We start from the raw sequence: 288,358 nt of genomic DNA, 5'->3' as shown, positions 1-288,358 counted from the left end.
TATTTCTTCTCTTATAAGGCTTTGTTTATGGAATTGCAGATTCGGTGAATTTGCTCAATGGTAGCATGCTGTTTTCGAAATCCAAACTGCTGGTTGGGTATTAGCTGCTGTTGTACGAGGATTGGCTGTAATCTGTCTAGTAGTAGTTTTTCAAAAACCTATGACATCACTGAAAGTAGACTGATAGGTCTATAGGACTTAACTTCTTCTACAGATTTGCCTGGGTTGGGTATTAAAATGATCTGTGCAACTTTCCACAAAAGGAGATAGTAACCAATTCTTAGGATTACGTTAAAAATCTGTGTTAAATATTGCACTCCTTTCTTGGGAAGTTCTTTTAGAATTCTTGCAGTGATTAAGTCGATCCCTGGGTACTTCTCCTGATTCAGACCTGTTTGGATTTTGTTGAAAACTTGCTTGGCGGTGAATTTCTCCAATGGTGCTTCTAGTTGGTATGGAGATTCTAAATACGATTGTATATATTATCTTCTGCATCGGGGTTGTTGTTTTGAGTATGCGGTTGGAACACTTCCTCCAGATATTTTGCAAAGACTGTGGCTTTTTCTTTGTTACTTTTGGCCCATTGTCCGTTACTGGTCCGGATAGGCGGCTTAGTCTTCGTTTTTCTGCGATTTGTTCTTTTATTTTGTTGGGTAAGTCTTTTTGTACGATTGCTGTTGTTTGTGTAGGTGTTGACTGCCAGCCAGCTTCCTGAATTATCCTATTTAATTGCTCTTAGATCTTTATTGTAAGATAGATTTTAGCAAGAAATTTTATCGGTTTAAAATTAAACAAGGCAAAGAAATCGGCTTGTATCTTGTATTTCTTTATTTTCTTGGTTTGAGGCTACTTTTAAGATCATAAAAACGTATCTTAATCTGCATGAGGCTTCATCGAGAAATGCCAGATTTACTACGGCCTTCTTACGGAATTGTTTTAGGATTTAACTGGCAATTAAGTTAAATACAGATGATATTCAGGCTTTAATTTTTTTTAAAATTTGATTGACTACTTTATTTAAAATAATTAATCTAATTACATTTTTTCCTATGTGAAGTGAAGCGTTTTCTTATCTTTAAAATGATACCCAATTTGGAACTCCCTAACACTTAATTAAACTTGATCCGGCAATAAAAATATATTTTCTTAACCAAAATCGGCGTCATTTTAATATGCTGTCGTCTATATTAAATGAGGGTGACACCATTTTTCAAAATAATAATCGCATTTTTCTTCCATATACAAGAGAATACCCGTTTTCACTTTTCTTTTCTCTGTATTACTTTTGGTACTTCCTGTATCGACACTACTGCTCATATAAATAATAATGTATAGTTTAAAAGGAACCATTTTACTAATTGTCGTGGCGAGAACAATTAGTTAAAATGCATCCAGTTATAATAACTTTACTATTTTTATTTGCTGTTACAGTTGCAAATCCTGTAATATCTGTAGACAATAAAGAGGTAAGCTTTGATCGTTTTATCTAATAAGAGAGATTTTTAGTTTGTGTTTTTTCCATTCCGAAGAAAGGTAATTTGCAGAAACTTGCAATAAATGTAAATATGATTTAATAATAATGATGGAATTAGTTAACGAAATTTGAGGATATCTTCTAAAAAGAGCTAATAATTTTTATATTATTGTTATTTGTCATCTATTACCTATATATTAAATATCTTTGTTCCTTTTTTTTTCGAACTATGGTCGTTTTTCTTCTTTACTTTTGAGGATTAGGCTTCAAGTCGATTCCACCCTCACTCTTATCCCGCGTACTTTATATTTCTCAATCTGCATTACCTTGGTTCATTCTTTTAATATGTTGTCTTTATTTTAACGTATTGCATTGTATTCTATTATTTATAGAGAATATATTTAATTAGATTGTTGTCATTTTTATATTCTTTCAATATGTCTTCTTTTGTTTTCATTAAAATTTTTTTTCGTAGTACTGTATTCTTTGGTTTTTTTTTTAATTTCGTGCCAAGTTCCACGACCATAGGTTAAAATTGGTGCTTTAAATACTTAACAAAATTGAATTTTTGTTTCTTTTCTTGTTTAATTTTGTGTTGTTTGGATTGTGCCATACATCAACTAATATTTATGTATCTTGTTGGTAATGTCTTTTTCTTCTTTATAACTTAAATCACATCCTAAAAAGTTAAAGTGTAATACTTGTTTTAGAGGCTCTTCATTTATTGTTATCTTGGTTCGTATATTTTTCTTTAAAAAGCTATAACTTTCGTCGTTTTCACTGATATTTTTAAGTTATAAATATAGCCTACTTGATTCAAGCTGGTGGATTCAAGCTAGTACAATTTGGTTATCTGGAAAAAAACTGCATTTATATGTTTCTTTGATTGTATGATTTTTATTTTCTCACAAAATCATTAATATATGTGTTAAATAAAGTGGGTGATGAATGCTTTCCTTGTTTAAATCCCCTATTGATTGTTACTGATTCAGTTTTATATTGTACGGCATTTAAAATAATCTCTGTATTGTTGTTCTTCTTCTTCATGTGCCACCTCCTCTAAGAAGGTTGGCAACCATCATGGCAATTCGCACTTTCGATACCGCTGCCCTAAAGAGGTCAGCATAAGTGCAGTTAAACCAAGCTCTCAATTTGTTTAACCAGGAGTTGCGTCTTCTTCCGCGACTCCTTCTACCCTGTATTCTTCATTGCATTATTAATTGCAACAAGTTATAACGCTCGCCCCTCATGACATGTCCCAGATATTGCAGTTTTCTGACTTCAATTGTATTTCAAACCAACCTCTTTATCTTTTCCCATTCTTCTCAATACCTCGACATTCGTGACTCTATCCACTTAACTTATTCTTAATATCCTTCTGTAGGCCCATAACTCGAAGGCCTCTAATCTGTCCGAAACATCTTTCTTTAATGTCCAAGTCTTCAACAAATAAAATAATACGGAGAACACGTAGCATCTCAGAAGTATTATCTTTAAAGAAATTGAAATGTCCCTGCTGCAGAGTACTTTTTAAGTTTGTTGAAAGAATTTCTTGCCTTTCCTATTCTTGCCTTAATCTATTCTGTGTACTCATTATTTTCGTTACTTATTGTACCCAGATATTTATATTTTTTAACTTTTTTAATTTGTTCTCCACGTATTGTTATGTTTTCTTGGTACCACTTTGTCAACCATTTGATATAAATCCTCAAGATATTCCGCTAATATAATAGTGTCTTCGCCAAACCGTATATTATTGATTGGTCGACCATTTACTTTTGTTCCCATAGTTAGTTCTTCTAGTGCTACCTGGATTATTTCCTCCTAATACAAATTAAACAAAGTAGGAGACAGGATACTGCCCTGCCTGACGCCCCTCTCAATCTGTATTTCATTTGAAAAGACGTTGTTCTCTTTTACCATAGCGATTTGATTATAATAGATAGCGCTAATGATCCCGATGTCTCTCATTTTTTTTTAATAAAGAAATAACCTTTGCAGTTGTTTTATTTATCTGATACATTTTTTTTTCTTCAAAAGTTCGTTCAATTAGTGTAAGATTCTAAAATGTAGTATTAAGCCACCATATTTATCAAATCTGAGCCTGTAACTTCACGATTTTTCATTTTTTTAGGCCTCTGGTAGTTCTTTTATTGTTATCAGATCACTTGTATAAGGACCTTCATTGTAATTTGTGTCAGTTGTATATAAACTTTGTTTCTTCTTACTATTCTAACTATTCTTGCACTGTTCATAATTGAAGACACGGGTGCAAAAATCCATTTTATCCAGGTCTTTTTGATCATTTTTTTAGGAGAAGCACAAAACTGTTTTACCACGAATTCCATTACTTTCCTTATTTTATTGATATGTAGGGGTAAAATCTAGTAAATAACTTGTATATAATATATCACAAAATACGATTTTCTGAAAATTTGATTGGATAGTAATATCATAAAAAAAAATGTTCGAGCGGTCCCTTTTTTGCACCGGAAAACCAAAAAAATATTGAAAAACAAATTAAAATGCGATTTATTAAAAAAACATTATTGGGAAATTGCATCCACTATAAATTTGCAGCATGTATTTTTTACCAGCTTGTAGGGAGCTTTGTAACTACCTACCTACATTACGGGAGTTGAAATTTCGATTCCAAGCCTTACTTCAAAGGAGTTTTGATGGATGTATCTCCATAGGTAGGGTTCTTTACAGTGACCGTTGAATAATAAGGATTCTTGTGTTGGGCAAATACAGCTCCAGAGAAATAAAAACATATTAACGGTGATTTAACAGTTTATAATGAAAACTTTAGAGTAGAAAGGCTTAACGCGGCCGTATGTTATTATACAATCTCAAATACACTTTTTGCTTTATAACATATATACGAAAATACCGGTTTGAGAAGTACCCGAATTTTTACATGGTTTCGCTGAGCGAAGCGTAAGACACGCTTTGCACTTGACTGTTTGATACGTGAATTGATAATTTACTACTGTCGTGGTAAATAACTATTCTACACTAAGTAAATGTGAATATAAATTTAGTCTAAAGATTTATACAATACATAACTTTATTTTTATTATTTTATATTTTTAAAACCTAATATGTTTGTTTCCGGAACAATTCTCTCTCATTTCCTTTTCTCCTTTTCAATCAATCCGAAGCTGTGGTTACAAGAAAGGAAACTATGTCCTGGTTCAGGATACCTGTATAATTTAAGCAAATTTATTAGTATTTGTAAGAGTGTAAAAATAACTGAGCCATGGTTTGGGTTTTACTAACGAGCTGAAGTTATCAGAATATAGGTATAATTTTGTCTGTTAATGATTAAAAATTTTCAAGAAAATAATATAAAAAGCTAACGATATAATTAGCTCATCTTTAGGCTATGGTTTTATCGTACATAAAAAAAATACGATTCTCCAGAACTGGCTGCAAAGACACAAAAGTTATATTCTCACAGCTGCCGTTGTGGAAAAAAAACATCTCCACTGGGTACATGGGGGAGAGGCATATTCTATTGATAATATAATGCTAACAGTTCCATCTCATCTTTGTTCTCCGAAATCTCTGCAATAGTCTCTTTCATTTTTGTGTAAAAATAATTTGCCTTCTTTATACAGAGTTATTTCAGTTATTAGATTTCTTTTTACTTCTCCATCTATTTATGCTAATATAAGATTGTGCAGTCTGTAACAAGCCTGGCAAGTGTCCTACTGTGGCTTTCCAAATGAGTAGTTAGAAGTTGAAATAAAGTGCCTACAAAAATAGTCGTAAGTTACTTTAGGCTTTACTTTCTCATCGTTCTGGATAGCAATGTATACAGGGTGGTCCTTAAGTAATTGTACAAACAGAAACCGTAGGTTCTGCACTTTAAAATATTACGATTTAAGCCGACTTGCTTTAATAAAATGTTGATATTAAGAAAGATATTAAGAGTTAAAGTGGAAATTTAAAATTTTATTTTTCGCTATTACTTTTACGTTTGTAAATATTTTTTGACAAAAATTTACAGTTGGATGCTTTTGAGTAGGATAAATTATAATTTTATACTTACTTTAATGTAACTAATAGAGGGCGCCACATATGCCACATGTGTGGCATAAATTTGCACTTAACTTTTTTGCTCTTTAAGTTAGCTTTATTTGTGTTAAAAAATATTAAAGATACATTATTTTTACAAAGAAAAGGTATACTTGTTAGTAACCTGAAAATTCAACCGTTTTCGAGATAAATGTATTTTATAAGTCAGCTGCACAATAATTATTAGTTTGATATTTGTGCGGTAAAGCACTGAATACTTGTAGATAAGCATTATTCATAGTTTATTCCTATTAAAACAACTTAAAGATGATAATGTAACATCACAAAATGCTTTGTTATGGGTGCTAAATGTCTTAATGAAGAAAATATATTTCATCTTCTTTAGGTGCCGTGTCCGTATTCAGATGTTCGCCGTCATTATGTTTACAATTTCCCTTTGCTATCGCTTCTTAAGTTTCTATAATGGCGTTGTATTACTTTTTCTCTATTGTAAAATGCTAAAAACTCAAAATATGTGGTTTATGCAAGATGGTACACCACCACATTCTAGAGAGAAGGCAGTTAGAACATACTTAAATATAACTTTTCTGAACGTTGGATTGGTCGTGGTAGTCATATTCCTTGACAATGTGGTAAGATATTGATATAATTCATAAATAATCCGAAAAGAATACTTATTGTTCATTACGTAAATTGTTTACCCATTTTTATCAGGAAAAATAGAAACTAGAGCACAGGTATTGAATAACACATATGTGTCCTATTTCATAACACTTTTGAACAAATCTATCGTGAAAGACTCGGCATTTTTACAAAAACCTCATAGTTGTCCTAATAACCAATATTGTTTTAAATATAGTAAACACACAGGCAATTTAGTTCTGCATAATATTAGTTCGCTAGTAAATCATAATAATCCATTTGTTCAAGATGTAATTATAGTTACTCGTAAGCTGTAACGTAATCCTATAAATAAGTAATGTCATCGATAGGTTATTCCGTGTGTATATAAGTAACCAATGAACGAGATACATCATATTTAATACATTATTTAACTTTTGCGACAAATAAGATGTAGTTCCATAATATACCATAAGATTTGGATTCGTATCCAAAATAATATATTCATCCATTATACATTATAGCCTCCACGTAGCCCCGAATTTAATCCGCTTGATTTTGGTGTATGGACCGCATTAAAACAACGTGTCTATAAGAATCCCATAAACATTCGCAACCAACTATAGGAAGAAATAAATACTGCAGCAGTTTCTTTAGAACCAATGATGCTATTTAATATGAGACGATCTTTTATGGAATATATTGAAAACTGAATTAAAGAAAATGGTGGACATATCGAACACTTACTTTGACAAAAAGTTATTTTATTTAGTTTAACTATTTATTAATTTAGTTTGTAAACAAAATGTTTTTATTATGACTTTAATTTAACATAAAACGTAAAATGTTTGATGTAAAATCCTATTATTCTGTTATTTTGTCAAATCCTATTATTAATTATCCTGCTGATATATTTATTTTATTTAATATTTCGTTACCTATTAACTTTAGTTAAAGGTATTTTATACCAAAATTCAGAAGTATTAATGTTTTTGTCTATTTTTTCTTCGTTGCCTGGAGTAATTGCCTTACATCAGATTTATGCAGCTGATTTTTAAAATGCGATTATCTCGAAAACTGTTGAGTTTTGAAGTTATTAACGAGTATATCTTTTTTTTGTTAAAATAATGTGTCTTTAATTATTTTTATCCCAAATACAAGTAACTTAAAGAGCAAAAAAGTTAAGTGCAAATTTATACCACATATGTGGCATAAGTAGCGCCCTCTATCAGTTACATCAAAGTGTGCATCAAATTATAATTTCTCATATTTAAAATTACAAAGTTAATAGCAAATTTAAAGTAAATTTTTATACATAAATGTTTACAAACATGAAAGTTATAGCGAAAAATAAAATTTTAATTTTGCACTTTAACACCCTGTATCTTTCTTAATATTAACATTGTATTAAAGCAATTTGGCTTAAATCGTAATATTTTAAATTGTAGAATCTACTGTTTCTTTTTGTACAATTACTTAAGGACCACCCTGTACGGGTGGTGGTACTTTTGAAGATAAAGCCAATGCCTGTTTTGCATATTCGGCTCAGTTGACAAATAAAACTTGTTTTTATTTTTAGTGCTTCTATAGTACGACGATCTTTCAAGCGCTTGGTAATCGGTTTTGCTCTTTTCTTACTTCTTCTTCTTTCAGTAACCTGTCCGTTTATTGAACGTTGGTGATCATATTGGCAATAATAACTTTGTTTACGGCGGCTCTAAATAAATTAGCGGTGGTCTCTTGATACCATTCTCGGAGATTTCGGAGCCAGGATGTTCTTCGTCGGCCTGGACCTCTCCTTCCGGCGATCTTACCCTGTATTATGAGGTGTAGAAGGTTATACCTCTCTGGATGTCTCATTACATGTCCGAAATATTGTAACTTTCGAATTTTTTCTTTTCTTACTAACGCCTTTTAATCAACAAAAAGTATTTTTACAAACCCTGTTTTAAGTTGTGCCGAGTTTTATATTGTCTTCACAGAAACAATTGTAAAAATGTTTAAAAGGTTATTAGAAAACAAAAATCCAATTAAATGGATTAGAATTACCAGAACGAGCGTTTTTGTCGTATCAGACAGTGAACGTCAGTACCATCATCAGTGAACTTAAAAACACTTATCAGAAAACAGTGGAGATGTTTAGTTTGTATATTAAATGTTTAAAATTATAAATTAAAACAACACGTAATAGATGTTAAAAGATTTACTTTCCGGGAATGCAATGGCCCTACTAGAAACTACATTCACATCTGAGTTGTTCAGAAGACGTCAGCCAACTTTGTCCACCAAAGATTTGAAAACTTTAAAGATTACCAACTGAAAAAAAAAGCTAGGAACAGATCAGAATGGAGAAAGATCATAGAACAAACAAGGACCCACAAAAGGTTGTTGGGTTAATAATGATAATGATATTTACATAATATTTATTTGTTTTTTTGTGCGAGATATGGTTCAATTCTCTGGTAACTTACTTTTCGTATTTAAAATTTTTTGTTGGTAGCAGTCTCAGAGGTTCATTTGGTTCAGGCGTTTTCTTTTGCTGATTTTTGATTTTTACTGTTAAAAAACTTTTTAGCGCTTCATATATATGTAGTTACCAAAATATAAACATCAAAATATTAAAATCTATGCATATTTATTTTAAATGTAAGTATGTTTCAGAGTAATAACGAACTATTTCGAAATGATCCAAGTTTAAAGGCAGATGGAAAATTTTTGGAAAACGTAAATTCCATAATACGAAATGCTAAATCTTTAGAAGATCCATTGTATAAAGATGAACCAGAAGAATCAAGAAGTATAAGTTCACAATTTGAAGGTAAATTAATTTTAATCATAAAATTTCTCTTTTTTTTTTCGAATCGGCTAATCTAGGATAAGTACAGTAAGTACTAGATCTATGACAGGTATTTGATTACTTACTGCATTACACAATTAATTTGTTAAATAAATATGTATCTTATCTTCCAAACATGAGGGAGTTTAAGCCTCGATACATATGATTTTAATACCTGGGATTAAAACATTTCAAGAAATTCAATATGGAAATAACTTAATCATATCTTAATATCTTATATTAACATATTTAACATTTTAATGAATCTGTTGTCGTTTATTTATTGACAGTTTGGTCTAGGTAGATATATTTTATAATTTCTTCTTCTTATTTTAGCGGAGAAACGTTAATCTCTGGCACAAGTTTGTCAAATTGTCCGAGAGTTTTTATAGATATTCTTGATTATTTTCTTACTTTAGACTTGCCCCTGAGTGGCTTTTCAATTTGTTGATCATTTCCTATCAGCCACGTCTAAGCCTTGTTTCTTGCAGAATATCTGCTCAGACAACACAATGGTTCTCGGCACGTAAAGGTTTCTTTCAAGCCTTTTTGCCAACAAACCTGCTCGTTTATTCACCTGCTCATATTAAAGACATTTTATTGTCTTTGGCCAGGTTGTTGAAAAGATCTTTTCAGTTTCTCACCAGTTTTGAGTTGGTAAGTGGTTTCTTTACGGCTACAATATCCGCTTGCTAGCTGAATAAATGTTGATCCTCTTTTCTTTGAGGTCCCCGTCCATAATTTCATTAATGCAGTTCACCAAAACAAAACTTTCCGACCACATGTTAGTTTTGGTAAAAATTCACTTTAATTGAATATGAATTAGAACAACAGAAACTGAACATACTCCTGAAACTCCAGAATTAACATTAAATGTATTAACACAAATAACAGAATCTGAGATAAAGGAAGCCATAACAAAAATAGAAAGAAAAAATAATAACAAATAAGTTATGAAAATGCTTAAATAAGTATTCCTGCGCAAACTTTTTACCAGAAGATTATGTATCGATACTTTCATCGTAGTTAGCAGATAGCAGCGAAATCTATTAAATACAATAAACCAGCTTACTTATATTTTATAGACATGAGTACATCCATTATGAAATACCAACCAAAAGACATAAAAAAGATAAACTCAAACTATCTAAAAGACATACATAATAGGTTTTCTTTCATTTTTGGCCTTCAGGGGTGGTAGGGTGAGGGGAAATGACGAGGAAGTAGGGAAACATGTGGCAGAAGCAACCAGAGCAGCGGGATCTCTTAACGATACAATCAGGAGAAACAACACTTAAAAACAGAAACAAAAGTAAATATAGTTTTTAATCTGACCTGGCATGATATACTGGGTGTTTCAAAAAGGTATGTCATAAATTAAATCACGCATTCTGTGGACAAAAATAAATTGATTGACATTTTATAATAAAAATGGACACGTTACTTTCTTGTTCTAAAAGCATTTTTCATAAAAAAAAAAACAACAAAATCTAAGCGCACAGAAAAATTTTAAGGGGGGTGTGTAGCGCTAAATCCCCATAAAATTTTGAGTACGTTCAAATCAAATGAATTTTGTGGCATCATTAGTTTACCACATTATTTTTAAAATTTTTTTGCCTCTTATCACTTTTTTCAAAAAACAGTTTTTATTGAGTTACGGCCCTTTTCATTAACCTTTAAAAACTTACGTGCAACTAAATAAATGGCTGAAATGAATTAACAAGTACAAAAAATGTCTATAACCTCTATAAATATGATAGTACAATAAATGTTCAAAATGACCCCCATTTTCTTCAATACCCATTCAGTATCGTTTTAAGGAAAACCGAATGCGCTGAAAAATCATATTTTTTTGACGAAATTCATTTGCAGCTTTAATTATTCTAACCCTTAATTGTTGTTCGTCCTCTATCAATCTATTAATCAATCCACCGACCAGGATAATGCCTGCAAAGGTATTCCCGGACTTCATTACTGTAATGCCGTGGAGCGCCATCTTGTAGAAACCACATATTTTGCCTTATTGCAATATTTACTTCTTCCAAATACTCTTGTAAATCGTTTGCCAAGAACTGCAAATAATTATCACCATTTAAATTGTCGAGAAGAAATACTGGGCCGATTAGATTGTTATCCACAATTCCTGCCCAAATATTAAATTTAAAAGTCCTTTGGTGATGAGTCGTTTTTTTGGCGTGAGGATTTTCGTCGGCCCAAATGTGCTTGTTATGATGGTATGTTATTCTATTTCTACTGAAGGTAGCCTCAGTTGAGCAGCTATTACCCTTGTACTTGTTCCAGGGACTTCTTTAATGATTTCTAAAATATCTTCATCAGTTGCATCCATTATTGGACAACTATTGCCAGCCACTTGCGGTTAAAATGTACCCGTTTCCCGTAAACGACGATCAATGGTCAGAAATAATCGTCTATCGGGTGTATTTCGATTATGGTATTTTACTGCATAAGGCCTTGCGGCTGCTGCACTATTTCCTTGACATTCACCTACGATGTTCCCGATAGTTTATTGAAATCATAATTTAATCTGATCCAACTTACACAAAGTTAAATGCATATCTGCCATTTCTTGAAATGTGTAGGCCATTGTATTATCAAAATTTTTAATATTAATCTTATTCACACAATAAATAACAGCTTCAAATTATTGACTATTATTGACAGAACTGTTTGTAATTATTGTATCCGTAGAAACTAATTGTAATTTTATGGCCAATTAGGAAAAAACTAGTTTTTCGAAAAAGTGATAGGAGGCAAAAACTTTTTAAAAATAATGTAGTAAACTAATGATGCCACAAAATTCATTTAATTTGAACGTACTCAAAAGTTTGGAGGGATTTAGGGCTGCACTGCACTGCAATTTTTGATGATAGTTCTTGCAAATATAAATTTACATATTATTTTAATCAAATTATGTTTTTCATTATTCTATTTTACTTTAAAAAATGATTATTTTTTTTTCTTTAAGGTCGTAAGAAGAAGATCAAGAAAATCAAGAAGACCATCAAGAAAGCCTTTCTTCCAATTTTAATCTTCATCTTGGTTAAAGCCATTATCTTGATACCTTTAGCTTTAGCGATTTTAGGTTTCAAGGCTTGGAACGCTTTACAATTATCCTTCGTGTCATTCGTAACAGGTCTGGGACTAGCGATTTGGAAATTTTGCACAAAAGTGAGCCACGATGACCACGTACCAGTGGTCCATAGTGGCTGGGAGTTAGACAGAGGCGATAATGCTCATTTGTTAGCATATAGTGGATACGTTCCTCAGTAATTTGTATTGAGATTAGTAATTTATTTATTTATTAAATAGTTAAGATTATCTTATTTTTGTTTTTATTCACGCATTTACTCTCTAACACCTACATAATATACGGTCAAGTAAGTTAAGGGAATACTTAAGTATTAGAAAATCTTTAGCAACCTTAATGACAGGTATAGATTGTTGTAATTTGTCAAGTTCTGGACTGAAATGAGAACTATTAAAGGTACAGGTTCAGATGAATTACCAATAGAAATAATTCAACTTATTAAATATAATAGCTTAACAAAGATTGCGCAACCATTTAATATCATTTAGAAATCTGGTATAATACCAAAAGAATGTCTATTAACAATACTAATAACCATACCGAAAAACCCAAACTGAAAAGCAATGCTTGAAACACCGGACCATCAGTCTCACATGTCGTATATTAACAGTATTTTTTAAAATCATTTATCGGAAGATATACAAAAAATGAGAAGCTGACATTGGACACACACAATTTAGCTTTAGAAACGGACTAGGAACCACAGAAGGATTATTTACTTTAAATGTCTTAACCCTTAAGTACCATGGCGGGGTCAAAATTGACCTCCCGCGTTTTTAATGCCAAGTTTCGCTACCGAAACATAGATTGAGCATTGCGCGCTTTCTGATAATCTTCGACCGGTAGGTGATTTATTGATCTACGAAAATTCCGTTAGTTTATCTGTTACTACTGCAGAGTTAGTCACGCGTAGGGTCAATTTTGACCCGCTTATGGTATAAGTGTTTCTAGTGCAATTAACGAGTAATTTGAAATGGCGGGGTGTAGTCGCAATAAACGTCCTCTGACACAGAAAGAACTTGAAGAGGAGGGACAAAAAATTATGGACAATGGACTAGATAGTGACAGTGAGTTTTTAGACCAGGCTATTGAACAAAGTGATCACGAAACAGACAGTGAAGAGGAATGGGACGATGATGACGAAAAAAATTGGCAAATTAATAATTCCGAAACTGGTAGTGAATATTCGGGTGAAGAAAGTGATATAGCTGACTCAAGGGATGTGTTTTATGGCAAAAATAGGTACAAGTGGTCAAAAACTTCTCCCACCTTTTCTCGTACACGTAAGCATAATTTAATTAGTCATTTACCTGGTGTTATTGGAAAAGCTCGAGCTAGTATGCCAGAGAAACCAGTTGATGCATGGGAATGTATTATTAGCCACGATATATTGCAAGAAATTCTTGAGAAAACCAATGAACGAATAACTAATATGGCTTCTAAATATAATCTACACAATTTATCGTGTCAATATACCAATCATCTTGACATAATTAAATTAAAGGCCTTCTTAGGCTTATTATATTTAGCTGGGGTATTTAAATCCAATAATGAAGATTTAAGGTGTTTATTTGGTACGTATGGTACTGGCCGTGATATATTTCGAGCAACCATGTCACTAAACCGATTTTATTTTTTGCTTGGAAGCCTTTGTTTTGACGACCCAGCTACTAGACAAGAACGTATTGCGCACGGAGATAAACTGGCAGCTATATCCAATATTTTTATTATGTTTATAATTAATTGCCAGTCCAATTATAGCTGTGGTGAATATCTTACAATAGATGAAATGCTTATTGCATTTAGAGGAAGGTGCCAATTCAGAATGTATCTCAAAAATAAGCCAGATAAATACGGTCTGAAAATTCAGTGTTTAGTAGACTCTAAGACACATTATTTGCTAAATGGTTTTATATATACTGGAAAAGATACACGCAGAGCAAACCCAAAAAAGTTATCCATCCCCACTCTAGATGTTTAGACACTTATTCCACCAATTTCTGGTACAAATAGAAACATAGCAGCAGATAATTGGTTTTCGTCCATTGAGCTCATAAAAGAACTGAGAAGCCATACAATTTCATGTTGGAACTCTAAAAAGAAATAAAAGGGGTTCCTGCTGAATTTCAACCCCAAAAAAACAGGCCACCTAATTCTGCCTTATTTGGTTTTACAGGAAGCGAGAGCCTTGTATTTTTTGTTCCTAGGAAAAATCGTGCAGTGTTGTTAGTGTCAACTATGCATCATTCCAATACAATGGTTAATGGGAAGCCAGAGATTATAAATTTTTACAAAGACAAAATATGTGGTGGGTTCATTGGATAAGAAATGTGCATGCTATAAAACTGGCAGAAGAACTCGTAGATGGCCTCAAGTAATATGGTTTCGCATTTTGGACATTGCAGGAATAAATGCTAACGTAATTTTTAATGGAGTTCAGCAAAATCAAATAATGGAAAGAAGATTGTTTCTAACCACTTTAGGTCAAGAACTTATTAAGGCCCATTTAACTCGTAGAGCTCAGCAAACTTGTTTACTGAGAGAAATTCGTAGTGCCATTTTTAAAGTTTCCGGACTTCAGGAACCAATGCCTGCCGCAAATCCAGAGCCACAATGACGAAAAAAGATGGGAAGGTGTAAAATATGTCCATATTCCAAAAACCAAAAGAAAGAAAGCTCATCGTGCGATAAATGTCGAGATTTTATTTGCAAAAATCATTCCCGCATACAGACGTTATGCATAAGCTGTGTTCAAAATTAAGGTAAAATCATGCTTCTCATTTTTGAGATACGAAATCTAAATCGATTTTTTTTATTTTAGGTAGGAGCTATGATACCTAGATTACACCATTGGATATAAAAAACTGCACATTTTTATTATTTTTCTTATAATTCGAGAAAGTGCATAGCTATGTTAATTTGACTGAATACAAAAGTTTTTTTTAAATAAAGTTATATCTAATTAACCATATTCGTTTATTTTTATATAAATGTGAAAGTAGCTGTAAACAAAATAATTTAAAATAAAACAAGTTAAAAAAAGAATATTTTTTGATACAAAAAACAATGGGGGGTCAAATTTGACCCTGCCATGGTACAAATGTTACTATTTTTGGCCATGGTAGTTAAGGGTTAACACAACGATGCTTAGACGTGAAACAAGACATATTTTCTAGACAACAAAGCATTTTTATCATATGGTATCCCACAAGGAACAGTCTTAGGACCAATTCTCTTCAATATCTTCATCAATGATGTATCCAGACTGAATATTACAGATAAGATAATAAGCTTTGCACATGACACACCTATTATCTATGAATAAAAATACTAATATGTTTTTGTACACACTTGACATGATATGACAAATTAAAGAATGAAAAAAAAAGTATTTTTGAATTGTGTAAACATTTATTTCCTAGCTGAACGCTTTCGGCTTACAAAAGTCATCTTCAGATCTACGGTCAAGTTTCTAAAGTATCACTACTAGAAGAGATCTCATTTGGAAAAAATACAGAAATTTTCTTTTTAGGCAATCTCTATTTTAAAATTTTAAATGAAAAAATAAAAAACACAAAAACGACTGAGCACTGGACTCCATAAAAACACATTAAAAAAATTTGGTTATGGTGCGAATGTCAGAATCTAACCATTTGTTGAAGTATTTATATCATCCTTTAATAAAGGCACCTTTACTTTGACATATATGCATGCGCAGTTGTGCGTCCTTTATTACTGTGCTTTAATAAAATAAACGCCTCCTGTATTTAAATTAAATACAGACCAGAGAACTTTTATTTAACGATTAACGGATTTAATGTCAAAACCTTAATTTGACGTAACCTGTCAAATTACGTGTAGAAAAAAAAAAACGCCTATACTCGGTTTGCTAATCCTAGTCCGAACTATCTAGTGAATTTAGTAATTATTTTTTTGCGAAGTTAGTTACTTTTTGACAGACTAGAAGTGGCTGGAAATTATTATACAACCAAGCACACGTGCTCATAGCCAATATTCATAGTAAACAAACGTAAATAAAATCTTTATTAATTACCGACTAACTGAATAAACTTTAAATTCTGAATTAAACTTTATTCGTTTATTAGCTAAATGCTACCAAAAACTTTAAGTTGGTTGCCTACATTTGGCGCAACTCAACGATATAATCTATATTAGCCTAACTTTTTTATAAAATATATTTTTTATATATAATAGAAATTTACTTTCTTCATACATGGCATAAATTTCTAAGCGAATTTAATTTTTGACGCTATCATTTGTCAGTCGTTAATTTCCTTTTGCGACTTTTCTTCTTTAATGTGAGTGTTGTTTAGGCCCATCTTTATATTTACGCACACTTTTTCTTGAGAATTTCAGACATTTGGATGTTAACTGAAATATTTTTGTTATTAAGAACATTTGTAACATTTACATAATTCGATAAATACATTTTAATGATCAACTTATCTCAACAGGGTTTTCATTCGGCAAATAATTTAAAATGACATGCTAGACATTTTTAATAAACATTTGTGCAGTTTCATTACTTTGTAATTTAACAGCAATCTCATTCATCTAAAATATTAACTTTTAAAGAACATTTTATCATATTTATTTAAGAAAAACTAACCAACGCATTAGCTGATGGAACAAATGAAAAACTTGACTATCCATAATGATAAAATTCCAAATAGAACTAACTAATTAACTAAATAGAACTAACAAAGAAGTAAACGAAAATAATAAAACAATAAAACTATATTAAATAAAATAAACAACGCGAATAATACAAATATTTACTACAATGTGTTAAATTGTAATACCTCAAATATATTTTAAATATACAGGGAAAATTTTATGGGTTTAGTATACACTTTCACTATTTAGAATAATTCTTTTTTTTTAAAGGAAGAAGTCAGCAATAGTAGTATATTTGACCTATTAATACTGAGAAGTAGGAACTTTTGTTTCCGACGAAGGTTTCCGACTATAAATCTGCCAAAATATGCCCAAGCTAAGCGAATGGACCTTAACATATTTATTTATAGAGAATAAATATAATCAAATTTCTTTTATTTTATTTAATGAGTATTAAATAAATTATATTCTATATTGTAAGATGAGTATTATGGATTATACCTAGTATTCTTTAAATAACGATTTAATTAAATTCAACGTTTTACTCTTTTTAATGAACTTACTTTAATTTTAATTCTAGGATTAGGTATATAAGTAACAAATACAATGTAACAATACATTTTTATATTATAAATAAATAAAAGATTAAAATAAAAGATTTCTATAACATTTTGGGAATAATTTTGTTTTAGAAATGAAATATTTTGTACTTAGGATCCTGTAATAAAGGCGGATGTTATCTTACAGTGTCAATCATCGAGTTAGAATCTATGGAGAAGCTATGAGCATATTAACGTGTGTATTAAAATCATACCAATATGGCGGTGGGATCAGGGCCTGACTTAATAATATTAAAACTACTATACAAATATGACTAGCTATTTAGAAGATTTAATCATAATCTAAAAAAGTGCAATATATTTTTAATAAACTATGATTTATTTATCCCGCGGTAAACACTAAAAACACGACATATTATACAAAAAGATAAATTAATACAGTCAAATAACAAGTTGTATCTGAAAGAGATAATAATATAAATAATATTTTAAAGGGTAAAATGAATATACGGTATGAAATAAAGAAATACGTTCGTTTTACAACTTTGATATATTTGATAACTACAAATTAACTGGCACTTAAAAATTTAGTTTAATTAACAAAGTTAGAAAAGTTATTATTAAAAAAACAAAATTCAATATCTGCCAAATATCACAATGGAAATACTGTGTAGAAATAAAAATAATTATGCTACAGTAGTTAATAAGAAATTTTAAGATATTTAGGATGAAGATTTTTGAGTATTCTCAAGAATAGCACGATCTACCTTACTTATAAGATTTTTTATGAATACTATTAATTTATTTTCTGAAGTACGGGCCATTACTTTGTTTACATATTTGTATACTAACCTGTGGAACGTTATTCCTAAAGATTTTTTATTAACATTGCTTCTGCTACTGCAACTACGTTGAGAATAAGAAACCATTATTATGCACTATCACAATATAATATTACAGTTTTTATAAAATATTATAAAACTAAAAATATTCGAAAAACAACAAATATAAACAATCATACACGATCTGTCAAAACGATCATAGCAATATGGCCGAAGTGAGGTCGTTTTTAGTCACGTGATGCCCTCTCCATAGATTCTAACTTGATAGTTTCAATAATACCCTAATGTCAGTATTGATATATTGAAATATAATGAATGAATCTCTTCATTTTCCATAAACACTTTCTGACTAATTGTTTGACTAATTTGTGCTCCAATGCCATAATATACAATGTGTCAATTTTAAAACTTACAATGGGCTATATCTCACGAACAAAAGTTGATATCGAAAAATGCTGGAAACCGTTTCTAGGATAGTAAGGAGAACTGAAATGATAAGAAAGAAAACTCACCCCCATCAACCCCCTAGGCCCCACCCACAGCAACCAAAAAAGTTTATTGCAAACCCCTACTTGTAATAAATCATTGAAAAGACTATAAAAAATGCTATCTAATGGTATAAATAATAATTATACAGGGTGAAGCAATAATTTTGAAACTTTGGCTTAAATGAAAAATTGAATGTGGTTTTTGTTAAACTACAAATTGGTTAAAACTGTCAATTAAGTAAATGTTTAAAGCGGATTCCGTTGTTTTGTTAACAATAATACAGCATATTTTCAAATTCTGCACGCACTTTCTTGCAATTCCTTAAGTGATGCAGGTTGAGTTTTATAAACAACTGACTTGAGGTAACCCCGTAGAAAGAATTCAGGTGGCCATAAGTCTGGTGACCTCGCTGGACACTCAATAGAACCTCTCTTTTCAATCCATTTGTTCGGATAATCAGTATACAACAGGTGCCTAACTGGGGCTGCATAGAGATTAGGTGCTCCATCTTGTTAGAAGTGCAGCAAATCTTCGTCTAGAACTAGGTTGCCTTGATCGTCCCCTTGATTCTCTAATTCATGCACAATTAAAGGTTCGATGGTGTTTACCAAACATATCGAGATAAATGTCGCCACTTAAATTGCATGGTATGAACAAGGGGCCAATTATAGAATCGCCTAATATTCTTGCCCAAACATTCAGTTTTTCAGGATATTGAGTGTGACCTTCTCTGAATCGATGCGGGTTCGCATCACTCCAGTACCGACAGTTTTGTGTTACCATTTACATTACCATTCAGCATAAAAGTACATTCATCATTGAAACAAATATTTTTGAACATTCTCGGTTAAACGCGAATTCTTTCATTAATGAGTTCACAAAACTCAATTCGTCGGTCTGGATAATCATCGCCTAGTTCTTGAAGAATTTGTATTTTTTACGGGTGAAACTTATGTAATTCCAACACCTTTCTAACCGACTTATATGAAAGTCCTGTCATTGCAGATACTTGACGTGTTGATTGCTATTGCAAAATTTCCAATGACCTCAATTTGGGATACTTCCTTCAGTAATCTTTTGGCATCCCTTTTTTATTTTGCATTGATCCTGTTTCTCTAAACTTTTCAAGTAAATCGCGGACGTACACGTGACTTACACTTTTGTCCGGATGCCTTTCATGAAATATTTGAGCTGTTCGTAAATAAACTAAGGGATGCAAATATGAAAATGATCTCTACGCGTTCAGGTATACTGTAAACCATGGTGACAACTACAGCTGGATGACAGTACCGATCATACAAATGATGAAAATTAATGATATTTAAAATTCTCAAATAAACCAAAAATTATTGAATCTGACAGAACCCAAAAACCAGATGTTTTCAATTTGTTTTGCAAAAACCACAAATTAGGTTTTTATTTAACAAAAAAAAAATCCGACGGACACTTAGCATTAAAAATAATAGTCCGGGAGATAGCATTACAAATACAAAAGTCATAGTAGGCCGGCTGATATACACCCTGTATAATTATTAAACAATAATATTGTGCCCATATGAACAGGCAGGTTTTAGAAAAGGCTATTCAACTTCCGATCACCTGTTAACCACAAAAATATTAATAGAAAAATGTAACGAATACAAGTTTCCAGTTTTACTAGCATTTGTAGACTACGAAAAAGCTTTCGATACCATAGAACATACGGCCGTAATAAACGCAATGCAAAATTGTAGAATAGACAGCAGATATAAACTTAATAAAAGAAACTATGAACCAAGCTACAGCTACATACTACCTAAATGAAAATGAACACACGAACCCTGTACCATTAAACAGGGGAGTCAAACAGGGAGAACTTTATCACCCAAACTGTTCACCTTAGTTTTGGAGGACGTTTTTAAAAACCTAAATTGGAAATATAAGGGAATAAACATCAATGGCCGCTACCTCAGTAATCTACGATTTGCAGATGACATAATCCTTATAGCTACTGACCTACAAGAAATGCAAACCATGCTTTTAGAACTACATACCGAATCTTCTAAAATAGGACTGAAAATGAATTTAAATAAAACAAAAGTCATGCACTTCGAAGACACCGTGACAATAATAAACGATAAAGTTATAGAAAAAGTTGAAGAATATATATACTTAGGACAAAAAATAATACTAAATAGGGAAATTCAAACTGAAGAAATAAAAAGAAGAAGAAAGTTAGCTTGGGCAGCATTCGGTAAACTGAACTATATACTCAGAAATCAACAAATTCAATTACATCTTAGATCTAAAGTTTTTGGTGCATGCATTATTCCGATATTAGCTTATGCGGCACAAACATGGACAATCACAAAAAATAATATGAATATACTTAGAGTCACTCAACACGCGATGGAAAGAGCAATGCTAGGTATATCACTTAAGGACAAGAAAACAAACACATGGATAAGACAGAAAACCAAAGTCACCGATGTGGTGCAAAAATCATTAAAGTTGAAATGGGAATACGCTGGACATGTAGCTAGGAGCGATCTAAACAAATGGCACAGATCAATTTTAACCTGGAGACCATACCAACACAAAAGACCCAGATAAAGACCTCCTATGAGATGGACAGATGATCTGAAAAGGACTGCCGGGAAAAATTGGCTACAAGTAGCGTACAATAAAAAACAATGGAAAGGAAAACTTGAAGAGGCTTATGTTCAGATGTAAACGTAAATGGCTAGACGAAGAAGAAGAAGAAGAATTATCCAGACTAATCAACAGAATCAACAAAAACCTCATTGGATTTCCCATTTAAGCCAAAGTTTCAGAATTATTACTTCACCCTGCATAATTATTATTTATGCCATTGGAAAGCATTTTTTATACTCATTTCTATGATGTATCATAAGTAGGGGTTTGCAATTTAAATTTTTTGGTTCTGGGGGGTGGGGCCTAGGGAGTTGATGAGGGACGAGTTCTCTTTCATGTCATTTTAGTTTTCCTTTACTGTCCTAACAGTTTCAAGCATTTTTTGATATCAGCTTTTGTTCGTGAGATATAGCCCATTGTAGGTTTTAAAATTGTCACACTGTATGGCTTTTATTTCATCAGAGCAATAGCAATCTCTTGCTAAAAGCGACTAATATTTGCAATTTTTCGACAGGCCAGAGGACAGAAATCTATTATTTATTTAATTGTTTAGTTCTTTGCCACCAGAGCAGGTGGCACTTCTGTGCTCGAATCACTGAAAGTGGGAGGATTTTGGAGACATTAGTTAGACTTTATGGTTGGAATCGAAATCTACACGAACGGCTGACAAAGTAGAGATACTGAAATAACTGTTATATCGTTCTATTGATTTCGATTCACACGTGAAAAGTTTGTCTAATTTATGCTTCAATGCCATAATATATAACTTTTGTTTCATATGTATACAGTATATTTCATGTATATTTTATTTAGAAGTTAGTTCGTTGTTAGTTAGTTATTTCGTTTAAACTACTTGCGAATCGTGTGGCTGGATATCCTTGCGTGATGTAGTAGCCTGTTTGTTCAGCAGCATTGCATTTGCCATGTAGTGGGCTGTTTGAAATGGGAAAGAAAAAAATCGTTGGGTTTGACTGTAAGATTTTCTATTAATTGAGCCTTGTTAGCTTGAATCGTCATGTTTTGGGTGGTGCAATGTTGTTTAAAACCGGAAGCCATTGAGTTGGCGTTTGCTTTGCTTTGCGTTGGCTTTTTATGGTCCCCGTAATATATCTCATGGTTAAATTAATTGTACATCTAGAACGTTAATGCCTTGACTGTTTAGCCAGACTGGAGCACAATATTCGGCTGTTGAAAATACTAATGCAAAAGCGTTTGTCCTGATTGTATCTGCAGTGGTTCCCCAAGAAGTGTTTGCAAGCTTGTAACGAGTTTTACTTTAGCTGCGTAAGTGTTGCTCAAAAGTTACAGTGCGAACTAGTATTACACCAAGATATTTTGGGTTTGGATTAGGTTTTAAAATAATTTCTTCGGTTTCTATCTTTAGTCTGTGGTTGACTTCGCTGCTCTTAAGATTGAAAACCGTTACTTCTGTCTTTGTAGGATTTGGTTAAAGAACCCATTTTTAAAATATGTGTTAATGATATTTATTGCATTCTAGAATAGCTTGAGCGTTCTCGATGTTTTTCTTTCTATACCTAAAGTCATGTCATCTGCATAAATAAATTTGCTTGAGGTTCTAGTTGGAGCGTCTAAGGTGTAAATGTTAAACAAGAGGGGCGATAAATCCGATCTTTGGGGTAAGCCATTCTTTAAACTTTTAAATTTGCTAATTCTAGTACAATTTAAGTAGTAGGCCTCCTTTTTATACCGCGTCGTAAGTGCAAGTCAGATCAATGAGAGCTACTGCCGTTTCGGTTTTCTTTTGGAAGCCATTTTAAATAAATGTTGTTAGAGAAATGACAATCAACTTTACAGAATATGTAGAAAAAAACTAGACCTAAACAGGCACCAATAAGATGATAAATGAAATACTGGTATTACTGTTTTATAGTATGTATTCTCATCTATTTGCATGGCGCAAAATACACTTCTCATGAAGTTTAAGTCTAAAACCAAAAGCAATTTTTTTTTCCAAGAATTTAAAAAAAAAATGCGAAGGTTTGATAATCGCGAAGATTATAAAAAACTAAAGGGGGATGGGTTTACTTTCAGAAAATAAAGACACAAAGCAGATTCTAGCTGATTTACCCATAAAAAACTCACAGAAAAAACTATTTGAATTACTCACATATCGTCGGCTTACTGCCAAAACCCGACAAGTGTCAAATTAGTTATTTTGAGATAATCGCATTTAAAGGTTTTAGGAAACGATATCGACATATAATATAACACTAGGAGTTTTTTCACTATTTTTTATTTTTACAAAATGTAACTAAGAATCACATAATAATACTTAAAAGTACTACATTATTACGGTTTTGATTAAAAAACTTGATTAAACAATTACAGTTCTAGCAAATTGTAGGTTGTTGGGTTTTGCCAGTACCAAAATCGAGAATTGAATAAGTTGTCCAACGAAATAATTAACTATAACTCTGTTAATTGTTGATAAACAAATATTAATCTTCATCATATGAACTGTCTTGTACATCTGGTTCCGGGGTTATTTCTGGTTTGCCAGGTAATGTTAATAATCCCTGAAACCAACCGTGATACTCTTCCGGTATGGTAAAGTTCTTGCATAGTTTGAGAAGATCTTTCTTTTTCGCCAGGCTTATAGGAAGTGGTTGTTGATAAAGTCTTTTTAAAACCTTGGGCAGTGTTGGTGACGCCTTAATATTTGTGTTGTTGGTGGACTTTTTGGTTCTTTTAGGTTTACTTGCAGAGCATGATGTTTTTGGATTACTCTCTTTTATTGCTCCTTCAAAAACATTAATGTAATCAAAATTATCAGAAAGGTCATAATTGTAATAAATACGACCAAAGTGGCCTTTCACAAATTTTAAACATTTGATTTTAAGCCATTTTACTTGTTTTCCGTTTTGGTCAATATTTCTGTTACTAACAAGTTTTTCCGCAAGATCCGTACAGTCATAGAAATCCTTATACTTCATTTCTTTTACAATATATTCCGGTTTTGACACGTTTATGCCTTTTGCGGTTTTGCGGTTTTTTCTTGATCGAGCATGCCGGAAAATGTTAATCCAGTCGTGTAAGGAGTAGACAGGAACATTTTTCTTTGCACATTCTATTGCAGAATGCATAGAATCTACCTCCATGTGGGTGTGTCCTGTTTCCAAGAACTTTTGCTCTGTAATTTGAACGTTACCCAACACTTCCACGGCGTACATCAATAAAGCAGCCACATTTTGATTGCGGTTCTGCCCACCGCAAGTATCCGAGAACAGCGTGATGTGGGATACATTACTGCTAATGTTATTTTTTAAATAGTCGAAGATGCAGCTTCCCACTTGCGAACTTCCTTTCTGTCCATTCATCTCTGTCCAAACGTAACAGTACGCATTATTTGGTAGTTTTGCTTCGTAAAAACATAAATTATACACAGATATTTTGCGACTGTGGTATAACTGGCTAACATCTCCACATGGGATTTGTAATACTGCTTGGAGGTCTAAAGTCAGTGAAAGAAAATTATTTTCATTGTTTGCTCTTTATTTATCCTTTGCTTTTGCATTTTGACATGCCTTCTTTCTCTCTATGTGATCGATATATTTTTGTTTATGTTGTTCTTTATCACCTCCTTTTGCATTTTCATATACCGAGCAGATTGAACACTGGTCTTTTTTTGGCTTAAAAAAAGACAAGTTGTACTCTCTGCAGAATATTCTTCTGTATGTTATTTCAGAAACCGGTATCCACTTTTTTTCCTTGCATAGGGCTAAATATAAGCTATACATTTTTGCGATATTTAGATTTCTATCTAAATACTGACGTTTCGTACTCTTTCTGCTATAATGTGACTCCATTGACGGAAATGACTCGATATGGGATTTAACTTGTTGAATTAATTCCGGCCTGGTTTTATTAATAGGCGTATGTCTTCCGCGTTTGTCATCACCTGAGAAAGTTCCTATACAATCTTTATTAATCACAGCATGCGTAACTACATCCATTGATATACTTAAAGTTTTGCAAAAAAAATTTCTGCATACTCGAATTTTCTCATTTCCATTTTCAAAGAAATAATGTTTTGCATTAGATCTTTCTTTATTTTGTGTTTTCTTGACTAATACGCGTCTTTTTGGAGTAAAAATCTGTATATTTGACAAAATAAAATCTTTTTTTCGTTTAAAATCCATTTTCCAATAATTAGCGCAAATTACCTGTCGTAGTTCCATTGCAAAATTATCCGTACATTTATAGATACATTTCTCACAATTAATTGGTTTAGGACTTTTGCTATCGCGTAAAACATTTTTAGTAATATAGGGCAAACACTCTGAACGACGTGTTTTAGCGACATTTCTTTTCCATTCATTGGGATTACTTGCTTTCCATCTTCTTAAACTGTTTACTTCAGCTGCCACTGGTTTGTCAGAAATCTGTGCATTAGATGAAGTTGGACAACTTACCTCAATATTACTCGGTAATAATACATTTGATAATACTTGAATTTTGTGAGATGCAGAAGAAAATATTTCATTATCCGGTAACATCGTAGGTTCTATCAGACAATTTGACTCCTTTACTGGCTGCATTGCATATTGTTGGACGTCTGGTGTTACATTTTGCAAAACAGTGTAACCACAAGAGATATCACTCATTTCATCTTGAAAGACTACATCATCTAGTACTTTTTGAGCTGGAGGTAACCAAGACGGATCCTCGTCGGAATAATCAGATCCCAAAACTGCGTCAATCTCTTCTAACTGATTTTTTGATTCATTATAAAAGCTTTCCTCTGAAATTGTAAAAGAAAAACGAATAAATGTAACATCCTTATTAACATTGATTGATAAATATATATAAGTATATTTAAATATTTAACAATCAACGCTTATTAAAGAAATAACAATCTAAATAAAGATAACCTTAAAAAAGTACCAACCTGCTATTTTTAATGCAATATTTGCTAATCGCCGCCCTCTCGATTCCATCTCCGTGGGACAAACAATTTTATTTGTCGATGTCGATAATAATCACGGGTTTAAACACAATTGTCCACAATAATTATAGTTTTAAACTAAAAACCACACAATTCACAGTACCTACGTTAACTCAACAATAAGGCGCGAAAGAGACTGATGAGACATTTGTTGGGTTTTCATTGACATCAGTACTAAGGACATGCGACGTAAACTTAAGTGAGTCATCAGGCAAAACCAAACAAAAGCATCTGTTCGGTTTTAGCTGTACGACTAGAGATAAAATTCTTTTCAGAGTAACCTGTTGGGTATTGCCTGTAAAGAATTTGCACAAACTGTAGTTGTTGAAATATTAATTTTATCATAACTTTGCTGACACATTTCAAATCAGTTGTTGGGTTTTGTTAGAAGAAAAAAAAGTACAAATTTGTTATGATTGTACAATTAACTCCATTTCGAATTTTTTGTCAGATGTTGGGTTTTGGCAGTAAGCCGACGATATGTTCAAATGGCAAATCACTTTTACTGCAATAAAAAAGGTAAAAAATACCAACTTGTGACCTATTAAACAAATAACTTGACTATAGGACTATTGGAAACTTCTGAAAAGTCTGTGTAGGATTTTAAATAAAAATTCTGGGTAACTGCTAATAGCAATACCAATAATGAAATTGTATAAAAAACATAAATATAGATGGCGAATAATTATTGTGACTTTTACTTCTTCGTCCGAAAAACAATTGAATATTTTTACTTTTATGATATATAATTTAAATTCATTCAGACCGACATTTTGATTGACCAATATAATAAAATCTAGGTGAAATAATAACACACAACACTTCATAAATAAATCGTTTCACTAATACCACGCTAAATACTTTCATGACAACAATTTTCTATAAGCCACCTACCAAAATCAATATTCGTTTCAGGTGCTTTAGACGCACACCACATTTTTTAAGCAATGTCCAAAGAATCTCTTAAAGAAAGTGCTTTCTTTATAGCACTATATAAACCAAAGGGTACAAAAAATCAGTCATATTTCTCGTAGACCGTGGACACGTGCAAATGGGGCGGATATTTTTGGTTTTTGTTTTAGTGGGGGCTGCTTTTGGAAACCCAGCGCCAAACCGTGGACAGGAAAATGAGTGGGAGCCGCTTCTAAAAGTAATCAACATTTTTTAGTTTTAGTGGTAAAAGTGTAAAAAAATTAATTTAGTGAGTCGTGAGGGTAAAATTGTAAGTAGAAAGTATGCAAATATTTCATCGTTAACGCTTTTTTGTTTTTTTTTTAATTCATAAATAAAAAAGGGAAAAAAGTTTTTCGAGTTAATTGCCAAATAGATTTTATATTCTTAAATTTAATAATCATTTCTCCAGCAAAAATATTATCTTTGTGTCATTTTAAATTAAATATAAAAAAATAAAAACAAACAAATCTAATAAATGGTTAACTATATTTGAAACATTAAATATTTCATTTTTTTTTCGTTAATCATAGCAAAATATTTCCTTAGTTAAAATTATAACAGTTAACAATTATTTACAAATAAATATTAATACCTAATGATCACTTTTTATCTCAATTCTTTTAGTTTTCCTGTAATTATTACATCTGTGGTGTTCTTTTGTAATCGGAGATGGTACTTATTCAAATTAGCAGATGTGACCACATATGAAGTTCCTTTATCTTGTAAAACCTAGTCAAAAGTTTTTGGAAATGAAAACCTTTTAAAATATAAATGGATACCTCAAATATGAAAATGGTTTTTATTTACATGAAAATGGGAACTTGGATATGGAACAAGATATAAATAATATAAAAATACAGAAAGGGTAGAAAAAGGAACAATATTAAAATAAATTTGCAACACATTAGAAATTAATCTGGATGAACTAAACAACGCAATTACCGAACAACTTTAAAATAAGATAAAAAGAGGCCACATCAATAATCAAAATTTAGTGGCAAATCCTTAACTATTATAAAATACAGTAAAAATATATTCTTCGTTTTAAGTGCCATCTTCGTCATGGAAGTTGGCATCCATTATCAAAATCCATCTATACGTCCAGATCTCAAGTCTTCTGACATTTAGCCAATTGTATTTTTGGAATTGATGTCAAATCTCTGCTACAAAAAACCTTAATTTTTATAAATTTGTTACGTGTTTTTGAATTTTAAATTTTAATTTAATTATAATTTATATTTATTTCCAGGTACTCGAACTGCTATTATTTTTGACTTGCTGTATCGTTAGGGCTTCGTTATCAATATTGTTTTGACGAATTTCCATAAACTTGGTTTTCTTAAACCATATTAAAGGTTTTGTTGTAACTTATGAAGCAAATATAAAAATAAATTTTTTTAAATAAGAATCCTGCAAGCAAATAGTGCTTCCCTTTTAAGCACTCCTCCTCTTCTTATTCTTGAACTCTTATCAGGTAGTGATGACACTCTAAATATCGTTACCTTGCTTTCTCCATTGGCTGCGATCCTGTACCATATGGACGAATTTATTTGGTCTACCCATCGTGTTAAAGATCTTAATTTTGGTTTTTGGCATTCTGCCTTTTCTTCTACTACCAATAGCTCCTTAGTCCCTGTTCGTCTGACTATGTGGTCGAAATAATTTAATAAAGCTTTTCCAGAATAGAGACCTTGGCTCTCTGTTCTGTCCAGGACACTCTTAATTTTCGAATTAATAACTCGTCTCGATGGCAAGACAGATTAGCGAGTGTGGAAGGCATTTGGAGTTTGGGCAGGATAATACCACGGTTTGAGTCTGGTTTCCTCGAAGTAGGGAGTAAAGGAAAAACCAGGAGCTCGCGTAGGCAGCGATGCTAAATCCATAAAATAGGGATCATCAAGGGTTTATTCTGTCCAGCACGGTCTAGTTCCTTTTTTTGTTTTAAACGCATTTGAATATATTCCGTGTACTTTAATTTTGGCTGAGTTTTCTCATACAGATTTTTTATTAGGTTAACTAGGTTCTTAGGTACTCCCATATTTTTCATTATACTTCAGAAGGTCCCATTTTGCGTGACTTGAAAGCCCTTATGTAATCTACGAAAGAGAGCAGCATTGACACATTAGGTTTCTATTTAAGTCTATTATATCTCTGGTGTTTAATATCTGCTCACGCTTTCCATTTCTTAATACAAATTCGTATTGTTCTTCGGCTATATCTGAACGTAGAAAGTTTTTTAGATGTTTATTGATTATATTTAGCACCATGTTACTTGCGTGAGGAATAAAGACAATGGTTTTGGAATTACTGCATACAGTTAGTGTATTAGTGCATCCTTTATTATAGATAGGGATAAAGGTTAATTTCCACCACTCATCAGGTCATTCATATGTGATCCATACCACGTTGCACTTATTCAGTATTACATCTATACCAATCTTGCTCATTGCTTTTGAAGTATCTGCCGGTATGCCGTCTATCCCGGGTTTTTTTTTGTTTTTTAGTTGGTTGAGAGCTTTTTCTACTTCTGCGTGTAAAATGATTGATTCTGTTTCTTTGATTGCATGTTTCTTGTATTTTGAGACTTACGCATCTTTTAAAGCGTCTTTGTATATTTCCGAGCAGTAATTTTTTTATTTATGCAATGCTCTCTATGTTGGTTTTTACTTCTTCATGATCATCTTAAATGGTTTAAACTCTCGGGCCAAATATTTAGCTATTTTAAATAGTTTATGACTTTAATGTCGTTTTAGTTTGCATGTTTTACTCACATCGCAACTAAAACCATATGCTTATTCTAAGTATATTAGTCTTTAATATGCATAGCTTTAGCTTTATCTTTATTTTACGGCACGGCTTCTTATATTCCATATTTTGCTGGTTCGCAATGTGGTAATCTCTTTCTTTCTCTCTGGGGGCCATCTGTTTGTTAGATGCCTTGTTAATTATGCAACTGTGAAAGCCTATTTTCATAGATTTAATTTAAGTGAAACAGAACTTTGCGATTGTACTAGTAACACTAACGATATCAATCATGCGATGTTCGGGTGCATATGTAATGACGCCGCTATTAAGTATCTATTGAAAAATCAGATAAAAGAACAAATACATCTTCCTCAGTGTCAATCTTCTATTTTATATATCTCTCGACATAATATTAAGCTTAACCAAAATTTTTTGGATATTTAAAAAGGACTAAAAGAAAAATTTAGGATGGAATGTGTAATGTGAATATAAATCTAGTTTTGTTCACTCTGTCTATCCTTATGTTATATATTTACCTCCCAGCCGTTGCCTGTCTTGTGTTGTAATAAATTCGCTATGAAAGGCACCTTATCGTAAAAGTATCCCTATATTATGTAATCCCTTGTTGGTTCTAAATATTCACTTAAGTTGGTTAGGGCCCTGAATATAACGAATGAAAGTATGGTTTCTTGCGAATCTACTAATTCTTGTAATACTGATGTTTACATTATATTTACCTCTAAACTCTATTCATTTTACAAATTGCCAATCGTCAATAGAACCACGTGTAAGCCAAACATAGTCGTACTGATATACGACCTATGTATCATATGATTTTTAAAAATATTTACTTTTGAAACTGATAGTGTAAGAATTTCTTGAAATTTAATCATTATATCACAATTAAACTAAACTCTAAAAAATAACACGACCAGTAAATAACTTAACAATAACTAATAACATAAATATAACACAATATAATAACTTAAAAATCAACACGATACAATTTGAATTTAAAATGCTCGCAAGTTGGGATCTGTAACATGAGAATCTGGCTGGCTTAAGGTAATAAATTATATTTAATAGCCTCTTGACGAATGAGACGGCGAATATCAACACGTGCTCATATTTACTGATGGGAATTTGTTAAATGAATGTACTTTAGGCGAAGTACTATTTAGTTACCAAATGCAATAGGTCAATACATCATTACCAAATTCAAGTAGTCAAATACATTATCGTTGCTGAATTGATCAAGTTATCCAAAGGCATCATCATCATCTTTGGCTCTACAACCCTGTGTGGGTCTTGGCCTGTTCAAGAATTAGTCTCCATTCCCCCTTATCTTTTGCCCTAGCTTTCCAATTTCTGACCCCTGGATTCCTCAAGTCATCTTCGAATTGAGTTTTAAATCTAGATCTTGACCTGCCTCCCTTCCTGTTTCCTACTGGCTCTTGATATATCTGTCTTTGGGGGTCTCCAGTGTCTATTCTTTCAAGCTATCCTAGCCAGCTTAGTCTATTAATTTTAATAGACCGGATGATGTTGCATTTTTCATAGCATTGATACAACTCAAAATTGTAGCACCTGCGCCATATCCCGTTTTCTTGTACTCCTCCGTATATGTCCCTAAGTATTCTTCTTTCAAAGCGGCCTAACAGTTCTTTTTCGCATTTTACCATAGTCCATGTCTCTGACGTATATGTCAGGACAGGTTTAATAAGAGTTTCATATATTAGTATCTTGGGTTTTCTGCTAATTATGTGTGATGTTAAGAGTCTTAGTCCAAAGTAAGCTCTGTTCGCCAGGAATATTCTTCTCTTAATTTCTACGCTTACTAGGTTGCTGTTATTAGTTGTGTTCCGAGATATATAAACTCCGAGACCCCTTCAAATGTGTGTGCTTCTGTCACCAGATCTTGTGATGCCGCTATTTGTGTGCTGTTCGTGACCTTCATGTATTTTGTTTTGGATACGTTGACCTGCAGTCCCATTGTCTTCGCGGCTTTTTCTAATGTTATCCAAAGGCATCAATTAAATAAAAAAATATCTTATTACGCTAGCTATACTAAAGAAACATTCTGAAAACTTTTCACATGGTTTTTAAAAAATTGCTAATCATTATTTGTGTATTTAAAAATATTTACCTTGTTTCTTTAGTCGTATTTGATCTATTAATGTCCAAATAATTTTTAAAGAGTTTGCATCGAACTATGTTTAATAAGAATAACGCATAAATATTTTGCATATTTTCATTGCTTAATTTTTTTAATAATAATTCTTCGGTTTAACTCTATATATTTTATTATGTTTAATAGTTGTTTTTCATTTGTTTTTAGGTTGGATCGGACGTTGACATAAAAAGCAACGCCATTGAAACTGGAAGAAGTGATGCCAGCAGCATTGAAGACCACATCGAAAGATATATCAAAAACCATGAAGCAACGTTCGATTTGCCGTTTATTGGTTCCAAGGTGACGTTACATGGAAAAAATCTGGACGATGAAGAGATGAGCATTAAGTTGAATTTTGGCACAGACGTTCAAGGTAAAGGTCCTGTTTGATTTATTTACACAATAATTGTTTTATTGTCATTACTGACTAATTAAGAAAAACTGAAATTACAAAATTATTTTGTATTCCAGAATAAAAAAAAAATTGGACAAATGGATTATATTTATGAACTATTTATCCGCGTTGTTGAGGAGTTATCTGACTGCTATATTCCCATATTGAAGTAGACATTGTTAATGATTGCTGGTACACTTGGGAATTATTTGTTCCACTATCTTTATCTTCACTTTTTGGTAAATGCAGTGCTTTTTACGTATCATAAAAGCATAAGCAAAGCAAAGCTACTCCTTAGTATCCCATTTTAAAACCTCTATATTACTTAAATACTATTTTCCACAACCTCAGCGCTGTGCACTGTATGTCAATACTAGTCTTAGTATTTATTTATAAATCAGTATTTTACTATTAATAAATAGTTTAGAATTTTCATTAAACAATCAGTTCGATTATATGGTGAGCTTTATTGATCTACTTTACTAAGATATGCAGTTTTCTTTTTCATGTCCTCTTTAACTGACGGAATTATCTGATCGTCAACGAAAGTGCCTATCATGTCTTCTTAACGCCTGCTTCTGCTTGACTCTAACGAATCTGTTTAAAACGAAAGATTCTAATAAATAAGAGTATAGTTGTGGTTGTATTCTTTTTAGTTTGTATGTAAGACCTTTACGCCATACTCTATTTAAAGCTTAAGAAGCATCCAGATAAACAAACCGCTAAAAAACTTACTTTCCTTCCAGTGCTCTTTCTATGATCTAAGTTATTCTATGTATTTAACCTAAGATCGAATGACTTTTCCTTAATCCAAACTGATAAAGTGGTATGAGGTTTCTTTCATTTTTTATTGTTTTTAATCTTTTTAGCAAGAGTTTGTCAAATAGTTATGATAGTTTATGCAAGAGAAATATGAATAATAATAAATTTATTAAATAGGTCATTTTCAGGATTGCTTTTTTTGTAAGCTGTTTTATTATTAGTCCCGTTATCATATCAAATCCAGGCGCTTTTTTAGGATTCATATCATCTTTTGCACATCTTTAGAAGTAAAAAATTTAATTTTCATTGCGTTTTAGTAATTATCAGCCAGTTCCTCAATGTCATATTTGTTCATTGTTTCCTGCGCAGCTACCATCTATATTTTTCATTGAAGGGTTGTGCTTGATGAATATTTTCAGTTCGCTTAGGTAAACTCCAAGATTTAGTTCTATTTTTTTGATTTTCTCGTCAGAGTTTTTACATTGCATGGTTTAGTTTTGTTTTCTAGGGTGGATATTTGCTTTGTTGCTATGCCCATCTTAGGTTTCTATTTTGCGAAATTATATCTCTTCCTTTTGGGTATTTTTTCTTCTATTTGATTTTTTGTTATTCTATTCTGCATCTTGGATCTATTTTGTGAATACCTTCACTTCGGAGTCAAGTTGTTAGATTCTTTTCATTAACATTCATTTCTCCCAGTTCTTTTTTGAATCTGTCCCAATTAGTCTCTCAGTGTACTCGCTCAGTAGATAGCTCCTTTTGTATCGTTTCTTCACTGATTGTTAGAAATATGGGGAAAATATTGAAAAAATCGTTGAAATTTTACAAATGTAGACTTCATAGTGCCAATGCACAGCTTTTTAGACGTATCGAAAAAAATAAAACAATTTCTTAAATTTTACTATCAAGAAGCGAAAATTGCAGTACCAAGATTATCGTATAAGATATGAACAACACATTCGTTTATTAATTAAATAAAAAACAAAAAGAAATCAAAAGATAATCTATGAAAGAGGCCTGTCGCTTGAGTTATAATTTTAGCCACTTATATTGCTAACCTTCCATGGAAATAAGCGTCATAATATAATTGTTGATAATCTTATTGGCGACCCGACTATTGAAATTCTATCTTGGTTTTTGATTTCTATGTTCTTGAAATTCAACTCTATTCTCTACCAAAAGTCCTTTGAAATACTCTTCCCAGTCTTCCGGTTTTATGCTCTGTATTACTTCTTTATTCTTTCCTTTTCTCAATTTTTTTATCAGTTTCCAACTTTCTGTGCTTCTGGTTTCTCCTAGATAAGTATTTATTCGTTGACAGTTTCTTTCCCAAGACTCGTTCTTCTTCTTAGAGATTTTTTTTCGTACTTCTGCTTGTTTTTCTTTATATTTTATTTTGTCTTCTAATGATTTGGAGCTTAAATATTGTTGGTATAGTTGTCTTTTACATTTTATTTCTTCTCCTCTATTTCGATATCGCACCAGTATGGTTTGTTTACCTTGGCTTTTATGTCGTATCCCATTACTTCAAATGCTGCTTCGTGTAAACATTTTTTTATATGTTGTTGTTATGACATATAACTGGTCGATATTCATAGGGGCGGGAATTTGTAGCTTCTCATCCAATCTATTCTTGAATAAGTCTTGGGTACTTTCTTCATCTAGGCTTTTGATGTTGTATCTTCGTTCCTGTATCTTTTCTGCCTGGTTTATGTCTATATGTGTTTCTCTCTGTTGTCTTTGGATTGGGAAGTGTAGTTTTGAACGTAATAAATAGTAATAGCTACCGCATGTTGCGCTTTTCTGGACTCTTACATCTTGTACTCTCAGTCGAGTTTTTTGTTTTGTTACAATATAATCGATTATTAATTTTATGTTTCGTGTTTCTTGAATCCATGTATAGCTGTGTATCAGTTTATGTGAAAAGTATCCATTAAGATTCTGAGTTGATTCTGGTTGCATAAATCTATGAGTCTTTCACCATTGTTGTTCATGGTGTCTTCTCCGTATTTTCCTACTATTTCATCCGCATCTTTTCTTCCTACTCTACTGTTAATATCCCCCATTATTATTATTTTCCGCGATTGACTTATTTTCGATATCTCCTCGTGCTAGTGCGTCGTTATTTATTGCGTATACACCCATAATTGTTAGTTTATATCCGTGAAGACACATATTTACTTTAATTAATCTTTCATTTATGGCTTCCCAGGTTGTTATAAACTTTCTTAGGCTTCTGTGAATCATTAACGAAATTCCCTGTTGAGCTCTACATCCATTTGGTACTCTACTATAGAAATGGTCATATTTTCCTAGATTTTCAGAGCCGGTTCCCTTCTTTTTGGTATCAGTAATGACTGCTATGTCTATTTTTAGTTCTGTTAATTCGTGTAAGACTTCATTGAGTTTTTTTGATATACCTTGCACGTTCCATGTACCAAAAAATCGTGTCCTTTTTCGAAGCTTATGTCGTCTTTGTTGTGCCGTCCTATTCCGAGGCGTTTGATTGGGTTTTTTAACCTTTTTTGTGTTTTTACAAGTACTGAGGAGTTAAGATGCCTTAATCCTCAACCTGGAGGACCAGAGGTTTGTCCTCTCCTAGACGGATTGCGGGATTATTACTATACCCTATGTAAATTAATTTTAAACAACATCAATGTTAAACGCAAGCTTCTTAATAATACATATAATCTTTATATTTTACCTGCACTAACTAATGTAGTTTCTCTTGTAGCTCGTAAGAAGAAATCAAAGCTGAAGAAACTCTTCGTTCCTATTTTGGTTTTCCTCGTCATTAAGGCAATGACCCTTATACCATTGGCCTTGGGAATTTTGGGAATTAAAGCTTGGAATGCTACTCAGCTGTCCTTCGTGTCGTTCATTTCTTCCTTGGGAATGGCTATTTGGAAACTTTGTACCAAAGTAAATCATGAGCCTCCTCAGATCATCCATCAAACGTACGATCCCCATTTGCATCATTTCCACCATGACAGGTCGGATGGAGCACAACAGATGGCCTACTCAGGATATGCTCCGCAGCAGTAAAGGAGGTGTTATTTATTTTGTATAATTTATTTGTAAATATTTTACTTTAATAAATATTTTTTTAAAAAGTATAGTTTTTTTGACACAAAAAATGTATATATGTTTATGTGCAATAAATAAAAATATTTTTTTTTTTTATAATTGCTTAATAGTTTTATAGGGCAAAGAGGGAATTATTAAGACGGAAGGCCGGTCGGTTGTTCTTCTTAACCTTCCGTTAATCGCGTCTATTTCAGGAACGTGTCAACTCGCAGGGTGTGCGCAGCACCCCATTATTTTATCTTATTTTGTTTAAAGTAATAAAACCCAAACCTTTTTTATACTTAATTTTGGAAATTATGAAGCCATTTAACCAGCTATCAAAGTTGTGCATTCGATGTATGTTTTCTTCGGTGAACAGATTATAGTACCATCAGTATATTGTAAGCAACCAATATTAGGAGACCATAAATTGTGCAGATCGTGTGTATAAAGATTAAAAAGAAGTGGACTTAGAACAGGTCCCTGTGGAATGCCTGTGGATTTAATCATTGGTTCTCTGATATTATGACCTACTCGAATCGATATGTTTCTGTCTTTATATAAATCTGATGGTTAATATGCCATTGTTTGTGAAATGCCAGGAAACACGGTTATCACAGAGTATATTTAAATTAATATAGTCATAAGCACTTTTTATACCGATAAAAAATCCGCCCGCGGCGCCGCCATGAAACTGTAAAAGCCAATTTAAATATCTGCAGTCAGATAACTACTGCATCCTTCGCACCACAGCCTTATTATAGCCAAATTGTGTTGCTGGTAGTACACTTTACCGCCTTAATTAAGTTTCTATTCTCAATTTTAGAATTTGTTTGAATGTTTTAAAAATGCATGGCAACAATCTAATTGGTAGATGAAATACTGGCGTTCCACAGACATTCTTCCTCACGATACATTTATACAAACTTTAAGTTAATCTCGGCACTTAATTTTGGCATATTATATCTTTGAAAAGATCTATTTAAAAAAATAAAACAGGTCGACACTACGAACTTGCCGTTCAAAAACACTAGCTTTGCCGGCCAGACGAGGATGGTACACAAGTCAGGATAGTAAAACCAGTAGAGGGAGAAGCAAGTGGCTTAACAAAATAGAATTCCATGCTATTAAACTATCCTAGCTTAAGACACTGGCTTACTGTCTTTCTTACTAGTTTACTAGCCTACACACGAAGCTAGTTCTGTATACATGAAGTTAATAATACTAGCTTGCTAGTTCAAAAGCGCTAGCTTGCTATCCTAGCTTGAAAAACTAGCCTCGTGTATTCCGGGCATAGTATCATTTTTTGGAGAACCTCACATCGCATATTAAGCATTGAACTCCCCTTCCAGTATCGTCTTTCCTTTAAGTGAGGAAGAGCAACTAAAAAGCAGTTCCCATTCCCGGGTGCTTATATTCTTATCAATTTTATATAACGAAATCTACCATTAAAATTAATTTTCACTCCACATATTTCTAATGTTCCAACATTTACAATATTCAATATTTTATAAATGATGGATGTAAAATCAAATGCGGCAATCTCCACTTTCTCTTGTTTTGAGTTAGGGACATCATCTGTTGCGTTATTTATTATATATTGGATAAAATATGTTGCTGCTTCCCAAAAATGAACCATATACAGAAATTTCATAGCTTATTCTATGAGACCAAAGATACAGCGACTCACGATGCCTTTATCTTGAAATACAGCACTATACATCGTATTGTCTGTCGTCGGCCGAAAAATGAAAAGTATTCTCCAAAGAAACACCAGGTAAAATGTTTTATCCGTAATTTTTTCCAGAGAAAGTTCCATTATGCCAGACAGCCTTTTTCAACATGCTAGGGATAACAAAACACAGGCTTTTATATGTGATAAAACGATTTAATGAAACAGGCTAAGTACCGATCGAGCGCAGAGGTGGTGATCAAAAATCTGCGAAATATCGGATACGGATAAGCTGGAACGAGTGCAAAAGTGTATAAACCAATTAAAATGTACTGAATTCCATTACTGCCGTTCAGTGACGAAAAGAATGTATCTTCCATCTGAACTCAGCGTCTCAAAATTGTATTTTATGTAGACTGTTCGAATATGTATTTTCGGTATATACCTATTTAACAGAAAATATAATTTGAGCTTTAAAACTCCAAAAAAAAGACGTTTGCTCAAAATGTTTAGAGCTAAGTGAACGCATTAAATACGAGAAACATGAGCAATCTGAAATTACACTTATGACTAAAAAACGGCTCCACAAACTTCGAGCGAAATTATTTTTCCAATTTCTTCAAGAAAACAGAGAAGACCTAGTCACTTTCTCGTTTGACTGCCAAAAAGTTTGGCCCTTTTCAAAGTGCCTGATCAAAGTGCTTATTATTCAAGGCAGCTTTATTTTTATAACTTTACTGTTGTTAAAGGTTCCTCACAGTCTCCACTTTTAAAGAAACATATATTTTCATACTGTTGGACTAAGGACATGCTTGGCAAAGGATCAAATGAAATTTCCTATACAGTCTTTGATCGACTTAATAACACTGATTTTTGGCAACATGTCAAACAAGGTACGACTGGTTGCCGATGGATGCAGTGGCCAAAATAAAAACTCGATAATGATTGGTATATGCTGCAAATGGCTAGCCGCGCACCACCAAGTGTTAAATTACTTGAGTTAGTTTTTCCTGTAGTTGGTCACCCATTCTTACCATCCGGTAGAATTTTCGGTCAAACGAGAAGTAGCAAAGACACCTGGCAAATACAAGGAAGTTATTTCCGAATTTTCCACAATCGTTTGATATGAAAAAAAGCTGTGTTTACGATTGGAAATTTGCTGTTCAAGAGATTCTTAAACCAGTAGGAGCATAGTGTTTTCAGATTAAGGAATGTGAAAAGTAGGACCGATTTCGGATTTTGGAAAAACGATTTTGGATCTTTTGTAAATATCACACGACAAGGCAAACAGACTAGCATGATCAATCCAGAAAAACTTATCCCTGATGCTCACGAAGTAAATAATTTAAAACTGCGTGATGTGCGAAATCTTTTGACCAAACATTTTGGTTTAGACTGGACACAACTGGATCAGCTTAACTACTATAAAGAGCTTTTTTAACGTTATGAACAAGAAGCCAACGAAAACTACTTGGAGAATCCTGTTCCAAAGTTAGAGTCTGTCGAAACCTGTAAATATATACCCGAACTTTCAAGTATTTTAGTTTAAGTTATATGTATATAAATTGTGTACATATTTATTATATTATCGTTCAATATCAATAATGTTTTATTAGTTTCAAAACTGTCAATGTCCTTATAGATGATTTTCATATCCGTCAATCTCCGAGCATTGCAAACAAAAACGGCAATTTTAAACTAAAATATTAAAAAAAAGAAAAAGAAATAATTTCTTAAGCTCCTCTTTCTGGACATCCAATCACAAACCAAATTTTATATCATTCTTTATCAGATTTATTGATTTAATTTAATTTTGTTAGTTTCTAAATAATGAAAATGGAAGATTGCCGACTTTGATTTTACACCCCTCAAATATCTATTCCTAGGCTTAAAATTAAAGCAACACCTCCAAACCTGCGACCTAAATGTCTCTTCTACTAATTTCGTATCCCCTATAAATCTCTCACGATTTTCCAGAATTAAAACAACTAAGTTTTCAATTTAAAATTTACTGTTTTAAAACAAACACAAAAATATAAATAAATAAATAATTTTAATATTAGTAACACAGATCATTCAGGCACCTAATTTTATTGAGCATATGCAGAATATGCCAATTTTTGGGCATCGTCTTCATCCAAACTCCTGCCCCACTGAGAAGAGCCCACGCTTTCCCATGGTCCAGCAGTAGATATGTGAGCGTGTGCGTGGTCGGCTGCCAGTTTCTGGCAAAGTTGGAAGATCGCCAATCCTGCTGATATGATGAACGAAATAAATGCTAGTTGAAGACCATTCCAGGCTTTCAGACCTAAGACCCCTATGGCGAATGGAACTAGTGTGATGGCCTTGAGCAGAATAAAGATCAATATTGGGCTAAGGATTTTCTTGATTTTTGATTTTTTGTGCTTACGACCTAAACATAAAAATTAGTATAAATATTAATAGTTATATCATAATTGATTTAAAGTTAAATGAAATATACTGTAATGAATAAATAACAATATCTTAAGGCAAATCAAATTTGTTACACTTCTGTTATATTTGTAATAAAATTTCGTATTCCGTTACAGTTTTTTCGTGGGATATTCCATATTTTTTTTTACTTTTTCTCTTCACTTGATAGCCAAAATTAAGAATAAAGAGCATACACAATAAAATCATTTATTTTATGTCCGTCCAATGCTTATAGTCCAGTCTTTAGAGATTTGACCTCTAAAAAGCATACTAACAAGCTAAATTTGACTGAGAATATCAATTTTGGGACCTCAAAATAGATGCAAAAAAGTTTGCCACTCTTACTCCCGTGCTTCGATCTAAAACTCCCCGTCATAGAGTGAGAAGAAATAGAAAATATCGATTTACCAAGAATTTGTACGCCGGCCGTAGAAAAAAAATATTTCGAACAAGGAATGTAGCGAGATAAAAAAATAATTTTGAACAAAAATGTTTAATGGCAATTTTTGTGTAGAATGAAATGTTCTCTCAGAAACAACGCCTGAAGCGACCGGTGATTTTTAATATCCATTACCCGCGCGAAAGCAATTTAAAAAAAATATCAACTGAGCCGTAAAAATAGATAGATATCTTTTATCCTATCGGCAAAAATCAAAATGAGTTTACAAGGCAAAGAGTACAACTTTAATACGCAGTTTTTTTTTCCACAAATGAATTAAGTTTCTATAAAGCTGTTATGCTATAGATTTTTGCTATTTTTCACGATTTTCGTGAGATCAATAAAATTTATTACTTCCATTGACCGATTGCTGTAAAACTTATAGTATTGGAGCCTAATCTTCAAAAACTAGGCTGTTGTTATGAGGTGTTTGGTGTCTGGCTGTCGAAAGGACTAAGGTTCGGAGTACACGTAAAAAAACAGTAAAGAAGGCGAATCGAAGTCTGGAGCCGTTGGTACGGCTAATGCCGAACATTGGAGGCCCAAGTAGCACCAAAAGAAGAGTGCTAAATGGAGTTTTCCAGTCGCTGGTAACCTACGCTGTTTTCGTGTGGTGCAGCGTGCTGAATACTACGAAATACGCCAAGCTGATGGAGATTTCGTAAAGACAAATGCTTCTCAAGGTATCTATCGCCTATAGGACGGCCTCAAATGAGGCTCTGTATGTCATTGGAGCTAGGCAAGGCAAGGTGGACGATGGAGCTTATTGGTGGTGGAAGTAAGTTTCTGTCCGGACATTGTAGTTTCGAAACCTTTATAAATAGGATAGGCAAATCTGCCTCGACGAACTATACTGTGAGGTACCGGGCGCTCCCGCTAACCTTTTAAACTGCCAAAGGTGAACAAATGAGAAGTAAGACTTTGAGAGATAAATAAGATTCACGCTGAATGAAAGAAAAATGCTAAACATATTGATGAGAGGAGAGAGAGAATGGAGAGAAGTACATTGTCTGACCTCTGGGGTAATAAAGAAAAAGCAGCATTAGGATAGAGGACGAAATTAAACCAGGGATCTGAAATCTTGTTTCTTTTGTGTCGAGGACCAAGAAGTTCTTAAACTTTTTGAAGTTATACTTCTATACGCGCGCTCCGCGTCGAAAATTCGTACACTAGTAAATCGGTGAAATCATTACATATGTAAGATAATGAGTAAGAGAGAGACAAAAGATATATTTTCTCTCTTTTCCTCTCTCGAGAATAAAAATGTTCCTTTTGTATATATATTTAATATTATATATATTTTATATATAATATTATATATATTTATAATATAATATTTATTAATATTATTATTTACGTGATATGTTTTGTATTATTTATTAAATGTTCATAATTATTTTTGTATTTCAAAATAATAATCTCAATAAATCACTCTATGACCGAGAACTGTCAATTTTGAAATACGTATATGTCATGTCTAATTGGCAAATATTTTACGTGTTTGGTTCATACGCTGGTGTATGTGAGTTCGAATCCCAATATGAATTTACTTTTTTTATTTTTGAAATATTTAAAAACCCCACGTTAATTTTATTAAATATATGTAATATACGCAAAAAAGCTAAATTTTAAAATAAAATGAAAATTTACATCATAATCCAAGTTGTTGGTTTTTGAAGTTATGCTTCTAGACGCGCGTTCGACTTTGGAAATTTGCACGGGAGTAACAAGCCTCGTTACGCATATTAAATTATAAATTAAAATTTGTAAATATCTCCAGAAAGTTCAAATGTGTACTTATATACACAACAAACAACAATTAAATATTGTATTTATCAATGTCAGATAAATTGACAGTTGTAAAATTTTTACAAACAGGTGTATATAAAAAATACTCTAACCCGCTCTAAAAAAATTTGTTTTGAAAAAATTGTTGGAAACGAAAAATTCGATAATAGGGTAGGATTAAAAATTATACTTTTGTTTATCTATATAAAAATAACGATTTTACAAATTTTTAATGGAGTTTAGAATAAAAATTTTACAACAGCGATTCATTGCTCAGTTTTTGAAGTTATATGCGTATATTAAACATTTGCGTAAGTAAGTTATGTATATTGTCATTTTTAAATACTTATGACTATTGAATTTTAATTTGTATTGTATTATTATATAGAATGATGTTGCAGTGTATTGTATTGTATTTTTATATTAAAAACAAAATAAACAATGAATTTTACTGCAAGTATGTGTAAAAAAATTTTCATTCAACTCCTTTCATACATATATGAAAATAAAAATATACATTTTCATCAAAATATTATTATATTTTGATGAAATCCTCCTATTACAAGTCAAATGTTGTTTATATACAGCAAACGATGCATCATATACCTATATACCTAATTCTGTTTCTCTTTCTGCTCTCTCTTACCTATAGCATTACATATGTAATGATTGTGCAGGTTGACTCCCATAAAAATTTGTAACGGCGAACGCGTGTATAGAAGTATAACTTCTACCGGCAGTCCCACTGGACTGCCACACCGGTTTTTTTGTGTCTTATGGTGATAGGTATGGTTAGTTTTAAGTTTCTCTTGATATAATATAATTATTCTTCTATTAAGGTGACGGTTAATATATGGCTTTCAGTTTTTTTATGAGTGGTAAAACCACAACTTTAGAACGGTGGTTAAGGTTTTATCCGAAACATGGTTACTGCGGCACTGGGGTATTCTGGTCTAGTGTCATACTCCCGGAAGATGCCAGAGTGTCTTGCTACGTGATATTAGATGCCTAAAACGATTCCCCCTACCGCTGCCTGCCAGAATTCATTGGATACCTTGGAAGGCAATTAAAAAAATAGTTAAACATGTTAGATATTACAGAAGAATAAATAAGAAACTCGATAAGCACAATGCGAAATAGAAGAGTCTTAGAGGAAGACGGAATAGTAAAAGAAATAAAAAAATATGAAGGACAATCCGTAATAAAAAAATTTTGCATTTCCATACAAATATTTTTTGTTAGTGTCCATGAAATTATCACAGTAGATAGCAAAAAAACTTTACTATGTAAAAATATTACTGTTACCACAAAATAAAAAAAAAATTAATTAAAATCTCTAATTAATTTGTGTTACCTTCGTCTAATGCTCGTCCAGATCCAAAGTTCCATTTAACTTCCACTTGTTCGCTGTCTAATGCTGAAGAATCAACTGTGACATCTCCAATCAGAGGTACTCTAAATTTAACATCGTGCTTTTTAATATAATCTTCGACGCTGTCTTCTAAGTTATCATAAGAGCGGGACTCTATTTCATTTGAAGCGTAATTATTGCGTTTCACTTCCACGTTATCACCGACCTAAAATATAAGTTATAAGCTAAATGTAAATATGTAAGTTTTAGAATTATTATAAAGCTGCTTTTACAGACAATAACCTTATACGAAAATGTTTTAATTTAAGACCCACTTAAGGAGTCTAAAATATTGCAGTTTAATGTATTTAATTTACAAAAGTTTGTAAAATACCGTCATTATGATCTTTATCTTGCGCTACAACTAAGGTAAGATTTTAGCTGACTGTAATTATTCCAATTGGCTCTGGCCTCAATCAATCTGTAGTCAAATGCGTTGCTGATTTTTTTGAGATTTTGTTATACGCTATCTGTCCTAACATCTTTTATATCAAAACAACCTTAACTGACCTAACCTAACCTGTAGTGTGCAATTTTAAATATAAGCCATTTCAGTTGTATTAAATTCTCTCTATCATGGTAAATAATAAGCATACAATAGCAGACATTTTTCATAAACCTTTATTTTCTGACATAAGTATATAGGGTTTAAATACCGTGCTTTTTACTCTACCTAAAACCACGCATGCTAATGAAAACAGTTATAAAAATAAAAACAAAATAAAAAAAAGGTACAGTTGGCTGTATCGAGATTAGAATCGAGATAGCCAGGAGTACTTTCTTCAAAATTTAAGCACCAGCTACAATAGAGACTTGAGTCTGACTACCAGTTGACGTGTCATTAAATGCTACGTACGGTCTACACTGTTGTAGGAAGATCCAGGGTTTTTAAAGATTGCATCATTAAACTATTAACTATATATACTATTAACAGTTAATCGAAGAAAAGTAACTTATTTTGGCCACTTATTTGAAAGCGATAAGTATACTTTTCTGTAGTTGATCGTTGAAGAAAAAATCGAAGGAAGATGAGCTATAGAAAGAAAGTTCTCTTGGCTGCGAAACTCACGCCAATGGTTCGACCTCAGGAAGATTATTACACAATTACAATAATAATTACACGATTATTACACGATAGAAAAGAATTTTAGTTGGTGGTTGCCAAACCCCGATAAAGAGAATGCACAGGAGGAAAAAGAAGATGATGATAAATACTTTATTAAAGGAGATGGGTATTTCCCAATGTTCTAATGTCAAAAATTTAGTTTTGAATTTTCTACCAATCAAAACATCATCAAGTCAAATTGTATAAATGATAGTGAATAAAAACAAAATTTGTTATGATATACTTAAAGCAAGATTTTATAAAGTAGGTAATAGATGATGGTATGATCAAGAATGTAAAACAAAACAATGAAGATTGGTTCATCTAAATGTAATCCAAAAAAACAAAATAAAGAAATTGCAAAATAGCAAGAAACAGGCCAGGAAAGTTAAGTATCACAAGATATCATAAAATATCACAAGCTATCACAAGATATCACAAGATATCACAAGATATCACAAGATATCACAAGATATCACAAGATATCACAAAATATCACAAGATATCACAATATTTCACAAGATATTACAAGATATCACAAGATATCACAAGATATCACAAGATATCACAAGATATCACAAGATATCACAAGATATCACAAGATATTACAAGATATCACAAGATATCACAAGATATCACACGAATCACAATAGGCACACCATGGGATACAAAAACTGATGTAACTAGTAACTGGCAGTTAACGAGCTGAAGACAAGCCAAGAAGTATGGATTACAAATCAACGAAAAGAAAATAAAATATATTGTTTCAACAAAAAACAAGATAACAAAGAGAGGTACCTGAAGACCGACAACTTCAATTTTAAAAAAGTTTTCACATCTAACTACCTGGGAGTGACTATGGAAACAATTGAAAAAAAAAGAATTTAAGAACCAAGCCTTCGGAGAAAAAACAGAAAGATAATTCAAGCTCAAGTTGGTTGAGGAATGCATTCAAAGAGATGGTGTAGAAGCAATCGTCTTCGATTTTGTGCAAAACCTTTAACTTCCTGCGATTCCCGTACAAGATCTATTTTATCTGTCAAAGCTTACTTTTAATGTTTTTTATATCACCAATATTAATTTACGAAAATCTGTTCTTTATATTTACCATGAAGCAGAAGCACGAAAAAGCCCGAATTAAGTCTGCAGCCTGTTTTCTGACAACTGCCCAGGTCAAAACAAAAAAACCACTGCGTTACAAGAATGTATTTGGCTTTAACCGATACAAGTAAACAAATTCAACAATTTTTCCCACTTCGATGTCACTCATTTCTTTCCTGTGACCGTGTTTTTGGGGTTATTAAAAGAAACCTCAGAAAATTTGACCGAGTTTGTGACATCCATAAGTACACGGAGATCATTGTTACCGCAAGTGCCCAAAACCTCTTCACGGACTGTAAAATTAAAAGGGAAAGTATTATAAATTTTAAAGACTGGTGGCCTAGGTATTATAAGTCTGCATATGCATCGATCGAGACACCGAAGTTAACAAGGGACCAACGAATTTCGTTCTCAATTTCCAAATTGCATCATTTTGTCCAGAGCGTTGATGCTCCCGGCAGTATTCGAGCTAGTGAATACATTAATGGTGCAATATGGAGTACCTTCAATGTTTCGATTTCAAAAATAGGCATTGTCACAGTTAAAATGTCAACTCAAATATAAAGACCCAATTCCAATACCAAATACCAAAAAAGAAAATTTCACACTGCTTCAATATGTGGAAAAACCGTTCAAACCATTTTAGGAGATATTATTGAAACATCAGCAACTAAGAAAAAATCCAAGGAGGTCACAAAATAAACTGTATAGTATTAAAATTGTTTAGTAATAAATACTTTTGTTTTGAAACCTAACATTTCATTACTGAAACAACCTAAGTCCATTTTAAAAATGTTTATTTAAAGAGTTTAGTAACGATTTCAAATGCTCTTGTTTTTGAGACATTCTTACATTGGATGCAATCTATTAACTTTAAACTTCACGTTTAGTGAAAATGTTCAGATGAACTCTCAAAACGTTTTTTTATCTCCTGCAAACTTTCCGAACGTGACTTAAGTTGTTTCTGAAATATGCGATTCAAATCATTTTTGTTAAAATTAAAATATAAATTGAAAATTGTCATAGGACCACATCTTGCATGTTACTTGTAAAATAATTACACAAGTTAATTATTGTAATATTATTACAGATTGTAAATAAATGGAAAGTTAATAAAGAAATATTATACTCACATGAAAATAGTCTTTTCTGAAAATCCCGTCCAAGAATTTAAACGCATTGTACTGAATACAAGCAATACTATCTTTTTCAGCACATGCCGACCTTATTCTCTCAACGTGCGAATCCAAAATTGTACCTTTCCAAAAGGCTGTCGTCGAAGCATTTTCATTACAGATTACTGTGGCTAAGCTTATAGCAAAAACACTTAGTACTAACTTGATCGACATTGTGTATTGAAAGAAACTAAAAACTAAATGAAGAATTTATTGAAGAGTACGGCTTTTAATACATTTGCAATCGAAAGTCGGTATGCCGTGAATACTAATTAAATAATAATATATTTTTTTAGTTCAGTCTTGCAGAATCATGTATTCAGCCTTATATATTTTAATATAATTACGATGTATTTGTTCTAAACTATATAACATTGTTTTCTTTCCGGAAGTTTCTACATGTCATTTTTAAGATTTACTTCCTCTTTATTTAACCTTTTCAGTACTGCTTTTTTTTTCAGCAAACAAAAAAGTATTTTTTGCTTATAATATACTTCAAAACAGTTAATTTATCTAAGTGTCGAAAATCATACATAAAAAAATAATCTAAGGGTACCATTTTATTATACAAAAAAAATAAATCAGTTTAGGTTATACTTATCTTTTCTCATGGCTTCCAGTATCTCTTTGTTGTTCCTTATCGGGTTAAAATAGGAAAAGAAAATAAATAGAAACAACATAAATAAACAAATACAAATATCGTTTATTATCAAAAGCAATAATATGAAGATTTATCAAATAGATTCCATGGGTTAACTGTCCCAATAAAAATTGTACCACATAAAATAATTTTAATCTATCAAATATTTATCGGTTTGATTTTTATAACATTGATAAAACAACTGTTCGAATAATTCCATTTGAACATGTAAAACTATTTACTATAAATATTTTTTTCTTCAAACGTCAAATAATGATGCCATTACTTATCTAACTTGATCCTGTCAAAGTTTGATATCTCCGCCGGCAACAGTTTTTTTTCCCATTTCTTTACGGCGGAGGGAAAAATGTTGTCATGGCAACAATATGAAACATGTCACAAAGCAACAATACAAATGTTATTAACAACAATTAAACATCATTTTTATTTATAGTAATATTAAAAGTACAATTAGTTAATGAGGCATTTTCAAAATTGAAACCGTGCAAAAATGTTCCCGACTCTTGATACGCATTGGTAATTGTTGATGATACTGATGGTCGAGAACGACTTTCAGCAATCATTCCCGATGTTGGCGAATAATAAGGGTTTAAAATTTTTTGAGCATTATCGTTCTTATCGGACTTGGAGGGCCCCAAACGTGCTACTGCATCATTAGCCGCGGACTCAATTTCGTTTAGGTTTTCCATTTTCGCACTAAATTTGCGCTTGCGGTTACAACAACAATAAGCTGTCTTTAATAATTGCAAACAACTGTCAAACAGCTGTAACCAGGGAGACGCAAATCCCACCGACGACTTAATTATTTTAATTTCTAACATCTAGACGACTTTGATAGTTGTCACAGTTAATTTCGAGTAAAAATAGCGTATGAATTGTACTATTTATGGTTGAAAATTGCTACGTTTGAAGAAAAAATAGTATACTTTATTCGGCAAAGAAGCGACTTTTCTTGACTTGCCCTCTATTACGCGCCGAACGAAGTGAGGCGCGTAATATCGGGCGCGTCAAGAAAAGTCATGCTTCTCCGCCTCATAAAGTAATATACTATTAATCTAGTATTCAACTCCACTTTTGAGGAAAATGCACCCACTCTATAAATGTCATAAATGTCAAACGATTGTCAACAGTTTTCAGAATTATAGTTTTTTGTGCGCTTAAAACTCTTTCAAAAAAGACTTCCCGAAAAATTAGGCACCCCGCTTACCCTCAGAGCGAATTTAGACGTGGATGAAGCAACGTCTCTGTTTGGCAGAAGTCCCTAAAAATCCGTCAAGGATTTAATCCTCAAAAAAGGTATACAGTGCTCTCCAAATCGGTCAACGATTTGTCCCGCTGTTGGTATAACAGCAATCAATTATAATCACAGATATATTATACATATTGATTATAATATACAGTAGTGCCCGTTTTTGTATACACTAGAAGTGTTAGAAGTTTTTTTCGCATGGTTCTCTGGGTGGCCTTTGACACATTGTTACCACATCTCCGCAGCTCTTAATCCAGGATCTTCGTGATAACGACTTGGATAGACAATAGTGCACATACACTTTCGAAAGACTTACTAACTATTTAGTTCTTTATGTATTTGTACTGATTTTATTTATGCTATTTGTTTTTCTTTCTTTTTCTCTTTAATAAATCGTTTTGTACCTTTGAATAGCTTTTTGAACCGTTAGTGTTTAAGACATTCTTGTATTACAGATAAGAGCTCTCATATTTTGTAACCAGCAATCTATGTTATACTCTCTATCTCATTTTAGGACATTCTTCATGTTTGTCCTATTGTGTAGATACTAATTTTAACAACAACATAAACAAGAAATTTGGATATTCGCAAATCAATTACACTTCCCATGAAAATTTTAAAATATTGGAATCTTTGTTCATATGTTTTTGTACTCAAAAAATATAAAATTTTGAATATTATAAAAAGAAACTTTTTTTTTAAATTTATTAAGCAATATTAATAATTATCCTTTGACAAAAAAAAACTTTATAAAATTTATGGTATTTTAAAATAGCGATAATTTTTTATCTTCTGATGGTATAGAGTCTTTTATTTGAAACATATAAAAATTCTGTCACAAAAAATAATTGACTGATCTTTTAATTCACACACGACGATGTTTCCTTTCGACCAAAACAGCTCCCTCTTGTTGATTACGTTGGGCTACCAATCAAAGCCTTCTCCGTTATAAGTATCAAACTCTCAGCATACCAGCAACTCTTTCTCCAAAACACGAGCAGGCCTCTTTTACCAGTACTCATTCAACAAACTCCAAAATTTTCTCCTCTCTTTCATATACTAACAATCTTCTGAGACCCAAGTATTCTTTTTTACTTGGTGTCGCAAATATTTTTTATATTTATAGTTCTTGTGACTTACTCACTTGGACTATATAGAATCAAAGAGGTATTCGACTTCTCAACTTTGACCTATCTCTCGTTCCACCTTTCAGCCACCCACTTCTCACTATTAACAAACTGGTACTTCTTCTACACAAAGCTTCAAATGCTTTTTTCGGATGACCATCACATAATAATTCTTTTCTAATCCAAACTTTCAAACATTCACCCTCTTTCATCCCCATTCCAAATACGCTAACCAATCAGAAAATTACTATATCCCGCCTCTCATTTTACATCAGAAAAACCCAAGCATCGCTTCTTAACAAATTTATAAATGATAACGGTTTTATCTTAAACTTTTTAAATACCAAAACTACCTGGTGGCTTTTGCCTTTGCAGCTAAACAAAACAAAAGGCTTTTAAAATATAATATCTCCAAATACCGGGAAATAATTGTCTATTCACATTTAAATATTTACTAATGTCTTTCAGTCCTTCAGGGTAAAACTCATTATGGATAAACCCACTGCTTAAAACTAACTTATAACAAATATTTACAAATCGACATACAGGACGTTGCAAATTTATGTGCCCGAGTTGCCCCTATAACCAAATAAAATTTTTATTCTATCTTTGATTGATAAAATGAAACATAACAATATATATCATATTATGGGTTTATTTGTACTCAAAAGTACTTAACAAATCTAAAAAACTAGCGCATATGAAACATAAAAAAGCAATCTCTCTCCTTTTGAAGGCACAAATGGACATTGCACTTCTGACATTTCGATCTTGATTTAACCGTACAACCAGGGTTGTTGCATCTTAAAGGTAAAGGTAGCTGTGGGTGCTTTGGAAAATGTCTAATATTATCAAATGGTACCTCAGAGGTCTAATTTCAATGTTTTGGCGATTTGCAGCTACTACTGGACTAGATGTATCGCTAGAAGGTCTTACCCGTTTTCGGTTATTGAACAAGTTGACTTTTTTAAGGACTTCACCAACTTTTATCCTAAAATGTAGAAGGTCCATAATATCTTTTTATGGAATTTTCAAATTATACATGTCTCGTTTATACTCTAACCAAGAGTTTGTTAGAGCCATGTCAACTGCGTGAAAGATTAGTAGTCACTTTCCCACAGTCCACTTTCTGCAACAATTTTTTGTTCTGCAAAACACAATAAGAGCAATTATTTTATCTATGCCACCCATGGACTTATTATACTTTTGTATAACTTTGGGTCGACTTACGTCAATGAAACATTTTGTTTTTTTATTCCAACGTTTACAACATCTTATATACCATTACCACTGGCTTATTATTTAACCATCTGGTTACTGCAATTCCATCAGAAGAGATAATTTGTTCTGTCGATCCTCTCTTGTTTTTTTGAAAAATCCATTGATCCTCGCAGTACCAGCAAGAAGTATTGATTTTTGGTTTTACATAAATATATAAAAGGTTATAGCTCGTAAAATAATTGTTACAGTACAATGCATGCTTATTAGGTACAAGTACTTTTCATAATTGCAATATGATAACCGCCCCTATCCATATTTTAAATAAGAAGCTTCTATTTCTGTGGTACTACCTTGATTGATCTGAAAATTGTAAATCAATCCACTTTTACCACCTAATAAATACAGTTTTACTCTGCATGGCTTGGTTTTGTTTTTGATATATTGCTTTATAGACTTTATAATTTGTTCGTTTATGCAAACATTTGTTTCTATATGCTGTTCTCCACATCTCTTTAGGACTGATTTAAAAACTGGTCGAACTTTTTATACTTTGTCGTTTCTCTGTCTGCGTTCCAGATTGTCAACACAATGTAAGTGGGTACGAAGTTTGATAAAACGATTCGACGTTTGTATCTGGAAAAAAAATCAATTTTTAAAGATTTGTCCCAATACATTCGTAGTCTTGGAAATTTTAGACAGTCTGTTAGAATACTAAGGTCTAAAAACGATTTTATTTTTTGTAGGTTACATGGTATAAATTTCTCAATTCCAGTTTGCAAAGCATACATATTCATGTATTGAACAACTTTTCAAATAAACTTTCGGGGAAATTTCTCAGAAAATATGTAACTGGATATTGATCAGAACAGTTTTCATTAGACATCCGGGTTATTGTATTAGGTAATTGTCATGTTACATATTGGCCATTATGTAACCATTTTACATATTTTTTTAGAGTCATGATCATAGTTACCATCGTTTTGCCCTGTTCATCATCATTTTTCTTTTCTTTCTTATTATCTTCTTCCTCTTCCTCAATCTTCCCTTTGTTTTGATTTTCTGAGACATCATCTATCACATGGCCAATTTTCTCTCTTACTTGTATTTCTTCTTCGCAGTCACTGCCATCACTAACACATAGTTTTTCTAGCTCTTCTAGCAGTAAGCAGTGAGCCTAAGTAGGGAAAGATGGAGGCATATTCGTAGGTATGGTTGTCAACTTCATAATAAGAATTGAAAATGTCTCATAGTACAACTACTTGGGAACTATAATATTAATGAGTGGTGGGACAATATCTAAGAGATTAAATGTCGCATCGGAAAGGCAAAAAGTGCATTTTTGACTATCAGCTCTGTGTTAAAGAGCCATGACCTCACCGTAGAAACAAAAATAATGCTCCTTAAATGTTACGTGTACTCAGTGCTTTTGTACGGAGTAGAAACGTTGGACATTGAAGGCGGATACTCTATCAAAACTTCAGGAGTTTGAGCTATGGTTATACAGAAGGATCCTGAAGATACCATGGATAGAAAAATCAGCAATGAAGAAGTTCTACGAAGGAAAAACACAACCGCTGATTTGGTCAACATCGTAAAGGGCCGTAAGCTGCAGTACTTGGGACATATAATGAGAAATCAAGGCAGATATAAGCTACTTTAATGCATTTTACAAGGAAAAGGGGCCTCAGGACGAAGAAGAATATCCTCGCTTGCTAACTTGTTAACGGACAGGCCTCGTAACAAGAAGAAGTTGTTTGGGTTAGGTAACCGAAGTTGAATTTATCTTCTTAATATGTCCCATCGATGTTTGATTAGATTGAGGTTGAGGCAGTAGGGCATTCATATGGGCAATTCCGACGTCTCATAAGTATTCATTAAAGATGTTAGTATGGTGGAGAGGCGCGGTATCAACCATATAAATAAAATTAGGTCCTATGAATGACGCAAAAGTTACCTCATGCTCATCTAAAATGTTTGTTTTACACCCTGCTTCTGTCATAGAACCTCCATCCACAAGAACTAAGTCGGTACGGGTATCGGAATTTATACTAGCCCAAACAATAACTGAACCTCCTCGAAAGGTTATTCTGTCGGCAATATTATATTCAAATCATTCTCCTTGTAACCTGGTATTTATTTTATTTATCGTATGGCATTTGACACATTTACTTTTAAATTTACACATATTTTGTATAAAACATTACATTGTAACCGTTTCAAAAGATTTAAAAGAAACTCATTATATATTTCGATTATATTTTTTTTTTAATAAAACTAATAGCCCCATCTATCTGTCAAGTACCTACCTGTAGCCGACTCAAGGATTCTTCTGTAATTCCCAAATATATCCGGTAGATAAGCATATTTTTCAACTTGTCACTCACGCCCAATTTCCAGATTCAGGCGCCATGATAGCGCTTCGCTCTTTTCTGTTAAGACCGTCCAACCGTTAAGACGTGTTTCCAAAGTGGGTCTCAATTCAGAGGTGAGATAATAAATCCTTTTCTTGTCCATATTTCAGATAGATATTTATTTTTTTAGACCCTTATCGGAGAGGCTATAATGCTGATATTATATTTCTAATACTCGTCGCAAGATAGTATTGCTATGGAGTTATTCCAGATCATGGCCCAGTAGCAGTATCTTTTTATGGAATCCCTAACCCCTCTTATCTAGGATGGTGGTGATTTGATATAGTACGTAGCTGAATCAATGGTTTATTTGGTGACTGATTAAATAAGAAGAGAAACAGAGCAGATTAAGGTTGTACTAATTTTTATTATACCTACTTTCAAGACAACAGAAATGATTATGAACTCAAAAAAAATGAAAATATAGTGAAGTGTTCTAATTTAATTTAAAGGTTTATTTTCTTCATTGTTCCTAGTTGATAAATAACTATATTATTTTCAATGTAAACAAATTTCGAAATTTGGGGTTAATATATAAATACATTCATTTTCTTTATAACCAATTCTTAATTTAATACGATACAAAGATTTTTTGTTTATGATAATGTTAACATAAAATAATATTTTGCAATCCCTTTGGGATAACGTAACTTTTAATGTTTTCTTTTTGTTCAATACTAAGAAATAATAAAGAATAGTTTTCTTATGAACTTTCAATAAATCTTAATTTTTTTTTTGCTCTTCCCCTTCGAGAATAAACCAGGGGTGGCGTCCAATAATAAATAATAATTTCATATTATCTAATTGTGCTTGAATTTAAAATACGATATAGTTTCTATAACCCCGCCCTATTCTCTTCGACAACGAGCGATTCTGGCCTTGTAATATTATTGTAGCACGGCAAGCGTTACAACATATATGTTTACAAACGAACATCTAACTTATTTATATATTCTATCGACTCTGGAGTCGCCATTAGTAACTCCTCTGACCTGCCTTGATAGGATCTTGTGGGACACTGTTTTGTAATGTGACAGATGGTTTGGGGTTGTCCGCAGTCACAGAGTGGCGCTAGATGTTGCCCGTTTTTATTAGTAGAGACAAAACATAGATCAGGATTGTACTCCTTCTTCCATGCTGCTGACATGAATGTAGGTCGGTCTTTAGCGTCAAACTTTAGTGATAGGTGTTCGTCCTCCGCCCATTTTACTACTACATTACCATTGCTGTTGCATTGTTTATATTTCAACTGCTCATGGTGACTGTTGTAGTCCCCCACGTATATTGACGGATGCGGATGTGTGTCGATGACTTGAGCTGGCCAGGATATAGCCGGTGGTTTGTAGGTGTTAGTAACGGTGATGCTTCCAATTTTTACAACAACATTGTGAATTTCATTATCAGTACACGTGGAAAAGAGGAAGGCGTTTTCTATGTTTTGTTTAACGTATGTTGCTGTGCCGTATGATCGAGGGTACGTAGCACCCAGTAGCTCGAAGCCAGGTATTTTTCCCCTTTTTCGCAGTTGTTCTTCCGTTTCGCAGTGTGTTTCCTGTAGAGCGACCAGGTCGATGTCGTTATCTTTTAGAAATTTTGATAAGTAGTGGCTCTTTGAATAGCATATGCTTTCTATATTTAAGTGATAAATTTGGATCATAGGTCCGAGTTTTCTAGTCGTTGGATTCTGAAAACAGCCATTTGTATTATTGTTAATTAGCTTTCTGATAACGTTTAATGGCATTGTTTGCAATGCGTCTCTGGTCAGGAGATCCTAAGATTATCTCATCGCCAGTATTTGCTAGTTCATTTAGCGTTACCCACGGTGCACGTGTAGTATTCTACTACAGACGCTAACTAGCTCTACACTCCTGTAACCTGGTAAAACCTGTACTTACTCATTCGGAAACAAAATGTAACTCCAATCTGCGAAATTCCAATTTTAGTGTTTCCTTGCAACAATAAGTCGAGTTATGCGGTATTCCACGGATAGCTGGGAATGGGGCTGGTCTTCTGGATAATAAATATACTTCAAGAAGTCGTCGTCGAACTGTCCACCTACTTATATCCTCATGTCGAATTTCATTTGGGTGATTTGCCAGCTTATGTACCGTATGATAGATTTCCTAAAGATGAAGAAACTAAAAATTGATCATCGCGTGAAGAAGTTAATCTCCTACGGCGTGATCCTGATCTTCTAGTATGGTTGCCGTTTTGATTGAACCGCCCAATGGCTGTTTGAACAGCACAAAGACTTACACCTAGCATCTAAGTCATATAATATGTCTATTATTCTCAATATCTTAATTGTTAAACTAATAAATTCATTTTCTGTCCTTTTAATTTTTTTGATAATCCTTTTACGTATGGTATTTTTAGGAATCGTGTCTTGTACATGCTATTAGATCCAGTTGAATATTGTCCTTTTCCAGTTTATTTATTATGTAAAATTCCTTTTTTATTAATGAAAAAAGTTCTGTTTTTACAAAGTAAATGTAAATAATTTTTTCTTGTTTAAAAATTTCTCTAGAACCAGTAATTAGTTTTGGCTACATCATAATATAATAATTTATGATTCCGTTTATACTATTAAGGTCGTGCTGTTTATTTGTTATTTACATATCTGTATTTGTTGATTTTGTACATATTTGAATCTCATATCCAGTGTCCTTTAAAACTAAGATAGCCAAGAAAGGTAATGAGATATTCTCTATAATACCTCATTATCTTTCTTTCTTTCCTGTGTAACGATAAGACTACCAAAGAGAATTGAAATACTATTGTAAAAATAATACCTCAATCAACCATGGGAGCTTATCGTCTATACCTTGCCTAGCTCAGTATCTCAAGGGTGAGTTCGTCTTGTCTTAAACTAGGGATTAAACCTGAGTTCTCAGTTGATAGCAAATAAGACAAATTTTAACCAAACATATTTATTTAAATGAATAAAAAAACAATAATAAACTCTGCCAAAGCTTAACAGTTAGTAAGTGTTACTTATTGCTTCGATGGGCTGCTTGTGTGTTCTAGCTGTTGGGTCCTCCAATTAGAATTTGTGGCTTCTGGAGAGCTGCAGTCACACGTGGCTGTATGTCCTGACCAATTATTGAACTCCAAATAAGGTGGTTGATATAAAGCCAATAAATCCAATAAACCAATGAAATGTCCAATAAAAATAAACTGTCCAGTAAACCAATAAAGTTTTGATACGTCCAATAAACTAAAAGATAAGGAACAACTTGCATTAAAAACACATCAAAAAGAAAGGTTTAACTTCCTTGCCATCCTACAAAATTACACTCAAACAAATAGCGTATGGCAAGGATAAAATGAAATATGAATGTTACTACTTAGTTAAATTCTGTTAAAGAGTCCTAATGCATATATCAGAAAAAAAAATGTGCTTTCGAAAGAAAGTAAGGTTACAAATATTGGAAATGTGGTCAGAATTATAGAATAAATATCACAATGAAAGCTCTTACCCCAAGAGAATTTGTAGACCATAAAAATGAGTCTTATAATAATTTTTGCCTTCTTTTATAAATTTCAAAAAGAGGCAAAAAATAATCCCACTACAGAAAAGTTGTTTTGACAGAAAGTGGGAGACTGAATGAAGTTAGCACAGATGTCATAGAATGTTGCTATAGATATCATGAAACTAGCTTGTCAGTCAACACGGAACAGAATAGTTTGCCGAACAAAAGTGAGAGGGCGAATATTTATTCTATGGGACAGAAAGAGAGAGACAGAGGAAGAAAAGAAAAAACATAGGGCGCCAACTATTTTGTGAAAAATAGTAAAAATTAAACTGAAGATAAAGAAATTAATAAATTAATAAAGAAATTAAAATGAAATAATTATGAAAATATAAATTAATAAAGATGTGACGTTTATAACGTTACACCTGTTAAATTTTTTATTTTCCTGGTAAATTTTATCGACTCTCCTTCATCGTTTGTGTTTAATTGCTTTATCTTTTATTACTTATATTTTCGTAATTACTAAAGTGGCAATGACTTTTTATTATGTAGATATAAAATTGTTGGAATTAGAGCTGACTAATTTACTTTAGAAACTTTTTCTTCTGTACTACAAATCTTTTTTTACTTTTTTATTTTTTAAGATTTTTTTATTACCAGAAAAGTTTTACCAAGTCTTCCAAGTAAAAAATAATAACATTTTCTTTAAATTTATTGACTAGAAAAAATAAATACATAAATAAGTTAAAATAACAGATACTCTTATTTTCTGTAGGCTGCATAAGCCAAATCTTGGGCATCATTTTCTTCGAAATTTCTTGCATGTTTAACAGCATGTTCTTCCCAAGGACCATGAGCTGCAAGTTGCGCTTGAGCATTATTTTCGGCAATTTTCCTGCACAATTGGAAAATGGCTAGTGCAGACGAAATGACAAATGAGATGACAGACAGCTGCAGTGAGTTCCAGGCTTTGTATAGCAGAACTCCAATGATTAGGGGTACTACGGTCATCGCTTTCAGGAGAAAGAAGGTTAAGATTGGGGTGAGGATTTTTTTAACTTTGGATTTTCTAGCTAAAAATCAAATACAATGTTAACACACACACATTTTTTAAATGTATACAATCGTTTAAATTGTTTAAGGTAAAAATATTTTCTTCTCACTCTGCTTTTCTAAAGCAAATAATTAAAATCAAAAGAGAATTTTCTTAATTTAATTATAAATAATACTAACAAAATATGTAAAAGATGTAAAAAACTGTTACTCTGATCAATATGAATAAAACTCTTTGAAATGCATTAAAAAAATTAGTAATGAACAGCTTGAAGTATTACTGTTTCCTGTATAATGTATTAGGCACTCGACACACAACTACTAAAGATGTTTTAATATGTAACAAGAAAAGAAAAAGTAAATATTGGTTCGACAAAGAGTGTAACGTAAAAGTAACGTAGCGAAGTTCGCGATTAATCATTGAAAAGTATGAAAATCTTAACACACGAACAGAAAAGAAAATTTTCACAAAAAAAATATGATACGGAAACTCTTTAAATGATATAGTCAACCAGAATAATAGAAGATAGCATAAAAAATAAACTAACAACTAAATAGTTGTAGAAAATAGTTCAAATCCATAATAATTGCCTGTAGAGGTAACGATGGGATAATTAGTAATAAAAGGCGAATATCAAACAGACAGCACCTTAGCAGGCTGGATTTGTGAGGGGCAGAGGTACTACAGAACATATCCTTAATGTAAGAAAATATCATAGAAAAAGCCAAATAATGACGACAATGGGTGTACCTTAACACTTGACCTACCTTATTAGAAAACTGTATCAAGATAACCTGGCATAGATTCGAATGGACGAATACCTATCTGACACTTGCACTTTAAAGAAGGGAGTACGCCAAGAATGCGTTTTATCTTTCTTGATCATTTAACATCTATTCATAGTTCATAAAATGCAGAGTCTTGGATGATTGAAAGGGAGAAGTAAACCTAGGCGATGTCAACACTACCCTTCTAGCCTCTATTCTAGAAAAAATTATTAACTTAATAACAAAACTCGAAGTAGAAATTGCTAAATTTGGACTAAAAGTTAACTACAATAAAACCAAAATTATCGTTATTGATCGCCAAGAGGCGAGGGTTGATGGGCCAGATTAGCATCCTACCCATTGTAAAAGAAAACAAGGCTCAAAGAATCAATGTAAAGCCTAAAAGCCAGACGGAACCTAAGATGATAACCCACGCAAAGAAAAGGAAAACGAGAAGGAAGGAAGTATAAATAGCCATAAATTCACTTAAAAATAGAAAGTCACTATTACCAAACGGAATAGCCAATGAGCTTCTAACGTACGGAGGAGAAAGTATAACCCTAGAGATGACAAGACTTATACAAAAAATAATATTGCACAGGCATGAAGAAACAGTTCAAATTAAAGAAAAGGTCATTGAGTACAATAAACCAACATATCTATGTTTTATAGACACCACAAAGGCTTTCGATCGCATCCAAGTCGAAGACATCTTACACCTACTGTATAAAAGAAATATACCAATCAATATTATACAAATCATCGAAAAATCTGCTTCCATAATCCAATACAGGCAAAGATAAATAGAAAACTAACACAGTGAATACCAGTACAAAGCGGAGTCAGACAGGATGACTCGTTAAGCCCACTTCTCTTTAATATAATACTTGACGAAATAATACAAGCAATACGTAAAGGTCATGGTTACAGAATGGGGAACAAAGAAATCCAAATAATATGTTATGCAGACGACGCCGCATTAATCTCCGAGACAGAAGACGAGCTTTAAAGATTAACGAACAACTTGGCTGTTGTATCTTCAATACAACAGCCAAGAAATACAATATGATATTATCAGCAGAAAAAACCAAATGTATGACAACATCTAAATACCAACTACGATGTAAAATCGAAATTGATGAGAAAATAATAAAGCAGGAAGCAAGGTTTAGATATCTGGGAATAGATATAACTAGTTACGGAGATGTTGAAGAAGAAGTACGACAACAGAGCTTAATATCTCTTAATGACACAATCTAGATGAACAAACACCTAAGACACAAAAACAAGGATCTATAAAGCAGCAATTAAACCTATATTAACATACACGGCGGAGACAGACAAGACCTGACACATCTAAAACGAGACGACTACTAGAAACAACAGAGATGAAAATACTCCGACGAATATCAGAGAAAAGTCTATTGGTGGGGGTGGAAACAGATGGTGCGATAATTTAAACAATTTAGGAGCCTAATATTGAAGAAGAAACAGGTTTTAAAGCCTACATACAAAAAGGAAGAAAAAGAAGAAGAAGATCGCCAACAGTTTCCTAAAATCCGAAGCATAGCTCCTCCATGATTTATCTTAAGGCTCTAGTTAATAACACAGACAGTTGTGAATCCAAAATTTGAAGACTAATTTAACTTGCAAAAGCAGCAATGACTGAACTAAATGGGGTCTGGCGTGATCTTCACATTACGATGACAAAAAAGAAGACATTCGTTTCAACTCTGGTCTTTTCTATATTTTACTATGCATGCGAGACATGGACCATCAAAGAATCAGATAGACGACGCATAAACGCTTTTGAAATGTTTACATAGAGACAACTGCTTCGAATTCTATGGAGTACGAATATTTTGGAATATTTTTCTAAATAAAATTAAACCCTATCAGAGTCTCTTGTTAGAGAAAATAGACTAGACTAAAATTTTAAAGTTCTTTGGTCATATCCTTTAAAGCGATCACAAAATGGAGCGGTTCTCCACAGCGATGGGCAGACATTACTAAAACTGTTCTCAACAAGCAGTACCTGAGGCAATACACGTAAGAGATGACCGCGACCAGTGGAGAAGTATCATTAATCAGACTACTCGAGCTGCTGAAGCTCAATAATGAACCAAATCTGCCAAAATGTTGATCGCTATAAGGATGATCAAACAAATTTTTCATCTTACTGTTACTTAACAAATAATTCTATGAAATCTGAATATTTAGCTAAATTTATAATGCAATAACTCACCTTCTTCAATTCCAGTTTCACCGTATTTAATATTTAAACTTACTTCATTATTGTCAAGGTTTTTGGTATTAAGCTTAACAGTTCCAACGATAGGAAGTTTAAAAGAAGCATCGTGAGTTTTTATATATCTTTCAATTTTATCTTCGTAGTCTAAGCTTCTTTGTTCAGTTTCATCGATTTCTGCTCCATTCTGGTAAATTTCAACATCATCACCTACCTAAAATTTGAATTATTAACATATTAACATAATATACTTACTTTAATAATATAAATATATTTCATAGTTTGGATTGATCCTATTTGCGTACTTTTAAGTTATCTTGGCCAAGGATATTTTCCAAAAAGTTTGCGATACTCTCCTCTACATAACCAATAGGATCGTCTTCAAAATCCGTGGTCTTTTCCTCAGTAGCTGAAGCTACTGGAGAAGACAAGGCTGAAGAAACTAAAACCAAAAGTAAACAAACTTTAAAACCGACCATCGTGAAATCACTTTCAAAGAATGAACTTGAAAATGTTACCCTTATAGTTTTATATACTGTCATTTCAATAAAAGAAGCTATCAGGACATAAAAGGACAACGGAGTTAACTACGGGAATCCGGAGCTGCGTACAACATGCATATTAATAACGCATTGTCGTGTACACGTATGTATTGGTATTCAGCACTTTTCCTTATATAAAAGTGTCCAAATATTTAGGATGGTTTACTTTTTCTTTGATTTCTTTGGTTATGTTAGTGTGTAAATTAAAAGGACGGAAAATTTTAATTTTGCTGTTTTGTCTGTCGCTAAAAGCTTTTATTTTGAATTTACAGGACCTACATTTTTGGATAAGGAATATGTTTATTTTTGTTTATTAAAATTATATTAGTTATTCTCATTTTTTAATAAAAAACATTCCGGATTATTGATTTCACTTTCTAAAACTACTTAAACGGGTATACTTTTTCCTTATTCTTTATTAGTCATTTAGAATATAAAACAAAAAATCATACTATGCTAGTAATAATATGAGATAATTATAGTTCTAAATAAATCTCCCCAGAAATATTTTACTTAATATTCTTATGATTAAATACAATTTTGTAGTTGATAACTATAATTTATGTCTATCTCTAAAAATAAGTAAATTCATTACCTCCGCCACCCTTTTAGATAAAATGAAGGATAATCCTCGACCATTTAAAATTTCCGATTCTTCGACTGAAGCTGCCGTTAACGTATTAAGGAAACATAGATCGTTATCATGCTTACCCTACCCAAATTTATTTATTAGATCAGACTTCACTCAAAGGCAACATTTAACTGACCTCTGTCAAGAGCTCCAAGAAAAATAAAGAACAAATCACAATAAAGTGGGTATATTAGAGGCATACCTCGTATTATTTCTTTTTCTTCATCTTTATAAGCAATTATGCTTGTTTATTGGCGGATTAATACCTCCATGGAAGGTTGTCAGTCCATCTTTTGGCCAACGGGCACGCGAATAGAAAAAATTTCCAGCACGTGAATCTGGCTAGTCTCCAAAATTATTATAACATTTTATAACACATTAATTAATATCACATTCTGTACTAAAATTGGGGATCTTAGTATTTTTATGTATTACCAAAACTTGGCTCACTCATCCTCTGGAATTTACCTTGGATTATTTTTCATCTCATCATATAATTCAATCAGAGGCTATTAAAGAAAATCCAACTGGAAGAGCAAGTGGCAGACTTTTATTAAATACTTTTATTTATTTATTGGTAACAAATTCAACTCATATTTAATTAAAAAGTCGCCATGGTGAATTTTCTATCTTGTTAGTTTTTTAACACAAAAATTTATAATTTGCGATGTATATTTTAAGTCTTTTTTGGATTTAAGCACTACTCTCAAGAACTTTTAATTAGCTTTAACTGATGTACGGAAAAATATAATGCCATGCCTATAATCATTGGTGGAAATTTAAACTCACGTATTTTAGATCTCGATTTATTGCCTAGTGAACTACTCTCTTTTCTTTTTCTTCTTCTTTTTCTTTTTGTATAGACATATCGCTGTCTGTTTTTCAATGTGCCTCCAGTAAGTTGTCGTTTCATCGTGGTCTTCCTTCTGATCGTCTTCCTTGATGAACCGTCTCTTGCCGTCTTTACTTACTCTATTTGTTGTCATTCGGCTTATATGATCGTTTTATTCTACTCTTCTATTTCTTACCTAGTTCTTGATGTTCTCCACCTTGCATCTACATCGTATATCTGTACTTCTAGCTCTGCCCCAAAGTGTCTTACCATCAATTTTTTTTAAGTGTTTTCATCTCTGCTGCTTCTAACATCCTTTTTGTCCTCTCTGTGTCAGGTCTTGTTTCTGCTGCTTATGTCACTATTGTTTTGATGACTGTAAATTCTGCCTTTCGTTACTTTCCTGATATTTTTATTTCTCCATATTGTTTCATTCTGGCAGCCTGCGGCTCTGTTTGCTCTATTTATTTGATCTTCCACTGCAGTTACGAGCTTTCCGTAGCTAGATAATGTGATGCCTAGATATTTAAACTCCATCACTTATTCTATTATCTGACCTTCCAGCTCCAATTTACATCTTAGTAAATTTGTTGTTGTAACCATTCATTTTGTCTTGTTTTGGAGAGACTAAAAAGGTAAATTTTTTGGTGGTTATATTAAATTGGTGCAGTATATGTTGCAAATAATCTTCACTTTGGGAAGGACTATGAGCCGTATGGCTAAATCTGGATAATAAAAATAATAATCCATTACAACTACTGATAGCCAGTTGCCATCAACAAGTTCTTATAGATACTTCGTCTAAGGACTAGCAACCCCAGTGGATCCCTAGGTTGCCATATGATCAATTTTTTTTTATAACTTAAACATCATAGTTTTTAAATATTATTCATTCAACGTTAATCAAACTACATTTAAAGAGTTTTTACCCACTTCAAACTTCAAACATGTGTACATCCATATAGCACCGATGATGGTATAGGTATTCCGAAAATGTTGTGTGATGTAGCTCGATAGGATTTTTTATTAATATACCTTTTATATTTTAAGATTTTAAGGTTTAATAATATACCCTTTAAATAAAATTTTTAAAATAAAATTTTTTTTAATTAATGGTATATAACCAAATAGAGAAATTTAGTTTCCTTGTGGAAACATTTACAACTATAGGGACGCTAAAACGTTTTGGACTACGATCAAAAGGATACGTGGAAATTTACGTAATATCTAAATATCGGTTGATTTATGAAAACAATTTTTAAGAAATTCCCAACAAATAATTATTAGGGAAAATACATCTTTCTTTAACGCAAATCACGTCTATTTCAACATCTCAATTACTTCCGAAGAAGTATACACAGTTCTCAACAGCTGCAAATGCAACAAATCTCCTGATTTTAATGGGGTTTCTTATGAATTCTTAAAAAATTTCCCTAACAACTGAATCTTATACCTTACTGTATTTTTTTTTAAATGCTTGAGAAAAAGCAAATTCCTTTATCCTGTGGTAATATAATCAAAACATTGATACGTAAAAAAGGACCAAAGAAAGACCCCAATAATTGCAAGGTTATTGCGTTAATAAATTGTTTATGTAAAGTGTTTATTCACATTTTATATAATTTTCTCATGCCATTGTGCGAGCAATTTTCTATTCTTCCAGAATGTCAGTCAGGATTTCGGCCAAATAGAGGCTGCACTGAAAATGCACTGAATATACACACTCTCCTCCGCTTTTTTGCCATATTCGTTGACTTTAATTGCGCATTTGACAAGGTTAACTAGTTTTCACTCTGACATAAATTGTATAGTTGTAAAGTCAGTTTACGTGTTGTTGGTTTATTGCAGAATTTTTACGCGAATACCACTAAACATGTCCGAACTAATGGCTCTTACACATCGTCATTTTTCGCCAAATCAGGAGTTCTCCAGAGAGAAGTATTAAGCCCTCTTTTATTTTCAATGTGTCTGACATAGAATATTACTTTGAAAACAAAAGCTGCCCCGGCATCTATCGACCATCAGTTTATTTTTGATGTCGATAGATTTTGCTGGTCTAGCTGGCAACAAAAATATTTATATCTGTCTATCCCGGCGCATACTTTTGCCTTTTTAATTAGACAATTTAAAAAAAAATCACTTTTTCAAAATAACCGATAGTGATAGAATATTGCCGAGTTCACACGATGAACGGGCGGCCAAGTGTATGTAGAGAAGCGTAATCTCTTGATTCTGAGGCTTAAATTGGCGGTTGCGTCTGGGATTATTAAACTTAGATACAAATTCGTCGATATTGTTAATAATCTGGTCATTTCATCCAAATTCTTCCTTAGTCTAGATACTATAATGGTATCGTCTTAATAAGATAGACATTGAGTTCTTTTTAAAATAATAACGCTGCTCTGTTAACATTTACTTTGCGCATTAAGCTTTGTATCCACGAATGCAACATACCGCAACTTACTGCAACAACAACATAAAAGTTGGCTGTTGTTGGAGGATGTTACACTGTGATGCACCATCTTTATGTTGCAGTTGGAGTATGTTGTGTGTTTCCATTGTCGACGGGATAAATAAAAAAAAAATCGTTTGTGCAATAGCGACAAATGTTAACATCAGTGTGGACGGCTTGGTTAGTCGTAGTCGCTAGATGTTGACAGGTTCGAACTGTTTGATCATTGTCAGAGTAATACCTCTATGGAAGTTTGTCACTCCATCTTTTATGTGGTCGTCCGATACTTCTTCTGCCGATTGGTGACTTATTTCTTGCTATTTTGACGACACGGGTCTCCTCTATTCTGCTTATGTGGTTATTCCATTCTTTTTTTCCCATTTTGTATCCATTCATTTATACACTGTACGTTACATTTTTTTCTAATGTCTTCATTTCTCTTTCAATCTTTCAGCATGTTTCCTGTAATTCTTCTCAGTACTCTCATCTCTGCCGATTCCAGTAGCCTTTGTGTTGTGGCTGTGTCGGGTCTTGTTTCTGAGGCATATGTCATTATTGGTCTTACACTGGCTTTATAAATTCTTGATTTTATCTCAATGTTAATGTGTCTGTTTTGCCATGTAGCATTATTAAGGCATCCTGAGAGTCTATTTGCTTTTTGTACTTGATCTCTCACTTCTTTGTCCAGGTCTCCATAACTAGACAGTTTTCCGAATTTGGCTATTAAAATGGTATTTAAATGGACTACAGAAGCCTGCATTAATTTATTAAATAATTATAAACAACATACATGTCTTTGGAATGCAACTATCTAAAATTATAAATGCAGAGAAGCATGATGTCTGGTCCAAGATTTGTAGGAGGAATTGAGGAGAGTTGTACATCAATATGACATATTAATTTATTGGTAACATATTTATAGATATGTATAATTATAAGCACATTAGATAATATAAATGAGAAGTAATTAATAATTATTTTGCCAAGCAACCATTCCTGGAGAAACAAAAAAATTGTAAATTCATTCCTGACATCTTTTGCTGCGATCTAAAAGATCTTGCGGCTAAAGAAATTTTAAATTACAAAAATATAAAAATTTACGATATTGGAAGAGTTTGTTAAATAAATATATAAAAAGTATATTGTTAAAAGTAAAAATTTAGACAGCATAATTTTGTCTTCAGGATACGACAGATTCATAGAGTAATAGATGATTTTTTGGCTGAATAATTTGAAACCGAAAATACTGACATTGAAGGAACAGGTGCGACCACGGAATAAACGCACAAAGCTCTGCAATTGAGCAAATACATAATTTACCAATTTCCGATGAAATGCAGTTACCAAGTGAACCAGACGGTCGAAAGGGTTAACTGAAAAAAAAAATCGCATTTAAGAGCAAGCACAAAAAGCTTACGTTATGAGAAATTTGAAAAATAAACCCCAGCGTGATAGATTTAGTATCTTTGGTAAACATATTTCCCTGAATTGAAGTTCATCCCATAAAAGATCTTCGTTTTTTAAATCTGTAAGTATGGAATTTCCAACGAGGGAAGCACTTTTTAGTTTGCAAGTTCTAATACAGAGAGCCAGGGATGTCAACTGCGATGTGTATGCACGTTTTATTGATTTTGAGAAGACATTTGATAAAGTCATACATGGAAAACTAATCGATGTCCTAAAAACCTCAGGACTCGATGGTAAGGATATAAGACTGATCTCAAACTTATATCTCCAACAAAAAGCAACAGTGCAATTAGAAAATGAACTGTCCGAGATTTTCACAGTCGAAAAAGGAGTTAAACAGGGTTACATATTGTCACCGGCATTATTTAACATATACTCTAAAAACATATTTAGAGAGGCCCTGGACGAATGAGAAGATGGGATTGCTGTAAATGGCCAACTTATAAAAAATATTAGATATGCAGACGATAGAGTGTTTCTGGCAGATAGTGCGCAGGGGCTCCAAAGAATGATGGATAACGTTGTAGAACCATGTAACAAATACGGCCTAAAACTAAATTGCAAGAAGACAATAATAATGTTCATTGGTAAGAACACCGACATAAACGCCCAAATTACAATAATCGATACACTGGTAGAAAGAGTAGAAAAAATATACTATTTGGGCTGCAATATTAAGGATACTTGGGATCGCAGCTACGAAATAAAAACTCGTACTGCGTACATCATGCGTAATAATAAATACCGACCTCTACAGTTGATTCTACAAAGCAAGATTGAGGGTAAGAGAGGCCTTGGACGTAGACGTATATCCTGGCTGGCCAATCTTAGGAAGTGGACTGGTCTTATGTCAACTGATCTATTTCAAGCTGCTGTGAATAGAATGATGAGAAGATGGGTCATTGTGGTCGCCAACATCTCTAGAAGAAAGGCACATTTAGAAGATAAGATGAAATTTCCTCCACACTCTTTTTTTTGTAGACTAAGACGAACCCAACATTTATGTTTCCGTTTACGTGAATTTGCTGCAATTATCACGCAAGCAGCTACTGCAAACAGAATATCTTCTTTGTCGCATAATAAACAAATGTTGGATTAGTGGATACATGAAGATGCATCTAGTCTCCAACATTGGTACATAAAAGTTGCTTGGGTGAAGACACTTTTTTACAAAAATGTAAAACCTAATTTAATCTGCTTCAACATTGTAAAACACAAAAGTTGAAAGTTGAAGTATGTGGCTTACTGTGTGATGACACACCTTTACCTTTGCCAAACAAATTTCAATACCATAGTTATTAATGAGTTTTCTTTTTTATGTTCTCTCTAAATATTTTAATGTTAATTTAATCATACAGTACGTTAAGTTTTGGATTAGATATTGCACACAACATAAAGCGCTAAAACCGGCTACATTGCCTCGTATGAGGTAAATTCTCCTATCCCCACACCTGATAGACAGAAAACGAAAAAACCATTTCATTTATTTAGTAACACATAACAACGCGTGAGATATACATCTCTTTCCTTACGTATACACGGTTCATTTCTTATAACATAAACTCGATAAAAATACACTGACGTGGTAACGTTTATAAGGCTGTGCATTTGTATCGGTTTTTATTAATGTGAAAAATTGTTTGTGGTTAAATTAAAAATAAAAGGACATTTTTTTAAAGAGATAAAACAAAAAAAATATAATCTTATTGAAAATGAAAAAAAATAATCGAATAAAACAAGTAATAATACTTTATGCCCTACATAAATGATTCAGAAAGTATTGTTTCGAAAATATCGGGAAGAATATGATTCTATAACAAATAGAGGTATACTCTACTATTCAACTTGCCCTCAATAAAAAATGGACCTATTAGGTGGTCTCCTAAAATACCGTTGCAGACGTTAACTTTTTGAGGACGTTGAGTTCGGTAAACAACACTTTTGTGCTAGTTTTCTCGCGCCCAATACCTCGTAATGGAAGGATTGTGTCTCCCTACTAACGAAACAGAAGATTCATTAGTAAATTAAGTGTTTTTAATAAAATTTGCTTCATCATTACCCTTTGTTATTAGAGCTTCACAAAACTCCATTCTTGGAAAGCAGTCTCCTGGATAAAACTGCAACGTTTTCGAATATTTAAAATTCTTGTAACCGTGCTTTTTCCATACTTTTTTTACGGTAACATTGCTAATATCTAACTCTCTAGCAATGCTTCTACTTGAGCGTATTGAATCTACCTCGAATGTTGCATAAATTTCTGTATCCCGGTATTCTTTCTTTAACTTTTTCTGGTGACACTTCTTAAACGTGACATTTTCTGCAATTTTTAAGGCAATAACAACTTTCAAAATTTTTAAAAGAATTGGTCTCTTCTCAAAAAACACAAAAATATACTTAACTCCGCCTGCAGATTTTGCAGAGTTGCGACAAATGATTGTAACAGAACGCCGATTATTGACACCGGAGGTATTTGCAAATACTTCCGGTAAAATTTGTACTAAGAGGTTTTGAATAAATACTGTAGTATTGTATGGAGATCACAGGGGGTCATTTAGAACATTTAATTGGTCAATTTGATGAAATTTTATGTTTTTTGTTATTACTGTGTTTAAGCAGTAAATTAGTTAAATCCAAAATTATCTTCAAAGTTATTACAAAAATTTAAAAAAGTAGTATCGTGTAGAAAAAAATACCTTTCAAATGATGTGCCACAAAAAACGTAGGGTTGATGCGGGGCAGTAAAAGGTTATATTTGAAGGCATAAATTTTGCATAAAAATTCGTCCCCCTCCCAATACAAATTAACCTGTTTTTTTGAATTTTGAAGAAACTCTTAGTTTTTAGTTTCTGAGGGGTCAAATTTTCGTTGGAACACACTGAATGTTTTTGTTACCGTTATTATTACTATTTTGGCATCAAATTAGTTTAAAGACAGATTAAGCTCACGTGCTTGTAAGTTGTGAAAAATGTATTGGTCTCTGAGCGAGAAGAGTGTGCTCAAGGTTTTCGTTTAGGACTTGAAGTTTAATTACTTTGTTTGTTGACAGTTTTCATATAAAAGTTTAATAAACAAAAGAGTCTTCGAAAATAAATGGTAACTTACAACTCCTAATCCATGACGATATCTCAAGTTTAGCAGCAAACCGACTTCCATCCATAAAACCCCTAATAGTAACAGCCTGTAGACTAAAGAAGTTACAGTTGAAGTATCCAACCTTATTGACCCAGTCCAAAAGCTTGATGGCTTTAACCAGGCACGAAACATTTTTATGGAAGAGCCTTTACCGAATTAGAACAGGACATGCACTATGCGCATGTCTACATGACCTACACAAATAAAAAAAAAGCTTTGACTTGAGCGAACGGGCGTCTTTAGTGCTGCAGATCAAACAATCCAACACATAGTGGAGACCTGTGAATTGGGGGCATACCAAGAGGACCCAAAAGACTTCTTCACAACTACACCTTCAATCCTTGAATGGATAGCTCAACTTGATCGAAAGATTTCATCATCAGATTTTATTTGTTTGTATTATCTTATATAATATATTAGTGTTCGTTTTTTATAAGCTTATTTTTGTTTTTTAAATTCTGTTCTTACGTTTTATAACTATCGTTGTATTTTTTATGATTGTGCAATGCTCTTAATAAATATAACAATAGTATTGATGTAATAGAAGTAATTAATTTATTAACGTATATGTCAATGTCAATGCCAAAAGGAAGCGGATTTGGCATATATTGTACACTGCATTATACAAAGTACTTTTTCAAATAAAAATCTAATATTTTAAATGTTTTTATTCGATTGCAATAAATAATAAATAAATAAATACATTTTTACAAATTAATAGTTTGGAAAATTATTGTCGGTGAGCACTGTATGCTAAATCTTGAGCATTAAAACCTCTAGCCAGGTAGACAGGTTGAGCAACTGGCACTGCTGGTGCAGGAAGAACATCAACGTGATGGTAACCGACATGGTGATCTACGTGTTGCGGAACATGTACTACCTCATAAGCTTGTGCCTAAATAAAGAGTCATTGATTAAATATACTAAAATAAACTAAAAAATATAAAATAAGCTAAAGATAATCAACCTAAAATAAAAATATCAAAATTTACAATGATTGAAAATAAAAATAAAACATAATTATGTCGGTTAGATAAAATTTTTTGGATGCATTACTTAAATTAGATAGGTAGAAATGGTGTATTAACTAGAATTATGTTGATATCAGACAATGTGTGCTATTAAACCGTTTATTAATTTTAGGTATGGAGTTACAAGATTCTGTCACGTCTTCTCTTACTTTTCAATCTTCACATCCAACAGTCGTTCTATTAGTTCTAATCTAGGTATCTAAATCTCATTTTGCTTCCTTTGGCTTTTATATGACTTGTTTTTGTCCTAGTTGTGTGCAATTCGTGTTTATACTAAAACAATTGCTTATTTTTTAGATGATCTGTGATTGTTTCTCTAATTTTTATGTTGTAAATTTTCCCTTTAGAAAAAGTATAAAACTTTTTCTTTCTATATTTGCTAGGTCTTATTTTTTGGTCCGTTAATTCTCGAAATACTATAGGGGCATCACATCTCGATCGCTCGGTTCGTGGACTTTCGTCGTCCTTTGTCTTGGACTGCTTCTTCTTCTTTACGTGCCATCTCCGCAGTCATCATGGCCATTCTGATCTAAGATGCTGCCGCTCTGAATAGTTCGATTGATGTGCATCCGTATAATTCCTCTGGTTGGGTTCATTCAGCTTATTAAAGACCTTCCCCGCGGTAGTTTGCCAAGAATCTTACGCTTGATGATGAGTTTTTTTAGGCCTGTTTTATTTTTCTAACAGTCTTGTGTTGAAATTTAGTTGAGGTACAGAATTGGAATTTCGATGAAATGATCTATATATGATATTTGCATTTTCTATTAAAGTTATTATTTTGTTACATATCTAGTACTGTTTGAGCAAGATTTTAATGTTGCTGCAGTGTATATTTATAGCTTTAATTTATACAACAAATATAATTTATTTCTTTAACTCTCTTTTTTATTGAGTTTAAGTTTATTAGCTAGAAAGAGATATCTTAAATAACGCCTGCATTTTTTACAATGCTTTAATTTTTAGTGTAAATTTACCATTATCCAGTAACCTACCTTTGGTCCCATAAGTTTTGAGAATATGGCAATAGCTCCCGATAGTACCAAAGAGAGTAATCCTAAGGTCAGTGCTTTCCAGGTTTTTAATGCAATAAGAGCTAGAGCAAATGGAACCAAAACTGCGGTCTTAAATTTAAGTCCTAGTAGAAATGGGAAGATGATTCTTTTGACCAACTTTGATGAACGCCCTAAAATTAAAGAATAATATAAATATATAAATAGAACAAGAATATTACGATACATTGTTTTTATTAATAAATTTTTACTATTAATATAGTAAATTAAGCATTTAAAAAACATATTTTTGCATATTAAATGTAAATTACTTTAAATCATGAGAATATAGAGCTGAACTGAAGGATTCGTAGATAAAAAAAAATAAAAAAACGTGTTTCACATTTTTTTCTCATGATCAAAGCAAAAAAATCTGGATCAGTGAAGGAAAAATCCTGTGTAAAATTTAATACTAAGAAGAGTACAATAAAAATGTGCAATGCTCCAATATATTGCTCTTCATCTTCCTCTTTCTTCATTTATATTCTGATATACCTATATTTTGTCCGGTCTTTTCTTTCTTCTTTTGAAGCACCTTTTGGCATCCTTCACTTGTTGGCTTAATATTAATAATTACCGCTGTAGGAGTTTTTGTTAGTTATTCTATCAATCGCGTCTTTCTGCAAATGGTGGACGCTCTCTGAGTATTTATATTACCGACACCTAAAGGGCAACGGGAACACCTGTCGTATAGCTAGCTAGTTATATGGTAAAAGCAAATATATTATCCATAAATAGAAGACCATCATCATCCTTAATGCAATACGGACCTAGCACACGGTTTCTTGATACTGCATAACAAATCGTCACACGCACAATGTGTAGCGATTTCTGGACGATAACAGTTAGCTTCTAAAAATCAAGACTTAATAAAATTCTCGACGTGATCTTAGTTGGAGAACGACAAATTGTGCAAGAAATCTGGTTCCTCACATACCATGGCCAAAACTTGTGCACAATATTATATCCTCAGTTGCCAATCTTGCTTTGTTAATCGTTATCCAACCCATATTCCGTGACTGAAAATCTGCCTATGTCTTTAAACAGTAGTTAAAGTAACGTATTCCTGATAGATAATTTCAGGGCTCTTTGTTGAATACTTCGTTTTTGTAGCGCTAACTCTTGATTAAGGATACGTCCATTTTCGTTTATGTACACAATTACTAACCTACCAGACTTTTCCTTTCATTGATAGAATAACATCCATAAGTGAGGATACTTCTTGTCATGGTATTATATATTTTTTTCTTTGTTTTCATGCTGATGTTCTTATCCCATAGTACCGGGTTCAATTTTCGTATGCAGTCTCTTGTTTGTACTAGTCTATTTTTTATATCTTCCTCCGTTGTTCCTTTGTTTGATATTATGAAACCTAAATACTTATACTTGTCTGTTCCTTTGATTTGTTTACCTTCGTCTATTTCCAGCTGTTTTATTTCTGAAAAATTGGAATCTGTGAAAATTGGACAATAAATAAGAAAACCAAAACAAAATAAGAGCAACAGAGATGGAATTCCTAAGGAGAAGCTGCAGAGTAACAAGAAGAGATAGAATAAATAACATGGAGATTAAGAGGAGAATGAGAATGAACTCCAACATAATAGATTACATCGAACAGAAGAGGTTAACCTGGTACGGACATGTCAGAAGAGCAGACCAAAATCGGTGGATAAATAGAATAACAGAGTGGAGCCCCATAGGAAGAAGAAAGAGAGGCAGACCCCGAAGATCTTTCAGAGATGAGGTGGACGAAGCAATGAGTAGAAGAAACCTACAGGAAGGGGACTGGCTAAACAGGAAAAATTGGAGAAAACGGTTGAGTGAAGGAATACAGTGAAAACTATGGAAATCCTTATATATATATATATATATATATATATATATATATATATATATATATATATATATATATATATATATATATATATATGATAGAATAACATAACTGTATTGCTTAGTGCCGGCTTAAGTACTCACGATATTTTTCCCCGAGTAACTTTAACCTCGAGCTGTCTTAATAACAATTTCCGTACGAGCAAAAACAAGAATTGAGAACACTTTTCAAGACTTCGCAAGAGCCATTCCTACTTCCAAACATAGAGCATATTGCTCATTAAACAATTAGCAACACCTCAATGCGTTGCAAACAAAACACTGATGTCCAAAAAAAACCAGTACTGTATATTTAAGCGGATACCTTATAATCTCAAGCTCGGGAGAGGCAGTTAACCCAACATAATTGATTATTTTGATATACGTCAAATGAGACTACTTTGTGACACAAATCCTAATTTTGTGACAGTGGCCTCTAAAATTTTAAATTAGCAAATTACAAATTATGTGTTACAAATGGCGAAATGATTAAAATGTTGTAATTCAATAGTACAATATGCTCTTTATGTGAGGGACAAAGCTCTTAGTGCAACTTCGTTCGTCCAAAAAAATTTTTATCCATAGTGCGACTTAATTTTCTGGTAATATCTTGAGTTCTATAGCAAATTGTAGATTATAGTTTACGCCGAAGATAGAGGGAAGGTTAAACTTTCAGGTTGTATTTTTAAAATTCTAATAAAACAAAAGTACATGAACTATTTCATCAAAAAACCTAAAAGCGTGTCACAAAGTAAACTCATTTTACAAAAATGTCATCAAAGTGTAGAAAAAGTTCTGTTAACTTAATACAATCAATAATTTCGTGTAAAATTTTTGTTTACTCAAACTACGACAAAAAAATTTTTCTCTTTTTTTACTTTACCTGTAGCGGCAAGAGGTACAGTTAAATCTGCTGGCTGAAAGCTTCTTGGGATGTATTGTCCCAACGGACCGTTGGGCTTCAGAATTGCCGGTGCCCGAGCAACGATACTGTGAGATTGCAAAAAGTCCTCAAACTGATCTAAAACATCTTTTTGTAGACCTTTCGTTGTCTGAAAAATAATAAAAACCGTTTTAAACGTTTACAAAAAGAAATTATATAAAAACCTTAGACTAGATAACTTTGTAGAGTAGAAAATGTCAGTCACTATAGTTTATTTTTATGAACGAGAGAGTAATTAGCATAATTTTAACTGGTAGCTCCGACCACTCCATGGGCGTGCTCAAGATTAATTGAAAAATTACTTCGAATAATTGTAAAAAATAAATGAATTATTTCAGTCTTATAAAGTGTTATGTGTATGTAAACAAAAGTGACCTCTTAAAAAGGGTTTTAAAAAATTCACATTTTTTTTAATTTTTAAAAATTACAAAAGAGAAAAAGAGTTTTTAAACCGTCTAAGGTATGTTAAATAGATGAATAAAAATATTAATATAAAACTTACAGCTACTTGTTACAATCCAAATCAGATTCAGAAGATGAACTTTCAGAACCAAGATTTATAATAACTGGCTCGATCATTTTATCAGTAATATTGTCCAGCTTCCACATTTTTTCCTCTTTAATAGTGTGATTTACTGCCTTTTCCCAGTTTTCAGGTTTTACATTATTTACGGCCTCCAAAAACAACTGTTTAACATCATGAATTTTAAAAGTGGTATTTTTTCTTGAAACTTCACTCTTTATCTGTGCCCATACCAGTTCAATCGGGTTTAATTCACAATGATATGGTGGGGATCTAAGTACTGTCATTCCACGATTTTTGGCAATTTCATCAATTTCGTATTTTTTAAATTTTTCTTTATGAAGGGCACACAACGAATAAAGTTCCTTTCTTATAGATCCGGGATGGTACGTAATATTTTTTGAACTCAGCCAATTCTGCAAGTCTTTTTTTAACCACTTGGTTGTGGGCAGTCCTTCTATAAGTCTGGAGTGATAACTTGCATTATCCATTACTATTACACAGTTCTTAGGAAGAAGATCTATCATTTGTTCGAACCATTCTTGAAAGACATCAGCGTTCATGTCTTCATGGTAGTCACCGGTACGAGTTGATTCAAAAGTTAATAAACCACCTTCAACAAAACCGTCTGAACTGCCAATGTGTACTATTATCAGCCTGCGTCCCTTTCCTGATGGTGGGTTTAAACCAGTAGATAAGTTAATTACAAAAGCGTGCCTTTGACTTGTAACAGTTTCATCCTGCCAAAATTTATTTGGTGTATGACCCTCGTTGATCCATGTTTCATCAAGATAAAATATTTTTCTTTTTTGGTTTCTGATTTCCTTTATGGTTCTTAGAAAATGTCTTCTCCATATGACAATATCGCTTCTTTCTAATAAAATAGACTTTCTGGGATTCTTTTTCCAGCGGAAGCCTATTTCTTTTAAAAGTTTCCATAACGTACTTCGACTCATTTCTGGGTAATCCTTATCATCTCGAACTGAGACAAGAACTTTATCCAATCTTGGAAATTCTTGTCTAAAGAAGAATTCATGCACTTTCCGTGGAAGTCCTTCTTTAAAATGATATTCTATTTGAAATTTTGGTTTCCCTGGAGCATTACGTGGCATTTGAAAACTACCACATTTCTCTTCTTTAATAACTCTGTAAATCGTAGATTTCCCAACACCAAGTGTACTGCTAACTAACTCAACGGTCTCATCAACACTTTCACATAAACGTTTGGCTGTAAATGATTTAAAACCATTAAATATTAATGTTTTTTCATTAACTGTTAGAGGACCAATTTTTCGGCGTTTACACGGCACTTCCAAATTTTCCATAACACTAGTATACACAATAAACTGCACCTTGCAACTGAAGTACCTACTTTTAGTGAACTGTTAAGAATTTTGAATACGCCACTTGGACCTTCCTACAAAATGGAAAAACCCACTATCACATTTTCTGTGGAATAAGTTTAGAAGGTAATTATCTAGTCAATTACTGTCGTAGATTCCTGGAATTAAAGAATTAAATGTTTGATTGTTGAAACCCTTACTTCGTGGAATGCACTCATTTCAGATAAAATAAAACGTTTTATTTTATCTAAAGAATTAAACTTTATTTTGCAAATAGGTAGGTACTTATTAAACTTTTATTGGTTATATATAACCAATAAAATAAACATCTTACATTTCTTGCAAATTCATTAGTACCTGTTAACCTCCATCACTCCGACACTGGCAACCTTATTTAGGGATTAGTAATCCTCACAACTATTGTATTCTATTCTGCTCCAACCTTTATACCTGGTGGTCATAATCAATTTAAAATTGTTTTCCTATATACTTCTGTAAACTTGTTGACAAATATCTGTTTTTCATTGAGTCACCCGTATCAACAGTTTAGGGATTTGCATACATAATTTATTGTTTTATTACTCTCTCATACATAAAAATACACTATAGGACCATATGACGTGATTATATTATCTTTTAATGTATTTGTATTATACTATAAGGGTAAGGAACAATACTATCTTAGTATTGAAACTAATTCTGAGTAAAGAAAATTAACTTACATTCTAAAATTACTCATTTTCTTAATCTACAAACAAAATAAAAAAAATGTTAAAATATTTCTCAGAAGCCGTGAGGCTAATAGACCATATATATACCAACCTCTTTTCAGCTGTAATGACGTTGTACGATTAGAGTGGTGTCGAAAATATCAGGAGTGGGATGTAAAAGACTGGGCTACAGTTTTATTTACCGATGATTCCAGATTCCAGTGATGCCAGATTGGCATCACATAAGAATATTGACATTATCGGAAAATGTCAAAGTTAGAAACATGTTTAAAAACATGTCCAGGAAATAATGGTACGAGGCGAAATAAGTATGGGTCATAGAATCAACTTCGTTTTTCAAATCGGTTCTTAACAGTGCGGCAATACCTAGTTTCAACCTCTTGCTTTTTCATTTAAAGGTACTATTGGCGATAATTTTCACCTTAAACAGATATATAGATAGATAGATTTAGAGAGGTGGCCTTTTGGCTATTACATTGCGACCTTTTCAGAACTATTGTGGTCTTATAGTCCTAGATAACATTCTCTAGCCTGACCCTTTTTAAAAAGTCTAATAGCTTCGAGACTGTACCACACATTTGCCAGACTGACACACTGATATAGAATATGCTCTTCTATTTCTTCTTTGAGGTGACATAATCTGCATAGGTCATAATCTGATAATCCCATCCGATTTAAGTGCCTTATTCAGCTAACAGTGCCTGTTAGAAGACCTACTATGGCTTTGACTGTTTTCCTGTCTTTGCTTATCAGGTCTGCCATAAATTCCGTTGGCAAATGTTCTGTAATGAACTGTTTTGCCTGACTTTGTCCTGGTGAATTCCTCCACCATTCCGGAGATTTGTGAGCTACCTACTTCCTTGTAGCCGTTCTTGTTACTGTCTTTGCAGCGCTGCAGAAGGGTTCCGGTCCAATGAATGGCATTGATGAGCCTTGTTTGGCCATATCATCTGCTTTTTCATTGCCCTTAAGACCTTCGTGCCCAGGTATCCAGGCTACCGTAACCTTGCTAGATATCTTAGTTTATTTAGGGCACACACACAATCCCATACTAGCTTAGAATTGACCTCTACAGAATTGAGTGTCTTAAGCGCTGCCTGAATATCTGTGACAACTGAATAGAAAGTTCTTTCCTGCCTTTCTATTTCTTCTACGCAATGATGGATTGCCGTTATTTTCCCCTGGGAAACTGTCACATCCTTAGATATACTTATCGGCAAATGTATCCCTTGATTTATCCCTACTTTCACCTTACTCATGGCAAGATTATCCGCATATTGTCTTAAACTAGATGGCCAACAAGGTCATTGGTGTATTATAATAACTAGCGCAATCTTATTTAATGTGTATGGAAGTGTGTATGGGCTATGCTTTATTGTTTAAGCACTTCACATATGAGCAACAGTAACAATGAATTTTATTTTCGGGAGCTTGTTAAAACAGAATGGGTAAATTTGCTCCAAATGAACATTATCAATACAATTTTGAGTATGAACAATAGATGCAGAGCTATAAAAACTAACGTGAAGGTCATATTACCTCGACGATTAACGTGGAGGTCCTATATTAAGAGAACACAGAAGAATAACTACAAAATATTCAGCGATAAAATTCACCCAATTTACACCAATGATTATAGATGTCGCTATTCAGGATGGGACTAGAAAAATAAGATAAAAAAAACCTATAAATTCACCTGGTTAGTTAAGATATATTTATAGCAAACTAAAAAATCCAAAATCGAAACCTTTGAAAAAATATTGGAATTAAAAAAAGCTTTCCCTTGTAAACTAAAAAACTATCGATATCTGTGTTTTTGATCAGCAATTATTTTCTGTTTCGGAATTCTCAAACATATTATGATCTTACCATTTATTGAGACTTAAAGACTATAGTTGAATATAAAATAAAATATGGTGAAAAAAGAGCAAATTGCAAAGATCCATCATTTTTTGTACCAAAACATTGTAGTAAAATAGCAAAACTGAAAACCTCAACAGTTTCTTGTAAATTATAGAATAGAAATATGCTTTATTGTCACTGAAAATTGTACAATTTTATGGACAAAGCTTACAAAAAGTCGAAAAAATAACAACAACAATTTAAAATTTACTAAAACTGCATAAATTGTTATTATCACAAAATAAAAGATAATAAAATATACCATCCATTGCTAAATTGAAATAAATTACAAATTGCATAATAAAACCTTACGAAGAAGTTTAAGTTGCTGCATGAGATACCCATTTTTCCATTGAGGAAAATCTAAAATTTTTAAGTACTTTAAAGTAGAAAGAATTTAATAGGATTGTTTTTTTTTTCATAAAATTTATTATAAATACAATATTTACGAAGTTTATTGAAGAAGTATTAACTGAAAAAAAAATTGTTTAAATAAATTAGATGGTTTATTTAAGAACCTACTTATTTAAATACTACATACTACATACATACTACAACAAGGCCTCTTAACTGTTATAAACAAAGCTGCTATCAATTTATAAAAAAAGGCACCAACTTCGTCTCAAAGTGTCCTAGGTCAATTATTTTCCTTTTAAATTTGTAAAAAAAATTCAGGCTTTCAAAAGATGAATAAATCAGTTTTTGCAGTTAATAATTAAAAAGTTATTCTAATTTTTTATAAGCAAAAAATTTACATGTTTTTGCCAAATTATTGTGCAATATTTAAAATTATTTTTGGTCATTTTTTTAATATTGTTAATCGAATAAATCTTTTTCTTCTAGAATCTATTCGTATATTTAATATACCTTTTTAATTTTTTGACTTAAATTGTTGCAAAAAAATTTAATTTGAGATAAACAAATTAAGTAACTTTTAAACTCTTTGGCCGATAGACTTGAAACTTTAATCTTATTTTAAGCATCACAAGACCCAACATTGTGTGTAATAAAAAGGTTATAAGTTTATTTTAAAAAAAGTTATTAACATTTATAAAAAATCAAAATTTTTGACTTATTTTGCAAATTTCTAAGCAACAAATAAGGATAGGAACGTTTAGAAAACGCCATTTTGAAGGTTTTTATTGACTTATAAGTTTTTTCCCTTCTCAAATTTGTTTCAAACGCTTTACTTTTTGCTGATAGACGAAAAAAGCGAAAATTTACCGTTTTTGACCTTAATTTGTTAACAATTAATTAAATCCAAAAAATTGACTGCAGAAAACATATAGGTTCTTGTTATCGAGGTCCATACTACTTAAAACAACTGTCGTTTGCCTGGCCTGTTCAGTGTCACAAACAGGGTACTTTTTGCTTATTTTCCTGGTCTATTAAGTTTGAATAAAACTATCTCAAATATACACATCGGCATCGTCCTTTTGTCAGCTTTTCATACCAGGACGACACGATGGTAACAGTTTTAATAAAATAATGGCAACAAAAATATAAATAATCGTTTTTTAAGATATTGCATGAAAATTTTAATTTTTTTATGGATGAAGCTTAAAAGAACGTAAATAAAAATACAAGCGATTTCTATTACAAAAACAAAAATAATTTAACTTGTATGAAATTGTCGTTTACCTCAGTTTCAGCATCATACTTCTTTTGAATCGCCAAATCATCAGTAATCTTAATAAAGCTGTTACCAGAAACACTGTCTAACCATTGAAGAGACTTAGGTTGTACACAGGAAACACTAAAATCCTTAAGGCAAGAACTGTAGATATCCTGGATAACGTCCACAGCTGATCGGTCACAACGTGCGAATATTACTAATGTAGATAAAAATACTATTGAATAATTAATGTTGTTCATTGTGCGGTACTATTGACGAAGTACTAGACAAGAATGAAATTTTAAGCATGATTAAGGTAGGATATATAGATTTTATAACGGATATGATTGGTACGTGTCTATATGCACGCGAAATTTTAGGACTATGTGAGTACCTTTTTTATTATTATTGATCGATATAAATTGGTATGAATGTAGGAATAACGAAAAGGAAAGTGTCAACAAGTAGGTAAGTGTTTGTTTAGAGTATAAGGGCAACACATTTGTAAATTAGGTTTTAGAAACTTATTCTTTAAAATTATTATGGTATTCAAGGTCATAAATTAATAAAATTATGGCAAGAAATGATGTGTTTGAATGAAGTAAAACTTTTTTAATCCTTTTGCTCGAGGCGTAATGGATGTTACATCTTTTCTCTTAATATTTTTAGTTTTACGATGCATAAAGTTCTGCTGTCCACTGTTAACTTATTATTTAAGAGTTATTACAAGGATCTGTATGTTTAATGTTTTCAAATATATCTTTTCATAAGGTATCCAGGATATATGTATTATAGTTGGTGTTTACAAAAATGATACCTTGGATGTGTAATGTACAATCCCATGTTTATTTTATTTTATAACATTCTTGCTGCAAAATAGTTTTTTATTTGGGACATTGTGAACTATACATCGATTTTAATAATTTTTTATTTTTGTACTAAGATTATAAAAACACCATTTTACAATATCAGTTTTACAACCATAGTAGCTGTACATTGATAATGTAGCTGAAGATTGTTGTAAAATAATTATTGGAAATAATCAGATTAAAGTTTTACAGAACAAAAAAGTCACTATTCAAACATCTTCTCTTTTTGGTGCCTATTCGTTTGGAATATTGGCGATCATTCTGGCTTCTTCTTCTTAAAGTTCCATCTCCTATCGGAGGTTGGATATCATAACGGCTATGGTCACTTTGTTGGCTGCTGCTCTGAAAAGTTGTAGTGAACTACAGTTAATCCATTCTCTAAGGTTCTTCAGCCAGGAGATGCGTCTTCTTCCTATGCTTCTTCTTCCTTGGATCCTTCCCCTCATAATAATTCTCAGCAGCTCATATTTTTCTCCTCTGGTTATGTGACCCAAATATTCTAGTTTTCTTCTTTGTACGCTGTTCATAATTTCTAACTCCTTATTTAGACGTCATAGTACCTCAGCATTGGTAATCCTTTGAACCCACTGAATTTTTAATATTCTTCTATAATACCACATTTCGAACGCTTCTATTTTTCTTATGTGTTGTTTCTTCAATGTCCAAGCTTCCATTCTGTATAGTAAGATAGAAAATATGTAACATCTTAGAGACCTCAATCTGAGATGTAACTGAAGGTCTCTATTAGTAAGCATTGTCTTCATTTTCACAAATGCTTGCCTTGCAGTTTCAATTCGGACTTTGATTTCTCTGCTTTGGTCATTTTTGTCATCAACCCAGATTTCCAGATATTTATATGTCTCTACTTTTTCTATTTGGGTTTGCTCTATCATTAATCTTTCATTTCCATGTTGAGTTTTTCAGACAATCATAAATTTAGTTTTTCTCATTCTGGCTATAATTATTTTATTAACTGATGCTTTAAATAGATTACTTGTTGTTGTGGAGAGCCATTTCCTCAGGTTGTTTAAACATGATATTATTCTTCTCCCAATTCCTCGCTTTTCGAATACTTTACCTTAAAGGAATATTTTCAGTTATCTGTACTTAGTGCCGTACTTTTTCCTTTTAATGGCATATATCACCTTTCTTTCTTTCTCCATTCTTCGTAGTACAGTCTCGTTGGTTATCTTGTCCTTCCATGATATCCTTAGGATTTTTCTGTATAGCCACATCTCGAAGGCTTTAAGTTTTTTCTCCATCGCTTCAGTGAGTGTCCATGATTCAACTTCGTAGTATATTATCGAAAAGATATAACATCGTAGGAGCCTTACTTTTAAAGTTGTGGCTTTTTAAGAGTTTGGCCACGTTGTTGAATGCACTACTAGCCTTCTCTAGTCTACATTTGACTTCTTGTGAGTGATCCCATTGTTCGTTAACTATTGTTCCAAGATAGGTAAACTGTTTAACTCAGTCCATTGTCGTATTCTTGATAAGCAGTTGGACGTCTCTAATTTTATTTTTGTTGATGACCATAAATTTGGTGTTTGATATATTTACTTGTATTCCAAATCTTCCACTTACTTCATTAACTTTGTTTATTAGTTGTTGTAAACTGTTTAAACTGTCTGCAAAAATAACGGTGTTATCTGCATAGCGGATGTTGTTTAGGCGTTTTCCATTCAAAAGGATTTCATGTTCCTAATTTTCCAGGGCATCACTAAATATTTCCTCTGAATATAAGTTGAATAATATAGGTGAAAATATACATCCTTGTCTAACGCCTCGCAGAATCTGGATCGCTTCCGTCGGTTTATCTCCAAGATTTGTTCTTATTATGGCTGATTGGATCCAGTATAAATTTTGTATTATACGCCGGTCTTTATCATTTATTTGGGCTTTTGTTAGAACATCCATCATTTTTTGATGTTTTCGGTGTCAAATGCTTTTCGGTAGTCCACAAAGCAGGTGTAGATATCGCAAGTCATATCTCTGCATCTTTGGAATAATACATATAGACTAAACAGCGCATCTTTTGTACCTACGCCTTTCATGAATCCAAACTGTGTGTCTTGTATTCTCTCGTCGCATAGCTTGTATATTCTGCGATGCAAAATTTTAAGAAAAAGGTTTAGTGTAGACTTATTAGCCTATATTCTCCGCAATTTTTTGCTCCTTGTTTCTTCGGTAACGCAATAAATTCTGAAACTAGCCAATCTTTTGGAATATTGCCTGTGTCATAGATATTATTGAAGATTTTACACAGTATTCTTAAAGATTCATCATCAAGAAGTTTAAGAAATTCAGACTGTACTCCGTCTGGTCCTGCAGCTCTCCCTTCTTTTAGTATTATTATGGCTGCTCTTATTTCTGCCACTAGTATAGGCGGTCTCGTTTCCGTAGGTATTGGGGACTGATTCCCACTCTCATCAAAAAATAAATTTTGTATGTAATTTTTCCATGTATTATCAATACTCTCTTTGTCCACTATTACCTCTCCGTTGTCATTAACAAGTTTTTACTCTTTTGTTTTTTCCATGTATTATCAATACTCTCTTTGTCCACGATTACCTCTCCGTTGTCATTAACAAGTTTTTACTCTTTTGTTTTTACATTTGCCTGTAATTTCTCTTACCTTTTTATGCACGTTGAAGTCGTTGTATTTACTTTGTAGAATTTCGATTTCTTGGCATTTTTTCACCAGTTCTTTCTATTTGGCTTCTCTAATCTTTCTTTGTATAACTCGTTGTAATGTTATGTCGAATTATTGTTCTTGTTTTTTCTTCTTTCTTCCATCAGCTGCAGAATCTCTGTCGTCAATCATGTCTTATTCTTACCTTCTTTGTTCTCCATAAAATTGTCATTAGTGTCGTTTATAGTTTTATTAAGGGATTTTATCTTCTCTTCTGTGCTTTTTATTGTATTACCAATTTCTTTGAATTTTGTATTTATTGTTTTGCTAGTTCTTTTACTTCACTACATTTCAGTTTTCATATGTTATGTTTTTTTACAGTTTTTCCGCGTGTTTTCTTTAACTTGGTTGTATACACGCCCACTAAAGGATTGTGGTCAGATTGAATATCAGCGCCTGGGTAGATTTTAACACTGTTGAAACTTTGTCGATATCTTTTGTTACCAAGTATATAGTCTATTTGGTTTCTTATAGTAACTCTTCTCCATTGTCTCTATGTGATTTCCACGTATACAGGCGTCTAGGTTGGAGTTTGTAAAATGTGTTTAGCACGATTAAGTCATTTTCGGCTGCAAAGATACTCATTGTTTCTCCTCGTTGATTTCTCTTTCCTAATTCATTAGGATCAATATGTTGTCCTTTTTCGTTACATATTTTAGCATTGAAATCTCCCATGACTATAAGGAGTTTCCGATGTCTCGGTATATTTCTTATAAGGTTGCTTATTTGTTTATAAAATAGTCGTAGCAGAAATAAATGAGTTAGAAAAAGTATTAAGGTATTAGCTCAAATATTGACAAGCTCGTTAAGGAAAGCTCGGCTTGTTTCCAATTCAGCTCGGATCGGCTTGAAAAAAATTTGGTTCGCTCGAAGCTCGGTTAACAAGATGCAAACTGACTTGAGCTTAAAAGTCGACTCGTCAAACGAGCTGAGTCTTGAGCAAAGCCGAGCTAAGCTTGAGCTTGTGAGCATCCTTATTTGTTTCTTAAGCTTAATTTCTGGTGAATAGTTATCACTACTTGAATTAGACTCAAGTAGTTTTTGCTTTTTCAATATGATTTTCTGATGCTTTGTTGATTATTGATATGAAGGCATCTAGGTCTTTGTCTGTCATTAAGAGTAATTACATTTTTGTTTGTATTTTGTAAAATTGCCCCAGTTTGCATTTTTAATATTTAATTTTGATGGGGGTGTAGCAATATCGCTACTTGAATTAGACTCAAGTAGTTTTTGCTTTTTCAATATGATTTTCTGATGCTTTGTTGATTATTGATATGAAGGCATCTAGGTCTTTGTCTGTCATTAAGAGTAATTACATTTTTGTTTGTATTTTGTAAAATTGCCCCAGTTTGCATTTTTAATATTTAATTTTGATGGGGGTGTAGCAATATTGTTATTTTTTTGTTGTGGAAACGCTTAAAATCGCTTAAAACAATACGAGGGCTGGGAATTTGTTGCAGTAGGTTATTAAAATCTTCTTGGTCTATAGTTTAAACTGGAGGTAAATATATGTTGCATATATGAATTGGTCGTTTCATGTTTACTGTTTCGCTTCTGCTCGCCACTGCTTCAAAGATAAATATGTTGATTTGTAATTGCTGGGCTTCATTTTTAGCAACTCCGTCACTAGCTATTTCAGCGTTTTGTCTGTGTTTGAGAAAGTTTCTGTATTATTGAAACTTGAATGTATGGTTGAAATCTTTAACTTTAATCTCTTGTAAACAAAGTATCAATGTGTTTACATTTAATTGTATAGTTCCATTGTATATGTTTTAACTAGGCTTAAATGATCTTTGTTTATTTTAACATTTTTAATGAAATCAACGATTTGGTCAAAACTAAGTTTAAATTCTCTTTAGATTCTCTTTAGAATATTCTACTAGTTAGTTCAAGTAACGACAATACTTTATTAGATTTTGGTTCTTGTATTTTGGACAAGTATAATTCTTATTCAGTTATAGTTTTAGTTTCCTTCCTTCTCTGGATAGTTGATACTGAAAATGTAACTTCAGTTTGTGAGGATAAAGTTGGTGTTATTAAGTGTGTAATACTGCGTTTGGAACTTGTTTTATGTACATTTTCTAATTCCATTATTTCTGGGATAGGCGAAGAAATGTCTGTGGTTAGTTGTTTATCTATATCATTATTATATTGTGTATTCGGTGCTATAATATGGACTAGAAGTTGGGAAAGGGGAAGATTTGTCATTCATTTGTAGCACTGTCGTGATAGGGATTTTATTTCAACTGGTAGGGATGTTGGCATGTTTGCAGGCTCTTCACTTCTGTAGTTAAGCAATTGTTTGAAAAATGGCCTGTTTGATTATACTTTGCATACAGCTGGCTCTTATGAGAGCAAAAAATATGATATGGTATGTTATCACAAGGTACAAATACAAGGTAATAGTACTAACAAATCTGAGACCGTATTGTTGGGAGGGGAGATATAGATGTAGCGTCTAAAACTAATAATATGTTTGTACTCAGGATTGGTTGCCCCAATTCTAAGACAATTTAAAGGAGATACAATTTTATATCTTGGTTTAAATGTTTGTTTTTTGTTTTTTTTATATTTAAAAATAAAACAAAATTACTAAATAAATAAATTTATTTAATAAATTAATAAAACAGAACTTCTAGTCGAGGTAAGCGTTGTAAGCCATTTCATTTCCAGTCAGTTGCCTTCCGTAACCTGGATGTTCCCATCCAGAGGATGGAGGGTGATCCACATGATGTTCAACGTGCTGGGGTACATGAATCACTTCGTAGTTAACCACCTAAAAATGTTATATATTTAATATTTTTGAAAATAGGTCGTAAATTTCTTTATTTATCTGAAGATTGATTATGTATATTATATACCAAGAATTTGTAATGACACAAATACAAAGATTTGTTTATTTTGGACTACTTTTGTCCATTTGGATTTCATTTAAACCAATTTTTTATATATATTAAGCCACATTTAGCTAATTAATTAGACAAGTTTCTTACAGAAAGGGATTAAGAAAGATTAGGAAAATGCGGAAAAAAATACTCAGAAGAATTATGGGCCTGATAGGAATGGAAAACTGAGAAATGAGAAGAAAAAAGAACCATGAAGTAAGAGATAATGATAATGATAAGATAATATAGTTATATTTATTAAAGCGCAAAGACTGAGATGGCTGGGACAGGTAGAAAAAAGGAAAAAAGGAAAAACGACTCATTGATTAAGAAAGTTATTGAGAAGTTTTCTACAGGAAGCCAAAAGTTGAAAGACCAAGGGGAAGACCGACATAGAAATCCTGAAAGTGAGCCAAAGTGACAAAGTAATTGACCGCAATAAGCGAATCAAAGAACTCTAAGTAAGAGCAACAAACATTCCATCAGGAATAAAAGGCCTTGATAATTATAATAACATTTTCTATTTTTTGTCGGTTTGATAAAAATTTTAGTCCCAAATTTATGATTTGACAGTGATATTCGTATTATTTAAACCTGAGGTTTGCAGGTGCTAATATTTGGTACGATAGATGATGCCAAAAACTTCTAAATTAGCTCTGTCTTTTCTCGTTAAAAGGAGGATTGAAAATCAAATGGTAAGAACAAAATCCGTAGATTAGGTAATGGCTTATCGAGACCTAGGTCATGAGATTCTTCCACTTCTTATCGCGCCGTCTCGTTTCGAAGGTTGGCGATCCAAATGGTAATTGTGGCTTTGGAAAACGCCGCACAAAAGATTTTTGTGGATAAGCGGTCAAACCATCTTCTCTGGTCTTTCAGCCATGAGTTCTGGCGTCTTTCAACTGATCTTTTGCCCTGCACTTTACCTTCCAATATGATTTGGAGTAACTCAACTCTCTTTAATTATGCTGAGTAATTCTTTTTGTTTACGCATGGGCCGAAGTACCTCACCATTGGTAAATTTTGTAACGATGGAATTCTCAGCATGCGTCTGTATATATATATATATATATATATATATATATATATATATATATATATATATATATATATATATATATATATCGAGAAAAGGAGTACGACCGTCAATCCAATATAAATTAAGAATCACTCACAGAAGAGTGGTGGGTTTTTTCGGTGAAAAGGTGGAGAAAAAAGACAAAGTTGATGGCTACTTCATCTATTTATTGAAATATATATCTATTTAATAAATAGATGAAGTAGCCATCAACTTTGTCTTTTTTCTCCACCTTTTGACCGAAGTGTGATCTGAGTGATCCTTAATTTTTATATATATATATATATATATATATATATATATATATATATATATATATATATATATATATATACATTTCAAAGACATCTATTCTTTTTTCTGTTTCAGAGTTTAGGTTTTGCGAAAATCCAGTTTTTGTTTCTTTTCTTTGTATAACGCTTGGTGATTTAAGAAACTCTTTATGTTTGCTCCCAAATATCTCACGAAATTAATATGGGAAAAAAATCCAGAAGGAAACTAAGTTCCTGTATTTGGCTGTATACCATATATTAAAAAATTTTTGAATAAAATCCTCATGGTATGTATTAACTTAACACTGATGATGGAATACTTATTCCGAAAACGTTTTGTCAATTCAACATAGCCCAACTGGGTTTTTTATATACCTTTTTATAAAGGATTTTATTCAAAAAATGGGAAAAAAAGTTAAACCATTGAGCTTTTCTGCCGTATAAGACTGACTTGGGCAGTGTTCAGAAAGGTAAACCATGTTTTCAAAATATCTGGCTTTTCATTACGTATTAACGGAAAAACTTCGAATCCATGTGTGTTACCGATGTTGAATTACGGAGCGGAAACTTAAACCTTGACAAGGCAAACAATGCAGAAGATCCGTATAGCCTAAAAGGTGATAAAGCGTGCTACGTTCATAAGATGTCAAACCTCCAGCTATACAAAGATCAGAAGTGGCTAATGCTATAGAGAGAATAACAACACTGAAATATAACTACGCAGGTCACCTGGCTCGAATGACATATAACATATGGATAAAGCGGATATTGGAGTAAAGACCGAGAGATGATACGAAGTGGGTTATCAACATGATGGACTGAAGATCTAAAACGTTGCCAGAAACACTGCACGAGGTAAAAAATCATACCAGATGGAAAATTATAAGAGAGATCGCTTCTCTTGTCCAGCAGTGGAGAACGGAGAGAATAACAACACTAAAGTGGAACTGGGTAGGTCACGTGGCTCGAATGACAGATAAAAGATTAAAAAGCGGATACTGAAGTAAAGACCGAGAGATGATACGAAGTGGTATACCAACATGATGGACTGAAGATCTAAAACGTTGCTAGAAACACTGCACGAGGTAAAAAATCATAACAGATGGAAAATTATGAGAAAGATCGCTTCTTTTGTCCAACAGTGGAGAATGGAGAGAATAACAACACTAAACTGGAACTATGCAGGTCACGTGGCTCGAATGACAGATAAAAGAAGGAAAAAGCGGATACTGAAGTGAAGACCAAGAGATGATACGAAGTGGTATACCAACATAATGGACTGACGATCTAAAACGTTGCCAGAAACACTGCATGAGGTAAAAAAATCATAACAGATGAAAAATACGAAAGTGATCGCTTCTCTTGTCCGGTCGTGGACAAGGGAAGATTTTATGTTTGATTTTATTAATTTTAATTTTTTTTAATTTGGCCTTTTTAAATAAATTCTTCAGTTTTTGGTATAAAATTAAATAGAAATATTTCTTGGTTCTTGTGTGCAATCTTTCTTATAATACTCGTTATAATTTTTAAAACATGAGATCTTGTTAAAACTTACCTTTGGTTTGGTGAACTTAAAAATAACTAAAGCTCCTGTCAGAACCAGTGAGAGTAGTCCCAAAGTTAGGGCTTTCCATGTTTTTAAAGCAATTAAAGCTAAGGCAAGAGGTACTAAGATAGCCGTTTTGAATTTCAGTCCCAACAAGAATGGTACGATAACTTTCTTTACGATTTTTGATGATCGACCTGCCAAAATAAAAATGCATTAACTTGGGATTAACTTATGTTTAGTTTTACAACAATATATATATATATATATATATATATATATATATATATATATATATATATATATATATATATATATATATAGTTACAATAATTTGAAGCAAATTATTATTTTAAAATAATTAGTTTTGGGCACTCCTACCCTCGGGTTTCCTACTAGAATCCCCTCTTGTAGGAGAAAAACGGAAAGTGTAAGATTAATAATAACCAATGCATCAGAAACAAGACCCCATATAGCCACAACATAAAGTGTACTAGAAACGACAGAGATTAGAGTACTGAGAATAATCACAGGAAATACGCTGAGAGATCGAAATATCAAGGAAGACATTAAAAGAAAATGTAACATATAGTGTATAAACGAATGGACACTTAACAGAGAAAAAGAATGGAATAACCACATATAAGTCAAAATGGCAAGACATAAATCACTAATCGGTAGAAGTATCGGACGACCGCGCAAAAGATAGAGGTATCAATCCGCCAATAAATAACTAGAATTGCTTATAAAGAGGAAGAAGAAAAAGGCATTTAAGAGAAGATATAAAAAATCATATACAAAAATACATAAAGCCCAAATTTGACCAATACTAACAAGGGTAGGAAAGGACAGAATAGACCACTGAATAATAATAATAAACCAACAAATTTATGTTTCTTAGACATAATAAGGGTTTTCAATCGCATTTAAATCGGAGATGCCTTACACCTATTGTATAAAAGAGATATACCAATCAAAACCATACCAACCATCTCAAACATCTACTCCCATAATTAAATGCAGGCTATATAAATAAAAAACACAGAGCTTATACCAATACAAACCCGTAGTCAGTCAAGGTGATTCGTTAAGCTCACTGCGATTTAATATAATAACAGACGAAATAATATAAGCAGTACGTCAAGGTCATGGTTGCAAAATAGAAAGAGAGATATCCAAGTATAATATGCTATCCGAGATCGAAGATTATTTCCAAAGATTAAAGCACGCTTTCAACACAACAAGCAGAAAATACATATGATAATCTCAGCAAAAGAAACGAAATTTATAACATCGAGATACCTACTTTGATGTAAAATCGACATCGACGGGAAAAAGTTAGGAAACGCAGTTTAAAGAGATATTGAAAAAGATCAACAACACGTCTTAGAATCAAATAAAGCAGCTAGACTTCTTAATACTACAGTCTAGAAGAAGAAGCACCTAAAATAAGACACAAAACAAAGAATCTATTAAACAGCAATAAGACCTATGTTAACAAACACGACGGAGACAAATCTCGATAAATCCAAAATAAAACAACTGCTAAAAACGACAGTGATGAGAATTCTCCAAAGAAAATCAGGGAAAATCCTGAAAAGAAGGAGAATAAAAAGCAAGGAAGAATGTAAAAGACAGAAGTACATGGTAATATAATGGAAACAGAAACAAAACGAATAATTTACCTAAATGACAGAAGATACGATAGTAATAATTACATAAGACAAATCACTAAATGGTCAAAGAAGTGTTGGAAAAACCAAGGAAGTGATACCGTGATAACTTAAACAATGAATGAGGCTAATATCGAAGAGGAAACAGGTCTAAGCAGTCTATATATAAGAAGAAAGAAGAAGAAGAAGCGATTGAAAGAAGAGTTATTATATTATTATATTGTTATAAACAGTCAAAATCGGCCATACAAACAGCCAAATTGAAGACATGAAAATTCATAGTAGGAAAAAATGGTGGGATAAATTAAGAAACGAAGATAAAAGTCAACAATACAATATTCAGCATATATTACGGTGGGACGCAGAAATAAAAAGGAACTGGAACCTTCAACGAGAATAAGGGATGGTAGAATAGTAGAGTACTCACATATTTGGAAGTTACATTAAACACGGATGGAACTGAAGCACCAGAAATTCAAAGAAGAAAAGAGAAACAAAGCTTACTTTTCACTTGCCCATGTTTTGCGCTCCCAAAAACACACACTGTAAATCTAAAATCAGGGTCCACAAGACTATTATCAGACTAATAGTACGTTGTGGATGCGAGACATAGGTAATGACAGAAGACACAAAACGAAAGCTGGAAGTCTTCGAACCATCTTCTAAGAAAGATATTTGGACCTATAAACAAACACAGAGTATGGAGATCCAGGTGCAACCATGAACTCTACCAACTGTTCAAAGAGGCACCGATCTCAGAATTGGTTAAACTTCAGAGACTTCGATGGGTTGGTAGTAAGAATGGACACCCAAAGATTGCCAAAAAGAGCCTTAAATAGTAAAATTCAGGGCGCAAGACCAAAAGGAAGGCCACGGAAAAGATAAGAGGATGCAGTTGAAGGGGACGCGTAAATTTGCTAGATGTGAGAACATGGAGAAGATCGGCGCGGGAATGAAAAGGTTGGAGGCATAGTTTATAGAAGGCCACGGCTCGATTTGGGCCGTAGCGCCATTGGAAAGAGAGGGAATAGTAGAAATTATAAGAGATAAAACTCTACCAGGAAAGCTACCAAACTGCAAAACAGTTTTAAACAAAATCTAATAGAGACGGGTAATGGGCTTGACGTAAAAAAGGAGAAGAAGATCTGGTTGTTTGTTCTTTTTATATTTTTATTATTTACTTTGTTGAGAAGATTTAATATATACCAAGGAGATGTCTATATACAGTGTGTCCGTAAAGTATGGAATACATTCGATATTTCCTAAATGAAAAGCCTTTTTAAAAAAATCTAAAACACGTCGATTTTTAAATTTAATGTTCTACATTTTACAATAAAATTTCATTATACAAGGTGATCCACATTACAGTGATGACGTCATCGGTTCGTTTTTTAAATGTGACATCCTATATTTTAGGACATTTTTATACCGATAAAAATGAGCTGATTTCAAAAAAGTATATAAAACTCGGATTTAATGGATATAATTTGAAAGATATGCGCTTAAAAAATAAATTAATTATTCTCAATTGCAAAAAAGTAGCCTACTTCTAGTTTTTGGTAAACTGTAATTATTTTTAGTAACGTTCAATAACAATTAAGTAGTAAAATAATTGTATTAATTCGTGAATGTTCTGTATTATTGCTTAGAATTAATTTTATGTAGAAATGAATTTGAGTGTAAAGCAAAGAATTGAAATACATATGATGATTGGGTATGGAGACAAATCGCGAACTCAATTTCGAGAAATTGGTACGGTTGAAAATGTACGCAAATCAGGTCGTCCCTCTATAAATTATGTTACAATATTAGATGTTCGACTTGCCTTTGAAGAAAATGCACACAGTTCTGTTCGTAAGGTTAGTAGTGATCTCGATGTTTGCAAAACAATGGTACACAAAGTACGTAAAAGTAAGTAAAGTAAGTAAAATGCACAGTTATACAGGAATTAAACGAGGATGATCCAGATAAAAGAATACAATTTTGCGAAATAATGATGGATAACAGGCACCGAAACCCTCTCTTGGTTCAAAATATTATTTTTTCTGATGAGGCTACATTCAAATTAAATGGCGAGGTCAACCATCAGAATTGTAGATACTGAGCAAAAGAAAACTCCCACTGGATGCGGGAACATCATACACAATATCCGCAAAAGGTAAACGTATGGGCTAGCATTGTAAGAAATAAAATCATTGGACCTTACTATGTCGAAGGTAATTTAAACGAGCCAGAATACCTTCAGTTTTTAAGTGGGTATCTGGTACCTACTTTAGTTAATTTATTCCCCAGTACAATTAATTTAGGAGGTTTTGATAAAAGTTTATGGTTTCAACAGGATGGTGCGCCTCCGCATTATGCTTTAGATGTTCGAAGGTACCTAAACGAAATTTTTCCGAACAGGTGGATTGGAAGACGTGGACATATTGAATGGCCAGCGAGGTCGCCAGACCTCAATCCTTTAGATTATTTTATGTGGGGTCATTTAAATAATGTTGTTTATATTAGCAAATATTGGAGACTTAAAAACAAGAATTTGTAAAGAAATAAACAATATTTCTCAAGAAAGCATAAACAAGGTTCTACAAGAATTTGTAGAACGTTTGGGTTACTGTCAAATACAACAAGGGCTACAATTCGAACATTTAAGATTAAGTCATGTATTAATTACTGGATTACTTTCAAGTTGTTTATTGTAATTTATTTATAATTTAATAATATTGTAAATCAATAAAAATTAATTTTCTAAGCGCATATCTTTCAAATTATATTCGTTAGACCCCCAGTATTATTCTTTTTTGGAATCAGCTCATTTTTATCGATCTAAAAATGTCCTAAAATACAGTGTGTTACATTTAAAAAAAGTGTGTCGATGACGTCATCACTGTAATGTGTATCACCTTGTATAATGAAATTTTATTGTAAAATGTAAAACATTAAATTTAAAAATCGAGGTGTTTTATATTTTTTTAAAAAGGCTTTTTATTTAGGAAATATCGAACTTATTCCATACTTTACGGATACACTGTATAAGAAATATACATCTAGAAAAATTATTTTTTTTATAATTTTTGTTTTAGTCATATGAAACCGACTCATTTTAATTTAACAAGTATACTTATATCATTTTATATTTTGTTATAATAATAATTACCTGTTTCTGCTAAAGGAACTCTAATTTCTTTGGTGTCTAAGGATCTAGGAAGGAATTCTGGTGCAGACATTACCAACTCGTGGGATTGAAGGAAATCTTCAAATTGCTCAAATATATCATTTGAAAATCCTCTCTCCTAAAATGGCATTCTAAGTTTAATTAATATATTTTTAATTTTTTAATTATTATATTAAGTTAAAGGCAAACACTTTATATTTATTTTAGGGAAGATATAAAACTTTGTAACTTAAATTTGCTAGCAAACTAAACTCAAGCAGCAAAGAAGACTTTAAGAAGGATCTATTAATTAATAAAGAAAAAACAAAGCAATTGGCATTAGATAACTAAAGAAAAAAAGACAGTTCTATAAAAGCAGAAAATTATAAATTCGGAACAATAATAACTTTCCCTTAGTTTTTTTTCTCTTTTTTTTTTCTTTAGTTGGGAGTGACAATTGCTAACTGATGATATAATTAAAATTAAAATCTTTAAGATCCTAATGCGACACACAATAACATATGTAATGGAAAGAGCCGTAATGAACAATTTAAAAGAAATGAACCCAAAAATACTAGAAAACCATGACAACTATATGCGGAATAAATATTACTAAAGATAAATAAACTAAAGGTTAACTAGGTTAAAGAAAAGTAAAAACCAAATAGAAATAGAACGAAGCACTGGCTGGGGAAAACAATAATATATAGAAAATACAACGATCGAAATATTTAGATGATGTAATGAGACACTTTCTAATATAAATTAAGAAATAATAACAGAATAGCAATATGGAGAAGACGTAGTTATAAAATTAAATAAATATCGGGAAGGTGAGAGGAAATCTTGTTGTTGTAAGTTTTAAAATGGTATTATGCCTATAAAAAGTTCATTCAAATGACTTTTTTAAAATTATTTCCACAGAGATTATTGTTTTACAAATGTACCTTAAAAATTATACTCATTATAATGGTATCTATTTTAAATTATTTATGTACAAACCTGCACATTTTCTGCACCGTCCTTCTTAACAATCATCAAATTGTCTGTAATTCTAATATTTTGATTGCTAGTAACCTCACTCAACCAGTGCAGGGCCTTGGGTTTAACGCACCCAAAAGAAAAATCCTGCAGGCAGTCGTAATACACATCTTGTAGAAGTTCCACAGCCGAGGGATTTGCAGGACTACTGGCATGAGTAGCCGCTAAAATCGTTAATCCTACAAAAAGGTAAACACTAAACATTATGTCTGACTTTCTTAGACTATTAATCAGCTCTTTTTGTTAGTAATATGTTTTATATATGCTTGGCCGGAAGTAGAAACTTCAGCTCCGATCGGGGTTGGACGTGAGTAAAATTCGATTGCGTTTGATAATGAAAACGTATTCGATTTCTATAGGAATGCCAACTGAATATCGGGTCTTTGTTTTAAAGAAATTCCTTTTTAAATCTCTGGGCGTATGTATAACAAAAAAAAGTTATAAAGTTATCGTAAATACGTAAAAAAAAACGATGTTGAAAGATAAAATAACTGTTCTGGAACTGTTTTCTTGTGGAATATCGTAAGTAAAATATTGTGTTTATATGGGAATAAGCTACTGTTATCATAATTACATTATATATATATATATATATATATATATATATATATACATATATATATATATATATATATATATATATATATATATATATATATATATATATATATATATTCAGGGATTCTACAGTAATCACTGCCTTCCCTCGCTCAACCGTTTCCATCTCTCTCTGTTGTCCTATTCTCCATCGTTTAGACCTCTCTTACTCATGGCGTCGTCTACTTCGTTCCTCCAGGATTTTCGGGGTCGTCCTCTTTTCCTCCTTCCTATGGGGCTCCATTCGGTTATCCTCTTTATCCATCTGCTGTCGCCAGTTCTTCTTACATGTCTATACCACTTTAGTCTTTTTTGTTCTATGTATGTTAATATATCTGTTTTTATTGATGTTCTTTGCTTTATTTCGTCATTACTTCTCCTATCTATTCTTGTTACTCTGCAGCCTCTTCGCAGGCATTCCATCTCTGTTGCTACTATCTTACTGCTGTTTTTCTTGTTTATGATCCAATTTTCAGCCTCATATGTCATAATACTTCGCACTAATGTTTTATAAATCTGTTTTTGTCTTCATATTTAGGTGTCTATCCCACCATACTGAGTTAAGTTGTCGGATTGTTGTTCTTGTTTGTTCTAATCTTTGTGTAATTTCTTCCTCTGTTGTTGCCTTTTTCGTGATTATAAACCCCAAGTATTTGAATTTATCCTTTCCTTTGATTATTACGTTGTCATCAATCTGTAGATCTTCTATGTATTCTTCACTTGTAGATAGGTACTCTGTTTTCGCAAGGTTAATATCTAGGCCAGCCTTGGTATATTCTTCTTGTAGTTTCTTCATCATGTAGCTGAGGTCGTCTTGGTCTTGTGCCATAACTACTTGATCGTCTGTATAGATAATTATATTTTTAACTACAAAAATTTAATGTTTCGATTTCTAAAAAGATATGAGGATGGACTTTTGCCATACCTAACTTGTGTATGATTGTGTTGTGAATGTATTGTGGATGTATTGTGTATGATTGAAGACGATGTGTCTTAGAGTTTTTTAATTGTTGGTATATTCTTGTGACTGGTTTCTGCTTTCAGTATGGGCAACCAAACAAAGCCTGCTACATTCTGATGATGGGTTTGCTACACATTTCTCTTCATTGAGTGGAATGAGGGCACTTCTTTGATTTTGTTTATGTCTTTTTCTTTTATAATTATTGGTGCATCTTTCCATTCCCCCAATCATGCAAGCAGTGTAAATTTTATTTTTTTCCAACAATTTAAAACGAAGATAGTGGCAGATTTGATAAAACCTCTTGTTCAATAGTTGTGGTAAGTTTTTTGACTGGTTTTTATATTTTAATATTGACTAGTGATCCAATCAATTGTCATCTACAGTCAGTCATTAAAATTTTTAAAATAATACACTTTTTGCATATAAACCAAGTAATCTAAACCCTGTGTATATGTTTATAATGGTGGTACGCTATATACATTATATGTACTATTCGTCTCACGTCATTTAATTTGATGTGCTATATGCTAGTATTAGGCTTGTTGTTTATTTTGTACTCAGAGGCCTTTTTCAGACCCCTTATATTTACCTTATGCTTTATATATGAAGCAAATATGTCATTATTATCCATAGTGTCATATGATATGTCGTATGTCTCTATACGTTCATTAATAACGAAGATGAGATGTATTGCCCTTTGGGTTACCTCTTTGTTTGTTTTTTCTATCTAAGTATATTGGTTATATCCTCTTCTTTTATTTGCTATGTCGCATGTTAGGATTCGATTAATTGTTTATTTTGTACTTAGTCTGAGGTCTTCTTTAAGTCAATATATCAAAATTTGTACTTATGCAACATGCTCGACTTTAACTGACATCAAAGAAAAACTCAACAGAATTCATTAGAAACGTTTATTTTGTTATACCTATAGTCTTGGCTGCTAGTGAACAAATAAGCAATGTTAACGTTTTGACAAATAAAGGTTTATATTGAAAGTAGCGCGAAGAAATTTTATTAGTTGAAAATTAAATTTACCGATGCACTAAAAAAACTTTGGTTAGTTGACTATTCCTCTAGCTCTGATTATAAAACGATTATGGAGTTCAAAATCAGTACAGGAGACTTGCAAAAATACAGGTAGTCAAAATAGGTGTACAAGAAAATTTACCGCGTCAGAGCGGCATAAGCTCTTTGATTATTATTGGATATTTGCAAATTACCAAAAACAAAAACACTGATTGCTCTTGTGTATAAAGGAAGAAAAATTAATAGTAAACGAAAAGCTTCCGAAACAAAGTATTGAAGAAAAAAAAAATCTACAAATTTGTAAAGAAACTGCTGCTGTTTTTATTATTATCGTAGTCAGGTACTACAAAAAATATTTACCTACCGAACTCAGAAATTTATCTTATCTTTACAGAATGCTCATTAAAGATCAATTTGATAATCATAAAATTAAAACTAAAGTATCACTGAAAGTATTTATAACAGTTTTTAAGACAGACTTACTTAATATATGTTTTCATCTTCCAAACAAAGATAAATGTGCTCTTTGTGAGTATGGAAAGAATAGTACAAAATGCTTTTTGTTTCAGAATAGAAACTTGCCAAAGAAGACGACAGTTTTGTTTTTGCTAATTTTGACCTCTAGAAAATGTTAAATACTTCTTATGGTAATACCGCGCTTTTATATTATTCATAACAATAATCATTGTTCAAAGAAAATATGACAACTGAATCAAAAATGCATACTGCTATCTATGGGGTGAATTAGACGGTAACCGTGGTACGAACGAGATATCCACTATCATTTATAAATGCTTAGAAGAAGTAAACAACAGAAAGAATTTTTCTTAAAAATTTTAAAAACATCCATAAGTTTAAAATAATTTTTCTGCTTCCTGGAAACACATACATGCGTATTTGCGTATAGATGCTGTTCACACTACAATCGAAAGATTTAATAGTAATCACACTGTTTGGCCAACTTGTGAATAGCCCACCATATTAAGGAACTACCAGATTTTATATATCTGAGAGTTACATTAAACACGGATGGAACAAAAGAACCAAAAGTTCAAACAAAAATAGTAAATGGAAACACAGCTTACTTTTTACTCGCCCATTTGTTTCGCTGCAAAAGTACACCATTAAGATAGAAAATCAGGGTCTACAAAACTATTATCAGACCAATAGTATGTTTTGAATGCGAGACATGGGTGATAATAAAAGACACAAAACGAAAGCTAAAAGACTTCAAACGAAAAGCCTAAGGAATATATTTGGACCTATTAACGAAAACGGACAATGGAAATCCAAGTACAACCATGAACTCTACCAATTTTTCAAAGAGGCACCGATCTCAGAATTCGTTAAACTTTAGAGACTTCGATGGGCTGGTAAAAAGTAAAGTTCGTGCAACCTTCTGGCTAAGGTCTAGTGTTAGGGTTTTCAGGTCGCGCAAGCGCCCCTAACATGACTTAACGACTACTTTCGTAGCCGGGACCGACGGCTTTACGTGCCCTCCGATCCACGGTGGCAGCTCAGTTAAATTAGAAATTTTAAATTTTTGTCGGTGCCGGATGGGTCGATGGGATGGTAATATGAAGACCGAAAGATTTCCAAAAAGAGCCTCGGACAGTAAAATATAAGGCGCAAGACCAAAAGAAAAGCCATGGAAAATGTGGGAGGATGAAGTGGCAGCAGACGCGCAAAATTTGTTAGACGTGAGAAGACCGGCAAGGTTGGAAGCATAGTTTGAAAGAGGCCAAGGCTCGATTTGGGCTATAGCGCCATGCAAAAGCGAGCGGTAATTCTAGACGTTTCAAAATTTGAACCATAAAGCATTCTGATTTTAAATCTTGGAAAACTTTTGTAGAAACTTTATTTCCCAAACCAGTATAGAAAAACACTGATGGATACAACTTTCAAATAAATCGACATACAATGGCAGTTTTGAAAAAAGGAAAAAAACTTTATCGAAATCAAATATTCATATAGGTACATAGGTATACAGCAGGTAATGAGTTTATTTTGCCTATCCCATATGGAGATAAACACCTAAACACCAAGTACCTAATTAAACATTAAACATTTAAAAAAGTGGGTATTTCATTGAAAGTGAATTATTATGAAAATAAATATGAAAGAGATTTCAAAATTTAAAATCACACTAAGCAGTCCTTCAAATAATTCAATAATATGGGTGGTACTACAAATGTGTTTATTTGATCCACCCACTATACCGTATTAATATTTTAATTAGTTATCTGAAAAGAAGGAGGTTTTTCTGTTACTAGCACTGCCTATAAATCTTCTTTAATTGGTTACTGTTATCAGTACAGTCGAAAACAAGTTATTTAGCACCAATAATCGAGATATGAGTAATTATTGTAGGCATGATACATTAAGTGAATAGTTTTTCTTTATGACACCGACGACACCAGAATTCTTGGTGTTTTTTATATAAATATGTGGAATTTAGTATCTAATAAATTAAATAGTTTTATTTAAAAATTACTTATTCGTTTTAAAGTTAAAATTACATGCTTTTGTTTTTAATTCCAGTTCAAAAATGGTTCGTGAAAACACTTTATTAAATTAAAAAAATGATACAATTCGTAATATTCGATTTCTGATACCGCAGAAGAAGACCACAATGGCACATATGTTTAATTCCCACTAAAATTTTATTTTTCTTTGTCGATTTTAATTATTAATGATATTTTCTCTAACATACTTACGTTAATCATGACTATTTATTTATATATCTGATAGCCTAAAACTATCGTATGTTTATCTTAAGAGACAAGTTCAACTAAAAGTAATTTTACACAGAAAAAGTATGATCGTTTGTTATAAAATTAAAGAACAGAATGTTAAAAAAATTGTTATTTAAAACATTTTCTTTATAAATAGTTATTTAACCAACAAGTGAATTAATAAGGGCGATTAACAATTGAGATATATTAATGGCGTTAATGTTCGAGATGGTTAATCGCCATTTTAATTCACGAGTTCGTTACAAAACTTTTTAGTTTAAATTTTTATTTACTTAACGATAAATAATGACATACAATGACAGACAGTACTTACAGCGGCTGTCATTTTAAATAATTTTTTAGTGGGAATATAAATAGGTACCTATATGTTTGGTTGCCTACACCACAGGTCACTGCCAATCACAGAGCGTTAAATGTGGTTAAATTATTATACAAGCAATGTATGTTGTGTTGCCTATAATAAAATCGTTCATTAATAGAAAATCATTCATTAATAGGGGTCATTAATCAATGATTTTGAGGGTGTTAAAATTAATCATAAATGGATAGTCGACGGAAAAGGTATATTAATAAAAAACTCTATCGGGCTACATAACTGAACGTTTTGGGAATATCTATTCCATCATCACTGCTATTTGGATGTACATATTTGAAGTCACTAAATATGTGGGTAAAAATCCATTAAATGTAGTTTGATTAACTTTGAATTACATTTGTGATATATAAAAACGATGATGTTTAAGTTATAAAAGGAATTGATCACATGGCAACAAAGGACTCCACTGGGGTTGCTAGTCCTTCGACGAAGTGTCTGTAAGGACTTGTTGATAGCAACTCTATCTACCAACTTTAGTTGCTATAAACAAGTCCTCACAGATACTTCGTCTAAGGACTAACAACCCCAGTGGAGTCCTACGTTGCCATATGATCAATTCCTTAAAGGGTTTTTGACCATTTAATGGCTTTAAACGTGTACATGCAGGCAGCACTGATGATGAAATAGTTATTCCGAAAACGTTTTGTAAAATTTTGTAAATAAAATTTTTGTGATACATGATATACAGCCAACTAAATGAATTTAGTTTCTTTGTGGATTTTGAAAAGAATATTAAATTACAGCTTTTTCCCAAATTTATAATGTTTTTCAGCGAAAAACTTTTTAAACCATTGTTGAAAGTTTTTCAGCAATAAGATATAACGGCGTCCTGATCCCATTTTGCAAAATAGTAGACCTGGATGAATTCACCTCAGAGACTCGCACACAAGATATCTTTAATATCCTAGTGTAGATCTACATCTCGAAGGCTTCGATCTTCTTATTAGTAGCTTGCGTCAGTGTCCAAGTTTTGTCTCCATATAATAGCATCAGAAGAACGTATAGGATCTAATCTCTTTGGTGTGGCCCCATTGTGAATTAGGGATAGTTCAGAGATAGCTGAATATGTCTACGAGATCTAAATTTGCACGGCTGATAACCTGAGTTTGGTTTTACTAATGTTAATTTTCTAATCGAAATTTTCACGCGATTCAAAACTGTCTGTAGATATTTTAGGCTGGTTGCCATTAGCATAGTGTGGTCGGCGTAAGGGAGATTGTTCATGTATTTTCCGTTAATTTAGATTTTTTTTAAGTTCCTGAGGGCTACAGTAAACATTAATTTAAAATATATATTGAAGAAAGTAATAAAGCACACAACCTTACCCTCACATGATTTTCACCTGGTCAATCAACTTTCCTTCGACCCTGACTTGAACATCCTCGTTTCAGTACTAATTCGTGATTATTCGAATGTTCTTCTTGTCCATCTCTACCCTTTGTAGAGTATCGATCATCATTTTCTTGCGATGATAACAGTCTAACGCTTAGCCGTAGTTAATAAAGCAAATATAGACGTCGCAGCTGATGTCACGGCATCTCTGGAATAGGACTTGTAAAGTTGTGCACTTACTATATTGAAGAAAGTAATAGACTACATAACCTTACCCTCTCACTATCTTCACCTAGTCAATCAACTTGCCTTTTACCCTGACTCGAACATCCTAGTTTCAGTACCAATTCGTGATTATTCGAATACTCTTTGTAGAGTGTCGATCATCATTTTGTGGTGATGATAACGGTCTAACGCTTCGCCGTAGTTAATAAAGCAAATATAGACGTCACAACTGATGCCACGGCATCTCTGGAGTAGGACTTATAAAGTTGTGCATTTACTTCTTGTGTACCTGTGGAATCGCGAAATCCGAATTGCATTTTTCAGTAATTTTTTGTAAATCTGGGTATGTATGTTTTTAAGAAAAATATGTTAAAAAGGCTGATAATCTGAGACTCCCCACATGTTTTCGCGGATATATAACTGCTATAAATGTTGACAACAGCCATTTTTCTGGGGTGTTACCTGAATCGTAGATAATGTTGAACAATTCACTTAACTACTTTGTGCTTACTTTGCCCACTCTCATAAGTTTGGCTAATATTTCGTCCGGACTTGTGGCTTTATTATACTTAGACGACGCTACTTTCACGTTACTCTTTAATATTGACGAGCCGGTCATAAAATTTATTTTTGGAGGGTTGCCTTGGTAGTCCCGGAAAAGTTCTTCGGTGTACACCTTCTACGTGATCATCTTCTCCTTAACTGTCGTCGCCACATTCCCGTCTTTGTCTATTAGGAGGGTTGTCACGTTGTCAGTATCCTCTTATATTTACCAGTAGCTTCTCCAATATTTCAATAGATGTTTATATGATCGTCTTTTATTTAAAGCTCCTCGATTAATTTACATTTTTCTTGCTTTCATATGTCCTTAAATCCTCTTAATTCTGTCTTGATTATTCTGTTGATTTCTTGGTATTTCCTCACGTTATTCTTCTTAATCAAACTTATTTGATGCATCATCTGTAGAATATCCTCCATATCTTATTCTTTACTTATATTATTTTTCTCAGATATAATTTTCTTGGATTCAGCACTACGCCTTTGATATAACTTAATTTTTATTGTACACTCTGTTTTTGTTGTGTGGCGGTTTTTAGCTTTTCTCTCATTGCATTCCTAACGTTCTGACGAACTACTGGGTCTTTTAGGGTGTAATAATATAAAATCTCTTTTGATAAGACCTGAGTAGATCTTTGCCGAAGTGAAGCTATTCTTGTAAATTTTTTTTGATGAGAATGAAGTCTATTTGATTTCTAATAATATTGTTGGCAGTATCTACTAATGACTTTCATGAGTAAAGTCATCTGGGAGGAATTACAAACCACGTGCTGGCAATAGTCAAATGTTCCTACCAGCAAAATTGGACTTTTCTCTCATTTCTCCCATCTAGGTCGTGTTTTCGAATAATGACTCCTAGTCTGCTTTTGTTAACTTTGGCATTGAAATCACTTATGTTAATGGTAGACTGATTATTTATGGTATGTTTAAGGGCCTTCTACACAAGTACAAAGAACTCTTCTTACCACTAGTTTCCAAAAAATATTAATTTAATTCAAATGAGAACTTCTAGTTTGTTTGCTATATCCGTTAATTTAATATTCTTTCATCGCCCTGTAAAAGTGTTCACTATTTTCCAGAATTTGTCAATGGATTGCTTTTGTTCCTGTTTTGTTTCTATTTTCAATGCTGTTATATAAATATTAAAGTAGCATTTTTATTTGTAGGTACGTTTATGGCTACCCTCAAGTTTATTTGTGCCTTATGTTTTTCGTAAACAACTGTTTTATTCTATTTTTTAACTTAACTTTAATTTCTGGGCATTAAGACGCATACCTCTTCTTCTTCCTCAGGTTTGTCTTTTCAGAGGTTTCTTGCTCTTCTTCGCCACTCATTTCTGTTCATTGTATCTTTATAACAAAAAATTTCTATTCCCAGTCCTATGCCACACAGCCTATCTTATATCTTCTCGGTTTTCTCTAACTCTTTTTCCCTTTTTAACAGCTCTATCCTTCGTTCCACATAGCTCTTATGTCATATGCATGCACGAAAATAATTAAACAATATTTTATTTTGTATCTTTATTATAATTAGGTATCACATGTATTTACATAAAAACAATTACTGTTATTACGGAAATAAATAGCTAACAAATTATTAAATAAATAAATAAATACTTAAAACTAACCCAAAATAAATATAATGCTGACTACTTTGTGTCATAGTTTATAATAACACTAGGTCCTGATTTTCCCTTATTTGTCCAGAACTCTGTTAGTTAACACTAACTATTCTTTTATGGTAAAGTGTGCCTTTACCATGAGTTAACGTATAGAAAAAATGGCACCTATGCCTTATGAAATTACAGAATTATTTTGCAGATTACATTGAGTTAAGAGTGCAATTGATTTTTTATCTATAAAACAAATTTAGTGTACAACTTTTTGTTTAGATTTTAAATTATATCTTATATGTTACGAACAATAACGTAAATCCGGTCAATAACGTTATTAACCGGTCAATATCGACAATGGCCTGTTGAATTAGTTATTGTCGACAATGGCTGGATATTAAGGTTATTGTACATAAAAACTGGACATTAATAATAATTTTAAATTATTGATAACATTTCTATCATTGTTTAGTCAATGTCAACATTGACTTATCGCCAAGCTTACACTCACCCTTAAAAATATTAAAAGACATCAAATGATCCCTACAATAGGCACAAGAAAACTTAAAGAACCTAAAGTAAAAGAATGCCTCCAACATGAACTGCATGTGAACTGCAGCAAATTGAATACAAACACTAATGATATTGACGAATACTAGGATCGACTAAAACATTGTCTACTGGAACCCTGTAAAGAAATACTAAAGACTTCCACAAGAAGAAAAGAAGAATGGATGAATGACGAGATACTCAATTCGATGGAACAACGGAGACAATTAACAAACAAAGACAACAATAAATACAGAGAGTTAAACCACGAGATCAGGAAGATGATAAAGCAGGCAAAAGAAAAATACTTTGAAAAGAAATGCAAAGAGATCGAAGACCTTCAAAATAAATATGATCTGTTTAACCTAAACAAGAAAGTTAAAGAACTGGCAGGACTAAGAAAACAAAATCGAACTCGTGCAATTCTGGGTAGACACGGGACTATAGTATTCTGGACGAGAAAATACAAAGATGTGCAGAATATATCGACGAATTGTTCGATGATGAAAGAGGAGATCTGGAGCACATAGAACTTACGTCAGAAGAAATAGGTCCATATATTACAAAAGAAGAAATATTACACGCATTAAAAACAATGCAGAGTGGGAAAAGCCCTGAACCTGACATGCTTCCTATAGAAATACTAAAAATTCTAGATGAGAAGCACATTGATGTTTTAGTGACACACTTGAACCAAATTTATAGTTCAGGCGTATTACCCAAAGAGTGGTTAATGTCAATTTTTATTTGTCTACGCAAAAAAAACGCAAGAGAATGCAGCGATTACCGCACCATCAGCTTGATATCTCATGTGCTAATGATACACAATTTGGTTTTCGCAAAGACCTAGGAACGCGTGAAGCTCTTTTTTTACTTAATATACTGATACAAAGATGCCTCGACGTCAATCAAGATATATACTGTTTTATTGACTATAGTAATAAAGCATTCGATAAAGTACGACATAAACAGTTAATGCTGAAATCAAAGAAGATTGACTACATGCCAACTCCCAAGAGATCCTGAAAAACGCTCTTGAGGGTGAAACAGCTGGAATAAAGGTAAATGGAGGTCCCATTAACAACATTAGATACGCGGACGACACTATGATCTTAGCCGAAAATATTGAAGATCTTCAGAGACTGGTGTCCAGAATAGCGGAGTATGGAAAAGAGTATGGTCTAAAAATGAATGAAAAGAAGACGAAATTTATGAGAATATCGAAAACTCAAAGAAATAACGAGAATCTTCTAATAAACGGAACCAGCGTCGAACAAGTGGACAAATATGCGTATATGGGAACAATGATTAACTCCACAAATGATTACACCCAGGAGATCAAAATCAGAATAGAAAAGGCTAGAGCAAATTTCAAAAAAATTGGAAGAGTGCTATGTACAAGGGATTTAAAATTGGAACTAAGGGTTGGCGAGGTGCTATGTTTTTTCGATTTTATTTTATGGAATGGAATTTTGGACCTTGAATGCGACATCAATGAAAAAACTGGAATCATTCGAGCTGTGGGTGTATAGAAGAATTCTGAAAATATCGTGGACAGAACACATCACAAACAAAGAGGTTCTGAGAAGGATGAATAAAGAAATAGAAGTTTTAAATATAATTAAAACAAGAAAATTCGAATATCTCGGACATATCACACGTGGAGAGAAATACACCTTGCTCCAACTGATTGTGCAGGGAAAGATCCCAGGAAAGAGAAGCATAGGAAGGCGTAGAATGTCATGGCTGCGCAACCTGAGAGAGTGGTACGGATGTACATGAAATGAACTTTTCAGAGCAGCCGTCTCAAAAGTCCGAATAGCTATGATGATTGCCGACCTCCGCCGCGGAGATGGCACTTGAAGAAGAAGTTAATTACGAAAACTCGAATTTTAAGGTGTTTTTTTTACAACAGTGGCCAATAGCTAATGTCATTGTCGTTAAATGCCGGACATTGCGTTAATAACCAGGGAAACTGGACAATTCCCGGTCTTTAACGTCAATGTCCAATTTACATTATTATCCGTAACATATACAATATATCTACCATTTAAGAAATGCTAAAAATATTCTGAATGGATATAAGACTGTCTTTATTTACATAATGGGAACCGCTATATTGAAAATAATCTATTCTGCCATAAAATCGTCATAAGGACGTTCTTGTAACTATTTTATTAAATATGAAATATATAATTATTTTGTACTAGAGTAAAAATTTTTTATTGATATATAACAGTACTCATTAAAGCAGTTCCTACTGGTTAGGATCGGTTTATTTTTGCTGATTTGGATTGCTCATTACTACCGATATTACGGGTTTCAAGCAATCAAAGGTTATACTGAACTAAAACAACATAAACGCTAGTTAAGAAATAAGTACCATAACCCAAACCCTTAGATCTATAAAACTAATTCACATCTTATTCGATCACAAGAGCAAAACCAATGAATATTATGAATTATTTGCAGTTTTGGCACTTGTAATCAAAGCGACAAGTTATATAAATCTTTTTAATTTATTTTCATAACATGTATATTTACTTCCTATCTAATATTAAATGACTAATAAAATTACTAGACCAGACTTTCAGTTGTTAATTCAGTAAAAATCAGTAAATAGATTTAGTATGTCAATATGTTTCAACCAATGTAGAATGTAAAATAAAGCTTTTAGCAAAGTTTTTGCAATCGAATTGGTGAGAAGAGAAAGCGCATATGTCCATAAATAGACATTTTTGACATTTTAATACAAATCCATTATAAGTATGAAGACGCGCCGTTTTGTATAGAAACCGGACATATCCTTATACTAATAATGCTTTTATGTGTATTAGAAATTATAGTATTGTGGAAAAACCGGGCAAGTCCTGTACTTTTTCTACAAAAGCTACAACGCATGTCTATTCGTCCCAATATACATTTGTTATTCGTCACTATGGAAGGTGTACAAGATGATAATCTCGAATTAAAAATTAAAAAAAGGCGAAATCCAGAGTAGTGGAAGGCAGTTAGCAATAAAAAATCAAGACAATCTGGACAACAGTATACTGATTATTAAAGTAATACTATTCCAAGCAAAACGATTGGAGAACCATGCAGGTATGTTGTTATAACCTCAAATTTTGTTAAATATTTAATTCTTACTAGATTTATTACATTGTAGATGTAAGAAGAAATGCTTTCTTGCGATTCCTTGTGAATGAAGAGAAGAGATTTTTACAAAATTTTATAAATTAGAAAACAAAAATTCTCGCTCATCTTCAGTTTCTTATTGAAATATTGACAGTTGGTCGACGGCGTCCCAGACAAAACACTGAAGATAACAGGAGAAAACCACATGAATATTTATTTTTGTACAGAGTGCCAACAGTACAGGAGTTTATTCTGTTTGTAAATCTGCACTTATAAGTGTGCATGCTATAACGAAACACAGAGTAGGTCGGTTGAGCTTTTAGAAAAAGGACAAGTACCTGTTGACATGAGAGGTAAACAAAAACCAGCTAATGCAAAACCTGAAGAAATATTAAATAGTATAAAAGCCCATATTGAGTCATTTTCTGTCAAACTAACACACTACACTGGACGCGAAGTGAAATATTTGAACGAAAATCTAAATATAAAAAGAATGCATTCGTTATTTTAGGAAAAATTTCTAGATGTTCCAGTTAAATATGGATTTTATAGAGCTGTCTTCACCGACTTCTATCAGTTACGCTTCGGCAGGCCTCAGATTGACACCTGCAGTAAATGCAATAAACTAGATTTAAAAATAAAAAGTCCTAATATTTGAGTGATAATGCTAAGAGGGTAGCAATAGCTGAAAAGATGGTGCATGTACGTCAACCAAAAAAGTTTTTTGCTAAAATAAATAACTTAGAGGCCCTTACCAAAGTGGATCTATCGGTAGGAGGAATATGCATTGACTATATACAAAATCTACTTCTACCAGTAACACTAATCCAAGATACATTTTCATACATGATCTTAAAACAGGTAAAAGCTACTTCTACGATATCAGGAAGGATTAGGCAAAAAGAGCCCTAACAAGGTTTGTTCCTTCATAATGGATTATATTAAAACATATGTATCTGAGTAAGTGAAACACTTTCATATTTTCTCTGATGGAGCTGGAGGTCAAAAGAAAAACCACACAGTTTTAAGGTTCACCAGAGCCTTAACAAACCCCAGAAGATTTGATACGGTGAACCAGTACTATCCTATTTGTGGTCACTCGTTCATGTCTTGTGACCGTAACTTTGCTGAAGCAAAGATAACAATAAAAAGGCTGATAGGATTTACACATTAAAAGAGTATGTAGAACTCATTATAACTGCTAGTACTAAAAGAAGTTTTACTGTTCATCTAATCCAAAATGATAATAGTATTATCAAAGATTGTAAGTCTTGGTGGACTAGATACTACAAAAAAAAATGTTTAATTACTTGGATCACTAGATAGGCATATATTTCCAAAGAACGAAAAGTTTCTTTTTCTATCAGCAAGTTTATGTATTTTTCGTGTCACTCTTAGGCAAAAGGTCAAATGGTAGCTCATGAATTTATTGATGGAATTGTTCACCATACATTTGATGTTTCTATACGCACCAAAGTAGAGTCACTACCTGTTAACTTGGCCTATCCTTAAGTCAGAGTTCCGATTAAGAAAAAGGAATTAGAACATCTATTGAAATTTGCACCCTACTTGGATGAGAACATTCCTGGATGTAAGATATTTTATAATTCCTTATTTACACACCTTATGGCCAACTGCAGAAGGTGAAGATGAATCCGAAGAACTTTGATTTATTGCGTTTTATCTTGGTATTTTGTGTTGTATTGTTTATATCATAATAAATAATTCTAAAATAATAATTTTGTCTAAAAACCAGATATTTCCAATAAATAAATATTTATTTTCTGTCCTCTGATAGTTGCCTTCATTAAATTTTGTATCAATAGTTATCAGTGATTAATAGCTCTATACAGTGGTAAGTAATTAGAATTGTGTTAAATATTGGATAGTTTTCAATACAGGAAGTTTTTTCGTATTTACTGCTTATTTGATTTTTGTGCCATGCCCGCTTTCTCTTCCCATGTAATAATAATTAACTTACCCCCTCTCAAATAAGTCGGGAACATTAATAAAAAAATTTTAATATTTAAAAAATTCTAGAAATATCAAAAGATATCATAAAAAAAGTGAATTTTATATAAGATACGTCTAATTAAAAATCTTTTAATTGATGGACTTTGCTGAAAAATAGAAATATGTATATACAAGAAAGGGGGAATTAAGTCTTTTCTTATTCAATGTTACAAACACTTAGATTTTTAGTCTGGATAGACTAAACTAGATAGACTAGTTTTTATGAACTTTTTCTGCAGGTGCATGTTTTCCAAAGTTTTCTCGTTCTAGAACGTGCTTAAAATAGCTTAATTCTTCAATAATCTTCCAGTTTAAATCATAATGTTTTTCTAACATTATCTGCTTTTGCTTGTTTTACTTGTAAATTATACTTTGGTGTTATTCCAAGACAAAACTTATCCATATTTCTATTCTTTTATGTGACTATTTATTTCTCTGCTATTGTTGGTATATTCTTGTTATTGACTTCTTCTTTTAGTATTGGCAACCAAAGTCTGCTACTTTCTGCTGATGAGTGTGCTACACGTTTTTCTTCATTAAGTAGGATGAGAGCTGCTTCTTTAACTTATCTCTTTTCCATGTGTTGTCCTTCTTTCTCGTTGTCCTAGACATGTTGGCATATCTGGGTTTTGTCGAAGTCTGTATTCTTGATGTATGTTTCATGTTCGATTATTCTGACACTTATTGGTCTTGCTGTTTCTCCCATGTCGCATATGTTTCTCCCATTCTGCCATATAAAATTTGTTGCACAGGGTATTTTATAAATGCACTTTTTTATTTTGAGTATTGCGGGGTTTGGTTTTGGATAGGATAGATCTTAGTGTGCTGGTTATTTTGAATGTTTTTATGATGTTGTACTTTTTTCCTACCCTTTTTAGTTTTTCAGATAAGCCTTTTATATATTATAGCATTCATAAAAGTGAATTATTGTTTTCTTATTCCAGGGTGAATTTAATTGATTATTCGTTATTGTTGATGCATCCTATTTAACCATAAGCATGCTGTTACCTACAAGATTAAGACCAAATATGTCAACCATCAATTTTGAAAAGATAACCTAAAAACAACTTGGTTATACATCTTAGCAGAATTTTTTAAACAATCTTTTTTAAAAATCTTTTTCGACCATTTTTCCAAAACGAGTGGAAATCGAAACGTCAAACAATAATAGGTTTAAATTTAATTTTGATTTTAGAGAACAGATATTTAAAAAAATTTAAAAGAAGAGAAATTGAGAGTCAAAATTGACAAAACTCTAAAATCTATTTATGATTATTTACTGAAACTAACATGTTTTATGTATTAAAATATAATAATAATAAATATTGCATAAAATTACCTTTCAATCAACCCTTACATACCTTATATTTGTCAGAACCTACCAACTTAAACTTATCAAATATTTGGCAAAATCTGTCTACTATAAGTCGACATTTAAAAGTTGAATTTGTTGTTCAAAATTATGTTTATTCTTTATTTTCAAGACTACATCAATATTTGTTTATTGTTTGAACTTTGTTTTTAATTAAAAGGGAAGTGAAAATGACTCCAACCAATGATAAACTTCTTGTGAGGAACATAGGTATTACTTAGTATATACTCACGGAGATGCCTAATGACAAATGTCCTTTATTAGTCAAAAATTAATTAAGGGATTTAAAAATAAAAACTGAAATCAATATTAACCCTAAACTACTATCGTGGGGTCAAATTTGACCCCAGGAATTGAAATTTGGTGCGCCACTGGTAGACAGTTTAGCAAACGACCTTATTATTCCATGTATTCTCCCAATTAAGTACGTAGTTTAGCATGCCGCTTAGAACAAACTAACGATCAATCGGATAATGCACATATGCTGTTGATTTCCGGTCCGATTTGACACCACCGTAGTAGTTACATTATCATTTTTTGATAATACAATAAAATGGCTTTAAGAATTAGCGGAAGTACGTTGACAAATGATAATGTTTTTGACTTTCTCGAATCCCTGGAGGAGCCAATCGAGAATATTGACACTTCTAGGGACTCTAATAACAGTGATACTGACAGTTAAAGTAAACACTCCGATTACGACACAGACTCAGACTTATAAAGCGACGAATGTAAAACAACATGTGGGCTAAAAATGCTCTAGCACCATCAAAAATTCGCGTACAGAACATAAAGGTGGGTACACATATGCGAGCCGAACTGTTTGCGAACTGCTCGTGAGCTGTTCGCGAAGAGTTCGTTGAAAATATGTTTATGTTCAGGCTATCCAATACCCTAAGTATCTAATAACAAACCGAGAATTAATTTACTTCGTTATTCCAAACATTTCGGTATTTTGTTTACATTATCTGTTATTAATTTCTCTCGTTACTTTTGAATAAGTCGCGCTCGTTCAGCAATTTTGTTTAACCGAATGATCTCATCGCACACTTAGCAGAAACAATTTATAGTCTCGAACACCGTCCAAATTTAACTGCGAGCATTCTTTGTGTTCGTCCCAAAAACCGACAGGCTGTGGTTCCTGACGAGCAACGAAAGATCAGCTCGTAAGCGGTTCGTCCCGTCGTACAAATTAACGAATATAGCGTTCACAAACGGTTCGCGAACAGTTCTGCTCGCATATGTGTACCCGCCTTTATGATACACCTTCCTGGTCTTCGTGGACCTGTCTTAGAAACAAAACCATCCAGTCCACTTGAATCCTGGTCACTTCTTATAACTCTAGAGTACACAAATAAAAAAATTACCGAGCTCAATGTGAATTATGAGGATACTTATACATTTGTTGACCATTTAAACGGAGGTGAACTCAAGGGTTTTTTGGGTCTTTTATACCTTTATGTGTACTAAAGTCTAATCTTGAGAATGTGGATTCATTATTTTTAACAATTGTTTTAGGTAGGCCAATTTTTCGTGTTTCAATGTCCAAATAACGGTTCTTATTTCTTCTCGCAGCAATAAGATTTGACAATTATGAAATAAGAGAGCAAAGCAAATGAAGGTGAATGGAGATCGGCTTGCAACAATGTCCTATTTATTTAACTGCTTCGTATCAAACAGTATAGCAAACTACACCTGTTCCGAATATCTTACAGTGGACGAGATGCTGGTTGGGTTTAAAGGTAGATAACCTTTTGCCCTTTCAGAATGTACACCAAAGCCAAACCAGTCAAGTACGGCATAAAGATCATGTGTTTATGTGACGTAAAAACACATTATTTGGTAAATGCTTTTTTGTATTAATGAAAGTATTTTTTTTAGTTAAAAAAATAAACAATAGACATATAATGGATAACAATCTATACACTTAAAACCACCTATTTTTAGATCCACGATAAAATAATTATTACACAAGAAGTTTATCACTATCCGTATAAATCTTATAGTGTATCTGTTTGTCTTTGTATTACAAAAATGTTTAGATGTAGGTTGTCATTTTATACTTCAGTATTAATAATGCACGAAGGATATAATCGGATACAGTCTCTCTGATCTTGTCCATCTCTGGCCGCTTGTACGTATTTGTAGAATCGAATCACAGCTGCATTCGTCGAAGTAGGTTTCTTTAATTCTTTCGGATCCCTAAAAAACAAAGATTTATAAATACAATGCTTAATATTATACAGGAATTTAGAAAGAGCTACTAGCGAAATAATCACACTATTGATAAAACTATACAACACCGCAAATTAAATTATAATTTTATCGGTAAAATTGTAAAATCGTACAAAAAACACCAGAAAAAGTTTAAATTTATTTTGAAACTTTCATGGTGTGCAAATATTCAGTGTGTTTAAAAAAATCTTTTATCTACCTATTTTTTTAATTCTATACGAATAAGATAAATCAGGATTTATAAGTTTTTTATCAGTTTCTACATTTTATATATTTAATGAATTCGTCCGTTACTTGATGGAAGTTAATTTTATCCATGGTGGATCCATTTTTATCATGGTGGAAATTCGTATTTTCACTAACAGCAAAAAAAACCCAGTACTTTCTGCTCAATTACATATACAGGCAAGACGTCACGAAAATAGCTAAACACATAAAAAAGAAAGGAGTAACGCCAGCTTTCAGAATAAACAAAAACTTAAGCAAATATATTAAGAACAACAAGAACAAAAGAAAAAGGCACTTACACAGTGGTGTATTCAAACTTAAATGTGGCGACTGCAAAAAACTTACATCGGTCAAACTGGTAGAACCTTTAACAACGGATGACAGAACACAAAAGGGCTTTCAATAATAGAAAAACAGATTCTACTTACGATCTTTACCTTCTAGATTATAATCATTCTTTAAATAACCAATTTAAAATTCTTCACATTTAAAATTAAAGCATTGAGCTATCATTATTAGAATCTATGGAAATTAATAAATTAAAAAATACAGATATTATTCTAAGTGACCAACCTAAGATAAACATTTCTCCTCTCCTCAACTTATTTAGTTAAAAATTATAAAGTATTGAACGCAAAACAAAAATTGAGAGAGGCACTCTACCGAATGGCCTTCTTTCATCTTTATCATCGTCTGGTCATGTCTTGCAATTTTTAGAAGGCTCCAGATTAAAGCAGAAATCTGAATTTGTTTCGAAACTATCTTACCGATTTTTCTATCAGATGTCGCTATTGCGTCCATAACGAAGCCATGTTATTGTTGCTTCTAATAAGACAGAGAATTTTATTTTTCACGTTAAGTACGGCTATGAATAACTATTCTGATGAGACTTATTAAGTCAAAATACGTATCAATAGATACATAGACGCTTTGAACGTGAAATCAAATCTTTTTTGTCTTTTTCATTTTATTCGGATCTACTCTGTATGAGTACGAGAAACAAATTCGTTAGGATTTCTGCCTAGATGAATAGACATGTCGTGGAATGCAAATTTTAGATTCCCCATGTCTTCTTTAACATCTTTATCATCGTCTGGTCATGTCTTGCAATTTTTAGAAGGCTCCAGATTAAAGCAGAAATCTGAATTTGTTTCGAAACTATCTTACCGATTTTTCTATCAGATGTCGCTATTGCGTCCATAACGAAGCCATGTTATTGTTGCTTCTAATAAGACGGAGAATTTTATTTTTCACGTTAAGAACGGCTATGAATAACTATTCTGATGAGACTTATTAAGTCGAAATACGTATCAATAGATACATAGACGCTTTGAACGTGAAATCAAATCTTTTCTGTCTTTTTCATTTTATTCGGATCTACTCTGTATGAGTACGAGAAACAAATTCGTTAGGATTTCTGCCTAGATGAATAGACATGTCGTGGAATGCAAATTTTAGATTCCCCATGTCTTCTTTAACATGTTTATCATCGTCTGGTCATATCTTGCAATTTTTAGAAGGCTCCAGATTAAAGCAGAAATCTGAATTTGTTTCGAAACTATCTTACCGATTTTTCTATCAGATGTCGCTATTGCGTCCATAACGAAGCCATGTTATTGTTGCTTCTAATAAGACAGAGAATTTTATTTTTCACGTTAAGAACGGCTATGAATAACTATTCTGATGAGACTTATTAAGTCAAAATACGTATCAATAGATACATAGACGCTTTGAACGTGAAATCAAATCTTTTCTGTCTTTTTCATTTTATTCGGATCTACTCTGTATGCGTACGAGAAACAAATTCATTAGGATTTCTGCCTAGATGAATAGACATGTCGTGGAATGCAAATTTTAGATTCCCCATGTGTTCTTTAACATCTTTATCATCGTCTGGTCATGTCTTGCAATTTTTAGAAGGCTCCAGATTAAAGCAGAAATCTGAATTTGTTTCGAAACTATCTTACCGATTTTTCTATCAGATGTCGCTATTGCGTTCATAACGAAGCCATGTTATTATTGCTTCTAATAAGACAGAGAATTTTATTTTTCACGTTAAGAACGGCTATGAATAACTATTCTGATGAGACTTATTAAGTCAAAATACGTATCAGTAGATACATAGACGCTTTGAACGTGAAATCAAATCTTTTTTGTCTTTTTCATTTTATTCGGATCTACTCTGTATGAGTAAGAGAAACAAATTCGTTAGGATTTCTGCCTAGATGAATAGACATGTCGTGGAATGCAAATTTTAGATTCCCCATGTCTTCTTTAACATCTTTATCATCGTTTGGTCATGTCTGGCAATTTTTAGAAGGCTCCAGATTAAAGCAGAAATCTGAATTTGTTTCGAAACTATCTTACCGATTTTACGAGCTAGACTCTTTTCTAGAACGTACTATACACTGTCGTGGAGACCACGACAAAAGCTATTAATGTTATGAAACTAGTGTCAGACTTTTTTGACAAACATGAACTCTCTTGGCAAAAACTGATTGGTATATGTACGGATGACGTGCCTTCAATGCTTGGTTCTCGCTCAGGCTTTGTGCAACTAGTAAGAGAGAAAAATACTGATGTGACTGGGATACATTGTTTTATACATCGACAAGCCTTGAAAGCAAGAGCGTTCGTAAAGATGAAGTATCTCTTCAGAAGCCGCGATTTACTACTTAGTACCAAAATCTATCATCAGATGCTATGTATTTTCTAGATTATTATACCGAGTAGAGGCATGGACGCTCTCGGAAGCTTCTTTAGGAAAGCTCGAGGCCTTCAAGATGTGGTGTTACAGGCGCATCTTACGAATTTCATGGTAGAATCGTGTGACTAATATTGAGGTCCTACGTAGAATGGGCAAGTAATGCGAGATCACTAACAACACCAAAGAGCGCAAATTAGAATATCTTGGACATGTTATGAGAAATGAACAGAGATGCAATAAATGCAACTCATTCTTCAGGGCAAGGCATTTGAAAAGAGAAAACCAGAGAAGAAGAATATCTTAGCTTCGAAACCTAGGGAAGTGGTTTAATACGTTTAAAACCGGACTATTTCGAATAGTTGCAAGTATATTTGGGATAGCTAAGATGATCGCCAACATCCGGAACGGATAGGCACAAGTTTGAAAATCCAGATATCAAACTATTTGGAGAGCCTAACTTAAGAGTTCCAAAAATACTTCCCAAACTCTTGTGACGATAGTATTTAGAAAATGTCAACTGACTCATTCCATGTCAACATACACTCCCTGTCTGCATCACTTCAACAAGATGCTTTGCAAATAAAACATGACTCCTCTGCCAAAATTTGATATAATGGACAAACCTTTATTTTGGTTAAAGTACTTTAAAGTGTATCTTGTGTATCACGGGAAGCTCTTCGTTAATATTTGCCTTTTTCAAACACCTATTTGTGCGAAAAAGCATTTTCAACAGTTGTGGCAATTAAAACAAAAGTATCGGAATAAACTTGATGTTGCTAATGACTTGCGTTGTGCATTTACTAAAACTCGGCCACGAACAGGCATACTAGTAAAGAAAATGCAAGCCCATTCATCTTACTAAATAATCTAATCTATTTTTTTTTTATTAATAATTTTTGTATTTTATGAAAACTGATATTGTTGTATATTCATCATCATCATCATCATCATTCAATCTTCGCTTATCCACTGCTGGACATAGATCTCCCTCATAATTTTCCATCTATTTCGATCTTGTGCCTCTTGCATCCAATTCCTAGGACAACGTTTTAGATCGTCAGTCCAACGTGTTGGTGGACGACCTCTGCTTCGGTAGGCATCATCTCTTGGTCTCCATTCCAGTATCCGCTTTGTCCATCTATTATCTGTCATTCGAGCCACGTGACCTGCCCAGTTCCATTTTAGTGTTGCTACTCTCTCTACTGCATCAGCCACTCCTGTTCTTTGTCGTAGCTGGCGATTTGGGATCTTGTCTCGTAGTGAAACGCCCAACATAGCGCGCTCCATCGCCCTTTGACACACACGGATCTTTTGAACTGTTCTCCTTGTCATGGTCAACGTTTCCGCACCGTAAGTTAACACTGGCAAAACACACTGATTAAACGTTTTTCTTTTAAGGCATATTGGTATATCAGACGATTTGAAAATATGGTTCAGCTTGCCGAAGGCTGCCCAAGTCAGTCTTATACGACGGAGAAGCTCAACGGTTTGGTTATCTTTTCCTATGCGAATCTCATGACCTAGGTATTTATAGGCCATTACCTGGTCTATGGATCTTGTTCCTACGCATATATCTTCGCTGACTACAAGATTTGTCATCATCTGGGTTTTAGATATATTTATTTTCAATCCCCCTTCTAGCGAGAAAAGGTAGAGCTGATTTAAAAGTTCTTTGGCCTCATCTATCCTATCAGCTATTCGTACAATATCATCTGCAAACCTTAGATGGCTAAGCTTTTCTTCGTTTATGTTTATGCCCTTGTCGGTCAGTTTTGCCCTTTTACATATATATTCCAAAAGCGTAGTGAACAGTTTCGGCGATATGGTGTCCCCATGGCGTACTCCACGTTGTATCGGGAATTTCTGGGTTTGACGATCACCCACTCTAACACTGGCTGTTGCGTTTTGGTATATGTGTTTAATTATATTTATATACCGATAGTCAATTCGGCATTGACATATATTATGGCAGTATAAATAAACGTTTTGTTTTCAATTTAATACTTATTTGTTTTGTTTTGTTCGTAGTTTATTGTTAAGGAGGGGAGCGAGAAGCTTTCATTTCACAAAAGGTGGTTTGGTACAAAAAAGTTTGGGAACCCCTGGTTCAGAGTGTTGGGAGTGATATGGATCTGTAAGATTCAGTATCACTCCATGATTTTAATTGTTGTAGATACTGTTCTGGATACTGTTAGGGTCAGATCAGTGATTTTGTCGAAGCTACACAACTTTTTTATTGTGTTTAATTAATGATAGTGGCAGTGCTTAGGAGAACAATATGTATTGAACGATGGCTGGGATAGTTGAGTATATCTCTAACTTGGTTTACAATTCTTGATTGGATTGCGATTGATTGGGTAAATTTATTGGGTATGTAATCAAAACCTAAATTTCGAAATACGCTACAGAATGGTCAAGTGCTACATATGGTCCATCTTGCTTTATGGCATGGAAACGTGGACTTTGAAAAAAACATCTATCAACAAACTTGAAGCCTTTGAAATGTGGTCATTGAGAAGAATGATGCGCATACCTTGGGTGGATAGAGTTCGAAACGATGACGTCCTTAAGAGAGCCGGCGTGGAAAGAGAACTCTTTGAATTAATTAAAAAACGCAAGATTGGTTACCTTGGGCACATATTGAGAGGAACAAAATATGAAATACCACAGTTAATCCTACAAGGGAAGATCGAAGGTAGGAGAGGAGCCGGCCGCAAACAATTATCCTGGTTAAGGAATATTAAAGAATGGACAGGAATACACAATACAGGCGAGCTGTGTCACGCCGCCAAGAACAGAATTCTAGTAATGAGAGAGTCGCCTACGCACTTTGGTGTATGGCATGTTAAGAAGAAGAAGAAGGGTAAATTTAATTGTATATTAAAATTTCATATTAGAATTTGTTGCCTTCCGTGTACTCGAGAATGGAGGTAAGACGAATCCACAAATTTTATTTAATCGTGTGGACCTTCAGTCTCGTCCTGAAAGATAGGCGGTTACATTCTGTTTTGATAATTGATTGTTGCATTTTTTACATCTTCTGATGAGGTGGCGTTTATAATGAATTAGTGTAAAAATTCTATCACGAGAAAGGCCAGAGAAGAAATATCTGATCTGAAGATAAAAATGGCGGATAATTTAGCCTCTTTGATGAAATTGTCAATTTAAATGATTTCTAAGAAATAATTCTCCTGTTCCGAGGCATAATCCTGTTTCTATGAGCTGTATGCTTTTAAAATCAATCAGTATGGTGCTAACCTGGCTGTAGACCCCCTCGTCCTTTATCAGGTTTTATCCGGGCTTGGGACTGGCAACAGTTCTTTCGAGTTACTCGATTCACCCAACAAAACTGCAGGCGGAGTTCTGCCCTAAATATTATAAAATCTATCAAAAATATCTACCGAAACAACAAAATGAAAGTCAGAATATAGAAAAAGGCATTGCAATAATACAAGGATATTCATTGAGCCCAATGCTCTTCAATTTAATCATGGATGAAATCATTAAAAGCGTTAACAAAGGAAGAGTATACAGAATGGGAAACAAAGAAATAAAAGTACTCTGTTACACAGACGACACAATATTGATAGACCAAGATGAAGATAGTGCAATGACTGGTCCATAGACTTAACATAAGAGCAAAAGAATTTAATATGACAATCTGACAAATGACAGAAAACTAAATAAATAGTACTCAGCAAAGAACCAATCAGATTTAAAATTGAAATTGAATTGAACAAGTAATGGAAATAAAATACCTAGGAATTACACTGTTTAGCTATGGAGACCTGGATAAAAAAAATGAGAAACCAAGTACAAAAAGCAAATAGACTGGCAGGATGCTTTAATATCAGTATATGGCGAAACAGACACATTGACACTGAGATGAAGTCAAGAATTTATAAAGCCAGTGTAAAACCAAAAATGACATATGCCTCAGAAACAAGACCCGACACAGCCACAACGCAAAGGCTACTGGAAACGGTAGAAATGAGAGTACTGAGAAGAATTACAGAAAATACTCTGAGGAGATCGAAAGAGAAGTAAAGATATTAGAAGAAAATGTAACGTACACTATATAAATGAATGGACACAAAATAAAAAAAAACAATAGAATAACCACATAAGCAGAATGGAGGAAATCCAAGTCGTCAAAATAGCAAAAGATAAGTCACCTATCGGCAGAAGAAGTAGTGTGACATCCTTTTTAAGAAGGAGTGATAACCTTCCATACAGGTATTAATCCGCCAATGAACAAGCAGAATTGCTTTCAAAGATCAAGAAGAAGAAGAAGAAATAATTTCTCAATAGAGAAATAGAACTGTCTATGTCTCATAATAATTAAGATAGAAAAAGAACATTAAAAATGCTTCTTTGTCGTAATTATTACGATCTTTTAATAATGAAAACTTTACTTAAAGACGAAGAAAAATAGTAACTGCATAATATTATTCGATTGTAATATTATTACTGTCATATTTTATATTTTCTTTTATCTACGTTAATTCAATTTCCTCGTATTGATAACCTCTCGACTAAAGAGTTATTATAGATTATCCTATTTACCATAAATAGTATTTATTCACTTTTGTTTTTATAAAAGTGAATTTCTAGAAAGTGAGACATTAACTTGTAGTAAAAGGTATTAAAAATATTAAATCCAAGTAGTCAAATTTGTTTCATCCGGTTTTCATTTAAATTAAGTGGTAGCCGGAACCAGATTTCTCAAGTTTAACACGCAAAAAGAATTACATTAAACGCTTAATCCAAAGGAAATTATAACAAGTAAAACCGACAATTAATTTAAAAGAAATCATATTAATGTAATGTTGAGTATTTCCAGAAGTGTTACTTGTTGTTTAAGAATATATTTGTGGTAGTTTCATAGTACATTGTATTAATATATCTTATAGAAGCACAGTGGGACGAATTGCTGAAAGCGTGGCCAAAAGTCTAAATGTATATTGATATGAATGTGTACTACATATAAAGTTTTCAAACTTGCTGATTACGACTTTAGTGTCAAACTAAAAAATGCACAATGTCCGATCCAATATGACGAACAAAATTTCATATATTTCAGTTTATTTGAACATAAATAGGAACTGTAAAGTTTTTGACTTAGCTGATTATGAGTTTGATGCCAAAGTTGAAAAATTCAAAATGGTGAATCTAATATGGTTGACCAAATTTACCGAATTATCATCTAAAAATTTGAATATTCTAAACGACAGATCCTAAATGGCGAATAAAATTTATAAAAATTTAGAACAATAACTTCTCTGAATAAAAATTCGTTATCAAACAAAAGTGAAAATGACAAGTGCTAAATTCAAAATGTTTCAGTTACAATATTAACATAATGTAGGTAATAATTTTTTTTTCAAATGTAATAATTCTTTGTCAGCTTAAGAAATTGCAATCATCGATAAATGTAATGTATAAACATCAATAATTTCCATCAATTCTATAACTCTACAGTCCAATTTGAGCACTGGACTCCCTCAGCAAACCTCGCTATTCGTTATAGTCTGTGGCCAAACGAATAAATTTATGTAAAATACTAGAAATAATACGATCGTATTCAATATTTTTTCTAATCTTTATGTTCTTCAAGTTCGCTGTCACGTGGTGGTTCGTAGGAATCTGTGGCTACACAAACATCCTTTTCTGAATCATTATTAATGTCTGAACCAAACGGAAGGGGGGCTAGAGAGCTCTCGCTTCTGGTTCAGTTTTTGTGGTTTTTTCAGGTTTCTGTGTTTTCATCAATATCACTGCACTCATTACCGGGCTTTGGCATGTCTATGAGGAGTCCCAATTCTTTTTTAAAACCATCCTGGAAAGCTTTTTCACATCTTTGTCTTTGGCTTTGCGCGCTTGCCATTTTTATGTGCCACTTTGGTAAGATCAATGCAACATTTGAATCACCGAATTCACGCATCCACAATCCTAGTTTGTTTAAACCAACAGCGATTACGACTGTTTTTGGGACAAAACTGCTACCACAAAACCCAAATCAATAGAAATATTCAAAAACTCAATTATCAAATCCGTAAAAGACCAAATTTCCAATAAAAACCATGGTGTCTACAAAATACCGTGTTTCAGTTGCCCACGCACATACATAGGACAGACAAACCGACAAATCCATAACCGTATTTAAAAACATTCTATATCTGAAAAACAATCCGATACTACTTCAGCCCTAGCACTACATCATATTCAGATAGGCCGCAAAATAGATTTCAAAAAAGCAAAAACCATCGCTTTCGTCCGCCCCTTACAATCGAGTATTATTAGTGTGTCACCTCGGGGGAACAATTAAGGGTCTAACCACCTTCTGTTGTCTCCGGGTGCTCTGTAGAGGGCTTCGAATATACTGTCGAGAGCTCCCCTACTTAAGTGCATTTTCGGGTTATGGACTTGGAAAATATTTATCTTCGGTGTCTTGCCTTGAAAAAGGCAAGATATTTCTTACATGACAATTTCTTCGTCGAAATAAAACACCAAGTTAAGTTGAAACAATTCTCAGCCACAGAGTATGAAAAATAAATGCAGGAAGCAGAGCCCCGAGAGCACTAAGCTCTCGGAGAGCCCGTGAGGGACTGACCTGGCTGACCCAATATTTATATGCGCCGTTCGAGCGATAAATAGGGATTTCCAGGTCAAGAGCCAATGGGAAAATTCGAGGCGGGGCGATGCGCATCGAAATGCGCACTAGTTTACAGACTATGGCATTCGATGGCGAAGTGAAGCCATCGAAATTGAAAAACAGTCCAATAGCTTAAACACGCGCGATGACGCTGAAAGATTATCGGCAAAATGGTGGCTACTGCTTCAGCGTTAAATGATTCCGCTCAGACCGAGTCCGCGCATACCGTCCTCTAAGGGAACGGTTAATCTGAGGGTATAAAAGCAGCTACATAGGGTAATACCACTCGACACTGAGGAGTAGGCAGATTGAGACTTCAGTGCCGTTTGACGGTTCTTGTATTTCTACAGAACAAGATACTGGTACGTCACAAGTGAGGAGAGTAGGCAGATTGAGATCTCGAACTCGAATTGAACCATATCCGAACTCTTGATAATAGCTTTAAAATGTAGTAATTTTTATAAAAAAACAGAACGTCTTTCCAATGTCAATTGCTAAGTAACAACAACGTGAACATGTGAACGTGTATATATTGTTATACGTGTGATTGTTGTTACTTTGCAATTGAACATTGGAAAGAAGTTCTGTTGCTTTGCAACCATAATTTTTGGCGCCTATTTTTATAGTTTGTGTACTTTTGATGGTAGAGAAAAAACGGCAATAGTAATTTTAAGTATCTAGCGTTTTAACTAACGCCAGATATTTTTAAAATGGCGGATAATATTCAATGGGGTGACACTTATCAAGTTATCAACCTAACCCCACGTTACGTACGTTCCAGAAAATAATTTATAATTTTTGTTACAGATTTAAGACTATCAGTCAAAATGGGAAAAACGTACAAAAGAAAATAAGGCAGTAGAACGTATGGCAATGTTAATAAAGAACACGGTAATCAGGTGCTGCATGATGTATTGGAAAATGGATTCTCGCTAAAAAAAGCTGCAAAAAAAACACAGATTGACCAACGAAGGGAAGATTAAGACAACAGGTGGGCAATCTGTGTTCACAGATGAAGAAGAAATAGCCATTATTAATATGCCAAGCTTCATAGTGCGGAAATCACGCAACAGTTTTTAAATGACGTAAACACTGAAAGAAACATTCCTGTAATGGATTGGCCAGCATTGAGTTCAGACGCAAACTTAATCGAACATGTTTGGGACATGCTTCGGCGAAGAATACGAAGTCGTGTTCCTGCACCTCTCACCTTAAATTAGTTAGAAGAAGTCGTTTTAGAGGAATGGGAATTTATTCCTTAACAGAACACTTCTCATTTGATTTTAGTCATGCTAAGGAGAATGCAGGCAATAGTTCGAGCACGAGGGAGAAACATTTCTTATTAAAATCAGTTTGTCCGGACTCCGGACACATGATTTAAGTCTTCATTAATTAGGCGTCATTTTGTTACAACATTTATTTACGTTTTTTGCCTTAATGTTTAAATTGTTATTTACTGAAACAGTTCTTTGTTCAAAAGTTAAATTTTTATTAGAAATTACTTAAAACCGTTTCTTTCGTTTGTGTTTACGTCATTATTTTTCAATTATTATCTATCCTAAAGGTCCCCTTGAGAAACTGATAAAACTAGAACTCATGAAGGCTCAAGAAAATTCTAGGAGTATCATATTTATATGGATTCCATCCCACATTGGCATTTCTGGCAACGAAAGTGCGGACCAGTGCGCGAGTGAAATTGCTAAATGTGCCGATATAGAAAAAGCCGAGAATCGAAATACCGCGAGTGATATAAAAGCTTTTATAAAAAATCAAGTTTTGTGCAAGTGGAAAAACGAATGGCAATCTTCTCAAACATCACTGAAGCAAATTAAAAATGACGTTACAGCTTGGGAACCCTCAACTAGGAACAGAAGACAACAATTGGTGATAACGAGATTACGAATTGGACACACGAAACTTACTCACTCATATTTACTGTCCAAATGTGATCCACCTATTAGTGAAACATGTAATGTACAAGTAACCGTTAACCATTTATTAATTGAATGCCATAGATTTGCCAATTTTCGTCTTACATTTAACATACCTAACAGTTTAAGTAATTTATTAGGCACTAATTTTTCAGTTAGTAATATTGTAAATTTCTTAAAATCTATAGGAATATTTTATAAACTCTAATTTTGTAATTCTGTAGCCGCCGCTAATAACCATTATGGTGGATGCGGCTGTAATTTCTAAATAAAAAAAAATAATAGAATTTAAAGAAAATTTTAAAATTATAGAAAGCGTTATACAAATTGGTGTATAATGGATTTAACTGAGCTTTAGCATGTGATTGCTATAATTATTATTGTCGGTCCAAAATAGTACATTACTTTTTACATGAATATGTGCGAGAGTTTTAAGTTATTAACAGTAAAATAGAAAGGCAGGAAATTGTAAATCGATTTAAATTATTTTGATGAAATAACAGTAAAAACTATTTATGATTTTTAATATTTTGTTGTCAATTATACGTTCAAAACGAAGTGTAAATATAATAAGTATTTATACGAATATGTACCTATATTTTGAGACTACGTAAAAACAAAGTTTTTGAGAAAAGTATGGAATATAAATATAGCACTTTACAATTTTATCACAATTAAATCAATAGATCTTCTTTACAAATACATTCAACCAACTTACACCTCTAAACGATTAACGGAATTCGCAGAAAACTTTTCGTTGTAGTAAAAGGCACGGCAAACTGCACTGGTGTTCTCCATAATGTAAGGCTTTATAGAAAACGCGGATTTGATTTTTTCTTCTAAATCAAAATCTGCTGATTACCATAAAAACATGAATGCAGATATGTTTGTTAAATGGCTTGAGGAGAAGCTGTTATCTAGTCTGAGTGAACCATCAGTTATAGTTTTAGATAATGCACCTTACCATTCGGAGATTTTGGAGAAACAACCAAAACAGTCGTGGAACGTACCGAGCATAAAAAATTGGTTAGTTAAAAATAATATTAATTTTCCGGAATACGCTTTAAATCAGAGTTACTAAAAATTTCGAAACGTAATGAAAAGTTTATAGTTTATATAGTTGACCAAATTGTATTTATTGTTGAACAAATTGTAAGGATTTCGGACAGGAAGATCATGCACAGTTTTTGTAATAAGACAAATAAAAGAAAAGTCGCTGGAATACAACAAACCAGCATATATGTGTCTGATAGATCTGAAGAAAGCGTTTGATAGAGTGAGAATTCGGGACGCGATACATATATTATATGAAAAGGGAATATCACTGGATTTAGTAAAAACCATTGAGAATATATATAAAGATAACATAGTTATGGTAAGATGTAAAGGAAAACTATCGCAATCTATCAAATATGAAACTGACATTAGACAAGGAGATTCACTGAGCCCATTAATATTTAATCTGATAATGGATGAAATCATAAAGAAAGTTAAAAAAAGAAAAGGATATAGAATGGGAGAAAAGGAAATAAGGATAATATGCTACGCCGACGACGCCATAATAACAGCCGAAAATGAAGATGACCTACAAAGATTAATTAAAGAATTCGAAGATACGGCGCTCATATACAACATGAAGATCTCAACAGAGAAAACTAAAACGATGGTGATATCAGCGGAACCGAAACGATGTAAACTAGTCGTAAATAACAAAATAATACAACAAGTTATGGAAACTGAATACTTGGGAATAAAACTGTCAAGCTACGGAAAAGTGGAAGAAGAAGTACAAAAACAAGTGAACATGACAAACAGAGCAGCAGGATGTCTCAACGACACAATCTGGAGAAACAAATACCTCACAACGGAAACGAAAACCAGGATATATAAATCAACAATAAGACCGATAATGACATACACAGCGGAAACAAGAGCAGATACGGCGAAAACACAAAGACTACTGGAAACAACAGAAATGAAAGTCTTACGATAAATAACAAACCAAACTCTAAAAGACAGAGTAAGAAGTAAGGAAATACGAGCGAGATGTGGTATAGAGGAAATAAACGCGTGTACTAAAAGAAGAAAAGTGGAATGGAATCAACACATCGAAAGAATGACATAAAATAGAATAGTACGAATAGCAAGAGACAAAGCCTATTTATAAAGTAGAAAGAAGAAGAAGAAGACCAAATTGTATCAAGTTATGGACATCAAGTACTACGGTTACCGCCGTATCACTGTCAGTTTAATCCCTTTGAATAAATCTGGGATATATGTAAAATGTATTATGATAAACATGTTGGATGCAGTGGATACAGTGAAGATGCAGTAAGGGAAATGTGGCAAGAAGCTTTTAAAACTCCAGAAGTATGGGCCAAAACTGTAAATAAATGTGAAAAATTAATAGAAGAGTGGTAGATCCGGGAAAATAAAATTAGTGAAATTAATCCTGTGAATATAGATTTATATAATGATAGCGGTAGTGAATTTAGTGACGATGATGATGATTTATAAATTTAAATATCAGTAAGTACACTATTATAATGTTATTTACAAAATAATTGTACAGAAGATTAACCATTATATTTATACATTCATTTTAAGCCAAATAAACAATAATATTTAAAATTCCATTTGAATTTTTGCTCCTAATTTTATACAAATTAACTGATAATGCTGGAAAAAATATTCTAAACAAAGTAAGTAGTTAAAAATATTATGGAGAACTTTAGTGCAGTTTACCGCGCCTTTTACTACAACGAAAGGTTTTCGACGAATTCCATTAATCGTTTAAATGAGTAAGTTGGTTGAATGTACTGGTGTTGGTATTTGGTTAACTGTACTGGAGAATATGAAACTAACTATGATGAGAGATGTAAGATGAGAGAGGACATAAAAATAAAAAACAGTGATTACTTTTTCAAAACTGACACATGACATTGAGTATAATTCACTTTTTTCAACAAATTTTCCGGCTTCTTTTCCGACTAAACACACCGCCGCCTGCTCTCAACAAAATCTCTTTCAAACCTTATTAAACTGCATATAAAACTTTACACTGCCACTATAATACACATTTTCCCATGATAAAAGACGAAAAATAAAAAAATTACGAATTTGAAGAAAAATTCGGACTTCAATAAAACTAAACGCCTTTAACAGCGTTTAACAGCCGGCCTTACCGGCCGCTGCATCTCTACAGAGATGCAGAGATGTAAATCAAAATGTGTACATTTGTGCAATCGATTTTGAAAAGGCTTTTGACAAAGTCCGACATAACAAAATGCTACAAATATTACAAACAGATGGATTGGACGATAAAGATCTACGAATAATTACAAATCTATACTGGCATCAAGTGGCAAGAATAAAGGTTGAACAAGAACTGTCGGATGAAATAAATATAAAAAGAGGAGTGAGACAAAGCTGTATATTGTCGCCTTTACTTATACGTTAGTGCTTGCTAATTGCGGAGAAGACCTTCGAAATCTAATGAACAAAATAAAACAGACTTGTGGATCAGTATGAATTAAAACTCAACGTTAAGAAAACTAAATATATGATAGTTAGCAAACAAAATTATATACAGGATGACGGTATAAAAGTCGGAGATGCCACACTGGACAGAGTAGAGAAACTCGTGTACCTCAACAGTAATATCAATGAGAGCTGGGATCCAACCGCAGAAATTAAAAGCCGAATAGAACAAGCCCGAGCTGCCTTTGTAAAAATGAGAAACGTACTTTGCAGTCACGATCTTAGCATTAACCTTAGAGTTCGAATGACATCTTGCTACATCTTTCCTGTCCTGCTGTATGGAGTGGAAGCATGGACTCTAACTGAGGCTATCCTTAGACGCTTGACAGCCTTTAAGATGTGGGTATACAGACGACTACTGAAAATAAGCTGGGTCGATAGAGTTAGAAATGAGGAGGTCCTTAGACGGCTGAACCAAACAACACAACTGGTCAATATAATAAAGAAACGCAAGCTGAAATACTTCGGTTACATTATGAGACACCCTGAAAAATATGATGTTTTACATCTGATCATTCAGGGAAAGATCCAAGGTAATCGTGGTCCTGGTAGAAGAAGAACATCATGGCTGAAAAATCTAAGGCAATGGTATGGAAAATCAACTACATCGTTATTTAGAGCTACTATCAATAAAGTCACGATAGCGAATATGGTAGCCAACATGATATTCAACGATCGATAACTATCATGGAACTAGAAGAAGAAGAAGGCCTTACCGAGAGTGATCTCATGATATAATCTTTTACTCAACTCGGTATAAAGAAAGTATATAAACGGTTAAATTGCTATTTATTTGACGCGCATAATATCCTAAAGTGGCTCTCAGTCAAAGAATACCGAAGAAATATGCATCTGTGATATATAAACAAATTTTCAAATGTGTTTATTATCAATCTCGGCGACGCAAAAAAGGATTGAAATAAAATCTCGGTGTTTTAACTTATATAAGGTGATTTGAAATGCTACACTATAAGGCTGTCTTTTTCGATCGTGTCAACCGCTTTATGAAAATCTATGAAAGTGGGGATTAGAGGTTTGTTGTATTCTATAGATTTTTCAATGAGTGTCTTTACTGTATGGAGGTGATCATTGGTACCATAATTTAAACGGAATCCTGCCTGCTGTCTCGGTTGGTAGAAATCTTATTTTCTCCAATCTTGATGTCACTAATCTAGTGAAGAGCTTGTATATATTGTTCAATAGGCTAATAGATCTATAATTTTCTAGATCCCTTCTATCTCCTTTTTTATGCAAAAGGATGGTTATAGCATTGTTCCATTCTTTAGGCACCTCTCTTTACTGCAAACATAGATTAAAGAGTTTCCTTAATTTATTTAATAGCACATCTCCTTAATTTACGATAGCTTCTATTACAATTTTATCTACTCCTGGGGCTTTGTTATTTTTCCGAATGCTTGTCGAATCTTATGTACCTTTATCTCTGGCATTAGTTTGGAACCTTGATTCATGATCTTACTTGAAATTGCAGTTTGTATTCCTGTATGATTTTCTCGTCTACTTCCATATAATTCCTCGTAAAACTCTTCGACGACTGTATTAACTCGTCTCTACGTGATATTATTTCATTTTGCTTGTTTCTTAATTTACGAATTTCGCATTTCCCGTTCATTAGCTTTCTACGTAGACTTTTAGGCTGTTATATTCCTCTATATTACGTTTAATATTATCAGTTTTAAATTTCCTTAAATCTCTCCTGATTGCTTTCGAAACAGTTTTATTCATTTCTCTTAGAGTGTGGCTATCTACAAAGACAACTATACAATCTTTTATGGGATTCACAACAAAGTATATATAGACTGAAAGTGTGAAATACATTTTAGATATTTTACATATTATCTTCGTATTTATTGTACTTATTAAAAATTAAATACTAGTTTTTAAGTATATAATATTGTTATTAGTTTTCGCTTCTATCCGTTCCGATATTTTTTCTATATACAAGAATATTAGATAATTCAGCGTGCTCTATCTTAGCAACATTGGAAACTTAGTGTATATTCAAATTATTTTGGTAACTAGCGATAAAAATAATTTAATATTAATTAACATTTACTAATGTAATACATTTAAAGAGCAAAAATATTAAATATTTATTTCAGTAAGTCTAACCGTTAATTGATCCATTTCTGTCTAAATTTGATAATTAGAAATCATTATTTAATATCTCATGTGTAAAAATGGGCGGGAAGCCTCATGTACTAAACCTACTTCTATTATAATTCTATTATAATTAACAGGCAAAAAACTATATGAACTCCTTGGTAAGCATATTATGCTAAATATTCAATTATTAATTCAAAAAGAAATCGCTAGATTCGTAATAAAACCATAAAAATGTAACAGTTTTATCACGTTTAATTTTTAAAAATTCTTTATATAATATTCCTGTTGGATTAGTTGAAATTAAGAAACTTAGGCTCATAAGTTTGTACATTATACCAAAATCTTAAAATTCATTCTACAATAATACTATGCGTAGAATCAGTATATAAGAAGACAGTGTGTTTCTATTTACTGATACTCAGATAGTACAGAAAGAATTTCTAGAAGACATCAACATACCAGAGCAGGCAGGATTCCGAAAAGGTTGCAGTACAGCGGATCATATTCTTACAGTCAGAACTCTAATAGAGAAAGTCAATGAATATAGCTTGAACTTATACATTGGCTTCGTTGATTTTGAAAAGACATTCGACTCCATATAACTTTGGGCAATAGACAGAGCTATGAACATACATAATATTTACAAGAAAGCTACAATGAAAATAAAAATAGTTGCGAAAACCAATGCTATACCAATCAACAGAGGAGTTCGCCAAGGAGATGTTATCTCACCAAAGCTATTCACACTTGGACTGGAAGACGTGTTCAAAGACACTAACTGGGCAAATAAAGGAATAAATGTTAATGGAAGAAAACTGAGTCATTTGAGATACGCTGATGACATTGTAATATTTGCTACAAGTTTCGAAGAACTACAGACCATGATGACGCAACTATTTCAAGCTGCGGAAAAAGAAGGTTTTAAGATGAACTTGGAAAAAAACAAAAATAATGACAAATACATCGAACATCAGAGAAATACGGTTGAACAACATAAATTTAGAAACAGTAAGCGAATACATCTACCTGGGACATAATATAATGAAAGTTAACAAAGAAAATCAAACTGCCGAAATTACCAGAAGAATAAGGTTAGTATGGACAGGATTTGGAAAACTGAGTTGGATTTTAAAAAGCACTTAAATAAAATAATATTTGAAAACCAGAATTTACGATCAGTATATCCTTAATATACTCACGTATGGTTCACAGACGTGGACACTCACCAAGTCTAATATGGATAAAATAGTAAAGGCGCAAAGAGCGATAGAAAGATCAATGCCCGGGGTAAAACTTATAGACAAAAAAACAAACAAATGAATTAGAAGCAAAAAGTAAAAGAAGCAGGAGAACATGCTGCCAAATTAAAATGGAGCATCGCAGGACACAATGCGCGACTGAAGGATAAAAGATGGAACCACGAAATACAACAATAGAGACCATGGTTAGGAAAGAGCAGCAGAGTAAGACCACAAGTGAGATGGGTTGATGATATTAAGAAGATCGGAGGAAACAACTGGTAGCAAGTGGCGCAAAATAGAAAACACTGGATTGATTTGTGGGAGGAATATATCCAAAGCTGGATTACTTAAGGCTGAAGAAAGAAAAAAAGAATCAACAATCTACTTATTTCAGGGGAAGTCCCCAATCTTAATGAAGCGGACGGTAACGAACATGTAACCATAGGAGTTCGTGGGGCCGCCAAACCTTAGTTTGCGGAAGTCCACGTTTATTCGGATAACTGGGGTCAAAATAAGAACCATACATTAAACAGAGTGTTTTCAGCCCTTACCGACGACCGACAGTGGTCAGTTTAATCGAATTGAGCAGTATTACTCCATTAGTGGACATTTCTACCTACCTTGTGACAGGGATTTTTCAATCATCAAGAGAAAACCAAAAAGATATGATAGGGTGTAAACCTTACACGAGATAACCAAAATTATTATTACTTCGAGTAATATGATAGATAAGTTTACAGTCGAAGAAGCTAGCACAGAAGATATACTAGATTTTTAACATTGGTAACCAACTTACTATAAAAAGACGTGCATTTCTAAGTAAACAAGAGAAAAACGTGTTCCTGCTAAGGACAAGGTATCTTTTGGAATAAGTTCCTATATGCACTTTACTTATAGAACAGCTAAAGATGTGGTTGTTTGTAGGTCTTTTATTGATGGGTTTTTGGAATTAACCTACAAATTTTCTCAAGTTTCCTTCATTAATCAATTGAATTTCCCACAATAATTTGTTATCCACTCTAAAGTACCACTTAAAAAAGTGAAGCTCCAAGATATTGGTAAGTTGGTGGTATCAGTATCAACAGTTTTATGACGAATTAATGGTGTGGCCAACAACTGATAATCCCAATGCTGGAGAAGATGAACATGATCCATCCAGTAGGAGGAAACACGGCATTCTGAAGCATTTAAAAAATGACTGAATATTTGGATTTAAAATTTTTACTTAAAATTGTATTTTTGTAGGTTAAATATATTTTTCTTGAACAAAATAAAGGTTTTTTTTTGTGATATCTTAGGAATGTAAACAAAAACGTTCCTAAGTCAATGGCAAAGCATTTTTAAATGATGTTTTGCATAATATTGGAGATTGCAACGCAGAAGATTTACAAACGTTACAATTAGTTTGATTTGTAAAGTAGAAGGTCACTGAACTAAATTATACTAGCACAAGCAACAATTTTAACACACACTGTATATGTTGTAGAATATTAAAAACATATAATGTGAATTATAAAAAGTTTTTAATAACGAACTGACCAATTTTAAGCATCACTCTCTATAAACTAAATATCGAACTCACCTTGACCACTGCGGAAGATTAAAGAAGGAAATAATAAAGAATATCCCGGTCACCTACTCTTGTTCATTTAGAGAGATGCTGTGTGTGTGATGATATGTCGAACACAGTGTTTTTTATTTAATTTGATCTTAAAAAGTTTCATTTTTAAACTATTTTTCTTCTTTTAATGCATACGAATATTAATTTACTCTTTGCAAAATAATCTAACTTCTTTGTTATATACTAAAGTTTCTAACAAGATCGATTACTTAATTTTTATATTACTACTAGCTGAACCGACGAACTTCGCCTTACTTTGTGCCGCCTTAACATTACAATGAATCATTAAAGTTTAATAAGCTCCTCTTTAAGTCTTTTAAGTAACAGAAATCTCTGAGTAATGAAATAAATCTCGTTCGAAGTGTCCATCTCAAATATCTAAAAACTGCTTTGAAAATACAATTGCACTTTGATTTTGTTGGAAAAACACTTATAGGTTATTTGTCAATTTAAACATCTTTACATGACGCAACAAATTGGATGATGTTAGGCATGCGTTTACTTCGTCCACAGCAGTTACTTGTGGAATAATTATTAAATAAGGCACAGTCTGATAATAGAATTATGGCTCGACCAAAAATGTTTTTGATTGTCACGACTATCTTTCAAAGTTCTGTCCAGTCCCTGTAATGACCTTTTATGGGCCAATGTCCATTCATCCCTAACGAATAATTTACATACCTGTAAAATCTTCGCCAATGAGATACATTTGGCGATGTTGTAATCTAGCGTTTTTTTAATTTCTATGTTTAATGAGAATTTCAAAGAAAAATGTGCAATTCTTGTCCGACTTCTAATACAGTTGCAGATATTTCAGATGAAGGCAACGCTAGGGCTACTACAATCTTAAATTTGCCTAAAAGAATAAAATTGATAGGTAGTGTTTTTGGTAGCTGTAAACTAATATTGCCTACTGCTTATTGATTTTTTCTGCGTGGCTCGTATTATTCCACAGCTTTTTTTATCGTGTTAATATTGTTGTTTTGTAACTAATAAATGTTTAAGTGAATGAACAGGAAAAGGGAAATCCAAAAGAAAATATCTCTAGCAAAGAAAAAATGGATATAAATAACGAAAACGAAAAAAGTGGAAAAGTACCAGGAAGTTGTCGAAAAAATTTAAATTAGGCAAGACTCAAATGACTATGTTGATGCAAAATAAAGAAGAGATCAGAAATTTGTTTTAAGAAGGTGTGGTAGCGCTGACCAGCAAAGAAAATTTCCTAAAACTGAGGGACTTGCTGTGGATTAAGCTATATTTAATTGGTTTTGTAAGGCTTAAAACACGAACTAGCCAATATCTGGGTCTATAGTTCAAGCCAAAGTCCTCTAATTTGCGTGATGCCTAGGAATAACTGACTTCGATGTATTAAATGGTTAGTTAGAAAGATTTTGTCGTCGACACGATATCACTTTTTAAGAAACTATGTCAAAAACGTAAAATCTTAAAGAAAAAAATAAGTCATAATGACGGTATTAGATTTTTGTTTTGATACAGGGCAGCGACAACCGCTGATACGTATTTCGACCTCCTTAGGTCTCGTCAGAACGGTATAGCCACTGCTCTGAACCAAAACAAAAATCTCTCCCGTCCTAGACAATAGTTATTAAAATAACTATATACGGACGTAACTACGCCATCTAAAAACAAAAAGATAGCGAAACCGAATTCAAATTTTTACCACTGTGTTTCCTAAAATTTGCGAAACAAACAGCTGGATAAACTACTCGGCAATGGAGTGATTTTTGTTTTGGTTCAGAGCAGTGGCTATACCGTTCTGACGAGACCTAAGGAGGTCGAAATACGTATTAGCGGTTGTCGCTGCCCTGTATCAAAACAAAAATCTAATACCGTCATTATGTTTTATTACTTACTTCGTTTGGAGTACCAGAAACTGAATTCACTACGAATTTTGACCAGGATGAACGGCATGTGGAATGCAATTTTAGATTCCCTTGCCGAGTAATTTATCCAGCTGTTTGTTTCCCAAATTTTAGGAAACACAGTGGTAAAAATTTGAATTCGGTTTCGCTACGTAGAAATCGTTTGATTTCTCTTTTTGTTAAAAAAATAAGTATGCAACCAATTCTTAAATTGATGTCATTGTGTTTTATTATGTTTCTGATAAATTAAAATTACAATTAATTCAAAATATATTTTATATGTAAATAAACAACGAAAAATGCAAATCAGTGGCTTTAATTTTTCTATGTTTTCTCTTAAATGATCACTCCTCTTTAGCGACCTACTTTTGATTCCTCGAGGGTAGTCGCTATCGAAAAGGACTGCCTAAAAACTTACATCGGTCAAACTGGTAGAAATTTTAATAAACGAATAGCAGAACATAAAAAGGCTTTCAATAATAGAAAAACAGATTCTACATAGGTACTTCACCTTTAAGATCATAATCATTCTTTTAATGACGAATTTAAAATTCTTCACATTCAAAATAAAGGCCTTAAACTATCTTTGTTAGAATCTATGGAAATTAACAAATTAAAAAACACAGATATAATTCTGAGTGACCAACTTGTGACAAACAGTTCTCCCCTCCTCAACCTATCATATATCAATATCATATGTATAAAGCCAAAGAACATGTAACAATAATTAGTGCTGTGTTACAAAAAATAAAAGACAAGGAACAGTGTGATATTAGTTTAACAAGTTTGTGAAGAGTGCTGAAATATTTAGGTTTTCGATATAAAAAGAAAAATAATAGACAAGTATTGCGTGAACTCTCTAATGTTGTTTTAAAAAGGTGGCATTTTTTAAGAAAATAGATGAACAATAAAACGTCTGATAATCCGAGGCAAGTTGTATTTTTAGATCAAACTTGGATTTTCGCTAAAGGAAATATGTCAAAACATCCTGGCAAGATGGCCCCATGAAAAGTTATTCTTCTAGTCGTTCCGGTAATGGTAAACGCTACATTATACTTCATGCTGAAAATGATGAGGGTTTTGTTCCTGACGCTAGTTTAATTTTTTCGTCCACAATAAATACAGGTGATTACCATGGAAATATGGATGCAAATATTTTTGAAGAATGGTTTGAAGAATTTTAGAGATTTGTTAAAAAAATTGGAGCGACCATCCATAATAGTGTTGGATAACGCATTCTACCACTCATGAGTAGAAAAGAGATTTCCTTCAAGCAGCTGGATAAAAGAAAAAATAAAGTTGTGGTTGGCAGAAAAGAAAATTTATCACAGTGACATATTTTTAAAAGTCGGTTTACTTCAAAGGTATAAAGAGCACAAAATTCAAAAGAAATTTGTTACTGACCAAATGGCTCTTAAATATGGCAATGAAGTTCTTCGACTTCTGCCCTACCATTGCCATTATAATGCAATTGAGTTAGTTTGGGGTATAGCCAAAAATTTTTATGAGAAACATGCATCCAAAACAACAGATGACGCTAGCGTTCTCAGTTTACGGTCATATGGAAGACATAATCGTTCAGTCTTTTCAAACCGAGCGAGTTATAGATGAGGTCCGGCCTCTAATTATTGGGATAGACAATTCAGATAGTGACGACTCTGATAGTGAAATATCAGACAGTGAATAGGACAAATCATTTGCTAAAAAGAAGTACCAAAAAATTGTTTCCGGAATTCAATTCGGACTTTGTGGTGTGTTTTAGTTAAACGATAAGGTACCTTCGGTCTAATTACTGGACTACATACTCTCAATAGCTTTGATATTATTTACTGGACTAGACGTGTTTAAACGTTTTGTCTTGCTCAAAACTCATAAGTGATTTAGTGCCAATTTGTTTCAAGGTTATATTTAATACAGTGTCTGCAGAAAGTAAATTATTGCATGTAATTTTATTCAAATTTGGGCATACCAGCAACTTTTCAAGTATTCTCCAATTTTACTGCATGCAAAACCATTCGCATAATTTTTACTCTACGCAAAATAGAAACTTATAGAGTCCTTGATGAACATTTGATGTCGACAAATAATTTCGAGTATTCGAAATATTTCGTCCTACTTCTTTTAACACATATATAACACGTATATACATATTATATTCATTTTATTTGTCTTTAATACAGTAAAATCCAATATTATTACTGAACATAAAATACAGGAAATTAAATATTTTTACTTCTCAAGCGATCGGAATTAAATATTAACCCCCCACTGTTTGAGGCCCACTGATCATATCTTAATTTAATATCGGCCGCCATGGGGTAAAAACAGTATAAAAATATTTATTGTAATAATAAAAATTTATTAATTGTTTAAACAAATACAAACATCAATTATTTAGACATATTGATATGGCTGAATAGGTGAGACCTTGTTAACAATGTATTAAATTCGCACATTTCCATTTAAACATTTTAGCAATGACGTCATCAAGATCACATAGATGGCGTCAAAAAGAAAACGGTATACTTTTACAAATAGCCTGTTTGGAAATAAAAATCAAAGGGTTTCAGAAGTTTTGTTTAAAGTCTTTGGTTTACGAAATAACGAATGTATTCCTTTCATTTTCACCATAGCGTATATTACCTACATACCTTCACCATCCTGTAAAGGTCGTGGCATATTATCGTGCACGTTGCGTTTCCAGCACATATCGTTTCCGAAAAATATAATTAATATGGTTTTAAATATGAACAACGCACACTGTCCGGAACATTGCGTTTCAGACACTTGTTCAGTATATTCGAACACAATATTTTACTGATGCCGACGGCTGCGTAACGAGTCGTAACCGGTTTGTAAGTATAATGTTAATTAGATACCCGTCGTTTTCCCCTTGTTGTTTATTTAGGTCTTTGTTTGATTTTGATACAGAGTATTTAAAAAAAATAATTTTCGAGGCTGTTTTTAATAGGAATTTAATAATAATGAATAGGTTTAACAATTATTTTAGAATGAATAGGATTCAGTTTAAATATGTTTTAAATTTAATTTCACCTTCAGTTAAAAACAAAATACTACATTTAACGAAGCCATACATATCAAACCAAAAAGTATTTTTAAAAAGAAGGGGTATCACTTCCATATAAAAGTCCTATTTGTTTATCACTTCCGTGATTAATTGTCACAAAGCAATAAAAACACATGCATAAATGACAAAATAGCCTCGAACATTATTTTTTTAAACACTCTATATCAAAATCAAACAAGTTCCTAAATAAACAACAAGAGTAGAACGACGGACATCTAATGCACATTATCCTTACCAATCGGTTACGACCTATGTCCCGGACAGTGTGCGTTATTCATATTAAAACCATTTAAATTATATTTTTCGGAAACTAAACGCTATGTGCTGGAAACGCAACGTGCACGATACTATGCCACGACCTTTAGTCTAAATTTTGTTTACAAATAAGTACTACTTTTTCCAAGACTAATATAAAGTTATTTTTATAACATATTACGCAATTTACAGTTAAAATAAAGTGGTAAACTATTGTCCCATTTTTTTTTAATTTGAATATTTATATCTACACACATACCAAGTTTTCTCCTTTTTATTGTTTCTGATAACTGAATAATTCAGTGACCGTCCGCGTATGATGCGTCAGCAGATGCCTCTCATTAAACTGGTTTTTTCGTTTCTCTTTGAACCAATATTTGCAAATTAACTAGAAGTACCGTTCTTCGATATAAAATTCTGTATACCTCAAGATTCCGGATGTTGTTGGGTAAATATTAATCTGGAGAAAGTGTGGTGATATTTCCGATTAAAATGGTGAATATCTGTAAAATTAGATGCAATTTTGCGGAAGAAAATTTAGCGATTGTAAAACATCTATCAGTGGGATAAGCGAAACGTATAATAAATTCGTTTATATCTATTACTGTAATACTTTATTTTTTCTTTCTGAAATTAGTTGCTTTATCAATTTGCTTTATAACTGTTGTATTTATACATTGTGTCCGTAAAGTATGGAATGAATTCGATGTTTCCTAAATGAAAAGCCTTTTTAAAAAAATCTAAAACACGTCGATTTTTAAATTTAATGTTTTACATTTTACAATAAAATTTCATTATACAAGGTGATACACATTACAGAGATGACGTCAACTTTTGACGACTTTTTTTGAATGTAACAACCTGTATTTTCGGACATTTTTAAATCAAAAAAATAAACTGATTTCAAAAAAGTATAATACTCGGGTCTAATCGATATAATTTGAAGGATATGCGCTTAGAAAATAAATTAGGTATTTATTATCAATTGCAAAAAAGTAGCTTACTTCTAGTTTTTGATAAACTGTAATTATTTTTTGTAACGTTCAATAACAATTAAGTAGTACAATAATTGTATTAATTCGTGAATGTTCTGTATTATTGCTTAGAATTAATTTTAAGTAGAAATGAATGTGAGTGTAAAGCAAAGAATTTAAATACTAATGATGATTGGGTATGGAGACAAATCGCGAACTCAGATGAAAGTGAGTAATTTATTTAATGATAAATATCCAGAAATACCCATCATGCAGTCAACAGTAAATAAGATTAAAAAGAAATTTCGAAAAACTGGTACGGTTGAAAATGCACGCAAATTAGGTCGTACCTCTGTAAATTATGTTACCATTAGATGTTCTACTTGCTTTTGAAGAAGATGCGCAAACTTCTGTTCGTAAGGTTAGTAGTGATCTCGATGTTTGCAAACAACGGTACACAAAGTACGTAAAAGTAAGTAAAGTAAGTAAAATGCACAGTTGTACAGGAATTAAACGAGGATGATCCAGATAAAAGAATACAATTTTGCGAAATAATGATGGATATCAGCCACCAAAACCCTCTCTTGGTTCAAAATATTATTTTTTCTGATGAGGGTACATTCAAATTAAATGGCTAGGTGAACTGTCAGAATTGTAGATACTGGGCACAAGAAAACTTCAACTGGATGCGGGAACATCATACAAAATACTCACAAAAGGTAAAGGTATGGGCTGGCATTGTAAGAAATAAAATCATTGGACCCTACTATTTCGAAGGTAATTTAAACGGGTCAGCATAACTTCAGTTTTTAAGTGGGTATCTCGTACCTACTTTAGTTAATTTATTCCTCAGTACAATTAATCCTGGAGGTTTTGGAAGTTTATCGTTTCATCAGGATGGTGCGCCTCCGCATTATGCTTTAGATGTTCGAAGGTACCTAAACGAAATTTTTCCGAACAGGTGTATTGGAAGACGTGGACATATTGAATGGCCAGCGAGGTCGCCAGACCTCAATCCTTTGGATTATTTTATGTGGGGTAATTTAAAGAATGTTGTTTATAAAACGAAACCCACAAATATTGGAGACTCAAAAACAAGAATTCGTAAAGAAATAAACAATATTTCTCAAGAAAGCATAAACAAGGTTCTACAAGAATTTGTATAACGTTTGGGTTACTGTCAAATACAACAAGGGCTACAATTCTAACATTTAAGATTAAGTCATGCATTAATTACTGGATTATTTTCAAGTTATTTATTATAATTTATTAATTTTATAAATCAATAAAAATTAACTTTCTAAGCGCATATCTTTCAAATTATATCCGTTGGACCCGAGTATTATACTTTTTTGGAATCAGCTCATTTTTATCGATCTAAAAATGTCCTAAAATACAGGTTGTTACATTAAAAAAAAAAAGAGCCGATGACGTCATCACTGTAATGTGTATTACCTTGTATAATAAAATATTATTGTAAAATGTAGAACATTAAATTTAAAAATAGAAGTGTTTTAGATTTTTTTAAAAAGGCTCTTTTAAAAAGGATTTTTTAAAAAATTTAGGAGATATAGAATTTATTCCATACTTTACGGACACACTGTATAAGGAATACATAACTAATAGGGACATATTTTTAAGAATTATTATTTTCTCTGTTTATATTGGCACATCTTTTAAGTTTACTACTTCGGTGGCCGTATCATTATTACCTGGTCCATTATGTCCATTACCTGACCCATTAAGTCAATATGAGTGCATGAGTGCATCCTGGAGCATGTCCATGCAAACCAATAGATGTTCGGAATTTTGCACTTTACCTCAGTCGTACTTTCCATCTTGAATAGCCTTATCTTTTTTAGTTTTACCTACATCGGATGCTCAAGATCGGATGCAATGGAATTATTAAGACCCTATGTTCAGCAGTAGACTCAAAACGGCTAATAAAGATGACTATGTGGTATAGGGTAATTAATGGCCTGTAAGTGTCTCTTCTTTTGGTGTTGATGTTCTACGCAATTGTTCATAATATCCATCAGGTCCCATTGCGGTTGTTCATCTTCCACTATTACTGTAGGTATATCTGATCTCTATGCGATCTACATCTGAGTTAGAAAGAACAGCGGTCTGGGGATTTGGTCTTGAAGTCAGTCGTAATGGTTCAAGGTCAACAAACATATGTGAAGGATTGTTAACTTTTTGCAATAACTCTAAAGCCAGTCTTCTGTGGATGTCTCTTTAGAAAAACGCATGCTGCAGCAATTTCTCTGCAGTAAGTCTCTTCTTTGGATTCTTAGTTAGTGCTATATGCACTATGTTTAGTGTTATGTTATGTACACCAGCGTGCACAATTGCGTAGAACATCAAAATAAAAAATGTGCACTCGGAAATGCTTTCTTCTTTTGGTGTTTCAGCACCAGTAGCCAACGCTTCTCTCCAAAGCAGTGGTCAAGGCTGTTGAATGGTGGTTTCGATCGGATACGTGGTATTTATGAAACCTTGATAGGTGTGTTCTCTGGCTAAACATGGAATGGTGTAGGTCACTCTTTAGCTTCTTGTTCTTGACCTTATAAATCACTTTTTTTCGAATGTTTAAAGGATAAATTCCGATCAACGGATATAAGTTATAAACATAAGTAGGTTTCAAGCATTTGGATATTATTTGGGCTGTCTAATTTGTAGCGTGATAAACATGAGGAGTGTAACTGGAGCGATTTCCCTTGCTCTCGTCTTCTTTGAGTTTGCTCTTAGCGAATTTTTCCTGTAGGACTCTGCTAGTCCTTACAAAACAGCCGATAATTTGGATTGTATGTCTTCAAAATCTCTCCCCTATGTTACCACAGGCGCATTATCAATATAAATAAAGCGTCTGGTATCAAAGTGATCTAGCAAGTTCTTAATGTAAATATTATAGAAAAGAGGTGCAAACACGATTCCTCGAAAAAGTCCATTTCTCTGATTTCTCCGGTGGCTTTACCAGATTAAAATATAACAGAACCGACGATTCTGAAAGATGCAACTCAGCAAACACATCAGCATCAGTCTGAAGTCCTTGGTCATTTCAACTACTTTAACTAGCAATTTTTCGTGGTTAACGGTAGTATATGCAGCAGTTAAGTCAATGTAAAATCCACCAACTAACCGAAGTCAAAAACTTTCAACAAGTTTCTTCACATTGTCACCTTTGTACTTAATTATAGATTGATACTTGAACGAGCTGTATATTATGAACATTAGATACCTACTATATCCGATAATATGAATTATACAAATGACGTGCCAAGCTACTCTGGAACGAGACTTTTATATATGCTGATAATGCGACTTAGCTATCCATAGAAAATGTTTTGAACAAATATAAAAATATTTGTCGGCTTTGCTAATAAAACTAACAATGTAATATAACAATTTACTTTCTTACAAACTTTTTAAAGCTAATTAACCAGCATGCTAGAGAAAAGTTTAACATAACAGGAGGTGAGCTATTAGATTATTTCAAAAAATCAAAATATATTGAAGTAAGGCTGGTTTCAGCTTCTACATTTAAAAGTCACTGCCAATATACAAAAGCCAAAACTTTCTAAAGAAACAATATAATTCGAAAGTTAACTGGTGCAAAATAAGGTGCTTAATCAATTGTGCTAAGTACCTAAGCCCTGAGGGTCGTTCGCTACAGCAGAGCACTCAGCTTTAATTTGGTCCCGCTCTGAGTACACGCCACGTTAATCACGCTATTAATGAGACTATCCGAGTAATATCTAGTTGTTTAAAATCGTTTCTATCCTTTAAGATACGTTATACACACATCTACATAATCTAGGGGATACCTATATTAATAGTTTTAAATCAATGTCAGGTACAAAAATAAATTTATGTTTTTAATATCTTTTGTTGTCTCGTCGATTATTATACCAACTTTGATGGCAAACAAATCATAATACTCATCGATGTAAGACACCGCTCTAAGTTATTAGATGTAAGGTCTTTTAGAGGAGCAAACATAGACAGTGATCACTATTTAGTTAAAGCTCGATTTAAAGCTTTAGAGAATACCCAATATAAGAAAGGAGATCTGGAAAAAATCGACATTAATAAACTAAAAGACCCCGATATTGCAAATGTATACAGACAGTAAATAGAAGATCAAATAAGGACAGAAAAGTTAAAAGAAGAAGAGAAGACATTAACCAACTATGGACAAATAAACGAGATATTGTATTACAGAAATCGGTTAAAATATTGGGCAAAACCAAGTCAGAAAAAAGAAACTATGGGTTTGATCATGGGTGCGAAATGGCCATAAATAGAAAGAACGCAGCATATCAAATCACCAGACAATCACCAGATTTAAACCCAATTAAGCATGTATGGAACATATTGGGTAAACGCATTTTACAAACATGATGTATGACAGACAACTGTCAATTTTGAAATCCGTTAGTATCATGTCTAATTGGCAAATCTTTTACGTGTTTGGTTCATACGCTGGTGTACGTGAGTCCGAATCCCAATATAAATTTCCTTTTTTATTTTTGAAATATTTAAAAACCTCACGTTAATGTTATTAAATATATGTAATATACGCAAAAATGCTAAATTTTAAAATAAAATGAAAATTTACAACATAATCCGAGTTGTTGGTTTTTATTTTTATCTTCGTAAAGTAAGTTATGTATATTGGCAGTTTTAAATACTTATGAATATTGCATTTTAATTTGTATTGTATTATTATATTGAATTATGTTGCAGTGTATTGTATTGTATTTTTATATTAATAACAAAATAAACAATGAATTTTACTGCAGAGTATGGGTAAAAAATTTTTTTTGCATTTTAATCCTTTTATTAATATATGAAAATAAAAATATATATTTTCATTAAAATATTGATACAATCCTTCATTTACTATACTCTTATTACAGGTCAAATGTTTATATACAGCAAACAATGCACCATATACCTATATACCTAATTATTTTTCTCTTTCTGCTCTCTCTTACCTATAGCATTAAATATGTAATGATTGTGCAGATTGACTTCCATATAAATTTGTAACGGCGAACGCATGTATAGAAGTATAACTTCTACCGGCAGTCCCACTGGACTGCCACACCCGTTTTTTTTTAATTAATTGGTTGCTCCAAAAAACAGCAATATAAGACAACATATTTAATTGTTTATAACTTTTAAAAAATAAACTTACACTTTTGTGATTTCTTTTTAATGAGGATATTAAAACACTCAAAATTTAAAATGAATCCATTCATTAGTTTATTCCAAAATCTATTCAAATTGTTTATCCGAGAAATCATTTTTTTTGTTGTAACACAAGACATAAATAATAAAGATACGGTTATACGCTTTTATACTGGCACCATGTAAAATGTGAAGACTTACTTTACTATGCACTAAAACAATTAAAAAAAAATTATCATGCCGAAATTTCTACAGAAAACGTATATGTGTTGTTACTGCAAGTTTACATTATGTGAAAAACTCAAATATCTGACTATTGCGAAACCCTAAACATGGTTAAATTTTGTTTATTTCTTCGGAGTATGTTGGTTTACATGATTACGTAAGTTAATATTATTCTAACTACTAGCATATAAAACAATAGCATATAATTCATAAATATATAAACTCACCTGGATAACTCCGCCGAAATTAGATTACTGTGAGGACTGAACTTCTCAGGATTTTTGTACATACTGCAAATTAGTCTCTCTTTGCACGGTTCTTCTATAAAACTAAGAGAGTTCAATACAGCGTCAATTTTCTCTAAAATAGGACTGTAGAACGCATCGTAGGTTATAGAAGCTGCTTGATATAATTCTTCTTCTGGAGTCAATTGATCAGATTTTCGGCTGTTAGCTGCCTTCTGAGTATGTGCCACTATTTGCCTTTCTGTAACCGGTTGTGGATTGACTTTTTGCGGTTGCTCATGTGCTTCAAATTGTTCGCTCTGCTGTACTGAGTAAACTGGGAAGATGCCTTTTTGGTTCTGTACTGTTTTTTGGCTTAGGAAACCTAATAAACATACATTTTTAGATGCAGTTAATCTATACATAATGTTTTTGTTTACTTTATAAAATAAGATAAACCTATAAACAAATTCTGAAACGGATATATGGACATACCTATTAAACTCACGGTGCGCAGTAAAACTGTTCATTCATAATTTGGTTCAAAACTGTTCATTCTACAGAAAATGTACCAATAAACATTTTAAAATTATCTTAACTACATTTATTGTTTGAAACATTTTTTTTACTGCGTAAAGATTCTTGCTAAATCGATTTCCCACCTACGAGGGAGGTGGGCTATCGATCGAGGTTAAAACGAAGGTCGGTGGTAGAAGCGGCACATTGTTTTGTATCTGTTTAACCGCTTATCACTTTATCCCGAGTATGCTCGGCCAAACAAATTTTAACAAAAATTATTAACCCGAGATATCTCGCGTTAAATGTTGACTGAACAACTGAATACTAGCAATCCGTTTATAATCGTTTTAAATAGTGGCATAAAATATATTAAAACGTGTTAACTCGTCTATTTTGTTGCCGCAGATTTTGTTGTCGCTGTTGTGTATACACGATGGTGAGGAAACTTGCTGTGCCAACCACCACCCACCACGCTGATCGCAGTGGTACGGATAGCTAACGGTAACGATTTAATACATGTCTGATCATTGAAAAATGTGTATCGCAGTTTATCCAAGCTTGTTTCTTTTATTTACGAATACTGTGCGACATTCATGGAGGGTGATCGTGAAGACGAATATTATCAGTACGAAAGTAGTGGATTAGAATATAGAGTAAAGTGCAATAATATCGGATAGTTGCCTATTATCGGATAATTCTGTTTTAAAGAAACCTGTAATCTGATTAACAAGAAACCTGTCCAGTTTAGCATGGAGCTAAACCCAGGTCGCCGAATAATATTTTAGCGTCTCTAGTAAAACATAGAGGGCACTAGAGTAAGTTATCCGAATAATTGCATTACGAGATTTTACACGTGCTAGTCGTAAAAACGCAATTTTTACACATTCAGGTAAGTTTTTAAATTTGACTATGTAGTTTAAGTTAGTCTATAATATGTCTACTTTAATTAAGTGCATCTGGACAGTTGATTACTAAGGGTTTTTAATCCATAACCATAACCTTCAAAACGTGATAATTTGCCTAATATCAGATGGTTGCACTGTCTTAATATCAGATATTCGATTATATAGAATATCTACTATCATTTCTACGTAGTTAAGGTCGTGTAAACAATTACATTTTAATGTTTTCGTCGACAAAAAGAAAGAATTAAATTTAAATGTTATCGAAATCCGAACAAAAACGAAAGAAATGTGGTAGTAAATCAATGCATGCAGCTGTTACTGCAGTTAAAAACAAAGAAATGGGGTACTTGCGAGCTTCAAAAACTTTTAAAGTACCCAAGAGCACGTTGGAAGACTACGTAAAAAATAAAATAAGGTCACCTGAAGAACTTATTCAAACCAATATGGGACGTCCACCATTGTTTTCCAAAGAAATTTAAGCGGATTTGGTCTATTATTGCGTTGAAATTGCGTTGCGTTTAGAAGATTTTACGGACTGCGATCTTCTGATATTCGAAAATTATCCTTTCAATTAGTCATTAGGAACAATTTAAAACATCCGTTTTTAACTAATTAAAAGTAAAGAGGCTACAAATGGTTAAGTTCATTTTTAAAGAGGCATCCTGAACTAACGTTTGGGAGACCACAGCGTTTATCAACTGCCAGAATTAAAGGATTCACAGAAGAAAACGTAAATAATTTTTTTGAAATTTTGGAACCTGCGATGGAGAAGGTGAAATTTAATCCCTGTCGAATCTATAATGTAGATGAGACAGGTATAACGTCTGTACAATCAAAGCATACCAAAATAATCACCTTAAAAGGTAAAAAGCAGGTCGGGGCCGTTACTTCTGCAGAAAGAGGACCACTAGTGTCTGTGGTTACCTTTATGAATGCGGCTGGTTGTTTTGTGCCCCCTATGGTCATATTTCACCGAAAAAAAATGAAGGCAGAATTGCTCAATGGCTCTCCACCAGGGACAATAGCTGCCTGCCATGTGTCTGGCTGGATTCAGAGTCACATTTTCAACAATTGGTTACAACATTTTATTAGTCACGTTAAACTAAGTGAAGCTAATCCAGTTGTATTATTATTGGATGGTCACCACTCCCACACGCGGAACATTGACTCGATAAATTTGGCGCGCCATAAGCATGTGGTTGAACTAAATATTTTATCGCCACAAACTGTCAATTGCCATTATGTGTTGTGCCATGCTTCAAAGACTATCACACTAAATCAAATATATAAAATATACCTATGCTTTTATTGGCAAACAACGTTTTTAGCACTTAATTTTCCTGTGACGACATAATAATTTTGGTTTTTTTAAAGGGTTAATTTTTTCTTTAATATATATTATTTTTTTGTTAATTAACATTTTGCATTTTTTTTATATAATATTAAAATATGCCAAGAAAAAATTGTCACATTTTTCACAGATTTTTTCAAGTTAGTTCGTAATGCAAGCGGTTAAAGGTTTTAAAGTTAACATTCCGTGTAAAATACAGCTTGTTTATTTTTATTAAATAAATTATTATTTTTATTAGGTAAAGATTTTTATCAAGACAGAGGTCAAATGTCTGACGATGGACTAAAATTTTGTTAATTTATAATTTTTTATATTATATTAAGTATACAACTAACATTACCCGAAAAGTATACTTACTTTGCACTGCCTGCACAGTTTCTCCTGGTAGTCCAGCTCCTAAGATCCCAGGTGTTAGAACTGTCGATTTTATTGGCGGAAGCGGCTCTATAAGATTAGTAGCCGGTGCTACAAAATTAGTAGCAGGAGCTACAAAATTTGTAGGCGGTTCAGCAAACTCCCCTGGTTGTGAGTTTTCTGTAAGATAATGGGAATTGGGACTATCTGGCAAATATGTAGGAGGTTCTGCAAAGGAGTTTTGTGTATATTGGGTAGCTGAGGAAGGCAGTGGCGGAGGTATGAGTGGGGCGAGAAGGTGAAGAGGTTTCTTTTTACCCGGTTTTAGCTTTGCTGTAGCTACTGCTGCATGGAGTTTTAGTTTTTGCTGTATCTTAAGAGCAGTGTTTAGCTGATCTTGCAGTTTTAAGTTTTCTTCGTGAATTCGTTGGCGTTCTTTTTGCAGACGAGATTTTATCTAAAAAAAAAACAAAAATAATAAAATTTTAGTAATTATTAATAAATTGTATATTTTGTTTAAATCTAAAAAATTTTATAATACAATTTTCGTTTGACCTTAGGATGTCGACGACCTGATTCCAGTAACATCCCTGATAAGAATTGAACACCTTATTAATTTTCAATAGCTTTGATACTCACTTCCAATTTACATGTGAATTAGACAGACAGAATAGCATCCCTTTTTTAGATATGAGAACGATTCGCACACAGCACTCGGCACCACGTGGTATAGAAAAGAAATGGCTAGCAACCGTTTCTTAAATTACCACTCTGCACACCCAACCAGATATTAACATAACTTAATACAAGCCATTAGTCTTAGAGTACATACGTTAACACATTCGCTATACAAAGATGAATCTCTGAATCTAATTAAGTAAATTCTCATTGATAACTACTAACCCATCACTACTATTGATAAATATCTATATTATAAAATATACGAGAATTCTATTTTAGATACCCCTAATGGCGAAAAATTAGCACCCATTTCTGATAACATACAGTTGATTATTTCTCGGTCCACCCCAGAATGATCCACAAAATATATTTCTCTCCCATACTTCCCACAAATCACTAACTAGCTTACGAAACTCTACAAAAACTTACCCATCACAATAGGCCTAGAAAACGCCAGAACTGTAGGAAATTTGTTTTCGAATACCAAAACTCCATTGACCCCTTTTTTAAACATACAAATTTTTTCTATCACATATTCTGTGCAGAGTTTAACTCCTGCTACATTTGCCAGACCTGCCGCTCAAAAGAGATCCCTTTTAGAAATGTGCCATATTATTGAATATCCACCAGCCCTTAATAAAAGAACTGACATCAATAATTTAAGCCAGATTTGAACGCCAACCACTGCAGTGGTCAAGTTTGATGTATACATAATGCAGGAACCTGATCGCTAAGTTAAAACAGTTTTGAAACATTCGAGATGTCAATCCTTTACAGAATACGTAAAAGTTTGTGAATGGAATATATTACAAACGGAGCAGTATCGAGAACAGCAGACAAAAGAAAGTTTTTAAACGCAATAAAACAAAAAATGTTTAATTTTTGCAATTCATTGAAATCTTTACAAAATTTCAAGCCAAAGCTTATCTCTTAAATTAAAATAGAGGATAAGTGGATATCTGAAAACAACTTTTGTTGCTGCACAATATCAAAGTGTACTACTAAGAGTAAAAGGGACCAGATAAGTAGAAATTAAGAAAGTGTCATTGTAAATGAGTTTTATAAAATAATTATCGTCGTTTAAAACTTTCTTAAGCATGTATTGAACTAAATGTTTTAAATTAGTATCTTTAATTAGAATATAAACGTGTATATACTTGGTCTATATTTTGACCTACATGTGGATCATTATTTGATAAATATCCAAAACTTTTCCGTTCAACAAACCTGTAATTAGCACTTATTATTTTTCAAAAAGTTTATAACTATATTTAAAATGTTCTGTTATTATTTGAAGCAAAGATCTTTTTAATGATAGTAAATGAACCACTTTTAATTCCGTGGCCGATTTTTATGGTCAATTGCACTTTCGAGATAGCCGTCACATTTTTATTATTTATACTTTCACTGCCAACCAGTTTTAACGGACAACGAAACTGAGACGTATTTTACACCTACTTTTAATTTGACTACGATTTATTAAACTACTAAAATGAAATTTTCTAAATGTAGACAACTTAGAAGAATAACGAGCAAATTGAAAAATATAGATTAAAATTTAGTGGACCGAACACCCATTATAAATTAATACATTTTGAAAATATGTAATAATAGTCTCCGTTTTATACCGCTGTCGCGGCTTTGGGAGTATAGCAGGGTAGTCTGCTATATCTAGGGCCTACGGTATACAAGGAAGGTAACATGGCCAGTGCTACGCTTCAACCGTCTATTATTACCCCTGGTTTTACCCAAGGTACTCATTTTTATTCAGGCTGAGTCGACCTGGGGCCTATAGACATTTTTAAAATGTCTAGATGTTCTTGCCGGCGGTGGGATTCGAACCCCGGACCACCGGCTTGCGAGTCAAGCATCCTACCGCTTGCGCTACGCAGGCCCACTTGAAAATATGTACAGAGTAATAAACTAAATAAATGATTAAATTTTAAATATGATTAAAACAATCTACAGGGTCTAGATGAGCCTGGACTTGCTTCTAGTGGGTACATGTAAACTCATCACTAATTAGCATAAATGCCCTCGAAGATAGTAAATGAATGAAAAATTTTTATTCTGTATATATAATTGTATCTAGTATCTATCTAGTAAATAAAAGATTCCGAAACAGCTTTACATCTGTTAAGACTTATCCTGGAGCAGACTTGGAGACAGACCACGTTCCACTGGTGGGAGTATTTCGAGTCAAACTCAAAACAGTGCAGAAAAGGAAAGCAGAATCATACGACCTACCTATGCTGAAAGACATTGATACGAGGATGAGAGTCCAAGCCACGTTAAACGAGCAAGTGACTGCAATTAGAGACGAATCGAACGAAGCACAAACAATCAAACATATTACAGAAATAGTGTAAAATGTAAAGGATAAACACTTAAAAACAGATAGATTATTGAAGAAAAAATCATGGATGGCAGATGAGATCCTGAAACTAATGGACGAGGAACAAGAAGAAAAAAATGACCCAGATAAATATAAAACCATAAATATATTAATAAGAACGAAAATCAAAGAAGCTAAAGTAAAAGAAGCATAGGAAAGATGCGAAGAAATTAAGACTCTGCAGTCAAAGTACGATAGTCACATTGTACATAGGAAAATTAAAGATCTCACAGGGGGACTAAGACGAAGGCAGAAAGGAAATATAACTGATTCTGACGAAAACATCATCTTGGACAAACAGAGTAAAATAAGAACGTGGAAAGAATATCTAGAAAAACTATTTAAATACCAAAGAGATAACACCTTTGAGCTAGAAGAAGATGTAAATGATGAACCAAGAATATTACAGCAGGAAGTTTATTCCGCAATAACACAGTTAAAGGATGGCAAAGCGGCAGGACCTGATAATATACAAGCAGAACTACTCAAACTAATGGACAACGAATCAATAGCAATAATCGCAAAGACATTCAACAACATATACAACTCTGGAGAAATACCAACAGAATGGCTGAAATCTGAGTTTATAGTAATTGTAAAATTACCGTACTATAAGCTTAATGAGTCATCTCCTAAAATTGTTCCTAAAGATAATTCATAAGAGAATCTACAAGCTGTGTGAAAGTCAAATTTCCCCAACCAGTTCGGTTCACAAATGCTGTTGGTACTAGAGAGGCTTTGTGCTCAGTACAAGTCCTATTCCAGAAATGCAGAGACGTCAACTGCGACGTATACGCATGTCTGGTTGATTAAAAGAAAGCGTTTGATCGAGTACAGCATGCCAAGATGATGCAAATACTAAAAAAAACAGGAATTAACAACCAAGATCTGAAAATAATTAGAAATCTTTACTGAAATCATACAGCAAGTCTAAGAGTTGCAGGTGAACACACTGACTATGTGAAAATCATGCGTGGAGTGGGGCAAGGCTGTATTTTGTCTTCTCTGATCTTCAATCTGTACTCTACAAGAATATTTATCGAAGCTTTGCACGAAACTGAAAAAGGTATTCTATTAAATGGTTACCGGCTAAACAACATCAGATATGCAGATGACACCATGGTATTTGCGGACAACTTAGAAGACCTACAAGTTCTTATGAACAAAATCAAGTATTACAGTCAACAATATGGACCCAATATAAACGTTAAGAAGACAAAGCTTATGACAATTAGCAAGAAAAGGATATCAGAAGGTCAACTCTACGGCAACCAATCCCCTGTAGAAAGAGTAACGAACTGCAACTACCTCGGCACCATAATAAATGAAGACCAACAACCAGCAGATTAGAGCACGCATCAGAAAAGCTAGATCCACCTTCAATCGGATGGGGGCGTTCTTCAAGAGTCACAACCTCTTCCTTGATACAAAAGTAAGAATGCTGCGATGCTACGTCTTCTCTGTCTTTTTTTATGGTGTTGAATTGTGGACCTTGAAAGAAGATATGCGCAGAAAACTGGAAGCATTTGAGATGTGGCTATATCGGAGAATGCTTAAGATCACGTGGACTGACCGAGTCACAAATGAGGAGGTCCTCAGAAGAATGAATAAGAACCGAGAGGTACTGACCACCATCAAATCTCGAAAGTTACAGTTCTTCGGACATATTATGCGAGATGAATCCAGATATGCTCTCCTTCAAGCTATTCTGCAAGGAAAAATATTTGGAAAACGAGGTCCAGGAAGAAGAAGAACATGATGGTTAAAGAAGCTCAGAATCTGGTTCAATACATCATCTGTGCAGCTTTTCCGCGCTGCTGCAGATAAGATAAAGAATGCCATGCTGATCGCCAACATTCGTAACGAATAGGCACATCAAGAAGAAGAATAATTGTATCTTTTTGATCGTTCTGTTACAAACGTTGTCTTATATTAGCTATAAATAAAAAACTAAAGAGAATCTGGCCCGTTTCCATTTCGACATCCACTGGTGCAACACAATCTAGAAGCTTTAGCTTTAAACTTAAATGACTTAATGTTGACACACAACGTAGGTTTGCCAATAGCATCGATTTGCTGTAAACTGCAATTGATTGCCACGTTATATATTTTTTTTTATTTGAATTAACGTGTCTCGACGACGAGGTCATTGACACGATGACAGTATAATATAATATAAGGGTATTACAAAAACAGTTTTACATTTGACAATACAGAATATATAATACAGAATACTTTTTTTTACAAATTTAACCTTTATACATAATTACAATTTCGAGTTTATAAAGCACTTGAATATCTTTTAAATATTTAAACGGACTTGCATATTTCTCAGTTTCATTCAGCATTTCTTGCATATTATCTCCCAACTGGTGTTATTTTCTTTTAGTAGAAAGATGTGGACACTCTTTAAGGAAATGCTTGACAGTTAAGGGACCGTTGCACTGGCCACATGCAGGTGGATCGGTAGATGCCATGAGTAAGCCGAGTGTGTCCAATTCTTAATCTTCTTATAATTATAGCGTAACCTTGTGTCTTCTGGGCATATGTGGTAGCTCTAAGGAAGGTATATTTGGTTGTATTTCGTGTAAGTGACTCGGATTTGTGTTCCAATTAACTTGCTATTTATCACATACACGCTTTTTGAATTTTTTTAAATATAATTATGCAGCTCGATATTTGATATAGGTATATCCAAAGTAGAAGCTTCTTTTGGGGCTACGTCTGCAGCCTCATTTCCTACAACCACGTTATAATTGAATGCTGCTCGAAGGGGATTAAACGATATTTCTACATTGATTATTTTCTATTTCATCGATTTCGTTCAACTTCATTTCGTGCCTTGCATTCTTCGTTAGTTTGACTTGCTCGAATATGTTTTTTGGCTTGCAGCGTTATGAGTTCTACGACTAAGTATATTGGTGTGATTTTAAGAATCAAAATTCAATTAAAAATAAAAAAATTATTTCCTTAGTGTTTCTTTATGACTATATATAGCGTTTGTTAGCCGAAAAATGATCAAGAAAATGGGCATTATATTAAAATTTAAATATAAGGCGTGATTGAAATCAACTAACTGCGACCCTTGTTCACTCGTGTTTATAATTTATTTTCGAAAAAAACCTTCTTAAAACACTTAGTGAAGGAACTAAAAACTAGATAAACCTTACGACTGACTGGACATTGCACTAACAACTCAATAAATCACAAAAACTTCATTTGATGTTCAAAATTTGTTCCACTTCTCTTGATAATAATCCTACGCACTGTAAAAATAAAAATGAAGATAATTCCTATGATTTAAAGAAACTTACCAAGGCTTCCTTTTCTGCTCGGAGAATCATATTTTCAATTTCGGTTGCTGTCATGGGTTTCTTCCCACCATGTTTTGGACGTTTGGAAGAATAGCCTGAACCAAATAGACTGTTATCGCTTTCATCTGGATCCTTGTGGTAGACTCTAAAATAAATAAGAAAATTAAGATAATGAATATGATTTATAATGAATAATTTTAGTAAAAAATAAGATCTACGTCAATATCGCAATATTTTTCATCTAAAAAGCACATTTTAGCGTATATCACATTAAAAAAATCATGCAATGTTATCAAAGATTTTTTTAAAATAGATGTAACTGCTATATTTAAAATTTCTCACATTTTGGATTCTTTTTCAAGATTTAGTTGTGTGAAACCTTCGATTATAATTGACAAAAAACAACAAGAAAATCCCCAATGTGATTTAAGTTTACACGAAAGTAACTGATAACATAGAATAACCGAACACACATTCTATATTCTATATTCTTAATCCCAATATTAAAAATCATTACCTTAATCCATTTTTGAGTAATAATGTAGACAACTAACTTGATTTACTCTTCCTGATATTGGTTCAGAAAGAGAACAGACGGTTTGTTCTTCTCTTTTAGTGACAACCACTAGTTAGGAGAGATATCCCTCTCGGTTGTTGACTTGCGTGGACAACAGACATGCTCTCCACCAATTTTGGTTATAACATAAATTATAATTTGTTACGCCAAAATTTTAAGGAAATCGGAAGATAAGAAAAGAATTGGCGCTTTGGAGATGTGGTGCTGGAAGATATCATAGACAGAGCACAGAACAAATCACTCAATCCCCTAAACCGTATTCATTTTACAAATTCCCAATTGTGAATAGAAGCCTCCGTCCGGCTCGCGGAGATAAGAATACGGCCGGGGTCAGAAAGCCCTGCCTGTCGTAAGAGGCGACTAATGGGTAGGAATAGGGAGGTGGAGAGCCGTCGTTTGAGGTGTCGGGTTGGTAGAAACGCACACGGTCGCTTCGGCGACACGGTCACCGGTCTACATTCCTAGTATCCGAGACGAGACTACTCGTGGGACCACTCTACTCCCATTCCAAAAGAGCCTGGTGAGGTTGAACGAGCTGGGCCCGTAAATACCTCTCCTGACCTCGGTCAGGAGGGGTGTGGATATACCGCTCCTGACGGCGGTCAGGAGTGGTGTAGGTGTCCCGGCACGTACCCACCGGGAGATCCAAGAGTGGTAGAGGAGAGATCCTCGGCGGCGACCTGTCTACGTGTGAGGTGGAAATCCCTCCGCCTGCCGAACCTACCCGCCCGTAGTGTGGGAGTAATGGGTAGGCAAGGTACTCACAACACAGGTACTACGGGGAAGGTGGAGCCCCCGCGGGTTGCGTGTGCTAGACGTGTCGTGGTAACCCTACGGGGTACCCCCACGGGGGGACCCACGGGACGTCTTTGGTACGCGCCCCGTGGCACCTTCACTTTGGTGTCGGACTCGCAGGGGCAGAGGTTTCGTTAACGGGCGTATGCCGAAAGGCCAGGTAGCCCAGGGTCCTGCCAGGTTTTTTACTTGGAGGGCACACATTTATGTCATGTCAATAGAAGCACGTAAAAGCCAAACAGGGTCGTACTGATGTGTATCATATGATTTTTAAAAATATTTACTTTTGAAACTGTTAGTGTAAGAATTTCTTGAAATTTAATCATTACATCACAATTAAACTAATCTCTAAAAAATAACATGACCAGTAAATAACTTAACAATAACTATAACATAAATATAATACAATATATTAACTTAAAAATCAACACGATACAATTTAAATTGCTGGCAAGTTTGGATCTGTAACATGAGAATCTGTCTGGCTTAAGGTAATAAATTATATTTAGCAGCCTCTTGACGAATGAGACGGCGAATATCAACACGTGCTCATATTTACAGATGGGTATTTGCTAAATGAATGTACTTTAAGAGTTCATTCAGACTCGACGCTCCTATATTTATTTCGCAGGCGTCTTAAAGTTTTTGGACATATTTTAAGAAGTAATGATAATTTTTTTTTTGCTGGAATTGTTTTGCTTTTTGCCTAAAGTTCTTGTTGGAAATGTGTACATAAATTGTTATTAATAAAATACTGAACAATATGTTATTTCATGGGTGCTTTTATATATTTATCTAATTAGTGCATCTAACACATCGTAAAACATAAACACAACTAAACATGTAATCGCTACATCTTACGTTTCCTGAGCCATCCTTACAAGGTACAGGATATTATCTATAATAAATCTAAATATTCTTAATCCCATTGTTTGGACGTAATTTCTGCAAGCGCTGTAAAAAACAATTTACTCAATTTGTAAGTAAATAACTAAATGGTATGGTATTAAAATTATTCAAAAAAGTAATAAACATTGTAGAGTGTTCTTTTAAATATTACTTTTGTATAATACGTAATAAAATCAACATACATTGAAACTAGATTGAAAGCTTTAAGAAAAATACTACCGGTATGCCGGTAGTTAAAAAAATGTATGACAATTATTCACCGATCAAGATTATAATCGACAACATGAATTCTCAATAAGAAAAAAAGAACAATTCTCAGAAACAATCGACAACATTTTTATTCAATTTTGTTGCAAAAAAAAACATGATTGTGAGGTCGACGTTCTTTGTAGACCGAATAAAATGGTGGTCAATCTAATTTATTAAGTCTTAATAGATAAAAAGGCCGCTACAAACATCTTGCCTGTAAAAGGCCAAAAAGGAGCATGTTGAGGAGGACTTATTCGTCATCATCAACGTGTACGCCTCCACTGCTAGACATAGGTCTCCCTCAAGTCTTTTCATCTGTTTCTGTCTTGAGCGGCTTCGATCCAGTTACTACGCTTCAGGTCATCAGTCCATCTGGTTGGTGGGCGTCCTTTGGTCCGTAGTGCTTCTTGTCTTGGTCTCTACCCGACAATACGTTTTGCCCATCGACTGTAAGATCAGAACACTTATTGGTATAGATAAAATACGGAAATTCGCTAGACTAGAGAGACCTCGATGAGTTGGTCAATGACCAACTGGCAAATGGTCATGTAGTGACGATGGATGATGGTAAACTGCTGAGAAGAGCCCTAGATGGTAAATTGCGGAACAAAAGACCAAAAGAAAGGCCACTTAGAAGATAGGAAAGCCAAATCGCAAAGGAGGCGCACAATTTTCTGAACACCCTAACTTAAAAGCGAGCCACGTGGCACTGTCTAGATTGGAGGCAGAAAGCACAGGATATCAAAGTTAAATTTGGGCTCAAACATATGGATAACGACTTCTACGGAACACAGAAAGAAATATGGAGAATGATCAAAGGACAAAGAAAAGGAATAAGAGCGAGAAAATAAAAACGACATATATTCAGAAGGAAATATGGACAGACTTTTAAATGTAACGATAATGAACCACCAACACCAGAGGTGACTGCAAATGAAAAAATATTTATTGAGAAGGAAGAGGTAAAGAGAACGAACTTCCAAAGTACAAAGGACCCGATTTGATCAAACAAATAATAAAACTAATCAAAAAAATAATAGAACAAAACAGAATTCCTCAAGTATGGAGATCAAGCATCCCAATACCTATCTTCGAAAAGGCAAACAGATGGGGCCCAAAAAATTACAAAGGAATTAATTTATTAGACAAAACACTAAAATTACCAAATAAAGTTATAAATAAACTGAATGAAATTATAACACTAACAGAAGAACAACAAAGTTTTAAGTCGGGAAAATTATGCACTGACGCTATATTTATAATGAGATGAGTACAAGAGAAGTCATCAGAATACAACAAACTGGTGTATATATGTTTCGTATACGGTAACATTTACCGGGTCAAATTAAAGGACATTAACTACTTATTGTAAGCAAAATAGTCTGCTATGCAGACGACGCAATACTATTCTCTTAAAGTAAAGATGATTTACAACGTATGTTGCACCAATTCAATATAATCACCAGAATATTTAACATGCTAATTTCCCCAAATAACAGACAAAATGCATGGTTATAACATTAAATTTACTAAGATGTAAATTGGAGCTTGAAGGTCAGATAATAAAACAAGTGATGGAGTTTAAATATGTAGGCATCACATTATCTAGATTCGGAAATCTCGAAATAGAAATGAAGGATTAAGTGAATAGAGCAGAGGCAGATTTCCTGAATGAAATAATACGGAGAAATAAAAATATCAGGAAATAAATTAAATTTACTTTGAATTTACAAAACAGTCATCAGACCAATAATGACACCCGCGGTAGAAACACGATCTTTCACAGAGAGAAGAAAAAAGATGTTAGAAACAGCTGAAATGAAAACACTTGGGGTGAAAATTGATAGTAAAATTCTACGGGATAGAGTTAAAAGTACAGATATACGACGTGGATGTAAGGTGGAGAACATCAAGGACTAGTTAAGAAAAAGAAGATTAGAATAAAACGATTATGTAAGCCGAATGACAACAAATAGAGAAGTAAAGACAAGGCAAGGGTCGGTTCCTCGCTAGGAAAACGATCAGTAGGAAGACCGCGAAAACGATGGAACGATACCTTACCGAAAGCATATTGGAAAACAGACAAAGTTATGTCTACATAAAAAGAAGAAGAATTTGATGGAGGAAAGGAATATTTAGAATAAGATGATTGGATGACGTGGACGACAACCTTAAAACTATAAACGTAAGATAATGGAGAATAAGGGCACAAGAGAGGTCTGAATGGAATGACATAGGCAAACAGGTAAAGATGCATACATGGTTATATTGCCAACAGAAGAAGAACAAGAAGAATTAAGAGGAGAGTATTTTTAGTAATAAAATACTCTAATAAATAAAAGAAAATACCTACTAATTTAAAAATATTATAACTCACGAATAATTATCAAGAAAATGCAATTATGCATGCCCAATATTAAAAGAGAGAAATGCATAAAATGATAGTGATTTCTCTCGAACGAAATCATAATTTTTATGATTTGTAATTAGTGTAAGCATTGCAGTGTTTGTAATTATTATCTGAAAGTACCTTTGTTTTAATTAAAAAGTGAATAAATCATTGAGTGTACCAAATTGATATCCTTCAGTGAGTTACGTGTTTATACGGACTATTTATTTTATTCTCAATAGATTAATGAAATTTAATATTTAATCTGTCCATATTTAAAAAATATATGATAATTTCTTAAGTGTCTTTTAAAATTGATTTTAAATTGATTTATAAATAACATATGTCCTAAGAGTTTTGGCACAAAATATTTATCGGATTTTTTGTTAATGAATTTGTTGATAAAAATTTATTTAAACACTAACTAGTTATCATAAAATTATAACTGAATACTTAACTAAACTGTACTCTCGAATAAGATGGAGTTGCGCATTCTGCTGTATCAGACGCAAATTTCTTCGAATGTTTCTCTTAAGCTCCTGGACGGAATTCAGATCAATTTCTCTGTTTTTCGTAAATTCGTCTTTATTTGAAAATTTCGCCTTGTGTTCGTATATAACATTTTTAGGGTATTTTTCTGTGTTGTTCGTATAAAATCCATTGTTTTCCTTCATTTCAGAATTCCTTAAAATCAAATACTTTTCGTCATCTAAAATAATAATTTTTTCATTGGCAAAGGGTACTAGCTTCGGTTAAAGACAGCTTGAGAGTATTTGGGGCACTTACATCGCTTTTGATATTTAAGATTCCTTTTCCTCAAATCCAACGACATCATATTCTTAGAAGATCTATATTGATAAGTCAGTTTTCTCGTTGACATTCTACCTTGATTTTTTGCTCTTCTCAGCAATCTCTCTGACCTCGCTACTGTTCTACAAATGGTTCTGCGTGAAATGTTTTTATTTTGGAATGTTCAACAGATTTCAACTTTGGGTACTCGCCCAATCAACATGTAGATACTCTTTCTTATCTCTAATTTATACGACGTCTTATAGCGAAAACGTTCTTATAACTAAAATAACTAAATCTCAACTAACAGTAAACAAAGTAAACACACTTTTGTTTCTAAAGGCAACTTGATATTATTTTGTTTTTGTTAACCCATTAGTTCCTAGCGTTATTATTATGTAAGATCGCAGTGGTGCCATCTAAATAGATCCTCTATCGCCTACGTCGCAAATTTACAGATGAAAACAGATCAGTTCTTGTCTGAAGGTGCTAGTGTTTAGATCGTTGTAAATGTGCGATTTTATTAGAACTTTGTTTTGAATCTGTGCCTGGATAAAAATAACGAAAGAAATGCAGCTTCAAATAATTTCACATATAACGAGAAACAATTTACTAACTCAGATTATTCACTGTTTGAAAACAAATCTGTTGTTGATATATTCGAAATGTTCATAAATGAAGAAATCATTTTATTCCTGGTACAGGAAACAAACCAATATGCTACTTTCAAGAACCTACCAGACCCAGGAGTCTCGCCAGAGGAAATAAAATGTTTCATTGCTGTATTGATTCTTAGTGGTTATAATAATCATCCCAGCAAGCGTATGTATTTGGAGCAAAGTCTTGACACTAGAAACGACCTTATATATAATGCTATGAGACGCAACAGATTTGAGCAAATTCTGAAGCTTATTCACTCGAATTTTAACGCAAATATTGATAAGGGTAATAAGCTCTGGAAAATACGGCCATTTATAAATAAAGTGAAGGACATATTCAGAAAGTATTTTGTTTCTGAAAAAAATTCTGGCTTTCGACGAAAGTATGGTCAAATACTATCGTAAACATAGCTGCAAGCAATTTTTAAGAGCCAAGCCCATACGATTTGGTTATTAAGTCTGGTGCCTAAATACGGTGATGGGCTATTTGATTGATTTCGAGATATATCAAGGAAAATGTGTAACCCCTGATATTAACATAGAAAGAAACTTTGCAACAGCACCACTGGTGAAAATGTTAGAAGAACTACCTGATAATCAGAAATCTTTTCCATTCTTATTTTACTTTAACAATTTATTTATCACCTTCATTTTATTGCCTTATTTACGTTTGAAAGGATACGGACGCACAGGGACTATAAGGGAAAACCGTTTACCTAGGAGGTGTCCTTTATTAGCTAAAAAAGATATTCAGAAAAAGGAAAGGGGATACTATGAAAGTACTATTAGTAAGACGGATGCTATACTAGTAGCTAAATAGGTCGATAATTCTGTAGTTTGCATTGCTTCAAATAGATATGGCTTTAATCCAATAACAAATGTTAGACTTTATTCGCAAAAGGAAAAAAACACATACAAGTTAGCTGACCAGCAGTACATGCAGAGTATAACAAAATATGTTATACGCCGTTACATAAATGTAACATCATATACTGAGTGATTTATATATCCGAATGCGTAAATTCATTTATTTTTATGTTTTTTAATAAAACAGCTTCCAAAACAATATTAGCATCACGTTAAAAACTGCGAAAAGATAATCTGGGCACTAATGGGTTAATATTAAAGCCAATGAATTTCATGCCAAAACTTTTAGAACGTACATTAATATATAATTAGGGAATTAATATTTCAAGGAAAAAACTGATTTTTTCGGTTAAAATTTTCGTCTACTATAACTAAAATCTTTACTTATAGATATTCAGAAATTCAAGTGAGTTTATGCAGTCATGCTTACCTAGACACTAATTGCAACAATATTTAAGCGCTTTGGAGCTAAAACTGGCTTGTATACCGAAACAGCAAGGGCACAATCTTTTATTTCATCCTGCTATTTCTACACCATGTGAGTGTTAGTATGAGCCTGGTTCCGACATCTGACTGCAACTGTTGCCCGGTAGAACGTAAGTTGCTGTGTCGCCCAAAGGCAGACGACACACTTAAACGAACACGGTACTGCCATTAGTGCCGTTGTGAAGTAGTTGGAAGTATTAACAAACGAAGAAAATGATTATTTTATTAATCTATTGTCTAAATATCCCTGTTTATTTAAGTGTAAAAATGCGAATTATAAAAACTCACATCATTAAGAAAATGTTTGGAAGGAGCAGATGATCAAAAAGTGAATAAAATCTTTTAATCAATGTTTCATAAAAACCTTCTTCTAGTCTAGGTAAATGAAATGGTTGTATATGATTTTTCCTAACAAACTAACACAATAACAAATTGTCGCCATCTTCTTTTTGGAGTAAAACTTGCAGAATTCATCATCATCAGTGGCGTTACAGCTCTTTATGAGCCAAAGCCTTCTTCAGAACAATCCTCCATTCACCCCTGTCTCTGGCAACTCTTCTCCATGCTCTAATTCCGACAGATTTCAAATCATTTTCTAGGTTATCTTGGTACCTAAGTCTCGGTCTTCCTCTTCTTCCTTGTCCGATCGGCCCTCTTCGGTCAAAAACTTTTCTGACTATGGCATCTTCCTCTCGTCTGACTACATGACCTATCTATCTGAGGCGTGCTACCTTAATGAATTTTACAACGTCAGGTTCTCCAAATCTTCTATACAACTCAAAATTGTAACACCTGCGCCACAAACCTTGTTCTTTTATGCCTCCATATATTCGTCTTAGTATTTCTCGCTCAAAACGTTTGAGCAATTCTTGGTCATTCTGTGTTAGTGTCCAAGTTTCTGAACCATATGTTAGCACTGGTCTTATTAGTGTTTTGTATACAGTCAGTTTAATTTTTCTAGGCATTTTTGAGGCCATCTGTCTTCTTAAGCCATAGTAACAGTTATTGGCGAGCACTATTCTTCTTTTGATTTCTTCACTGACGTTGTTATCTTTAGTTAGCAGCGACCCTAAGCATATGAAGGTGTCAACACCTTCCAGTTCTAGGTCATCAATTATTATTCGTGTAGGTGTCGGGTTGCTTGACCTAGTGCAACACATATATTTGGTCTTTTGAACATTTATATTTAGTTCCTTTCTGTGTGCAGATGCTCTTAACGACCGAAATGCTTCAGTCAGAGATTCTGTGGACCTACCTATGATGTCTATGTCATCTGCGTATCCGACAATTTGTACTGATTTGTTAAAGATAGTACCATTCATAGTAATCTGCGACTCTCGAATTATTTTTTCTAGTGCCAGGTTAAATAAGAGACACGATAGTCCATCGCCCTGTCTTAGTCCATTTGCAAACTTGCAGAATTAATCCATATTTTTTTATGTAATACCCAACCTCAACTGTTTTATGCCACGTAACTAAAGTAGCTGCTGCTGACTTCGGAATCAATATGACACCAACTGCTGCCCGACAGCAACTGTAATTGCAATCTACAGTCATTGTCGGAATCGTACCTTTACAATGCTATCTCTATATTTGCTAGAAAAAGTAATTTTCCTTATATTATATTATTATTTTAACACGTTAAGCGCCCGGATTTGAAATCACATAATTTTTTCACATGATTTTTTCTAGCCATTAAGGCCTCCCGGTATACTTTCGATGTACTACATAACATAAGAATATCAAAAATGTATAACAAATTAAAACTTACTCATTATCGTAAGAAGCAGCTGGGTAGGAATCATCTCCATAATTTGAATCGTCCTTGTGAGCAAATTCCGAATAATGATCTACTTCAGGATAACCGTGACCATGTTCATGACCATGACCATAATCATGACTATGATCAATTTCATGACCGTGACCATGGTGATGGGGATGTTCATCATAAACCTCAACATGAGGTTTATGATGATGGTATCCTCCAGCTACTTGATGGATATGGGCAATTTGATGTTTGTGAATGTGATGCTTAGCACCATACGGCGTGTATTCACATAATTTAAATAAGTGATGTAAGGCTGGGAAGAGGAACAGCAGAACTTTGACAATTAGCTTCTTTGCTGTTACTACGCCCAACATTGAGGGTAGGAAGAAGATCACGTTGACTGCTAGAAGCTTGATTACAACTAATATGGCCAAGAGTGCATATAGCAATCGGTCTGTGATGTACTTTTCTGAAAAAAAAAACAGTTACATTACTAAAATGTACACTGATATTTAAATTATATTTGTCATAAATAAAATAATTTTTAGAAAAAAGTTATTGCAGGTTACTTTTCTTTATTTTTATTAGAGCTTCCAATCTTTAAACTGATACTAAATTAAAAAATTATTTTATAATTTATTATCAATAATAAATTAGAGAAAGCCAGCTTAAATATCGCAAAAGAATAAATAAAAAACAACATTATCTGAGGTAATTTCGGGGTGGATTGAGTAGTTTTGCGGTTACCATAGCCGGTCCCAAGCCCACATAAAATGGGGTACACGTAAACTCATCACGTAAACTCATCACCAATTAGCATAAATACCCTCGTACATGGTACAAACTCATTACGCAATAAAAATAGGAATTTTAAAATAGACCCCAAGAGCTTGGTAAACTCATAACTGGCCTACCTGCACCCCGTGGCAGGTATACACCATAAACCCCTTGCAAACCGCTAAGACTTAATAATTTGACAGAATAATCCAAATCCAGATATATTAAATTCAAATGCAATTCATTTGTTTTTATGTAAGAATTCCAAAAAATTCTATTGACAGTTACTTAAAACTATGCGAAAAGAAAAATTTCTCTCCATTTGCTCTTGTTACTTCAACATGGATAGTCAACCGCTCATTGATTACGTAAAATAATTTTAAATTTAAATTGCGAAAGACTCTAAAATTAAATATCCTTTTGTGGACTTGTGCGACGAAAGGGGGTAAACCTTTTTTTTAGTCGTTTCGCACTGGTGTTCGCACACAGATCATTCTGATCAAACAGAAAAAAATCAGTTTAATTAGGTTCTTTGAGTCAACTGTTATTACAAATGTCGAGAAAGAAATAAAAGACAGAATTTAACAGTTATCAGACTGATAAGAGAACTGACTAAGAGAACAAAAAAGATGTTAAAAACAGCAGAGAATAAAACACTGATTAGAAGTACAGAACACGATCGGTAAGAAGACCACTAAAAACAGGAGGCACTTTAATAAACAAGTCATGTATACATAAACAGAATATATATATATATATATATATATATATATATATATATATATATATATATATATATATATATATATATATCCGCGAATCCCACCGCCGGCAAGAACATCTAAACATTTTAAAAATGTCTATAGGCCCAAGGTCGACTCAGCCTGAATAAAAATGAGTACCTTGGGTAAAACCAGGGGTAATAAATATATATATATGTATATATATATATATATATATATATATATATATATATAATACATATATACAGGGTATCCAATTAAGTCAGAAGCAGTGTGAGACCTTTTTATTTTTAGTTTTATGAAAAAACGTTATTGTTTATAAAAAGTTTTGAATGATCTAAAACCTAGAATACAACGATCTGATATTAATGTTTTTCATTTATATATGCGGTTTGTCAAAAAATATGAATTGTGGATATTGTCAACTCTTAATAAAATTCATATTTTTTAACCAACCATTCATATTTTTTATGATTTAACAATCTTAATATTCGATTGTTTTATAAGTTTTAGATAATTCAGAACTTTTTATAGAGAATATCTTTTTTTTATAAAACTAAAAATATAAAAGTTATATCATAAAGAATATGCCACATATTACGTTGACTATTCACCTATGGATATGATACAAAAGATTTTTTGTTGTTTTCTTATTATAACAATTTTACATTAGACACCATTTAATTAACCCATTAAGGGCCGAGACAATAAACAAAGAGAAATTTGACAATTGATTTATTAGATTGGATTAAAAACACATAAATTAAGACTAATTTACAACCAAAAAGAATTTTTTTTTCTCGTGAAAGGAAAAACAGGTGGGTGCGTATACGCACCTTTGGCCGAATACGCATACAATTTTTAAAAAAGGAACATATTGTATCTTAACTGTAAATTAAATTTTAAGATGAAAATTTTCGAAACATTCGGGGTGTAGCTGCACTGTACACTTTTTACATAAATAAATAGTATTACTTTTGCACATCCGACATTTTCTTCTTGCACTATTATCGTCTCTTTTTATAATGTGGCCAATATTGTCGAATCTAGTTTCATCTGGTAAAGCAAATTTAGATGGACGTCCATATACTGAGTTTGACAATGATGTAGCGGTTTCTTCACTATTCTCTGCATGTCCAATATATTTTAGTAAGTTAAGAACCAATCTCGAACGAAACTCCAGTTAGGAAATTTTAGAATCATTCGCAATTTTAAAAATTTTTCAACTATTGACCACCATACTGTCAATCATGTTAGTAATCAACGACCACCACCACTTTTTTCCTCTTATTTTAATACGGTAATTCGCAATGCCATTATCATGCAGATCCACTTCACCCATGTATTGGTTATATTGGTGAATTATATTAGGCTGAGGGATAAGAATTTCTTTGTGTTCTTTACGGTTATAACGTTTAGTTTGCATAAGGGGTAAAATGTCACATGTATTTGTCATTACAGTCACTACTGAATTATCGTTCCATCTTGTCACCAAAACTTCTAAATTGGAATCGAATGCACATGTATATGAACCTCTTTCCTTTTTTTTTTTCATAATTTTGTTTTCTTCTAGAGGACACTTAGCAGTGTGATTTTCCCTTACTGTTCCTGTTGCAAAGAATCCTTTTTCTTTCAATAGTCCAAAAAGAGCTTCGACCAATACATATCAACTTGAGGCAGAGTGTGATAACCAGATAATATACATATGCCAATAAATTTTTTTAAATCTGTATCATTCATTTCAAAATCGTGACGGTTATTCTACGATGCATAAATATTTGTAAAATATCGAATGCTCCCACTTACTTCTTTGTCAAAAAAGAGTGAAAAAACTTCAATAGGTGACTTGCCTCCATGGTTGGCTTTTATATTTTCTAAATATCGATCAGACTGATGTTGAATTACTGCCGAGTACGAAGGAGTATCTGTTTTTACCCAACTTGGGACAAATTTGGATTTATTATTTTTGCCTGGTTCTTTCTTTGGACGTTTTGATCTGTGGTTCAGAGGAATATCATCATCAGAATCCTCAGAATTCCCATTCACTTGTATTTCATATGTACCTGCAATATCTGTTTTTATTCCTTCTTCGCCAATAATATTATCATCAATGTCTTCTACATCGGAAATTTCATCTGTTTCCGGCGGCACATAAACCACATCAAGTGAGTCAGCATTTTCACAGTCTGAGTCTTCTTCTAACAAAGCCATTAACTCTTTAGTAGTTAGTGCCCTCTTCATTTCATATTTCGAGAATTTACTAAAATAAACAAAAAAATGCACTACTACTACTATATACACGCATTCATATAATAATAATTTAGCTTACCTCATTTCAACTTATATAGAATATAAAACAAATAAACACAAGGAAACTTTCAAACTGATTTAAGTGTATTGAAGTGTATTGACTATTGAAGAGATCGTAATTTCAGATTGTTTAGTCTACGAAAAAAATATAATATGGTTTCGGCCAAAGGTGCGTATACGAATCCATCGTATAAACATGCAATTATAGACCTTATTTTTAAAGTATGAATGAATAAGTTTTTAGAATAATAAAAATTTCAACATATTTTTATAATTATAGAATACAAAATATGAATTAAGTTTATAATTAGTATCGGAAAAATTTTTTGTATGAAGATGTGCATAAATCATTAAATTATGCAAAATTATAATAATCTTAAAATATTTAAAAAGTAATATTTTTGTCAAAAGAAAAATGAAAAATTATTTTCGGGCCAGAAAAAAATTAACAATAAAGGTTGCGTTTGCGCACCTTTGGCCGTAAATGGGTTTTAAGTTTTATTATTGGTTAAATTTTCTGTATTTTAATTGCAATAAGAATAAGAAAATTAATATTTACAAAACTGTTAGATACAAACCAAAGTATGTATATAAAATATATATGTTACTTATGCATTATCTATTTGAGGAAAGTACGGTAATAATAACAAGTGCAAATCGGTGTAAATCACGCAACATGCAACATCTTGTATAGCCGAAGATAATTTTTGGTGATACATCGTTTGATTGTAGAAAACTTCGGTATTTTTTTTACTTGACACAATTTCCATGTTTCGAGAACGGTGGTAGAGTGAAACACCCTGCATATTTAGAAGTTTAAATCCAAACACAAATGTAGTCAATATTGTTAGAAACGTCATGTATAGAAACTTCTGGTGAACACAGAAATGACACATTCTGGTGATGAGTTTACCTATCTGCGGTGATGAGTTTACCTATCTCCAAAGGATGCCAGTAATTAGTTTACTATATGTCGGAGGGTCTAATAAATGCATGGGAGCCATAAAGTGATGATTCGTACACTTCCATAAAATTTGGTGGGTGATTGGCAAGGTAAGGCATTTACCAATCGTATAGAATAGAATAGAATATAATAGAATAGGTACGTGGTTTATTGTCACTGAAAATTGTACAATTTGATGGACAAAACTTACAACAAAAAGTCAGGAAAATAACAACAACAATTTAAAATTTACTGAAATTACATAGATTGTCAATATGTCATAATAAAAGACAATAAAATAAGAAAATATTCGTGAAGAAACTCTTCTACTGAATATGGTCTCTCAGATAGATAAGCTTTAGTCATTTTACGGAACTTAAGGAAAGATGTTGCAGATTTAAGTTGTAAAGGGAGATATAATTTTAATGTATAATTTTCTTGTCGAATATAATATAGATTTCTTTACTAACTTTGTGGATGGGATCGGTCAATACACATTAAAGGTTGAGTTTCTGGTGGAGTAGTTAGGATTTTGGTGCTGAAAAAACATGTAGGTATTTACGGATTAGGCATACAGTTTCTAAACTATATGATCTGTATTCTTAAAAACGAATACAGTTTATAGAAACAATGTGAAGCCTCAGAATTTGATCTATTATGTGAGGAGGAGCACGCCAAGAAATACCACATGAAACATTAGAACGCTGAACACAAAAAACCAATAACAACCCAAGTGTTAAAAGAGAAACAAATTGACGTACATGCTTTACAAGAAACAAAAAAGATAGGAAAAGGACAATCAAAATTGTTAAATACACAATATTCTACAATGAAGTAGCCAAAGAAAGCAGAGACAAAGAAGGTGTAGCCATACTAATACACCAAAGATACCAAAATCAGATGATAAAATTTCAATAAATACCAAAAGGATTGTAACGACAAATATAAAACTGGAGAACAAATAATGAACTAGTATTGTTCTGAAGCTATTTTCTTGTGGCATTTTAAATTAATTATTTAATTAATTAACTAAGAGGTAAACTATACGAAGCCATGAATGAACTTAACATTCCCCATAAATTAATAAGGCTCGTAAAAACAACTATGAGTAAAGTGATCAGCAGAGTGCAAATACAAGGCGATATGTCACAAGCGTTTGAAACATATGCAGGGTTGCGGCAGGGAGACGCGCTGGCGTGCCTTCTCTTTAATATAGCGTTAGAAAAGACTATAAGAGATGCTGAGTTACACAATAGGGGAACAATCTTTAATAAATCAACGCAGATTATAGCTTACGCTGACGATCTGGATTTGATCGCACGTACTACACGAGGACTTAAAGAGATGACTTCCACCTTCTTGACAGCCGCACAAAATATGGGCCTTAAAATAAACGAGGAAAAAACCAAAATGTTAGCATCTATTCCAAATAACAGAGATAGAGCTAGAAACGCCGAAGAAAACTTCAGTATAGACCAATATAATTTTGAGGTAGTAAATAAGTTTACATATTTGGGTTCTCTCATAACAAACGATAATGACACATCTGAAGAAGTAAAACGGAGGGTACTGCTAGCAAACAAATGTTATTTTGGACTATGCAAGCAGCTAAAAAACAGAAATTTAAGCCAGAAAACCAAACTAATAATATATAGAACACTCATCCTACCAGTGCTGACATATGGGTCAGAAACATGGACCATCTCCAAAACAGACGCAAATCTTCTGCTCGTCTTCGAAAGGAAGATACTAAGAAGAATAATGGGCGCATTCTGTGAGAATGGTATTTGGAGAAGGCGATATAATTTCGAATTGTACGAGAAGTATAAAAAAATAGTAAATGGTAGAGATGTAATATCCTTCATAAAAATAGGTAGGCTTAGATGGGCTGGACATGTGTCAAGAGTAAATGAAAATTACCCACCCAGACGAACTCTATTATCGGTCCCAGTGGAAATAGGAGTAGAGGCAGACCACGACTGAGATGGAGGGACGGTGTGGACGAGGACGCAAGGAAAATCGGCGCGGCAACTTGGCAACGGTTGGCGATGAACAGAAACGACTGGCGAAATAGACTGGGGAAGGTCAATTAATTAAAACGTATTTTAACCTTTAATTGTGGCTTATTCCCATTTAAATAGTAATAAATGAACAAGTGAAGGGATATGAAACATCATTGGAGTATACGGAGTATATGGAATCCCGAAAATAACAAGCCTGAAACAACAGGAAGAACATTTTATAACCAATTACAACAAGTGGTAGATCAAGATAGAGCGAAGATGATACTACTGGAGAATTTTAACGACCGAATAGAAAACCAAGTAATACCCGAAATTAAGCAAAAACATAACGAGAATGTTTAAAATAAAAATAGAGAACTGATGATAAACTTATTCACTAATAACAAACTTAAAATAAACAACACATTTTCTGACCTTAAAGACCAATACAAATATACATTCAATAACACCCGTCGACAAAGATTCACAATAGAATGTGGTATAAATAATAGAGACATACATCCATTAAAAATTGTTTTTAAAAACAAAAACAAAAATCAGATTCGAAGGACTAAATACGGAATCCACCGAATACTTATAGGTACAGAAAAAAAATATCAGAGAAGAATGCTGAGAATGAAATATTTTAAAACGATAACACTGAGGAGAGCGGGGGATAAGAGATATATATTCCATTAAAAAATATTACTGACGTACTAAATAAAAGTTGTATAATAAAAAAATTTAACAGTAAAGCTGAAATTTTGAGAAACGAAATTTATAAGAACGATTAATAGTGTACATGACAATAAACTGTAAAAAAATTAAATAAAAGAGCAGGAAAGACACAAATTTTAGATTTATAAAACGATAGTCATAGATATAATATTAATATATAGAAGTTTGAGCTCTATCTTTAAAAAATTTGCTCGTTATTAAAAATATAGCCTTATAAAAAATATAGCTTTGTATCTTAAGAGAAAAACTGGTAGAATAATTAAAAATCATAAATTGATTAACTTTTATTTTCTCTTTTTACAAAATATTCAATGTACAAAATAAAATAGTAGGCGATGTAACGACATTGACTATTTATCTTCTTGTTATGTGGCACGAGTTCTACTTTAGGTCAAAACCATAAGCGTAATGCACGTATTATGTTTAAGAGCAATAAAATGCTAATTAAAGCAAGTGGTGCTTAGATTAGAGCTCCTTAAATTCGTCATTAGCGGTAATTTATTACAAGTAGCACATATATTGTAATTGTCTTAATTATTTGCTGTTTTTAATAGAGGTATAGTTTATCCAATAAAATAGTTTTTTTAATAGTTTATAATATAATAGATTTTTATAAAGGTACATGATACTTCAGTCGTCAGAGACGAAAATGCCACTGAACCTCCAAAAACCACACGAACAAGCTGAATTCTGCCGAAAATAATAATTTTGGGACCACCAAAATGCAAAAAAGTTTACCTCATTTTCCCCCTGGCTTTCCATTAAAACCCCCCCCTCAGGGGGGTAAAAACGGAAAAAAAATGTATTTACCAAGAATCTGTACGCGGCAGAAAAAAATGTTTTAAATATTATTTAAACAATTTTTTTAAATAAAACATGATAGCTGAGATAATTTTAAACAAAAGGGTTTATTAGGACTTTTTGTGTACAATGAACCGTTCTTTCACAAACAACGCTTGAAGCGACCATCGATTTTAAATGTCAGTTAGTGTGCGTTCATAACGAAATGGGATGGTATCATAGTATCATGGTCACGTAAAATAAATGCATTACTTTAAAAATTCCAGCGTTCACCGTCAAAGCTTGGACTTGGGCCATAGTATTCCAGTTTAGTATTTTTTCTATTCTCGTCCCTAGTACTCTACGATCGACACTACAAGGTGCCGAACACCGAGCCTTGCTGCGACCAAATAAATGCATTTTATTTTAAATTCGAGCGTTCACTTCACTGTCATAGGCCAGGGAAATAAGCAAAAAAAGTACCCTGCTTTTGATACTAGTCCGGCCAGGCAAACGATAATTGTTTTAAGTAGTATGGTCCTCTGTAACAAAAACCTATATGTTTACTGCAGTCGATTTTTTGCACTTAATTAGTTATTAACAAATTAAGGTCAAAAAACGGAAAATTTTTGCTTTTTTCCCCTATCAGCAAAAAGTGAAGCATTTTAAACAAATTTTAGAAGAAAAGAAACTTATAAGTCATATGAAGTAGGTGCTTTTAAATAACGCTATTTAGATTTCTTAATTGTTATAAACAAAGCTACTATAAATTAAATAAAAAAATAGGCTAACTTTGTCCCAAATTATTTTAGAACATTTTTTTTTTAAATTTGTGAAAAAAATCAGGCTTTTTAAATATAAAAAAATATGTTTCCAACAGGCAGGCAATGATTAAAAAGTTATTCTAATTGTTTATAAGCAAAAAATCGACATGTTTTGCAAAATTATTTTGCAACATTTTAAAATTAATTTTCTTAATTTTTTTTTAATCTAAACAATAGAACAAGTATTTTTCTTTCAGAAACTACCCTTACAATTACTAAAACTATATAATTTTCGGACTTATATTGTTGCAAAAAAAATTTGGGATAATTTGGGATAAACAAATAAAATAACTTTTAAAATATTTGACCGATTACTTTGAAATTTTGACCGTATTTTAAGTAAAATAAGACACATCATTCCATGCAATATAAATGTTATAAGTTTATTTTCTAAAAAGTTATAAACATTTATAAAAAACCAAAATTTTTGACTTATTTTGCAACTTCCTAAGCAACAAATAAGGATATAAACATTTAGAAAACGCCGTTTTGAAAGTTCTGCTATAAACTGCACTCAAAATCGTCTTCGTGTAGGCATTTTCCAGGACGTGCGATCGTTTTTAATGTAAAACATTAAATTCTACGTTTTTGATTCATATTTCAAATGCCTCATATTTGTTGCACAAATAACAAATTAAAATTAAAATTTCATGTCATAGGATTTAAAAATTAATCTCTAAAAATAGAAATTTTATTACGACTGGTTAATGAAAGTGAACACTTTTATTAATCTCACGAGAATCGCAAAAAAAGTGGCAAAAATCGCGCCACGTTTATTTATTTAACACCTTTATAAAAACTGAGTTTATTCGCAGCAAAATAAAAAAAAAACTGCATACAAAAGCTGCACTCTTTAGCTTTAAAATGATCCTTGAATTTTGTCGATAGGATACTTGGATCAAAAGATATCAAATTTTTACCGTCGAGCTGATAAAAATTTTATTGAACATTGATTTCGCGCGTGTAACTGACATTCAAAATCGACGGTCGCTTCAACCGTTGTTTCTAAGAGAACGGTTCATTCTACACAAAAGTGCTTATAAACATTTTTTTAAATTATCTTGGTAAATCGATTTTTTGCTTTTTTATCCCCCCTACGAGAACTGTTTTACAGGGTGGTCCAGGGGTAAAAGTGGTAAACTTTTTTGCATCTTTTTTAGGACACCCAAAATTAATTAATTAATATTTAAATGGGAATAAGTCACCATTAAAGGTTAAAATACGTTTATTGACGTTTCAATTTCCACTTCGGAAATCGTTCTCAAAATACAAACATTAGTAAATTAAACAAATTTTGTTTTTTGTTACTTAGTGAAAAATTCTTCTAATAATTTAATTTTATCTGACTCATCTATATTGACAATTCAGACATACCTTATACATTTTAAAGTAGACGACTTTAAAATGATATTGCCAATATTGTTGAGTTGCGTTCCTGGGACGACTTTACTTATAAGATAGTTCATTCGATTACATGAAATCAACTTTAACTTGAGAATATCCGTCAGAAAAGATCATAACATGTAATTCGTCTTTAAAAAGACAAATACATGCCATGATGACAGTAAAATTCTCCTGTTAGTGATTCCATAGTAAATTATGAGGGAAAAACCAGGAAAAAAACCTCATAATACTATCCCGACATGGTAAGTATTTGATCGTGCATTTAGTTTACCTTCAATAAACACCAAATTCCGATTTTATATGTTTGTTATCTAAAAACCATAAATGATGTATTCTCTATATGTTACTGACTTACCAATACTGATATTTTTCTTTTAATAACTTCCTCTTTCAATATGGGTAACCAGATCCTACTACATTCTGCCGAAGAATTCGCGACACAATTGGTCTCATTTAGCATAATTAGAGCCGCTTCTTTGATTTTTCTCTTTTTACCATCCGTTTCTTTTAGGATTATATTTGAATCATTCCATTGAACCCTATGTTCATTATCCCATGCGTGTTTACAGATTTGAGATCTATCAAATTCTCTATTTTTAATATAGGATTGATGTTCACTTATTCTAACATTTAATGGTCTTGATGTTTCACCTAAATAAAACTGATCGCATTCACAAGGTATTTTATAAATGCAATTCTTTGTCCTTTCTTGTTCATTGTTAGGTTTGGTTTTGGACAAAATAAATCTCAACGTGTTTGTTGTTTTGAATGTTGTTGAAATGTTGAATTTATTTCTTATCTTTTTAAGCTTTTTCGATAATCCTTTTATGTATGGTATTGTTATTTTCCTCGTATTATTCCTTGCATATGCTGTAGGATCTCGTTCTAAGTTGTTTTGTTCTATTCGATCGATTGTTGAAAATTCCTTATTTATAAACGATAAAGGATAATCATTTTTTAGTAAAACAGTTGTTAACAAATGTTTTTCCTCCAAGAACGAATTTTCGTTAGAACAAGTAATTTTGGCTCTATCGTATAAGGATTTAATAATTCCCTTTTTAATATTAATATTGTGATTTGATTTGAAATTTAAATATCTGTTGGTGTGTGTTGGTTTTCTATACACCTGAGTTTCGTATCCAGTATCGTTCTTAGAGATTAAAACATCCAGAAAAGGTAATGTGTTATTATATTCCTTTTCCATGGTAAATGTTATTGTCTCTTCTTTATCGTTTATATCATTTAGGAATGTGTCCAACAACTCTGATCCATGAGGCCATATTGAGAATACATCATCTACATACCTCCACCATACTGAGGGTTTTAAATTTTGTTTAGAAATAATATTTGTTTCAAAATCGTCCATAAATATATCGGCTAATAATGGAGATAAACTAGAGCCCATTGCTAGTCCAAAACTTTGTTTATAGAATTCATTATTTAGTTGAAAGTATGTATTATCAGTACATAATGTTATTAACTCCATTATAGCTGATATATTTAGTCTTGTCCTAGTTGCCAATGTATCATCACTTTCTAATTTTGTCTTGACTATATTTAAAGTCTTATCTAATGGCACATTCGTAATAATAATATATAATTTCTATAAAAACCATAAAAACGGAATATTAAGGTGTTTGGGAAAAAGTATTCAAAAAAAAAAATACAAAAAGTGACTACAGAAAACCAATTCGAAGAACAATAAATTCAGCGTAAAATAAGGGTAGAACAAAATAAAGCAAGAGGTAAGCGTTCCAGCAAAAAAGTAATCGATGAGATACATAATAAAAAAAGAAACAATTAGTTTGAGAGTGAATATGATAGAAAATATACTTTTAATTAAGGACTTGTTTAAAATGGTTAAGATCTGACGAAGGAGAAAATCTATAGAAGAGAAAAAATATTAAAAATACATCTTTACATCAAACGTTTTCATTAAGAATTAACCCGTGACCTATTTTCCTGTTTTCTATCCACCTATTTTAATACATGTACATTTTGTAGAGCTATAATGAGAATGGCCCGTAAAAATCATTAGTTTGACGATGAATGCAAGAATACATCAAAAGAAAAAATGAAACCTACAGAAAGATGCTTACCCGACGAACTAGAACAACTGTAGATAATTACCAGACAAGAAGAAGAGAAAAAAAGAGGATACACAAAAAAAAAACGAAACAACTTAATTAAGAAACTTAAATATATAGAAAACCTCAACATTGAGAAGGAATTCAGAGCATTCAAAAAACACAGAAAAGAATTCAAGGCCACCACAAGATAATGCAGAAAAAAACGACGTCATCGAAGCCGTGAACGACTTTGTATACCTGGGGGCGCTCCTTAACACAGAAAATAATACTATCGCAGAGGTAAACAGCAGAATTTACACGGCCAACAGTTGCTATTTTGGACTCAATCTCCTTGTTAAATCCACAAATATATCGAGAAATACAAAAATAAAACTCTACAAAACAATAATACGCCCGGTTCTAAGATATGGTTCAGAGACCTGGACTATAACAAAAAGTAATGAAAACATGTTAGGATATTTCGAAAAAAAAATGTGTTAAGGCCAATCTATGGAGCAGTGAATGACAATGGAATGTGGAGAAGACGATACAACTTCGAACTTTTAGGTAATAAATCAAAAACCAGATATCGTAAAACATTTTAGAATAGGACGTCTTAGGTATGTAGGGCATGTAATGCGGATGAAACAAAATGACCTAGCTATAAAAACGATCCTTGATAGACCCATTAGACGAAGAAGAAGAGGAAGACCCAGAACAAGGTTCCTTGATACCATCGATGATGACATGAAAAATATGGGAATACGTTCTTGGCGGGGAAAGGCTGATGGAAAGGGACGACTGGAGAGAAATTCTTGAGGAGGCTAGGACCCACGCAGAGTTGTAAAGTCAGAATGATGATGATGCAATGAGAATGTGTATCTTTAAATACTTTCCAGATTTTACTTGTTGGAGCGTAAGTCTAGAAATGTTATTCGTATTTCTTTGTTAGTTGTCTGTTTTTTTTATGATTTATGTGGCACAGAATATATTGCTTTTAACTGTTTTTCGTAAATGAAATTTGCTTTTTTCTTTGTTTCATGACCTTCCTTGCCTGTTTCATTTGACAGTTAATTTTATGTAAATCCCCATTAATTTTTGCAATTGGCGATAGCCAATTGCGACAGGGGGCACTCAAAATCATTTTGTCATTTGATCTCGAAGCTATAAAACGTTTAATATAAATCATTTACACGTGTGTTTTGCCAAAGTAAAAGTTGGAGTACGTTCTTCAAAGTTTATTTGTTTGTGATTCGAGTTTATACATACGGTAATTGACTCCCAAACCTGTACCAAACCTGTACCAAAATGTAAACTGCACACAGTCATGTACTTGGTTATAGGTTTGCCAATTCGCAAAATGCATTGTCAAACTTTTCTCATATTCTCCTCCAGCGGAAACTTATGTATGGAATTTTTTTTTAATTATAATAGGATGAACATTGAGGAACACTGCAATAGTTTTTTTTTGAAGTCAAAGTCATTGTTAATTACAATATAAACCGGTCGCTAATATGTATACAAATTAATGACAATTCATTCAAGTCAAGGTTTTCCAGAACTGGATGCTTTTGAAATCTACCACCAGGCGTCGCCCACTTTGCGGTTCCTCGCGAATAGGTTTGGGCTTATATATTGACATTTTAGAGGTAGTTTCGTATACTTCTCGGACAAAATCACAGAGAAATTAAGCTATTACGTTCAAAGTCGGTTCTCCAATAGGAAGACGATCAGTGGAAGGATCACGTAAACAATGGAACGAACGTTATTGGAGACACATTAAAAAACTGAGGAAGTCATGTATGATAAATAATGAGAGATAAAAAAACAGTATAAAAAACTAAAAAATATTACTTTAAGAACCAACAGACATTGGATTTAAAGAGAAACTCAAAAATCGCTGAGAGAGTAAGATGAACAATATTTTTGAACACCAGGTACAAAATCGTTTGTAAAGAAACGGACAATAGACTTAACTATATTGGCAATAAAAGAACAAGAAGGTAAAAAAATATAATACAGTACCTTTTTAATCTCTATTTATGTATTGTCTATTTTCGATTGATGTCATGAATTTTTGCAAAATACACCTCATCAACATACCAACTTGATAGTTAACATCCTTATTTTAATTGATTTCTGATTTTATTCACGAAAATCCAATGGAAAGTTAGCCCAATATTTAAATAAGTATTGTCCCCATTCCTAAAAACGTTAAAAATTTCATAAAATAATTATTATATTCTTATAAATAGCTTCTAATTGATTAGTCCCCATTCAAGGAACAACTTAAGTTGTCATTGCGGTTTATGGAAATTTTAAATTTTAAAACTTGATAGTTTTTACCAAAATTCAACTTTTATTGCCAGTTCCTTTTTAAAATATACACTAATTTTATTTAGATTTGGATTTCCGCGTACAAGGAATTGTTAATTAGGCACAAATCCATATTAAGCAGTATGAAAGGTTGACACAGGTGTTCGATGATTGAGTGAATGCCTCTTTGTGGCATTCATTGGAATTTTCTTCGGCCGTTATATTGACTTCATAATATTAACGATTCAAACAATGTCTGTATTCTTGACATCAATATTATTATTTTTAGATAGAATCAATTAGACGCAGTATTGTTTTATATCATAAATTACTGCATTCTTTATTCTTACTGTATATTGTTCTAAAGCTATTTTATTGCGCCATTTGATTTTTTTTAACCTATAGTCAGAAGCGTTATATTCAGTATTTCCGATGTAATAGTTGTGGTTAAGTTCCATTACATATTAATTTCCAAAGCTGTTATTATAGTTCAATGAGTTAACAAAACTACCTTAACATTTTTATCACGATTTATATTGGATTGCATATACAGTGTGTTTTATTTCCTAAATAAAAAGCCTTTTTTAAAAACTAAAACACGTCGATTTTTAAATTTAATGTTCTAGATTATACAACAAAATTTCATTACAAAATGTGATACACATTAAGGTGATGACGTCATCGGCTCTTTTTTTAAATGTAACACCTTATTATTTATGACATTTTCAGATCGATCAAAATGAGCTGATTACAAAAAAGTATAGTACTTGGGGCCTAATGGATACAATTTGAAAGATATACTTTTAAACAATTAATTATTTATTATCTTACAAAAAAGTAGCTTACTACTAATTTTTAGTGAAATGTAATTATTTTTAGTAACGTTCAATAACAACTGAGTAGTACACAAATTGTATTAGTTCGTGAATGTTATGTATTATTGCTTAGAATTAATTTGAATTAGAAATGAATTTAAGTGTAAAGCAAATAATTGAATTACTCATGATGATTGACAAATAGCGAACTCAGATGGATGTGTGTAGTTTATTTAATGATCAATACCCAGAAAGACCCATAACGCAGTCAACAGTAAGTAAGATTAAAAAGAAATTTCGAGAAACTGGTACGGTTGAAAATGTACGCAAATTAGGTCCTCCCTCTGTAAATTATGATACAACATTAGATGTTCTACTTGCTTTTGAAGAAGAGCATGATTTATGTCAATTTGCTGGTAATACCAGTGTTACCCTCCAGGTAATACTGGTATCACCGGCAAAAAGAAAAAATTTTCCATCGATTTTTAAGTTAGTGATGAACGGACGCGCTTAAAAGAAGAGGAGTTCCTGCCTTCATATGCGAGTGGACAAAGGCGACCTTAACAAACAGGATCATTGTGTCCTCGTTAGGTGAAGCCACTATTGAAGCGAAGGCAGGAAGCGGCTGCCCACAAGGAGGAGTTTTATCCCCATTACTGTGGGCTACGCTTATGGACGACCTACTTAATACACTGTCCAGGGAGGGTTTTTACTGTCTGAGTTATGCGGACGATTTGGTAATTGTAGTCCGAGGACGCTTTACCAAAATAATTTCGGAGAGACTTCAAGTCGCTCTGAGGATGGTGGACAGCTGGTGTGAGGAAGAAGGCCTGAAGGTTAACCCTAAAAAAAATCTGTTGTTCCCTTCACCAGAAAAAGAGCACTGCAAGGCTTACAGCCAGTAGTGCTCAAGGGAGTAGAAATCCCATTCACAAGTCAGGCCAAGTACTTAGGTGTAATATTCGACCAGAGGCTGACATGGAATGCACACATTCAGAAAGTCACACAGAAGGCCACTATGGCCCTGAACACATGTAGATGAATGGGTGGTAAGAATTGGGGGTTAAATCCTAAAATGAGCCTCTGGTTATACACAAGGGTTATAAGGCCCATGATAACTTATGGTTCAGTGACGTGGTGGAACAAAACGCAACAGTCCGGGGCGATTAGATTGCTCAGTAGCACACAAAGGCTTGCATGCTTGAGTGTTACAGGAGCCATGAGAACAGCCCCAACGGACGCGCTAGAAGTTCTGCTAAACCTACCACCTCTGCATATATACATACAGAGTGAAGCCAGATTAACAGTACATCGGTTGATCCAAGGCCAAGCTCCAATAAGTATGATGCAGGGAGCTGATAACTTAAGGCTATACCAGGACATAAAGGTAGACCCCGTTCTAGGAATGCCTGTAGACCGAATGGTTACGAGGTATAGTTTTAACAAAAATTTTCAAATTACAATACCAAAAAGAGAGGACTGGGAAACTGGTCCGCCGCTAACAGCAATTTCAATATGGTATACGGACGGCTCCAAAACGGATACAGGTACGGGGGCTGGAATATATGGCATAAAACCAAGGACGGAAGTCCGGGTATGTCTAGGAACATACGCGACCGTATTTCAAGCCGAATTAGCTGCTATACACAGGTGCGCTATGGAACTAATCGGCCGAAATGTAGTTAACGACTCCATCGTTATCTATTCGGATAGTCAAGCGGCTCTAAAGGCTCTCAGTTCGGTACAGGTCGATTCATGGCTGGTATGGAACTGTTTGGATGTCCTCTCTCAGGTGGGAAGTCAAAACAGGTTGACACTTGCCTGGGTGCCGGGACATAAGGGTCATCGTGGCAACGAGAAGGCCGATGAATTGGCCCGAGAAGGCGCATCTACGCCACTGGTTGGTCCGGAACCCTTCTTTGGAATCGCAAATACGATAAAAAGGGAAGCCATACACAAATGGGTGCAACAGAAGTCTCTTGAGTGGTGGAACAACTCACCAGGACAGAGGCAGGCCAAACAGTTCATCAAAGGACATTCGGCTAAATTTACAGCAGACTTACTTTCGCACAGACGCAGGACTGTCAGAATGATAGTGGGTCTGCTCACTGGGCACTGTAGACTCAATAGACACTTGAGTCTCATAGGCCTGACAGAAGAGGGCACCTGTCGTTTCTGTCTGGAAGAAGAGGAAACCGCTCTACACGTTCTGTGCCATTGCGAAGGTCTCGCACGAATGCGGTTTCTAGAACTCGGAGAGGAAAAACCGGAAGCACCAGGCTACATGAAAAGGCCACTATCAAGGCTGTTGAGTCTCATTAAGAGGACCAAGCTAGATGAAGTGCTTTAAAATAAGGGGGAAACACAATAGATCTGCAAAGGTCGCAGTGTATCAGGCTCTATTGGCCGCCCCATTTTCTACATTCTACATTCAAGTTAGTGATGTCATTTATAAAGATAAGGAAAAGTAAAGGACCCAGTACTGAACCTTGTGGTACTCCACATACAATGCTTTTGTGACTAAAGTCAGTATCATTTGTTCTAACTAGTTGTCTCCTATTCCTTAAGTAAGATTGGAACTAATTCAAAGAAATACCTCGAATTCCGTAGAAATTTAGTATTTTTATCAAAATGTGATTTACACAATCAAAAGCTTTGGCATAGTCACAGAAAACAGTGGCAGTATAAAGATTATTGTTTAGTGCTTTATAAACCTCATGTGGTACAGAAAACATAGCATCACTTATACATTTATTACATAAAAAGCCGAACTGACTTTGTGATAAAATTTTGTTTTCAACGAGAAAGAACATAAGTCGGGCTTTTATAAGTCTCTGAATATTTTTGGATAGGACCGGTAGTAAGGCAATAGGTCTATTGCTGCAGACATTTGATTTTGCACCTCCCTTATGGAGAGAAATAATAATGTCTCTGGACATCCACTCTGGAAATATACCTTTTTCAAAGGAATCGTCAATTAGTGAGACCAGAACTTCCAACACATTTTTTGGGAGATTTAAGAAAATTTTTATGGATAGTCCATCAGTACTACAAAAAGATTTGCTTTTGATACTACTGACTGTTTGGATCTGTTCAAATTTATTAACTGGTCTTATAAAGAATGAATTCGAAAGATTTTTTAAATTGGGGAGATAGAAAATAGGATCTTGTTGTGGCAAAACAGTTGATGTTATATTTTTACTCACATTAACGAAGTATTCGTTTAGATTTTCAGGGTTTGAAAGAAAAAATTTTTGAGCTATGTTAGTTTGATTTCGAAGATCGTTTATTATGGACCAAGTTTCTCTTATAACATTTTTAGAGCCTTCCAGACGATCAGTACATTATTTTAGATGTTTTGTTAAGTTTTAGATAGGTTTCTCTTTACTTGGAGATATATTCAGTGACAAAGACGTTGGTGGTATATTTCTTGATGTACAGTTTAGTGAATGCATATTCCTGGCTGATATGCGTATACCTTTGTTGGTCCAGGGGTTGTGATGTTTCGACTTAATTTTGATTAAAGGAAATGCTCTATTGAATATACAGACAAGCTTTTTGCTTTTATTGGGCAGATGGTCTAACAAATTTAACAAGTGAACTACTTTTCTGATAATAATAAGAAATATCAAATATTAATTCGTTTTTAAACAAAGAAATAAATGTGTATGCTCAAATGTACATGTCTCATACGTATTAAATGTGTAATTACTAGTTGTTCATACATATTGTGGCGTGTACTATAATATTTCACACAATTAATTAAATTACTTTAATAAAATATATAATTAGAGCCATCTATTACTTTGAACATACAAAAATGTTAAGCGTTTGTTATCTGCAACTTCTGCATATATGTTATGTATGCATATATAATTATCTTAAGATGTATCTTAAGGAAGTAGAAATTGTATGGCATATGAAGCACCTCTTCTCGTCCTCGTTCCATTCAATATTGTTTGTTTAAACAAGATGAATAATTACGTGCGAAAACTAGACAATTTTTAATTTAAGGTAATTTTTGTTGAGCGACGATTTCACAATGTTCCATTCTAGCAATTATTATTTGTACGAGGACAATTTTTAAATTCTATCTTTAAATTTAATTTTGTTCACCGAGCTTTAATTTATATTATTTTATCCTAAATATTTTGTTTATATGCAACTAAACTAAAATGTATTGTAATAAAAATTACGTTGTACATTTAATTCGACGTTTCGATCTCCAATCAGGAAATCGTTTTCAAAAAAGATTAGTACAAAACAATGAGTTATTTTAATCTGTAGTTGTTTATTAATTGACGTTTTGAGCCAATTTGACAGGTGACGTATTTGGTCTCGATCTTCTAGGCAAGTAGACAGGTTTTGGGATTCAATTCTAAGGGTGAAAGTGTATTATCAGATTGATACCAAATACTGATTTTTGTGTGTTTATGTATATATAAATAATACTGTTCATTTAGTAATTATGGCATATTCTTCTTGCTGACTTTTTCTTTAGATATTGGTAAGCAGAGTTTGCTATATTTTGTTAGTAGATCAGCCAGGAATGTCCTAACGTAAAGTTGATCAAGTGTTTTTTTACGTTTTTCCATGTAAGGAATCCTAGGTTCTAAATACCAAAATGGTCACAAAGTATCACCTTTTACCGATTTTTTAAAAGCCATAAAAATCTATTGTTAATCTATGGTCCTTGGATGTTTTTGAAGCTTTTTATTTATTTTTTAAAGGAATAAAAATTTATTGTTTTTAATCGTTTTTTGTTGCTTTACGTGGTTGTTTATTAAATATTAACCCTCCTGCGGCAACGTGCTATCCACAGTTCCAACTCTGAAGTGAATCATCCCTTACTGCGCCGAATTTTAACTCAATACATTACTATGAACGAGATATTGCTAGCGTTTCGTGGAAACTGTCCATTTCGACAGTATACACCCTCCAGGCCTGCTAAATACGGGATTGAGATATTCTCCTTAGCAGATGCTAAAACGTTTTATATCACTAATATGCAGGCATACGTTGGTAAACAACCAAGTGGTTCTACATTTGCACCTAGTAGCTTCGCGATTGATGTGGTTAGTAGACTTTTTCAGGCAATTAGTAGATATAATCGAAATATAGACACTGATAACTGGTTCATCAGTATTGAACTATGCCAAAGACTACTCAATAAGCATAAATTAACATTCTTGGGTACAATATGAAAAAATAAGAAACAGCTACCTATCCAGTTTACTGAAGATCAAGGTAGACTAAGCGCATTAAGTATGTTTGCATTAAGGAAAAATTGTACTTTATTATGACACGTTCCAAAACCGAAGAAAAACGTTCTTCTCGTATCTTCCGTGTGTGACGATGACGAGATCGATGACTATTGACTATAAAAAACGAAGGTAGGAGTTGACATGGTAGATAAGTTATCATCAAAATACAATGTAGCTCGCATTACTAGAAGATGGTAGATGGTAGTCTTTAACGTCCTACTCAATTTGACAGAAATTGATGCATTTGTAATTTACAAATGTAATCAAAAAAAAAATAGAACATATCGCAGATGAAGTTTTTTGACAGAACTATCCAGAGGTCTCGTAAAAAACATGCGATAAGAAGACAGACAGATCAATATATACCACGTACCATTGCAGAAACGCATCAGAGACATCAGGAGTTGCCACAAGTTGGGCGTTGCCAAACTTGAACCTCTAAACAACATAGGAAAATAGAATATAGCTGCAAAATGTGTAGTAAATTCCTCTGTCTCGAACATTTTACCCCTGTTTGTAGTCAATGCTTTGAGGGGAGACCAAACTAGGACTTTTGTAATTTTAATTCATTTTGTTCTGTATATGCAGAAGAAAGGTAAGTTTTATTTTTATTAACGATTAAGCAATTACTTGTTCTAATACTTTTTGATTTTTTTGCTTAAACATTTTTGTAAACTATTACATCCAAGCCCTTTATTAAGTATAATTATTTGAAAAATATGTGTTTATAAGAATATATAAAGCGATATGTCTCTATCGGTCCAATAGACCGTCACCAGTAATTTGAAAATTTCTTACTTCATCGCTGGAGGGTTAAAACATAAATACATATAAAATAAAAATAGAAATAATTTAGGCTGAACATAAACATAACTAAAACTAAGTTCATGTTATTTAGTCGATATAGAATCATGTTACAAGTCAATGGAGCATAAACAGAAAACCCGGAAAGAGTTAAATACCTGCAAACCATTATTACGTAAGATCTAGACCTTTCAACAAACTGAGAGCATGCTTATGTGTTGATAATCTGAACCAGGAAACTAAAAGAATGAATGACGGAGTGCTATGTGTGGTTAGTTTTTTTTATATTTTGTTAAGACGTGGAAATTTTTGTCAAACATGAAGCAAAAACAACTGTCTTTTTAGATTTTAGAAAAATGCATCGCATCTCATGGGTAGAACATGTATATAACATAAATAAAGTTCTACAAAAGACAAAAGGTAAGAGAAAGCTATTGACACAATAATATCTGGGTCACGTACTGGGAAAAGTAAAATATCACAATATTCATGAGAAGTGCTGAACAGCTTTTTCATATGGCACAAAACGAAGCTTGTCAAAATCGAGCTATATAATTGCCTGATCTTGAAGACTTGAACAAGTACTTGAAAGAAGAAGATTTTATATCTCGTCATGTAAGTAAGACCACATGTTCATAGTAATGTTATTTATTAATTTTTATATTTATATTTTGGTCGAACAATGTTTCTTCAGACATTTTGTGCTCTTCTTCTCAAGAAACATAAAAATACAACACAAAAATAGATAATCCTAAGCCTGAATCCTTAACGAGGTGTAACGTATGGTCCTAAAGTTTTGGGAAAATTTTCAAAAGCATATAACTCTGACCGAAATAATCTTATATTTTTATTAAATTATTCAACAATTTAACTTAACTATCCTTATTATAAATCAAAATTCAAATGACAGACAAGGGACCATTATTTTCGATTTGCCTAATAATTCCCCTGACACGTTGCATCATCCTTTGGACGACCTCGGCGTCAATTTCTCTAATTTTTTGTGAGATAAAGCCAGCCTCAGAAATTGCACACCATACTAAAATTTTGTCCTCAAATTTTTTCTTACTTTTGAATTTTATTTCATCAGGTACATTTTCGTAATCGTTCGTGTGAAACCCATCGTTACCCTTCATCTCAGAGTTGGACAAAGTAAAATATTTTTCATCGTCCATCACGATCAACTTGTTGACGAAATGCACTCGCCTTAACGCGCGGCAACATCTCGGAATTCTCTCTAATTGATCCTCTGTGTATTTTGGAGCTTTCCTTTTTTTCCGGTAAATAATATTGTTACTCGATAGGGTCCTGTATACTGTAGTATTTCCAACATGAAATCTTCTGTCCAGTTTTCGCTGTGAGACCCCAATTTTGTTCTTAGCTGCTTCAATCAGTCTTGCCTCTCTTATATGGTTCAAAATCCGCGGTCGGTGACTTTAATGCAAGTTAACACATGGTATTCCTTCTTCACATTATCTGATTGTGCGATAAATTGTCGATTTGCTTATGTTTTGATCTCGATAAATATTAACAATATCTCGTTTCGACATTTGCCCAACCATATTATAAACACCTCGACGAATATCAATTTTATAAGACGTTTTGCAGAGCACAAACCAAAATATTCTGCTTTGTTTATTAAATGTCAATAACTGATAACATTTCAATTCCATGGCCTTCTTTGTTAAATGCATTTTGCTTCTCAATTAGACCAGGTGAAATTTTTCCCAAAACTTTAGGACCATACGTTAGTCGAAGCACTCACAAAAAATAGAACAAAAAACAAACTCGGGGCGTTTATGGAGAACACATTAAAAAAAATCAACCAGAAAATATAAATATAATCAAAAATTAAGACAAGAAATTTAATAGATATGGATACTTCAACACAATAGACAAACGGAGCATGATACGGCTGGCAAGTGTGTCTAAAGGCTATGGTAAAATACGAAAAAGAAGAAAGGAGAACAAATACACAGAGCAAATAAAAGATACAGAGAGAAAAATAAAGAAAACAGATCAATCGATAAAAGATTAGTCAAAAGACCGGAAAAAATGGTAAAGATGGTAAAAGAAAATTTAGAATGGGCACCTTATTCAACAGCTCTGAGTTTTATAAGGAGTTACGAGTAAGAATAAAAAAGAAAATCTTTATTAAAAGGTTAAAATTTAAATAAAAATTGTTTGAGAATAATCTACAGTGAAAATAAAAAAATAGTTCCACTTACCAAAGATAATCACTAATAAATTTACTATGTCTTTTCAAAAACTTTATCATTTGACAAACACAACCAAACCAATGAACCGAGGCAACTTTTAATGCAACTGAAACTACATTCTGCGATACACTAAAACAGAGACGACCTGTGCTAAACTTTCACCAATAGATAATATTAAAAGATAGTGGGAAAATCAAATATTGAATTATAGAAATAGTAATCCACAAATTGGATTAATTAAAGTCGTTAATTAAGTCTGACCCCTTTAAAGGTAATAATTAATAGTAGTAAGAAAAAATAAATTTTCATATTTAAATTTAACCGATTTAACGTAACGTTACATTTGAATCCGAGCAGTAAGCATAACATTAGCATATAATTTATAAAGAATTCATAGTATTTTTAAAGTTTTAAATAACGAATTAGTGATTTATATGTTTCCAAAAATTGATTAATTACATATGACATGTGTTTTGGTATCAATGTTTCTTTTCCTGTTTACAGATTTCTACTTTTGTGTCACTAATATAAAGGTGAATTTATATCATCCGAAATATGAGATTTTTTTTTGCATAATCACTTTCATGAGATACCCCAAAATAAGGATTAAAAGATCGCCCCTCCGAAAAGTTGTTAAAATTTTTTTTGGACAATTTTTTTAAACAAATTGTAACAATCAGTTTTTTGGCACCGACAATTTTTTTTAGGTTTTTTGGATCGCTATGAACAACTCTTATATCAGACAAGAGGATGCTGGAACTAAAGGAAGAGCTGAAAAGGATTAAATGGGACATCATCGGCCTAAGCGAAATAAGACGACGAGGAGAAGCCCAAATTACTCTTAAATCAATTTATGTATTTCATTTTAGAGGTTAAAAAGACACTGTAAATGGTGGAATAGGATTCATTATAGAAAGCACATACAAAATATAGTTGAAATTATCAGCATAAGCTCCAGAATTGTATCCATCTTCAACTAAATGCAAGATATAACCTTAAGGTAATCCAGACATATGCTCCAACGCATACCCACTCGAAAGAAGAAATTGAAGAATTTTATGAGGACCTATAGACAGCGCTACATGCCACATCAGCATATTACACAATAATTATGGGCGACTTTAATGCGAAAATGGGGTTTAAACAAGATGATCCAGAAGTAGCAATGGGTAAGTATGGATATGGCGAAAGAAATGTACGAGGGCAAAGATTGCTGAATTTCTTACACTAGTAAAATTTATCTATGATGAACTCTCTTTTTAATAAAAAGCCTTAGCGTAAATGGAAATGGATCAGCCCAGATAGCAGTGTCAAACATGAAATAGATTATATCATAACAAACAGAAAAGAAATAATCAAAGACATCGAAGTACTCAACAAATTTTCAATAGGAAATGACCACAGATTAATCCGAGCTAAGATACCATTAAATGCCAAGTTGTGAAGAACACAGATCATCCCCAAAACAAGAAAAAAAAATGGATTTCTCCAGAAAACAACGACCTGTATGAAGATACACTAACCAGACATATACAAGACTTGCAAGATGAAATAGAAGATATAGATCAAGCAAATGATGGCATAACGAAGGTTTTAAAGGAAACGAAAAGGAAGTAATGCCCTTCCGTTTTAACCCAAAAAGTAAAACTAAGCGAAAATACCAAAGAGCTAATAAGTAAAAAAAGACAGCTGACAAAAAAAAACGGTTTCAACAACACAACAATAAAGACATTAAATAAAGATATCCACCGTTCAATGCGAAAAGACGTAAGAGAAAACAGTATAAGAGAAATAACTAAAATAATTCAAAAAAAATATAAAAAAGATTTATTTAAAAATTACTCTATAAAAGGTATATAGTGTTTCATTTTATCAATCAAAGATAGAATAAAAATTTAATTTTGTTATAGAACGCGCGCACATAAATTTGCAACGCCCTGTACATGGATTTATAAATATTGGTATACGTTAGTTTTAAGCAGTGGGTTTATCCATAATGAGTTTTACACTGAAGGACTGAAAAACATTAGTAAATACTTAAACGTGAATAGACAAGTTTCCCGGTATTTTTAGATGTTATGTTTTAAAAGCCTTTGGTTTGTTTCGATGGAAAGGCCAAAGCCACCAGGTAGTTATTATATTTAGAAAGTATAAGATAAAACCGTTATCATTTTCAAAAAATGTAAAATTTCTGGTTTTTTCTGATGTAAAATAAGAGGGGGGATATAGGAATTTTTTGATTGGTTAGCGAGTTTGGAATGGGGATGAAAGAGAGTGAATGTTTGAAAGTTTGGAGTAGAAAAGATTATTATGTGATGGTCATCCGAAAGAAGCAGTTGAAGTTTTGGGTAGTCAGTTAAGTGCCAGTGGTGTTAATAGTTAGAAGTGGGTGACTGAAAGGTGGAACGAGAGATAGGTTAAAGTTGAGAAGTCAAATACCTCCTTGAGTCTATAAAGTCCAAGTCAGTAAGTCACAAGAACTAAAACTATTAAAAATATGTGCGACACCAAGTAAAAAAAATAGTTGCATCTCAGGAGATTGTTAGTATATGAAAGAGAGAAGAGAATTTTGGAGTTTGTTGAACGAGTACTGGTAAAAGAGGCCTGCTCGTGTTTTGGAGAAAGAGTTGCTGGTATGCTAATAGGTTGATACTTAGAACGGAGAAGGCTTTGATTGGTAGCCTAACATAATCACCAAGGGGGAGCTGTTTTGGTCGAAAGAAAGGTCAGTCAATACTTTTTTGTGGCAGAATTTTTTGTATGTTTCAAATAAGAGACTCTATGCCATCAGAAGATCAAAAATTATCGCTATTTTAAAATACCATAAATTTTATAAAAGTTTTTTTTAACGTCAAAGGATAATTATTAATATTGCTTAATAAATTTAAAAAGCTTCTTTTAATAATATTCAGAATTTTATTTTTTTTGAGTACAAAAACATATGAACAAAGATTCCAATATTTCAAAATTTTCATAGGAAGTGTAATATTTTACGAATATCCAAATTTCTTGTTTATGTTGTTTTATCAATGTTATAAAAAAAACAAACCGATAAATATTTGATAAATTTTCATATTATTTCTTTTGATAATAAAAGATATTTGTATTTGTATATTTATGTTATTTTTATTTATTTCCTTTCATATTTTATCCCGATAAGGAACAATTAAGAGATACTAGAAGCCACGTGAAAAGATAAGTATAACCTAAGCTGATTTATTTTTTTTTGTACAATAAAATGGCACCCTGAGATTGTTTTTCTTTTGTGTATGATTTGCGATACTTAGATAATTAACTAAATAATTAATTAAAGTAATTAAATAAATAAAAATTTAATGTAAAAGTAAGAAAAGGCAGATCATAATCATATATTATAACACCATATCTGGCTACATCACAGAATGTTTTCGGAATTAATATTTCATCATCAGTGCTATCTGGATGTACATGTTAAAAGCCACTAAATACATGGGTAAAAACACTTTAAATGTTGTAAAATTGAATTTGAGTTATATTATTTGATTTTACATACTAGGATGTTTAAGTTACATTTCCTTGTGAAAAGTTTATAAGTTTTTATAAATACGAACAACAGTGGTAACCAAAATATGTACAAAATAAAAAACAAAGGTGGAAATATTAGAAGAAGATTACTATACTTTGGAGATATTTGGAGCTAATATTAAAAGTAATACCACTTACAGTAACTCTAGATGATGTTGCCTCTAAAATCGCACTGAATTTGAACTGTACTCAACTTTAGTATCAAACACTGAAGTTAACTGTATGAAGTGAAGTTATAATATATATTTGATCTACTCGGGTGGTACATCAAACTACTTAAGATAGAATCGAAGTGTATATATACACTTTTAAATAAATTCCCAGAGAAAGAAATACGTCCAAACTCTTAGACGACGCAACCAAACGTTAGTCTAATCTCTTAGACTACCCAACGAAAAGTGATTCTCTTTTTCTCAAATTGGACAAACTACCCCCTAAAGAACTCCGTCTTAACAAGAACCGACTTATTTTCATTTTCGGCGGAAACATATAACATAACGGTTTTTTTTAATGGAAGCAAAAAGGCAAATAACTGTACCATATGTATAAAGTTTAACAAATTTTATTACTCTCTTCCTAGTACCATCCAAAAAAGGTTTATGAGGTTACAGCCTTGATAGCTCTCTTCGCTGGTAGGCATACAATCAACATATAATCGTAGGCATATAAGCGTATCCTTAGAAACGTAGAAGGCGTAGAGAGAATATCTACTTAATCGACCGCTCATCCTATAACGCCTACCTGATAAGATACAAGCAGATCGAAACATTTATCAGGGAACTGCTCTCCTCAACAGAACGAGAGGAGAGGGAACTCGCAACAGAATTCATCAGTGAGGTTCGTACTGTCGCAGGCTGAAATAGAAGATAATGAGAGACAGAAGATGGCAGCCTCGCTAATGCAGACGGTTGAAAGTCTTCGTGTGGGTGTAGTTTTCCCGATGAATGTGTGGAAGAAAGAATAGGAATCATGTGATAGCAGGGCATGGAGAGAGATGTTTTGCCTTGATCGGCCCTTTCATGCCGATGTCTAGAGTAACAGAGGAGAGGTTTTTGCTGGACGCGGACCGTATCGAAGTGGTGACAGGACGAAGTGTCAAAGGTATAACCTCCGCGGGCATGTCGTCCTGGCACGATTTCGTTAGGGCATTAGGAACCCCACACCACTTGGGTGAGTCACAGCTGTCTATGTGCAGATTTGTTTTCTTCTCTTTAAAGATGTAAAAAAGATCAAAACATGGCATAGATGCATGGATGCATGCCTACGTGCTAAATATACATACATACATATAAATCTAATTTAGAATCAGAAATTTGTTTTAGAAGTTATCAAACATTGCAACACATATAAATATTTAGGTATGATAATCACAAAAGAAGGCATCGTCGACGACACAATTGAGGAGAAAAACAACCAAGCAAGAAAAAGCAATTTCTCTTCTCAATAGTATCCTTTGGATCAATCAATCTCTAATAATAACGAGCACAAGATTATATAATACGATTATTAAAAGTATAATTACCTATAGTAGTGAAGTATGGCAAATAAAGGAAAGATACAAGAGAAAACTCGAGGCGACGGAAATGGATTTCTGGAGACGTTCAGCTGGAAAATCTAGACGATATTGGTACCCAACAACTTAGATGGTATGGTCATGTACAGAGAATGTCTGAAAAACGTCTCCCAAAACAAGTCTTAATGTGGACCCCTCACGGTAGAAAAAAAGAGGAAGACCCCGCCTTATCTGGAGAGAAGGCATCAATAGAGAAATGAAAGACAGAGACATAGAAGAAGACTTATGGATGAATCGAGAGGAGTGGCAATTGGGTATCGGAAGACGTAGGAAAACGATCTATATATATATATATATATATATATATATATATATATATATATATATATATATATATATATATATTTGTTCTAGAAAATTTAAAATGTTAGGAATGAAAAATATTTGTTTTAATTTCTGTCCCAAATATAGTTAGATGGTGGTTCAATGATCTATTAAACAATTACATCTCGATTTTATAAATTCAAAATCGACTTCTTATGCAAGTTCACTCGACGATTGCGCTATCTGCTCTCTCTACACGGAAAAGATAATAATGCTCTTTTTATAATTCATACGAGCGGAAAAATCGTATCAAAGAATCCCGTCTAATTATTTAATTAAACCTCCAGTCGAAAGTAAATAATTATAAAGAGTTTAGCGGATATCGGCGAGAAGAGTCGCTCTTGCGAGATTACAATGCAACGTGTTCACGAGACAGCACAGAATTGGAAGTATGTACGTAACGCTGTGAAATAATTAGAAATTTCTTCTAGGTCAATGAGCGTGAAAAGGATGCAATGCTACCTATGCAATTTACAATTATTTTGGTCGTCAAATTGTAAGTAACTCCTGTCCGTTAGGAAGTTAATACAATTTAATACTTTAAGCAAAATTTATTTAATAATTAACAAGCTACGTAATAGAAACTTTTTTTTTCTGGGTTTGTCGGTCTGTTGTAAATAAAACTACTTAACTATTGCTTAAACATTTCAGCAAAGCCATTTTCAATAGTCACTTTATTTTATCAACCTTACATTATACAATTATATTTCATGTTTTCATGTTAATTCTTTTTAAAAGTTTAACATAGTTTAAAAAATTGGTATCTGACATTGACAGATGACATCTGGCAGGTATCTTAAAATAGGAGTGGTTCAAGGTCGTATCTTAAATATCTGCCATAGTGACACTGCGGCTGGCGCGCGGAGTATTTGTCCGCATATATGTTTTTCAAACCTTTTGGATTTAATTTATTCTACTACCCTCAGAAATAATTTAAGTAGATGGTAATCAACTATTTGAAAATGATAAAATACAGCTTGAGCGTTTATTCTGAGTAAAATGTTATAAAATTTCATTAATACTACTACTAAGGATTTCCACAGTTTTCACTGTCTTCCTTCACTCAACCGTTTTCTCCAATTTTCCCTGTCATTCCAGTCTCCATCTCGCAGGGTTCTTTTCTCCATAGCCTCGTCGATTTCATCTCTGAATGACCTTCGGGGTCTTCCTCTCTTTCTTCTTCCAATCGGGCTCCATTCTGTGATTTTGTTTATCTAGCGTCCTCTGTCCGCTCTTCTGACGTGGCCCTACCAGGATAGTCTCTTCTCCTCTATATAGTCGATTATGTCTGATTGCACTCCCATTCTCCGCTTAATCTCTGCGTTTTCAATTCTGTCTCTTTTTGTAAGTCTACAGCTTCTCCTCAGGAACTCCATTTCTACTGCTCTTTAAAGTAATATATAAAAAGTATAAAATTTCAAAATATGTAATATCGGGAATACATTGTGAAAAAAAAATTATTATAAATCAAAACAACTGATTATAATAAGGTTTTAATGTTTGTTAGGAAAATACATATATATGTTTTAAATCTAAGCATTTAAAAAAATTATCCTCAAAACAATCTGGGCAAGTATAGATAGTGTGTTCACCACACATACATTGTCAACATTATTTACATTTGCGACTGGTAGGTCTGCTTTTTATTCTGTCGCATCTGTTTCTACTACCTTCTGGAATATATCGAGGGTGATTAACAAGATCTACCTTAGTGATTTCTTTTATTCTCGCAGACATGATACGTAATATATTGGCTTGACAAGCACGAACGTTAAGCTGCAGTTAAATAAGAGCCAATGCTAAATTGTGCAAAAACTGTCTTCGTGGGAAACGAATCTTGTTATTATTACAATAAAAAAGAACCATGAAATTTATACCAGCTACATTTGGCATGGAATAAAAAATTACCATTGGCCATCGTCGAGTATTTCTAGCATAGTCATAGACAGCACATAACTTGTGTACTGTATCAACTCCTTCCTTTGTAGAATTGTAGTCAACAATCATTTCTGGTTCCATCGAAATCTCATCGATTGTATCGTCATGATGTAAACTAGACATGAATACGTTTTTATTTCTTTTTGGTATATAGGACACCAAAGTAATATCATCATAAAAAGCAAACATGCTGGATCGAATAGGTCTGCTTAAGGGTTTAGAAAATTCATGGGGTAATTCCTTCTTATTCTTGCGACACGTTCCTAGAAATGTAAGTTTGTAATCACGAAGCAAGGTTTGGATTATTGGTATGCTTGAAAACCAATTGTCCGCAGTAATGTTCCGTTTTGTTCCTCTTAGAGGCTCACATATTCTCTTTACCACTTCCAATGGAGAATTACTTACAACAAAAGGACCTGGTGGTTGTTGCCTCAAATATGGCTCCAAATTGCAGGTATAAAAGATCTTAAAATCTGCTAAAAAATTTTTAATTCATATTTATTTGCTTTATTAGGTATATATATTATTTAAAACTGACTACTAAATGCCTCCAATTTTTCATTTATTATGACGTATTCAAACATCGTATAACCGTTTTTGCAATTAAAAGTAAACATTTCAAAAATATCTCATATGGGACAAAATTTATCTAATAGTTTTCTTTCCTCACGTGAATCTATATCATCAAACCATAGGTGTTGCAGTAAAAATTTAAATCGGTACCTGGACATTGTTAGTCGAAACATCTCAATTCCTGTACCGTCTTCATTCCAAAGTTCGTCTATGCTTAACCTGCTACTTAACCTGCCAAATAGAGTAAACCAATAAAAGCACGAATTTCTAAAGCATCTGTTTCCTTTGCATTTCTCTTTCGATTATATTGTTTAGTTATATATATATATATATATATATATATATATATATATATATATATATATATATATATATATTTAGTTAATATTAGTTTTCTTGGAAGTGTCTAATATGTTTGTTTGTACATTCAACAATAATATTTATCATGATATTGTTGAAAAAATATTTCCAAATATCTAGTTCACCTTTTAAATTCTTGGTAACTTCTTTTAGCACATGGCAAATGAGTAATTAAGTTTTCTGAGCGTGTTTTAACATTTCTTGGAGGAATATGTTTCATCGATTTGGTAATTAATTGTATCTTTACCAAGAAAGAAAGGTCCAGCAGAAACCATCAATTCAGCACCTTCCGTATCAGAATTTTTTTTTCTGTATCACTATTTTCATCCATTTGTTCTATGTTTTTTTCTTCTTCTTCGTCATCGTCGTACTCAATATTTTCATTCTCGTCGTCGACTTGAAGGCATTCGTCCATTAGATGTTGCAAACGTTCTTATTCTGCCTCATACGCATACATTTTAAAATTCACAAAAACTAACAAACGTTCAAAATTTCAAAACAACACGGCTGGCGCGCGGATAATTTGTCCGCAATCACTAACCCTTAACTGGAGACGTGCCGTCTGACAGACTACAGCATAAAGAATTTTTAACACCCTGTACAAATAACTCCGCCCATCGGCACATCACTTCATAAAATTCTTTATATTATTCGTTGACTATTAGTGACCCCACTTAGGTAAAGAAATACGCATATTTGGAAAAAATGAAAATAATTTTTACTTAGTCTGTTAGACGGCACGTCTCGATGCAGGTTACATTTGGTTTTATTGAAAACGTCGCGTATTTGTTACAATATATACCGATACTGATTTTGAAGATACAGCTTTGAAGTTGTTTGACGAATTAGATAATGACGCTAGTAATATTGATCGAGTACAAGATGATGTTTATTTGGAATCTGATCATATAAATAGCATCTGATAGCGTAAATGCATACGTACTGTTAAAAAATATGTTATTTGTGCCCTCGCAAGAAGAACCGTATGATAAAATACCTTTGTGGCCGATGTAGAAAACCTGTGTGTCTTCAATGTACGAAACCAATTTGTACCGATTTTATGTAACTTTTACAGTTGCTGGACATTTTTTCAACATCAAAATAATTTCGCGAGTTAATTTTTACGTAATCCAGTATGTGTTAGTTAGTGCCTTTCATATAAAAAAACTTACTTGATGTATATTTATTTTTTCACTGTAATGAAAAGTAAAAAATGTGACTGTCACGAACTGTAAATGATTAGCTGTTAGAAAGTCGTAGTTATTTTTTTATACTCTGACAATATTTTGAGTTTCTTTACTGTGTTCAATTGTAAATACAAACAGGTTTTAGAGTACTATTAAATATATTAAAAAAGTTTGTAAGTTTAGTTCTTATCCCCTCTCCTACATAGTAGTCTGTCAGACGGCATGTCTCTCTGTGTGTATTAAAATAGGGTCTCTCCAGTTAAGGGCTAATACCTTCACATCAACAAACAGAATGCGACTGATGCTTGGTATAAATAAAGGTGGGTAGTTTTTTTGAAAAACTGAGTTTAGATCGGCGAGGAGATTTTGTCCGAACACCAGCCGTGGAAGGTTATAAACAACTAAATTTATTAAATTATAATACATATGTGAACAATCTTTGACGTCAGTCTTATTATTGATTGAATTTAGACCTTTTTTAAGTGATTTACCTCCATTGTGCATCTTTTGTTGTAATTTTGTTCTTTTTCCAAAATCTTTGGAAAAAGAACATTTTCAAAATCAAAAGATTGGCTATTTTCTAGAGCATGTTTAGCTAGGGTTGTTGTGCATAATTCGACATATATTCGGCAAACTTTTGATTTTAAAGATGTACAGATTTTGGAAAAAGAACAAAATTACAAAAAAGATGCATATTGGAAAAGATTAACATAAAAAAAGAGCCAAATTCTATCAATAATAAGATATCGTAGATCTTTCCAGTATGTATCATAATTTAATAAATTAACTTGTGTTTAAATGCACTATTGCAGATATTTAAGATACGACCCTGAACCACTCCTATTTTAAGATACCTGCCAGATGTCATCTGTCAATGTCATACACCAATTTTTAATTTTTTAATCTATGTTAAACTTTTAAAAAGTGTAAACATGAAATATAATTGTATAATGTATTGTTTACAAAATATTTTATAGAGTGCTTATGGAACATTTGCAGAAACGTTTAAGAAATAGATAGTTTAGCATCAGAAAGTCAGGCTGATACAAATTCAAAAAAGAGCGATTCATTTATATTGTTTAAATCTCTCTTGGAATGAGTTTTCAATAAATAAGTTAGGAATTTCTTTTTATTTAATATTTCTCCAATATTGAGTTTCTAAGCATATAACTAACTAATCTGCACAACTGGAGATGTGCAGATACACGCAATAGCGATGTTGTCTAAAAATAAAATAAAACAATGCATAGTTAATGAACCATAGTTTTATAGGACTTATGATCTTTACAAAGACCTGGAGATCGATACAGCCAAAAAAGAAGTCAGGAGGTATGCAAAGATGCACGAGAGCTTGTTACTATGATTTTTAGAGGTTCAGTAGCATTTCGTCTCTGGTGACTGGAGTAGGGAAGGAGGTGGAAAATCTTTTAAAGACCGTACTAATCTGCAACCTAGCAGGTCCTAATCTCAAAAAATATGATACGAAATCTTCAACTTAAATAAAAGTAACATTTACTATAAAATCTTTAGATTTAATAGACTTCGGTCTTCCACCGTTAAGTAAAATTTACATTGTAGCATTTTTAAATTCTTTGGTATATATTGAAATCCCCTCGTGTATATTAAAACACCGAAGAATATTTTCATTGTATTTCTGTTTCCTATCGTACGTATTAAAACACCCAAATATTCTTTTAATCCTTTTTGCGTCGACGAGTTAATAATAAACACATTTTTAAATCGGTATTCTTTGATCGTTAAGCCGCCTAATATTGCGCGTTAAATAAATATTCCCGTTTATATGTTTTGTTTATACCAAGTTGAGCGAATGAATTTTAAAGATAATTACATCACTCTCTGTAAAGCCGCTATCAAGAGCAGTTGGTTTCGTTGTAGTCCTAATTTAGCTTTAAATTCGTGTTGGATAATCGTTTTTCGCCTTTTTTTTCATAAGGAAAATGTGTAGCGGTGTAAAGTTTTATGTGCAGTTACTAAGGTTTGAAAGATTGATCATTGAGAGCAGACGACGGCGTGTGTAGTTTGAGTGAACCGGCTAATTGGTTAGAAAAAGTGATTTATACTCAATGTAATGTGTCAATTCTAATAAGAGTAATCACTGTTTTTTTTATTTGTATGCCGTCTCTCATGTGAGATATTTGTAAAACGGGGTTTTTTTTAACAAATTTGAAAGATACCCACATGTTCCATTGTTAAGTTTTTAAGGAAACGAGTTTCCAAAGTTTGCATCCAGTGCCAACTTTAGCCTCAATTTGTTTGTCCTAAGAAGTCGTTTCAGAATATTTTTCGCAGTTTGGAGATAAATTTTTTCGTATGACAGAGAATCTAACTCCAGTTCCACCCCCAGAAATTTTAGTAAGTCCAGTTCCTAACCACAGAAATTTTAGTGAAATATATGTAACTCTTTTGTGTTGATTTTTAAAGGAAAAATAAATATTTTCTAATAATAATTGCTTTCATAACAATTTAAGAAATTGTTATAATTAAAATTGTAGATGTTAGGACGTGGCCTAGCTTGCTGACATATTAATTGTTTTAGTTTTAAGATTTAGTATTGACACATGATAGTTAGCACTATTTTTGACATTTATTTGTAATAATTTTATTTGTAATAATTTATTTCTGCTACAAATTGTCGCTTATTAACAATTGTAAGTTTTGCAGTATCTCCAACTTCTAGAGTTTGTAACATAGAGAGAATATAGTAAGTGTTTTTCCATGTAGAGAACATAGTAAGTGTTTTTTTTTGTTATCGTATTTATTTTTTGTAACTATTGATATAGTATTTCTGTACTATTTACTTTTGCGACTATTTGTGGTGAGGCAGTAATAAATATTTAATTTTTCCCTAAACCATTTTGTTTATTTCTCTTAACTAACTCTCTAACCCTTTTTTGTGTTTTTAGGAAAGAAGAACCTTTTCTTACATCCAGCAGGAAGATTCTTCAAGGCGGCGTCCATTTTAAATAGCTTTGAGAACCTTCTTGTGGTTTGTTTGTCCAAGAGACTCATGTAAGTAATCCTTTTGTTTCATTTTTGTAGTTACCCCATTTCAGTCCTTTTGTCATTCAATTATCCACGACGCAGTTCTCCAAATAAACCTTGAGTGGCCGTTCGCAACGTTTCGGTTTGTTTTGCTTCCCTATCTTCACCCCAATAATTTCTGTCCTCAACTTTCAACCCCCTATATTATTACCCTATGGGGTAGGCAAAATAATCGTTACAACATTGCAATCTAATCCTGTGGCCTTTTTACGTTTAATATTTTTATCTAATGTAGAATTATAGTTTACGTTATTTAATACTTGGAAAATCAAAATTTACGGTCAATGATTTAAGTCCTGTTTTCAAAAAGAATTCTATACCAAATGTATGAATGCGATTGTAGATTTTTAGCAGCTATAATACGTACGTCATGACTTGTCTTCTATATCACGATCTGCCCATCTTATTTCTTGTATCGCTGCTGCACAGGCGACAGGCGACGTTTATCATGTTTATTAAATTTTGTTTCGTCCTAGTAATGTTTTCTTTTACTCAATAGAAATTTTTATTCTTTGTCGGCAATTAAAAGTACGTGACACTACAGGATTTTAAATTTCAAACAACATTCTACTAGAATTAATTATTAGACGTAGTTTACTCTTGTAATAAATCTAAAGAAAGTGAAATAAAACTTTGATAATTAAGTACTTACTTGTCGTTTTATGAACAATTACTATAAAACTGTTATACGATACTTTGTTGACGGCTGTAAAAAACAAAGTTTACAGCCAATTTTATGCTGCGATACATAGGCAATAACAATATAAAATTCTATGAAGGTACTTTCCACTCGTATAGAAAAAAACCTCAAACTCTTTAGAAACTACCAAATCGCGCCTACATTTTGTTCGCAAAATTCCAAATTGAAATTAAGATGATTGGTTTTAAATCTTTGCATGCATAAATGCCCTTCCAGCTTAAACTTATATTACGCTCAACTAAAACAATATATGTCTTAGTTTTATTTCATCAAACTGATAGTATTGTGATTTTTTATAATATTTTATTTACAATCTTTTAACACTAATGAACCTTGACTTAGAATAGCTGTTATTAAGAATAACTGCCTATTTTTCATTTGTTAAGTATGATCTACATTAACATATTAATATAGTGTTTCCCCCAATACCGTATTTATGCAGTTTTTCCAACAGTTATTCATGCGAAACACAGTCAAAAGCTTTGTATAACTCACACAATGTCAAAGACACAAAATGACCTTCCTCCAAGCCATCAACTATATCTCTCTCAATTTTTACAGTGAAGTATTTTGTGTTTTTCTAGATATTCTATCAAACGAACATATAGAATACTCTCAAAAATTTTGCCGAAAATGGGAATGACTGAGATGGGACGATAATTTCAAATTTCATCTAAAGCTACCTTTTTGAACAGTAGTAGCACTTTTTTTGTTTAAGAAATAAAAATCCGTGCAGTGAGAATTTTTCAATCTATGCAAAACATTCCTGATTTCAGTAAAACTTACAGGTAATAAGAGTCCCAGGGGGAGTGTACATCTTTCAAAAAATCTATGGCTATATTTTCATTTGTGGAATCAAAGGAACTTCTTATATGTTTAGCTACTGAATTAAAGTGATTATTGAAATCGTTTGATGTAATCGCGTTTGAACAGACTTTTTTATTTTGAAATTTATTTCTGTGATAATTTATAACTTTTCAACTGTCATCATCATCATCATCATAAGTGGCTCGACAATCCGTTGTGGATCTTGGCCTGCTCACAAAGAAGTCGCCACTCCTGTCGATTCCTGGCAACTTCCCTCCATCTTCTAACCCCTAGAATCTGTAGGTCTTCTTCCACATCATCAATCCATCTCATTCGTGGTCGTCCTCTGCTTCTTGTGCCCTCTGGTTGTGAAAATGTTAATCTCTTCGTGTATTCGTGATCTGACATCCTAGCAATGTGTCCAGCCCATCTAAGTCTCTGCACTTTAACGAATTTCACAATATCTGGATCGGTGTATAACTGATACAGTTCAAAGTTGTATCTTCGACGCCATAGCCCATTTTCATTTACGGCCCCAAAAATCTTTCTAAGAATTTTTCTCTCAAAAATACCAAGAAGTCTTTTATCATTTTGAGATAAGATCCACGTTTCAGCCCCATATATCAAAACTGGTCTTATTAAGGTCCTGTATATATTAAGCTTTAGTGCACGTTTTATATTTTTATTTTTTAAATGTCTCCGGAGGCCGTGAACAGTTCTGTTTGCTATTGTTATGCGTCTTTTTATTTCGTCGCTTGTCGTGTTTGTTGCGTTTACTAGCGATCCAAGATATGTAAATTCTTTGACTTGCTCAAAGGTATGGTTGTTAATTTGAATTATGTCTTGGATATTTCGAGGGTTTTTAGAAACCAACATATATTTGGTTTTTTCCTCGTTTACCACAAGTCCTAATTCACTTGCTGCGTCCGCAAGCCTTGTAAAACACTGCACCATGTCTCTCATACTTCTGCCCACTATAACTATATCGTCAGCGAATGCGAGAATTTGCGTCGATCTATTAAAAATAGTTCCATTCATTCTAATATTTAATTGTCTGATTGCCTTTTCCAAGGCAATATTAAAGAGCAGACACGCCAACGCGTCCCCCTGTCTTAGACCATTATTAATGTCAAAGAACGTAGAGTTTTCTCCTTCAATTCTAACGCATGAGCTTACGTTTTGCATTGTTAGGTGGGTCAACTTAACTAACTTAGGTGGGATCCCAAAGTCTATCATTGCATTATATAATGCAGTTCTTTTCACACTGTCATAGGCTGCTTTGAAGTCAACGAAGAGATGGTGTGTTTCTATGTTATATTCTAGTGACTTTTCTAGAATCTGCCTATGTGCTTGAATTTCCCCAATTTCCCCATATTGTTTCCCCAATACCGTATTTATGCTGCTGTTTTTCCAACAGTTATTCATGCGAAACACAGTCAAAAGCTTTGGATAAGTCACACAATGTCAAAGACACAAAATGACCTTCCTCCAAGCCATCAACTATATCTCTCTCAATTTTTAAAGTGAAGTATTTTGTGTTTTTCAAAAAAATCTATCAAACGAACATATAGAATACTCTCAAAAATTTTGCCAAAAATGGGAATGACTGAGATGGGACGATAATTTCAAATTTCATCTAAAGCTACATTTTTGAACACTAGTAGCACTTTTTTTGTTTAAGAAATAAAAATCCGTGCAGTGAGAATTTTTCAATCTATGCAAAACATTCCTGATTTCAGTAAAACTTACAGGTAATAAGAGTCCCAGGGGGAGTGTACATCTTTCAAAAAATCTATGGCTATATTTTCATTTGTGGAATCAAAAGAACTTCTTATATGTTTAGCTACTGAATTAAAGTGATTATTGAAATCGTTTGATGTAATCGCGTTTGAACAGACTTTTTTATTTTGAAATTTATTTCTGTGATAATTTATAACTTTTCAACTGTCACGAGATTTATTTTCTGAATTGGAAAAGAAATTCTCATACGCCAGTTTTTTCTTTAATGATATTGTTGATTTATAGTGCTTCTTAAACTTTTTATACTCACTACATTTCTTTGTCACATCAGCAATTATCTTGACTGTGGAAAGATTTTCTCGCTATTACTATTAGTTCATCATCAAGCCAAGAAATTGTAGTTTCACACGAGCTTTATGAGTTCCTGATTTTTTTATTGAAAAATTAATTTCAGTTAACTTTACATACATTTCGGTAATAAATTGAGCTAATTCTGTTGCTGTTTTTAGAGAAATAATTGAAGCCCAGTCAATGTTATTTAACGACTGTTTTTACATCAGGATGTCATTACTTGGTATATGTCTTCTGTATGTATTAGCATATGAGTGTTTTCAGATTTTGTTTTTAAGTAGAAAAATTGAGCAAGATGATCAGAAATACATGGGTCCACAATTTCACAACCAACTATCTCACTGCTTATGTTTGTTAAGATGTTATCTAAATAAGTTGCTGATCTAATCTCCAATTATTATTATTTCTATATATTTATTATTATTTCTATATTCTACATTTCTGTATATATCTAGCTGTATCGATTAAAGGTGGAGTCAAACAAGGTTAATTACTATGTCCCGTGTTTTTTAACATATACTCTCAGATAGTATTCCAAAACGTACTCAAAGATGCGAAGATGGTATAAAAATAAATAAATTATAAATCGTTTAAATTATGCCGATGACAGAGATATAGTTTCAAACAGTTCAGGGTGCTTGCAGCATTCACTTAAGGATATCTATTGAGCTTAAACATTAACATTAAAAAAACAAAGATATTGGTAATAAGTTCAATATCAATAAGAATCCAAATCAACCAGTTGACGTAAATGTATACGGAACAGAAATAACCAAAGTTTCCAAGTAACTGGGCAACTGGAACGATAAGAATCTTAATCCTGACTTGAAATCAGAGCTAGGATTGAAAAAGCGAGAGCAAACTTTTAAAAATGCATTGCTCCCTAAGCAATGGATTGACCGATATCCAAATAGGATACAATTTTGTAAATTTTTTAATATATTTCACATTTTTTATGAATCTTGGACGCTAAAAGTAACTTGAACAAACCTGAGGCATTTAAAATGTGGAGACGTTGATGGATGTTTCGAATACATTCTCGAAAGGGAACGTTGATCGAAATCATTAAAAAGCAGAAAACTGCATATCTTGGCCATGTAATGCGACATAGTAGAAACCCCTTCCTTTTCCTCATAATAGAAGGTATAAGCAGACAGTACTAGTGGCTTAAGAACATATAAGATAAATAGGCTTGGTCTTAAACGATTTTTTGAGGAAGATTTAAGACAGAAAAAATTATCAAAATTATTACTATTCTCAGATAGGAGAAGGCACTCGAAGTAGAAAAGATATTGAGATGACATACTACTACCACTATTTCCCGTAACTTCAAAATGAAACTATTGTGTGTCTTCTCACTTTTTTGTATTCTACCGAGAGCTCCACACTCAAGGATTAAAGGATGATAAATGCGTTCGCATCTCCTGGTTGGATGAAATAACGAACCAGTCACTACATCACAAACATCATAAAAGAACTAAACAAGTAATCAACAGAAAAAATAGTAGGCCAACTCGGGCCGCTTTTTCGAAGTTAAGCTTATCACATAGTGAAAGGTCAAAGCCAAAAGCGGTATGGGCAGATCATCCACAAAATACAAGCCACCATTATTGTATCGCTGTTGAATGAATGCGCGAGAATGACAAAAGACAGAGGGAACTGAAGGAGCATCTGAAAGATCAACTCATCAATTCACGATATCACAATAGTTGTACCATTTCAACGACCAATGCAAAAATGTTCGTATTAATACTATACTTATTGGATGTATTTTTTAAATCTTAAACTTTAATAAGTTTAATACATTTATTCAATAAAATACATTTGGTTCTTTTAATCGATATTCATTTAAATCGATGAAAAAACTCAAACAGATTGTGTGTCAGTGACTTAATCTGGTTTACTTACGCTGACGGACTCGAGTCAGGAAATTCCTAACCGACCACTTTCTCTGATTAATATCCGAGAAGCACATGTTACTCATACTGATTAAAAATTTGCATTTGTTTTAACGTTGAAAAGATACAGTGCGTTGAGAGGTGTGATAAAAATGTATATATGTTTGGTAGATGTTAAAGGCATTATTTTGGCTTACACATCGTGTATGTCGCACAATAAATAGGTTTAATATAATAGATTTAAATTTATTTCTTTTATTGGTTGTAACGAGACTTCTGATATTCGACACCATCATCTTCATCATTCTCAGCATTTTCTACCGATTATGGTGTAGCCTCCCTTACATATTTATTCTTCATATCTGACCACGATTGTCTATAATTCGCGCTTTTTGGTGCCATGTTGTACCGGCTTGTTTCCTTATGTCATAGTCAAATCTTAAATTTGGACGTCTTCTTGGTTTCTTGGCGCCTCTTGGATACTACAGTGTAATTCTAGTGGACCAACTATTGTCAGTTCTTCTCGCTAAATGTCCAGCCCACTGCCATTTAAAGGATTTTATTCTATGGATTACATCAGTAACCTTGATTTTCTGTCTGATCCATCCTATTCTTTTTTGATCTTTTTTTGTTATACCTAGCACGCATCGCTCCATTGACCTTTGAGTAACTTTGAGTTTCGATATTATCTCTTTCTTTAGTGTCCAAGTTTCGCAGCCGTATGTCATGATTGGCACAAATGCTTTTTTTTTCTGGTGGCTGGGCATCTTCGATTTGAATATAACTGCATTTCTACCAAAAGATGTCCAACCTAGTTTCATTCTTCTGTTGATTTCTGCAAGCAAGGAGCCAAATTTATGTATTAATTGTCCCAGGTATACATACTCGTCTACTGTCTCAAGTGCAGTGTTGTCTATTATTACATCTTGGACATCCACTAGCTCGTTGTAAATGGTTTTTGTTTTTGTCAAGTTTATTTTTAGGCCAACTTCATTGCTGGCTACATTTAAGTCGTTTATAAGTTCTTGTAGTTCTGCAGGATTATGAGCATGTAGAACGATGTTGTCTGCAAATTTTAGATGGTTGAGGTATTCTCCATCAATGAATATTCCTTTGTTCTGCCAGTTCATTTTGCTGAATATATTTTCTAGAGTTGCAGTGAAGAGCTTTGGTGATATTGCGTCATCTTGTCGAACGCCTCTGGTAGTGGGAAATTCTGGAGTGTTTTCATAAATGTTTATTTTTACTTTTGCTTGTGTGTATATATTGGCTAAAGTTTCTATATACGGCTTGTCAATGCCTTGGTTGACATTTATTCGACACCAATCATCCAATAAATCTTGATTATAGTTTACCTTTAACTGCCAGTGTACTTTTGTCGGTTATAGCTATTTATGTCAACAAACCATTGAAAATGAAAAAACCAAACAAGTATTTTTATACATGTAATCAAAACATGAAAAATCTGTCAAAATTTAGACACGCTTTTTTATTTTTTTTAATGTGATAGCGAAAAGTACAATCAAAAGTACAAAGTACAATATAATTAACTGCCAACTTTAAATTAGGTGAATATTGTTTGGATTTGATTATTTCTTTAAGAATTTAAGATGCCTATCATTGAGTTTTAAACTGTGATCTGATCTGACACTTATTTATATTTAACATTTTCTGCTCTGTATAACTAGTTGTTTTGTTCTGAATCTACTTTCTTATGGCATTTTAAAGTTATTACTATTTTTATTAGAATAAGCCACAACAGAAGGTTATATTAAATTATTGACGTATCAATCTTCACTTGTTTGTAGTTTTGGTAACGAGGATCACAACAACATGTCAAATTCAACTTTACCTCCACTTCCCACATACATTTTCATCCCATTCAATCTCTGATAAACGATCCAATTTAAAAAAATATATAAATAAATTTTTCCTACCAGATCTTATGCAGCTGCTACCTCTGCATAATTGCCTTCCCTGTGTCTTCTCGAGACCAAGCAACCATCATGCCTTCGCTACCCAATACTGTATTATAAGATTATATTAAAAATATTTCTTGTTGCCCCAAAAATGCCCACTTCGCATCTAGAATCTCCTATGCTTGTATTTTGTTTACTCCTCTTTTTCATTGCAAGCAAGTTGAAAATCTAAGCGCTCATCAAAACATTACAATTAATTTAAATTTTATTCTAATATGCAGACTTATTTTACCAGCCAGAAAAATATTAATTTCTAATGTAAGCCCATCCACTCCTGCCCCCATAATTGAAAAAGCACTCCAGTATCAAGGATTAACACTTACCTCTCCTGTTTCTTACATCAAGTGTGGATCACTCAATGATAACTATGTTTATGTTTTGAGTTTTCCGCCTTTTAACATATATTTTAACCAGCAGTGATGATTTTTCTCTGTAAACATGGACTACCATTTCTATTAAAAACCTATTGTTCTGAAGCTATTTTCTTGTGGCATTTTAAATTAATTTATATTTAAATGGGAATAAGCCACAATTAAAGGTTAAAATACGTTTATTGACGTTTCAATTTCCACTTCGGAAATCGTTCTCAAAATACAAACATTAGTATGTTTGTTATTTAAAAAACATAAATGATGTATTCTCTATATGTTACTGACTTACCAATACTGGTATTTTTCTTTTAATAACTTCCTTTTAATATGGGTAACCAGATCCTACTACATTCTGCCTAGGAATTCGCGACACAATTGGTCTCATTTAGCATAATTAGAGCCGCTTCTTTGCTAGAAAAAAAAAAGAGAGAAAAATCAAAGAAGCGGCTCTAATTATGCTAAATGAGACCAATTGTGTCGCGAATTCCTCGGCAGAATGTAGTAGGATCTGGTTACCCATATTGAAAGAGGAAGTTATTAAAAGAAAAATACCAGTATTGGTAAGTCAGTAACATATAGAGAATACATCATTTATGTTTTTTAAATAACAAACATATAAAATCGGAATTTGGTGTTTATTGAAGGTAAACTAAATGCACGATCAAATACTTACCATGTCGGGATAGTATTATGAGGTTTTTTTCCTGGTTTTTCCCTCATAATTTACTATGGAATCACTAACAGGAGAATTTTACTGTCATCATGGCATGTATTTGTCTTTTTAAAGACGAATTACATGTTATGATCTTTTCTGACGGATATTCTCAAGTTAAAGTTGATTTCATGTAATCGAATGAACTATCTTATAAGTAAAGTCGTCCCAGGAACGCAACTCAACAATATTGGCAATATCATTTTAAAGTCGTCTACTTTAAAATGTATAAGGTATGTCTGAATTGTCAATATAGATGAGTCAGATAAAATTAAATTATTAGAAGAATTTTTCACTAAGTAACAAAAAACAAAATTTGTTTAATTTACTAATGTTTGTATTTTGAGAACGATTTCCGAAGTGGAAATTGCAACGTCAATAAACGTATTTTAACCTTTAATTGTGGCTTATTCCCATTTAAATATAAATTAAATCAAAAACCTAATTCACAAAATATTTATTTCAACTGATAAACTAGAATGATTTTTTGACATGCAAGGTCGACATACTGCAAAGTCATCTCCCAATATCCAAAACAGTGTGGCTTCCCATGACCTCCCTCCGATTTGAATTAACATGTCAGATATAAAACAACCATCTGATGTCATTTTAACCACTGGTAACACCATTCCAAATATTTTTAACTCACCTGAACTCTGAATATACACATCTTCCTCATATTTCTAGCTTATTATTAAAAAAAAAATGACGAAAAAAGCCACGTTCTACTGATAGTCTCTTCGACTCACCTCAGCTCGTATTACTCACTACTACTCCTTCTCCAATTTCTAATCCAATTCCTCCGCCTAATTTCTCACCAATTATCATACGAAAACTGCCAAAAAGAAGTCAAGAAAAATCCAAATCAACTGATTGTGACTGTTACGATTTTAATTAACAATCTCTCTTCATTATTAAAAAACTCTACGAAAATGTCTCAGAAGACTTATAGTTATTATCATCTGTGTTTCTTGTTCATTCCTGTTTTTTTATTTCATTCTTTCGCAAAAAAAAATTTACGATAAAACTATAACTTTATGGTAATAAATCCATCAGAAAATCTAAGAATAAGTAATCCAAGTTTATAAACATTATGATGCATCAGTAAACCACATACTTGGTCCATAACGTTTTGTAGACACACTACGCTGAATTTCCCTACTGGAACTAATTCTATTTTTATTTAAAATATTGCCGCAAGCTTATATAGAGTAGTTCTTTAATTTAAATTCATGGTCCATAGCTATAGTCACATTTTTTGGAATTGGAGTAGTACAAAAACGAATTTTAATCATGATAACGGTTGTTTAAAATGCAAGTGCTCGGTTAGAAGAAAGTGCACGGAATTTATTTTCTCTATTTGTATATATAAAAAACCTAAAATTATGTTTGAACATTTTCTTTTTATATTTTCTTCGCCCAGAAATAAATGGCTCATGTCATTAGAGATTCTTAAATGAATCAATTATAGTTTTAGAATCATCATCAAAACAAATCCATTAAAAAGGCATAAAATAATTCATTATATTGAAACAGAGATAAGGTGGAGTGGGATAATATTGTAAACGAGGCAAGATCGTAATCGCTCTAAATGTATTACAAGATACATTCAATTTTACAATCTGTGAAGTGAACGGATTAGGATGAACTGATTGACACACGTCTCTCATTCATAAGTAATTTTTGTGTTGTAACATTTATTAAATGTGAGTACTTGTGCAGTACATACCTAACCAGGAGCTGTCGAACAAATTGCCGTTATTTTACATCATATTTTGTGCCTTGTGTACTTATATTTGGTAAGTATTGCTTAAAGTTTACTGTAAATATGTAAATCCTTTCGATTACTTGAAAATTACATTGAGGATGTAGCGGGGTACGACCAGAGTTGTGTTTTTCCAGTCAATTTCAAACATGTTGTTTTACTTTTTATTGTTTCTTACTCAAAGTATTTATTTATAACTTGTTTTAGATCCAAAATGGTTCGAAACAATGTTAAAAAACGAAGGGAAGAGCTTATTCAGCAGAAACATCCTTCCAGATGTTTCAACAACAAACTTCCAGATAGGAATTAGGGCAGGACGCATAAATGCCTACAGAGCAAGCAAAAAATACAAAATACCGTTAAACACAATAATGGAACGCTTAAAAGGTAAACATGGTATAATTGGTAAATCACTTGGCGGAAGAACAACCATTTCAAAAGCACATGAAAGGCGAGTTGCTGATGGACTCAAGACAAGGAAAAGTACGGATTTGCATTGTCCAGAAAAGAGTTGTTGGAGCTGATTGGGCAGTTTATAAAATCCAATTAATTGTAAACTCCTTTTAAAGATGGTCACCCTGGAGAAGATTGGTTTTTGGCTTTAAAACGAGAACCAATTTATCATTAAAAAACCGCAAGGAGCAGAAGTAGCCCGTAAACGATGTTGCGATCCTATTTCAATCCAAAAATATTGTAACTTATTAGGAACTACCATAAAAGATCTAGGATTACAAAATAGTCCTTGTAGAACTTAAAAGTTAGATAAGTCTAGTTTTTGTAGTGAACCTTCCAAAACTAACTAGTTGGTGGTAAGAACATGCCCTGCACTCGAAAAATAAGTACACCTGGAAGAGAGAATATAACTATTTTGCTAGCAGCTTCTACATCGGGTGACAAATTCCACCTCTTATAATTTTTAAAGGAAAAAACATCTGGGACCAATGGTAGGGAGCAAAGCGCCTAGTCTTACTAATATATGATGGGCATTGTACGCATGTTAGTATCCGATTAATAGAAAAATCTGTTGCAGCTAATGGAACAATTTAAAAACTACCACCTCATACAAGTCACGTGCTCCAACCCTTAGACCTAAGCTTGTTTAAACCATTGAAGACTTCATGGGATCAAAAGTTAGTCACACGACAAAGAAGAAATATTGGAGTGAAACTTCCAAAAAGACAATTTTCTACAATGATTGGAGAAATTTGACACGATTTAAACCCAGAAATAATAGTGAATGGTTCCAGGAAAGCTGGTATTTATCCATTATCAAATAATGTTCCTGTTTATATGTTTAGTGCTTAATCAGTGGCAAAATGAAAACGTCCAAGATCCTACCAAAACAGACGGGGGACTATCTATTATTGAAGAAGCTATTTGCCATCCACTTATACTCATCGACTTCCCGCTTGACGATTTGGTTAATGCTGCTGACCAAACGTTTACCTTAATTGAAAAACTATCTCCTGAAATGTTACAGCAATCTTTAAGAAACAGTTCTCCGATGATTACCTGTAACAGTCCCCAACTTTCAACATCAAATATTCAAAACTAACTCACGGAAAAATCTAGATATTGATCAAAACCATAACATTACAAAAAATGAATCGCAAGAAATTAAATGCTAATTTATTCCTGAAGTTTTATGCCAAGAAACAATTTATTGCTTTAACCGTTTCCGAAAAACATCACGGCATATTTTATTTCTAATTAATTGCTGTTGATTGGTACATGGACGTATCCCAAAAAACTACCTCATCATATTCTAGCGCAAAACGATGAAACTAGAAAAGTGAACTGCAAGGAACTGTTTGCTATTTTTTTTTTAATGTTAATATATCAGACTGAGAACTGAGACTTTTAAGAAGATAGGAGGTTATCATCTACAATGACAAAATTTTGGTCAAATTGACGATAAAATGGGCTAACAATCGGAGGAATTAATAATGTGACATATGTGACTACTAATTTTTTTCTTGGCAAAAATAAATACATAGATCCGAAATAGCTCCAAGGTGTTTTAGCCCAGACAGTAACAGATTAATACTGCCTGGGGTGATTGCGGGATGGATTGAGTAGCTCTGCGGTTAGCAACCTACCAATCGTAAAAACGAATACTGCTCAAAGGAACAATGTACAACCTCGGAACCGAATTGATACTATGAAGACAACTACGGCAAGAAATAAGGACAAGCAAAAAACATCTACAACCCAGATGGGAATTACTACTTGGAATATCAGATCACTCAACTCAAGGGACCAATAAATAATCCAAGTGCTGAAGATCAATTCAGAGGAAAGATGATAATATTGGGGGATTTTAACGCTCGAAAAGGCAATCAAGCAATACCCGGAATTCAACAAAACATAACGAGAATATTAAAAACGAAAATGGAGAACTGATGATCAACTTCTGCACGAATAACGAACTAAGAATAAACATCACATTTTTTGACCACAAAAACCAACACAAATATACATTTAATAACACCCGTGGACAAAGATCTATGATAGATTATGTTATAACCAACAGAGATACACATTCATCGAAAACAATCGACGTAAGATGCCTCAACTCAGCAGATATAGGTAGTGACCATAGCCTAGTATTATGTAAAATAAAAATCATCCTGGAATACTTCACACCCAAGAGTACGGCGCCAACACAACCAAAAATCAAAGTCGAAGGACTAAATACGGAATCCACGGAATACTTACACAGGAAGAAAATATCAGAGAAGATCGCTGGGAATGAAATATTAGAAATCGATAACATCGATAAAAGCTGGAAAAACCCAAAAATAACATAGTTAACGCAGCAACAGAATCACTTGGAGAGAGGACAGTAACGAACACTGACATATCAAAAAAGAAAACACCATGGTTTAGAGAAAAAGTGAAGACAAAATGTGAAAAAAAAGAAAGCCTTTTTACAGTACAGAACACAACAAACACAACAGGTATACAACCACTATAAAAGAATCAGAAATGAATCGAATACTTTAGTAAGACAAATAAAAAAGGAACACTGGCAGAGTTTCTCAAAACAGATGGAACACGATTTCTATGTAACACAAAATTTTGATCCTTATTTGCTAAAGCTGGCGATGATGAATCACGAACACCAGAGGTGACGAGAAACGAAGAAATAAATATTGAGGAGGAAGAGGTAAAGGAAGCATTAAGGAAATTAAAAAATCACCAGGAGAGGACAGAATACCGAACGAACTCCTAAAGTACGGAAGACCAGATCTGACCAAACAACTATTAAAACTAATCCAAAAAATAATAGAACAAACCAGAATTCCTCAAGAATGGAGATTAAGCATCCTAATACCTTTCTTCAAAAAGGGAGACAAATCGGACCCGGAAAATTACAGAGGAATTAATTTATTAAACACAATACAAAAATTAACAACCAAAGTGATAACAAATAAATTGAATAAAATTATAACACTAGCAGAAGAAAAACAAGGTTTTAGGTCGGGAAGATCATGCACTGACTCTATATTTATAATGAGGCAAGTGCAAGAGAAATCATTAGAATACAACAAACCGAAATATCTATGTTTCGTGGACCTTACCAAGGCATTTGACCGCGTCAAATTAAAAGACGTTATCCGCTTACTGTATGCAAGAGAGATACCTCTAGGAATAATCAAAACGATCGAAAATATCTACCAAAATAACACAATCAAAGTAAAAGTAGAAGAAGAACTAACCGACCCTATTGAAGCTGGCAATGGGATAAGACAGGGAGATTCCCTGAGTTCTCTATTTTTAAACCTGATTATGGACGAAATAATAAAAAAAGTAAGAACTAAAATAGGATACCAAATGGGAAAAACCCAACTTAAAATAATCTGCTATGAAGACGACGCAATACTACTCTCTCAAAGTGAAGATGATTGGCAACGAATGTTGCATCAATTTAATATAACCGCCAGAAAATTAACATGTCAATTTACACAAAAAAGACAAAATGCATGGTTACAACAGCAAATTTACTAAGATGTAAATTGGAGCTGGAAGGTCAGAAAATAGAACAAGTGATGGAGTTTAAATATCTAGTCATCGCATTATCTAGCAACGGAAAGCTCGAAACAGTGGAAGATCAAGGGAATAGGGCAAACAAAGCCGCAGGCTGCCTAACTGAAACAGTGTAACAACAAAGAAATAAAAATATCAGGAAAGACACGAAAGGCAGAATATACAAAACAGTCATCAGACCAATAATGACATACGCGGCAAAAACAAAACCATTGTTAGAAACAGCAGAGATGAAAACACTTAAGAAAAATTGATGGTAAGACACTATAAGACACACAGAGCTAGAAGTACAGATACACATGCAAGGTGGAGAACATCAAGAACTGGAAGAGTAGAATGAAACGATCATATAAGCCGAATGACAACAAATATAGTAGTAAAGACGGCAAGAGACAGTTCCCCAATAGGAAGAAGATCAGTAGTAAGACCACGAAAACGATGGAACGACAACTTACTGGATGCACATTGAAAAACAGACTGAGTCATGTCTATATTAAAAGAAGAAGAAGAAGACGAAGAAGTAACAGGTTCTTCCCCAAATATAATACTAGGAGCCATATTTTGTTGAAAGTATCTCTCTTCATATTTTCTCCAATCCAGGATTGGGTCATCCAAATGGTACAAAACAAATCTAGATTTATTAATGTGTTAGGCCATAGTGCTGCAGTTCAATGCTGATGTTAAGTAGCCCAAACTCTATGGCTAACACTATTGTAGCTCTGGATGCAAGTTCACTTTCGTGTAAGAACCTACAAATGGTAGACAAACTTATATGAATGGCACTGTTTGACTAAAGCGTTGTGGCCGATAATGTACGATTTCTTCCAACTGTCTTAGAATAAATGATCCTCTCTTTTTGACTAGTCCCATCTCGACCACCTTGAGCCGGTATATTAGCTCTATATACCAGTTTCCTGGAACCGATTTTAAACTCTACTACCTAATTATATTTTAACTGAATAAAATGATATAAAATTTATACTTCGGTGAAAAAGTGTAAAAACAGCATTAAGCAAAAAAATAAAACTGCATTCATACTTATCGCTGCTACAAAAAAAGTGCCGGGTTGCAAGAAAAGATTAAATGCTGTTAATACTCAGCAACAAGGGAAGGCCTGTCAGATGAAGTACAAATGGAGGTAGGTGTCAGACAGGGAGACTCCCTGTCAACAACATTATTTAACATTGCCATAGAGGGGGCAGTAAGAGCAGCCAAAATTATGGGAACGATTATCGAATCTTCAGCCCAACTGATAGCGTATGCAGACGATATTGCACTGGTTACTAGAGATTTAAAAACCATGCAGAACATAATATTAATACTAGATAAAGAAGCAAAGAAGAGAGGGCTAGTAATAAACCAAAGCAAAACGAAATACCTCAAGTGTTCAAGGGAGAATACGAACATAGAGAAAGAAATTAAGCTTGGTGCATATACATTTGAAAGAGTACACCGTTTTAAATACCTGGGAGTGATGGTGAATGACAGAAATGATAGAACGGATGAAATAAATGAACGCATCCTACTGGGTAATAAAACCTACTAAAATTACCAAAAATTCCTGAAAGAAAAGTACATTAGTAAGAAAACCAAATTAAAAATTTACAAGACTGCAATCAGGCCAGTGATCACCTATGGTGCAGAGACGATGTGCCTAACACAAAAAGATGAAATGAGGTTGGAAATCCTAGAGAGAAAGATAATTCGACGAATAATGGGACCGGTGAGAAAATACCTGTAGGCGAATTTAGAAGATTAACCAATGAAGAAATTAAAGAAGTCATCGAGGGTGAAGACATAATCAAGTTCGTGAAGACGCAAAGGCTTAGGTGGCTGGGACACACAGAAAGAGCTAACCCAGACTCTATCCTAAAGCGAATAACTGGATGGAGACCAACAACAAAGAGACCAAAGGGGAGACCCAAAACAAGATGGAGAGATCAAGTCTTAGGAGACATAAAGAAGCTGAGAATCTACAATTGGAAGGAGCGCTGTAAGGACCGGAAAGAATGGAGGAAAATTGTAGACAGGGCCAAGTCACACACGCTGCTATAATAATAAAAAAAAACAACAGCGGACTGATTTTCCGCAATAAATAAATCAGAGAGCCCAAAAGGGCGGCAAACACTCCGCCAGGAGTGAATAAGCCATGATGATGATGAATACTCAGCAAAGAAAAGAATTATTTTAAAATAAAATATATAGAGATAATCAAGATATATATGTACTTCAAAAGGCGTGCAGTGTATTTTAAGAAATCAAAGTACTATCAAAGTACTGCCTTGTATGCACATTTGAACTCATTTAGTTTCAAAAAATGTCATTAATCAATTTATAAGTAGGATATTCAAACGTATTTGACAGTTTTATTGTATCTGATAACAGCTTATCTCTAAGAACAAGTAGTTAAAGGCAATAAATTGTTAAAAAGTATAAAATTAAATTATTTTATTGTCTAAAACAAATTGAGATACAACGTATTTTAAAACAAGATGTCACCAGACAACCCAATTTAATTTAAACTACTTTCTATGTTGCCCTCTATCGAGAAGACTATAGAACAACTTTTACCCCCACCAAATATGACGCGCAAATGTCATGCTTTGAAAACAAAATACTTACTGATGATTTTTCCAATCAGATTTGCGAATATTCTTCCTTCTCCTATTGATGTCTTCAGATCCCTTGGAATCAACTGTAGATTGAGCATAGTACCACTTTCGTCAAAACTCCTTGGTGAAATTTTTAATGTGGCACCAAGAAAAAAGGGATCAGGTAATTGAAGTTCCAGATCATGTGTCATTAAAAATTTTTTAGAATGATCTTTTAGTGATCGAGATATTTCTTCGAACGGTGATTCGTCTCCAATTAGGAAGTTGTTGTCGATACCCGTTCTTATAGATTCGTTAATGGGGGCCTGGTAAATAAAATTGTTTTTCGAAAATTTCATAAAACTAGTAAAATTCACGTCATGATCGTAGTCAAAGGTATTTTTAAGAAAATTATAAATACTGTTCTTGATACAAGATACCGTCGGTTCTTGACAGTCCCGTACCAAACCGAACCACAAGTCATTGCCGGCAGTAAGCGCAGTAACATTGTTAAAAGTACTATTAGATCCGAAAACTTGAGCATTTGACACTATTGCAATAATTATGAGGTAGCTTAACATGCTGTCTTTGATTAAAGAGTACTTCAAATATGAATGACCACTTTCGCTTCACAGCGTTGCAGACGATCGCCGCATGATATTCAGGGCATGCTTTGGCGCGCTCTTTCACCGACCGGTTCGCATCGAGAACTGAAGTAAGAGAGGCTATTTACTTTATCATTTCTTGACATACTTACCCAGTGTGATACCCCTCTTTTTCTATCTGAGTACAAGCTGAAGAAATGAAGTGTTGTTCTTGGAATTCAATATTGTCTGGCCGATTATTTGCTAATAAAATTTGCACTTAGGCGAGGCTAATGATTGGAAGCTTTGTCTGAATGAATTTTTATGAGTAAACCTCTATTTTATCTGTCTTCCTGTACAGGGTGTCCCAAATTGGTATGTTTTAGGAGATAGAAAAAAAAAGTTTAGATGTCACGACTTTTTTCGTTAAGGTAACGATTACCTAATCAAATCATCAATCGCTCCCCACGTTAGCGAGATACAGGACGATTATTGAAAAATGTCGAAAACGACAGGGTTAAATATCTTCTTTATGAAGAAAAATTTTAAAAAACTTTATAAAACTTTTGATAGACATATTATGGAAGCGTTCAGTGGCGTACGAAATTTTGTTAGGGGGTCTCACTAAGGAAATATAAGACCAACTTCTCTTTTAATTGATCTGACATATTATATATCTATTTTTAGTAGTTGGAGCTATTCTGCAAATAAATTCTTTATTTGACATCACGTTACAGACACTTAGAAACAAAACACTCAGTAACTCAGTACTTAATAATCAGAATTAACTTTACGAAAATATTAACATTATAATAAAAATTAAAACAACAATAACACACATAGGACCAACTAGAATTATATATATATATATATATATATATATATATATATATATATATATATATATATATATATATATATATATATATATATATATATATATATATATTGAAAAAGTTGTATTTTATTAATTTTATTTTTATTTATAATAAATGTTGTAATTTTTAAAATATGTGGTTCGTTGTTTAATTTAATATATACCTCAGCTAGCTCAATTATGTGTTCTAAGCAATCTGTCACTGTGTGACGTCGACTCTGTAGTCTCCTGGTAAAGTTAAAAAAAAAACCCAAAATTTACTTTAAACTTTTGATAAATTAACCCAAATGAAGCACGTTATTTATTAATATTGAACAAATTTATTATAAACAATAAAATTCGTCTGCAACTTGGGTTGCCTTTAAAAATTTACAAAAAAAATAGGAATCGTATAAATCTTAATGTGGTTTAGTGTCGTGACAATAAAAATTTATTACAAAATGTGGAGACTCTCTACAAGTACCTAAAAACTAAATAAATATTGCAACTTTATAAAGTGTTTAAATGAAGTTTAAAGAAAAAGAAAATGAACACCTTATTCCGCTGACTTTTAACTTGCATTCAAATATAATCAAAATTTCAAATGATCCCCAAAATTATTATCCAACCTCACTTTAAAGCAGTTCTGATTTATTTAAAGAAAACTAACTACTCGCAAAATAATCGGTGAAACTGGAATATCAATCCTCTCTTCGGAAGTTAAGGTACGTACTATTCTATTTTTAATTTAATGATCATTAATATTTTCAATTTTTTTTAAGGCCTATCGCAATTATGTTAATTCATGAATTTTAATTTTCTCAGTTTAAATGACATTTCTGTACTCCAATAATAATTTATAAGTCAAATTGTTTCTCTTACTCTCTGAAACAAATTCTGGATATCTCTGCTGTGGAAACTGTGGAAAAACTAAAATTCTAATTAGACGAGTTAAAAAAAACACTCCCGACCTATTCCACAGTTTCAGGGCTCCACTTCGTCGAAAAAATCCTCGTCAGCCTCCCCAAAAAAACCATTATCCGTTGCTAACAGCAACCAACGTTCTTTTTCTTTTCGTCTTCTATTTTTTTTAAACCATAAAACTGTCCTGTTCTGACACATTTGTCAATCAACATTAATTTCTCATAATCACTTTAATCACATCTAATTTGGGAATTTATAAAAAAAAATGTTCAGATATAAAACTTATTCTATTACAATGCTAATACAATTTATTCTTTTCATCTCCACATCATTGTAATTTCTTATTTAACAAAACCCCTATTAATTTAGCTCCCACAGACTTGCTTGACAGTTTATTTTCTGACGTCTTTTAAAATTTCTGTTTAAATATTTTTTAAGAATTCTTCTTTTTTTGTTCTTTTTTAAGGTTTAGACGATTCACCTATACACTAGGCAACTATACTATTCAGAAATTATTAACACTATACCAGGTAAGTCAAAATTAATTTATTTAACAATTTACTAATCTTTTTCTCTCTTTTATTTCAGAGTCGAATTTTTCTCTCTTTTATTTCATAGTCGAACCCACATTGTGATGGCTTCATGAAATTCATGAACAACAAACTCATATAAAAATCCATTTAAGTTGTATCCTTTTTAACATATTGAAATCATTTCAATATATAATATATATATATATATATATATATATATATATATATATATATATATATATATATATATATATATATATATATATATATATATATATATATATATATATATCGCTCTTCTAATTCCTTCATTCCAGGAGCGTCGAGGTCTACCTCTTTTTTCTTCTTCCAGGAGGCTTCCATCTGTGAAGTTTTTGTGGCCAACGTTCGTTAGGCATTCTCAATAGGTGTCCAAACCAACTAGAATTCATTTTACAAAAATTTAAAACTTATAATAAATATTCAACATGTCCCCTGTTTTGTTATAATAATAATTGACAACTTTTCCTTGCAGATCTTACTCAATTGAGTATATGCATTGGCTTTATGTTTCTAAATACTTCATAAATGCTTTGGAATTATTATTTCTTAGTATTAAAGCCAGTTTTATAAATACTGTTTTTTTCAATACCCAAATTAGGAGGATTTAGTTCTGGTGAACAAGAATCATAAGTTTCAATCCACCCATAATGAAATTTTTTATTTAAATAATTTTCAACGAATTCGGCATTATGGACCGGTGCTCCATCTTGTTAAAACAAAAATGTATTTAAAACCAATAATTTATAAATAAACCAATTTTTATGCTTGACAAAATACTAACGTTAAAACCGAATCTCTCTTATCTCCTGATCCACTAAACTTAGTGAGTCATTCCAATATAGTTCATTGTGTCAGTTAAATATACAACTATTACCTATTGTCTTTTAATATTATAACCTACTCTACGAAATGAACATTTTTACAAGATGTAACAATATGTTTTTTAAACAATATTTGGACAGATAAGACACCAATACCAAATAGTTGGAAAGAGTACCTGGTAATTCCGATTAAAAAACCTGGCAGACCAGAACGTGATCCAAGTTCTTACCGACTATCTCCTACCTCCTTATCTTCATGTGTCTTAAGAACATTAGAAAGAATAATTAAAAATAGATTTGAACATTGGCTAGAACACGATGGTATACTTCCAAGTTCCCAACATGGGTTACTTCAATTCAGCTTAATTTTACATGATTGTTGATTTTAAACAAAAAAATTAAAAAAAACTGTTTAAACAATGAATTAATTTATAAAAAGTTAGTGCACTAAAATTTTTTAAGACCTATCACATCACAAAATAATTATCTAAATATCTGCCATAGTTTTTGCCATAGTTATTTTATTTAAACTTTTACATTGGAATTTAGGTATACCCAGAATACCGAGGAACGGCCTTAAGTTTTACATTCCTTTCCGTTTCTTCCGTGTAAACGCAGAACCGGAACAAAGTTTGATATTATACTAAGAAATAAATAAATAATGAAGAAAACGAAAAGGCCAAGAAATATATTTTATTTAATTACATAAACGTTTCATAGATAGTTACCAAAACTTGGATGTTAAAGGAATTTATTTGGAGTATATAATATTTGTTTTAATACATATATTTGTCTTTTGAGTTTAAACCATCATCCGCGCTATGGTCAAATTAAAACACCCTAAGAAAATCATATAGAAGATCAGACCGTGATATAAGTAAAAATGACAACTTGAAATCAAAATCAAATGTATGTTTTTACTATCTCAATGCGAACAAAAATACAGAGTTTCCAGCGAGCTTTGAGTTGTTCCTGCTATGATATAGTAATGATTGCAGAGATTTGGTTGAATTCAGATTATTTTGATGCTGAAGTGGGAGTTCTAGAGTATGACATTTACAGATGTGATCGTGAAGTGGGGTTAAACACTCTAAAGACACGTGGAGGTGGTGTATTAATCGCAGCTAAAAAGAGTCTTTCTACTCAAAGAATCGTAGTTTCTCTTGTTGACTCTGACATATATCAGTTATACCTAACATTTAAAATCAAAACTCAAAATTTTGTTAATGGCTGTGTATATATACCTTCTCCATCACCTTCTCAGTTTTATTTAAGACATTGTGAAACTATTGAGTTATGGTGTTACCGTCGCATGCTCAGAATCCCGTGGACAGCACACATATCTAACTAACGCGTGCTAGAGACCGTGCACAAAGAGCGAGAATTGATCAACATCATCAAAATGAGAAAGGTCCAATACTTCGGTCATATAATGAGAGGACCTAAATATCGCTTACTTCGGTTAATCATTCAGGACAAAATCGAAGAAAAACGTTGGGTCGGAAGAAAACAACTGTCCTGGCTGCGTAACATTAGACAATGGACAGGTCCAACGGTTCGAGGAACTGTTTCATCTAGCTGCCGACCGAGAATCATTTCATCAGCTTGTCATATGACGATAGCCAACGCTTGAATACAAGCACGGGAAACAAAGAAGAAGAAGAAACTATTGAATATGTTTACAGTAATTTTTCAGATAGTGTTTGTCTTGGCAGGTGATTACAACCTAGCACAAGCTAATTGGGGCAATGATGAATTGGGATTGACAGTGACGTGCACTGGAAATGACTCTGTAAGTATTGTAGCAAATTGCTTTAGTTTCTATAACTTTTTTCAAAAGAATGATATTTTGAACAGCAAACGAGTCCCATTGGAGCTGGTTTTTAGTAATTTGGAATCTAGTAATGTCATTCCAGCAGTAGATAAAATTTTTGAGAATAGTTTAAATCACACAGCTATTAGCTTTTAATTAGTGTGTGAAGAAAATTTTGATGTTATGAATTACGAGGAATACTTTTATGAATTCAAAAATGGTAACTACTTTTCAAAATATAATTATTTAGCAAGTATAAATTAAGAGGGATTGTTTTTTATTGGTACAGTTGATAGTATGGTAGTCATTTTTTATGATATAATTTACTCGCTGATAGAACACTTTGTTCCACTAAAGAAATATAAAACCTCTACATTCCGCTCTTGGTTTTCGTCAGAGCTGCGTAACCTAATTATATGTAAAAAACAGGCCCACAAACAATTTAAAATTAGTGGTAGGCAAGATGATTATGACAGTTTTGTGGCTTTAAGAAACCAGTGTGAAATTTTAAGAGCAGACTGTCAGAAACAGTATTTAGATGGGATACAAAATAACATTTCCGATAATCCAAAATATTTTTGGTCTTACATTAAAAGCAAAAGAAATGGGTATAATATCCATCCAGAATGGTCTATAATGAAAGGGTTGGCTTAAATGTCAAGGTTACTTAGCTTGCCAATATGTTCGCAGAATATTTCTCATCAGTCTACTCAGATGAACAACCAGATACTTACCTTTTATTAGTTTTGACAGTTTAATTTTTTTGGGTTCTATAATACTTACAGCTACTAAGGTCTATGATACTATTGCAAGTTGTAACAACCGATTAGGTGCAGGGCCGGATGAAATCCCACCCTATTTTTTGAAAAAATGTATATGTGTATTTACAAAAACAATTTTGTTTATTTTTAACAGATCTCTTGGTATAGCTAGCTTTCCCAGTCTCTGGAAGAAAAGATTTTTAAAGCCGATTTTTAAATCGGGTGCAACGAACGATATATCAAACTATAGAGCTGTCTGTAATTAGTTAGAGCTGCCCAAGTTGCTTGATTGTTTGGTTAGTAAGAAACTGACATGGAGTTTTAAAGGCATTTTCAGTACTGAACAATTTGGTTTTATGAGAGGGAGGTCAACAGATGCCAACCTAGTTTTGTATGGCAGTCATATATATAAGAGCTTTGAAGAGGAATTCCAGGTTAACTCACTCTATACTGACCTTTCCAAAGCATTTGATCGTGTCAACCATGGGGTCCTTTTACAAAAACTAAGAGCTTTTGGGTATTTTGGATCCCCTTCTTCAGTGGATTTCAGAATTTGTTAGTGACCATATGCAGGCAGATAACTTGGGTGACACTTCAATTGAAATGACAGTTCCATCGGGCGTGCCACAAGACTCCCATTGTGGCCCTCTTTTCTTTTGCTTGTTTTTGGTTGTACATAAATAACTTGCACTACTACATAAAGTATCAGATTTGGGAATCTGGTTAGACACCAAACTGTCACTCTCAATCCACATCAATCAAGTAACAAACATAGCGATGAAAGTGCTGGGATTTATCCAAGGCACATCTGTGGACCTATCTTTGTATATATTTAGAAAGCTTTATTGTGGTCTCATTAGGCCCATTCTGGAGTTTGGATCAGTTGTATAGTCCCCATCATACAACTGGTACATTCAGCAGATTGCAAGAGTCCAGAATACATTTTTGAGGGTAGCATCCAAGAGTGGATGCAAGAGAGAGGAATACGACTATCAGTGGGTAAGAGATAGTCAACTTACCAACACTTGAGTCAAGGAGAACATTGTAGATTTATGTTTCTTACACAAAGTTATTAATGCTTTTATAGATTGTCCTCAACTCTTATCGCTTGTTAGTCTTAAAGTTCCTAGTAGAAGCAACAGACACTCAGAAATCTTTTCAGTGCCATTTCACCACACTAATTATGGTATCAATGAACCAACTACACGGTTGGTCCGGAGTGCTAATAGCCTACCAAGACAAATGGATATTTTTGACTCCAAAATTAGTTTGTTTAACCCTTAAGTACCATGGCGGGGTCAAAATTGACCCCCCGAGTTTTTAATGCCAAGTTTCGCTACCGAAACATAGATTGAGCCTTGCGCGCTTTCTGCTAATCTTCGACCGGTAGGTGATTTATCGATCTACGAAAATTCCGTTAGTTTATCTGTTACTACTGCAGAGTTAGGCACGCATGGTATAAGTGTTTATAGTGCAATTAACGAGTAATTTGAAATGGCGGGGTGTAGTCGCAATAAACGTCCTCTGACACAGAAAGAACTTGAAGAGGAGGGACAAAAAATTATAGACAATGGACTAGATAGTGACAGTGAGTTTTTAGAGCAGGCTAGTGAACACAGTGATCACGAAACAGACAGTGAAGAGGAATGGGACGATGATGACGAAAAAAATTGGCAAATTAATAATTGCGAAACTGGTAGTGAATATTCGGGTGAAGAAAGTAATATATCTGACTCAAGGGATGTGTTTTATGGCAAAAATAGGTACAAGTGGTCTAAAACTTCTTCCACCTTTATAGGGAGTTCCTCAGCAAACTTGTTTACCGAGAGAAATTCGTAGTGCCATTTTTAAAGTTTCCGGACTTCAGGAACCAATGCCTGCCGCAAATCCAGAGCCACAACGATGAAAAAAGAGGGGAAGGTGTAAAATATGTCCATATTCCAAAAACCAAAAGAAAGAAAGCTCATCGTGCGATAAATGTCGAGATTTTATTTGCAAAAATCATTCCCGCATACAGACGTTATAAGCTGTGTTGAAACTTAAGGTAAAATCATGCTTGTCATTTTTGAGATACGAAATCTAAATCGATTTTTTTTAATTTTAGGTAGGAGCTATGATACCTAGATTTCACCATTGGATATAAAAAAACTGCATTGTTATTATTTTTCTTATAATTCGAGAAAGTGCATAGATATGTTAATTTGACTGAATACAAAGTTTTTTTTTAAATAAAGTTATATCTAATTTTTGGCCATGGTAGTTAAGGGTTAAAAAACAACTAAAAAGTATCTTACAATAGGTTTGTTGTAGTTCTGTATTATTCTTATATGTTTGTATTATTCTGGGGTGTTTGTTATTTTAACAATTTATTGTTGTTATGGTGTAACTTTGTAAAACTTGTGATTGTTAATTTAATAATTTATTGTTTTTAAGATGTAACTTTGTAAAAATTGTAAGTAAATGGATGCCGTATATAAATAAATAAAAATATAACGAAAAGATCTAAATTAATAATAAACTGAAAATCATTTTTTTGTTAATGGCATGGATAGATTTAGAAAACCCATTAACTTCAAGACAGCTAGTCTAATCAGTCTGTCATTCATAGTGTTACTTTACCTTCAAGAAATTTAATATTTCATATTCTTAATCTATAATTATTACTAATAACAGCAACATACTACAGTTAGTTGTAAGAAACCACTAACAAAATTTAGTTAAGGTGACTGGTTTACAGTTATACATAAATTTATATTTAAATAAATTTTAAAAAACAGTCTATTTAGAATAAAAATTTACAAGAGATATAAATAATATAATAAAATAGAAGGTAGTTATTTTATTAGTAATAAAATTATAGTGTTTGGTTATATAAAAGTCATTCTTCTTCTTTGTCTGCGGCGCTTGTATTCAAGCGTTGGCTATCGTCATATTGACAAGCTGATGAAATGATTCTCGGTCGGCAGCTAGATGAAACAGTTCCTCGACCGTTCGACCTGTCCATTGTCTAATGTTACGCAGCCAGGACAGTTGTTTTCTTCCGACCCAACGTTTTCCTTCGATTTTGCCCTGAATGATTAACCGGAGTAAGCGATATTTAAGTCCTCTCATTATATGACCAAAGTATTGGACCTTTCTCATTTTGATGATGTTGATCAATTCTCGCTCTTTGTGCACGGTCTCTAGCACGCGTTCGTTAGATATGTGTGCTGTCCACGGGATTCTGAGGGTAACACCATAACTCAAACGCTTCTAATTTGTTAAGATTTTTTATTTTTGTTGTCCAGGTTTCACATCCATAGAACAAAGTGGACCAGACGTAGCACTTTAATACTCTTAGACGTGTGGTCAACGACAGATTTCTACTGCATAATACAGAACGCCAGTTAATAAAGTTTTTCCGTGCGAGTTCTATTCTGGTCGAAATTTCCCCGTCACTTTCAACCCTGCAGTCAATCCAGCTACCCAGATATCTAAAGTGTTTCACCCTTTCCAGGATTTTGTTATCTAATCTTAGTACTGAGTCTTTGATATTAATTTTTCCGACCACCATCCATTTTGTTTTTTTTTTTGCGTTGATTGTTAAGCCCTTTTCAGTGCATTCGTTGTTTACAGCATTCAACAGGGTTTGAAGATCTTCTAGACTCTCTGCCATTATTGCGGTGTCATCGGCGTATCTGATGTTGTTAATAATTTCACCACCGATCTTAACACCTTCGCGGCGATTATTTAACGCTATTTCAAAAACTGGTTCAGTGTAGGCATTAAACAACATCGGTGACATAACACATCCCTGTCTGACACCACGCTTAATAGAAACTTTAGCTGAAACCTCTTGGTCCACCTTAACACAAGCGGTCTGATTGTAGTAAAAAATAAAAGTCACTACTGAAAGATAAACTTCATTACCAATTAAAAACCTTTTTATAGACATTTTTTCCTAAAACATGAATATCCTTTTTAACACCTAATTGTAGATAATTAATCTACATATGAAGTGAGTCGTTTTGTAGGTAATTTATTTAGTGTGAGTAAAAATTAACGTAAGCAATCAAACAATAGTACCCAGCTTGAGAGACTTGTACACTCGCTAAGTATAACATTAAAGTGATTTAATTCACTGGAGCGGGGAGGATTACCTGGTATTATCAGGAATCACTCCACTCTGCCCAAACGCTCCAAACCATCCATTCTACCCCCTCCCAATGGCGCTCTGATGTACTATAGAAGCACTCTTATCAGCAAAGGGCTTCTCGTGTTGAAGTTTTTGGTACAGGCCTTCCACACGGAATCCTACCCCGAACAATGCAGTCCAGCGTAAGGAGCTTTATTCCCGCTATCTCTAGTGACTTATCATCGATCTGTATTGCTTGGTCGGGCTCCGAGTCCCCTTTCTAAGCTACACCTAGTTAGGTGACTCGGCGTTCCAGGATGTGGGCCCTCATGCTCGTTTTTTGCATAATGTTAGTATTTTTTGTGGCTTGGCTTTTGTTAACTGTTTTATTAATTTTTTTTTGGTGACTGAAGCGGTTTTTTGTGTTTTTTATAGATTTTTTTTTGGGAGCTGTATGAAACATATAAAATCAACATTAGTAAATACACTGCCATACCAAAGTTTAGTGCGTTGTCTTCTTTTGATAGAGCTGCGAATATCTAAACTTTATTATATGTTTACTAATGTTTGGGTCTCTTGTGCTTCGATCTATGGTACACGTCATTTCTTAATATCTTTCGCAGGATCCGATTTGGGTAGTCTTCTAACTTAACGAATTTTGTTCAATCTTTTTCCTCCATTATATCTAGTATCCTTATTGGTTTTAGGTCTCTGAATAGAAACCTCTCAGCGACGTATCTGGGCACGTTTGCAGCATCTCTAAGGCAGTTTTTGTGTCCTGCTTGAATCTTCTTTTTATTGTTGGGACTTCTATGTCCTCATTATTATGTAATTATTGGTAGTATGATGCTATTTATCAGTCTGAATTTTATTTTTATAGCTAATTTTCTTCTTCTTCCTGCGAGTCCTGTTATTGCGACTCTGCAAATTGCTGTTTTCTTGACTGTCGCATGAACATGTGGTGTAAATGTTAGACCCTGGTCCATTGTGATTCCTAGGTATTTTGCTTCGTTTTGCTATTCGATGGGTATATCTTGCACTGTTAGCTGTTCTTCTGTGTTATCTTTTCTCTTTTTAAAGATAACCACTTGGGTCATTTCTGGATTTATTGCTATTTTCTATTGGATACTCCATTCTTCTATTGTATCCAATACCGTCTGTAGATTTCTTACAGCTGTATATAAACTCTTATTTTATATGTTAGTCCCTTATGCCACACTCTATCAAAGGCTTTGCTTACATCCAGAAAGGCTGCTCCTGTATGTTTCTTGTCGTTGAAACTAGCTGTTACATATTCTGTACGTCTGAGTACTTGTAGTTCGCTGGAATGTTGAGCTCTGAATCTGAATTGTGCTTCTGGGATTAACCCTAGCCTATAAGTCTCTGATTGGAGTCTGGTTTGGATGACTTGCTCCACTATCTTACTGACTGCTGGAAGTAAGCTAATCGGCCTGTAATTTTTCGTAAATATGTGGTTCTTTCCTGACATTGGTATCATGATTACATTGACTTTCTTACATCTGTTTGGGAGCCTGTATCTTAGTATTGCGTTTGTTATGTTTGTCAGATATACAACTGCTTTCGAAGGAAGATACTTCAGAGCTCTGCTAGTGATTTTTTCTGGACCAGATGCTTTCGTTGGTAAACTTTTTCTAATCAGTTAACTTATTTGTCTTGGTGATATGGGATTTATTATTTCTTCTTGTACTTCGGGCGTTTCTAGTTATGTTTCTTCTAAAAATTTGTTTTATAAAAACAAATAAGACCATTTGTTTGTTTTTCTCTGAATTAATAATTAAATTATACATTTTCTATAAATTATCACACCAGAAATCCGAATTTAGACAGTTTTGCTCTATAGCCTATAAATACACAATATTTTTTTTCTTGAATCGTACTATATTTAATATAAAATCAGTATTTTAGTCTGAATTATATTACCTTTAGAGGTAATATAATTCAGTGTCTTTTGAACATGAAAGTGTCATGAAAAAATTTTTCTCTTTGCGGATGTGCAAATAATAAACATCTGTTGCGTATGAAATATTTACCACATCTGTATATTTGTTGTATTTACTTGTATTTGTATATAATTCTCGTTTTGGGTTCTAAGAAAAAAAAAAGAAAGTGATCATCAGTGTTTTATTAAGTGTTTACGAGATTTAATAAAATCAGTAAATATATATTTTATGATAATTTTAATAATATGATCTTTACTTCACTAGATTTAAACTAAATACTAACTGAATAAATACTAATATGCAGGTCGAAAAGAAGAAGTCTAGGACACTCATTAAACAGATGGAACAAAGTTTGATGTCGAAACAGGCTACAAGTACGTAATCCCTTGAATGAACATGATAAAAAGAGTACCACCATATTTTAGACAACTATATCTTAGCTTAGACAAATACATGGTTTAAATTACACCCTCGCAGATTGTACACTTGGACTTCACCACAACACAATGAAAACAGAGTAATCCGTAACCAAATAGATTACATATTGGTCAACAAAAGATATCACAATGCAATCATCAGTGCAAAAACATATCCTGGAACTGACATCAATTCCGATCATAATCCTGTTGTTGCAAGAGTTCGCGCAAGATGGAAACTAGTAAAGAAACAAAAACCTCAACACCAACTATTAGACATCCAATTATTGAAAAACGACACCATACATCAGACAGTAAATAAAGAATTAAACAAAAATTTAGGAAATATCGACCACAATAGAATTAGCGAGTACGATGACATAAACGTTCTGTGGAAAACTATTAAAGAACAAATGAACATTGTAACGGAAAAACATCTAAAAGTAACACCTATAAATAACAAACAGGAATGGATGACAGAAGAGATTTTACAATTAATGAACAAACGAAGAGAATCCAAAGGAAAAAATGACAAGGACGGAGAATACAAAAGACTAAATAGAATAATTCGAAAAAAAATAACCGAAGCAAAAGAGAAATGGCTGGAAACAAAATGCGTTGAAATAGAAGAACTACAAGAAAGGCACGATTTTTTTAATTTACATAAAAAGGTAAAAGAGTTTACATCGACTACCAAGAGAACGACTTTTCACGCCATGCTGAACACGGATGGCAAACTGCTAGAATCAACGGAAGACAAACTGAAAGAATGGGAAAACTATATTAAAATTCTTTTTCACGAAATACGAGAAGAACCAAGATTGGAAAATAACAACGAAGGGCCAACAATTCTGAAATCTGAAATCATAAATGCAATTAATCATCTTAAAACAAATAAAAGCCCAGGTCCAGACGGAATATACCCAGAAACGTTAAAATTAATCAGCGAAGAAAATATCGAAATATTTGTCCTTTTATTCAATCGCATTTATGATACAGGTAAAATACCCCAAGATTGGCTGGAGTCAATATTCATCCCACTACCAAAAAAGCCAAACCCACATGCAGTAAAAGTCCTACTAAAAATTGTACATAATCGTATCTATAGAAAGTGCGAAACAATCATCGGAGACGATCAGTTTGGATTCAGAGCCGGCATGGAAACGAGAGAAGTCCTGTTCAGTTTACTAGTTCTCGCCCAAAAATGCTACGACCAACAGAAAGATATATTTATATGCTTTATAGACTTCGAAAAAGCATTTGATAGAGTAAGACACGACCTACTATTAGAACGTTTGCAAGAAGTCGGTTTAGATGGAAAAGACATCAAATTCTTAAAAAACTTGTACTGGAACCAAAACGCCAGAGTTAGGATCGAAGGTTCCACATCCGCAGAAGTAGAAATTAGGAGGGGAGTTAGACAAGGATGTGTTCTGTCGCCTCTGCTGTTTAATCTTTACTCCGAAGAAGCATTGGAGGATTCCAAGGATGGAGTCAAGGTGAATGGCGTAAATATCAACAGTATCAGATACGCCGATGATACAGTGTTAATTGCGGATTCCGACGTAGGTCTACAACGACTCATCGACAAGACCAACTCGACCTGTGAGCAATTTGGTATGAAAATAAACATTAAAAAAACCAAAGTGATGTCAAACCGAAAAAACCAAAACGTACCTCAACCTTGCATAATAAATGGGCACATTTTAGAACAGGTCAATAGATTTAAGTACCTGGGATGTTGGATCGATAGCAGCCTAAATCCTGATCTAGAAATAAGATCGAGAATAGAACAGGCCAGAAAATCTTTCGAAAAAATAAAAAAACTGCTTTGTGATTCTCGAATAAAACTCGAAATTCGACTACGTTTATCAAAATGCTACGTCTGGTCGACTCTTCTATATGCAGTTGAAACGTGGACCCTAAAAACATCAACCGTAAATAAATTGGAGGCCTTTGAAATGTGGATCTACCGGAGAATGCTCAAAATTTCATGGACATCGCATACCTCAAACGAAGAAGTGCTGCATAGAATAGACAAGGAAAGAACTTTTTAACACAGTAAAAGTTAGAAAAACATCATACCTAGGCCACATACTGAGAAATAATAAGTACCAATATGCCCAACTTATAGTGAAAGAAAAAATCGAGGGAAAGAGAGGCCTAGGAAGGAAAAGACTATCGTGGCTCAGAAACATTCGACTATGGACAGGGCTGAATTTTGAACAGCTAATAAGAACAGCTGAAGATAGAGAAGATTTTAAAATTGTAGTAGCCAACCTCTATTGAGGAGAGGGCACTTTAAGAAGAAGATATCTTAGCTGTATCAATAATGTAATAATAAGTCTTGGCAACAGCAACCACGACCAACCGTATAGAAAGAACTATATAATCCTCGAACTTTAACTCTAACAATTGACCAAAAATAGGGAAAAATTCAACATACCCTTGTGTCAGTTGAAAAAAAAACCTTCAAACCACTTAGAGAAAACACAAAACCTTGGATGACAGTAGAAACTCTTGAACTTAAGGAAGAACGAAGAAAACATAAAGTAAAAGACCTGAATAAATACGAAGAAATTCAGAACAACATTATAAAGAAAATTCCATGGCAAGAGAGAGGAGACTCTCCGACAGATCCAAGGAAAAAGAAGATCTGGATAAAAAATATGATACTTTAATTTACACAAAAAAAATCAGAAGAAACAGTTACTAGAAAAAGTTTTCGTTTCACAAAAACGAATATTCTTCAAAATGAACCACTTACATCTAAAAGCTATTTAATGATTAAAGAAAAGAAATACCATCAGAAATCACAGAGGATACCGGACCACCACTATTATGGAAAGAAGTCATCTATGCCATCAAAAACACAAAAGAGGAGAAAGCTACCGCACGAGAATATGTGCTCATGGAATTATTCAAACCAGAACACCCGAGATATCAAAATCTCAGAGAGGAGTCCGCCACGATTGCGTGCTATCGCCACGCATCTTCAATTTCTACAGTCAAGCGGTATTTAAAGAAGCGCTCTCAAATCCAATAGAAGGTATATCTATCAATGGAGAAGTTTTGGACAACTTGCGTTTTGCACACGATACAGTAATAATGACAGATATCAACAATGATTTACAGAACGTAATGCAACGAGTTAATGAATGCTGTCATGAATACGGACTAACGAAGAAAAAGGATGAATTTGAAAAACTAAATGCATGATCATGACTAAATCAGCAGATGTAAATATCCAATTCATTATTGAGGATACTGTAATTTTGAGTGTAGATACAAATACTTAAAAACATATAACAAATACAAATATTTAAAAACATATAACAAATAACAATAAATGAAGACCATACCAAAGAAATTAAGACACGTATTTAGATAGCACGTGCATCATTCGTTATACATAAAAAGTTTCATTGTTGTCGGAATATAAGATTAGGATTACGCCTAAGAATGCTTCGGTGTTACGTATCCATTACTCTTCCTTGTGGCTTGAAAGCATAGACATTAAAACAAGTGCCTCTGAATAAGTTGGTCGCCTAAAAGACGAAAACTTGGGTTTTAGGATATGTTATCAGAGCGCAAAGATACTCATTATTGTAGCTTTTTAGGTAAGGCAACATTCGAGAAAAGCGAGGAAATGTGGGAAGACGAAGAATATCGTGGCTTAAGAACTGAAGAAAATGGTTTGAATGCAGTCGTGCGGAGCAATTTAAAGCAGCAGTCAACAGAATCCGCATAGCCATGATGATTTTCAACCTTCGATAGAAGATGGAACTTAAAGAAGAAGATAATCCTACTCATTACTGAACTTTTGCAAATACTCCAACAAAAAAAGGATTCTATTCAATAATTCATTTTGCGGTTTTTTACTGTGGCAAGATGCTAATTTGGTGATTAAAACAGTTATTCTTTTATTTTCACCTAGCACCGATAATTTAAAAATCTAGTAATATTCAGTTCAGCTATTAAGTGTATTAATTGTGACAATATTAAGCAATTTATGAAGATTTGTCTATATTTTTTAGGTGCCAAGTTTTCAGTCACACGTAACATATAGCTTAGTTATCTTCCCGGAGCAATCGATATAAATTTGTTACCACAATAAATCAATAAAGTTTTTACCACCTACGACAATAAAACTCACAAAAATTGGTTATGGTCTTAAAAAGCATATACTTATTCAAATATTGGTAAGCTGTAATTTCATGATATGTGACACTTTGTTGATGGTCAGTCGGTCGCTTTCTATGTCATGATCAAAATGATTCAATAGTTACGTTCATTCGATTTTGTAACTTAGTAACATGATGACATAAAAAATACGGATGCGGCAAACTTGAACTTGAGTTTTTTCACTGCTCTTGACTATAAATATTTCAAAAACCGTCTGGCAGAGTTGGATTAAGTGTGCAGACACCATATATCATTTCTAACATTTTTTTAATAAATTAATGTTAGAAATTTGTTAACGACCGCTTTAGCAAGAACTAAACTTATTAATGTAAATATTAATCAATTTTTTTTAAATACGCTTGTTAATTTTTTCCCGGTTGTTGAAAATCACTGGTGGTTAAACTGGTTTTAATTCAAACAAATTTTTTTACGGAGACCTACTTATGACTGAGATGGCAATAAAAAAATATTATTAATAAAATATTTCCTTTAAAGTTTATTCATCTATATATGTATATCCGTCGTGAGACTGGCATTAAAATATCACCAAAAAGACTGACCGGAGTTTTAAGTAGATCCTGTGCTTATAGTCAAAGATCCCAAATCACCCAGACGTTACCTATTTTTTCACTTTTTGCGTTACTGTTCTAGTGTTGATATATCGTGGGCTTACTGCAAAAATTCGTTAAGTCCACGTTTTCTCATTTTTCGGGTTTGTTCATAGGGACTATTAGAAAGAGAGAAATTAACGACTGGTAAAACTTGTTTAGTAAAAGCACTTTTCTAAACGTTAATACTAAATGTGACCAAAATAATATACTAACTATAGTAGAAATCCTCAATTTAGAAGAGTGATTTCATAGTTTTAACGCCAAATATCCTCAAATTTAAATGTACACAGCGGCCCTCGAAAACTACCCGTTTTCTCAATTGTAATTTGCGTTTCCTCATAAGAAATTACAGAATATATAAAGTAGTATATTTATTTGTGCTTCTCTATAGTAGACTTCACCAGAAGTTGTCGTACAGTGTAGGTAATTCTTGTTCACAAGTAGTAATTATGGTCATACAAAACCTGTATTCTTCCAAGCAGCTATTATTATTACCGTTATAAAAATACCAAAAAACATGATTTTTTCAATAGTAAAAATTAAGCACAAGATTGTAATGAAATAAATTCCGTTATATAAATTCCGTAAATAAAGATGTTCCGTTTCGTTACATATTTAAATTTATAAAATAAAAATCGATATTTTAAAACATTATTTTTCAATCGTTTGGCAACGTTGAAATTAGCGATTTAGAATTCCGACCCAGACATAGCTGTAAAACTAGTTTTTATTATTTTTTCGCCGAAGAAATGCCCATCAAGACATAACCGATGGTTCATTTACATTGGTGTTTCTATGGGTAGTGCATGTGTTTCATTTTGTGAGTATATTTTATGTGATAAGTTTGTAAACATATTGTTGTCAATACTGTTTTATCAATACTATATTGTAGTATTGATAAAACGTGTTATTGAAAATAAGAGTGTTATAGTTTGTCGTTGTATAGTAAATTTTTAGTTATATTCTGTGATTATTGAAATACAATGGACGAAAAACCGAGTTGTTTCAAGAGAAGGCAGCAAAATTCTGATGTTGATTCCAAAAATGAAAAGCCGCAAAAGAGACGAAAAATGTTAACGTCCACGGAGAAGGTAATGATAAGGAACGTTTATGAAGGAATTGTCGGCAGAAAAATGGAATTAAATGTTAGCCAAGCGGTCGACATTTGTACCAGTTTAACAAAAGTATCCGTTAGCTGTATTTATCGTATACTTAAAAATACATCGGAAAATAAAAAGCAAGAAAAAGGTAAAACTAAACTAAAGGTTAAGGTAAACTAAATATTATACGTCGAAAAATTCACTCATTTTATTTTCGGAGTGAAACTCCAACACTGAAAAAAATTTCTCAAGAGCACGAAAACGATGACTTCTTACCCAAGATTTCTCGTAGAGTCTTAATCAGGACCATGCGCGAAATGAACTTTCGATATGTAAAACGCAACAGAAAAAGTATGCTATTAGAAAATAATGAAATTATTCTGGGGAGAAGAAAATATTTAGAAGAAATACGAAAAATTCGGAGCACTGGGCGCAAAATATATTATTTGGATGAAACCTGAATTAACGAAGGTCATACAGTTGGAAAAGTTTGGCAAGATTTAAATGTCAAAAGTAAACGCGAAGCATTTATAGAAGGCTGGTCTACAGGATTAAAAGCTCCATCAGGAAAGGGACGGCGTTAAATCATCATCCATGTAGGAAGTGATACAGGGTTTATTGATGATAGTTTGCTTTAATTTGAGTCGAAAAAAACAGGTGATTATCGTGAAGAAATGACTTTCGAAATATTTGAGCGCTGGTTTAAGACAATCTTACCAAAATTGGAATCTGGGTCTGTGGTTGTTACGGCATGGCGGAAAGGGAGAATTCAAGAATGGCTTACAGAAAAGGTGATTGCATACGAAGAATCAATGCTTAAAATTCAGCTACTTGACATTGCACGGTTAAGGAAAAGTGAATATCTTAAATATGCTGTGGATAAAACTGCAAAGGATTATGGTGTCAAAGTTCTGCGTCTACCACCTTATCATTGCAAACTTAATCCCATTGAACTTATCTGGGCGCAAGTGAAAGGAGAAGTAGCACGCAATAACAAAACGTTCAAATTAAACGAAGTTAAGGAACTTTTAATTCAAGCAATCCTTGATGTAACTCCAGAGACATGGGCTAAATGTACCGGCCACATAATTAAAGAAGAACATCGTATGTGGGAACTTGATACTCATGTCGACGTTTTACTAGAGCCAATTATAATTACACCAGGTGAAGATAATGACAGCGATAGCAGCACTGCATCTTCAGATTTAGACAGCGAATAATATTTTCTAATAGTTTAGTAGGAACATCAGCATAAAAAAACCAAAAACAAAAAAAAAACGAGAAAAACATAGTAAGTGTGTATAGTGTTTGTGTTTAAATAGAATAGTACAATGTTTTGTTACATAAAAAAATATTTTTATTTTATTTTGATAGAATTTTATTTTATTTTATAGGATTTTATTTTGTTTTATACTGTTTAAGTGTTTTGTTCATTTTATTTAATGGGACAATATGGCTCTTGGCGAACACCCATTTAAAAAAAAAGTAACGCGCCACAAGACATACCTTTGGGGTGGTGTGGAAACTGTCTTAAAATTTGTTTTAAAAAAATTTCATTGTGTGACTCTTTAAGGACCGGTCACGTCAAAAGACGTTTTAGCGTAACTTCCGCGACATCCTGGTGGCATCAGTAAGCTTTCTGCAAAATTACTTGTTTTTTATAGCTTTTTGTTTGTGGCATTCTGTATTTTTAGGAGACTGTATGAAATAAGCCACAAAATATTTATTTATAGGTTTAATTTACTGATGTTTCGATCTCTATATAAAGAGATCGTTTTCAAATATTCAAATTATAGTAATATTTATTTTTCTGTGGCTTTTTGCTTGTGGCATTTCGTATTTTTAGGGAGAATGTTGTAAATAAGCCACAATTCATCTATTTACATGTTTATTTTTGCTGACGTTTCGATCTCTATCTATTCCAGAGACCGTTATTAAAGTTAAGAAAAAAAATAAATAATATAAAAATATATAATAATAAACAAATAAAATAAATATAACTATAGTTTATATCTTTGAAAACCTTCTTTGGATATAGAGATGGAAACTTCTTATACAAGCAAAATACTTTAAGTTGCTTTAAATGGTTCTTACTTTCATTATTTTTAATAAACAAAAAAATATCTTCTACAAAAATCATTTATGTTTATTTAAAAGGTTTACATTGTAAACTAATAGCGACTTAGAATGCAAAAGCTACTACAAAAATCAGTTAAGAGCACATAGCTGATATTGCAGAAATATATTTAACAAAATGATGCAATGCAATACAGCTAAAAACCGCTAAGGTATTTTAAACGATTTCTGCTGTTTATCACAATGTTTTTCGGGGAATAGCTTATGTAGCAAAAATCAGATAAGTACACCTAACTTGTTTTGGTAGGCTATTTTGTGTTAAATATTCATTGTAACGAATAAACCTCACGTGTTACTTTGCTAAGTTTTACAGTTTTTTATTCATTTTTTATTCAATAAAATGATGAAAAGTGGCAGAAGTAGATGTGAAAAATTAGCGTTAATGACATTAGAAGAGGAGAACCATAATTTGAGTATTTAATAGTGAATTCTCATATTATTTTTAATTTTCCTAAAAGTAAGGTTATGTTTGGTGAAAATTGAGTATTTTTATTTTAAAAGATCTATTAAACGGAGTATGTAATGGTTTCTTGCTGATATTGGCAACTAATTATTACTATTAATAAATACCTACCAATTTAGTAGGTAATTACTTCAGCTAGAAGCTAATTTCTCTTATTTTGGTTCTACTTCAATAACAACAGATGATCCAAATATTATCGCTGGTCCAAGTTGTTCGATTTCCCCATTGCTCACTAAAGATATCACGACTATTCCTAAGTACAAAATTTTGACTCGGTTGTCCAATTCAAGGTCCACATTACTAACCTTCATCAGACAGTGAACTGATAAGGATGATATGGAGTACTGATAAAGAAAATGTCTCAAGTACTGAATGTCGCAAGTATGGAAGAAAATTTATTAAATGAACAATTAACAGATACAGAAATTAAGCAAAAAAGAGGTCGACGAAAGAAAGTTGAACCTTCAAAATGGAAAAGAAATTTAAAGAAAACACAGAAAATTGAATACAAGATACCAAAGTTATCAAACAGTGAAAAATGCCGGTTCCAGTGCAATGCACATTTTTAAAATAGCTTAGAAAATCACTTTGTCACGAAAGTGACAAAACTTCCCAAAACAAAAATTTTAAACACTAGCATTTCAGACCGATTCTTGTCCTCAAAGCTTAGTTATATGTGACGTCATCTGGCAATATAACCTAACCAAACAAATTTGACAGCTGTTACTTCCTAAAACGTTTTGGCTGCGTTTAGTTTTAAGATTTTATTACAAATTTTTGTATGATTTTCGATTTCTTTATTTTTATAATTATTCAAGTGGTTTGTTTGAATTTGTAGTTATGAAAATGCCAGAGGAGAGTAAGTGCTGAATATTTAACCAATTTTTAAAATATTACTCTTCTAGAACTTCAATCAGAATTATTTCAATTTTTTGTATAATTTTCAATATAAACGAACGTTTTTATTTACTCTCTACTCATCGATACTGCATACAAGTTATTTCATAGTGAAGACTAGACTATGTACTTTCTTAAACAGTTTTGAAAGTTTTCGCAGGTTTTCACAAAATTACATAAAAACAAAAATACTGTTAGTAGTACAAGCCGATTTATCAATTTGTTATTAAACTGCATCAAAATGTACAAAAATATTAAAAAAAAATAGCAATTCTGTTTTTTAACCTCCACTTTACATCTGAAATACCTTGCATTTTTTTTTGTTTATCATTAAAATATTTTTTTGCATTTTTAATATTCTTTGAATTCGCATTAATTCCCATATATATAATTAATTATTAAGGGATAATATTTTTATATAGGTATTCAGAAAGTCTATAAGCTTTCGAATGCTGCCCATACTAAGGAACATCTTCTACATATTTAAGTCGGCCTTTAAATTAATTTTTGTTAGTTGGATTTTGTCCTAAGTATATAATATATTTGACTCAACCTTTTCTATATTATTATTGTTTAGAGTTATATCCTTATTGTATATCTAGAGATTCGTTTGTTAAATATTTAATTTTTGCTAGATTTATTTTTTTTTATTTATTTAAATCTAGCTGTTTAAATCTAGCAAATTCATATGTACTAGGTGCTAAAGTTGGATAAAAACAGTCCTTACTTTTCATAAAGTCTCAGTGCTTGTTTTTACGTATAAAAATTAATTAATAATAAGTACTGCCAGACTCGTTTGGTTGGCAGTAACTTTTTTTATTGGCTTTATTACTTTGGCTTAGCGCCAATTAGCCAGACTATTTGTGATAAGTTAGTTTATCTTCTTTTGTATACAATAAATTTACTGAGCGGTAACTTGGTTATTTGTACCAAACCCTTTAAAGCTTCCAAAATAATAATGTAACTTTACTTATTTTCTCTCTTGATTTTTATATATGATATTCAAGATAACTAATCTAATTATCGTTGTGAGCAGCTGGACCTATCTGGCCAAGCATTCCACAGAAAGGCTCTCTACACACGAAAGGCTCTTTACATGATGTTTCAAAAAAAGATAACTAAAAAACTGCCATCCGTTTTAAAGATAAAGGGCGTTTGAAAAAAAAAATGTTACACATTTTTTACAATTTTGCAGAAATTACTGGCAACATTGTAATGAAATTTTATAAGCGTATTTTTTAAAAGCTTATACATCACATGACTTTATTTTTATGTCTGATTCTCATAGAGGGCGATATAGTATTATTCAACATAACGTTTTTAAGAGCAGAATTATTAATCAAAATTCCAAGTGAACTTAAACATCGTACAATTTTGCACCAAAAAAGTACTCTTAGTAAAACTCAATACTGTGTACCCTTTTCGAAATATTTTGATTTGAAAATTATAAAATAATAATCGATGCTGGTATAAAATAATGATAAAGTTCTAATAGGTATACCTCGATTTTCTCTAAATTTACTGCAGGTATAATAGTCCAGTTACTGTGGCATTTTCCCTTTAAATTTTTTATAACTGCACCGATTTATCTGAAATTTTTACAGTGGGTAGTAAATTACTTAAAAAACATAAGTTATATGGTGCCGATATGTGCTTCTACCCCTGGGGTGGTTGGCATCCCATCTAGGAGGTTGAACTTTTTACACTCAAAATAACCACGGAATTGATATAGAATCAAATTTTAAACAAAAAATGTCATATAAATTTTTTTCACTAAATTAATACTTTTTGAGTTATACGCAATTGAAAAAGTAAACTTTTCGCAAAAAAGAACATGTTTTCCAATGATTTTGTACGAATAACTCAAAAACAAAGCGTTTTATTGAAAAATCTATAATGAACAAAAATAAAGCTTATAAAAAGACAAAGAGATTGTTTTTTTGTTAAGTTTTATAAATACAATACTAAGCGATTTATAATTGTTTGAAGATGACTTTTTGTTTTTGGGATACTAAACTCGATGCATTTAACATCAAATATCGGAAAATGGACATCTTTTTTGATAAAAACTCATACAACACTTTTTAAAGAGCTAGAAAAAACCTTTAAAATGAGCTATGTTAAAAGCCATTTCGATTAAAACAAAGCGAAATACGAAGGAAAGAATTTGAATTACTCTAGCGTTAAAAAAAAAACGAGCAGTATAAGTAACACTATTTCGATCAGAATTAAAATTAAACCTATATCTTCTACAATTCATTTTATTTTAGTGTTATTTATAAGTTTTAAAAGTTTAGTCTGTTTAAAATCCGTATTTTTTAAAAAAATCATGTTTAAATTAAAAAATCTTTTTTTTAATTATCTAAAAATTTACATTTTTTCAAAATAAATCTAAAACTATAAGAGATACGTGAAAAATGGTTCTATACCAAAATGTAGATTTTTTCTTAACAAAAATTTGGATTTTTTTATTTTTGTTGTAGCTCGAAAAATAATAGAGATATAGCCAATTGAAGTTTGAGATACAGCGGCTGACACACCTGTAATCAGCACTTTGGCCCTTTACTATTTAAAAAGAAAGAATTTTAACATATTTTAATCTACTTAGTCTTGTAGATTTTGAAATTACCTTCAAAATATATTTTTAATGGACACTGTAGCTTAAAATTTAACGGAGTTATTCTAAAAAAATTTTGGAGCATGTTATTTGTATTTTGGAGCATTAACTTATTTTCTGTATATATAAATGCTTTATTCAAGTATATTCGAAAAACTGGTAACAGACACACTAACACTCACACAAATATGTATATAATACATACATACATACATATATATATGTTATGTATATAATATAGGCACCTCTAAACTGAACATTTGCTTCAGAGAACTAACGAACACAGAGAAGCGACACTCCTTTGAAGTTGCGTGGGCAAGCCGCCAATGAGTGCCAATGACAGGAGTACTTCAGATCACGAAGACTTTTAGAAGCTGGGAGATACTGTACAATTTTGCTGTATGGCCTTGCCAAAGACACCCACATGAACAAAATGAATAAGGTCGAAGATTATTCATCATTACTTGAACAAATGCGATACGAATCGTTTATTAAAGCCACAACTAAAAATAGTGCAGTTAAATTATCATCTCTTGTACCAACTGTAAGTGCCCTGAATAAGCATATCAAAAGAGTTTATTTACAAACTCAGATATGGCTTGGAAACAAAGAGATTGATATAACGGATTGGGCATGGTTCAAGAGTGATGATATTTTACAACCAATAAAAATGAAAAGTTCACCTGCACCAGAAGAACTATTGAAACTGATTTTTTGCAATTGCAAAACGGGTTGCGGCTCAGCGTGTGGCTGACGAAGACTAGGTCTATTTTTCAATGCTACGTGTGGAACATGCTCTGGCGACAATTGTCAAAACTGTCCTGCAATAGACGAAGAGGTGGAGTTAGAACACGACGAGAATGACGCTTCAGACAATGAATAATTTGATATATTGTAAATAATTTTTATTTTTGTAAATATATATTGTATACTTTCTAATGTAAATTATTTTCATGCATAATTTTTTACAATAAAAACATCATGAGTATACTTAATTTTATTATTTAGACATTTACCAAACGGGAATTTGTTTCGTGAGCATAGAGATGGTTTTTAAGGGTTGAAAATAGGCAACCAATCAAAAAATATTTTATTGATAAGAATGAAATTTTTGAATATAAATGTACATTAAAAACTTTTAAAGTTGTTTAAAAAGATTTTTTTATATATTTTGACAAAGGGGGTAGTTTTTAAGGGTTGAAGTGTTGCAATCAACCAAAATTATTTTACATAAGCAGAGAATTATATTGTAGATGATATAAATGCACTACAAAAGCGTTTGAACCTGTTAAACGATTTTTTACAATTATTTTTATTAAAAGGGGTGATTTTTAAGATTATTTAAGGGTTTAGAATGTACACAATATCCATTAATATAATTGACAATATTTTAATTACCTAATTTAACACGATTTAAATCCATAAAATGCTTTAATATAAATTTTTTTCATTATTTTCAATAAGGGGTGATTTCACGCCTTAAAAATAAAAAGCTCACCTATCGCATATATAACTTTTGAAGAGGGAGGTAAGATAAGCCTAATTCCAAATTATTAGCAAAATCGATTCAGTTATAAAAAAATTAGAGGTATTGACCTCTTTTCCTCCACAGTGACTGGAGTATAACTGGCATTTATTGATTGTTATGACGATAAGTCAAAAACAATTAAATTTTTGAAACCTTGTTATTTGTAAAATTAGACATTTTTCATCAAAATGTACTCAGATTTTGAATACATCGACATGTGATTAAGCCTAGGCGAGTGTTTTGGAAACCCTAGTGCAGCTTTTACGTGTAATGCAGAAAATTTTCCTAGAAGAATTTTACCAAGTCAAAAAACATTTAGAGCCGTTGAACTAAAACCAAAAAACTTTTAGTAGAGTTGAGGAAGGTATATACTGGTAGAACAAAATTGCTAATTTGCTTAAGAATCTAAGGTAGTTTTTCGGAATAGGTTCTAAATGATAGCTACTGAAAAAAGTAAAAGACTGCTCTAAATATCAGGTCATAGAAAATAAAAATATGTAAGTGTTCAGTCTCAACGTCGATTTTGCAAGAGGATTTTTTCGCAACAAGTAAAAAGACATTTGTTCCCTTATATATTTTTATGTATGTAAACATGTTTGATTTGATACTTCACACGTATTAATTCTAAGAATGTCAAGATAATTCATCACCTACAGACGACAGTAATTATTATTCGTGTAACATTCTTAGTGACATGTTCGTAATAAAACATCAACTTAACATAAAGTAGGTCCACTAAAAGGACTAACGGTTATTGGGAAAGCAGGACAATAAATCAACTTCAATATTTGTTTACGGTAGGTAAAGTTTAGTTAAAATTATTATCCCTAAAATTACTGTAATAAAATTTATTGTAGTTAATTCTAACAAGAATATAATTGGAAAAGGAATAAGAGGACAGAAAGAACATAAAGGTTACCAATGGAAATTCTAATAATCTTATATCACTGAAATTGGGAATGGTGTGCCTAAAAGATAAAAAATAAAGTCATACGCTTCTTAATAGAACAAATAATATAAATTCGTATACTTACATACTCAGTGACATTAGAACTGTTACATCCAGAAGGAATAATTTCTTGAACTTAATTTTTTGGCAACAGAATGACTATATTTAAAGCATGCTATAATAGCAATACCAATGTTTTATCTTTTATAATTTTTTTAAAATAAAGTTTTTATCTTTAAATTTTTTTTTGTTAAAAGATCCATTTGTTATAACCGTTTTGTATAGAAATATTTAGTTATTATTCCTCAGCCTAATTGCATTCAGTGTGAGAAAATGCCTCGAGTTCGAAGACATCAAAATTACCACCATGTTAGCGATTTTGACAGGGATAAAATTATTGCGTATAGAGATATGAGTTTGTCGTTTCGCGAAATTGGCCGTCGTGTTAATTGTACGGCAATTACGGTTGTGTGTGAATAAACGAAGGTTGTGGAACACAAAGAAGACCAACTGGTCAACCGAGGAGTACCGCAGAGCGTCAAAATAGGCGCTTTAGATTACTGGCTCTGCGAGACCGTTGTGCTACTATGCGTCCAATTGCTGACCAATCGTTTGGAGTAGTAGGTACACCTGTTGGTATGCGTACACTATATCGTCACATTCGAGCCTTTGGACTGGTTTCATTCCGCCCACGACAAGTGATTCCTTTGACTGCGGACCACTGTCATCAACGTTTAAATTGGTGCAGAGAACGGCAGCATTGGGTGGCAGAATGGCGTAATGTAGCATTTAGCGATAAATCACTATTCGGTTTAGGAATGCATGATGGTCATAGGATGGTAAGAAACCAACTTGGAGAACGACAAGATATCGGGTTGTCTGTTGAGAGGCATGTACAATGTACATAGAGCAGTTGAAATAATGGTTAGGGGGCTATTGCCTATGGTACCCGATCACCACTTATGTTTATTCGAAGCAATATGACAGCTGGGCGTTATTTTGATGACATCAGAAGATCATCCATTCAGAAGAAGTCATCAAGTACCTCGACAGAAGAATAACTTTCACCAGGAACACGCCAAGAAAAAAGCATAGGTATATGGCAAAAATACTAAGTCGTGAACCTTTCATTTTTAGAACCGCTTGGCCTGCGATAGGGGGCTGGTCAAGAAGATGCAATTATACCAGGACTAAGTTAGAGCTGTAATGTATGCAGTACCAGTTTGTAGTTTAACGGAAGAATCCAACTGGAAGGACCTAGGAAGAACAGAAATGGCGTGATACAGATAGAGGGATCGATATGGCAAGACCAAACGTCAAACATAATCATCCAAGAAAAGCTCCAGTACACAACACACCACTGAGAGAGGTGTGGCCAAGAACAAAACAAGATACTTCTTTCAAAAGGACACATGAAGACTACTTAAGTCCAGAAACATCCTTAACAGAAATCGCATACAGGTGGCCAGGTAGCCAGATGGTTGCTAAATACAGCCAAGCAGGGAAGTAGGTACGGTCCCAACAATGGTACCTACAGTGAAAGACGTCCAGGAGTCCAGAAGTATAAAACATCAAGTAATCCAAGATTATACGGTCCCACAAAGTAAGCGGTGCAGAAGGGGAACGTTGGTAGAAAAAGGAAAGACGACTGAAATATTTTGTAAATATATTGTACATTGTACATGTATTTTGTATTATTAGGACAATAAATGTTTTTATTTTTATTTTTATTTTATGTTTATTATCCTTAATAAGCAGCTTTAACTGTTAGATGAAAATAAGTCCACAATAAATTAGCTCTTCACCGTTAGCAACGTTCAGCAACTTTTTGTTTTTATTATTTATTGCGTTTGGTTGCATTATTTATATTATTGTCCTTCTTTTATAGAATTTTTAGAGTACATAAACCTAAATAAATATATTTTTTACACCCCGGGGATTATTTGCGCGCGAACGTATTATAATAATTATGGATAGACGTGAATAACAGGTTGGTATATTAGTTTAGCTATCCATATTTGGCAGGTGGCCGTTAACACAGGTTTTATTTTATATAAAATATAAAATATTTTCTATAACTCTAGGTATCTACTTCAATATTTCAAGTCTTCATTGTAATCATTAAGATTTTTCACTTTACGTTCGCTAGCTGCTATGACAAAACCAATTTGTCTTTTGTGATTTTTTTTGATAATTCAAGAATAATTGTAAATTAAGTGTAAAGTCGATGAAATTCTATAGATGAGTGTGCTTTCTTACGGCATATGTGACTACTGATTATAACGGATGTTTATATGGTTATTGTTGGAAATCTACACACCATTTCACGATTCTTTCTTTTTCATTGCTACAGACAGACCAATAGATGGAGCAACAGGTTACATACTTTCTTTAGTAATTAACTATTTATAAATTATTATCTATAAATTTTGACACAAAACAATAAATTTTACACTCCAAGAATTTTGTTTTCGGTTTTAACGAGTTTTAAAAACAATATCTATAAACAGACAGCTAACCTCTGACCTGGAAACGGTAATGTACAGGTGGGAAGAACTAATGAATGTGGGTGTTGCCTGTATTTATCTACTTTAAAGCAAGCCTCATTTTGTGGACATCAACAGGTAAAATCTAGCAGATTACGTGGCTTTAAATCGTTAATAATAATAATATAACCTGAATAGTAAATTAAAGTTTTGTGACATATCAAACTAATTCAAGCTATTGAAAAACGGTGTATTCAGCATTCTCTACAAACGATAATTTGTTAATGTTTTTGATAAAAATCAAAATTTTTCTTTGTAACTGTTTCAGCGATATGTGATAATGGATAAAATATGGATTCGCCACTTTTCCTCAACCTTACATCGTCATTTAGCAATTTATGTGGATATCGGGATAAATCAGTCCAAATATGCAAATATCAGCTGACAGGGTCTTGGCTGTATCTGTATCTATATGGGATATGCAATTTTTTTTTTAACATTTACCGTGAGAAGGAAAGAACTGTCAACCACAAATATTATTTTTTAAATTCACTAACCTGCTAAATGTTCCAATAGAAGCATAAGAATGATAAGCTTGTGATAAAAATAAACATTGAATATAATTAACCACTTTAGTTTGGAAACAATTTTCCTAATAATAAATCCATATATTAAAGGATGTAATCTTTTAATTTTGATTTCTCCTCACCTACCAACACAATTTGTTTACACTTTTCGGAAATAAATATATGTTCCAAAAATACTCTTTTCATTCTTCTCCACTAAATTTGGAATATATTTTTTTCATATTCCCTATTCCATGCAATACAATTATTGGCAACAAGAGAGGAAGTAATATCATTTCTCTTATCAGAGTTTGCTTCATTCTTCTTTAAGTGCCATCTCAGCGACGAAGGTTGGCAATCATAATCATCATGGCTATTCTGACCTTCGAGGCAGCTGCTCTGAACAATTACCTTGAGCTGCAACTTAACCACTCTCTCAGATTCTTCAACCAGGAAACGCGTCTTCCTTCTACGCTTCTCCTACCCTCTACTTTTCCTTGAATTATGAGTCTTAAGATGTTGTATCTTTCGCTTCTCATCACATGCCCGAGATATTGCAATTTCCTTTCTTTTATTGTATTTTCCATTTCCCTCTCTCTGCCTATTCTCCTTAACATTTCTGTATTCGTAACTCTATCTACTCATGGAATCCTTAACAAGCTTCTAAATGTCCACATTTCAAACGCGTTAAGTCGATTTATTGTATTCCGGTTTAATGTCCATGCTTTAGCTCGATAGTAGAGTACAGTGTATACATAGCATTTAACCAGCCTTATTATCAGGGCCAATGTCAGATCTTTGCTTCATTGTTGTCAAAAATTTTAATGAATTTGCATTGTTATTAAAACCATACCTTTGTCGAATTTTTGTGAATAATATCAAAATTTATTAAGTCAAGACATATTTATATCCTCTGCCTGCAATCAACATTTTGAAAATTTTTATTACAGACTGGCAACTTTTTTTGGATTTTTATGGTCGGCAAAAGGCAATATGACACTTTATAAGAGGTCTAAGAACGGAGTAAAAGAAACTAATAGAACCAAAACACATAGACGAGGATACATGGATTGACTAGGTACCAAAAAAAGCTCTATGCAGAGGAAAAACAAACGACTCTAGAACCGGAAACATCAGAAATTACCACAAATGAAGAACTTAAAATAAATATATAGGAAGTGTGTAAAACACTTGAGAAGCTGAAGAACAGAAAAGCAGCAGATTAGGATAAGATACCAAACAAATTAATGAAATATTGTGGAGCAGCAATGGCAGAACAATTAGCAACATTAATTAATAAAATTATAACTTTATTTTACTTTACTTAATCAGTAGACCCATTTGTACCTTTCGGTGTTGAGCTGTTTATAATACAATTCATTAAAATAGAATATTTTACAATCTTCTGAGGTGTCCTAGCTCTTAACGAACTTTCTCCTTTCATTTCTATTGGATTCCATCGGTGTTGCTTCCTGCCAAGTCTTACCCTTACTCTGCAGTATCTGAGATATGTCACTCTTCCATTCTTTAACGGGTCTCCCTCTTCTGTTCTTCCCTATTGGTTTGGCGTCCCACACTCTTTTAACTTGTATATTATTGTCCATCCGGGTTAGATGTCCGACCCATGCCAATTTTTTCTTCTTATATGAGTCGAGTATCGGTTTGATTTTGAGTCTTTCCTTTATTTCTTCATTTCTGATTTTATCAGTTCTTTTTAATCCGATCGTTCTTCTGAGGTATTTCATCTCTGCTGCCTGAATTTTGCTCCGATGTCTTTTGTTTAATATCCAATTTTCTGCTCCATATGTCACTGAATTTATTGTTTTGTATATTGTCATCTTGGTCTTTGTTGATATTTCTTTGCGATTAAGGAATCCTCTATTTAGTGCTTGAAATAGTTTTCGTGTGTTTTCCATTCTGTTGTTAAAATCGTCCTCGATGTCTCCTTTGTTGTTGATTACTGTTCCTAAGTATTTGTAAGAATTTCTCTGTATTATTTTTTGTTGGTCTATCATTATTTCTGTTTGATCTTCCGTCCCTTCTTTCCTTGATCTTTTTATTATCTGAGACTTCTCTTTGTTTACGTTTAAGTTGTATTTGCTTGCTGCAATTCGTCTGCAAATATACACATCTTAGCGTTTATCATTTGTATTCTATTCCAACCGATGCAGTATTTCTTAAATGTTTTCTTACATTCTTTCACTATCTCATCTACATTTATGAATAGCACTGGGCTGAGACTTCCCCCTTATCTAACTCCTTGAGTTGTTTCAAATGGTTCTGACTTTATATTTAACATTGTTACTGTATTTGTTGTTTTCATGTATATACCCTTTGTTGCTTCAATCAGTTCTTCACTTACTTGCTTCTTCTTTAGGCTTTCCCATATATCTTTTCTTTTGACTGAGTCGAATGCTTTTTCCATGTCTATAAAGCTCATATGTATTTTCTTTAAGGCTTTTTCCATTACTTGTTGCATGGTAAATATATGGTCTTGTGTGTTGTGTCCTTTCCTGAATCCACTTTGTCCCCTAATTTATGTTCTATTTATTTTCTGCTTTTTCTTTCTATTATGGTTTCGTATACTTTTGCTGCTACACATAGTAGTGATATACCTCTATAGTTCTTACAGTCTCTTGTGTTTCCTTTCTTGTAAAGTAAAAATACTCTCTTACGCAAACGTTAAAATATCGATAGCCCCATATGAGGATAGTCTGCAAAGACTGGTCCACAGACTTAACATAAGAGTAAAACTTAAAATAATAGTAATTAGCAAAGAACCAACCAGATGTAAAATAGAAATTGATGGCATAAGTATTGAACAAGTAATGGAAATAAAATACGTTGGAATATGTCTATATCTCCAGCTATGGAGTTGCAGGAGATATGCTGAGAAACCGAAAGAGAAGTGAAGACATTAGAAGAAAATGTAACGTACAGTGTGTAAACGAATATATACAAAATAGAAAAAATAATGGAATGACCACATAAGCAGAATGGGGGAGATCCGTGTCTTTAAAATATCAATCGACAAAAGAAATATCAGACGACCGCACAAAAGATGGAGTAACAACATTCCATAGAGGTATTAATCCTCCAATGAACAAGCAGAATGGCTTATACAGAGGAAAAAGAAAAAGAAAAAAATTGCAAATTATTGCAAATCCTATTATATTATGTTTTCCTGGAAGATTTATACAGAAAGTTATTGTGTTCTGTTCTCAGAGAAAATAGGTATTTAATAACATCATTCATTTTTTCTTAAAAATAAATAATTATTTTCAACGATTGCTTTCTTATATCTTTTTGCAAATGGATTCCTAGAATTAAGGAAGTCAAAGAGATTTTAAGGAATTTAAAGACTCTTTTAAATTATTACTTTAACTCTTGTACCAGTACAAATTAAAGGGCATCAGCAATTGAAGTGGTTTCGGATGCGGTGCGGATAATTCGTTTTTGGCCTAATCTAAGTATATAAACTTTGTTTAGCCAATTTGCAGATTTTCATTCATAATTCAATCTTTCACAAAGTTCCAAGCTTTCATCTTTCAAGTTATGAATTAATTCCTTTATATTATCAATTTTTCACTTGTCAATCATTATTGTGAACGACCATTCTTTTTTCTTTTCCCACAGCAGTGAAATATGTTAAAGTACTTGGTATACTCTGACTCTAAGCAGGTTCAAGCTTGTAATTTGTCTGGTACTTAAAACAGAAGCATTTCTATGCAATACCTACTCTTCTAAGTTTATTTTCTTTGGCTTAAAGGTACTTGGTAAATTGTTCAAATATTGATGGTACATTGTTAAGTTTCAATCTAATCATTGCACAGTTTTGTTTAAAATTCTTTTAAGTGTTTATAACATATACCACTATTGTGTGTAGCACAGAATCCATTCATTCTTAGAGTTCTTTCCTTTCCCATTTCTTTTTCTTCTCTTCAAATGTCATTGGAAACCTGTAAGAGTAAATTATGTATTTATATGTAATACCTTTTTCTATATTTTCAACATTGAAGTTAGTTTATCTAAATCACTTTTTTCTATTATTTTACACATAACATACAGGAATAAATTGAAAATGGCAGGGAGTTTAAATTAATAGACTTTGATACTCACCAGCGAAATATATGTTCTGTCTTGGAATTTCTTGTAGTACAACTACAACCAAATGCACTGCACGTGCGAACAATTTTTATACAATTATTCTAATGCAAAAACTCAAAGATTAACCTATATATTATTAAAAAAATTTTTATTAAAAAAAAAAAAAAAAAAAAAAAAAAAATATATATATATACCTTTTACAAAGGATTTTTAATAAATTTTTTTAATATATGGTATACAGCCAAATACAGGAACGTAGATTCCTTGTGGATTATATATTATTATTATATTACGAAAGCTATGTCTTATCGAATTATGATTTAAAATCACTCAATATATGTAAAAATAATTATTTTTCAAGATTCTATATAATCACAGGAAACAACTGAAATTTTAAACAATATTTTTACATTTTATTTGCCCCCTTATTTATGTTCACCTAGCGGACAACGTGCGCCCTAAACTTTAAATAATCGGCTTCAAGTGTCCTTGAGTTCTACAGTTTATTATTGCAGCATCTATGTAGACTACATCAAACTAAAAACTATAAGACGACAATAAATTACAGAGCTCATTACTGCGGTACAGTTTTCTCTTAGAGGTTGAGAGTTAATTGATTTCCAATAGATGGCGACAAAAGTAACTTTAAAAGTGAAAAGATGTGCAATTGTAATTTTTTAATAATGTTCTTCCTATAGATTTATCATAAATATTTCTTAGTCATTTTTTACAACATTTACAAAATATCAACTACAGACAACTACAAGATATACAAAAATTTTATGTAGGTACATATTTTATTTAGAGTTTCTTCACCAAAAATCTTCAAAAAATCAGTGATTTCTCTGCCGTGTTTTAAAAACTAAACACCTAAACAGAGTTTCATGAAAGTCAATCTGTTCACTAAAAATGTAATCCATTTCCTGACTCCAGATATTTATGTTTTGTATTGCTATATCGCCACTACTTAAGCAACAGCTTCTATTATATTCAGAGTTTGCAGTACAATCCAGAAAATCCATTTCTTGTTTGGAGTCATCATCACAGTCTTGATCAAAAATGATTTCATCGTCGTGTAGGCTATAGAAATATTTTATGGCAGCCTCTACATGTTGAGAAATGTGCATATTCCCCATAAGTAACTGCAAGAAATTTGCTGATTAGTTGATAACAGAAACAGTTACAGTGAAAAGTATATTTTCCGCTTAAAAATACACATGAATATTTTGTGCAGTGGGAGTGTTTCTTAATATCCCAATCTAAACCTTATCAAAATAACTAAATTGGTTTTATAACCAAGTAATCATGATGAATAACCGTTATATTACATAATGTATACACAATAAACCTTGTTGTTTATCTACCGTACCTATTCTTAATCTACGAATTTAAATCTCAAAAAACTGCACAAAATAGACAGAAAATTGATGAAACAATCCCAACTGTTATTTAAATGCTAATTAACATCTTTCTGTGCCATCACCAACGATCTAGTCTATTGCAGGACACTTAAACAATATTTGGTAAGATGGCAACACTGACACTGTTTACTTGTTTATTTGATCATAAAAATTTAATTTCCCAACGCCTATGATAAAAGCGTTAAGTCAGATCATGAAGATCTTAACAGTCTTTGGTGATAGTATTGGTGAAGGCCTCTTTCGTTGTATTATGCGTAGCTACCTAGATAGGTTCTCCTTTTTATTAGTCCGTTTATATTTCGACGATAAACAAACCAGGGAGAAAAGAAGAGAAACTAATGAATTAGCACAAATTTTTGAATTTTTTAATTAATTTTAAAAACTTAAAAATAATAAGTATTTCAATTATCAATTGCGTATACTTGCTTTTAGTGACTTTTTTGGGTGTAAATAAAGCTTTTAAAAATACAAAACTGCGGTGTTTTTAAATAAAGTATATTAATTTATAATTTTACTGCCAATCAAATTTTCTTTAAAAACCTTTTACAGCTAGTGTAGTATAATAAAAATGCGTTAAATTAAAAAAGACGGTTTTACATATTAAAGGTTTTTTGCAACACTAGGCCCATACCTGCTGTAGAGATTCTGAAATTGTTCTCTTGTAGCATGTTGATATATAAAAATGACATTGTATATTTGTTTTTGAAGTTTCTATTTTCACCCCGGAAACCGTTTTTAAAAAAGGAAAGAATTATTATTGTGTTACTAATATTATATTATTGAAACAGTAAGAAGGAGATGGCACCAATTATATAACAGCAGATGTAATAACAAATAATAAACAACATGTGTAAAAACCTTCTTATTTTAATTTTTTTAAATTCCTCAGTTTTTTGAAAACTAATTCCAGAGTGGAAATCGAAATGACAAAAACAAATATAAAATGTAATTTTTATTGCAATCAGTAATTATTGCGACTTAATCCCAAATAATAAACTAATACAATATATATACAAGGTTTCTTCTATTTAACGTTGAACAAATATTCATAGTTTACACAGTTTCTAGTAGGTGGCGCCAAGATGATGAAATTGTAAATTTTTTGGTTGTCTTTAAAAAACAGTTGTGACACTGTTAATTGTTACGTTTTAGAATTTTTTATTTTAAATCTGTACCTTAATAGAAAAAGGGCCAATGTCCATTTTTAGTGTTTGGAGAAAATGAGGTTAACAGGTTTGGAGTAAGTTGTTTATTCAAATATCTAATCAGTTTATAAAATATTGTGGTGTTTTTTTATATATAATTTAAAAGAAAATTCTTTATATTTTAACATACAAAATACAAAAGAAATTAAATTAAACTCTATCTTCGACGTTGGTCTCTGGAACTGAAGTAGTGTCAGTATCGATGTCATTTGATTTTTGAAGATTTTGATAAAATGGCCTCTTGTATTCACTAATGTAAGGTAGTAAATCCAACAAATTTTTTACTTTAATGTCAGCTAGAAGCAAAGGTTCTGACTTAATGGGTTTTGGTTAACCACTTTATTTGCATCCACGTTACAGCTTGCCCATCATCATTCCTTTTAAGATGTACTAATTTTTCTGATAGTACGTTACTAAAATTAAAAAAATATTTTTGCTCCATCTTTAGGATTTGAAGGGGAGGGGTCTTCAGTACACTTTTTATGAAATTACTCTAATTATGTCGAACTTCAATTTCAGATGTAGTCTTTTTCTTAGCTGTCTCTATGACCTCATGAATTGTGCCGGCCTCCATATGGGTGTGGCCAGGTGTCATAAATTTATGATGTACCTCTTTCAAAGTTTTTCCTATTTTCTTCATTGTGGACACAAAAATGTTTCTGTCGTGGCCAGAACAAGAATCACTGTACAAATGAAGCATTTCTACTTCTATTGGTAGCGACAAAACGAATTTTCTTATACATGAACCTATTTCTTGCCCACCTCGACCAGCCACAGTTTCGTTCCATAGGAAACAAATTCCCACATTGCCTGCTGTAGTAGTCTCAAACACTGTCAAGTTGTAGGTCCATAGTTGCCTTTTATAAAACGATACCCCGTTTCGAAGGTAAGCGGTTAGCAGACATTTTTCTAAGTCAAAAGAAGCAACCACAAATGTTTGGTCTATTTTGCTTCGTTCTTTGTCTAACGACTTTTGCTTGAAAGTACTTTCAGCTTAATCTAAATGTTTTTCCCTCTCAAGTAAAAGCTTTCCCCGTTCCTCTTCTTCTCCTTTAATTAGTTGCTTATTTTCCATACTTTTTAGACTTACATTCAACTGGTCAAACTCAATGTCATTTGCAGGACCGTGAAAAGAAAGATTAAATTCTTCATTGAATATTTTTCTATACATTGACTCCTTTTCATGGTTTATATTATTATTTCTGCAAAATCCACAATAAAGTCAATATATTTGTTTCACTTAAAAATCAGGACTTAGGTATTTTTTGGAAGTACGTTCCCGGGAATAGTGGCTATTATAAGCCAGAAAACTATTGATATACTTCCTAATCACATCTTTTCTATCTTCCTGGATTTTATAATGTTTGGAATGCTTTCCTCTGCCATCCATTGGGCAGATATTAGATTGACTAGTTCTTTTTTTCTCGAAAATTGTCCTTACTTTTTTTAAAGTTAAATCAAACTTTTGAATATACACCGCTTGACAAATTTCAATAGACTCGTTTTCATCAGTAGTTAAAAAATAAATTCTAGTAAATTTTCTCCGGCTAATGCCGTCAGCCTTGACACTTTCCTTTCTAATTCTTGTTCTTATTTTTGTCGTTTCTTTGACGCTTTCTGATATATACTGCTCTTGTCCATCTTTTAATAAAATATAAAAAGCTTCAAACAATATTTTTCTTTGTTCTTCAGTAAATTTTTGATAACATTTTTTCCGACAATCACATGGACGTTTCATTTACTTTTTCTTTTTAATAACTCCTTTTTAGATACATACTCTTTCCCTTTCTCTTTTAGTTCTCTTCTTTTATTTTCCTTCCAGAATTTACTATTCCTCATTCGCTTCCTTGTCCTATCTTTTCCTGGTGTCTTTTTTTTCATCTTGTAACATTTTATTATCAATTACCATAAAATCTGCTGTAACCGGGTATTCTGCACTGCCTAAAATATCTGATGGCGCATAATGAGGGTCTCGAAATGAATCATCATCACTCTCAGGAACATGCTCTATTTCTTCTAGGCCAAAATGTATATGTGAGTACAAGAGCCAATAGGTCGTCCTTGACTGTTAGAGAAATATGAAGGAATTTCTCTTCTGTTTACTTTTATTGTTCCCAAGAGAGTTAAACCATTTTCATTTAAACTTAAACCAAGATCAACACTGGTGTACCAATTATCGGTGGTAACATTTCTCTTAGATCCGTAGAGAAGTTGACAGGCCCATTCCGCCAATACCTTGGTAGTAGTGTCTAGATAGTATGGACCACCCACTTGGTTTTTGCCAAGTATACTTCCATTTTACTGGTATAAAATAACTTCAGATCAGACAGCGCAAATATTCTTACACCGTATCTATTGGGTTTGCTTGGCCTTGGGCTTGGAGACGAGCACCGTCCTCTAAAAGCCCCCAACTTTTCGTCCACGGTTACTTATTGCGAATGAGAGAAATATTTTTCTGATTTTCGTTCCACTTGGTAATAAGATTTCTTATTGGCGCTAATATATCCAAACTAACTCTATCATGCCTTGTATTAATATCATCAGTTCGCATGTACCTGAGTAAATTTCTGAATCTCGTGATGTTCATTGTCAGTCGGAAAACCTCTATACCAGTGCCGTCCGTTTTTCACAATATTGTATTAAGATGACTTGCCTTTCTTATACCTGCAAGATATAAAAGACCTAAAAGGGCACGAATTTCATCAATGTTTGTTGGGTATATATCTCGATCGTGACTGAATTTCTGCTGTTCTACTTCTACTTTTGTATTATGAACAATTATTTGCAACATATCAGTATCAAATAAATTGTTCCAGATATCTAAAATATCGCTTTTAACTATCAATTACTTACAAGTCACAAAATTCTTTCTCTAGACGCACACGGTCCACTGCACCGGTTTTACAAATTGCAAATTTACAATTCGAGCATCAACATATCTGCAATGATACACAGTCGATAAATGTAACCATTTTCTTGATTTATGGGAATCATTTTGGGTCACTCTCCCCTATATGTTTTGATAATAAAAAAACAGATGATATCCGCCATAGTTTAAAAATTAACTAGTATTATAGATTAAAATAGTAAAAAATCAATTATTTTTTGAAAAAATTTAGCGGACGAACACTTATTATATTTTAAATATCATTCTGAAGCAATTTTTTGGTGGCATTTTAAGGCAATTTACTATTTTTCTGGCATAAGTCACAACATTTCTTTAAAATAAGTTTATTTTGACGTTTCAATTTCCACTTGTGGCTTATTTTCAATACAAATAGTAAATTACTTCATATCAGTTTAATATCAGAAATTAGAAAAAATACTGACAGTTTGTAATTACCGGATATCTCACTTTATCAGTACCAACAAAATGTTTTAACTCGAAAAGTGATAAATCGGAAAATAATACTTTGTGTAAAAGAAGTTTAGAATCAACCAGCCGATCAATACCACCTATAGAATTTTTTTTATTTGGTGAGTACAATTCAATACAAAGAAAAGGAGATTCGACTAAATGAAGTAACCGAAAGAATTGTAAAGTCACGTAGTTTGATAGGATTTCTAATTGCCGGAACATTTATTTTTTACCATATCATACAATATTTTACCAATTCAATCGGAACGTTTTTCGTTGGTTGCATGATTTCTTACTTTTTATTAGATTATTTATATTTAATCAAATGTTAAAATTTTTTAGTCTATGAAACTTGCCATTTGTTTATATATTGATTTAAATAACTATGTTTTTGTAAGTAAAATTTCGATTTTTTTTATTCGAATAAAGAAAATAGGTATTTTGTTAGATGGAATTTAATCTTATATGTGTTTTCAGCGTACCACAAAGAAATAGTTTCTGATTGATGTTGGCGATCATTATGGCAATTTGTATATTGTTTGCAGCAAGGCGGAAAAGCTGCACAGATGTTGTTGCTTGTAGGAGGGCATATTTCGATTTATTTCGCACAATGTGTCCAAAGTACTGTAGCTTTCGAGATTTGATGGTGTTCAGTACCTCTTTATAATTCTTAATTCTTCTGAGGACATCTTAATTTATAATTCTATCAGTCCACGGGATCTTAAGTATTCTCCGGTATAGCCACATCACAAATGCATTTAATCTCTTGCACATATCTTAGTTCAAGGTGTACAAAATCGTAAAACAAAACAAAGAAGACATACACTACAGGATTCTTATCTTATATTTCTTTCTGAGATATTTGTTTCTGAGAAAGATTATCGCGTTTGAAGATGGCCTCTGATCCGGTTGAAGGTAGACCAAGGCTTTTCCGATACGCGTCCTAACTCCTGGTTGTTCGTCCATTCTTCATTTAGTATGGTGCCAAAGTAATTGTAGTGCATCACTCTTTCTACTGGAGTTTTCTTTAACGTAGAGTTGATCTTCTGTTGTATTGTTATTGCTAATTTTCACGAGTGTGGAATACTTTACGTTTATATTGAATCCATATTGTTGACTGTGGTACGTGATATTGTTCATAATAACTTGTAGGTTGTTCGCAAATATAATGGTGTCATCTGCATATCAGATATTGTTTAGCCAGTATCTGTTTGGTAGAAAGCGTTGGTACCAGGTGAAATAGAGCTTTAAATTAGCAATAAAGGTAGTAACTGGTTCTCTGAAACTTTATTTAGTTGTCCTTATTTGTTCCCACATGTTCCTTTCGTAGTTCTTTGGTAGGTAAATACTTTTAAGAGCTGTAATAAGTTCAGTCCAGTTTTGGAAAGACTGCCTTATAAAATGATTGTGCCGTTAAGTGAAAGCTGGGCCTTCAAATAGGTCTGCTGCTGACTGAAATAAATCCTTATCCGTGCATCCTCTAGAAGATTTGAAAGCTTCCAACTGATTTAAGAAAGGGATGAGTTGTTCACGTCCGGAAAATTAATTTCTTAATGCCCCGTTTATAAATGGGAACAGCTTTTGTCGTAGAAAACGTTTCCGATGTAGGGGAGATAATTTGGAGTTAAGGTAGGGATTCTGTCAGGGATTAAAGTCACTTTTTCAACCAGAGAGCTTTCCAAAAGGAGAAGCTTGCTACGTAGTTGCTTTTTCAATTTGTCTTCGTATTGTGTTGTTGAATTTAGCCAGGAAATTCTTCCTGAAAGGTGGGTCAGGCGATCGAAAAGCTGTCTAATAGTACTAGCTGCACCAAAAGTAAAACCTTCATTACGATTAGTGGCTAGGTCAACCATGCGTAGGTCCTGTGCTGTGCCAAACTAAATTACCTTTCCATGGGTCTAAGGGTCTAATAAAATTAAAAAATAAATTCACATATTTGTTTATTAACACTGGTAAAAGATATCAGATATGCATTTATTGTTTTTTAAAGGAAAATTAAAGTTATTACTAAATTCAGTTTAATAAGCAAGGAACTAATTGTTTAGTAGTACTTTTCGCTAATATTCGACTTCAAGAGGGCTACTTATTTGCGTTTACTCCGGCGAGGGATCTCAGTTGCCATTCTTGGATTTTGGAGAGACTTCGGCTTCGTGTAGCCTCTGTTGGATGGATGTGTGCTCATATACAGGCCCTTATCGTAACGTTATCGGTATCGTTGTGGAACGTAACAGCTGGATTTTTATCTTGTTGTTACAGTTGTTGAGGCTCTACCCAGCGCGTTACAGTTGTTGAGGCTGTACCCAGCGCCTAAAAAAAATTCAGTGCATATTAATATGAGCTTACGAGCACATGATATCCACGTTTGGCAAGAAGACCCAGTTCGTGTATAAGTAGACCGTCGCAACTAATACAATTAAACATAATTTCCTTGCCCAACGAAGACACACAAAGGTAAAAATTGCAGTTAAAAGCTGAATAAAAATTATATATAAAAGCTTATAGCAGGCCGTTTAAGGTCCATTGCTTGGTAATTCTCTTCCATCTCCTTCTGTCTTTAGCTTCTTTCATCCAATTTTCTATCTTCTTTTCTTGTAGATCTCCCGAAACTGCTTCCTTCCATCTTCTCCTTGGTCCGCTTCTCATGCTTTTATCTTCCGGTATTCTCTATGCTATGTTCTTTACCTCTCTACTGTCCTCCATGCTAACAATATGACTTAGCCACTGCAATCTTTTAGCTTTGACAAAGTCACTTGTTCTCCCTTCGCCGAACATTTCATTAAAAAATTCTTCTTAATATTCTTCGTTCCAATATTTCAATTTTCTGTTGTAGTTCCTTTGTTAACACCCATGTCTCGCATCCATACGTTAGAGTAGGTCGCAGGATAGTTTTATACATCCTTATTTATGTATTTCTCGGTATTAAATAATATCGAGATCTGAATAAGCTAATAGAAAAAAGCGTGAAAATATAAAAAAAAAGATAATAAAAAATCCCAAGCATTTCTAATACTGGCTTACTAAAAACATTAACCGAAAAGCACAAGGTAAACTAAAATTATTAAAATACCCACACCAATAAATAATTGGAAAAAACTTCTTGTTGTTATCTGTTTCACTGATTTTAAACTTTTAAAATTTTATTTAGAAAAGAACTAATTTCACGAAGACAATCTCGAATTTGAAGTACGTTTAAGTAATAGGCCCGGAGCTAAAAAAATTAAAGTACTAAACTTAATATTTGAATAGCGAGTGGCAAAGACTATATAATGAAATGTAAACTAAATTGAAAAAGTTTGGAACGAAAATTAACTCAAATGTTAAAGAAACAAAATGATAAGAAAGAAAAGCTATATATGAGAAGTGAAATACAAAGAAAAGCAATAGGAGAAATAAAAAAAGGAAGATGGAACGTTGTAACGTTACCCCTGCCAATTAACACATTTCAACAAAAGTTAAGTAAATTTTGTAACGAATTGGTAACATTTATGAATTATGCCAAGTGTTTTTCAATATTTTACAATCATATATTCTAATTAATTAGTTATTATTCTAATTAATTAACCAGCAATTTCCAGACGACCTATTAATCACAGATATTTAACGATAAATATAGCAATAAGAAGAAAAATCAGAAAAGCGAATGAAAAAGAAGCAATAAAAAAGATGCAAAGAAATTATGACTCACCAGTTAACGTACGACAGTCACAATGTACATAGGAAAGTTGGAAAAATCACAGCAGGACTAAGACGGAGTCAGAAAGAAAATCTAACTAATTTTGATGAAAATCTGAAGCAACTCTGTTGCTCAGTTGCTTCCATAAAGTCCTCGTAGACACACCGTCTCAGGACTTGCAACTTCAACGTGGAGTCATATGTCACCATGTTACCTAATCCAACGGTAACTTTAACATCCTAATAATTTATAAAATATAATGTAAAACAAATGTAACTAATTATTTGTTAAAGGGTTTTTACCCATGTATTTAGTGGCTACATTCATGTACTCATAGACACCGATGATGGAATAATGAATTCCGAAAACGTTTTGTCTAACACAGCCCGTTTGGGTTTTTAAAAATATATACCTTTTACAAAGGATTTTAATAAATTTATTTAATTTATGTTTGCAGTAAAGAGAGGAAGCCGAAAGAATGGAACAATGCTATAACAATCCTTTTGTATAAAAAATGAGATTGAACGGACCTAGAAAATTATAGATCTATTAGCCTGTTGGACCACCTATACAAGCTCTTCACTAGGTTAGTGACATCAAGATTGGAACAAAAATTGGATTTCTACCAACCAAGAGAGCAGGCAGGATTCCGATCAAATTATGGTACCAATGATCACCTTTATATAGTAAAGACACTCATTGAAAAATCTATAGAATACAACAAACCTCTTGTCCTTACTTTCATAGATTTTCATACAGCGTTCCACACGATCGAAATAGGCAGCCTTATAGAAGCAATGAATGACAGCAGGATTGACTATAGGTATAGTGAACTTATTTACAATATTTACAAAAGTACAACTATGACTGTTAAGATACACGATAAAACCTTACCAAAAAAAATAAAACGTGAGGTAAGGCAAGCAGATACATTGTCACCGAAATTATTTATAACGGCATTAGAGTATGCCTTTGAGATGGTCAATTGGGACCACAGAGAAGTAACAATAGACGACGAAAAGCTTAACCATCTCCGTTTAGCAGATGGCATTGTCCTTATCACAGATATTATAGGAGAAGCCACAGATATGTTAAATGGGTTGAGCTTTGTATGTTCGAAGGTGGACCTTAGAATGAACTTGGCCAAAACTAAGTTTATGATAAATATGGTCCCCAATAACCATTTAACTTTTCAAGACAAAGTAGTAGAACTGGTGGAGAAATGTACGTATTTGGGTTATGAAATAAGAATCACCAGGGATACCCAAACATGCAAAATCCAAAGACGAATTACTTTAGCGTGGGCTGCCTTTGGAAAACTGCAAGACACACTTAGGGCCAACATACCAATTAGCCTCAAAAAAAAAGTATTTGACCAATGCGTATTACCGGTCTTGACCTATGGGGCGGAAACTATGACTAACCAAGACTACCGCTTCGAAATTAAGAGTGGCACAGAAACGAGTGGAACGGTCTATGCTGGGAGTGACGTTGCGGGATCGAATAAGAAACAAAGATCTGCGAAAAAGGACGAGTATTGCTGATATTGTGGAATGCATAGCGCAACTGAAATGAAACTGGGCAGGCCGTGTAGTGAGAATGCATGACTCACGATGGACGAGAAAAATTACACATTGGATGCCAAGAGCAGACAAACGTAGTAGATGAAGACCACCTACACGTTGGGCTGACGCCATCAGGCATATCACCAAAAATTGGCAACAAACAGCACAAAATCGCAAAGAAAGGAGGAGTTTAAAGGAGGCCTTTGTCCAGCGGTGCACGTGATAAATGAAAGCTGGATGATGGCATACACAATCAAAATGTAATAGCTCATATTAAAACTACTTTACATAAGCTTTAATCATATTTTTTTTGTTAAATTCGTGGTCTATCATCATCATCATTTTGGCTTTACAACCCTGTGTGGGTCCTAGCCTCCCCAAGAATTTTTCTCCAGTCGTCCCTATCCATCGCCTTCCTCCGCCAAGCACGTATTTCCATATTTCTCATGTCTTCATCGATGTTATCTAGGAATCTTGTTCTGGGTCTTCCTCTTCTTCTTTGACCAATAGGTCTATCAAGGAGCGTTTTTCTAGCTGGGTCGGTTTGCTCCATCCGCATAACATGGCCTACCCACCTTAGACGTCCTATCTTTATGTGTTTTACGATATCTGGTTCCTGGTATATCCTATAGAGTTCGAAGTTGTATCGTCTTCTCCAGACACCATTTTCATTTACCGCTCCATAGATGCGCCTTAGTATTTTTCTTTCGAAACATCCTAACATGTTTTCATTACTTTTTGTTAAAGTCCAGGTTTCTGAACCATATGTTAGGACTGGGCGTATTATTGTTTTGTAGAGTTATACTTTTGTATTTCTTGATATAACTGTAGATTTAAAAAGGAGATTAAGCCCAAAATAGCATCTATTAGCCGTGCAAATTCTGCGGTTTATCTCTGCGGTAGTGTCATTTTCAGTATTGACGAGCGTTCCCAGGTATACAAATTCGTTAACTGCTTCGATGACGTCATTTTCTATAACAAGTGGCCGTAGTGTTTGTGGTTGCGTACCTATTTTCATGTATTTTGTTTTGTTGGTGTTTATTATTAAACCCATTTTTGTAGCCGCTTCCTTTAATGCTACGTACGCCTCTCGTGCTGCGTTTTCCGTTCTCCCAACAATATTGATATCATCAGCATATGCTAAGATTTGCACAGATTTGTTATATATTGAACCGGTAGTTGTGATTTGTGACGTACGTATTACTTTTTCCAAAGCTAGATTGAATAGTATACAGGAGAGTGGGTCTCCCTGACGTAGCCCGTTATTTGTTTTAAAAGGTTCAGAGAGTTCCCCCTGGATTCGTACTTTGCATTCAACTTTTTCAAGGGTTAGTTTGGTTAAACTTACCAACTGATTTGGTACTCCTAGGTCTATCATTGCTCTAAACAATTCTCTTCTATTTACAGAGTCGTAGGCTGCCTTGTAGTCTATAAATATGTGGTGCGTGTCTACACCGTATTCCAGTGTTTTCTCTAGAATTTGTCTTAGGGTTGAAATCTGATGAATTGTTGATTTACCACCTCTGAAACCAGCCTGGTATTCGTGGTCTAACCTATTCAAAAATGGCCTCTAAAAACGCCAAAATTGACTAAAAGTAATCAGTTTGCGAAAAAAAATCACAAGAATACCTTTCGTATTAAAATAAACCTAGTTATTATAATACATTATAACAAAAGTGATTTTAAAGCGAAAAAAGCAATTTTTGATAATTCGTTTAAAAATTTTTATAAATAAATATGTAGGTTTCTGTATACTATTCTCCTATAGTACCTAAATAGTATCATAATCTATCGATTAAAACAAGTTTCAGATTGATGGTATGAAATCAATCTTTTTCGACACAACCCACCCGTCTATATAGAATGCAAATATTTTTGTTATAGTTTTTTAATAATTGCATCATAAATCGCGAAATATTGTAAGTTTACTGCAATCATAATGAAAATATAAAGCCCATGATACGTACTTCCTCAAACCTTGTAATTAACTCATATGGCGACATTCTCTATTTAAAATAATGTGGACAATGAAAATCCTCCGCAGTCACGCATTTCTTGGAACCAGTTTATGGTTTATGGAAAATTTAAGAAAATATTTATTTGAATATTTTAAATTAGAAACAATATTTTATGCAACGCTCGCGTACAGTGCCTTTTTACTAGTACCTAGTTCCATTTGTAAAAATACTAGGTTTTGCATTTATTAATAAATTTACTGTTTCACCAGTATAAGTTTTTACATTTCTGAAAAAGAAAATTGATTTTTTATATTTTTAGAACGCAATCCTTAAAATTGGATGTGTATAGACTTTGATTTTTAGTCTGAGAGTTAGAAAAATATATTTTAACTTTTTGACGTTTCTATATTAGTATTAAAAGAAGTAATAACAAGAAAACCTTCTGAATTATTTTCAATTATAGCAATGCTACCAAGTAAAGTTCATAATTAGTACTTTGTTGATGAATGAGTTTTATTTTTTGTTGATGAACCGAGTGCTGAATAGGATAAGAAAATTAGTGATTATTTTAGGAGGGGTTATTTTCATAGAGTTATTATCAGATCTTAGTGTCAAATTAAAATTTAAAATTCTCTACAAATTTTAGAAAATTAACGACAATGGTTGTATTTACAAAAAGATTTAGGGAACGAATTCGTAGCAAAACAAATAAAACAGACTAAGTTTCCAACGTACAGCTGAAACGTTAAGCGGAATTTTGAAAATATAAACCAAAAATCTAGAAAATAATTGACATTCTCACAGGTTAAAATGTAGGCAAGGCTTGTTTTTTAGTTTTAAAAACCTATATAAAAAGCGTTGGAAAATTTGCAAGCTGATTTACGAACACAGATTCTATATAGACCATACTAAAAATGTTTAAAATGTGAAAGGTACTGAAAACAGATCTTAATTAAAAGTAAAAAATATGGCAAAATTGTGATAAAAAATGAACGACAAATTTATATGAAGAAATAAATAAATAATTTATTAACAAATAAATAACAACAAATAAATCTAAAAGAACTAAGCAGGTTTATATTCTGGCTGAAGTCCAAGAGGTAAAGGCATATCAAAGCTCCTTCCATAACCTGAATGACCACCATGGTGATAGTCTTCATGTCCAGTAGAGTGGGACGATGAGTGCGTATACACTGGTTTAGAAACTACTTCATATGTGGTTTTTCCTCCACCTCCGGACAGCGATTTAAGACCGATTATGGCAGATAATAATAAGGAAATCAGACCAGTCATAAGGGCTTTACCAGCAAGGGCCGCCAAAGCTCCAAGAGCAAGAGCTAATAGGGTACTTTTCATCATAGCAGCTGCAGCAAAGATCATCCCTAATCCACCGCCTCCTTTCTTGCCGCCACCTCCTCCACCACCACCGCCGCCACCTTTACGTGCAGACTCAGCGCTTTCTGCATCGAAGAGGTTAAGTTTTACGGAATGGCTGGTAAAGAACCCTTGAACTTTCTTTACTAAAAACGCATCCAATCTTGCATCAGGATCATTGGGAAAGTCTCTAGCTAAATCAGCTACTATATCAGCTGTGTTTGCCCTGGCACTGGCATTTTCTCGCACTATGGAAACTCCAGGAAACACACTAAAGTTTTCATTTTCGTTTAGTTTGTCGACCCAGCTAACAATGTCTAATTTTAAACAAGTCGCGGAATAGGTGTTTTCACAGTCTTTTGTTAATGACCGTTTATAATCACTTCTATCACTTGTATTTTCATGTTCTTCGGCAAAAGAACACGTCAGTAGGGCGACCGCGAGTACTAAATTGGCGCACCGCATTGCTAAATGATCGTCGATGACTGGTGTAGATGTCTAATATCGATTTACTTTTATACTGCAGTTTTAGAAAAAAAATATCAGATTTTTATTACCATAATTATTTGTCCGGCTACGAGATGAATAGAGTTAGTGGAGCACAAAGTAATTGTAAGCGTAAGTGAGGGAATAAATTCGTTGGAGATTTGCTTCAGAGACGGACTAAATTGTATCGATCAATTTTTTCCTTTAGCCAATTATCGGAGAAAAGTGAGATTGCTAATGCTATAATTGTTTAAAAAGTACCTCACACAAACAGGATCTAAGTTTTAAAACAACAATAAAATTTAAGACTAGTCAAATTCGCACAGATTTTATTAATCAAATAATTGGTATAAAGTTTATTAGTAAACACATAGGACATGAATTTTGTACAGAATTTTTGACTTTTTAGGAACAATTGTTCCCCATTTTAAAGTACCTTAAACAGTTGTTTCTCAAATTTCTGAAAATTGTAGGTTTCTTTTTTTCTCCTACTTGCTGAAGATTCGTTTTCCAAGTCTAAGGTATCGTGGCACTTTTCAGATAGATATTAAGTTGCATGTTTTTTTTTTAGCTTTACATGTCTCGACCGCGTGGGTCACTGACACAGGTACAATTTTATTACATTACATTACAATGATATACAGTAACATTACAATCTATAAAGAAATACATTAAGTACATTAAATACTGGTACAATTATTAATTATCAAATTCTAAATTAGGTTTCTTCTTCTAAATTTACTGGTAAAGTTTGGTTTCATAGAGAAAATTAATAAGGTTTTGGAATCGATCTTGCGAGCTAAGAATATTTTGTAGGTTTTGACTCAAAAGATTCTTTTTTCTTTCATTGTTGAAGTGGGGAGAGTCTACAAGAATAGAATATTACCACAGTGTTTACATGTAGGTGGATCTTGGGAAGTCATTAAATGTTTAGTCATTAAATGAGTTAGTCTTGTATGGCCGATTCTAAGTCGGCGAATTAAGATTTTGTTTTTTCGTGTCATGGAAGGAAACTCAAGCTTTTTAAAGCAAGGATGGATATCACGAAGCTTAAAAGGGATTTTAGTCCAGTATTCAGGGTATATGTAGTTGTATGTTTTCAGTCTTCATATTAGAAGACGAGGCTTGTTTTGCAAAGAGGTCGGCTAGTTCGTTACCAGGGATTCCTACATGAGACGGAATCCAGATCGTGGATATAGATACTCCCATTGAGATTTAACCAAAGGATGTACCGTGTACATAATTTTGAGAGAATAGATAGACAATAAAGAGTCTGTACATACTGCTACTTTTTTATATTTCGGTGATAGTAAGTTTGTAGCTTGGAGAATAGAAAATAGTTCAGCAGTATGTATACAACAGAAGAGTGGAAGATTACAAGAGATGGTTAAATCTGTGTTTGAAGGCTTTGATATAAAATTTAAAAAATGGTTTGTTTGTTGTTAGTTTAGTAAATATTTTTGGTTACAAATGGTAACAGAAATGATGAGCCACTGTCAAATCAGGTAGAGGTATTTAAAATGGTCCAGAAAAAGCAAAATGGAAGAACAATGTGTCGTATATTTCCTTTGTGAACGTAAAATGCTTGATCATATGCGGCAGGTTTTAACCGGTGAATCAACTAATAAGAAAGATCCTTTAAAGGCCCATACAAATGAAAGGACAAGACTTAGTACAAAGGACTGAATATCAAGTGTCAGAGAAAAGTAATATGTTATACAAACTGCTTGATTTAACAGATTAAAATTTCCAAATCGTCTCAGTATTCTGGAATAACAGTAAAAGTATTTTTATGTGGCAGCTAAAAAAAAGTAAGGGATAAAAAACTCAGGAAAAATATTTGAGTTAACTGAAGTAAAAAATAGTTTTTTTTTGAAAGCAATGATAGAAGAAAAGTAATAGATACTAAAGCACAGAGGGGACACAAAGTAGGCAGCCATCATGCCATGATGGTAACTTAGATGCTAGAAGAAATAAAAAAGAAGGAAACGTCTAGTACAGACAAGGAAAAAAGAAGTAGCAAAAATATTTGAGATAAAATTAAATGACAAACTTGGATCAATAAAAAAAAAATAAAAGGCAATAATGATATAACCAACCGATGGAACAACTACAAGGAACCGATAATGGATGCAGCCTAGAAGATATGTGAGAGATAAGTAAAAAAGACTCAACAAAGAAACAGACAGCGTAGTGGTTTGAAGAAATAAAAAAGCAAGTAAAAGTAAAGAAAAATGGATGGAAACAATTTCTAAAAGATAAAATAAACAAGAATTACAATAATTATAAAAATAAAATAAAAAAGGTGAATAGTAACCACCGGAAAGAGAGATAATTGGGAAAAATTTGGAGATAAAATGGAAAAAGATAGCGAAAGTAGCCAAAAGCTATTCTGCAGTACTCTGAAGGCAGTAAAAACCATAAAATATTCAGCATTAAAAATAAAAATGAAGTATTTATGACAAAAACAAAAGAAATAATTAAAAGATGAAAACAACACTTTAAAGAACTGTTAACGGATATAAACCAAAATGACATTAATGAAGAACAAAATAATATATTGGAAGGTAACACTAGAAACTCAATAAACGAGGAAGAACTAGAAGACGCAATAAAAAGGTTAAAGTATGGAAAAGCTCCTGAATTAAGTGTAATAATAACAGATATATTGAAGACGAAGATATATTAGAAAATGTTACGGATAGTACCCATATAAAAAAAGGATACACAGGAGAATGTAATAACTACAGAGGATTGACGTTGCTATGTACATGTATGATATATGCACAACAAGAAGTAAAAACTGAATGTAGGCTATAGAAATCTGCAAAGAGGAGAAATCTCGGAAAGAGTGTTTGCTGACGATTTGGTGTTAATTACAAAAATTGAAACAGAACTTCAGAATAATTTGGAAATATGGAAAGACGTACTCACTTAACTCATGACCTATGGGGCAAAAACTATGACTCTTACCAAGATTAAAGCTTCGAAATTGAGAGTGGCACAGAGGAATTCCTCATTGACACCGGGCTTAGACAAGGAGATCCTTTTGCCCCCCTGCTATTTAATTTTGCACTGGAACATCCGGTAAGGAAAGCTCAACCACAACTGACAAACGGATTTGCCGCCCAGGGATCAAAAATACTATTGGCGTTTGCAGATGACGTGGACACAATTGCACAATCCACCAGAGATGCAAAAGAAGTTTTCACCCTATTCGAAAACGGAGCCAAGGAAGTTGGTCTGAACGTCAACGAGGACAAGAACAAGTACATGGTGGTTACGAAGAACCCAAGATTAAGGGTTAGACAAAACGTAACAATAAATGAATACAACTTTGAAGTCATCAAAAAAATTCAAGTACCTAAGAGCGATCATAACATTTGAAAATAAATATGAAAAGGACGTGGCAGTCAGGATCATTGCAGGAAACAGGGCATATTACTCATTAATAACCGTACTTAAATCAAAAATACTCTCAATACCAGCAAACATAAGAGTGTGCAAGACAATAGTTCGTCCTACAATAACGTATGGAAGTGAGACATGGACTCTGGACCAGCGGGAAACGACAAAATTACTGGTACTGGACATAAAGATACTGCGGACTATCTATGGGCCTTGCAGAGAAGAGGCAACAGGAGAATGGAGAAGAAGACAAAATGATGAACCGAATAAGATGGGCGGGCCACGTACTAAGAACGAGTGACGAAAGACTCCTAAACGCCACTTTCTGGGAAAGGCCCGATGGCAGAAGGTCAGTTGGTCGCCCAATAAAGAGATGAAAGGACGCAGTATCCAGTGATCTACGCAAAATGGGAATACAGCAATGGGAAATAGCTGCTCAGAACCGACAACAATGGAGGCAAATAGTAAACGCGGCCAAGACTCACATAGAGTTGTAGAGCCAAATGATGATAATGTAACGAGAATGCATGACTCACGATGGACTAGCAAAATTACACATTAAGACTACTTATACGTTGGCTGACGACATCAGGCGTATCACCAAAAATTGGCAACAAAGAGCGCAGAATCGCAAAGAATGGAAGAGTTTAAGGGAGGCAGTGAACGTGATAATTGAAGGCTGGATGATAATGATGATGATGACTCACTGAAAACGAAATAAAAATAAATATTAACAAAACAAAAGTTCTACAGGTGGCGGAGATAAAAGAAGAAGGTATTAATAGAAATTAAAGAAACAAAAATAGAACAAGTTAAAACTTTTACATATTTAGCAGTAATAATAAAAAAACGGATCTTTAGGAGCAGAAATCAATAGCAGAGTAGAGAAAACGCTACAACTTTATACAATAAAAAAAAATTATATGCAGAAAAGAAATATCACAAAATACAAAAATAAAAGTTTTCAAAGCAGTTTGTAGACCTGTCCTGACTTTTTGCAGCGAATCATAGGTACTACTGGAATGGCAAAAGAGCAATATACAGGCTATAGAGATAAAGTTTTAAGAACAGTTAAAGGTACTACCAAAATGGATAGAATAAGGAACACAGTACTATTTTTAAAACTGTGCACGACAAAATGTAATTTAACAAAATGCTACCTATAACATTTTTTTTCTATTTTTTTGGCAAATATCATGCATCATAATTACTTCCGGAAGTAAATAGGTTAACACCAAATATATTCCACGATATTATAAACATGAATGTAAAGTCTGTGTGTTGATAAAATTGATACAATATATCTTTTTTTAAGTTGATCATCGGGTATATATCAAAACCAAAAGACTTTATATTTCTAAAACCTTTTAAACCGTTTAAATCAAGATTGTCGACCAATATAAAATTTTTTCTATGCTCTGGTCCTAAATTTGATAAATTAAGTGGTTTTCTGTTGTATAGGTCTAAGTTCGTTTGTAAAGTTACGTTAGTCATGTGTTTTTCCCTCTTCACACATTACTCTTTTCTTTCGATATTACTTTCCACTATAGTTTGAGCAATAGATGTCATGGGTATGTTTATTATTACATGATAGCACCAACCACCAAGTCGAGACTTAATCTGTAGTCTTATCTCTTGCAGTTTGATACCAATTGGATACCAACTGTGAACACCAATTTTTATGGCATATTAACTACCCTCTTTCTTTATTTTAATTTTGGTCAACCTCTTCATCTTGTTTTCTCGAACTTTGTTCAAATAATACGTCGTGCAAGATAGATTTCAGACAAGCAATTAGACCTGCAATTGCAGACAAGCACGGATCATAAACAAACAAACAACAACTGAGATGAAGCTCAGCAAGTACCAATTAAGGTCCAATCGACGAGCATTAATGGCGGCGCTGAGAGGAAAAGTCATTTATGTAAGGCTTCGAGCAAAAACCAGCTCCACAGCAGGCGCTAAAGCCTGTATTTATGGTCTTTTGATGTAAACTTACTTTAGTGTATACGTAAATCGACCAGGTGCATTTAACTTAAAGAGCAGTTTACACATGCTCACCTGTTTACCTGTTCTTAAAAGGATGATGCTGTCTAAACTTATATTGTATTTTGTTCAGATGAGTTTTGTTGACTACCATGTTTTTTATTTTAAATGCACTCATTTACAAGTCGGTTTTTTTTAGATGTATTTAAATACCACGATATTGTTGGTATTCCTTCACATAAACATCTAAAAGTTCTTTTTTGTTCGAGGAGCTCAAGTGTTAGGCTGAGTAGGCGTTAGTCTAGTTGTGTTTACCCTTTTTAACCTTTAATAAAGGGCAACATTTTCACTTCACTAACAAATAAAAGATTTTTAAAAGTAATTTTAAGTTTTACAGATCTAGGAGAAGATTTTTGAAAGAATTTTCGACTAAAAATTAAAAAAATTACTCACTTGGCGTTTAAATAAATATTTCATCAAAACAGACATGTTGCCATCTGTAGGTATTTCCGTAGTATATATCCATTGTCACTGAACCCATTGGTTTAAAATATTCATGACATCTACTAAAATCTCACTGCTCACGATATAAAAGTCTCTCTCATATGACTGCTTCTTTATACTGAAAGTACTGGTAATGAAACAGCAGATCCTTTTGCCAAAGCTACCAAATATGGTACTGGAATAACTATAATTCAACTAGCTAATGATCTCAAGCTACTTTTAAAAAACTAATAAGTAGAGGATATCTGGCAAAACTATGGCAAAAAAGCAAAATTTATGAACTCCAATCGTTTATTGACCATATCTTCTTGGTGCCTTGACAACTGAGTTTCTTATAAAATCTTTACTAATTTGTGATATCTAAGCTAGACATACGGCTGGTAATGGTATCTTGATACTGAGTTTCTTATAAAATCATTACTAATTTGTGATATCTTAGCTAGACTTACGGCTTTCCTTATATATTTAAAAATTGTAATTATTTTCTGTTTATATTTTCAAAACCAATTCGTGGGGAAAATATTGGATCCGATCCTACTCTATGCTATACAAAAGGTCAATTTTTTTTAGAAACAATACTGTCTTCATAATGATTTGACCATAATTGCCTAAAATTAAAGCGACGTATAATATCTTGTTCTATTTTCAATATATATGTACTTCCGCAAATCCACACAAGTGTGCGCTACAAGCGTATAATTACCTTATTATTGGGTGAAACTGAGAAGATAATTGTTAATTTGTTTTAATGACTTCCTTTTTGTATTTAAAAGAAACTATATATAAGAGAAAAAGAAAATTTGTGTACAAGTATAATTTCAGGTGTGCCATAAAAACGACCAATCAATTATTTTTGTGGTTTATCTCTAATGAAATATTACAAATGACACAGGATCTTGCTACTTTTTGGGAAAACTTTTAATATATATATATATATATATATATATATATATATATATATATATATATATATATATATATATATATATATAATATTAAATTAGGCTATACTCAATGTGGAATTCTATGATAGCAAAGATTTTATGGCAGAACTAAACAACAATACTTTATAGAGGACTGATCAATATATAGCAGAGATATATGTACTAAAAACATAAAACAAAAAACAAAAAGTATATGTTTCATAAGGAAAAAGAATCACATATGTGAAAGAACTAAATAAGATTATAAAATACGATGAGACCTAGATTGTGAGAAGATGTGCACATCTTCTTTATTAAAAACTATGAAAGTGAATCATGCTAAGTTGTATAAATAATATTAAATATATCCTACAATGTAAGAAAGTTTAGAAACCGTTAGGTCAGAAACCACGAGTGATAGCAGTAGGAGTTTAGGAGTCCGGAGATTATAAGAAGACAGATCTGAACAAGTATGATGCATTAATAATGTTGTAAAAATTATATTACTCTTCCTTGGAGGTCGGACTAAACATTAACACCAACAAGACGCAAATAATTACTCATCTGGTAAAAAGTCATATTATTGTTGCTGATGGAAAAGCTATTGGTCAGCTTACATATCGTATAAATACTGAAGACATTAAATTCGGTTAGGCAGAGATAACCAGACATGTGAGCTCCCACGTGGCATAGGATTAACCTAACAGAAAAGGTAGTGAACAAGATTCGCGTGAGTAAGAGGGCTATGTAGCTCCAGATTTTGTGTGTCACTCTGAGAGACCGAATACCAAACGAAGAAATACGTCGTAGAATAAAAACAACAGACGCTATCGGAAAAATCGCGTCGCTAAAACGAATTGGGCAGGGCACATCGTCAGAGTATCAGAAAACTAACGGACATAAGATATTGTCGAATAAAGGCCACGACAAGAAGTACTATGGAGCAGAAAATGTCCACCAGCGATGGATTGACGATCTGAAGCGTGTTAGCAGTAATTGGAGTAAGTCGCACAAGACAGAGACAGACGGAAAGAGCTGAAGGAAAACTATGTCCAGCAGTGGATGCGTAGGTACAGGTTGATAATATTGAAAAAAAATTATCATATGTTAAATGAAAAATGCGTGACAATAACAGATTAAAGGTCAATCTAACCATGAATACGAAGAGGACTGAAAAAAATGAATTCTACATCTGTAAGTTTTAATTACCTTGTATTCTCTATATCGGTATCTCAGTTTTCCTATTATATATAAAGAACTTTTGATGTATATAGATCAATAAACGAAATTTTGTTCAACAAGCCAATAAGGTATCATTTTAATTTATTTATTACCCAATTTAACTTAACGATAACACTCCAAAGAGCAGACTTATAAATTTCGTTATAAATAAACTTGACAGTAGGACTTATTTATTTATATTATACACGTCACATGTAACAGAAGACTACTCCAATAAGTACGAAACAACTAAGATTCCTAATTTTATCTCCCAGTGTTGTATCTTCTGTTTTATCGTTGTCTAATGGGTTTCTAAACAGGTGTGGCCAATACTGACTTTTGCAGAAATGAGACAGACATTCCAGCCTTCTGATGCCTATAAATAGGACAACCCATCTAACAAGAAAAAATATAAACTAGAAATAAAAAAAGAGGAATTAGGTTGGCAGGTGCAACATTTGAAAAAATATATTGTATATTAAAAAACAAAAACCATCTGTAAATGCAGTAAATTAGAATTTCCTATCATTCGCAAATTAATATAGTAAATATAAAAAACGACATTTGTGCCATCCAAAAGGAAAGACAAAAAAACATTTATTCAAAATGTAGTGCAAGAAAAGATTGAGGGGAGAAGGAATCTGGACTACAGAAGACTATCCTGGATGAGAGTGTCTTGATTGACCTACAAACGAATAATTTAGAACAGTTGTATATAAGGTTAGAATCATCAACACCATCATTATTAGTCCGTTTTAAGTCCACTCCAGGACATATGACTGCCCTGATTGTATCCAGAGTGCACAGTTTTGTGCAGTATGGATCAAATTTTTTGTCACCTTTGCAAATCATCTTGCCATCATGTAGGTGATCTTTCTCTGTTTCGTTTATCTATTCTTGGTCTCCATTGGATTATCTTGCGTGTCCACCTTATATCATTCATCATTGCTCGCCTATCTTCATTTCAATCTTTCTTTCTGGTTATCTTTCGTAGGTCTTTATCGTTAGAAGACACTGATCGAATATTTTTCACTTTGGAGTAATTGGTATGTTGCGGTCTTTAAATATGTATTTAAGAGATCCATATCCTGCCAGTCCATGTGCTATTCTGCTTGATAACTCACCTGTCTGGTTGTCCCTATATATTCTAACTTCGTTTTCAAGATACTTCATTCTAATTCGTAAAGTTCTGGTTCGTCATGTATTTTGTTTTGGAGATATTTATTTTTAACCGATTTTGCTGCAGGCTCTTTCCAGTTCTTCTAACATAGCAATAATTTTGCCTAGGTTATATCCTATCAAATTTATGTATTAGCATTACTCAGGTGGTGCAGTCTTTCCCCATCGACACATCCATTTATGATCCAAATCAATGGTTTCAAAAGCACATTCTAGAGCAGTTATAAAGAGCTTTGGTGATAGTGTATCACTAGGTAAGGTTAGACTAACCTAGATAAACGAAGAATTTTTTGTAAAGTTGTAAAATACACATTTTGCAAGATAATATTAAAATTGAATAAAGTAAAAAATATATTAAATATGCAAACATAAACAGTTATAATTAAACCAATTAAAAGATTTAGCAACAAAAAATATCAATTTCAAGTAGTGTGATCAATAATAAAAATACTTCAATTTTTAGTAACACAGCAGTTGGTATGATCAGTTTTACAAAAAAAAAAATGTTCTTTCCCCGATTAACCCGATTAATATAATGAAGAAATAGCAATGATGAAGCCATTCAAAAGTTACCCGATCAAACCACACGTATTTTGTAAATTTTGCCATCAAAATAACATAGAGGCAAAATAATGTATGAAAAAGATGTTTTTATGCAACAAACATGATATCAGCCGCATATGTCTAGCTTTATTATAGTATTTGTCTCATAAACTGATTAATTAATATATGTAATCGGATAAGAGTAAGAATTTTCTTGTTTAATAAAAATTTAATTTTCTACATGGAATAAAAAGCAATAAAAGAGCATTTTCTGTATATATGAAATATTAGAATATTAACCAATCGATCCGATAACATTCCAAAAATATAAATACGTTAATTTTTAGTATATAATAGTTTAAAAAGTGTGTCCTAAATTGTTTAAAAAATATTTTCTTAGTCACGCAATTTCTTCCCTTGATACGTCCCTTGCTGATACATTATATAAATAATCCGAATACATATTTTATTAGTAATAAGGTCACTTTATAATTATTTCAGTAATTAATTGATCAAGGCAGTTAAAATACAGCTGTTCTTTTTTTGGAATACCTTTCCTACTATCATTCGCGTGTAAATGACTGAGTTTACGCCTTACATGTAATTCAGGTTTGTGAACAGTAATGAAACTAAAGATATGTTAATAAGATGTGTAAAAAGTTTTTATTTGGTCTTAGATCAAGCCTTTGCAAACACCGATGTGCATTAATAATTATTTCTAATAGTGTGGGACCTTACTTTTGTAGAAATTAATCTGTTTATAGGTGACTGAAGGGTTACATGGTTTTACTTATTTAAATAAATACAATTTACCTTTAATAATTATTTATTTTTTAATTTCCATATTATAATATGGTTAAATTGGGGAACAGGATCTAGATTAGTATGGCCAACAATGCTTAAAAAGAGCCCCAGGACGAAGAAGAATATCTTGGTTTGCTAACCTGAGACCATGGTTTAGAAAGACCAAAACACAGCTATTCCGTATAGCAACCAACAAAGTCATCATAGCCAGAATGATCACCAACGTTCGGAACGGCACCCTAAGAAGAATAACAATGCTTAAATATGAACTTGCTAGGATCATTCACCGCTTCATCATTTTTATTTTCTAATAAAATAGGATATTAAAGGTAAAAAACTTATTTTAGGATTATTTGGGCCTTACTATAATAACGTAACTTTACTTTAAATCTATCAACATATAAAACTCACCACGCGCACTTACCATGAAGAGCTAACCGGAAAGGCAATCGTGCAGTTATCATCAAGAAGAAACTCCATAAAGGTGAGCACCTATGGAGAAAAAAACCAAACAGCAGTGTATATGTGAGCAAGTGGACAAACGCGATGTTCATGCTATAACTGTAACAACCGCTTACCAACTAGAAATAGTTAAAGCTAGAAATAGATAAGGCATAAAGAAACAAAAACCTTCCGAAATTCATGCTTGCAGTCAACATATCACCAGAACGGACAGAAGCGATCAAATGTTAAATTATTATAGCTGCCCTCAGAAGACAATTAGATGGTGCAAAAAAGTAGACTTAGAAAAGAATAGTTCTTGCTAGTTTCACGGAAGCCCTAGTAACATCTCTTTTTCAGCATGAATATGTGTCTAGCTGGTAGTTTTCGTTAAATTTGAATTATCTATGAAAATATCAAGGACAGTCTCAAAGGATCAACATTATTGATCATTTGTGAGAACGTTACCTGAACAATGTACTAAGAATCATTTGTTTCTTAAATCTTAAAACAGGCGCGAAAGCATTCCATACCACCCAGTTTTATGTCCTGCAACATGCTCTAAATTGTGGCATACTTGAAAAATTGTAATATTTGTGACACAATAAATTTTTTAAATTTTTTTTACACAGCCTATATAAAAAAATGTTTTTAATGTGGTATCGACGTCTATTATTCGTTAGTTTTTTTATTTATCCATATTTTTGATCTCCTTGAACTGCTAAAAATAATATTTTTTAGATAAAATGAGTAAAAATAAAAAGTTTTGTGTGCTCCATCAGACCTAACCCTTAATTTAAGAGTATTATTTCATCAATGCGTTAATAGTATTATTTTCTGTTATATACCCTCTATCATTATCCAGACTGCATGTTACCATTGAACGTAAGTCTTCCTCAAAAGTACTTACTCTCTTATGATGTAAGCTGCTTAGTGAAATAAACCTTCCAGGAGGAAATATAGCGATGAAACTGTATCAAGATAAAGAGATATGAGGTTGTAGGTTGTTTTAAAGTGGTTTTTCGGCCCCGTAAATATAATAGATGTCTTCACTACATCTTGCAGTCGAACGTCTTTTGGTTCTGGTCTTCAAAAATAGTTAGATCTGTTTCTGTCGCTGACGCTCATGCTCGCTCGCTGGAACTACTTTTGTATAATTATTATACATCTTTGAAATCTATCCCGTTCATTTAAACCATTCATTTTTCGAGAGCCATTCTTTTACAAGCTCTGGTTAAAGGAGTTTTTCTGCTGGTCTCAATTCATTCAGTTAGCCAATTAAAGCAAACACTAACATCGATAATTATTTTCCAAGTAGACAAGAGTTTCTTGATTCTTGCAACACTCCTAAACCATAGAAACAGTCTAGTAACCACTGCATTAACTCGTTTTCAATGCTTATTTTTCATTCTGTTAGTCTCGATATGAGCATAAGCCAAAATCAAAGTGACCTATTTAGAGGTGTAGATCACCAATCAAGACACTTGATTTATTTCCACCATAAATCAGCTTGGAGGTGAAGTTATTTGTTAAATAGTGAGTTCTAGTGTTAAGAAGAATACTATAAATATCTGGAGCAACCAAAAGGACAAACACATTAGTTCATAAGGCAGTTAATAACCTACGACTTCTCTATAACTCCACATTTATGAGGATATTAATCTTCTTTGGACATATCACTCATGCCAAAGATGCAAAGGGGCTAATGGTATAGCAAAAACTGTAGGAAAAAAGGTTGTAGGCGATCATCAATCACAATGAAAAAATTACTAGGTACAAACTTTGCCTACAAACTAAGGTATATACATAGAATAAAAGAGATATCTAAATTTAACAAAATCCACAAGGAAAATAATTCCTGTAGCTGGCTGTATACCACGTATAACAAAAGAGGTTAGTCTTTGTATGTGGGTATATTTTATTTTATAAAAACCCTTAAAAGGGCAACATTACAAGCACGAACGTTTTCGGAACAACTGTTCCATCATCAGGTTAAAATGCAGGTTAACATGCCTGAGCCACCAAAATATTTGGGTAAAAACCCTTTAAATTGAAAAATGTTACCGAAGAATGTACATGATGTTTATAATATTATATGATGTTTAATATTTTAATTAGATTTTACTTCAGGTAACATACACCCATGCTTAAGTGAGTTCCAGTGTCCGGAGAGTAAACCTCTTCAAACGGACTACGGTTGCCAACCGTAGTCCGTTTGAAGAGGTTTACTCTCCGGACACTGGAACTCACTTAAGCATGGGTGTATGTTACCTGAAGTAAAATCTAATTAAAATATTAAACATCATATAATATTATAAACATCATGTACATTCTTCGGTAACATTTTTCAATTTAAAGGGTTTTTACCCAAATATTTTGGTGGCTCAGGCATGTTAACCTGCATTTTAACCTGATGATGGAACAGTTGTTCCGAAAACGTTCGTGCTTGTAATGTTGCCCTTTTAAGGGTTTTTATAAAATAAAATATACCCACATACAAAGACTAACCTCTTATATCTAAATTTATCTCTACCAATACGCATTTATTGTTTTCAATGGTTAAGTTGTTCAATTTTTAAATACAGTTACTTCTTGTTCTTAGCCTTATGTCGTTTATTGTTGCACATAGGCCACTCTCAACTCCTTCCATCAAAAGTATCTTGAGAAACATACTTTTTAATTGTTTTGGCTATATTTTTGATGTCATCTATCTATCTCATCTGTTCCTCTTGGTCGTCTATCTTTGTAAGGTCTCCACTGTTATACTGTAGCATTCTAACGTTGGTCTTTTTACCTAGCAGTGTGGCATGCGAAGCTTCATTTTAGTTTGCATTTTTTCTAGTGATATCTCGACTTTTCATTTTTGATCATATCTTATTTGATATTTGCTTCGTAGTTCATATTTGCCTTAGTTACGGTCCAGTTTTGACAGTCATATGTCATGATAGGAAGGATCCACTGGTTGAACACTTTGCTCCTTAAGTATTGAGGTATTTTGCGGTTCTTAAGTATTCAACTGAGTTTGCCAAATCGTACTCGTACCAGTTTAGCTCTTCTAGTGATTTCAGCAATTTAATTTTTTTCGTAAAGTCTCAGAATTTGGCCTAGGTAGATATATTTTTGGACTTGTACTATCTCATTTCCATTTATAGTTACTAGTAAATTTGATATAATAGTTTGAGTGGTCAAAATTTAGAGAGGTAGATGGTGTTCGTATCTTTCAAAATTAGATGCAAATTCAAAAGCAAATACTCTAAAAAGAATAAAAAAATCTTATCTGCGAGAAACTTTTCAGGTAGCTTAAAATAACTCTACAGGCGTAGTAGCTGTAGATATAGAAAATTTTAAAGTAGAATAAATTTTGATGGATTTTGATTTATTCAAACAATTAGATCAATACTGCTAAAGTGTAAGTAAAGCAAAAAACATAGATACACAAACCTAAAATTATTATTGTCTTAAAATTTAATAAAAAATAGCCATTCAGCAATATTTTTCCAATTTTTGTTTTATTAAACATGCAATCTAAATTACTCTAAAAAAAATATATTCCTTGTTTGATTTTTTTGGCTTTCAAATCATAATCAGTTTTTAAAACCACTCTAAAAGAGATCTGGAAGCCAAAGTATTAAAATGTTCGTTTTGTAACTTTAGTTATGTCCAATATCATCATGACTTAATTTACTTCACACCCAAGAGAGTGGCTATAACACAAACAAAAGTCGAAGGACTAAATACGGAATCTTAGGAAAACTTATACAGAAAAACAATATCAATAAAGATTGCTGGGAATGAAATATTAGAAAACGATAACATCAAGGAAACCTGGGAAAAACTCAAAAAGAACATAATTAACGCAGCAACAGAATCACTTGAAGAGAGAAAAGTAACAAACACTAACATCTCAAAAAAGAAGACTCCGTGGATTAGGGAGGAAGTGAAGAAAAAATGTGAAAAAAAGAAGTAAGCCTTTTTACAATACAAAAACAAATATTACAACTGGTATACAAACACTATACACGAATCAGAAATAAAACGAATACTTAAGTTAGACAAATAAAACACTGGCAAAGCCTCTCAAAACAGACGAAACACGATTTCTACGGAACACAGAAAGAAATATCAAAATTGATCAGAGGACAAAGAAAAGATAACACATTCAGAGGAAAACTGGTATATCTATGTTTCATTGACCTTAAGAAGGCATTTGACCGGGTCAAATTGAAGTACGTTATCCATTTATTGTATGCAAGAGAGACACCTTTGGGAACAATCAAAACGATTTAAGATATCTACCAAAACAACACAATAAAAGTAAAAATAGAAGAAGAACTAACCAACCTTATTGAAGCTGGCAATAAGATCAAATATAGAGACTCTCTGAATTCTCTATTGTTCAACAGATGATGGAAGATATATTAAAACAATAAGAAAAAAAAAAAGGATACCAAATGAGAGAAAAACAAGTTAAAATAATCTGTTATGCAAATTTAGGACATATGCTGTACCAATTTAATATAGACGCCAGATAACATAATTTTCCTAAAAAAATACCAAATTCATGGTTGGAACAGCAAATTTACAAAGATGTAAATTGGAGCTGGAGGGACAGATAATGGAACAAGCGATGGAGTTTATATATCTAGGCATCACATTATCTAGCTACGAAAAGCTCGAAACATAATTGAAAGATCAATTGAATAGAGCAAATAGAGCTGCAGGTTGACTAAATGAAACAATATGGAGAAATAAAAATATCGGGAAAGAAATGAAAGAAATAATTAAAAAAAAAACACTCATCAGGCCAATAATGACATACGCTTAAGAAACACAACCTGATACGGAGAAAAAGAGTCAGAGAAAAGGATGTTAGAAAAATTGATGGTAAAAGACTATGAGACAGAGCTAAAAGTACAGATATACGAAGTAGATCCAAGGTGGAGGACATCAAGGACGAATATAACGGTTATATAAGCCGAATGTCAACAAATAAAGTAGTTAAAACTACAAGAGACGGTTTCCAATAGGAAGACGATCAGTGGGAAGGCCACGAAAACAATGGAACGACAACCTACTGGAGGCACATTGAAAAACAGACATTGTCAAGTCTACATAAAAAGAAGAAGAAAAAGTTATTTCCAATAAGATAGTTTAAAAATTGATTATGAATATTTACATGTTTCTGTTTTCTTTTAAAATCAAATAACAAACTTAGTATTTGTTTCTTTATATTTACCTATCATTTTGATACATGATGAAGGATTTTTAATGAATTTGTTTGATCTTTAGTTTTTTGAAAAACACTTTTCCTATATATAATATATTTTATCTATATTACGTAAGACTTTCTTAGAATATTTCATCATTAATAATAAAGTAGCTTTTGAAGCTTTACGACTTTCTTCATGTTAAAAACGTACCCATTAGGGTAGTCCTTAGATAATAAAGTACAGAAAAAAATCCTTAGGATTGGACTAAAAAAGTGAAGGTGATAAGCACAAAAAACAAAAATATACAATAGCAAACTGCAAAAGGTATTGTATAACCAATATACAATACCCATAGAATTATGTAATTGCAAACTTTCAATTTTTTATTTCCGAAGTGGAAATCAAAACGTCAAAATAAACTTATTTTTGAAGTAAAATTGTGGCTTATTGATATAAATAAACTTTCATACATATCTTTCATATATATATATATATATATATATATATATATATATATATATATATATATATATATATATCTATATGAACTTTTTAAAATTGTATTTAGTCATTTATTGTAAAAAAGTTGAGAAAAAATGAGTACCGAAAAAAATAAATAAATAATTTATTAAGTCAAAATAAATAACAATAAATAAATTGAAAAATCCTAGGCTGGTTTATATCCTGGCTGCAAACCGAGCGGTAATGGCATCACATCAAAACTCCTACCATATCCTCCTGACCCATGGTGATAGTCTTCATGTCCAGACGAATGTGAACTAGAATGTGTGTAAACTGGCTTGGAAACTACCTCATATGTGGTTTTGGAATCTCCTCCGGACAAAGATTTAAGACCAATGATAGCAGATAACATTAAGGCGATTAAACTGGTCATCAAAGCCTTACCGGCAAGGGCGGCTAGGGCTCCCATACCAATAGCGAATAGGGTACTCTTCATCATGGCAGCTGCTGCGAAGAGCATTCCCATTCCACCTCCTCGTCTTCCTTTCTTTTTACGACCGACGACAGCATTTTCGTCTTCAGGCTCCTCTCCGCCGAAGTTAACTTTGATAGAGTGGCTGTTGAGGAATCCTTGGACCTTCTTTAGTAGAAAAGCATCAAGCCTGGCATCAGGATCGTTGGGAAATTCCCGAGCAAGATCGGCCACTACCTCCGCGTTGTTACCCGATGCACTACTGTTTTCACGCACTATCGAAACACCAGGGAATACACTCAAGTTTTCATTTTCATTCAGTTTATCAACCCAACCGACGATATTTAACTTAAAACATGTTAGGGAAAACGTATTATCACAATCTTTAGCGAACGATCTTTTATAATCACTTCTGTCACTATTATGTTTAAGTTCTTCGGCGAAAACACATGTTAATAAGGCGATTGCGAATGAAACTCGTGCAAACCACATGATGTTTTAGTTGATGCAGCTGGAGGATGACTGATACTAACACTTAAATTCACATTATATTTATAGTAGAACAGACACATAAAAAATTGTGTTATTATTTAAATTGGTGTAAGGTGCTTAGATGAATCAAGTTAGTGGAACACAAATTTTTGAGCGGAGTGACGGGAGGTAAATTCGATCACTTTTTTTTCGCAGAGTCGTATTGAAGTATAACAGTTGGTTTTTGTATGTTACTAGCGCCTTTCACTGCGTTTTTACGATATGAAGAGACATTATAGTTTATTACAATGAACATGCATTAAATAAATTACACAGTGAGGAAGTCAGCTAGATTATTTTCATAAAATAACGATGTATTCAGCGAAGATTAAATAAAACCGGTATATATTTCGACTAATTTGTCATGGTTTCATCGTTTGGTGTGTTTCGGCATATGCATTTATACGCTAATTGATGTATAATGGCAAAACTAGTTTTAAATAAAGGTAAACCCAAATAATTTTATATAATTAGGATAACATAAATATGAATAGGTACACTTACGTCTATAATATCAAAATTGTAATATGTAATGTACTAAGTTTTATAAATTTTAATATTTCACATAAGTTATTTCACGATTTTGGTATGAAAAACTATTTAAAGTATATTTAAACTGACAATATTTAAAATAACAACTTTTTATATTTAGAATATTTTAAAATATTTTTATTGTTTTGGGTTTATACTCGTACTTAGCTAATTAGAAATATAAGTAGTCCCTACACAAGACTTAATTACCACTCAAGAAACAATTCAGAACATGATTTAGGATGTATAAGCTCAGCTCAGATTAACTATAACTTCATATTCTGTTGACATCTCTTTTTAAACATAACCTAACCTAACCTTAAATAGTGGACATGAACATATTACGAACACTACTCAAGTGTGAATATTTTTTTTCAATATTAAAGTTTAAATTTAACTTAAATTTAAGTCAAATCTAATATGTCTTATATTATATTTACATTACGGCTTAATAAACATTATATAAATACAGCTTCTTCTATAATTTAAGTCAT

At 32.7% G+C, this 288,358-nt stretch overlaps 9 protein-coding genes across 9 annotated transcripts; 2 read left to right on the top strand and 7 right to left on the bottom strand.

Annotated features, from left to right (window-relative positions):
* The first annotated feature begins 1,363 nt into the window (after positions 1–1,363).
* On the top strand, positions 1,364–12,314 carry LOC140442873 (uncharacterized). Its single transcript, XM_072533836.1, has 3 exons — positions 1,364–1,466; positions 8,801–8,957; positions 11,962–12,314. The coding sequence occupies exons 1-3, from the start codon at positions 1,386–1,388 to the stop codon at positions 12,264–12,266; spliced, it is 543 nt and encodes a 180-aa protein (XP_072389937.1). The 5' UTR covers positions 1,364–1,385; the 3' UTR covers positions 12,267–12,314.
* A 14,898-nt stretch (positions 12,315–27,212) lies between these two features.
* Positions 27,213–36,354, top strand: LOC140442872 (uncharacterized). The gene is made up of 3 exons (XM_072533835.1): positions 27,213–27,363; positions 32,251–32,458; positions 35,976–36,354. The coding sequence occupies exons 1-3, from the start codon at positions 27,265–27,267 to the stop codon at positions 36,284–36,286; spliced, it is 618 nt and encodes a 205-aa protein (XP_072389936.1). The 5' UTR covers positions 27,213–27,264; the 3' UTR covers positions 36,287–36,354.
* Positions 36,355–39,978: 3,624 nt separating this feature from the next.
* On the bottom strand, positions 39,979–47,649 carry LOC140442871 (uncharacterized). Its single transcript, XM_072533833.1, has 3 exons — positions 47,411–47,649; positions 44,015–44,237; positions 39,979–40,392 (listed from the first exon to the last, which is right to left on the bottom strand). The coding sequence occupies exons 1-3, from the start codon at positions 47,624–47,626 to the stop codon at positions 40,070–40,072; spliced, it is 762 nt and encodes a 253-aa protein (XP_072389934.1). The 5' UTR covers positions 47,627–47,649; the 3' UTR covers positions 39,979–40,069.
* Positions 47,650–58,293: 10,644 nt separating this feature from the next.
* Positions 58,294–62,173, bottom strand: LOC140442870 (uncharacterized). Its single transcript, XM_072533832.1, has 3 exons — positions 61,972–62,173; positions 61,664–61,880; positions 58,294–58,670 (listed from the first exon to the last, which is right to left on the bottom strand). Exons 1-3 carry the CDS (start codon positions 62,143–62,145, stop codon positions 58,360–58,362), a joined length of 702 nt encoding a protein of 233 aa, XP_072389933.1. The 5' UTR covers positions 62,146–62,173; the 3' UTR covers positions 58,294–58,359.
* A 9,208-nt stretch (positions 62,174–71,381) lies between these two features.
* Positions 71,382–82,020, bottom strand: LOC140442869 (uncharacterized). The gene is made up of 4 exons (XM_072533831.1): positions 81,758–82,020; positions 75,558–75,726; positions 72,746–72,936; positions 71,382–71,617 (listed from the first exon to the last, which is right to left on the bottom strand). Exons 1-4 carry the CDS (start codon positions 81,989–81,991, stop codon positions 71,453–71,455), a joined length of 759 nt encoding a protein of 252 aa, XP_072389932.1. The 5' UTR covers positions 81,992–82,020; the 3' UTR covers positions 71,382–71,452.
* Positions 82,021–87,881: 5,861 nt separating this feature from the next.
* Positions 87,882–97,167, bottom strand: LOC140442867 (uncharacterized). The gene is made up of 4 exons (XM_072533830.1): positions 96,900–97,167; positions 95,901–96,036; positions 91,083–91,270; positions 87,882–88,068 (listed from the first exon to the last, which is right to left on the bottom strand). Exons 1-4 carry the CDS (start codon positions 97,140–97,142, stop codon positions 87,928–87,930), a joined length of 708 nt encoding a protein of 235 aa, XP_072389931.1. The 5' UTR covers positions 97,143–97,167; the 3' UTR covers positions 87,882–87,927.
* Positions 97,168–106,280: 9,113 nt separating this feature from the next.
* Positions 106,281–220,834, bottom strand: Osi17 (DUF1676 domain-containing protein Osi17). Its single transcript, XM_072535526.1, has 6 exons — positions 220,171–220,834; positions 166,588–167,053; positions 157,097–157,241; positions 150,710–151,163; positions 147,581–147,962; positions 106,281–115,652 (listed from the first exon to the last, which is right to left on the bottom strand). Exons 1-6 carry the CDS (start codon positions 220,718–220,720, stop codon positions 115,508–115,510), a joined length of 2,142 nt encoding a protein of 713 aa, XP_072391627.1. The 5' UTR covers positions 220,721–220,834; the 3' UTR covers positions 106,281–115,507.
* A 47,961-nt stretch (positions 220,835–268,795) lies between these two features.
* LOC140442864 (uncharacterized) lies at positions 268,796–269,640 on the bottom strand. Its single transcript, XM_072533828.1, has one exon. The coding sequence runs from the start codon at positions 269,626–269,628 to the stop codon at positions 268,855–268,857; it is 774 nt and encodes a 257-aa protein (XP_072389929.1). The 5' UTR covers positions 269,629–269,640; the 3' UTR covers positions 268,796–268,854.
* Positions 269,641–286,479: 16,839 nt separating this feature from the next.
* Positions 286,480–287,343, bottom strand: LOC140442865 (uncharacterized). The gene has a single exon (XM_072533829.1). It carries the CDS (start codon positions 287,292–287,294, stop codon positions 286,536–286,538), a length of 759 nt encoding a protein of 252 aa, XP_072389930.1. The 5' UTR covers positions 287,295–287,343; the 3' UTR covers positions 286,480–286,535.
* Between the last annotated feature and the right edge of the window lie 1,015 nt (positions 287,344–288,358).

Source organism: Diabrotica undecimpunctata, chromosome 6 (genome assembly GCF_040954645.1).
Source record: "Diabrotica undecimpunctata isolate CICGRU chromosome 6, icDiaUnde3, whole genome shotgun sequence".
Classification (NCBI taxonomy): domain Eukaryota; kingdom Metazoa; phylum Arthropoda; class Insecta; order Coleoptera; family Chrysomelidae; genus Diabrotica; species Diabrotica undecimpunctata.
Note: the sequence above shows the minus strand (reverse complement) of the source record. Positions and strands in the feature narration are given on the sequence as shown.

Coding starts and splice junctions, on each gene's coding strand:
- LOC140442870 (XM_072533832.1), bottom strand. CDS start 62,145: ATGGTCGGTTTTAAAGTTTGTTTACTTTTGGTTTTAGTTTCTTCAGCC. Junction 61,881..61,971: donor TTGGCCAAGATAACTTAAAA/GTACGCAAATAG, acceptor TTCAAATTTTAG/GTAGGTGATGATGTTGAAAT. Junction 58,671..61,663: donor TGAAACTGGAATTGAAGAAG/GTGAGTTATTGC, acceptor TTTGATTTTTAG/CTAGAAAATCCAAAGTTAAA.
- LOC140442864 (XM_072533828.1), bottom strand. CDS start 269,628: ATGCGGTGCGCCAATTTAGTACTCGCGGTCGCCCTACTGACGTGTTCT.
- LOC140442872 (XM_072533835.1), top strand. CDS start 27,265: ATGGGGCGGATATTTTTGGTTTTTGTTTTAGTGGGGGCTGCTTTTGGA. Junction 27,364..32,250: donor AGTGGGAGCCGCTTCTAAAA/GTAATCAACATT, acceptor ATTTGTTTTTAG/GTTGGATCGGACGTTGACAT. Junction 32,459..35,975: donor TTTTGGCACAGACGTTCAAG/GTAAAGGTCCTG, acceptor TTTCTCTTGTAG/CTCGTAAGAAGAAATCAAAG.
- Osi17 (XM_072535526.1), bottom strand. CDS start 220,720: ATGTTAAGCTACCTCATAATTATTGCAATAGTGTCAAATGCTCAAGTT. Junction 167,054..220,170: donor TCTGATTGGAAAAATCATCA/GTAAGTATTTTG, acceptor TTTTTTTTTCAG/AAAAGTACATCACAGACCGA. Junction 151,164..157,096: donor GAGCAGAAAAGGAAGCCTTG/GTAAGTTTCTTT, acceptor TTTTTTTTTTAG/ATAAAATCTCGTCTGCAAAA.
- LOC140442865 (XM_072533829.1), bottom strand. CDS start 287,294: ATGTGGTTTGCACGAGTTTCATTCGCAATCGCCTTATTAACATGTGTT.
- LOC140442869 (XM_072533831.1), bottom strand. CDS start 81,991: ATGAACAACATTAATTATTCAATAGTATTTTTATCTACATTAGTAATA. Junction 75,727..81,757: donor AGTATGATGCTGAAACTGAG/GTAAACGACAAT, acceptor ATTATTTTTCAG/ACAACGAAAGGTCTACAAAA. Junction 72,937..75,557: donor TGTACCTCTTGCCGCTACAG/GTAAAGTAAAAA, acceptor CTTTAATTTTAG/GGCGTTCATCAAAGTTGGTC.
- LOC140442871 (XM_072533833.1), bottom strand. CDS start 47,626: ATGTCGATCAAGTTAGTACTAAGTGTTTTTGCTATAAGCTTAGCCACA. Junction 44,238..47,410: donor TCAGAAAAGACTATTTTCAT/GTGAGTATAATA, acceptor CTTATATTTTAG/GTCGGTGATAACGTGGAAGT. Junction 40,393..44,014: donor TGGACGAGCATTAGACGAAG/GTAACACAAATT, acceptor TTTTATGTTTAG/GTCGTAAGCACAAAAAATCA.
- LOC140442867 (XM_072533830.1), bottom strand. CDS start 97,142: ATGTTTAGTGTTTACCTTTTTGTAGGATTAACGATTTTAGCGGCTACT. Junction 96,037..96,899: donor ACGGTGCAGAAAATGTGCAG/GTTTGTACATAA, acceptor ATGCCATTTTAG/GAGAGAGGATTTTCAAATGA. Junction 91,271..95,900: donor AGTTCCTTTAGCAGAAACAG/GTAATTATTATT, acceptor TTATTTTGGCAG/GTCGATCATCAAAAATCGTA.
- LOC140442873 (XM_072533836.1), top strand. CDS start 1,386: ATGCATCCAGTTATAATAACTTTACTATTTTTATTTGCTGTTACAGTT. Junction 1,467..8,800: donor TATCTGTAGACAATAAAGAG/GTAAGCTTTGAT, acceptor AGTATGTTTCAG/AGTAATAACGAACTATTTCG. Junction 8,958..11,961: donor TATAAGTTCACAATTTGAAG/GTAAATTAATTT, acceptor TTTTTCTTTAAG/GTCGTAAGAAGAAGATCAAG.